At 43.7% G+C, this 281822-nt stretch overlaps 1 protein-coding gene, 1 long non-coding RNA gene and 1 pseudogene across 7 annotated transcripts; 1 reads left to right on the plus strand and 2 right to left on the minus strand.

The window, feature by feature from the left end:
* Nucleotides 1–47643: 47643 nt before the first annotated feature.
* Nucleotides 47644–234731, minus strand: CHD7 (chromodomain helicase DNA binding protein 7). Of its 6 annotated transcripts, XM_046003388.1 has the most exons (39): nucleotides 234412–234731; nucleotides 231665–231717; nucleotides 171516–173351; nucleotides 132173–132603; nucleotides 117978–118119; nucleotides 112880–113017; nucleotides 111763–111828; nucleotides 105455–105510; nucleotides 98504–98618; nucleotides 94994–95077; nucleotides 93261–93398; nucleotides 93044–93165; nucleotides 92437–92680; nucleotides 91174–91350; nucleotides 86434–86577; nucleotides 84885–85140; nucleotides 79176–79386; nucleotides 78469–78664; nucleotides 77992–78159; nucleotides 77187–77366; nucleotides 73716–73826; nucleotides 73417–73622; nucleotides 70420–70619; nucleotides 70086–70245; nucleotides 65903–65992; nucleotides 65346–65449; nucleotides 63887–64016; nucleotides 63403–63475; nucleotides 63188–63245; nucleotides 62264–62492; nucleotides 61809–62017; nucleotides 61008–61679; nucleotides 59719–59879; nucleotides 57381–57608; nucleotides 56721–57164; nucleotides 52995–53216; nucleotides 51179–51319; nucleotides 50852–50956; nucleotides 47644–49624 (listed from the first exon to the last, which is right to left on the minus strand). In XM_046003388.1, exons 3-39 carry the CDS (start codon nucleotides 173175–173177, stop codon nucleotides 48710–48712), a joined length of 8988 nt encoding a protein of 2995 aa, XP_045859344.1. In that variant the 5' UTR covers nucleotides 173178–173351; nucleotides 231665–231717; nucleotides 234412–234731; the 3' UTR covers nucleotides 47644–48709. The 6 variants fall into 6 exon arrangements, with proteins under 6 accessions (XP_045859344.1, XP_045859359.1, XP_045859333.1 ...); XM_046003403.1 differs by lacking the exon at nucleotides 231665–231717 and having other exon boundaries at nucleotides 59719–59876; XM_046003377.1 differs by lacking the exon at nucleotides 231665–231717.
* Nucleotides 163730–164467, plus strand: LOC123940539. The gene is made up of 3 exons (XR_006818080.1): nucleotides 163730–163819; nucleotides 163917–163981; nucleotides 164325–164467. It is a non-coding gene; the product is annotated as an uncharacterized LOC123940539 (long non-coding RNA).
* Nucleotides 234732–264498: 29767 nt separating the features above from the next.
* Nucleotides 264499–265174, minus strand: LOC123946976 (annotated as a pseudogene).
* Between the last annotated feature and the right edge of the window lie 16648 nt (nucleotides 265175–281822).

Here is a 281822-nt window from a genome sequence, read left to right on the forward strand (position 1 = left end):
CAGTTTTGTGTGTCCACTTTCCTCCTGAAACACAGAACACACAGAAGCAGATTGAATGGGTTAGACAGGTAGATAAATGATGTCTCAACATTGTGTCTCATCAGAAGTTCTGTACTCAACAGTACAACCATCCTGACCACTCTCCTCACCCAGAATCACCCCCCCATACACATACACACACACACAACAAACACATGTATGCACACACATACACATACATACCTGCTCATGCCCCCCTACGAACGCACACGCATAAGTGTGCGCACACATATCCACACACAAACAGGGACATACACACACATTGCTGTCACTGATTGGGCCAAGGATGATCACCGGACACAAAGTCACTATACCATTAACTTCTGAGGGCCGATCAGGTCCTCTCTTCTCAAGAATTGGAATAAAGAGATGTCTATATTGTGGTGAAGTCCACAGTGAGGTTTTCAATGAGACTGTGAAGTCTTTTGGCAGGTGAGAGCAGGAGTCAGCCCAACAGAGGGCAGACATGGAGGTTGGAGGCCCCATGGATGCACAGAGAAGACTGGTCTATCCAAAGGGGAAGGCGACGTGAGGGAAGGTTCAAGTGACAAGTGGCCACATTGCCTTGTGTAGGCCAGAAGAGCGACTCCCATCCTCACAACAATCCTGTGAGCAGCACACCCCATGAAGCTCTCTGGACCCTAACACATGTTAAGCTCACTTGAGGGAATTTCTTTCCTTCTACCCAAAAGATCTCAAGTTACAGCAGAAATAAACACACACCTCATCTGAATGATTTTCTCGGGTCTCCCCTTGGCTTTCCCAATGACGACCAGGGTCCGCAAACTCATCTGTACTTGCAAGTCTCTCAGGAACCTCCAACCTAAACCGCACCAAAGCGAACCCACCTCCTTCCTTTCCACATTTCATCAGGTATCCCCAAGCTCAGCGGGGTCACTAACGCCTTCCCAGGGGCTCAAGTCAGAAATCTGGGGGCTATCTCTGACCTTCCCCTCTCTGGTGCCTCCTGTATCCAACCATTACAAGTCATCTCAAATACTGCTCAAATCCACCCATTTCTTTGGCCCTCCGCTGCCCTGCGCTGGTGCAGGCGACACCTCCCTCTCGTCTGGGATGGGCAGCAGCCTCCTAACTGGGTCGCTCAGAGTCTGCTTCCTCTCCAACTCCATTCCAGTGCTATGTCTGATCCTTACACACCTACACACACCAGCATCGAAACCCTTCGCACGACGTTTGGCTTTCCTTAGCCTTTTAGGGTAAAATCAAAAGTCATGCACATGGTCTACAGTGCCCTAGGCACTGTACCCGCTCCAGTCCTATCCCTCAGCAACCTGGCCATGCTCTGCCCAAGGTGAAACACTTTCCATTCTTCAAAAATGTCATGCTTCTCTGTCCAAAGGACTTTTGTGTACCCTTTCCCCTCCACGTGGAGCTCTTCCTCTCCCCGCTGACCCTTACCCTCTTCTTGTGTCTTCACTTCAATTCTATGGCCTCCACAAAGCCTCCTCTGATTCTCTAAGCTTAAGGCAAAGCATCCCTAAGGTGTGATTCTGGGACTTTCTGCATCTGACTACCCATAGCACATACTGACATGCAAGATCATTGCCTGTTGGTATAATTATCTGCCTCCCTTGCTTGACCATGAACTCTGGGCAGGCATATCCCCAGGGTGGAGCTCATGGCACATGCTTGGGAAGCAGTGGAGGAATGAATGTATGAAGGCATCAAAGCAGGGCCCTTGTGCTCATGACAACAACAGACATTTTAGTGAATCACCTCTCTACTCATTTTGTTACAGCTTGCACTCTTGGGATCTGGTACAAGTCCCTGAAACAGAAGTTGGGAAACAGGGCCAGGGAACAATATTAGTAATAATATTTACTGTTACTATTATTAACACACCTGGCATTTCTCTTCTCTTTCTATAAGAGGCCAGTGGCTTATACTCCAACTAATCTGATAACACTTAGACTCTCCCCGCCCTTACCCAGAACTCTGTTGGGTCTTCATGCAAATCAATCTGAGGCCTTTCTAGAATTCTCTCCTCCTAATATCAAACACAAAGTAGACATAAGCCCCAAAATCTCCATTACATACAGGCAGGAGCATCTTGTTCAGATGGAGAAACCGGATTCTGGTACACTGAGCCCAAGATAAGACACCAGGCTGCCCATGGGACCCAAGCAGCCCACTGCAGGACCCATCACAGGGGAGGACTTGGAGCTTGGGGGGGCAGGTCAAGTAATGACTAGCACACCAAGCACAAAGTGTTCAGCAACTAGACGTAGATACGGTGGTCTTGGAAAGGAAATAGTTACAAGGGGGACATGTTGTGAATGAAGATGCTCTGGACACAGAGAGTCAAAAGATGGAGGCAGAAGCTGGAAGGAAGGGTATCAGGAAAGGATGGAACCAATATGGCTCCGAGAATGGAGTCATACATTTGCAAGTTGGGAGAGGGTTTCTGATTTCAAAGGAAGATGGTGATTTGGTTTTCAGACAGACTGGGTTTGTGATGGAATCTAAGAGGAAGTGAAAGTCACAGGACGTCAGCTACAGAAGATGACGACAATTTGGAGGGGACTTATGAGGGGACCTATGTGGTTGCAGGATGGATGAAGCAGATTCTAAAATATGAGCCAAATACAGGGCCAACAAGAGCTCCCCCATTCAATCAAGAAGATCAAGGGATACGGGGAGAAGAACCTCAAAGAGACAGAGAAAGCCAGGATGTGAGGCCATTCAGAACACAGTGTGAGGTTACAAGAAAGCAGACAGTGAGGCGTCGATTTGCAATATTCAATACTGATTGTATTATTGGAGCCCTTATCATGGGCTAGGCGAGGTTCAAAGAACTCTTTTTTTTTTTTTTAAGATTTTATTTATTTATTTGACAGAGAGAAATCACAAGAGAGGCAGGCAGAGAGAGAGGAAGGGAAGCAGGCTCCCCGCTGAGCAGAGAGCCCGACGTGGGACTCGATCCCAGGACCCTGAGATCATGACCTGAGCTGAAGGCAGCGGCTTAACCCACTGAGCCACCCAGGTGCCCTCAAAGAACTCTTTATCAGTGATCCCATTTAATTCTTGGAGCAAGTCCATGAGATGGCGGCTTATTTAGCTACCCGAGGCTCTGAGAAATGGTACAACTTATCAAGGCCATAGGACCAGTAAGAGGCAGAGCTAGGATTCAAACCCATTGCCTTGGAACCCATAGCGAATCTTGGAAGATGAAAAGAAAAACAGAATGGTGGATAGGTCGGTTTTCTGTGGCTTGACAAGACCAAACCAAAGTGTTCTGGATAAGAACAGATGGAGGTTGAAAAAGATCAAAACCTAAATACTCCTCCCACTCAGTGACTCAAGGACGGGGAGCCGGACTGATTGAGGGAAGGAACCCCGGGGTCCTAAGACTCATAGGCTTGCTTCTCTTCAGCGGCTGCTTCTGCCTGGGCAAGAGCAAGGGAAGGTCCTCCAGAGCTTTCTCCCCTGTCTGACTGGAATCCCAGCCCTGGGGTCGCCATTCTGGGTGTTCTCCAAGGGCCCAGAAGGAGATAGAGGCCCTGAGAGGAGTGGAATATAGGGCAGACCAATCAACATCCATACACCACGGGGGTGGAAGGGGAAACACCAGCAAGGAGGGGCGGGGAACCAAAGGAGCCAGTCTCCCAGCACTTGCCATGGATGCTGGGACACAGCAGAGGGACCCAACAAGGGACGTCCTAGGCCTCCTTAAACTTGAAGCAGGTCTGGGGGTCCTGAATGTCAGGCCCATGGGAAAAAGGAAGGCCCCTCCAGGTCTTAGGGGACTGCTTCTGGGGGCACAAACCTCCCCTGAGGGGAGATGTTGGTCTTGTAACGCATCCCAGGATCTCCCACCTCAGAGCTACGTCACCCAAGCCTGTTGTCACCAGTTGGCCAACTCCACAAGACGCACACAGCTACTCCTTCCCCTCCCCCACCTCGGACACCAGTTTGCTCCCCACACTAGCTGAGTCTTCTGTGTTCAGTCAATCAATATTGCTGGCTTTCAAGTCAAGGCAAAGAAGCCTTGCAGACAAAGGGAACAGCAGCAGACCTCTCAGCTGTTTCGGAGGTTTGGATGTGGAAATGAGTCAGGGCAGATGCTGGCTACAGGCAGGCCCTCAGCAAGGACAGCGCCTCCTGGAGTTGTGCAGATTGCCAACTCTGGCAAGCACGGAAGAATCTGAGGGGGAAGGAACTCCGGGCCTCCTGTCCACTCTATTTCTCTTCAGCCCCACGATGTGGGCCTTCTTTCTGTCCCCACAGCATAGGCAACCCATCCCAGCCTCAGGCCTTCCTGAGTCTTTCTGCCTGTGTTCTTTCTCCCAAGTGGCATCATGTGTCTTCCTTTTGTTCCCAGATCTCAACTCACACGTCACCTCCTCAGAGAGGATTTCTCTGTCCTGTTTTATTTTTTTTAAAGCGCTTATCCTTATCCTTAAAAGTTACTTAAAAGTTATCAGCTCTACCCCCACCCCCCACCCGAATATAAGCTCTCCGAGAGCACGACTTTGGAATGTCTTGCTTCCTCCTGTGTCTTCCACACCTAGGAAAGGACCTGGCTTTCATTGAGGGCTTCTCGGTAAATGTGTGCCAAATGGAACCCATTTGAGGGGTGCCTGGATGGTGCAGTCAGCATCTGACTCTTGGTTTTGGCTCAGGTCATGACCTCAGGGCCATGGGATTGAGTCCCATGCGGGGCTCCGCACTCAGCTGGGAGACTGCTTGAACCTCTCTCCCTCTGCCCCTCTTCACTGCTCTCTCTTTCTCTGAAATAAATAAGTCTTGAAAAAAAAAATGGCAGTGACCAAATATTTAAAATGATTTGATGACAAACAATTAAAATTTAGTTACAAATAATTATTTCTGCACATCCCCCAAAACGATTGTCTGTTTCCTCCGTAATGGGTTTGCCTTTCCTTTCATCCTGCCAGATACTACACTGGGAATGTTGGGAATACGTGTCAACCCCCAATGGTTTCAGGGAACCTGCGACTTTAAAAGGACCGTCATCACTGAAGACTGTATAAAACGCGCTGTAAAAGGAAAATCTCCAAAGGAGATAAAGGGCAACAGGAGTAGGGCGTCTCCTTTTTATGAGCAGTTCCTAGGTGGTGTCTGGCCAGCTGCTCCACCCCAGTAAAATAGGCCAGCAGGGAAACCTGCCTGTGGCCTGGCTTAACCCTTCCCTGGTCCTCACCTCAGTAAGATGCTGGGAAAGATCAGAAGAATTCAAGCACTACTTGCTGACTGGAAGAAAACAGCAAAAGGGGGGAAGAAAAGACTGATTCCAATGTCACTCCCCACCCCCAAGCTTTCGTCTCCCAAAGAGCCTTCTGTTCGCAGAAATTAAAGGACTCTGATAGCAGATCACAAATTCAGGACAGAAAAGCTTCACTATGCACCCAGAGACCGTATTGTCGGGAACCAGACGTTGGACACTTTTTTTTGCTTATGAACTTTTGGAGACCGTTTGAATAAAAGACTATTTGTTCGTGGACAAACACTCACCAGCAAAGAAGCCTTTAAGAGGAGGGGGCATTTTTATTTTGCATTTTCTCTTTATAAAAAAGAGAAAGAGAGAGAAAGACTTACTCTACTTGTTTTTCAGATAAAAGAAGCAAATTTGTTTACTCTTGCTGGGGACTCATGTTTACAAGTTCCTATGACATTGTGGTAAAAAGAAATGCTATTTTTAAAAAATAAAAAGCCACACAAGCCTTCATGTGTAGGGTTCTTTTTCCCCTTCCTGCCTCCCCACTTTCATTTTACAGATAGCCGTGAGTACACAAACCAAGTCAAAGCTCACGAGGTAACTCTCTTTTCTGTCTTTCCCAGAGTCCTTTCAGAAAAAAAAAAAAAAAAAGAGGCCGTACCTGAACTTGAAAAAGCAATCTCCTGTCAAAGTTCAGTGAAATCCTAGCCTCAAAGCCCCACCCCAGATTTGCTGCTTTTTGGAAAACCCAGCTCCTGGCAGATGTGAACACATAGCCTGGGTTTTCAATGTCCCATTCCCTGCACTATTCACCTTCCTTGTCTCCACAGAACCTTCCTGCAATCACGCTAGCAAGATGTTGAATAATGTCCTTTTCAAAGAGGGTGTGCCATAAGTGGGTCACTAACTGTGTGACTAATCACAGTTGCCTGTAACCACAGAGACTGTGGCTTCAACCTGACTTGATCATTTGTAAACCACAAAATGACCCAGCCATCTGCAGGGGCTGCTGGTTCTGGAACTCCCACATCTTCCCAGGCCTGTTCCCTCCTTGGCCCAGGTGGAATGGAAGCCACCCTCCCCTTGGGGCCTCTGGGCATTTGCAGGAATCAGAACCTATCTGACCAGCTCCAACCTTTGCTTGGTCAAGTCTTTACCGGCTCCAGCCTCAGCAAGGAATTGCAACAGTTGCTCTCTGCTCTGAATTCCATTTAGCAACTCTGAATGCAGAAGAGAAAAAGAAGGGGCCTAGCATAAATTTGTTAAAGCAAAAACAAAACAAAACAAAAAACAGAAAAGAAGAAGGAAACAAGAAAGAAAACTTTCTCCAACTTAATCTGGGGTCCTTGGTTGTGTCTATCAGGTACTTGTAAATTGCACTAAAACTTAATCAAACCCATAACCCTCTCCCCAGGCGGTATAGCAATGTAAGGAATATGGGGACAGGAGCATCTTTGCTGAGGGTCCCTTGACTTGGTCTAAGTTAGGAGCCTGGGAGCCTCAGGCCAGCAAAGGAGGAGCATTAACCCCTTCCTTTCCTATCACCCAAGTCATAATTTTTGCAGGCCCGTTGTGCTAAAAAACAAAAACAAACAAACGAAAAACACCAAAAAAAAAAAAAAAAAAAAAAAAAACCAAACCAACAACAAACAAATACCACTTAGGAGGAAGACGTTTATTTACATGAGGGAAATGATTGGTTTTAGTAGCAGGGGAAGATCTGTTCTCACTACCTCTCACCACAAAGCACCCACCCCAACTGTCTGGAAATAAGGTTATTTTTTCCTAAGAGTCAGGGCACAGTTAGTGGAAGGTGCACCGGCGGACTAACCAAGGTCTCAGCCCCGCCCCCTTACCTGTGTGCCTTTCCCCCGCCCGCCCCAGCAATCCCTAAAGTAGAACCCCCCTCCCTTTTTTTTTTTCCTTATCACATTATTTCAATAGGGCAAGTGCCACCGTCTTGGGATGGGAAAGACGAGCTCTTCTCCAAAAGGACGGGCGGGAGCAACACATGGGAGGGAAACGGGCAACGCTTGTGAAATCCCAAACCGGACTGGTAAGAACAACATCATAAATTATGGATCCCTCGAGCCGCCTCTGGCCTGTCACGGCGTGATCTGTCTCCCTGGACTTGCCCGGCGCGGGCAATACTGTGGTCGGCTAGCGCGGGTTGCCGGGGCCTGGACTCCCCTGCTGGCCGGGTCCCAGCGCTATCCCACCCCCAAGGGGCGGCCCGATCGGGGCCCCGGAGGACAGCTCAGAGCTCCGCGCTGTAGGACGCGCCAGCTGCGGGGACGGGGCCTCCACCGGCCGGCCAAGCACAGGCTCGCGGTTGTGCTCGCCACCCCCCACCCCGCCCCCGAGGGAGCAACCAGCGCCCTGCTCCGCGGTGGGAGCGGGTCCGAGCCATGGGGCACAGGGGCGCGCGTGGACCGTGCGCGGTGCGCCTTCGCAGACGGCGTGGCTGGGAACTGCAGAGCAGGGTGCAACATCTGCGCGAGAGCGCGGGGGCGGGAGTGGAGTCGTCACACTCAGGACGCCCATCTGGACCGGCTTTCCTCCCGCACCAGATGCGAGGAGAGAGCAGTCAAGGTTAAATGCCGCGGCTGGGGCTGCGGCGGGCGCGCAGAGCCTCGGCCCCGGCGCCGCGCCCTGCGCCCAGCTCGGGTCCCGCAGGCCCCACCTTGCCCTTTGTCTTTCCTCCCGAGCAGATGTGTTGTGACCCCCTGGTATTATTCGTGCCGTGCAGATTAAAGGAGCCTCCGCCCGGTTTAGAAACTGCAACTCCTGTCCCCCCAGCCTCAGCAACCCCGCCTATTGTTTTGTTTTTGTTTTGTTTTTTGGCAGAGAGTCAACCGGTCCTCGTAAGGTGGGCAAACCCCTTGGTTCACATTTAAATATGTTTGCGTGCCAAACTGGCCTGCTGCTCGGCCCTTTTAGCTACTGTAACCCGCACCACAGAAACAATGAATTACCAGATTAAAGTCACCGAAAACCACCGACTCATCCTGCAGATGTTGTCTGCTGAAGGCTGCCTATTGACGAATGTGTAAGGGTGTGTGTGTGTGTGTGTGTGTATGCGCGCGCGCACGCTTGAGCGCGCTCAAAGCCAAAGCCAACAGCCTCACATTTGTTCTTTGGTAATTTGTCTTCAGTATGCCACCCCGCTCCCCCCCCCCCCCGCCTTATTTAATGATGAAAGGTCAATTATGAGACTCAAAAACAAGCCACCTTCTCTGGCAAGCCCGTACTCCCAGAAATGAATGGGAGAGCTGGGGTTTCTCATGGGGCAGAGACAAGGGAACTCCAAATCAAGCTGAACTGTGTGTGAGTCAGGCCCTGGAGAAAACTGTGGGCAGAGGATATGTGAGTGGTGGTTTCCTGGATTTCTTCTGCAGGAAGAAACCACCGGCGGGAGGGAGGGCAGGGAAGGGAAGGGGCCTGGAGTCGGAGGAGGGGATGGAGGAGGGCCCGAGAGCGTGAGGGCGGGGGAAGGGCAGGGTGGGTCTGTAGGAGGCTGGGGCTGCCTTTGTGTGGTCAGGGTGGGCAGGGCCTGGCCCTGGTGAGGCCCCCGCCCCCTCACCCCTTGTGCACCCAGCCTGAGTCAGCTGCCCTGAGAGGTAACAGCTGGCACCTGTGTGCGAAAATGCTGTGCACATTAGCAATGTCATTATTTAGCATTAGAGCATTACAAAGATAATTACTGCTAGTTAGAAAAGCAGAGGACAGAGGGAACTGAAACCCCAGACCCCCTGGCTTATCAAACTGCTGGTGTTTGGAGGGCCACACTCCCAGAGCCCCTCTGATGGGAAGTCTGGGGAGGACTGCTGGAGCCAGAGCATCAGGCTTCTTTCTCCTCCAGGTCTGGTCTGGGCTCCAGGGTCAAATTCGGGTCAGAGATAAAATGTCAAAGGTCATCACACTAACATTTTCTGATAGCCAAAGCAATTCTCCCTGGACTCCAGAACTCATCCTTTTTATCTGGAATTAAATGGATCCAATAAAGGTGAGCAGAGACTTTGGTCTTCAAATAATAATAATAATAATGTCAACGGTTAACAATGGTTGAGCTCTTTCATGTGTCAGACACCATGGAAACACATTAATGAATTCTGTCCCTCGAGCTTCACAGCCTTAAAAGGACTTAAAATGGCTATTAAAGCCATTTGACAGATGAGTAAACTGAGGCTCAGAGAGGGTCCAGGAGAGGGCACAAAGTTACTCAGCATTTTGTGACTCTCCCCTACTGCCTATAGGCGCTAACAGACGGACAGAGAGCAAGGAAAATGGACTACATACACTCTGGTTACTTGTGGCCGAGAGAAATTTTCACAAAGCTTGAGATTTAGTACAGAAATGCTGGTTTCTCAAACACACCTAACGTTCTCTACCTATGTCATCATCGAGGTCAGAAGTAAATCTCACAGAAGTAAATGTTATGGTTTCCAGAAAACAAGGTATTTTTTTTAAATGCCTTCTTTTATAGATGGGTAATTTAGCTAATGAAAAACATTTCTTAAATTTCCTCATTAAAAAAGTTTGCACTCAACACACGCAACTAACTATATGGACAATAATAAGGTAAAGAGCTGAGGCAACCAAACTGGCTTTGCGATTGAGTCCCAGCTAGGCCAATAAACTCACCTCCCAACTGCTGACCTAATTTTTTTTTTTTTGGACACTGCAGTCACTGAAATCAATGTGGATATTTAATTTCAGGTATACATGTTGAATTTGTATCATCAGATGATGATGCCAAACTGAAGCATTATTGTTATTGACAATAATTATTAATAACAATCACTAACATGAACTGGGCTATTTTTATGTGTCAAATATTGCACCAAATGCTAAACATTCGTCAGCTCATTTAATCCTTACAAAGAAAGTTCTGGCTTCCATTCCTTCTACCCCAGTCTCCTCTCTACTCTGCAGCCAAAGAGCTCTTCCCCACCCCCCCCAGATTTTATTTATTTAGTTGACAGAGAGAGAGAGAGAGAGACAGCACGCACAAGCAGGCAGAATGTCAGGTAGAGGGAGTAGAAGAAGCAGGTTCCCAGCTAGGCAGAGAGCCCAACAAGGGGCCTGATCCCAGGACTCTGGGATCATGACCTGAGGTGAAGGCAGATGCTTAACTGACTGAGCCACCCAGGTGCCCCCAGAGAGCTCTTTTTATTTATTATTTCTTAAAATATTTTATTTATTTATATGACAGAGAGAGACACAGCAAGAGAGGAACACAAGCAGAGGGAGTGGGAGAGGGAGAAGCATGCTTCCTGCCGAGCAGGGAGCCCAATGCAGAGCTCTGTTCCAGGACCCTGAATTATGACCTGAGGTGAAGGCAGATGCTTAAGCATCTGAGCCACCCAGGCACCCCAGAGAGCTCTTTTTAAAATGTAAACAAGGTTAGGGGCACCTGGGTGTCTCAGTCAGTTAGACTAATTCCAGGGTTGAGCCTCAAGTTGAGCCCAAGCACACACACCTCCCCCCTTGTCTGGAGCTTGGATGGAGCCAAGCCACAGGTCCGTCAGGGTTCCTGCTCAGCAGAAAATCAGCTTCTCTCTGTCTCTCCCTCTGCCACTCCCACTGCTTGGGCTCTCTCTGTCTCTCTCTCAAATAAATAAATAAATCTTTAAAAAAATAAATAAAATGTAAACAAGGTTTAAAAAAAAGTTGTGTTTTGTTTTAATTTGAAAAAGAAAAGGGATGCCTTGCTGGCTCAGTCAGTATAGCATGCAACTTTGGATCTCAGGGTCATGAGTTCAGGCTCCACGTTGGGTGTGGAGTCTACTCAAAAAGAGTAAATAATAAAGGTCAACTCCTGCCCCTGGTTAAAGTCTTCCAGTGGCTTCCCAAAGTGCTCAGGAAAACTCCAACTGCTTTCCTTTGGCAGACAAGCCAACGCCTGGACCTGTCTATTGCCTACTTATTCCAGTAACCCACATCACTGTCTTCCAGCCATAAGTCAGGCCCTTCTAGTCAAGATCAAAGACATTCCCACCTCAGGGCCTTTGCACATATTTCTCCCTCTGCCTGGAATATCCAGCCTTTGCCTGGCTAATATTTTTTCATTCTTCAATTTAAATGTCTCCATATCATGGAGACCTTCCTGCAAATCAATTAAATAACCCTTGCAAATCTATTTTCCTGCCTGCATAGCACTTAAAATCACAGAAAATTACTTTTCTGTTCGCTTACTTGTTCATCTCCCACCTTGAGTCATAAGAGCCAGGAGGACAGGGTCACACATTCAGCATTTCTCTCCAGTATGATCTCGATGCCTAGTGCTCCTGACACACAACAGTATTTGTTTTTTTGTTCTTTTTAAAAAGATTTTATTTATTTATTTGGCAGAGAGAGAAAGATCACAAGTAGGCAGAGAGGCAGGCAGAGACACAGGGGGGAAGCAGGCTTCTCACTGAGCAGAGAGCCCGATGCGGGCCTTGATCCCAGGATCCTGAAATCATGACCTGAGCCGACGAAGGCAGAGGCTTAACCCACTGAGCCACTCAAGCACCCCAACAGTATTTGTTAAAGTAATAAATAAAGAAGCACTCAGAGAGGTAGGTGGGTAGATGTTGTTATTATCCTTACTTTATAAATGAAGAAACTAACGTGTCAGGGTGTTAACTTCCCTAAAAGCCATACAGCTGGATCTAGAATGGGGGCAATAACTATTTCAGATCGCCGGCATTGACTGAGTCCAAGGACCAACTAACAAACACACATGATCATGAAGAAATGTTAAAATCAAATCGAATTCTATTAAAAATGAACTTCTCCTGGGATGCCTGGGTGGTGCAGTCGGTTGAGTGACAATTCTTGGTTTGAGCTCAGGTTCTGATCTCAGGGCCCTGGGATCCTGGAGACTCTCCCTCTCCCTCTGACCCTCCCCCCACTTTGCGCATGCGTGTTTTCTCAAATCAATCAATCAATCTTTTTTTTTTTTTTTTTAGCAAATGAACTTTTCTGGTGAACAATTTAAATTTACAGAAGGGCAATGTTTTCAAATACACCAGAGATTAATACATCATTTGCACATTCTAGCCACACGGGTTAAACATTAAAAGTATTCTGTGACTTCAGAATACTATTTCTGATTTTTTTTTTTAAAGGTTTCAAAGTATTTGAGCATTTTAAACTATGTTTCTTCAAAGAGTACAAATGCTGGTGGACATTCCATCCAGGCATTTCTGCTCTTACCTAAGGAAACCAGCAGAATGTGGTTTTATTGCTCAACTGTAGGAGCCAAATGTAACCACAAACCCAGTGACCTATTCTTCTAGTACTTCTAACCCTCGGATTAACTCATAAGCAGACCTCCCCCAAGGGAAGGGTGAAATTCAAATAAGTGAAGAGGCCCTGTCTTCAACCTTAAATTGCCGGAGTCCCTTCCAAATCAAGGATTCACTGTTTCCAGACAGTAAGCAGACCACTTTTTCGTAACAAGAAAAACGTCATTGGTCTTATCTTTGTGTTGCTTTCACAGCTTAAATAAACCCAGCGTCCTACCGAGGAAATGCAACAGGGTTTCCAGTAAAGGCTGTAGGGAGCAGATGGAGTAGCTTCCCTTCAGAGAATTGAAGTTTTCTATTTCCTTCCGGCGGGAACCATAGATGCCCTGTAAGAAAATCCAGGAATTCGATTCACACAGAACAAAACACAACAACCCCAGGGGGAGGGGGAGATTTTTCTGAAATATATGAGTTTGCCTGGTTTCACATGACACTGTGTATGGTCTATAATTCATGACCACAGGGGGCTGAAAACTGTCATTTCCTGGCCCCTCCAATGGTGGTTTTCCAGTGAGGAGAACATTCTGACTAACCAATGCTACTTTTTTTACTCTGAGTCTTCACGCGGGTGGAAGAAATTCTACTTGTACTTACCAGGGGAGGGGATGAGAAGGTGGGCCACAGAGAAACGCACGTAGCCTCAGTCTTGTAATCAATCACCCCTGTCTGTTGTGAGGGTTTTAACAATAAAAGCTACCCACACAGACTGGCATTGATACACATCCTGGCTATGTCAGAGCGTAAATGAGACAGCGTCTACCTACTATCAGATGGCTTTTTGAATATAAACATGTAGACCCAATGGAGATTTTGAGAACTTTGTAACATCCCAACTTGATGGTGAAAACAGATGCAAAAGAGATTATAGGTGTTTTTTATGTTTTTTTAGTACACAATTGTATTTCCACTGGTTCACTTAGTCTTTCAGAAACTGAAGTGGGGGTGGGGGGGATAGGGGTTTGGGGAGTAGAGTTTTCGAATCTTGAGACTTCTTTGTAACATTTAGTTGCTGTTCTACTTAAATGAGGTTGAAGTTCGACAGAGTAAGAAAAGTGAACCTTCAGTTTATTCTGGTTTTAGGTGCATCCGTCATTCCTTCTCTTGTGTGTGGTTGTTGTAAAAATGATCTCTGTGGGGAGGCATCAGGTCCCCTTCAGGAAGGCATGACCTGATGTACCAATGAGACCAGCTGTCTATAGAAATGGTAACTCTAAGGGACAGTCAGTTAATGCACAGCTCACAGAAATTTAAGAACCCCAATCCCATAGAACGGTAAACCTACATACCCAGGTCACCGAATGGGAATTTGGGCAGACCATAGTGAGTGAATGAAGTGACCCAATCTCAAGGAGGACTCTTACACAGCTGAAATGATCAGCTTGAAGACTTTTTTTTTTTTAAGATTTTATTTATTTATTTAACTGGGAGAGAGAGAGAGCACAAGCAGGGGAAGTAGTAGAGGAAGAGGGAGAAGTAGGCTCCCCATCAATGCAAGGCTCCGTCCCAGGACCTGGGATCATGACCTGAGCCCAAGCAGATACTCAAACATCTGAGCCACCCAGGCGCCCCAGTTTCTTGTAGGTTTTGATTAAGCAAGAGAGTTCTAAGCCAAACATTTCCAGCTGCCCTAACTAATCATTTCTTACTCTGAGAAGCCCAAGGCCAGACTGAGGACTCAGCATGGTAGTGCCCCTTGGAAAACCAGGCTATCTGGCCAACTAGTCCCCTCGAAGACATGTCCAGCTTCACTTCTCTCTAACAGAAATAAAGCCTTGTGAGCCCATGAGAGGAAACATCAACATCTGATTTTTTTTTACATGATTCACAACTATTAATCAAAAAGCTATTAACTTTCAATATAGTCCTGAAAATAGACACCCAGGGAACCTGGGTGGTTCAGTCAGTTAAGTGTCTGACTCTTGATTTCAGTTCAGGTGATGATTTCAGGGAGCTCAGGGCCACGGGCAGGAGCCCCCAAGTCAGGCTCCAAGCTGAGCATGGAACCTGCTTGGAATTCTCTCTCTCTCTCTCTCATGCTCTACCCCCTTCCCACTCACATACTCCTATGTGCCCTTACTCTCTGAAAGAAAGAAGGAAAGAGAGAAAGAGAGAAAGAAAAAGAAAAAATAGACACCAGCATCACGATTTCTAGGGCTCTTCCCTCCAGAAATAAATGTTTGAAGAAGGCTCTTCTTGAATGACTATAACTATTCCTAGTGGGGCAAGAAACCCACAATATATTTCGCAGGAATTCAAGGGAATTCCAGGCTGACTATTACAAGTTATCCTCAGAAAGTAAGGCCTCCTAGGAAGTGGAAGAATGAACGAACACGGTGCCACTGGGACAGTGAGAAATGAGGGATCCCTCTGTGTTCCAGGGAGAATCCTTGTTCTCAGTATATTTTTCACTTTGGAGGAAAGCCACGTGTGAAGTGGTCATGCCAAGCAGCCTGGAGACAATTAAGCCAGGTTTTCAGAGAGTTTTCAGAGAACATCCCGGGCCCCAACCACAATGTGTTTGCCTCAAAGCTTTCCTCATCAGCATCGAGTTACTCAGGTGATCCGCAATTTACCTGAAGGCATTAGAGGAGTAATGTAAAAATCTAGAAGAATTGAGCTCATAAAGTGATAAGTAACATAACTCTGCGAGCCTATTAGAGGGGAAAATTGAAAAGGCTGCGGCCAATTATTAATAAGACAGGTGAACATGAGCTGTCTAGGAGAAGCGTCTGGACTGGGAAACAGATTGCCAATATGAAAATGCTCAGGGCTGAAGTGGCCACCTGGCAGCCCAGGGGATGAATCCAGCCAGGAGAGGATGTGTTTTCATAGTCCACAGGGACTTAAAAAAAAAAAAGTAAGCTAACAAAAAACTAAGTTGTTGTGGTTTTTTTGTTTTGTTTTACATTTAGAAATATCTGTATGTTTACCTTTTCTGTCTCACACTCGCAAACAACATTCTTCATTTTTCGTTTAAGTCTTCTAACCCGGGTCAGAAAGAGCAGGATCAAGTGATTGCTCTTATTGAAACAGCCCCCTGTTTGCTTTTAGGAAAAAGAAACCACCATACTTCCTGGAAGAGAACCCAGCCTCAGGTGAGACAGGCAGGAGCCCAGGGCACAAAATTTAAGGAGGCACTCCCTGTCTGGCTAGCAGGCTGGTGCAGGGGTGACGCCTGAGAGGAGGGCCTCCTTAAATTTTGCACTTGTCTCACCGTCATTCTGACCTACAAGTAATCACTGGGCAGTGGGGAGGGAGACAGAATGATAGATAAAATGAAGGTTCCTTTGTTAAAATGAAATAAAAAACAGTGTTGGGCTTCCCTTTTTTTATTATATTTCAGATTTCAAATTATAAAACTCTGAATTGTAATCCCCGACTACCTGGCAGTAGAAAGGCATTTACTCCATCACCTCATCTAAGAACAGGCTCTTAGAAGCCTTTAGAAGCTTCTCTCAGTACTGCAATCTGTGGTTTAAATAAGATTGTTTCTTGTCACTACTGAAACCAGTCTGCATGCTCTAGATTCCCAGTACCTGTGGAATAGCTGAGCAATATCTTCTTTAACCTTTAGTTTTTAAAAAAAACTTCTTGTGGTCACCGCTCAGCCTTTCTCAACCCCTTTCACCTTTTCTTATCAAGCCCCTTTTCCTTGCGTCATTGAGATTATAGCTAGACTTTCCATCTGTCACCCCACCATGGTCCCACTTGGAGTTAAAAAAAAAAAAAAATGTGCTGGGGCTCCTGGGTGGCTCAGTGGGTTGAGCATCTGCCTTCTGTTGGGGTCCTGGTCCTGGGTTGCTGGGATCAAGCCCCTCATCTGGCTCCCTGCTCAGCAGAGTCTGTTTTTCCTTCTTCGTTGGTCCCTCTCCCCCGCTCATGCTCATGCTCTTGCTCTTGCTTGCTCTTTCTCTAGCAAATAAATAAAAACCTTTAAAAACAAAACAAAACAAAATTGTCGGAGCGCCTGGGTGGCTCAGTCCTTAAGTAGCTGCCTTCCGCTCAGGTCATGATCCCAGGGTCCTGGGATCCAGCCGTGCACCAGGCTCCCTGCTCAGCTGGGGGGCTGCTTCTCCCTCTCCCTCATGTGTTTGCTTGCTCTCTTTCAAATAAATAAATGAAATCTTCAAAAAAATAAAATAAAAATAAAAATTGTCCCTATTCCACAAAGTTTTTTTTTAAGATTTTTAAAATTTATTTGACAGAGAGAGAGAGAGAGAGAGATATCACAAGTAGGCAGAGAGGCAGGCAGAGAGAGAGAGGGAAGCAGGCTCCCTGCTGAGCAGAGAGCCCCATACGGGATCCCAGGACCCTGAGACCATGCTGAGCCGAAGGCAGAGGCTTAACCCACTGAGCCAGCCAGGCGCCCCAATAAAGATCTTTCTTTTAGCAAGTGTGGGTTTAGATGTCTATAGCATATACGAGAAATAACAGGGGCTGGTCCTTTAGGAAAAACACTATATACATTCCTCGGGCCAAGAAGCTCTGATTGTTGTGTTCTCTGAGCAAAAAAACCCCAAAACTGTACCTTCTCGAAACCCCTTGCCTTATACCCCAGCACGTGGCTCTGTTACCTGGACGGATCATCCCAGGGGAAGGGGGCCAACCAGAAGGAAACCGTCTGTAGGGCTGGTTAGTGACTATGAGGTGGCCAGATGAGGTCACACTGCTCAACACGGACACTCTGTACTAGACGCCAACATGCCCAGCCACATACCTCTGAGGGTACTGCCTCGTGAGGAATGAAAAAGAAACCACAGTGCAGCAGAGATGGGACGAGGCCCACAGAAGAAAGCAAACTGAAGGCAAGGGGGCATGGAAGTTTGGGAGGCAGGAAAAGCCTTGAGTCTGGAGGGGGAGGGAAGGCGGAGGGGAGAGAGCATAGATTTCGGTGACAGGAGAAAAGGGGACTAAGAGGGTCTGAGGAGCTGCCTGGGTTGTGTTTGTCTATGAGCATCCAGGGCCCGCCTAGCAGAACTATCCTTGAAACACCTCTGCTCCCAACATTCAGTGCTTTGCTTGTGTGGGGCGTGGCCTGAACCTGGCTCCGCCTCCACGCCGGCCCAGGGCTGGCCAATCAGAGCATCGCAGCACATGCAGGCCCAGAGCCCCAGGACTGGGCTTCCAGAACTGTTGTTAACTGTCACTCTTGGCAAAGAGAAGTTCTCCGTGCTTCAGTTGCGAAGCTCACATCTCCAGGAGCCCACTCTACGGAGAAAGTCAGCCCCAAAGGGAAGTCAGGCCCGAGAAAAGCAGAGCCAAGGGCTGGGGGGAGAGCCCGACTCATGAAAGTGAGGCCCGCGTCTAGGCTTCAGTGAGACAGTAGAAGGCATCATAATAGGGGGCCTGCGGAGCGGGTATCATAGGGCACTTGCTTCAGAGGACAATGGCATAATTGGGTACAGCTTGGAAAGATCAGCCCTCATTATTTCTAGTATCTACTATATAAACCCAACACAATACTCGAAAGAAGCTTGGAATACAATTGCTTCTTTGCAAGGGATAGTTACCATTATTAGGACAGGATACACTCATTATCATCCAGCAGAGTCCCTGCTCGGACTCTCGGGGCAAAGTCACACACTTTCAAAAGTACCCTTGAAAATCCCTTAGAAAATTGTCACATTGGAAAGTCCAGCACCTCCAGATTTTCCTCGTTTCTGGACACATCACAGCTTCTTCAACAAAGTACCAACTGGGCCAATGCATTTACATGTGGGCACTTGTAGAGAACTCATCTTTTTAAAGGCCCAAATGACAGAGATCCTACCACAAAGGCACATGGCATTGAAACCCACAGAGACAATGACATTTCTTTTTTTTTTTTTAAGATTTTATTTATTTATTTATTTGCCAGAGAGACAGAGCACAAGCAGGAGAAGCAGCAGGCAGAGGGAGAAGCGGCCCCGCCAACCCTCCAAGCAAGGAGCCCCATGTGGGATCCCGTCCCGGGACCCCAGGATCAAGACCTGAGCAGATGCTTAACCGACTGAGCCACCCAGGCATCCTGAGAATGACAGACTTCTGACCCATGTCTCAGCCCTGTAGGGGTGTAGCTCATGGCTCATGAGTGGTTCAGCAGACAACACTGTCTGAACTATTACATTGCTATTCTGCTGCCCCAAAATCTTTGGGGGGGTGGGGGCTGTGTGTGTTGACTTATTGTCAAACTCACGGAGGCAGATACATGTATGACATATATACTGTAATATTTCCATCAATTCTGGCTAAGCGATCACTATCAATCACTACAACGGGGATCAGCACCCACTTATCGACTGCCAGGTCAAGCTATCTGGAAAATACATTGACATTTGGGCTATCTTTTCCCCAGCAGATTAGGAAAGATAAAAGAGGTTATTTTCAGGAAGCAAACTTTGTGGTTGTAATTATAATATAGTCCTTGAATACTTCACACCACATCAACCTAGCAAAGCCAGAGTTTGGCTTTCCCAAGGAAACTGTAATAGTTAATGATAAGATCAGCACAAATCTCATTTCCTCCCTGCCCACCTCTGATCTGACGGAGTGAGTGCTTTTGTGGGAGTCCTGCCCGGGGGAGAACAGTGTAGCAGAAATGCCCACCATCAAGACACACAGGAAGCGGAGGTACTGTTCCTTACAGGGTCTACCATTCACCTTAAGGGAGGAAATCTGACTCAGTTAGCCCCGATTTTACTCACTGAACCCAGACAGGAGAGAAACTTGATATGGTTTGAGAGGATGCAGGAGGTCCTAGAAAAACCAAGACCGCAAAGTAGGGGTGGGGCAGGGTGGAAGGAAGGTAGGAAGGGGCAAGGAAGAAGGAGGCAAAGTCCCCGAAAGCCAATAACCCAATCAACTTTCAGGAGCCACACCCCTGGGGCAATGAGGGAGTGAGTCAGTGAATGGAGCCAGGGAACATTCTTGACAGATCAGAAATAATCTGCCAGAAGGGAAGGGACCCTATTAACTATTAGTTCTGGGTCTCTCTTGGAATACATCCTACCTTCCCAAAGACGTCAGAATGATATCCGGGTTATGAGCTTAGTACCTGAGTCAGAAAAATCTGGATTCAAATATGGACGGTCACCTGGTGGTTTTATGACCAAGAGCAAGCTATTCTGCCTCGGTCTCCTCATCTGTGAAGGTGACAAAAATACTGTGGATCTCAGGGGATTATCCGACATGGTGGATGGAAAGTGTCTGGCAGATAGAAAACATTCAGTAAATATTAGTTGCTGCTGTGGAGTCTTCTGTCCCAGCCTTAATTATTTATGCAGTGCCTGTGCGTAACTGATGTGTATGTAGATTATTGACAAAGCACCATTCTCTTCTGGGCAGCCCAAGACTATACAGGATGCTTGGGATGTCACTTTGATCTTGTTTGTGTTTATAGTCAGCAGAAATTAATTCACACACTAGATTTGTCAGTCACCGTAGGCTCCAAGGTCCCGCTGAGGAAAGACCTGGAGCCAAAGAAGAAACAAACATTCAATGTCAATAAGTGAACTGGAATCTTCACCAAAGTGGGCTCTTATTCAAATGAGGTAGCCCAAGATGAGGAACTTCTGGAACGGTCTCCCTCGACAATCAGACAGAAGCTTCAGTTTTCCCCTTCCGGGAAAGAAGTTGTGAGAAACAGGCCTTTGCGAGGACCCCCAAACCCACACCAGAAAGAAAACATCTGGAGTAACACTCCGTAATGGGCCCTGTCAGAAAGTGCTCGCTTGTCTTTGTAATTTCATTCTTCGCCTCCGAAGGTGGGTTTTCCGACTGCTTCTGCCTCCAGGGGACTTCAACTGTGTGGCTTGTTTTAGAGGGACAATGGGGCATCCTGTGGTGATGTGAGGATCACCTATATTTTCTGCTATATTACCCAATTAGGAGATTTAAATTCATGAAATCAGCTCCTCATGCTTTGGTTAAGAAAGCAGCTCTGATAATATTCATTACAGTTTAAAACAGAGTTTCTCCCCCTCCCCCCTCCACCCCCGCGGGGGGAGGGGCCGTTTCATCACCACCATAATTAATTTCATGGCTCAGGTACAGGAAAAGATTTAAAGCCATGTTTATCAAATGAATTAGCCTCTCCGCCATCTTATTTAGAGTTCTCCGTTGTGAATATATTCAAATTGTAATGGAGAGGCAATTTATGAGAAGGCTGTCTGGTGTCCTTGATTCTGTATCCTCTGGAGAATTGATTATTTAGTTCTTCTTCTCCCTTGGGGCCGGAAGAGAGACCATATGGCTGAAAAGACAGGTTTTGCCACTTTTTGTTAAAAAGGACTTGTTTTCCAAACATCGAATTTGGGATATTTTGGTGCTGCTCAACTGGGGGGGCTGGGGGAAGTGAGGTGGCTAGGGAGGATGGAGCAGGTGCTTCCAGAACTCATCAGCATGCACGCAGGTGCCCGTGAATTGTCCGTAGGTGCAATCTTTAGTTCTAGGTGAGTGAGGCCACACGCAGGCGTGGGACTGGAGAGACGTCATTCCTGTCCTGCCTTTGCTCTTATCTTGCCCTTGATCCTGGGAAAATCATGCATTCCCTGCTTTCTTGGCAGTAAGACAAGGAGGTTGGAACAAACAAGTTTTAAGGTCTCTCCTGGTCTCTTCCAGCTATGAAATTCCATGATTTACCAATTTACCGATTTACCAGTTGTAAAACTCTTCCTTGTTTCAGCATGTCTTTGCGGTTTGGGTAGTCGATTGCATACATACAGACACATCTTTAAAATTGTAACTCTTTGCCTGTGTTGAGCCATATCACCATCAACAGAAAACAAGCTTAAGGTAGTTCAGATGCATTGGTTGCACTGCCAAGTAGGGCAGACATTAGTCCTTTGTGGCTGTTTACATTAAACCTTATTCTTCCATTATACCAGCCACATTTTTAGGGCTGCACGGCCACACGTGGCTCGTGGCGACAACGTAGGACAGCACAGATATAGAACGTTTCCATCATCACAAGAACTCTCCGTTGGACGGTGCTGTGATGAGAAGGAAATTGTTTTTTGTTTTTTGTTTGTTTTTTTAAATTTTTATGTAAGCCCTACCTATGCCCAACATGGGGCTCAAAGTCACAACCCTGAGATCAAGAGCCACAGGCTCCACCGACCGAGCCTGCCAGGCACCGCAGAAAGAAAATCATTTCTAAGTAAGAGTACAGCTCACGTGCCCAAGACTGGCGACTATCCGCTGGGGAATTCTTCCTCCTTATCCCAGACTGATCGGTCATGACCTCCAAAGCCAGGCCCATAAGCAAATAGTCATTTGGGGGCAGAATGTAAGATATCCCAAAGGCCCACTTAAAAACTCCTCCCCCACGAGCTTGTCATGGGGTTTCCCCACCCACTCTCACTCACTTCTCTCCCCCCTCCCACCCCTGCCAACTTCCTCCTCTCCCCACAGGCCAGACCGCTGGTATCTAGTGTCCCTGATGTAACAACTCAGGGAAGCAGCAGTTGGAGAGACAAAAATAGAGCTGTTTCCCTCCATTCAAATGTGCCTTTGCTTATAGGGCATAATACTGCTTGTTTGGGGTTTTAACTTTTTACTTTGAGATCATTTTCGATGTTCAGATGAGTTGCCAAAATCAGATAGCGGTCCTGTGGCCTCCTCATACAGCTTCCCCTGCACTAACATCTTATGTAACCATCATGCAATGATCAAGATGAAGAAATTAATGTTATAATTCTATTTGCTAAATGGCAGACTTTGTTTGGGTCTCACCAGTTTTCACACTAATTCCTGTTTCTGTTCCAGACCCAGTCCAGCATGCCACATGGCACTTGCTTGTCACGCCTCCTTGTCTCCTCCTGTCAGTGACAGTTCCTCAGTCCCTCCTTGTCCCTCATGAGCTTGACTTTTTTTTTTTTTTTTTTTTTTACGATTTTACTTCTTTATTTCAGAGAGAGAGAGAGTGAGGGGCGGGAGCGGTAGAGGAAAAGGGAGAGAGAGAATCCCAAGCAGACTCCATGCTGAGCTCAGAGCTGGACGCAGGGCTCGATCTTGTGACCCTGAGATCACGACCTGAGCCAAAATCAGGAGTTGGACGCTTAACTGACTGAGCCACTCAAGTGTCCCATAAGCTTGACACTTTCGAAGAGTGTTTTGTCAGTAATGTCCTGAAATGCTCCTTGATTTGGCTTTGCCTGATGTTTCCTCATGATTAGACTGAAGTCATGCATTACTGGGAAAGCTAAATCAGGGGTCAGGTATCTAAGGTGTCCTATTCACAGTTGTCCTATCAGGAGGGACAGAAGTTCTCTCTGGCACAGGGACGACTGTAGCAAGTCAAGCTCCTGAGAGAAAAAAGTCAACAATGCTGGTTCTTGTGCCCCATGACTCAGCCAACAGCATCGGGATAGGAGCCAAAACGGGAGACAAGAATCTGGGGTCTTCACTGGACGGATTCCGTGATGGAATCCGGAGGTGCTATTCCTTTTTCTCTCACCCTCCTAGAAATCCTCTGAGATTCCTAGTATCTTTCTAAATGAGTTTCTTTTCTGTTTAAATCTACCCTACCACGCTTACAACTAAGAATGCTCACAGGTGGAGAAACTAGAGTCGGAGGTGGTTAGAGGAAACAGACTTTGAGGTAATGGGGGAAATCTGGGATTGGTTATCAGGACTGGCTGGGGAAGATAACAAGGGGGGAAAAGTGCAGGTAAGGATGTAATTACGTCAGATCCTACGTCATGGTGGCAAAATGGTTCATTCATCATGACCTGTGGTCCTCTGAATAAAACCCCCATTCATAGCAGGCTTCGGGGGACTGCTGCCAAACAATGGGAATTCAATACCAAGAGTAGGGTGGGGTTGGTGTCTCTACGGGGGATGGGCAATTTTAAAAAGCTCAAATATGTAAATTCTCGGCCCAAAGCATAGTCAGAAAATGTGAGACTTGTATGACTGTTAAAATAAACTCTCGTTTCTTGCAGCCATATGTCTTGAAGAAGCCAAAAGCCAAACTCAAAGTTGGATCCTGCAGGCCGATGAACTCCCTTGCCAGCTGAATTCACAGCCTCACTACCTCTTTGTACAAAATTTAGAGCTTCGATTAGGAGAGAGTAAAAGCCTAGGAGTTGGAACGCGACTCTGGGGAGGCTCCGACAGGCTCTGGGAACTAAGATCCCATGGCTTCCCTGAACCCACCACAAAGGCCATGATGGTCCATCTTCTGTTCTCTGGTACCTTGTGGAAGAAGCTCAGTCAGTCCATCCGACCAAAAATGTCCTCGTGCTCCTCAGTTACAACACTCGTAGACTTCTAATTAACTTCACAACTACATAAAGTCCCAGAATGTCCTGGAAGGTCAAATCTAATACCAAACCTGAGCAGAAAAGGCTCACATACCAAAATAGGTAATTTGTTTCCGCACAAATTTGGCAAATAGATATGGGGATGTATTCTGATGAGCCATACCAAGGAGAGAAGTACATATTTGTAGATTGAACTGAATTTGATTATAGGTCTATGTTCCAGAGAGTCTGGATTCTCTGAGTTAGCTCGGGCAGCTGGGAAGAGTTTCAGGTGTTTATTTGTTTAGTTGACTGAAGTCTGTCATCGTTGATAGTCCTTGCTGCATGAGACTGAAATGCCAAAAAATCATTGGTAAAATGTAGTTGAAAGAATCCAAAGACTTGGAGTTTGGGGAGAGAAGAATATTGAGAGAAGATTTTTCATAAGTGATAAAGTGAAGCACATCCTCTCAAACCTTAAGTCGTCTCCAAAGAGGGCCCCAGGAAAACTCCCCCTTCGTCAAAACATGGACAAATGTGTGGATGAAGTAAGGGACCAATGTTTTGTTTTTAAAGATTTTATTTATTTTAGAGTGATAGAGTGAGAGAGGGCACAAGTAGGGTGAGGGGCAGAGGGAGAAGCAGGGAGCCAGAGGTCGGACTCCATCCTGGGACTCCAGGATCATGACCTGAGCAGAAGGCAGACGCCCAACCAACTGAGCCAACTAGGTGTCCCAAGGGGTTAGGGTTTTTGTGTGACTCCAGGGCTGCCATTCTCTAGAGGCCAGGCTGCTGGTGGTCTTAGAACACACCTACTTTTTTTTTTTTTTTTAAGATTTTATTTATTTATTTGACTGACAGAGATTGGAAGTAGGCAGAGAGGCAAGGAGAGAGAGACGGGGAAGGAGGCTTCCCGCTCAGCAGAGAGCCCGATGCACAGCTCGATCACAGGACCCTGGGATCATGACCCAAGCTGAAGGCAGAGGCTTTAACCCACTGAGCCACCCAGGCGCCCCAACACACCTACTTCTTGAGAACACCCCTGAAGCCTTCTAGTCAGGCAGCTTTTGGGGAGGGAGGTAAGAAACAGAGTTTTGACCAAAGTCGCAGGAGATTTGGTGGCATCTTTAACCCTTCCCCCATCGTTAAGGTTGTCACCTCAACAGCTAGTGGTATCCTCGCTTTGGCTCTACCTTGGAAGTGAAATAAAGGCTCCCAGAGTCAGAGAATCTGACAGAAGTCGCCGATGCACACTGACGGTCTCTAACAGAGTAAATAAAAAACTATGCTTTATCCCTGGGAAAACTGCAGAGATAAGTTTTTCCACTGGGACATCAGGGGTTGTATAGTAAATCAGCCAGAGTCCCTATTTGTTGCTTCTGACTAAAGATGTTCATCGATAAAGGAATTGAAACCAGAACTGGTTATAGGCAACAGACCTCAGGGTGATACAGAGAATAGATGGGTTTTGGGGAACGAATGACAGTGAATTATCTTACGGTGAATACAGTGGTGGTTCTAATTGCCACTGCCCTTCCAGACGAGGTCTCTGTCCTGAAATAGATCAACACAGCTCCTGGTACTTTCAATGCTGGCACCGACTTTAAAAAGTGTGTACTTTTTTCCTCCACCACCACAAATCAAGAAGAGCAGAAGTACGTTTTTTTGCCTGGTTGGGCAGCAGTCTCTTGTACGTCTTCAGGGCTGTGCCAAACGGGCACTGGTCATCTATTTTTCCCAAAAGGTATCACACCGATCTGCGTTGATAACAGCATACAAGCTTTTCTTTTCTTTCTTTTTTTTCTTTTTCAAGATTTTACTTATTAGAGAGATAGCAAGAGAGAGAGCATGAGCGGGGAGGAGGGAGAAGGCAGACGCCCAACCGACTGAGCCACCCAGGTGCCCATCGATCATGTCATCATAACAAAACTCGGAGAGCAGAAAATAGCAGCGGCCAAGGATGTCTTGATAAGATATAGGTAAGCCAGGCGCCTGGGTGGCTCAGTGGGTTAAGCCTCTGCCTTCAGCTCAGGTCATGATCTCAGGGTCCTGGGATCCCAGGGTCCCGTGTCAGGCTCTCTGCTCAGCGGGGAGCCTGCTTCCCTCTCTCTCGGCCTGCCTCTCTGCCTACTTGTGATCTTTCTCTGCGTGTCAAATAAATAAATAAAATCTTAAAAAATATAAATTAAAAAATAAAAAAAAGATATAGGTAAGCCAAAGGTAGCTGATCTATCCCATGAAAATAGAGAGCACATCAGCAAAGTCTCTGGGAGGTCCATAAGGTCATGCAGGGATATCTTCTCAAAAGCAGAGAATGAATTGTACACCTTGTCTCTTAAGAAAGAAGCACAGAGCTTTGTCAGCTTCTTTGGAGTGTGTGACATACGGGACATTTGGCAATGCCACGCGCCCGCACACAGGTGACTTGAAAGTCTACTCGCCAGAAGAAGGGGCTGGCTCTTCCCCACCTAGCTAGCCAGCAGCCGCCACAGCCCTTCGCCCTGAGCCTTCAGACAGCTGACGGGGCAGTTCCAAAGTGTCTGTCACAGACGACGATGCTGTCTGGAGCCTCTCTGCTGGGCTCCTTGTACAAGCACAGCAGGGGCCACCGGGTTTTAGAAACAAAGCTACCACTTCTTGGCAAGAATGATTTCTCTTTTGAGAAAGAGGCATTGCCGCTGGCCTCCGATGGGTGTTGAAACAGCACAGAACACCAGGTAAAGCAGACTTCCCATCATCACATGGGTTTTCTCTCATCCTCCTGGCCATAATTCAGTCATTCCCAGAAGCCCCATCACACAGGCTGAACAGATCCTGAAGGCATAAGAAAATCGTCCGAGCAGATGGCTCACCCTCCCGCTCAGCATCTTCCGATATTATATTATGACCCTTTCCTAATCCACACCTGGGCTTCGTGGACAGTTCTCCGGATCAGCTGATGGCAAGTGGAGAAAAATCGAGCTGTGCCTATATGGTTTTGCATAATATACTAATACCAGCCTGGAAATAGGCTCTTGGAGAGTCCCATCCAACTCCGAGGGGGCCTTGAAAGCCAGTTAAGAAGACTTCCCAATCAATATAACCTTGGCTGTTTCTCCTTCTCTATTTTACCTCAAAGGAGAGAGGAGCTGAGGTCCGCCTCTATTGGTAGTGGCTCATCAGTGGGCTATCTGGTAAGGAAATAGGGAAGTATAAGATTGATAGGTCGGTGACCAGATTAGGGAAAGAACAGGGGCTGGCCTCTAAGAATAGGTGTGGAGAGTGCTAAATAAATTATGCACCCAAAGCCCCTCGTGGTGGAGGAGGCTTTCGTTAGTAAGGTGGACGTGATGATTTATTTTCTGGGGATCAGTCAAGCACTATCCCCAGCAACCGAGTGTTCACTCCGTAGGTTCATGAAGCTAGTGGCCCCAGCGAGGGGAGGGGGGGAAGGGGGAGGGGGAAGGGAAGCGAAGCATGGGCTCAAAACACGGGCATGTCCTCAGCTGGCCGAGTGTCCAACGTTTCTGCACCAGTGATTTTCCCTAAGTGTCAGCACGGTGCCGTACCCACGGGAGCAGCCAGCCTCCTTGTAGCTGGTGAATCACACTGGATTCTTTCCGTAATTGAAGAGGTAGCAATTCATCCTCGCCGGAACAAACACTTCTTGCGGATTTGGATTACATTTGCTTTCCTTCCTCCGTTGCCTCCTCTTACATGACCCCCATGGGCTCATTAGTCATCTTGGTTTCTCCCGCCCGCATGAAGTTACTTCTTCCCAAAGCATGCACTTCTGACTGAAAGAAGGCAGCCCATGGGCTCATGTCCATGAGATTTCACCAATTTTACCAGGCAGCCCATGTCTCAGAAGCAGATGACTTTATAGATCTTCAGAAGAACCCACAGAAGACTAGTTCTAGCAACAGGGAAAGCAGAAAAAAATATCTTGCTCTTGAACTGAACCAAGTGACGCTGTCAATGTACCACCATTTTTGGCCTACAAAAATGCTGAGTTCATGCCATTCAGCCTCATGGTTTGGAGTACACAGGACGTGTTGATATGTGGTGGTGTTCCTGTGTGAGTAGAGTGGGCATGAGAACCGTAGGACCTCATGATCACGACAATCATTTTGCTCTCTGATCCCACAGCACTGGCCTTTGTCTATGGGTCTGCATAAGCAAGGAAAGAATGCTTCCTTCAGGTGAGGTAGTAATAGTCCCATTGTATTTGAAGCTGAGACTCACACCTGCACATTTCATGACTCTCCTGCCATTGGATGAGGAGGCAAAAAAACCAAGTAAGTGTGTGTGTGTGTGTGTGTGTGTGTGTGTGTGGTGATGGGGTGTTATGGGTTCTGAAGTAATTGATCTACTCATAAAGAGGAAATGGAGTTTCTGCTCTACAATGGGACAGAGAGGAGTGTGGGTGGGTCCCAGGAAGTCCCCTGGGGTGAGTCACTGGACTGCAATGTTCTTGGAATCTGGAGTCCTGGATCTCCGTCAGTATTCTTTGGTGAGCTAAAACTGGTTGCTCTAAATCGTAATGAGGAACTCCACCACATTGGGCTGCACCTCAGGTGCATAGCTGCAAAATGGAAGTAAGGAATTGGCTACCTGTGTGGTAATGGTTAAGGACAGAGACTTACATAAGAGAGTTCTTAATTCAAGTCCTGGCTCTGCCCACTTTCTCGCTGGGTCATCTTAGGTGGATTAACTGACATTTCTGATCACTTTCCTTATCTATAAAATAGATATGACAATAATAACACCCCTATCAGGGCTTTAATGGGAATTAAACGAGAGGACATATAAAATGTATATGGCTTGGACAAATGACTCATTATCTATGCTTTTTTAAATTGATATGAGTCTTAAGGAAGAATATCTAAAATTATACAGTGTTAGTTATTTAGGACATTTCCGCCCCTTTATTTGATGATGACCTGTGACAAGGTGGGAGGAGGGACCCCTGTGTGGGGGTGGAAGGGGGACAGGGTGAGAGTCAGTGAACCTGAGTGTTAATACCTTCCTCACTTGTGTGGCCGGAGGATGGTCGGTCTCCTCACCTGCGACTTAAGTGGGTTAGACTTGGTTTCCTGCAGTTTTTTGCAGGTTCAGCATGCTCAGGCTGCAGAGAGAGACACCACAGCTGTGCTCCTCCTGCACGCTTGTACCTCGAGCACATCCTGTAACGGAGAGTTGGGAGGTATTGGATGAAACAGAAATTTATTCAGATCCCTATTTTTCCCAACATGAGACCTAATGACATTTCCCCTCATACATTTCAGCGAAAAAGACCAGAACTTTCAAATGAGTTAAGACATAGCCAACACTTAGAACAACTGGGAGACACCCGCGCAAGTACAAACTGTGACACCACACTCTTCCTAGGTGTGTGGAGCTCAAAAGATGTTCTAAGGTATTTGTTCCCTTTAAAAAATAGGATGTAAGGAATGCCTGGGTGGCTCAGTCGTTTAGCATCTATCTGCCTTCGGCTCAGGTCGTGACCCCAGGGTCCTGGGTAAGAACCCTGCATGGGGCTCCCTGCTCAGCGGGGAGCCTGGTTCTCTCTCTCCCTCTGCCCTTTCCCTGCTTATGCTCTTTTGCTCTCTCTCTCTCTGTGTCAAATAAGTAAAATCTTTTTAAAAATATTTAAAACATAAAATATAGGATGTGAAACTGACTTGGAAAAAATGACCCAATCTTAACAGAATAGGCTAGATTTGAGTACTTTACTGACTATATTAAACAAATAACTTGAGGAGAAAGGAAAAGATTTAGTAATCTCCAGAACGTTGAAGAGGAATAATTACTGGGGACATTACTGTAAATGTTTTGTCCTTAATTCTGAAAGTTCTGTGAATTTGTTTTCCTCTCATTATGTTTCCTGACTAAGTTTCAAAGTGTTGATGAAACGAAAGATTCTAAAGGGAAAGGCCCAGCAAGGAGTGTTTTTTTTTTTTTTTTTTAGATTTTATTTATTTATCTGATAGACAGAGATCTCAAGTAGGCAGAGAAGCAGGCAGAGAGAGAGAAGGAAGCAGGCTCCCTGCTGAGCAGAGAGCCCGATGCGGGGCTCCATCCCAGGACCCTGGGATCATGACCCGAGCCGAAGGCAGAGGCTTTAACCCACTGAGCCACCCAGGCGCCCCAGGAGTGTTTTGTTTTTTTTTTTAAGATTTTTATTTATTTATCTGACGGACAGAGATCACAAGTAGGCAGAGAGGCAGGCAGAGAGAGAGAAGGAAGCAGGCTCCCTGCTGAGCAGAGAGCCCGATGCGGGGCTCCATCCCACCACCCTGAGATCATGACCTGAGCCGAAGGTAAAGGCCTAACCCACTGAGCGACCCAGGCAACCCAAGAGTGTATTTTTTTAATAATTTTAAGTAATTACATTTTGGCAAATTGAAACTCTTCTTGTCTGCCTCTCAGGTATCCTGACGTGGCAGTGAAGGGTATCATCAAGCACGTGGCAAATGTTAGACTCATAAAAAAACAGAGGAGTCTTGAATGAGGGACTCCCTAATTTAGACAATGAAACTTTCATAGGATTCTGGGGGAAAATGCTTCTAAAGCAATAAACTGGCATTGTTTCAGATGATCACCTACGCAGGGTGGGGGGTGTAGAATAAGAAACAATTATCAAGAGTTTAGCAAGATCATTTGTGTGATCAACCTACTAATGGAGCAGTTTTTTGTGTTGTTGGTTCTTTTTTTATAAATAACCAACTAGGAATTTTAATGGAAAATAAAATCAGGGTGCCTGTGTGGTTCAGTGGGTTAAGCCTCTACCTTTAGCTCAGGTCATGATCTCAGGGTCCTGGGATCGAGCGCTGCATCGGGCTCTCTGCTCAGCGGGGAGCCTGCTTCCTCCTCCTCTCTCTCTGCCTGCCTCTCTCCCTACTTGTGATCTCTGTCAAATAAATTTTTTAAAATTATTTAAAAAATAAAATAATGAAATATTTTGTTTGTAATAGCAAAAAACCGTAGGAATTTGTCTACAAGTGGACCAAGAATCCTGAAGTCTCTTATGGAGAAATCTGAATTTGATGAAGAACATAGTCCATAATCTAAAAAATGGGGAGACAGTTCATGCTCTTACATGGACAACTTATTAGTTTAAGTGTGTCAGTGTTTCTAAATTAAGCCATAAATGGATGAACTCATAATCATGATTGGACATAGAATTTTTGAGGAACTTAAACTTTCATTAATATCCATATGGAAAAATAAGGCATCTAAATCCATCTGGAAGAGATTAGAGAAAGGATTTTCCACACTAGAGGATAAAATATACCATGAAGCCACAGGAATAAAAGAAAAGTGTGATATTGGTATGAGAACAAAGAAGGTAATGGAATATTATATACACACATACACAGGAACTTAATATTTGATAGTGATGGTCCTACAAACCAATGGGGAAAGGATGGAATTTTTAGCACCTAGTATTGTGAATACTGGTTCACTTTGGAGAAAACTGACTTTGCATTTTCAGTATTGCACTTACAAAGATGACGTGCAGATGGATAAACCCCTAAACATGAAAGGTAAAAAACTACAAAGTCAAGAAAATCTAGGATAAGACCTTTCTGCTGTAGGCTTGGGGGCAGACTTTCTGAATAAAATCAAATGAACCAGAAAAAGGCAACCCCAATAGAAAAATAAGAAAAGGATCCGAATAGGTTTCATTTACAAAATGAAACCAAAAAGGCTAATAAACATGAAGAGAGTCTAAAACTCATTGGTAATTAGAGATATGCAAATAAAACCACAGGGCAGAAATTTACACCAGCGACAACTAGAAAGACAATAGCAAATGTTGGTGAGGACTGGAGACAGAGGGACATTCATTCGTGGATGGTGGAGGATGGACTAGTGCAGCCTTTCTCGAGAGCAACTGGTCACTGCTTAATCATAGTAAGTGTATACATGCTTCAGTGTCCCCGAAGTCTCATTCCCGGGACAAATCTTAAGGAAATATGTGTACAAGTCCATAAGAAGACACAAACAAGGATGTTCTTTACAACATTCCTTGTAGTAGTTGGGGTCTGGGGGTGGGGAGGGGGGTAGGGACCAACCCGGTGTCCATCACTGGCAAAGTGTGGACCTAGAATGTGGTGGATGCATGTTCATTTGGACAGCCCAAATCTGTCCCTGTGTCCTAATCCCTGGAACCTGGGACTGTTACTTAGTCTGGCAAAAGGGACTTTGCAAATGTGATAAAGTTAAGGATTTTGAAATGGGGAGATTCTCCTGAATTATCTGGGTGGGTCCAATGGGATCCCAGTAGTCTCTATGAGAGGAAGGCAGGGGAGTCCGAGTGAGAGGGGGATGGGATGAGAAAATCAAAATCAGAGTGACAGGTTTTGGAAATGGGGAGGGCCCACAGCCAAAGAATACAAGCAGCCATCAGAAACTGAAAAAGGAGGGAAATAGATTCTCCCCTCAGAGCTTCCCAAAGGAACCAGTCTGGCTGACACATTGATTTTAGCACAGTGAAACTGACTTCAGATTATGAGAGAGCACATTTGTGTTGTTGGAAACCATTAAGTGTGGAGAACTTGTTATAGCAGTAATAAGAAACTAATACACGCTGAAATGATGTCAGAGTTCGAAGCAATGTAATAAATACATAGCAACATAAATTAATTAAAATTTCAATGTTAAGAGAAAAAAGTTTTTTTAAAAAAATCATGTTTGGTGCACCTGGGTGGCTTGGGTGGTTAAGCGTCAAACTCTTGGTTTTTCCTTAGGTCCTAATCTTGTGGATCCTGAGATTGAGACCTGAGTTGGGCTCTGTGCTCAGTGGGAGTCTGCTTGAGTATTCTCTCCCTCTGACCCTTGCCCTGCTTGTGCATGCTCTCTCGCTCTCTCTCTCTCTGTGTGTCTCTAAAATAATTTTTTTTAAGATTTTATTTATTTATTTGACACAGAGAAAGAGATCACAAGTAGGCAGATAGGCAGGCAGAGAGAGAGGGGAAAGCAGGCTCCTTGCCAAGCAGAGAGCCCAACGCGGGGCTCGATCCCAGGACTCTGAGACCATGACCTGAGCCGAAGGCAGAGGCTTAACCCACTGAGCCACCCAGGCGCCCCATAAAATAAATTTTTTTTTAATTAAAAAAAAAAAACATGTTCAATGGATTGGAAAACTCAATATTGGTAAGATGTCATTCTGCTCGAATTGGCATATAGTTTAAAAAGCCATCCCAATAGAATTCCCAGTAGGGAATTTTGTAGAAATTGACAAGTTGATTCTAAAATTTATATGGAAATACAAAGGAACTAGAAAAACTATAACAACTTAGAAAAAGAAGGATGGGGTCCCTGGGTGGCTCAGTGTTTTTAAGTGTCTGCCTTTGGCTCAGGTCATGATCCTAGGGTTCTGGGATCGAGCCCCACCACAGGCTCCCTGTTCTGCAAGGAGTCTGCTTCTCCTGCTCCCACTCCCCCTGCTTGTGTTCCCTCTCTCACTATCTCTCTCTGTTCAAATAAATAAAATCTTTAAAAAAAAAGAAAGAAAGAAAAAGAAGGATAAAGTTGGAGGACTATATCACTTGACTTCAAGATTTATTATCAAGCCACAGCAATAAGACTGTCTGGCTCTGGCATGGCGATAGACATAGAGATCAATGGAACAGAGTACAGGGTCCACAAACCATGCCAAAAGTATGATCCATAAAAAAACAAATTGATAAATTGAACTTCATCAAAACTAAAAACGTCTGCTCTTCAAAAAACTCTATTAAGAGAGTGGGGATAAGGGCCACAGACTAGGAGAAAATATTTATGAACTTTATATCTGACAAGGCACTTGTATCCAGATTATAAAAATAACTCAATCTCAGAGCGCCTGGGTGGCTCAGTGGGTTAAAGCCTCTGCCTTCGGCTCAGGTCATGATCCCGGGGTCCTGGGATCGAGCCCTGCATCGGGCTGTCTGCTCAGTGTGGAGACTGCTTCCTCCTCTCTCTGTTTGCCTCTCTGCCTACTTGTGATCTCTGTCTGTCAAATAAATAAATAAAATCTTTAAAAAAAAATAACTCAAACTCAGTACAAGAAAGCAACACCCTCCTCCACAAATGGGCAGAAAATCTGAATGGACACCTCACCAAAAAAGATATCCAGATGGCGAATAAGCATATAAAAAGGATTCTTGGCCCCATTAGTTATTAGGGACATGCAAATTAAAGCCATAAAGAGATAGCACTATTAGAATGTCTAAAATTAAAAGGACTGTCTACACCAAGTGTTGGTGAGTTTATAGAGGAATGGGAGCCTTCGGACACTTCTGGCAAGAACGTAAAATAATGCAACCATTTGGGAAGTCAGTCTGGCAGCTTAGAAAAAGTAAAACATACTCTTTCCATATAATGCATACATTCCATTCTTATGCATTTATCAAAAAGAAAAACACACAAAAACATATGTCTTTTTAAAAAGTAGTACATGGCTTTTTGCAGCAGCTTTATTTCTAAGAGCCAGGAACTGGAAATAACCCAAATGTCCACCAGCAGGTGAGGAGGGAAATAACCTGGTACATCCATACAATGGAATATTACTCTCCCACAAAAAAGGGAAAGAAAAATGAACAAAAAGCCACCAATACACACAACATGAATGAATCTCAAAAACAGTTTGCTAGGTGAAAGAAGTCAGATACCAGAGTACGGGCCATCTAATTCCATTTACATAAGATTCTAGAAAATGCAAACTAATCTCTAATGATAGAAAGCAGATCACCTGTCGCCTGGAGGTGACAGGATGGCAAAGGGCGAGAGCTGGAGTTAAGAGAAGCCAGAGGAAACCTTTGGGGGTGATGAATATGTTCGCTGTCTTGAGCGGAACAGAGTACGGTTCACAGGTGTCCACACTAACACAACATGTTCAGTATACTACATGCCAATGAGACCACAATAAGACTCTTAAAAATAAGATTAAACCAAAAAAAAAAAAAAAAAAAAAAAACCAACCCCAAAACAAAAAACAAACAAAAAAAACCTAAAAGAAAAAATAAGATAAACCCACGAAAGTTAAGAAGGTAGAACAAGATACATAACAAATGCCATGTATGTAATTAAAGATGCACACAAAACAACACTCATTTTGGAAATATGTTAAGCAAAAATAAACACACCTATATATACACACATCACCCACCGAGAAATCAGAACCCGGTGAAACAGAATGAAGAAAGAAAGAAAAAAAAGGGAGACTTATATAGACCAATAAAGATGAGCAAGGTACACAATACACCCCACCCTCTGGTCAAAAAATAGTTATTTTCTCTTCATTGATTATCTTAAGGGAAGTTACTTAGGACAAGGGAAATTCTTACCTCAATCCAGAAAGGGAACATCACTGAGACTTTTATGAAATGGATACAATAATTTGTATCCTTTGCCTTCAAAGAGGGATGCGTTACATCTTAGCACTTTTTGGAGGTCCACTTGAGGCTTGTGTATGCCATAGCTCTGAGAAGCCTCTAGATATCCTGCCAGCAGGGAAATGCTGCCATCTGAATAAGGGCATAATTACCTCCAAGTTTATAAAGCGCCATCACGCTCACTATGCAGGCCCATTGCATAGATGTCTAAGTATGGTCAAGCTGTGTTTTCGTACTCACGGCTAATAACTCCTGTGTTTCCCCTTTAAATAAAGCCAACAGGAACCAGGAGCTATGCCTGGCAGAGAGTTCTCCTGCATAAAACATCATTTATGTTTAGTTTATTGCAGAGAATGTTGGGGGGGGCGCTTTGAAAATAATTAAAAGTGTGTGCCTCCTTATACCATGCTATCTCTACTAACTGAACTTCTAACCTGACATAAATACATTGCATACTGTAACCTGTTTCTCCTGATTATTAACCTTGAGTGTGGCAACCTATAAATCATCCCCGAAACAGCTGGCGCTCAGCATTGCCCCAAAGGTATATGATTACGATCGTTTTATATATATCTTGGTATGCAGACATGAAAAATTCATTGAAGAGGTTGGTATTGTAAGACTCATTGTAATGAATTTTCTCAAAAACATAGATCATGCTTAAAATAGGTGTCTGCTTATTATAATGCAGCCATTTATATCTTCTTGAATTACCTTGCCCATAGCTCAGCCATTTTCTTAAAGTCAAACACGATGATACCTGAACAGATTTACGGCAGTCACTTTGCACGGCTTAAAAATAGAAGTTTGCTTGCTTCCCCCTTTGGGGGTTAATGCCTATGGAATCCAAGGGTACAGTGTGTGTGTGTGTGTGTGTGTGTGTGTGTGTGTGTGTGTGTGTGTGTGTGTGTTTTAAGGAAATCATTTGGAAGGTCATTCCTTCAGGGCATCTCCATTTACTTGGGTCTGCCAACCATGAAGCACGGAGCACAGAAACCCCAGAAAGCGTTGTGCTTCTCACAACTTATCAAGATGTTCCACTTTTCTCTACAGAATGGTTCGTATCAACATTTATTAGAATAATAAAAATCTTAGAGCTGAAAAAGTTCTCACACGTCACGGACATCTTCACTGTGCAGATGGAGCAAACCCAGGGAGGTGGTGACTTCCCCAAGGTCGCACATCTGGAAAGGTCCAGGAGGTTCAGGATTTGGAGCCATGTCTCGGGTTCATAATAGCACTTGCGTGGTGCTTTCTAGATGTGGGTGCTGCGCTAAGTGCTTCACGTACCTTATCCTGTTGAATTCTCACTGCAGGCTTCTGGGTGGGCACTGTCCTCACCATCATAATCCATCCCTCCTTTATATCTAGGAAAACATGCCCAGAGAAGTGGCACAGCTTGCCCTGGGGCACAGAGCTTAGCAGGATTCAGCCAGCTTCACTCCGGCCCAAATCCATGTTTCTAACCACACTATTATACACTGTTTTACTTCTGCAAGATGGTTTTTTACTTTTTCCTTTCCTGACGTGGGTGGCCCGACTTGTAAACTGTTACTAGATGAATTCATAAAAAACATGGGGTATTCATTCACTACTGCTTTTGTAAGAAAGTCCTGTGGATTGAGTGGCTTCAAGCAATTTATTCCCCCACAGTCTAAAGGCGAGAAGTCCAAGACCAAGCTGTCATCAGGCTTGGTTCCCTCTGAGACCTCTCTCCTTGGCTCACAGAAGGCTGTCTTCTCCCTGTGTCTTCACACGGTCTTCCCTCCGTGTCTGTCTCCTAATCTCTCCTTATAAGGACCCCTAATCTCCCCTAATCTTTTAAGTACACCTGTCACATCAGATGAGAGTCACCCATATGACCTCATTTTACCTTAATTACCTTTCTAAAGACCCTATTTTTTCAAGGTTTTATTTATTTATTTGTCAGAGCACAAGCAGGGGGAGCAGCAGGCAGAGGGAGAAGCAGGCTCCCCGTTAAGCAGGGATCCCCACGCGGGACTCGATCGCAGGACCCCGGGATCATGACCTACACCAAAGGCAGACATTTAACCAACTGAGCCACCTTTAGGTGCCCCTAAGGACTCTACTTTTTTTTAAAGATTTTATTTATTCATTTGACAGAGAGAGAGAGATCACAAGTAGGCAGAGAGGCAGGCAGAGAGAGAGGAGGAAGCAGGCTCCCTGCGGAGCAGAGAGCCCGATGTGGGGCTCGATCCCAGGACCCTGAGATTATGACCTGAGCCGAAGGCAGCGGCTTAATTCACTGAGCCACCCAGGCGCCCCAAGGACTCTATTTTTAAATATAGTCACATTCTGACCTCCTGAGGGTTGGGGCTTCAATATACGAAGAGAGGCAGGACAAATTCAGCTATAACACACAGTGTTATAAAAAACAACCAATTAAAAACAAACGGGCTCGGTACTTACAGGGGTATAAATCTTCATTCTTTACCAGCTGTGAGCTGTTGAAATCAGCAAAGCCTTTGTCTTCGTGTCCTTTGAAACTAATCTTTGGAAAACAAGAGCTGGTTCCTGGCAGGGGACCCGTTTGCTTGCATGTCATCCACTCCTCGGAGCCCGGGACTTGCGCCCATCACTGAAATGGAGTCCCATGGAGCCTAAATCTGCCACATCCACCCACGGGGTCGCTGCCGCATGGGGCCCTAGAATTCGGGACTGAGCAGCATGGGGGCAACCAAGGCGGTAGATTTAAAGAAGAAGGCAGAAATTCAGACTTCCCCAAAGGCAAGCAACTTATGAAAAGAGGCCTTTTTCCTTAGACCTCAGCTTGTTTCTCATAAGGATGGAAAACAGGGGGCAAGTCTCCGGGACCTTTGGTTTTGTTTGGGTTTGACTTTTACCCCAAATGGCAGATGGGGACGGGAGTGGGTGTCATGAGCGTACCACAGCCAAGGCCGTCCAGGAACCTGGGGTGGCTCGGCAAGGATGCCATTCAGGTGCTAGGGCCAGCTTCCAGAAGCCGGACGGCAGGGCAAGAATCTGTTTGTGCCTTCTAACTGTGCGGGGACGGAGGGGAGAGGCCTAACACTAGTTTAGGTGGCCCTGGATGTCTTCTTTTTTTTTTAAGTAAGCTCTCTGCCCAGAGTGGAGCTTGAACTCACAACCCCTAGATTGAGAGTCACATGTTCTGACGGAAACTGCCTGCCACCCCAGAGGGTCCTGGGTTTCTGTTGGCCTCCATGCTAATGACAGAGGGAAAGAATTCATTTCGCCCAAACAAACACACAACTCACACGAGAACTGGGCTGATGCAATGGGGACAACCTTCTCTGTGGGCCTGTCACCGCGCGGGGACTGTGTGCACAATAGTCGACATTGTAGAAGTGTTTACTCTGGGTCAGTGCGCTCAGTACGACACCCATGATCTCACTCAGTCTTCAGAGCAGGCCCACTTGGTGGCTGCTGTTACCATCCCCATGACCAGTGGGAGGCCACCATGACAGTGGGCCCTTACAGAATAGAGAGGGGGGGCCCGTCCAGGCAGCATGTGGGGGGAACCTCTACATCCTACTCAAATCAAATTTTCACCTTATTCACACGACCCTCTCAAAGAGGGAGTCACGGGGGCTCAGCCAGTGAAGCATGCAACTCTTGATTTCAGCTCAGGTCAAGAACTCAGGGTCCTGAGGTTGAGCCCTGGCCTGGGCTCCTGTGCTCCGAGGGAAGTCTGCTGGAGAGTCTCTCTGTCCCCCTTCCTCTGCCCTTCTTGGCTCCTGCTCTCTCTAAACAAACAAACAAACATACAAACAAAGAGGGTGTCCTGGGTGCCTTGAGGACCACGTGAAACTGAAGGACACTCTTCCCAGAAAAATGCACATATACCATTGTGCGTCAACTTTGGGAGATCTGAGGCCACCTTCACCCCCCTGCCACAAAGCCCATCCAGGGACCCAGGGTAAGGATTCTTGTTTAGGGGCACCTGGGTGGCTCAGTCAGTTGAGTGATTGTCTTTGGCTCATGTCATGATTCCTGGGATCAAGTCCCTCATCGGGCTCCCTGCACGGCGGGGAGCCTGCTTCTCCCTCTCCCGGTCCCCCTGCTTGTGCTTTCTCTCTGTGTCAAATAAATAAAATATTAAAAAAAAAAAAGAATTCTTGTTTAAAGCACGATTTTTCAAGAGCAGGCCCTCACCTCCTACGGAATCATAAAATCACTTTAGACAGTCATGGCCATTTATTTTTACTGAAATAAAACACAACAGAAAGGATTCGAGTATATGAGAGGGAGTAAAACTATGCTGTATGAAGTTTTGGGGAAAAAATTTCATAATCGAGTATGAATACGCACGAGGTCCCAGGGGTAGTCGTGCGCATCTTCAGGGTTTGAGATCCAGAGTCCTGCGAGAGTCATACCCAGCCTGAGTCCCTCCCCCAGGCTCTGCACTGCTCTCGGCCAGCCTCCATCAGCCTCATTTCTGCAGAGGTTCCCTGCAGACTGACCAGATCACCCCAGCCACTTCATCAGCATTTTTTTTTTAAGATTTTATTTATTTGACAGAGAGAGAGAGAGCACAAGCACGGGGAGTGGCAGGGAGAGGCAGAAGCAGGGAGCAGGGAGCCCGACACAGGGCTTGATCCCAGGACCCTGAGATTATGACCCACGCTGAAGGCAGGCATCTAACCAACTGAGCCACCCAGGCGCCCCTCGTCAGCGCTTTTTGACTGCACTCTCTAAAGCCACTTTTGGAACTCATTAGATGGTGAGGGGTGTAAGGTCAACATTTACCGAGTGTCAGTTCAGCTGCCGCACTAAGGACTTTGCATATTCACTCTCTGTAATCCTCACACCACACTACAGGGAAGGCATGATCCTGATTGGTGTTAGTATTATTATTCCAGATTTACAAACGAGCTTGGAGAGGCCCTGGCTGTGAGCAGGACCGCCAGCCTGCCTAGGAGGGGTGCCCTGTTTGGTGTCACCGCGTGGCAGGAAGACCTCTGACTTTCGAGTCCAAAGATCTGCTTCTAAGACCCAACTCAGCCACTTGCTAACCTTGACATCGCTGAGATTTGGTATCTTTCATCTCTGAAGTCACGAGGAACTTGCGATTTCAAAGTTGTATCAGTTGAGATAATGCATGCATGCTTTGAAGTCTGTAAACTGCAGCCAGCTATGTGTTATTTCTGTAAACTACGTCAGTCAGCAACATGCAAGGGCCCTTGAGAGCAAGGACCCTGACTGCATTCTTTGTCCCTCATCCCCATCCCCCGACACACCCTCCAGCTGCACATTAAATATTTGCCAATTGATTGCTGCTTCAGGACAAGAATGATGCCTATTATTCCCTTTCTCTAGCGAGCTTTAAAAAAGTGCCCTTAATACAACAAAAAAGACTCCCTGACATTTGTCCTTGAGAGAGAGGAGGCTTCAGGGAGAAAGCACAGACTCGCTGCCTTGAATCTATCCGGCAAGAGTGTCTCCACACCTTGAAGGAAATCAGCTTGTGGACACCAGCAGCCAGGATGCTATCCTGGACCCCCAGGGAAGTCATTTTTTGATTGCAGGTGGTGGTACTTTCTAGAGAGCTGGCAGGGGTCAGGACCACATTCCTGCAGGAGAGGCTGATATGCAAGTCGTTTAACCTAAGTTTCTAAATTTTGTGGTTTGTTTTTGTTTTCCCTAGAAATAATTCAGAAGCCTAGATGGCTCGCCTTCAAGTAAAAGAAGATTAGTTTAAGCTGCTCATGCTCTGGGTGAAGGTTGTTAGGAGCAGGAGATTAAATTACCTGGAGCTGAGGACAACCAGTCCTGTCGCCTGCCCTTTCTCCCAGGATGTATGGGCTGGGGATCTTCCTGGTCATTTGACCCATTTAGCCATATGGGACAATCAAGGGGCTGTGATCATTTGTAGCTCTAATGGCTCGGCAAGCTCAAGTCTGGCTGGCCGTTCAAGTTCTGGGGGCTGGCTCCGTGTCTCTGCGAGGGCAGGGAGAGGCGCCACGATCTGTACCCGCCACGGGAATAGATGTGCCCCATTCCCCTCATGCGTGGCTCTCCCCTCAAGTGTCCGGAGCGCGGCCCCGCCGCCTTGCTCTCCAGTGTGGGCCCTGCTCCTCCACGCCTCCCCACCGTGGCCTGCGATAGAATCCAATCGGTAGCTACTCTGATGAGGCTTTGGACACACAAAAGTACGGGGCTGTTTGAAACATGAAATGTTTGAAACTCAGCTGGAGAGGAGATTTTAGCCATTCGGTCGTCTGAGCTCCACACCCCCCGAGAAACCACCCCGGCCCGGCAGAGTGGCCTTTCTACGTGTGTGCACTTTACACCTCGGTGTCCTAGTTCCTTCCCACCTCTCGCGGGTCAGCGTTGTTTTGTGCATCTGGCCTGCTCCCAAACCGCATGAAAGACTCACACAACTACAAAAGGCTTTTGTTTCCCTGACATCATAAACGGCATTGGGTGTACTGCGGAACTGTCCCCAACAAGAGGGGGTGCGTGGCAGCCAACGACCCATGCTTGTACCTCACCAGTCAATAGACAGCTTTTCATATGAAATGGAAAGGGACATTTTCGGCTTTAATGGTAGTCGCCCTCCCACCGCCACGTGTTCTGATGGCCGATGACATTTTCTCTGGAGGGGGCTGGGGGGCAGGGCACCCCATGGCGCAGGTGGTTAAACATCGGTGCACCCTTGGGTCCAGTAGGGCTCTGCGCTCAAGGCAAGGTCTGCTTGAGTTTCTCTTCCCCTTCCCTTCTGCCCCTCCCTCATCTCAGGTCTGGGTTCTCTAATAAATATATTTTTTTAAAGTTGTTAAAAAATCTTGTTTAGGGGCGCCCGAGCGGCTCAGTGGGTTAAGCCTCTGCCTTCCACTCGGGTCATCATCTCAGGGTCCTGGGATCAAGCCCCACGTGGGGTTCTCTGCTGAGCGGGGATCCTGCTCCCCACTCCTTACCCCCCCCCGCCTACTTGTGATCTCTGTCAAATAAATAAACTTTAAAAAAAATCTTGTTTATTTGAGAGCGTCCCTAGGACAGAGAGAGCGAGCACAGGTGCGCAGGGGCAGGGGAGGGGCAGAAGGAGAAGCAGACTTCCTGCTGAGCAGGGAGCGGACAGGGGACTGGATCCAGAGACCCTGGGATCATGACCTGAACCGAAGGCAGAGGCTTAACCGACTGAGCCATCCTGGTGCCCTCTAATAAATAAATCTTTAAAAAAAAATTATGTCTGTAAATATTATTAAAAAAAAAAGTGAGCTGAGGCCTGAGGGGCAGAGCCAAGCACATTGTCATGGGGTCCCCATTGCTGTATTACTCTTTCTCTCCCAGAACAAGCAGGTTCTGTACAAAATGGACTCCACAGAAGTGGGGGTTGGGGGTCTGTGTGCAGCTTTGCATTTTGGAGAGTAAAGGAGAAAGGGAGATTTTTAGATGGTCTTTACATAACCCTGCAGGCTATTCCGAGGCAGCCCAGCTGCTCCTCAGAAGCTAGCCATGGCTGAAGGAGCAGAAAGCGAGGAGCTGAGAAACAGGCCAGCTCCGTCTGGGGAAGAACAATGCCTCCGCAGTCAGACACAATGGCTGCCTCTCATTTTCCAGGAGCTCTTACAATAAGATGGAAAGGATCCTGGAGTTGCCTCACAGGGCCCCCAGCTAGGGAGAGAACATTAGCTCAGCAGCTACAGATATGCAAATCTGCTTTGAGTGCTCCAACAGCCCAGGGGAAGCCTGCGGGGTTGGGGGAGGCTGAGGGAGCACACCGGTTCTGCCAGGGCCATTTCCCAACCTCTTGGGGAACTGAAGTTCCAGGCTCTGTTGGGCTGGCCTTTTAAGATCAGATACAAGGTCCGCTATCCAAAGATCCTAGAGAATAGGCTTCAATAATGGTGCAAAAATATGTCGACTGTCAAGCAGTTGCATAGGTTATGCCTGAAAATCAACATGGATATGAAGCCTGCTCGTGATTAAACATTTTTTTTTCTTTTAAACATCTTTCAGTCATCCTTTAGTAGTACTTTTGTCTTGCAACATGAGATTCTGGAACCTTCCAGTTTGTTCTTCAGATCATAACATGAGTTGTTTGGGGTTTTTAAGATTGTAGACCTAAGCTTACATGAATGGCAGGTGTTTACTTGAGACAGTCCACCACTCCATACAACTTACACTGGAGAAGCCTCGATTCTAGTTCCCTCCACCATGCTGGTCTGTTCATGGGGCCTTGGGAGCAAGCCCACCTCACCAGCTAAACAGGGGAGGTGAGAAGAACATTGACCTACCTCACGGGGGTGTGGTGTGGGTTAGCTCACAGGTGCCCTTTAGCAAAGGAAAATGCTGAATTCTAAAATGTGAAGACCTTCCCGACTCCTAGGGAAACATGGTGAAACACGTCGGACAGGATGAACTTTCTGTTCTAAAACGGGACACGTCCTCTCCCAGCTACGACATTTATAGCCTGCTGAAGGTTGCAGTTACCCGGCCAACATCCAAGCTGAGGTCTCTTGAACTGCGGCTGATAACGATGAGGTGGTTTGGGGCTGCAAAGGGTGTGAAGCCACCACTGGACCTGGATCATGTCACAAGAGAATCAGTTCTCTCTCATTTGTAACTTCAAAATCAAGCTTTCAGATGGAAATGTATGCGGGGGCAACGGACAATGGAGGGAGCCATCTAAAGGAGAGCTCAAAGTGATCCCTAAGCATTGTTTTGACTTCGGGTTTGTCTTTATTATACATTAGAAACCTATTATGCTGTTCTCTAGCTCTAAGTCAAAATTCCTTACAACGTTTAACCTGGAGCCCAGAAAGACCTCATGAATAAGAAAGTCTCATGGGAAGGAACCTGCTGGGGAGCCACCTGTAAGCATATGGAGGTGGGTTTTGCCATGTTTGCTCAGCTGATGAAATTTCAACCAACTTAGGAGCTAAAGAAATTATACGAGTAAATGCTTCTGAAGATAAAGATGGCCGATGAAAGAAGACTCTATTTGAAGTTGTAATTGTCATTAGCCTCGTCTTCGACTTCGTTTAAATGACATGGTAAGCATTCATTCATTGAGGAGATGGAAATTAAAATTCAGCTCTACATTGGTAGATCCAAAGGAAGATTGGTCAACAGACCCATTGGAAGATTAGAGCTACATTGTCAACACATATACACAAGGAGTTGTTTTAGTTTTGGTTCAGAGACTCAAAAATAAGAATGGGAGCAAGAGGAGAGTTAAGGAGAAACCTCTAAACATACAAATGACTTACATAGTCCAGACTACTTTGTAAATCATTATCCAAACCCCCGCCAGAAAGACCTCCAATTGGATGACTCTCCCATCAAAAAATTCAATGATGAAATCCTTTTCACTGACGGAGTCTTTTACATTAAATATTCCACAAGGTAATTTATTCATCTATTTTGCCAAATGTAGTTTACTTTCCTATAAAATGTCTGTAAAACTGCAGTAAATCTTATCTGTGCTAAGAAAATACATAAAATTGCTCATTAGAGAGCCCAGTTGAATGAGTAAGATATATTCTAACTTTTAAGTGCTTGTTAGTAGAAGTCATTTACATTGTTCCACTTCCTAATTTAAATTTATTGATGACTCTAGACGCAGTGATGTTCACTGCATACACACCTCGCTTCAACAATGCACATACGTTCTGACCGCCCGTACCTACCTGTTAGAAATAATGTCTGAGAACTCTTCCCAAAGATAATTAACAATTTTCACTGAACTGAAGAGAGAATTTCATAACAGAACATGGAAGGAAAATTTTCTGTTCCCAGTATCTTTTTTTATAACACTTAGAAAAAAAAGCATAGCAAACATTGATTTCACCTTTGGATATATTTCAGGAGGAGTAATCCTTAAGTTAATTCAAATTATTCACAGAATTTAAACTGGAGGCTCTAGCTCTCCGAAATATATCCCAAATCTGCCCCCAGCTTTCTGCCTCTATTAGCACCTGCTTCCTTGATCCCAGGCTGGGCTGCTATAGCAGCCTCCCACCAACTAGAATTCCCGGCTCCTCTTTACAAGCTATTTTTCCCCCACGTTGTGGGCACTGTGGATTATTTATTTTAAAAAGATGGATTTGATCATACCTCTTTCCTGCACAAAACCTCCCAAGCACTTTCTACAGCACCTAACAGGAAATCCAAGTCCCCCACCAGGCTCATCCTGGTCCCTGTCTCCCGCTTCTTCTAGGTAGAGAGGCTGCCCCAGAAGCCCCTTCTTCCAAGCACACTCTGAAACTCAGGGTCTTTGCACTGGTCTCTCCCCCTTGTCTGGAACATCCTCCAACCAGATCTTCATCTAGCTCCTGCTTCTTGTCACTCAGGCAGGAAGCAGAGCTGCCCTGTCCACCGTGCGCCTCCCTGACTGCCCCATTACGTTATTTAATAGTCTTCCTTGATCTATAAGTTTTATGTGTAATGTGCTTATCACCTGTGTCTTTCTACTCGAATGTAAGCTCCATGACAGCAGGGGACTAGTCTGTTTTTGTTTTTGTTGTGATATTCTTGGCACTGAAACCAACCTCACCTAGCACCCCACAAATGTTGTTGATGAAAAGTAGACTGGCCCTGAGGTTAAGTGCCTGGGCTTTGGAGTTGGATCAACCTGGGTTCAAAGAGCAGAAACTAACTAACTTGGAAGCCTGAGTAAGCTTATCTTTCCCAAAGACTTGATTTCTTTATAAAGTGGAAATATTCACGTACAAGATAAACCAAAATTTAAATGAGGTAACTGGGACTCAAGTATGCATAGCCAGGGCTCACACTGTTCTACTTGACACAGGCTCTCCCTTAAATCCCAGTCTGAAACTTAAGAACCCCTATGGATGGGTGAGGAGTGGGTATAAGAATAGGGAAGCCCCCAAACACTTCACATCATCATTTTGTACTAATTTTCTTTCAGAGACCCAAGAGAGCCGTATTTTTTGGAGACCGTAAGTCGGTTCTGATGTCAACCTGTCTGAGTTCCGACTCAGCTCCTCTATTTACCGCTGGCTGACTCCTCAACCTCTGTAAGGCTCGGTTTTCCCCTGGAAGAAAAGCATTTCCTCCCAGAGAAGGGAGATGGGGTAGCGACGCCGAGGAAAGCACGGAACCCCTCAATACTTTACGACGCTAAGCACACAATGAACACCAGTTATTGACAAACAGACTTAGAATATTTCTTACTTAGGTGAATTCAAGAATCTAACATCAAGAATTGATACCATTAGAAGGAAAAAAAAGTGCATTTTCCAACATGGAAATGTGAATGACTTTGAAGCCCTGTTAACAGATAAATCCCAGATAACTCAGAGCCAGCTGGTGACCCATCTCTCAACTCAGGGCTCCTTCTGGCCACAAGCAAGTGATGCCTTTGCTCTTGGCATTTTCTTCTCTAACTGAGAGTCCCATCGCGTGTTCTATTTACACAAGGTCATAGGAAAACTTCCAGTACTATAAAGTATCTTAGAAAAAGGCCCTTCTCGAACTCATTTTATTAAACATACTCTCCCTACTTAATGTCTTATTTGAAGGCTTAAAAAAAAAATCTTTGTTTTAAATATTTAAACTCCCTATACTTCGTGTGGATCTAGCCTTCCCCCTCACCACCAACAACCCCCCCGCCCCATGTTCAAAGACTTCCATTTCAGAAGAATAGTCTCTTAAAGGCACTTTTCCCTCCGGTGCAAATGACCCATTTGTTAACTTTCAAGAGAGAACAGTTAGGATGGAGGAGAAAAGCAACCCGAGGGTCTCTAACATGGAGGCTTTGAGTTGTTCCCTTTCCAGAGTCGTATGGGTAGATTTTCCATCTTGGGATATAAATTAACTGAACTTTAGCGTCTACAAGGAATTCAGACAATGTCTTGTAACACATCCACACATCCAGTGAGAGATGGACTACGTGTGTGTGTGTACAGGGCGTGGACGGGGGCGACACACACACAACAACTCCATCCACATCCCTTCCTCTCCGTTTCCAGCTGCACGGAAATAACGGCTTTGTGTTCAGTCAGGTGACATAAAAGGTGAAAACAGTAGCTCTCAAATTATATTTAACCTCGAGTATCAGAGGTCGCGAAGGGGTGCACACATCAACAGCTCCCCAGACTGCGCGCATGTGCACGCGGTGGCTTAAGTGGGCCCCTTTTCATTCCACATGGGTTTTCCACACAGTTTCTGGCATCAAGCACCGGTCCGCAGGACACCAAGAGTGCCTTTGTGTCCCTTGCTGACACTCTGGCATTGTGTTTTTCTACCCATTAACCAAGGATAAATGACCTAGATATTCTGCCTATTAAAGCCTCATTTTTCTTTTGCCCTTTTGTTCTTTAGTGTACCACATTATCAGACGCTGCACACATTTTAAAGTATTCTCAGTCTCAGATGCCCTTTTGAGGGAGTAATAGGAGGTTTTTGTGTGTGGTTGTGCAGAGATATCTGGAGTGGAATTATGTGAAGGTAATTTAGGGTTTTTCTTCCTGTCTCGTCTGAAGACAATCAGTTTAGCGTATTACTAACAGCTAATCTAGCATAAGAGGATATATCAAGAAACTGTACAAAGGCCAGAGTGCTGTATTTGCATCTATTGCGAATACAAAAAAATAGAGTAAACACCAGTTCCCCTACACACTACATTCTCTAATTACATCTCTGCATATCATGGGTCACTTTTATTAAAAGCATCATTACTACAGTTGGCAGCAATTTACATTTTATCTTACATGATAGCAGTTTTCAAAGAAAAAAATAAAAGGACATCACAACAAAGAAAAACAATACATTTACAAAGTCATGTCTGTAAACTTCAAGGCTAGTTTAGAGCTGAGGTAATGCTGTTTTAGCTTTGTGGCTAAAGTAACAAAGTCCTTTAATTTAAAAAAGGTACCTGATTCTCTCTTCTCTCACTCTTTATTTATTCATCTATTTATTTTGTTTATACCAGTGCATTACAAGACCACGAGACAATGGAACTGTAGTTCTGTCTGGCAAGAACCCTCCCAGTAGGTTAATTTCCAAAGGGACCCTTCACATTCAACAGCTGCCTTATTATTGCTGCGCCTCGGGACAGAGACGTTCACACTAACGTGGAGATTGTCAGAGTGTATGGATGTGTGTGGATGCGCAAGTGTGGGAACCCCCATACAGTCAAAAGGGAAACCAATGAGCAAGTATGATATGTATGGTAAATTTCATCTTGACCTTCACAGCAAAAAAAAAAAAAAAAAAAATTAAAAAATTAAATATATAACTTCATACTTCCTTTGAGCAGCACTTCCTTCCATTAGTGCCACTCAGTTACAAACCGCTCTTTATTATAATACCAATGGTACCAAAAGGAAAAGGAAAAAAAAAAAAAAGCAGAGCATTATGTAAGTTTCCTTAAAAAGACATGATCACCTCTCAAATTTCATCTCTCCTAGGGATAATAAATAATGCACTGCACAATACTTAATGACCAAGATACCTTTTGACACACCTGTATAACATGACTTGGACTTTTTTTTTTTTTTTTTTTTTGCTACACTATGTTACAGAACAGCTTATAAAACTAGGTATGAACATTAACTGTGAGTGTAAACAGTAGGACTACCACTTGTCGAAAGTTTTAAACACTTGAACTGGAACTGGAACTGGTTATTCATCATTTTCATGGTTTTCTAGTTCGTCCCCCCCATCAAGCGAGTCCAGCTCTTCACCCTGTGCTATTTCGTCTTCGAAGACGGAGGACTCCGCAGTCTTGTCCAGGTTCTCCTCGGCGTCGCTGCCTTCCAGGTTCTCCTCCTCCTGGAAGGCGGCCCCCTCGGCCTTGTCGGGGGCCTTTTCCTCGCCGGAGCCCACGGCGTTCTGGAGTCCTGCTAACGCGGGGAACCCAGGCAGTGTCAATCCTCCCAGTCCTGGAGGTAGAAACATGGATGGGTAGAAGAGGCCTGGCGCCATAGTGGACAGGAGGAAAGGGCTGAAGGCGAGCGGGTTGGAGGGCAGTCCGGCCGGGGCAGTAGCAGCACCAACAGATCCATTCACGGAGTCAGTAGCCGAAACAGCATCTGTGCTTTTCTCCGAGTCTTTGTTCTCGTCCTCGTTCTCGGTGCCCTTCTCCTCGGCCTGGGAGGCGCCGTCCTCCGGCTCCCCCTGGCCCGGCGCCGGCGTGGCGTTGCCGGCCGCGGCCGGCAGGGGGCTGTTGAGCAGCCCGCCCAGGCCGAACACGTTGGGCAGGCCGGCCATGCCCGGCAGCATCAGCGGCAGCACGGCCGCGGGGTTCTTTGCGTCGCCTCCGGCCGCGGCCGCCGTGGCCAGTCCCGGAGGGAAGCCCATGAGGCCCGCCAGCTGGAGAGACTGCAGGTTCTGCAGGTTCTGCAGGCTCGTGAGGTCCATCCCAGCAAACAGGCTGTTCACCAGCAGAGGGTTGATTCCCGACGTGGAGGCCGCCGCGGCGGCCGCCGCCGCCCTGGCGATCTCGCTCTTGGGCCTCCGGCCTCGCCTGCTGGCTCCTTCCCCCCGCACCACGGGGCCGGTGAGGAGCCGGTCAAACATCGACTCGGGAACGAAACCCTGAAGCAAACGGACAGGCAAACAGTGGCTATAAGGGCGGCCGGCAAGACCGCGATCCCCTGGCGGGCCCTCTTGATGCGCGGAAAGCAGACGCTCTGGATGCAAGGGCAGCAGCGACTTTTCCCCTTCTAAGAGCGCTCTGGCCAAACTCAGGAAAGCAAAACGTCTCTCTCTCCACACTACGTGAACTCACTGAATTATACAGGACTGCAGAAAAACTGTTAAAGTCTACTCTACCGGTGAGGGAGACGTCAAGCTACCAGCATCCAGAACTCCAGGAATAATAATATGTCATGAGGGAGCAGAGACATTGGGGACATTAACTGAAATTACTGAGTATGATCTACCCTGGAGAGACAGAAACTACGGTCACCCCAAAACAAATGTTTTTAGCAACTGTACCCCCATCTGCCCAAGTCTGGAAACCACCCAGCCATCCTTCTCTGGGTGATGGCCTACCACACCCAGGGGCAAGCGCACGCACTGGAGCGACAAACTCCTGACACATGCAACCCACGTGGATAAATCTCAACATGAGGTCATCTTACAAAGGTCACAGAATTCATGCTTCTGCTTATAGGACACCCTCAAAAAGACAAAACTTGGGATGGAGACCAGATCAGCAGCGGTAGGGGGCCAGGGGTGGGGTTGGGAGTGGGGGTGTGTAATATGAGGGAACACGGGGTGGGGGAGGGTGGTGGAACGGTCTGTACTTTGGTTGTGGTGGTGGTTCAAGAAAGTACGCGTGTTAGGACTGACAGAACTACACACAAAAGAAAAATAAGAAATCTTACTATATACCTTAGAAAAATAAACAAGAAGAAAGCAGGACATTGACCACTTAATCTTAAAAAGAAGTTGAAGTGGAAAAAAATTTTAGGCAACATTGTTGTATTCTTTATTTTAAAATTAAAAAAAAGAATCACAGTTAATCTTAATGATCTCAACCACCACGAATTCCATCCCACAGGTGGGCTCTTAACGAGGTTTACCTTCAAGACTATGAACGTGTATTTCTATACAATCCTTTAAAATCAGAGCCATCCAATGAATCTACCTCAGATTAATGATGTCCTGATGCAAGAAATGAGGATGTGTTATGTCAATTCTTTTAAGCTAAGAATAAATTATAATCGAATAATTGATGGTCGACAGAAAAGACAGAAAAGCTCAGGACAACATTTTTGTAGAGACACCTCTCCTGACAGAAACACAGTGCGTACTTACAGACTGCTTCACTATCTCAGTCCAGTCTGGGGCAACTGCAAATTCAGGGTTCTCTTCCAGCCACCTGGGCAGGTCCTTCATTGGAGGTGCCATAGCTCCACCCATCTGGGGAGAGGCATTTGGAAAATGACCTAAAAGCACATATATCCCTCCCCCGCTCCCCACCCCATCTACACACACACACACACACACACACACACACACACATTATATACAGATATTCTGGAAGAAACAGTATTGCTTTTTCTTAAAAACATGTCAGGATAAAATGCTTCTTTCTGGGATAAGAAATCACATGGAGGTCAATTCCCTTTCCCAAACGTTCACCTTCTTTCCATTTCGTTTATTGACAACAGGCACCCTTTCTTCTCCTGTCAAAGTGTTTATATCCAATTTATTAGGGTTTCGACATCTATGTCGTTTCTGTTTCGGTTTCTGAAATGAGGAAAACAACACATCCGCATTCTTCTGCAAAAAAAACAAACAAACCCAAAATATGGCTTTAGTAAAAATGTATTTAGTAACTACTTTCCTGCATAAATGACAAAGAGAATATAGTCAAGCAGCTTTCATTTTTTTTTTTTTTCAAGTATGCTCTACACCCAGCGTGAGGCTCGAACTCATAACCCAGAGATCAAGAGTTACACGTTCTACCTACTGAGCCAGCCAGGCACCCTCAGTCAAGCCATTTTTAATAGCTATGGAAGTTTCATTTTATTTATCATTTTAGTTATTAGAAACTATACTTTTCTTTAAAAGGAAAAACTATTTTTCTCTTTGTACACTGAGGAACTCAACAATCACCTAAGCTGAGTATTTGCTTTTCCTTTTGTCTACCAATAACCCTGCTTGAAGTCTTTTCTTCCAATGCTTAACCAAGTCATGGTATTTTTATGTTCATATCTTTTTTAACCAAGTCATGGTATTTTTAAAAAAGATTTTATTTATTATCTGACAGAGAGAGATACAGCGAGAGAAGGAACATAAGCAGGGGGAGTGGGAGAGGGAGAAGCAGGCTCTCTGCCGAGCAGGGAGCCCAACGCGGGGCTTGATCCCAGGTCCCTGGGATCATGACCTGAGCCAAAGGCAGATACTTAACCACTCAGCCACCCAGGCACCCCCAAGTCATGGTATTTTTAAAAGAAACTTTCTCAAGGACCTTTGCTAACTAATTTCTACTCAGTGACTTGGACAAATACGGAGATGATGTCCCGTCTATGAGAGACTGTACCTGAGAGGCAACAGGTAAAAAGACCTACACAGTAGGGGACGTTCTGAGAGGCAAGGACTCAACTAAAGATGAACTCAACAAAATAAAATGTTGAATCAAAACTTACAGTTTTGGTTCTTTTTTTTTTAAGATTTTTATTTATTTACTTGACAGAGAGAAAGAGAGCGAGCACAAGCAGGGGGAGTGGCAGAGAGAGGGGGAGAAGCACACTCCCCACTGAGCAGGGAGCCCTACTCTGGGCTCTACTCCAGAACCCTGGGATCATGACCTGAGCCAAAGGCAGAGCCCCCCAGAGATGCCCCCCTACACTTAAGTTTAAAACAAATAAACAGTCACTAGGTATACAGAGAATAGAAGAGTTGCATTGCCACCTAGCAAGCAGTTTACAGGACGGAATCATCTACAGATACCATTTAATCTAAGACATAAGTAGGAATTGTTAAAAAAAAAAAAAAAAGCTAATGAAGTCTTGGCTGTATTAGCTAGTCAAATTTCTACAAGTAACAAGCTTCACAGTATTCTGTGCTGCTCAGACCTGGTCTGGAGACCAACTGGAGTGCATTCATGAGTGTCATCCCCCTGATGAGACCACCTGGAAACCAGGTGATGGAAAGAATAATCAAAGACATCATGTTTACTTGGTGGAAGGAGAAAAGGAAAGAAAGTGCAAAACAGGAGTCTTCAACAAACTACAAAGCTGCCTGTCAGTCCTGAAGCTAGTTTCTCGGACATAAAATACACAGTGACAGAAACCGGAAAATGTTCGCGGTGAGGAGACATTTAAGCAAAAGGCGGAGGGACCAGGGATCTCCTCTGTGTCGTGCAGGAGAGTTGCGAGGGCTGTCCACGCAGGACTCCTCCTATCTGAACTCTGGGGCAGGACTCCTCCCGCCTGAACTCTGGGGTACTTACTGGTACATAACTTGGCATATCAACAGTGTAAGAAGGATGCAGCTTCAGCCATTCAACTAAGTCCTTATTTTTAGGAGCGTCCTCCCCCACCAGCCTAGTCCCGTCTTCAAGATTTATCACAGGGATCCGCGTGTCTGGGTCCAGCTGTCCAGGAGAAGGAATGTTTCTTGTAGGTGGGGTCTCTATATCTTCTTCGAAAGCTTTGGTCACCTCAGCATCCTCCTGCAGAAAGTTGACAGGGGTCTCAATTCTTCTTGTATGAAGAAAGATTCTAAAAATGCCTGATCTCTTACCTCAAGAAAACACTATCTTAGCATAATGGATCTTGGGCCAAAAAGGGAAAAAAAGTTAGTTGAACCAATCTCAGTTTTGGAACAGCTATTAAATTAGAAGATGAAACTTCAATATCATTCTCCACACTGTAGAACTGGTAATTAGGTAGGAAATTCACAGTCCCTCAATGCTCCATATTTGAAACCTTGAGCAAGCCACTAGGCCATGGGCAGCGCAGAATGAGCTGGACATGCAGGGAAGGTACCCTCTCAATCTCTCTTGGGCTCTCGGGATAACTGCATTAAAGAAATTATATTTATTTCTTTATTTGAAAGAGACAGAGAGTATGTGTGTGTACAAGCAGGAAGCCAGATATGGGGCTCGATCCCAGAACCCTGGGATCATGACCTGAGCCGAAGGCAAATGCTTAATCGATTGAGCCACCCAGGCACCTCCCCTCCCAGCTTTTTTAAAATTTATTTTTATTTAGAGTGAAAGCACGTGCGAGTGGAGGGGTATATGGGGAGAAGGAGAATCTCAAGTAGATTTTCTCCTGAGCACAGAGCTTAGCATGGGGCCTCAGTCTCATGACCCTGAGATCATGACCTGAACCTTAATTAAGAGTTGGGCAGTTAACTGACTGAGCCACCCGGGTGCCCCCAAGAAGTTATAATTAAAGGAATGTTCCCACAGCCAACCTGTACACAGCACTCCCTGAACCATACAATCTTATTGGCTATAACATTTTGTGGCAGGTCCGTGTGGCAACCCTGAAAATACCACGTCTATCTGAAGTCCAGCCGGCAGTCCTCCAACTGTTACTCCAACCACCAGACTTCTTTTATAGCAGGCCATCTGTCCATTCCTATAGCTCTGATTTCAGTTCAGGCCTTCTTCATTGCCGCCCCTGCCCCACGTCACTGCAGTGCTCCTAAACGGTCTCCCCGATTCTACTCCCATCCTTCTTGACTCTGACTTCCTCACTGCTACTTCGGAGTCAGGTTTCTAAAAATGCACTCTTCCTGGGTCAAAACCAAATCAACTGTTTAAACGCTTTTGATAACTGAATCCCCCTCACCTTCAGGATAAAATCCAAGTCCTTTAGACGGCAATCGAGGCCCTCCCTGATTTAAATTGTACTTTGTGTCCGAGCCCACTACTGTCAAACCTCATCTCCTCATCAGATTCCCGGGCTTCCAATGACTTTCAGTTCAGCAAACATGGAAGTCTCTCTCTGTCTTCAGTCCCTCTGCATACATTCTCCCTGCTACCTCTTTTCAAAGGACCAACTCCTATACAATCTTCAAAACTTAACCAAAGTATGGCCATGTCTAAGGCAACTTCCTGATCTGTGTCTCCCCATATCCTCTTCCCTCCATTCCCATTCTTCCTTTGGGCTTCTGAAGTATTCCAGGCATGCCTCTCAGCTATGGGACGTCACTATTTATCTGTCACTCAACTTCAACACTGAGTTCTCCAGGGCAAGCTCTTGTTAGACCCTTATTCTTCACATCCCTGTCCTTGGGGGTGGTGGTGGGGCCAGGACCCAAAAGGACCATCTCCATCATGTTCCCAATGTATTGCCGTATGATGACTGCATCCTTACTTTCTCCTGGCAACGCAAAATGGTCTCCAGTCTGAGTTCTGACATAATACAAGATTTTATGATTTGTCCCAGTCCATACAAGTAACTCTGCTGACCTTTACACCTCTTCACTACTCTGTTTATCTATAGATTAATCGGCATTTACCTTGTATTATATGTGTATGCACACAACTATCCACAATACCCACTGAGTAATCCCTAAGTTCTAACATCTGACAGTAAAATGAACAAAAACTTAAAAATACATCCTCTAACCCCTACTAGGAGTTTTGGGCTGGGTAGCTCATGTGACTTTGGAAACAGGGAAATATCAGTATGTTCTTTAGGATGACTTAAAATGTGTAAAATGAGTAAAATCAGCCTGCAGTTTAATACAGGATCTATAATTACAATAGGAAAACAGCCCTGGCTCACACTGTTAATTCCTGATGCCTGAACCACAGACAACTTTGTGCTGGGATTCAAATATGAAACCCAAGAGTAAACAAAGGCATAAGATGCAGAAACTCACTAACTTGTTGATGCTTATGGAGGAAGGAATTTCAGGGAACAAAACCTATCAAAGTGGTTTGATGTGTTCTGGTGGATTCAAGTGTAGAGGCTAATTAATCACTAGTGGTACAACGCTGGGGACCACACACCTAGGAACCGCATTTTTAACTTAAAGAATAAGCAGTCACAGCTGATCCATTACAAGGTGTATTTTTATAAGATACTAAAAGGAATCATATGTTCCACAAAAAAGAAATATTATTATGATTGGTGCATGGTAACGAATCCTGAAAACTTTTAATTCCCTAGATACTTCTGTTTCCATCAGACCCCACCAGAGGGCAAATTCCAGTGAGTGCCATTTTGTCATTTCTGAACTTTACCTCAACCATGCCTTTTACTACCCTTACTTAAGTCATTAAACTTTCTAGAGGTTTCAAGAAATAGCACAGAAGCAGTAAGAAGAGGGATGGAAAAAGTAAAAAATGTCGAAACAAACATCGCCTTCCTCTCAGTTTCAAATTTCACGGCTTTGCAAACTGTGATCCGCAGGGAACAGGCCCAGTGTTCCTGGAGTGCCGGCGGCTCACACACAAACAAGATCCGGCACCAATTAGGCTGATGCGGGTTCCAAATCAATAAGGCCTAGGATACCCAGTACTAATGCGTCTTTTAGAAAGGGAGCACATGTAAGCAGGTTCTCTGGGGGTAAAACCCTCATCCTTAGGCAGACAGTGCATTTTTAGGCAGCAAGGTCGAAGCAGATCAGGGAAGAGAGTTCTTTTGATTGCACTGCACTCATGTCCTTTGACTTCAGAAAGAAAATGTCAAAATCCATTGGCACATACATTTCATACAAACCTAAACTAGCACAGATCTTTATTCAGTTGAGATTTTATAGAACAGCTATACTTACGGAGGTAGGAGAATTAGTAATCACTAGCTTTGTACATGAACACAAATCTTAAGTCTGAAACTAAATATTTATACTAATCTAATAAATGCCAGGCTTCAAACAACATTATTTCTAAGAGCAGAAGTGTTTTCTGCCTCAGGAATTCAGAGATAACAATTATAGGCCCAGAAGAACACGTTTTTGTTTTGGGCTAGTCTTCCGAGAGTCATCAGTATATTAGGATCTTGGGAGGAATAAATCCTCAAGCTACATTTGGTTCAGGCCGAGTGATCTGTATCAATGCTCAACACAAAACCATGACTGTACATTGTGATCCTATTCCTTTAGTGCAAGAAGCCAGCTTTAATCACTGAGAGGAGCCCAGGCCGGCGTCGTCAGAATGGCAGGACTCTGGCTGCCACTGTGGGCATACACAATGGGAGTGAGCTCCTGAACTTACTGCACTCAATGACGTCCGTTTGTGGCTCATGAAAAGCAGATCAAGACCCTCCACGTTTTTCCTCCTTCCCCGTCTCCTCTTCACAGGAGGCTCTCCATCCACCAGGGAGCCATTAAGCAGATGCCTCGTGGGTGTGCGTGACAGGCCTGCCTGGAGCAGCTCCATCTGAGTCTTAAAGGCATCGGACACCGGTGTCGAGACATTAGGCAAGATAAACTTTGAAGTAAGAGATGAAAAATTTGAGGTAGAGCTTGCTGCCTCTCTTGAGGCCTTTGATAAATCTACAACTTTTTCTTGTCCATTTTCTGAGACCACCTGAGACTCCCGCAGCTGGGCAACCATTTCCATGAGGTTCCGCCGCTTGGCAGCTCTTTCGGCCTCAATTTCAATTTTTCTCCTCCTCCTCCTCCGCTGGCGAGGGACAGAGAGGTTTAGGGCGTCTTCCTATTGAAAAATTCCAACAAAATAATGAGCCCAAACTGTATCTGCTATATACAGGCTGGATTTCAGAAAGAAAGAACTAGAAGCTTCAGGAATTAAACATTCATAACTGCTGAAGAGAGCTGAGGAAAGGGCAGCCATCTTAACTCCGGGGAGGACCAGCGATCCGCGAGCTCCCAGAGTTGGACGGCTTGCCTTGACACAGTGAAACAAACATACCTTGGACAACTGAGGGGAAGTCGTGAGGTCCTCGCTGCCACTGATGCTAGCTTGGCCGACCATGGAGAGCTCAGCAAAGCTCCTCTTCTGCAGGGGGCTGTCCATGGTGGGTGGCGTATAACCAGGGATGAGGCCCTGGAAATCAAACATCTGGCGCCTGTTTACTGGCCATTTGCCTTTCAGCACTGCTTCACAGATGTTGTCTAATCGGTTTATCATTACTCGGTCCTGGAGGGAGAAGGAAAGTCACACGATGTTGTAATGAAGACGTGGTGAAAATTACCGGATAAATATTTCCATCAAGATGCTAAAGCACATAAGAGGTTTAAAAGTCAATCCATGGGCAAAAGGTAAAAAGAAAACAAAGAAACAAGTGACTGAGTAACCAGAATCTGCAAAACCTGCTCTGCTCTGGTGGAAGGTCCGAAAGGTGGCCCCAACACAGAAAACTCAGTCTTTTTAAAGTTTGAGTGCTGAAGCATAGAAACTAGGAAACATCACATAGCCACCTCTAAAATACTTCAAAAGTAACTTTTATTCAGGTGAGAGCACTGCTGGCGAACACCAGCAGACTACAGTGCAGCCCTGCATCTAGCTTCTGGACGCTCCGGTGCTCCGAATCCACGGGCTGGACTGCAGTCTGTCCCAGGAAGTGGGACATCATTAGCGTCACTATTAATAAAGTTCAGCATTACGAAACAGGCACTAACCTAGGAACACCTAATGAATGTCAATTTGCAGTCCCCACCTATTATCACTTCAAATTTCATTGAAGCGTGTACATTAAAAATTTCTAATTACAGCTCTTAGGCCCAGATTCCATAGATTAATAAAAGTGTCTGCTACGACAGACCTTTTGACAGATCTGGGAAACTCCCTTCTGTACTCAGTGAGGGAGATCAGCCCAACTGGGTACAGGGAGGAAAAAATGTCTTTGAGAGTACACTCTGCACACTATGGGAGAACAGCCCCAGGATGAGTCAACTGAAGCTTGTTTCTGTGCTGCTTGTTTTAAACCAGACAGCCCTGTTATGGTGATTAGGATGATTATGTCCCCACCCTGAAGAGCAGACCCAAATAACATACAGATTTATTATAAAATTACGCTAGTTAGCCAAAAAAGTAATTTCCATTTTGCTTTTGGTTGCAGATAACTACATTTGGAATTATCTCGTAATGTACTGGAGCAAATGGGTCGCTAGCCCACCCTCTCCCAAGTTAGAAAGACTACAGGCTTCTAAACCTATGGAGATGTCTTAAATCTGGAAGTTCTGTTTGGGATTTAAAAACATTAAAACACACATTTTAAAAAGTCCCCACGTTTTCTCTTGTGCACTGTTGGTGGGACTCTAAGTGGTGTAATTGCTGCTATAGGAAACAGTATGGAGGCTACTCAAAAAAATTTAAAAAACAGAATCACCATGTGACCCAGCAATTGCACTTCTGGTGATATATCCAAAAGAACTGCAAGCAGGGTCTTAAAGAGATGGTACTACACTCATGTCCACAGAAGCACTATAATAAGCCAAGGCGGGGAAGGAACCCAAATGTCCCAACAACAGATGAGTGGATAAGGAAAATATGACATATACATACAATGGAATATTATTCAGTCTTAAAAAGGAAGGAAATCCTGCCATACACTACCATACGAATAAACCTTGACGACAAGGTAAAAATAAGCGAAATAAATGAGTCCCAAAAGGGCAAATATTGCAGGATTCCACATACATGATGAGGTATCTACAGTAGTCAAATTCACAGAAACAGAAAGTAGAGTAATGGTTGCCAGAGGCAGAAGGGAGAGGAGAGGAGTTGTTCAATAGGTATAAAGTTTGAGTCATGCTAGACAAAGAAAGTTCTGGAGATCTGTTTTACAACAATATGAATGTATCTAAAACTATCAGACTATATACTGAAAACTGGTTAAATTTCATGTTATGTGGTTTTTATCACAATAGAAATAAAATAAAAAAAGAAAGAAAGAGAAAGAGAGAGAGAGAGAAAGAAAGAGCAAGCCCACACATTTCGTTTTGCTAAAAGGTGTGCCTATGCAAACAACAATCCATATACTATCCTGGACAATGTGATGGCCAACCTGAAAAACCTCAAAGAGCCAAAGATCCATACAAAGCATTCAACTTCTTATCTTTCCTTCATTTCACCTTTCCTATCCTATTACAAAAGAACTGCACAGATTTTAAAACATGAGAAAAATCCAGTCTTCATACACTGTCAGAGTTGACCTTAAAATTACTTGAAAATCAAACTAGAATGATTTCCTGTTCCCCACACTCTTTTTGGTCCACAAAACAAAAATAACAAGAAGCCCACCAACCTTAGGCCAAAATGAGAAGGCAAATGTTCTTTCATGAAGGAGCTGGGCTACTGACGGGTCTCCGTCCTCCATGTAGAACCCGTCTCGGGTTTCATCCCTAGCGGTGCTCATGGAAGCATTGCTTTCCTCATCAAAATTCTTCCCTCTAGAGACAGCTCCTGCTAAGAAATCAATTAATATACATTACTCACAACCAGGGAAAAGAAGTTTAGAGAGGACATGGTAAAAATTTGAATACCAATCAGCTCCATCTTACTGAGAACCTACTATACGGCTACGATGGCATCAGGCATTTTACAGTCTTGTTGTTTAACGCTGGTGATGGCCCCTTGATACAGACACTGTTATTCTCATTTTACGGACGAAGAAGCAGACAGGCTTAGGTAGGTGACATCACTAGTTATCTGACGTTGAGCATGTATGTCTCAGAGGAGGCGGAATGACAACCAAGTCTCTGACTCAAGAGCCACTCCACACAACGTCCCTCCACGCAGGAGAGAGGGCTGATGACTGGCCAGAGTACCAAGCCTCAGCTCCAGCAGAACAGTACAATAGGAGGCTTTATTTTTACTCTGCGTCGGGAACAGCAACCTAACCGTGACTTACAAAGAAAACCAGTCATTTTCAGATTCTGCTTCTACCTTTACTTCTGATTTAAAACTAAAATTAAGCATCATTTGTTTAAAAATAATTACCAGTGCTTTATTCAGTGAATGAATTCTCTTTCACATTAAATTGTCCAAATTAAAATCATTTGGAATTCTCAATACACTGCTACTATAAAGTTAACCACTATCCTTTTTTCTTTTTTAAGTTAACCCCTATTATTCTGTTGGGTTTTTTTAAAGATTTTATTTATCTGTCAGAGAGAGAGAGATGGCACGTGAGCAGGGGGGAGGGGCAGAGGGAGAAGCAGGCTCCCTGCAGGACAAGGAGCCCAGTGTGGGACTCCATCCCACAACCCTGGGATCATGACCTGAGCCAAAGGCAGACGCTTAACCGACTGAGCCACCCAGGCGTCCCAAAGTTAACTCCTATTCTTAATCCAGAAATTGTTACGTGCCCATAACACTCGTCAGAGAGCTTAAGTTGTTCGAAATTGCATGTTCACATGCGGCCCAGGAGCAACACATACACCTAAGCACAACCTGAAGTTACTATTCACAGAAGAAAATGTACACTAATTACCCTTAAAAAATAAACAAGAGCCCCTGTCATGTGACAGGGAAACACGGCCTGTCGCAGCTGCCGCAGTGGAATAGGGAGGGGCCCGGATGGCGCAGCATTACCTTCAGGCTGGGAAGATTCCTCTGACTTATCATCATCCTCCAGCTTTTCTTCCTCGTCCTCTTCAGAACCTTTCTCTGAAATAGACTTGGGCCCTGTATCTACACTGACCTCCATCCCTTTCAGTTCACTTTTTATAGAGCTGGCCTCGGCCTCGCATCCCTGCTTACTGTCCTTCTCCCCGCCGTCGGTCTCTTCCTCCTCCTCCTTCCCCTCGGCTTTCTCTTGGGCAGCTGTGCTTCCAGACTCCTCCACTTTGCCTTCACTCTGTCCTGTCGCCTTCTCTTCCTGAACGTGAGCAGACGAGAGGACGGCAGAAGTCTGGCCAAATCCGATGGCCAGTGGGGTCAGGGAGGACATGCTCCCTGCCCCTCTGTTCTGAGCAAAGTTTTTGTGTGCATCCAAGAAAGACAACTCGGGGTCATTGAGGATGTGATAATCCGTCCGACTGACCCCGTGCTTAGCAGCACCGACCAGCAAGTCTCGGTCATGCCTCCCACATTCCCACCATTCCGGCAAGTCCAAACTCGGCTGGCAGAGCTTCAGCCTCTCCCCCAGCTGGGGGTGGTGAAGAACCTGCTCTCGGATCTTCCGCAGCAGCTCGATACGGTAGAGAGTTCGGGAGGCGCGCTCTTCCGTGATTGGTTCGATCATGGAGGAGAGGTCAGGGGGCTCTGTAACATGAAAACAATGCTGTTCACTTGGAAAAACCCTAAGCATGCTTTAAGTTGCTCACACTCTATTTTTCACTGTAGTGGGCGGGCCTTTTACTACAGAGAACTTGTGTTACAAAGAGAACCTACCATCGTCTGGCTTGGCGGGCATTCGACACACTCGCCTACACATGGCCACAAAACAACTGAAGTATTTCTCCAAACTCTCATCAGACTTTTTGTCAAGTCTGGCAAAGGCTCGGAACTGGTTCCAGTCAAATTGCTGTTTCATGGGGTCAAAAATAACTCCAAAAGTAGATACCACGCGGTAAAAATCAGCCTCTTCTCTTCTTGTCCACCTATGAGCAAGGAGACATTAGCTTGAACCCTACTTGCGTATATAGGCTTAAAACTTATTCATTCTTGTCCTCTTTTCCCCTAAACTCTGTGCATGGGACCTATCTTGGGGGTGAGAAGACAGAGTGCTTTCATGTACTGAGACCGTCTCTGATCACTGTCTGGGAAGTGATTCCGGCCTTCGGCCGGCCAAGGACAGAAAAAAGAGGCCCATCCTAGCAGCTGAGTAAAACCCTGAAGAAACTCACTTTTGTCGTTTCTCAGATATTATAGCTTCCCTTTCTGCTTCTAGCGCTCTCACTTCCTCCCGGGGCCGTCGCCTCCGCCGGTCAGTCTTCATTAGAGCCTCCTGCCTCATTTGTTGCCTTTTATAGCTGCGCTGATAGGCAGTAATGAGCCGGCGCAGACGGGTAGTCAGGGTTGAGGTGCTGGGCCAGTAGAGTTGGCCTAACTCAGCAGTACTCTCGCTGGGCTTGCCTGGGGAAGTGGAAAAAAAGATTTCTGAAATGTGTAGCTGCAATCTTGCAATACACAGGATTTTCCATCAAAACAAGATGACTCATTAACATTCAAATGACAGTGTGGGGAAGGGCATCTCAGTGCTCTCATGTTTAAAATATAAATAAAGAATAATATTACTATGAAACTTACCAACTGTTTTCTTTTTTAACTCTTTAGGGGGGAGAAGCAAATTTACTTATCCGTTTTACATAAAGAAACATTCTTTATGCCATGAACTACAATATAAGGGTGCTCTCCTATAAATACTAGAATAATAATCTCGAACCTAAAACATAATCACGTAAATGGTAGCTAATTATCTGACATTAGGGAAAAGGTACCGTTCTATAAACCTGTAATATTTCAGATACCTAGCAAATGCCCTACTCCGAGACACATTTCTGAAGACGCTTAAAAGTTTCCACTAACTGGTATATGAATATATACAAATTATCTTAATCCAAAAAGTAGTTCTTTCATCAAAGAAAGTCAATGTAATGAAAAACCCACAATAAACAAGAATTAAAATTATTCACAAAAGGGATGAGTCAGTAGAGAAAAAATGATATTTTAAGATACCACTGTCATAAAGGAGCAAGAGTACAGGTCCATGAATAATGTCTGTACAGCACACATTTGCTCTGCTCTTTGGGTTTTTTATGGAGCCTTACCTGTGGTGCGAATTTCCATGGATTCCTCTTTATCTTCTGGAGGAGAATTTGCAAATTCCTTGAAAGCAAAGCAAGAAACAGGATTATTTTAATTTGGGGCTTCATTTTGCATTACCTTTCAAAGAAATGGCCATTATCTATAAAATTTAACAAGTCTTATATGGACATATGATATTTTAATGGTGCTGTAAAAGTCAGTATATTCAAGTTCTTACATCTATTTCATCCTTGAATGGCGTCCTGGTTGGTTTATATTCTGGGTCTTCATCTTCTCTATCAAATTCTCCCCTGCATTAAAATTGTTTAAAAAAAAAAAAAGTTTAAATTGCACAGATAAGCAAGAGACTGGGGGGAGGAGGGTCTGGGAGGGTGCTCGGGAACAACTAATCCTCTGCCTGATGCTACTTTTAATTCTGGGTTTGACATCAAAGGCAACCCAATCAGTATTTAAATCGCACAGTCACGGGGTGAGGGGCGGGCAGAAGTGTCATCACTTGGAAAAAACAAACAAGTTTCAGATGATCTAGATAATATATTGCGTTTAAATAATCATTATGATACCTAAACAGACTACTCTGGGAAACATCACCGAAGCTGAAATCAGATCAGTGGAGTGCGCAGCACAGAGTAAGGACTGAACCTGCCAATAGATGTGACACTAACATACAGTTTATTACGATCTTTAAATGTCCTTCTTACCCGTCACCGCCATCTGCTAGCATGTCTGTTCCTCTTTGCTCGGCAGCTATGGCCTTGGCATCGGGCATACCAACTCGTTCCAGGAAGCACAGCGCGGGGTCAGCTCGCATGGAGTTGTACTTCTCGTAGCCTGGGCCATCCCCAGCAGCCCATAGAGGACAGGCACAGAAACAGCAAAAGGGCCGTCACTCACAAAATCACAGCACTGCCACAATATACCAGGCTCAGCTCTCAACCGAGACGACCACTTAGGAACCCTTCTTTCAGTAAACCACTCCAGAGAATGCTCATGACGGGGCACATTTTGGGGGAGGGGGTCAAGTTATAGTTCGGGGTGGGGGGTATCCGAATGACCATGGACGTGAATGGAGAAACAGGTTCAAACTAACTGCAAGACGCCTGGGGAGATTCCGACCCTATTTTCCCTAGAGCTAATTTTGCTGGACATTTAAAAGGCTTCCTTATGCTCCTTCATGACCTCTGCGGGCCACGCTGCGCTCACCCCGTCCTCCCGAGAGCGGCTTCAGTCCTGCAGGAAAGTCAAGCCACTGGCTAAAAACCCCTGTCTACGTAAGGCCAGCGAACCTGTCTTATTAGGTTTAGGACGATGCTTGTCAGTAAGATGACACTGTTCCCTCTATGGTTTTCAAACCGCAATTTGCTTTTTGACTGCCCAAGTTGACTAGATGGAAAATGGCAGATCCCAACAGTGCACTGCGGGAAAATGATTTTGAGGCTGAGCTCACAAAATGCGGCTGCAGTACGTAGGCAGAACAGCACAATTCAATTAGGATGTGTACTACAACACACCGCTCCTAACTGCTGTAGAGCCGCAAGCCAAACTGTAATCATGAAAGGTTTTATAAGCCATCATTCTCCCCTTTAGTCAGGCCGGGCTGCTGAGAATACCTCCACGACCTCCAGAGAATTGGGATTATAATCAGGAATCGCTCACTGTATATATCATGCCAGTTCTGCATCCCCAGCCTTTCAAAGTTAACAAGGCTGCATCCACTCAGGGGAGCCGTGAGTTCTCAGCACTGACATTTGTGAAATATTGCTTGGAACAAAGCCCAGGAGGCACTTGTACAGATTAATAGCAGAGGTTAAGCCCACCGTCCACTCTGACACGGGTTGGCAGAGCCAGCAAGGGGAGCCATGCTAGAAGCAAAGTTTAGGGAGAGCTATAGGACAACTTGGCTATTATTAAAACAAATATGGTTTTGGTTTTATTTACAGCCAAGAAAGAAATGTTTTCTTCTCAAATACTCAACAAACATTCAAAAACAGCATCTGATATTTACAGTTCATATTAGATTTTTAGTACAGGAAAATGGTAGAAGCCAAGAGTCCTCTGGAACTATCCTCATTAATATTATGACTTTGGAAAAGAGGATGGAGAGAGTGCTGACAACGAAGCCACACAGTCAAGATGTGGTCAGATGGAAACATCACTTACCGTGTTTGAACACTCCGATGAGGAGGGACTTATCTGCTTCCTTATCCCACCAGTCTGTGGGGACTTCAGCATGGAAGGGCTCAGGGATCCACACATCAGCTTCACTATTAAGACACCGGTCACACAGTATTCAAAACACACGCTCACATTACAGGAAGAATCCCCAGCAACCACGGACACGATGTGCGGGCTCGCATGCCCCTCCCGCAACAAGCATCTGAGCATCCTGGGGAGCACTGAGCAAAGGCTCAAGGGAAGGGTGCGAACCGGTCGCTTTCTACCACAGCCAGAAGTGGACTTCATCACACAGGGTCCCATTTTAAATGTCAGAACGCCAGGAACGTAGTTCCCACCTTTTCCATGGAACTCGGACATGCGAACACGCTTTCCCCTGATTCCCTCCGCATCCCCACACTCTCAGGGTGAAAATCGCATTCAGGTGCAACTAGGAGATACGCCGCTAATGGTTTAGGAAGGTTCTGGAACACACTCAGCAGGGTCTTTGGGCTGCCTGGGTCACTACAGGGAGGTATGGAGTGGCGTGCACTTGCACTAACCTTGAGTCAGCACCCTCTAGAATCTTATCCGCCTGGTCTCCTATAACTTCTTGTCTTAGGTAGTACAGCATGCGGACACGCAGCAGGACCCTGGAGAGGAAGACAGAGGGGGGAAAAAGTTCTTAACTTCAGGACTGTTTGCCAACAGTGGCTTTTGGCAGCTGCTGCTGTTCATCCATCATCCTGCCAAGGCTGATTAGCCATGCTGTATGGTAGGCTTGAAGCGTGACAGATGGTGGCACATAATCACCTCTGTGTGGTGCTTTCTGCTGGCTTCCAACAGGCCTGCCTGGCAACCGCTCGCGCTGCACGGAGAGGGACCGAGCGCGGCCCAGCCCAGGCGCACTTCATTTAGTCCTACCTAGTGCAGCTTGTGAAGTTTAGACACGTACCCTACCATTGCCTCTGAAGTATTGAAGCAAGTTTGTAAACAACTGAGCAGATGGCTTTCAGTAACTGTTCTGCTTCATTATCTCATAAAATTTCCTCAGCTGCTGCCTTAATACCATTTTTGGAAGCACATCAGAAGTTGTAGGAATAAACGAGATATAAAATCTGGTTTTACTACCTTACAATAAACCCTCAATATGGAATGTCAGGTTTTTCAGATTATACAACTTTGCTTCTGAGAAAGGAAGATGGTGATGAGGGCGGGGCCAGGGGTGGGTCTTCGAGGGCCTCCCTTAAGCGGTATTAAACGCTATTTATTCCTTCCAATTCACATTACCTAGAGGCCTCAGTTGTAGCTTAAAAAACAACAAAATAACACAAAGGAGGCTAAAATGTGGCCAGTTCATTGCCATTCCTTGTCATTTTCAAGGAATCAAGTTTCTAAACACCCGTGGAATTCTAGGAACCAGATTTTTTCTAGGACCCAGATTCTTTCGGTAAAGCCCACCTGGTAAATCCCAAAGGCCCGTGTCTACTCTGAGGCTAGCATCTCCGGCTGGACGGCCCCCAGTGGCACTCAGGACTGAATATTTGAAGACCCACCCTGTCCGCTCTGAGTTAATGATGATTCTAACTGCTATTTCCGTAGCTGGGTCATCCTATCACACACTTACAGGACGGTTTGCAGCTGAGGTATCACATCTGCGTGTACTAGCTCATCGGATCACCATAATAATCCCGTGATGAAGTGGGTGTATTATAATTCCCACTTTACAGATGTGAAAACTGAGGGTGACAGAAGACCAGGGCATATCCGAGGTCGCAGAGTCGTGGTGAGCAGGGACCACCTGGGATTAGGCCTTCTGACTCCACCACCTCACAATGTCTCTCGGGACATGGCAAGGGTCCTTGAAAATGTCAAAATGAGGACGAAGGGCAGCTTCCCCAAAACAGACGACTCCCACATACACTAACAGGTACCCCGCGATATGCCTGCCTCTCCACCCAGTATCTGCTTTGGAGTAACACGGGTTCTAGATGGACAGAGTCTGAGGCTGTAAATTTCAAGTAAGCATCAATGTAAACATTATGTAAATTTCAAGTAAGCATCAATGTAAAACAATGTAAACAATTGGTTTAGTTTTTTAAGATTTTTCTTTTGAGAAGATTAAAAATTGTCTGTGCCACACAGAACTGGCAAAAGAAAACCTCCATGGTCGGCACCTTGTTTCTTCTCTGCTTAGGCAAGAATTTACCAGCCAGGATCTCCTTATAGAGGATGTTTAGAAAAGGGTAGTTCCAAAGGAAATACCCTCCATCTTCGGCTGGATTCTCTTTTTTTAACCAAAACTCAGCACAGTGGCAATGATCTGAATGGTTTCTCTCCGTTACTGATAGAAGATATAGTTTTCTTCTTTGGGAGGAATTTTAGTTATGTGGAGATTTTCATGAACTAATTGTGAATATCACCTTTCTTCTAGAGGAAAAAATTGAAACCAGTGCAACTGGCAAGCTCAGTGGTACCAGGAGGATAACAAAGTAGATGGGAGGTGGGCTCTGACCTTAAGGAGTTTGCAATTGGTAAGTCCGACAGACCAGACTCGTTAGTAGTCTGTGACCTCACTCACATTTGACTGGCTATTTCACTCGTGACCATCTTCTGGACCTGCATCCAGTTCAGGGCCACACAGAGCACTGGACTGCCCTGCCCCTTCATCTCCTTTAACCTAAGATAGTTCCCCTGTCTTTGTGTCTTGAAACTTTTGAAGAGAACTGGTTAGCTATCTTCTAGGAGGTTCCTTGATTTGGGTTTCATTTTCTCATCAACATTTCCCCACCTTAAATCCTGAGAAGTCTCAGGGCATGACCCACTAGAAAGAAGAAATGGACTACTTGCCTATCCCAGAAAGGAGATGGCAAGCCTTGCCAGTCTTATCCTGAGACCACAGGGAAGAGCACACTAGCACCATCTCACATACTAACTAGGGAGGGTACTCATGAAGTCTGCTACTGGTATTAGAATGGGAAATTAAAAACTCCCACCCCCCATCACTCTGGGATCCAGGCACAGGAGCTGCTGTTCCCACACCAAACCACTCCACTTCTGGTTTGACTCCAGAACCCAGAAGGCTATTGACCCAAAGAGTTCACATAAACCACAGGAAACACAAGTTTTCTGATAGCTGTTAAGTGGGATGGGATTTTAGGGAGAACTATTATGCCACAGTAGTAACAACAAACAGTTTCTGAGGCACCAAAATGGTTTGAGGTAATGGTTTTTCACAGACTCAAAAAGGAAAAAATTTGTCAGTCAAAATCTAGCGATAACGATCAAAGGTAGGCCCCAAGGCACTTCCATGTTTGAAAAGGGATGAGAACCATTCATCCCTCCCAGCCAGGAGTGGCTTCCAGTGACGTGATGCTTGGGATGACCCTGTGGGGTCAGCAGGCTCCCCAGGTGGGCTGGGGTCCCAGAGAGCAAGGGCACTGCCCTCCTCTGTTCCGGACTCCTGCCCTGGCTCTGCTCCCGAACCAGCCGAGACCGTAAGTGCCAGAGTCTCCGCTTCCCTGTCAGGCAAATGGGGATAAAAGAGCACTACTTGTCTCAGGTCACACAGGTTGCGCACCTGGAGGGCTTGGCACGCCGCCAGGGAGTATGTGCTCAGACTTTTGTTCCTCCTTTTTAGGAGACATACACATTTGTTTATATCCTGCTTCACCCAGCTGAGGTCCTGCTGCGGAGCTCTGTAGTTAACAAAGCAAGGGAGCCTTAAAGAGGCTGAGGACCTTGCCCAAGGCCCCACAAAGCTACACGTGCTGGAGCTGTTTGGTGCTGGCTGGACGGATTCTCAGAAACACATGCTCACGGCAACGGAACAAGAATCGCCACTTGCAGATGTTAGTTTCATACGAAAATAGTTAATAGAGCTCCCAGCAATGAAATAAACACAGATTTAATGTTCTTCAATTACACATGATCAGGTTCTGGACATAAAGTAAGGAATGGGATTCTAAGCTCACAGGTAAGAAAAAAGGACCCAGACATTGAGGTACTATTAAGCAAAAAATTCCGTGTAAACTCCCTGGTCCCATCACTGGAAGCAGTCAGCTGAAAGCAGGGTCAAACAGGGCAAATAGTAATTCTCTAACACATCTTGGTTACAACTTAGTTATCTTCAACATTTACAGCAGTATCGCTCACAACAGCCAAAAAGGGTGTCCATCAACCCACGTGCCCGTCAACTGATGAACGGATAAACAAAACATGGTATACGTGTACAATGCAGTATTATTCAGCCACGAAAAGGAATGAAATTCTGGATGGGCTACAAAATGGATGAACCTTGAAAACATTATGCTATGAAATAAGCCAGCCATCACAGATATTCTACGATTCTATTTAGGAGGTACCTAGAATGGGCAAATTCCTAGAGACAAAAAGTAGAACGGCGCCTACCAGGGACCTGGGGCAGGGAGGGAGGAGGGCAAGTGACTTTCTCATAGACACAGAGTTTACACTGGGGTCAGTGAAAAGGTCTGGGGGACAGAGAGTGCTGATGGGTACACAGCATTCTGAATGTGATTAATACTGAGTTGTCTACCTAACAAATGGTTAAGATGGGAAGACCGTGTTATGTATCTACCACCTAAAAAAAAAAAGACAAAACAATCCACTATCTGAAGGTGTGCCGTCGTGTGGCCCAGCACCGTGTTTCCAGAAAAAACGGTAAAGGTGCAGGAAGCTGGGAGGCAGAGTGCCACAGCCAGTCGTGCAGACCCTCTCAAAACGTACTTGTTACAGTGATGCTTCAGGTGCTTCTTGTAGCTGTCCTCCTGGAACAGGGCGTCCGGGTTGCAGCCCGCCAGCCAGTCGGCATCCTGCACCACGGGATGTGTGCTCTGGGCTTTCACCTTCTTCCCTTTCCTGCCCCTTGGCACTGGGGCAGATAAACCTAGAATCAGAGCAGTGATAACAACAGTCAGAGAAGCTTTTTATAACCCCAATTACAATGTCAGACTCAGTGCAATGCATGTGGCAGGGAGGAGACATAGGGTCTCGGTGGCATTGTGAGGGTCCGAGGTGGCTCTCAAGAGCCTGCAGTACAGAGAGCATGACGCGGACCTACCAGAGTGATTGACCAAGGCTCGCGTCTGGCCATCCGCCGTGGGTGTGATCAAGTCCCAGATGAAGCTTTTGATATTCTCATCCCCCTTGTAGTGATTGAGACAGTACACGAGGATGGTTCTGCAGATGGTCTCTACGTCCTGCTCGGTGAGCTGGCGCTTGTAGCGGCCGTGGGAGAGGATATCTGTCCACCGTCCCCAGCTGCAAAGCAAACGTTCAGCATGTAGATGGTACCTTTCGGTTTAGATCTGGGGCTTTCCTTCCACAGTCCGGTGGCAGTGTTAGGAAATCCCGGCTTGAAACTAGCAATATCTGACATCAGGGGACAGGAAAGCACTTGGGGGCGCAGGAGTCAAAAACACGCATTACAGAGCAGAGGCCTGAGCTTGAGCCGCCTCGGTGCTGGGTTGAACTGTCATAGAAGTAACACCCACAGGCCTGACACAGGCTCTCTCAGATTCTGGCAAGGCCACAACTCCGGGGGGAAAGGGTGCGGGGACCGGGACACCTCGGACTCTGCCTCACCCTGTCACAGCTGGCACGTTTCAATGCCAACCAGCTATTCGAGATGCATGGTAACCTGAGGGGGGTGTGGCTGTTCCCACATCTGGGACCCGATGCTGAGGAGGAATGGTCCTATTTCAATCTACCTCAATGGGATGCCGTGGTAATGAAGGAAGGCTTGTGAACAGGTTCGAGTTTCCTTTTAAAACAGAGAGCGCTAATTCCTCAGTACAAGAGCATTCACGGGCAACACGTTTCGAGAACTTTCAGGCCCTCATGTAAACCGCACATAGAACACAACAGACAGCACACTGTTGACCCTGAATAGACTGTTCGTGGTTATAATCCCAGTTAGACACAGCGCTGTGCTCCCCAATCGGGGTGTTGTGGTGTGAGAGCATACAACAGACGGGCAGATCCTGTCCGCGCCTCGTCTCCCCCCAGGCTGCCGCGCAGGACAGAAGCCCGCCACTCCCTTGCCTTCTTCAAGGACTGAGGGCTGCTCACAGCAGGGAGGCCATGGCATGAGAGGCACAGGGCCCGCCCCAGCAGGTGGGGACATGTGTCCTGGCTGGTCCTCTCTGGCTTCTGTGAACTCACGGTTCCTCAAACTGCAGGGCCAACCCTCACCTCCAGGCCTTCGGATACACTGCTCTCTCTGCATGAACTCCCTCCTCCCTGCCCAGCATCCAACTCTCTCTTCTACCCAGGCTAAGCCATGATGTCCACCCATCAAGTCATGTTGCTGTCTGCGGAATCCCTTCTTGTATAACCCTAAGCCTCAGAAGTAGGGAGATGATACCAGAGCTGTCTTACAGGAGAGAGACATGCTTCTACCCTCCATCTACAGTCTTCCCAGCCATAACACCATTACAGTTTCCTGCCATTTCTGTTTGTCCACCTGCCTTGAAAAGGGGGCGGTGACTATCCTGCTCAAAGGTGCATCCCCAGTCTCTGAGCCCATGTCAGAGTGCATCCCCAGCTCTGAGCTGAGCATGGTGCCCAGCTTCCGATAGGTGTTTCCTACACAGTGATGCCTAGGGGAGGAAGGAAGGCCTTCCTCAAAGACATAGTGCTCCACACATACTTCTTAGCTTTAGGAATTCTTAAGATACTCCATTTCTAAAGTTACCAGCAAAATTCTCAACTCTGATCACTGGGCTGATACACCCAGGCAGGTGCAAGGAGCAAAGGGCTCAGGTGTCCGTCCACTACGTAAGAACACAGGAAAGAGTGTCCAGCATCTGCCCATGACCTAAGAACACAGGAAAGAGTGCCTAGCTTGCAGACAATTAGCTTGAGTTACAGAATGGGCCACAGTTGAACTTCATTGATTCCATATGAAATCACTGATCTGGCACTCACTGTGGGTTTGCTGGCACCGCAGTCTTCCCTGAGGACACAGAGAGGAGAGTCTTGGGCTTCATGGACCTCTACATGGGGCTCCCGCAGGAGAAGCCTGCTACTCAGAGTCCTAAACCAACGCGATGAGTGTGATGAACGTGCGAGCCAGACTCTCTGGCGCAGAGTGCCCGGGGATGGGGGTGCTGGAGGTCAGCGATGGGAGCTGCGGCAGATCAAGTCTGTGGACTGGGTGTGCGGGGGTGGGGGGCTGCTGCTCTAGGCAGCAGAAGAACTTGTAGAAAGACAAAGATGAGACACGAGACAGAGCACTGCACACTGAAGGAGATGGAGTCGTCTATCCCAACAGAAGCCAGGGCTACCCACAGAAAGGACTGACAAGACAGACAAGAGCCAGACCAGAGAGCCCTGTATGCCGTGCTAACGGAAGATGCATGTTCATTCTGAAACTCACGACAATCCGCGGGAAGAAATCCTCAAAAGCAGGATGTCATCAGATCTATAGAAATACTGCTGTGGTGGTAGTTTTTTTTTATTATTTGAATGGAACTTGCCTGGAGGCCCATAAGATGCCAGAGAATTCTTATTTGCAGATTCAGATATTTCGTGAGCACCCTGCCATCATTCCGAGCATCGTGTGATGAACGTGATGTGGACCCTGCCTTTCAGAGACATGTTGTCCAGCAGGAAAAGTACAACATGTTCAGAGTTGAAATAACCATCCATTTGTGTTCCAGATGAGTTAGAAGAGCTTTATAACTGAGATGACTGCCTTTAACAAGTTTTCACAGCAGAGAAATACTAAGAGACTATCACAGTCTCAAATTTTATGCGAAGCTGAAGTAGGAAAAGGTTTTGTAATTTTGAGATGTGGTTCTGAGTTATTAGTCACCAACAAGTAGATGTGGATCTGACATAATTCTAAGGGACAAACTCGTGCTCCTTCAAATGCACAAGGGCATGAAGAACTGTGAGCCCCTGAACCAAACCACCCTGTCACAGTGGCTGCTCGGTCAAGTGCCTGAGTGCACAAAGGGGCATCACAGAAATCCCAACCCAGATACACTTTCTCATGCTGATTAGAATCCCGTCTTTAAAATAAAATTCCGTTTTTCACGCAAGCCTGACTTACCCGTAGACGAGCAGATTCTTCTCAACTCTAAAGCACTCGCTCCGTGCGTAGCCCTGCGACCTGTCCTGAGGCCGCCGTGGCTTTGTGCAAGGCTTCTCTTCAGAATCACTTTCCAAGTCTGAAAATTCCATCAGCTCGTCTTCTTTCACTGCACTGTACAGCCTGGTTTGCTTCCTCACTCTCGGAGTGTCAATAACCAGGTTGTTCTAGAACAGACAGCAGATACATTTGAAACTTCTTAAAAAAAAAGCATCCCCTGGGTTACATTAGGTAGGGTTTGAACGGGACCTCTCACTCACCCTCCCATTTAAGGCATCAATATCCAATTCAGCCTTCTTAGCCCACTTTTGCCAGAAATTTGGATCATCCAAGGAAATATCTGTCCTATTTCCAGATGCAACAAAACTGGCCTAAAGGGGAAAAAATATGCATTACTTTGAGATGCTCTTCTTAGAGGCAAAATGCAAAGCAGCTTTCATTTACTCATTCAGCCAAGCACGTATGCATTCCTGCACTGTGTGCCAGATGCTGCAGTCGGTGGGCTGGGATGAAAGATCATCCCCAGGCAGCTCTCTGTCCAGGGGTTTAAACAGACCAGGAAGCAAAAGATGACAGTGCAGTGTAATCAACAATGGTGACAGTGGGACATAAAGGTACAACTGATCTACAGAGGAGGGATCTAGCCAGGTACACGAGGGGGTGCAGGAAGGGCTCCCCAGAATACAATGTCTGGCCCTGACTGTTAAAAATTCCGAGAACAGGAAAGTATGTGGACACGCTCACAACAGAGCATGTGCAAAGGCTTGGAAGAGAAGAGAGGCAACTATGCCATGTGACTGGTGATAAGTGTGGTCAGGGGAGAACAGCTAAAGGTCAGGCTGACAAGGCACAGAAACCAGGTCAACCAGGGCCCTGCACGTCCTATTAATGGGGTCGGAACTCTATCCTGAGGTAGCCATGAACTCTTTCAAAATAGAAATAATCTCAGGATGGACACAGTCCTATCCAAAGCCACCTGTTAGAGAAATCATACTGGTGTCCTGGGACACGGGAGGGTAGAACAGGGCACTGCAGTGTTTAGAGAGGAAGCAGCGAAGACTGAAAACAGCTCCAGCAGAAGTGGAGAAAAGCAGACAGTCTAGAAATACATTCTTTAAAAAGTAAAGCAGAAGGAGTTAGAATTGAGGTGGATGTGAAGCACGGAGGAGGAAGAAGCCAAGGAAAGTCTCAGCAGCCAAGCTGGGCATCTGAATGGCAGTAGTCAGGTGAACCCCGGGGCACGAGCGTGTGCACGCACATGGAGGGCAGAGGGACAGGGATGACGAATGTGGCTGTGCACAAACTGAATGTGAAATGCCTCTAAGGACAGAGAACAGAACCTGGAAAGAGGCTGAAAGACCTGAGAGAGAAGGTGCTGGGGCACAGAGCCCAGTCTCCAGAGACTGAGGAACGGGGAACAACCAGATGTCCACAAGCAAAGGGAAGGAGACAGACCCCATCTCACCACACATACAAAAATTCATTCAAAACGATCACAGACCTAAATGTAAGAGTGAAAACTATAAAACCCATAGAAGATAACATGAGCAAATCCATATGACCTTAGGTTAGATGACAATGTTGGAAAACATATCAAAGCATGAACAATAAAAGGAAAAAAAATGGGTAAACTGGACCTCACTGAAAATTTTTTTAAGATTTTATTTATTTGAAAGAGAGAGAGAGAGAGAGACAGAGAGCACACGCAAACAAGCAGGAGGCGCAGCAGGCAGAGGCAGAGGGAGAAGCAGACACCTCACGGAGAAGAAGCCCCATGCAGGACTTAATCTCAGGACCCTGAAATGGTGACTCGAGCCAAAGGGAGACGCTTAACTGACTGAGCCACCCAGGCACCCAGGGCTTCACTGAAATTAAATGCCGTTAAGAAGAGACTAGTAGAGGGGCGCCTGGGTAGCTCAGTAGGTTAAAGCCTCTGCCTTCAGCTCAGGTCATGATCTCAGGGTCCTGGATTCAAGCCCTGCATCGGGCTCTCTGCTCAGCAGGCAGCCTCTTCCTCCTCTCTCTCTGCCTACTTGTGATTTCTGTCTCTCAAATAAATAAACAAAATCTTTTTAAAAAGAAAAGACTAGGAGAAAATACTTGCAAATTATTTTATCTAAGGAGAAACTTTTAACCAGAATATGTAAAGACTTCTTAATATTCAATAATAAAAGCCAAGTAACTCAAGATGAACAAAAGATGTGAACAGACACTTTCCCCAAAATGATATACTTATTGGGCAACAAGCACATGAAAAGATGCTCAACAGCATCCAAAAATGTAGATCAAACCAGAGTGGGCCACTTCTTCACATTCCCAAATATGGCTATCATCAAAAAGTCAATAAAAAGTCAATCAAAAAGAAAATAAAAAGTATTGGTGAGGATATGGAGAAACCAGAGCCCTAAAAATCACTGCTGTTGTAAAGAGAAAATGGTACAGTCACTAGAGCACAGTCTGTCCGTTCCTCAAAGGGTTAAGCATGGAGCAAATATATGACCCAGAGGTTCTATTTATGGTCTATATGTAAGAGAAATGAAAACATACGTCCACATAAAAACCTGTCCATAAATGTCTGTAACATTCAGAATAACCCCATAGCGGAGACAGCCCAAATTTCATTATCAACTAGTGAATGGATACACAACCCCAATGCCCACTCCCAACTGCTAGAAGAGGTACCCTATGCAATAGGAACGATGTTCAGCAAAAAAGGGGAAGGAAATATTGACACATGCTGGGACATGGGTAAGTCTCAAAGCCACTTTGCTAAAGTGAAGGGAGCCAGAAACAGAAGACCACATGTTGTGGGATTCCATTTTATGAAATGTCCGGAGTAGGCAAATCTATAGAGACGGAAAGCAGATTAGTGGCTGCCAAGGACTTGGGGGGAGGAGGGGTGCGGGAGGAAGACAGAGAGGCTGACTGCTAATGGGCAAGAGGTTCTGGGGTGATGGAAATGCTCTGAACTTAGATATGGTGATGGGGGCACAAGTCTGCAAATATGGGGAAGGCACTGAACTGTACACTTGAAATTGGTGAATTGTATGGCAAGTAAATAACATTTCAGTAAAGCTGTTAAAAATCAAGGTATAAAGAGGGCCTGGGTGTGGATGGGTGGAACCATGTGCAGGGAAAGCCTCAGAAGGCACTCTCAGTCAAGCGGTGGGAAGGGAGCCTGCGTGGTGACCTTCACCAGGGCTGGTCTGACAGAGGGGTCGGGGGATGGGGGCAAGCTAGAAGCTAAAAAAACAAGCAGAAAGCGAGGCGGTGGGGACAGCTGGTACAAACAACACTCGTGTGGATTTTAGCTACGAAAGAAGGGTTATGGAGTTGTAGCTGGAGGGCAAAACAGATGAGAGGCTTTTTTTTAAGAAGACAGGAATGACTCAACTGTTCTTACAGGCTCCGTCAGGATCAGGATCTCAGGAAGCAAGATGATGTCAGAGCAGGAGCTCCAGAGTGGAGAGGGTGGGGCCAAGGACACAGGAAGCAGATATGAAGCCAAGGTGAGGGGACTACCAAGGCCAAACACAGAGAAGGGAACCCAAAAGCACACAGAGAATCTTCTATGCATTAGGGCTCCACAGGGGCGGTCGTGAGTCCTTTCCTATATCTCAGTTAAAAAGCCAATGTAATGTATGCACCTTGTGGGCACTTTATAAGGTCCTGCTTTAAGCGAACTCTAGTATACTTCTACAGAAAACCTGCCCCTTCAGGTCAATTCACACCTTAGCAAATGTGGAACCTTTCCCCTCAGACTCAATGGTGATGGTGTGGGTGCGGCGCAGGAGAATCTGATCGATATCTTCTTCGCAGAACTTAGACCCTTCATCCTCCTCATCCATGAGGGCACCATAGGCCCCTTTTCGGAGGAGATCCTCTATTTCTTTCTTGGAAAGTTGCTGTACCTGTTTTAGTGAGATATTTAAAGTCATTTAGAATGGAAAAATGTTTGTAGGCAAAACAAATGCTTCATTGTACTCAAGGAGGAATTTTTTTGGGGAAGACTTATTTCTTAGAGAGAGAGAGGGCGTGAGGGGAAGACCATGAGCAGGGAGGGAGAGGGAGGACGCAGATTGAGGCCGATGTGGGGCTGGATCCTGAGACCCTGAGATCATGACTGGAGCCACAGGCAGAGCCACCCTGACACCCCTCAAGGAGGATAAACCGGACTCATAAAAAGGACAATGTGGCAGGGATGCCTGGGTGACTCAGTCGGTTAAGCGTTTGCCTTCCGCTCAGGTCATGATCCCAGGGTACTGGGATCGAGCCCCACATCTGGCTCCTTGCTCAGTGGGGAGCCTGCTTCTCCCTCTGCCACACCCCCTGCTTGTGTTCCCGCTCTCGCTCTGTCTCTCTCTGTCAAATAAAGAAGTAAAATCTTAAAAAAAAAAAAAAAAAAAAAAGACAGTGTAACAAAACAGGCTGAAAAAGTGAGGCTGGAAAGTGATTCGCTGCCGGATCACTTCTTCCCATTAGCTAAGCCAGGCTAAGGAGAGCTGGAAGAGCAGCAGGGCCCAGGCCAGGCGTTACCCCGTTGGCGGCGCTCTCTCTCCCACTCATGGACTGCAGCACAGCTTTATCCAGGCCGAGCTTCAGACTCGCCTTGTCGAACATTTCCCTCTCGTAAGAATTCCTCGTAATCAGCCTGTAGATTTTCACAGATTTGCTCTGTCCTATCCTATGACATCTAGCCTGAGCCTGGAAGAAAAAGAAAACGAACGGCTACCCAAGAAAGAAAAGACTTACATGCCCGTTCCCGGGCCCCCGTTCCCAGGCCCCCCTGTTCCCACACGCAGAGGCGCGGTCCAGAAGGCTCACACACTAAGAAATCACTCGGGCATTATCAAGGCAGTGACTACTAGTTGGTTCATTTACCAGACTGTGGGACACCACCTGAGTGGTGACCATCCAACTTTACTGGTTTGACTAGGGAGTTTTCATCATAGTGGAATGACTTTTAAAAAGAAAAAAAAAAGGCATCCAGGGATGATTCTGTTGTGTGTTTACCTGGAGATCATTCTGGGGATTCCAGTCGGAATCGAAGATGATGCAGGTATCAGCAGCAGTAAGATTAATGCCTAAGCCTCCTGCCCTTGTACACAGGAGGAAAACAAACCGATCAGAATCAGGTTTGGAGAATCGGTCGATAGCTGCCTGGCGGAGATTTCCTCTCACTCTGCCGTCGATCCTCTCATACGGGTACCTAGAAAATGTCAGGATTAACAAGGAGGCCACGCGCGTGACTAGGGCATGCTTGTTTCTTTTCGTAAAGTGAGTATTACAACATAGGCTACACATTACCGAGAAATCAACTCAGAGCAGACAGGTTTTACTATAGTTTGGCATATAATTGGTGGAATGCTCAAAAATTAAATTCTATTTTACTTCCTCGCTAGTAAAATAACAACTCTAAAAACAGCTGACACCGCTAGCAGTCAAACAGCAAACAATTCTGCTTTTCGGTGAGACCCACTCTCCCCCAGCCAAAAGAAAGAAGTGGGAAACGAAATGGCCGTCCAAAGTACGCGGAGTCCTACTGTCGTCACCGGATACAGTGACTGGGCCACGTACACTGACGGTCTTTAGAGAGGGGTATGACACTTCTCCCCAATCCTTCCCCTCTGTTATGAATGTCACTTCAAGGTGAGCCACTTGGAGCCCCATGAAAGGTCATTTTTTATTTCCTTTTTATTCTTATGGCGCAGTGGCCTCACCGTCTCTGAATGAGGTAGTCCTCCAGTATGTCCAGGCAGCGCACCATCTGGGAAAAGATAAGCACCCTGTGGCCACCAGCCTTCAGTTTTGGCAGCAGCTTGTCAATCAGCACTAGCTTGCCAGCAGCCTGGATCATCGCCTGGAGCTGAAAATCTGGAGAGTCGGCATTGTGTGTTTCTTTAAACTCTTCCAAAATTTTCTCTTCAGCACCTGCAGAGATTGGACAGCATAACGTGAATACTGTAAAAGGTTTTTATTACTAAAAACAATGAACTTGCTTTCAAAACCCACTGCTAACTACAGGAACCAGAATGCCACGCTCATGCTTACGAACATGAATCCAGCCACTTACTAACAGTCAGGTCTAACACAAAACCACGGAAGTATAAAAGGGATCAAAGTTTTAAGCACAACACATTTAAACATTTGGGGGGGGAACCCACATTTTCCAACAAACAAATGTTTGCTGTCTGTAGAAACTGAATTTCAACAACAGACTGTCAAGCCAGAAGTGGCAGAAACAAGCCAAGGGCCAGATACCTACAGAAAATTTGGAACCTAAATCGCTAAAGAAATGAAGAACTGTTTACTAGCTGAATATAAACACAAACAACAAAATCTGTTCTGAGGCTAAGAAACAAGGGAATCGGGTTCTAATAATGACGGTGTCGGGGCAGTAGTTTTTGTATATAATCGCATGTAAATACAGTCCAAAGGAGGGCAACAAAAGGAAATTCCTTTCTCAGGATAATTCTTAGGGATTTTGTGGGGGTGAGGGTTCTGAACACACGTCTTCTGTTGCAATCTCTAAACCCTCCCTCCCCATTCATTCTCATCTGGCAGTTTCATGAGGTACAAAAACTCTATCTCGAAGTAGCCGGAGCTTTTCAAGCGTTTCAAAAACAAGAGCAGGAAACGACCTTGTCTCACATAAGGCTTCTATGCTTAGCCCTCTTTCTCCTAGCCTCCTGCAGAACTCCGCTTGAGGCAGAGACGCCTCAAGAGAATGACATCGCCAGGGAAGAAGCGCTTATGCCCCCCCCCCGCCCCCATCCCCCAAACACACCCGGGCTAAGCTCCCTTCAACTGCTTAGCTGCTGAGCTTAGAACACGGGGGCACCCTGGTCTGGCCGCCTCCCGTCTGGGGAGTTAATCAGGCCAGGGCTGCTGTGCTCAGCGCCTCTCCAGAAAGGTGGTGGTGGTGGTGGTGGGGGGGTGTCACCTATTCTTTAGGAAAAACAAACAAATCCACCTAACACAACTGGTTCCCAGCCTTCGATTGTGCCATAGTGTAAACTACTCTTCTTACCACCAGTTTGAAACGTGTGTGAACTAACAACACACGAGAGCAGTACGTGGAAGTCTCGGACAGGGCTTACAGGCTAGGTGAGTGAGACCACACAGCCTGTAGGACGGAACTGCCACCAGCAGCAGCGGAAGGAAGAAAGGCGCTGTCCTATTTCCACTCAAAGGGCACCTGTGCAAATTCAGTTATGGCACAGCCATACATGGAAATACAGCTTGTTAATTATTAATCAACAAAGACTCTCACTGAGAACAGATTAAAGTCACTTAATGCCCTTACCCAGGCACTAAGGCCTCTGCAAAGCACACTGTTCCTTGGGAGGAAGGCGGCCTGGCCGAAAAGGCCAGCTGGGTCGGCATCACTAGTCCCTGGCTCCCTCTTCCACAGGAGTAAGAGGCTAACGCTCAAGACCCTTCTCCAAGTGGGGAGAAAAGGGGAAAGGTTTTAATGAGGAAAAGGTAAAAACAAAATGCTGTGGAAGAGCATTAACAGGAAAGTTCTTGAATAAAGAATATTCTTGAATAAAGCTGAATCATATTTTTCCAACCACAAAATGTAGAAATCTAGGTTCTGGACTCAGGACAAGGCAGCCCTCAGGAGACAGGGAAATAGGTTTAAGTCTATGTATTATGTTAGGTCTTTTTAAAAAGTTTGTTCATGTGCAATACAGTGTAAGCACTTTACAACTCAGAAATAGATTTTACTCCTGGTATTTGGGCAGTTATTTTTTGTCTATATGAAAATACCAACTCAGAACCAGTATATTAGTTTAAAACAAGCTAAGGGTCAATGAAGTCTTCAAAAATGAAATAATCATTTTGACAAGATTAATATCAGACATTAGAATATTTGAGTAAAAAACTGAAAATACAAATAATTTCTCAAATTAGCAGAGAAATATTTTTCATTTTAAATTTAGTCAGAGATAGGAAAAATAACCTCCTTGCTCTTTGACTGCTACTAATAATTTCTCATCTTATAAAGAACAGTCAAAATTAAAATACATGTGTTCTTTTTTTTTTTTAATTTTTATTTTAAAATACATGTGTTCTTACCTGACAAAAGCTACTGCTGAATTACTCAATCCAGCTCTTTGCTATGAATTCTAGGTTCCTAAAGCAGCAGCCAGTTTTAAAGATATCAGCAAACAGATTTCCTGTAGGATTCTTCTAGCACTATACTTATTATAGACAAATTAAAGGAAACAAGGTCGGGGAAGGTACTGAAGGAAAGCAATTTCTACCTTTCAGTGTCATAGCCAAAGTGCCCAAGTTTACCAATTATTTACCTTGATGTCAGATTTATGAATATCAGTCTGAAAAGTAACTGGAAATAGGTTATGACAAGCCAAAATACTTTGTTCACACTGTCCTAAATTATTGTTCATGCTATATTTCAAAATGTGTGTGTGGGGGGGGCGGGTATCAAAGACAACTTGAAACCAGTGTGGAAGTCTTCTCACTAAACAGATGGTCATGGTGAGGACAGGAACTGCAATGTTTGCTAGCTTTCACGAGAAGTTATTATCTAGCCAATGTCATCCAGCCGCAAACAAGGTATTATTGTCTTTTGAAGATTACCAGGAAAACAGTTACGGTTTTCTACCTGAAATTCATTCCATCATGCAAGCTTTGGCTGGTTTTCTTTCTGCCTGTTCATCTCTGTAACTCCTCTGGCCCCCAGTAATGACAACAAATGACCCTTAGGGGACCTTGACCAAGTTTCCAACATCACTTGCACTCTCACATGGGAAACTTAAAACTGGATGTTCCATTCTACTGAAGTAAAGCAGCAGCTACAGATACAAGTGCTCACAGAGCACCCCAAACACTGTGCTAAGCACGTAAGACATGAACCCACATTTAAAATATTACTTGGTTTGTGTTCTACTGTCATTTCTAATTTTCTTCCTTCTGCTTTGCTTACATTACCACAGGTTACCAACTTGCACATACAGTTGTTTCCACTTTCCACAGTTACAGAAGCGTGCTGTGCTTTCCCGAATTGAACCTGAGCTTGACTGGGGCCGCCTGACTCTGCCGCCACCTGTACAAATTCAATGCAAACGGCCACACTGAAAACGCCTTTGAACTGGCTCGATACAGGTGTGGAGGGCCAGCAGCACATCGGTATACGTTCTACTCCAGACTGTGGATGGAAATGGGTGACCGGGCCATGGAACAACCTCGGTGAACCTCAACATCCAGGTTAAGTTATCTGGGCAGTTGTAATGCCTAATGTGGGGGGCAGGGTGCACATGTATTTTTAAATTACAACTTCTCAACATAAGGGCATATTTTGGGCTTCATAGACACTTCATCACCTAGAGGGGTAGAAACGCTGACCCCAAGGTATGATCAATTAGGACAATGGCCACAGACCCAAGTCTTACAAGCCCTAAGACTCCAGGTAAACCAAGAAGTATAGCAGATGACCCTGCAGAGCAATCAGCCAAGGAAGAGACCCACTAGGTGTGCTGGGGGTGGGGGGGCGGGGCAAGGGGGACCAGACGCATGACTCCTCCCTCGATGTGTTCGATGCGGGTGCCTAGCGTGTAAGCAGACAAGGCAGACGTGACGGAACTGACGGCCACCCGAGGTCAACCCTCTCACACGCTTCGTGCAGCGGCACTTCAGCTCTTCTGCGACAGCTCTCGCTTCCCCCTTGGAGGCTACTCTTCCTCATTTTCTTTTTAGCAAATATTAAATGCAAGCGTGTGCGTGTGTCCCATAAGCACAGGCGTTATACTCACACCACCAGTCACCCTAGGCGCCAACCCCAGCTCCCGAGCTCAGGGACAGGCTGGTTGACGCTCACTGTAATGGCCTCACGGACTCCTAAACACGTGCCAGGATCACTGCTGGCAGCAGCAAGCACAGAATCACCACGCACAGCACTCTCTTTGGAAGACAGAACTAAAAGCACAACGTTGTAGCAGGGAATTCATCGATGGCACACCACGGCAGTGACCACAGAGGCAGCGCTAAGCTGGTCTTGCAGGGGTGGACCACTCTGTCATCTCGTGATAGGAACTTGTGGGGCTGAGGTGGCTGACGGGTGTGTCCCTCAAGAACAGGGGGTCAAAGATCAGGAACTCTTTAAATTAGCTGCCCTTGAACTTCATGGATTATGAACCGATCTTTGTTCCTACTCTCCTGCAAAGGAACCTAACTGCACACAAACACCACAACATGGCGGGCCGTCCCCTTTCTTTCACTTGTATGAGCTCCGGCCACGACAGCAGGCAGCAAGAGCCTCTGAGCAGGTCTTTCTGCTTATGTGTCTTTCCCGACTCTCTCCCATCTGTTTTATACGATGCTGCCAGATCAAGCATCCTGAATCATTTCTCAGCTCAAACACTAGCCACGGTTCTCCACTGCCTGCAGAAGAAAGCCAGAATCCCACAGCCCGGCCTTTGCGGCTTTCTATAGCAGGGTCTCAGTATGTGCCTGACGTTCACTGCCCCACTGTTTCTGACACGGACTTTACACTTTGGGCAAGTTCCCCTTTGTTTCCTGTCTCTTTGTCTTTGCTCATGTTATTACATCAGCCTCAATGCCCTTCCTTTTTCTGACCCTCACTGGCAAACTCCTTCCCACCCCCAGAGGACTGTCTCAGTGCCACTGCTTTCCCTGTGGCTTCTCTCATCTCCATCCCTGACAAGCCTGAAGCCTCCTGTATCCTCCAGAGTGTCCCACACATCCCAGGCATGCAATGTTTACCCCTTTAATGATTTGGGGAAGTATACAATATAGGTTTTTACCCAAATCAGTTACGTGACACTGTCAATTCAGTTAAGAAAACAGGAAGACCATAACGTATCCATCAGTAACAGAAACAAACTATTATCAAAGTTTTAAAATGATCTCTCCTTCCTAGGGAATAGGTCCTAGAGTCTCTAGACCGAAATTCCCTCCTGCCAAAGCCTCCAGACAGCTGACAGCTGCCTTCTCATACCAGTTCCTCTTCAACTTCTCTGGTTTTTACACACACACACACACACACAGAAAGTCTCAGCTGAGGCGCCACACACACACACACACACACACACACACACACACACACACACAGAAAGTCTCAGCTGAGGCCAATCTCTCTTTAACTGTTAGCACTTATAATGATTTTTAGGCATTAGCACCAACACCTCCTTCCGAGGGACGAGACATGGGGGCAGAGAAGTTGGAAAACGGTGTGCTGAGGCCCCGTGGCAGAGCTCAGCAGGGGCAATGGTCCCTCACTCGCAGCCACCACAGAAGGAGGCGTCAGGAAGAACAGGAAGTTGGTGAAACTCGTGCTGAGGCGACTGGATCCAGTAATGACCACAACGCATCAAATCCTCCATCGGGAGGGAGAAGAGGATTTCTGGAGTCACCCAAATGCGCCTACCGGTGCCGAGGCTTACCATTAATAAGGTATGGATGATTGCAGCACTTCCGTAGCTCCATCATAGTGTTTAAAAGGTTAGGGACGTTAGCTTGACCACCACCTTTGGAGAGAAATGTGAAATTCTTCTCAAGGATGGCTCGGTAATATTTCTTCTGAATGTTTGTTAGCTCAACTTCAATAATAGTTTCTTCTTTGGGGGCCAAGTTCTTTTCCACATCCTCCTTGAGACGTCGCAACATCATTGGCTTTAGAATAGCCTGGAGTTTTTGCACCTAAAAAAGGACCTTAGGTCAGTGCTGGTTTCGTGATCGCTTGCATATTCTAACACGAAAAATCAGGATTATCTTATTCACTTAGCATCGGTTTTTATTTGTCAAAGCCCAGTAAGAGCACGAAGGCACTAATCTCCCAGCTTTCACGACAGAAGTGCATGAAAGTTGAATGAGGCCATGTTAGATGGCCTACTGCAGCTGCCCAGGGGCCTGAACAGCCAGAAGGCCTGAAAGGCACACAGTAGAAAAGAACCCAACTGATTCACCGAGCTTTCCCTTCTGTTTGTCTTAAGCCACAGGGATGATGACGAAGAGGGAAGAGGTGACCTCATGGGACATGGGAATGCTAGGCTTCAGGTTCCTCCCACTCTGGAAAGAGCTAACAGAATGAGTAGGCCAGGAGTTCCCTACTCCCTGCATCAAAAAGCAAGCAGAGATGTCGCTCTCTGATTCTCATTTCTATTGACTGGCAATAGGATATACAGCAGATAAGATCATTTTTATCTTAAGAAAGCAAAAACCAAAACAAAACAGACTTCACTCTGAACTAAACTAGGAGGCTACAGACAGTAAAGACCAAGACCACAAGCATACTGCAAGCATATCTGTTTCAAAACCAGTATAATAATAAATATTCCCATAACTCTTAGGATGTATAAAATAACTACCTGCTTTTCATACACAAACATTTATTTCTCACAGAAATCTTTTCAAGTAGTTTAAATCAAAGTATGTAGACAACAAAAGTAAGCAATGTAGCCAAGCATACACAGCTAAAAAATAAAGTTAGAATCCCAAAACTCTAGGAGGCAAATAACTACAAGTTCCCATGCCTTCTGACACTGTGCTCAGAAGTATACACAGCAGGAGCGTCTGGGAGGCTCAGTCAGTTAAGTCTCTGCCTTCAGCTCAGGTCATGATCTCAGGGTCCTGGGATCGAGCCCCGCGTCAGACCCCCCGCTTAGCAGTGAGCCTGCTTCTCCCCAAATAACTAAAATCTTAAAGAAAAAAAAAGTACACAAAGCAAAATCGTCAACCTGAATAGCACGGCAGTCTCTGAAAATTGAACATGAACAGGTAAGTAACCTCTCCCAACAAATTCCAATTGTCCTTTCTGAGGGCAAAGAGACAAACAAGAAAACCTCCATAATGAAGACTTGGAATGTTCAAGGAAAGGAGATACAGAGCTCACTTGACTTGACTTTTTCTAAGAAGCTAAACAGCAATGCTTTGCCATTTCATGGGTTAATCTTCAGTTACATGACTAAAGTACAAAACAGACGTGATGAGTACCTGTTCTTCTGTTTTCAGATCACCAAATTCTTGCATAAAGGTGGTTTCTGAAGGGAAGCGACTCGGTTCTAAGAAATGCAGCAAGCTGAAGAGCTCTTCCACAGTGTTCTGGAGCGGCGTCCCCGTCAGCAGCACTTTGTGTTCCTGCAGATGCACAAGGAAGGCAACTGAGCAAGTCGTACAGCAAGTTTCCTAAATGGAAAGCCTCTCTCCTGGGCCTCCTGGGATGCTCAGTCGGTCAAGTGCCCAACTCCTGATTTGGCTTGGGTCGTGATCTCAGGAACGTGGGTTCGGGCTCCGACAAGCTCCGTGCTTAGAGAGGACTCTGCTTGAGATTCTCACCCTCTTCCTTCCTTCTCTGCCCTGATCGTGCACATGCTCTCTCTAACAATTAAATGTTTAAAAATAAATAAGTAAAACCAAAACCTCTCTCTAGATATCCATTTTCCCACATCTCATGAATGCTCACTCAGCATCCACCATATGTAAAGGTAGAGGGCACAAAGGCAGAGACACAAGAAAATCAAGGACCCTGCTTCAGACAGATGCACGGCGTGGGCCCTCTAGAATGCGGCAGACCCCGTTAACACACCACACCATTTCATTTCTTCCTGGGGTTATTAGGTCAATATTTTAGTGCCACAGCTTTGCAAGTCTCCTGGGTCCCAATGCTTTTTTTTCCACCAAAGTTTTTTTCCTAAAGTCCCTAGACTCTGAGAAAGCTCACATGCTTCTTTCTGTTCTCTACATCAACAGTGCTCTCTTCTCCCCATCTGCTTCCTGCATGACTCACTTTGGAGACAAAAGAAGTTCTTCTACATGCAACGGCGTATGAAAAACTATTTTGTTCTGCAAAAATTTCAAACTAGCGAAGAGGTCAGCTTGGTTTTAAATACCACAATCACTTTTTTTTTTTTTTAAAGCAGATGCTATTTCTAACTTTGTTTCTTTGAACCAAGTTAGGTTATTTCTTTAAGATAATTCTTCCTGTTTACAAGCTCTCGCTCCAGCTTTCCTCATGCATCTGTATCCTCATCTTTGTATTTTTCTATCCAACACAAAGGAGCTATTTCATTGGCCAGTTTTAACAATTGTGAGTTTATTAATCTTAAGAATCTTGTTATTTAGTATTTTGTTTGGCCATTTGATACACAGTACAGCAAATAAAACTACTTCAGAAAAGTGACCCTACCTTCTAGTAGGTTCACATTATTTGGACTTAGCGTGCAATCTGACAAGACCTGGTTGCCGACAGAGAGTATATGCTCAGTAAATATGAGATAAGTGATGTAAGGAGGGTAAGAACACACTCAGTTTTGTAATATCCACCATGTCTTTTACGTCAAGGAAGTTCTCTGAAAGTAAGGTAAAGCAGTTCAGTTTGCTTTTCTTTCTCCTTTTCTCCCTGAATAAAGATGCCTCTCAGTAAGATACACAGACCACCGTCATCTTCAGACTCACTAAATTCATAAAGAGTAAGGAGTTTGCAAATCAGTTCAAGATTTTCTAATATAGTGGTGCGTGAATGGCTCAGTCAGTTAAGCATCTGACTCTCGATTTCAGCTCGGTCATGATCTCAGGGTTGTAAGATCCAGGCCTGCAACGGGCTCCATGCTGGCTGTGGAGTCTGCTTAAGATTCTTCCTCTTCCTCTGCACCCCCCCCCCAAAAAAAAGATGATGCTATTCTAATACATAACCATACTGGTGGGTAACATGGGCCATAGTCTCTGACATATTACGGTTCTAAATTACCTTATCGAAGAATTTTTTTTTTAACTGCCACAGACTTAGGAAAGAGCTATATTGATACTAAAGACTGTCTCCCAGTTTTCTCCTATCCCTTATGATTGAATTAAATCCTTAACCTCTAAATAAATACTTCAGAAAAAACCTTTTTACCTTACTCATTTCAAAATAAGTGTATCTGAAAAAAGGAAAGGGGTTCTTTTTTTTTAAGTTGAACAGGGGCTTAAAGTCACAATTCCAAGATTAAGACCTGAGCAGAGATCAAGAGCTGGCCACAACCAACTGAGCCACCACACGCCCTGAGGGACTCCTTTTTTATGCTGCCTTCCCTCAAGGGCTATTGAAAAGCCAGTTATCCCAAACGGTTACACACAAGACATTTTTATAAGGTTACATATGAGTAGTGGAATAAAACCAGGTTTCCGTTTGAAAGTAACTATGAAATAACACGTGCTGAATACACAGAGTGTCACGCAACATCATGTAAGAGACTCGGGCCAGCAAGCTTATCACCTCCAAGCTCAACTATGTCAGCAAATATGCTTTTGGCCTGAAAACATTACCATTCTTTTTAGCTCTGCTGGAGTGATGACCATTTAATTTCATTTCAGCAGACTCCTTAATCTGTATGAGGCCTCCTGATGAGATGATAGAATCAATGAAGAACTCCTACCACCTCCAGAGAATCCCCTCCTTGTCACCGAGGGACAAGGAGATGACTTTGCTTTCCGGAGCTCCTGTGGAGGACGGTGGAGACCATGATTGCCCCTCTACAGATCATCTTCACAAGCATTTCCTTTGCGATGGGAGAGCTGAAGACACTCAATGGCCCTCTCTTTCTGAGAATGCACTTAGAACATGACCCTCCTCAAGCCCATCTTCATCCTCACTGAGTCCTAGTGCAGGAAACAGCAGTCCCCTCTGACCTCCTCTGTAGCTGGTAAACTTACTGGTTGTTATTCTTGCCATGACTAATTCCAGGAAAGAATAAGAAATGGCCAATGTATAAGTTCTCATGGTGTTTACTGTAAGTAAGGACTTAAAGGCCAACCAATGAGTTCTTCAGAACTAGACAAATACAACTGCATTCTAATTCGAAACAACCGTACTGTGTTCCATCTTGAAAACATCTCCTTTAAGATAATGATTCTTGATCATTAAAAAAACAATTATTTTGTTCATCTGCTTATCATAGATTCCCAGTGTGTGGCCAAGAATGAGTTAGAGGTATGCAAGTCCTTGAGGCAGCCAGCAGGGCTGAGAGTCAGGATCCCAGGGCCCGTCACCTGTGGCTGTGGGCAGCATTCTCAGCTTGCCCCATGAGGACATACTGTAATGTACACACAGAACATTACTACTTTCCAGATGTGCCATTATGTGAAAAAAAGTTAGGGAACACTGCAGTACGTAACAGAAAAATTATCTGGGTAAGAGATTCTATCCATTAATGAAGGTTTAACAACAGAAAATCATTTTGCATCTCCCAATGACAATCAGACTGTATGATGTTGAAGCATTGAATTCATCTGTATGCACCAATGGAGGACAGTTTGCAGTTAGAATCAGCTATCTGGGAGCACAGAAACTAATAATAGGAAACAACTTAGATAAACTTAGGTAACTATTTAAGCCTTCAGAAAATACTACTGTCTTTCCTGTGGACCACCGTGAAGATGGGTCCCTACTCGGGTAGACATAGAGTATCTCACCAAAGCTCACAATTGCCTGCAAATGTAAGGCTCGGGTGCTGCCCGGAGAGACCAAATACAGTCACAGAGTTTCTCTTGTCCACATGCTCACTTATGTCATGACTAGTCAGTGTCTCTAAGTGCTCTCCTTTCTTTTGTGGACTGGTCACCGATATAAACTGATTTGAGAAAGGTCTTAGGATGGGAAATCCCATTCTTAACAGAATAATTCAGTCAGACTTTTTCCCTTTAAATAAAACTAGATTTTGTTTTTAATTAAAAGAATCACTGGCTAATGAATAAAAGAAATTGCTTCAAAGAACCAGCTGCAACAGAAAACTTTTAAGTGTTCTTTTTGGTGGCACCAGTCTTCAGTAAAAAAATTTATAGCCACGAACGTATAGAATGTTCTTCCCATCTCAAACTCTCAATTAACAAGAGATCAAATTAATCTACAGAAGTCAACATCAAAGAGATTTTAAAAATCTTTTGCACTTTTTAAAAACTCAGCAAAAACATCCAAGACATACTGAATGACAGTAACATCGCTTTTAAAATGTACATTAAAAATGAAAACAAGTGATCAAAACCCACCTTGCAAACTACAGAGAACAAAGAAGTCGGAGGATGACTGAAGTGATGGAATAATTTCTGCCAGGAAACCAAACACACAGAAGCACAGAACAGAAAATCAATCAAATCCTACCACCTCTACATTATCCCATAACACTCCTACCAAAAACAATCCAGAAAAATCTCATCAGAAAAACCTGACCACCTCTTAGGAAGCAGGGAGAGGATGGGGTTAAGTGTGGCATAAAACTCCAGATCAAATTCAAGGTTTAAAATGCCCCAAAGTTCTACGTGTCTCTGTGAACTTGACCAATGCCAGGTATTAATCCGTGCAAAAAACTTGCACCTATAAGTCCTACTGGATCCAATGTGTCAAAACCACTGAGCCCTAGAATATAACTTCACCATAACCATTGGGACAAAGCCTGGCCTACCAGTTTATGAAATGGCAATATTTATTAATAAAAGGCAAAAGCAAATATTTGAAACTCACTTCAGAGAAAGCATCCTGACTATCCCCTACTGTAACTGTGCAAAGTCACCAGCCAACAACAGAAGAATCAAGAATGGCAGCAACTTTTGAGTAACTAAAAGCTCAGGAGGACGTATCACCATATTGGACAGGCTTTGCAAACACCCTCCACAGGTATCAATCACATTCAGAGCAGTGGGAACACTGAGTCAGTAACGATTCTATGCGGGTTCAATGGAGTCATCAAGATGATCACTGACCAAGTCCATCATCTTCAGCCCCTCCAGCAGCTTGCAGTTCCTATTCTTCAGCCTGTGGGCTTCATCAATGACTACACAGCGCCATGGAATATTCCGCAGCTCAGGACAATCCGTCAAAATCATCTCAAATGTAGTGATGATGGCATGAAACTTATAGGACCCCTTTATCACTCGACCCTATGAGAACAGTTCTAAATTATTATTTAGGATTAGAGATTACATTAACTTTGATTAATAAATAGCATAAAACAGATATATTTATCTTTTGGGGACATCCTTATTTTACTTAATACCTGTATTTTGTTTTTCAGGTGTTTTGCAGGGAGCTTTAGAAACTTATTCCTTTATAAAGAAATCTGAACTTTGTTAATAAAATTTCCTACCTAGTTTCCTTACAGATCCTATGTAAATAAAGTGCCATGAAGTGTGGTCATTCTAGTTATAGCCTACAGACCCCAAAGAGGTGAAAAGCCAAGGGGATTAAGTACTAAGGTAGCTTTTCCTTTTTCTTTTTTTCTTATAACTTAATTTTGACTATTGAAGTGCTAAAATGAAAATAAAAATTCACTTAGGGTAGAACTTTTAACTATCTCTCACATGTAGAGATAAATACTAAAACAGATTTCAATATTTTTCTCTTTGAAGTATTTAACTGTAGATTTTATACTTAAAGCAAACATATAAAACAAAACTCTATCCTATTTCCAGTAATATGACTTCTCCTTACCACCTACAGCTTAAAACTATGTTAGCAGATACTGTTCTTCCTTGTCATTTACAATGCTTTACTGTTGGTATTCTAGAATAACTGTATACAGGCAACAAGAATAAGTAAGAAATTGTACCAAGTGCTCCTAAAAGAGCAGAAGCTCTTCCCTTTGGGTGTATTTCACTCAACCTGCACGCCTAGTAATTTTTACTTCTAGTAATAGTTTAACAAAATATTCTTTCCACTTATATTTCATAACACCATTTTTTGTTTAGCTTTCTTAGGCTTGCAAAATAAAAACCAATTAGCGTATCAAAACATTAAATGATAAATATTTCATTTATTCTGATCAGATAATCTGAATGACCAAAGCTATAAAAATTAGCCATACTTATAAGATGTGAAAATACAACACAATTGGGTAAGAAATCTAGAGCAACTTTCTCAATTTTGTAAAATCTAGACCTTCCCCCAAAATGTCATAGACCATTTTACTATCCAGTACCTTGAAACGTACATAATAGGCATAAAGAATACCACTTGTGACATTTTACCTGGGGATCTTTGAAGTACATTTCATACAACTGAATGGTCCGACGACTAGCTTGACTCCCATGATACACAACCACGTTCAACTCTGTCCAGGTACGGAATTCCCTTTCCCAGTTGGGGATTGTGGACAATGGGGCAATTACTAAAAAAGGGCCATGGATTCCTTTCAAATATATCTCATAGAGAAATGTAATGGACTGGATAGTTTTTCCCAAACCCATTTCATCTGCTAAAATGCAGTTTCGCCTTTGGGAAGGAAATAAAACATGAAAAGTTTAGTAAGCACAGATATTAGACACTGCTTTCTTTTCACAAAATATATACTACTATAATCACAAATGCATATCTCAAATGTTCTCTTAGTTCAAACAAATACATTTCTTTTTCAACAAAATCCTCGAAGGCATAAAAATCATTTCTACATACTTCTATCAATATCTCTACACTAATGTTTGTCGGATAAATATGAAGCATACTTCCAACCCTGGCTGTTTTTCATAATTCTTTTTAGACATTAAAGTGTGACATTACTTGATCAATATTTTCAGTGACTACAAAGGAGAACAGCTACAGGCCTTCTTACAGGTGAAAAAAACATGCTGTACATACATGTTGTACCAATTGAAAAGCAGCCAGTTTACTCCCTCCAACTGGTATTCCCTGAGTTTGTTATTGTTTTTGTACTCCCTGGAACTCTCCGATTTCTTCCAATCATCAGCAGGAGGTCGCTCCTGTTTCAAATATAGTAAATCCCATTAGTGGTTTCTCAAGGCCACACCACGAGGCTATTTTCAAATTAAATCCTTCACCGTTAGCCAAGTCTTACCACACGCTCTGTTTCTGGCTCCCTGGACATTAGTTTCTCAAACTCTTCGATCTTCGCTTGATCTATGTCCTGCCTTAGCTCCCAAGTGCTGTCTTCGTATGGCAGGGAGCACCACTTCACCAGGTAGTGAGTCACCGGCTGGGATCAGGTTGGAATCAATTAGAATTGGATTCATTGGACTTAAACACACACACACACACACAACTACTTCCTGACAGATACTACACCCCCACAACAGTGAGAATGAGTTGGGAGAAGTTTATTTAAAACTGCGACCATAACACAGTCATCCCTAGTTAATCGTAACAAGTGTAAACTGGAAATAATATTACTGGGTATCATCAGAACAAGCTAATTTTTATCTAATTCACTGCTATGTTGAAAAGCCAAAAAATATGAAGAAATGGCCAGGAAATAACACAGCTGAATTTAAGCCTTATCTATGCAAAATCATTTATCAGGTGTCTGATTCAGACTTATATGGTAAATCACCATAGTATATTTACATTACATTACTAGTTTCTTAAGGAATGAGAAACAAGTTTGAATTTATTACCATCTCTGCCTTTATCTTAAAGAGGTAAGTATTTGTATTCAATCACATTAAAATGAAGTGTTTGAGGGGTGCCTGGTAGGCTCAGTCGGAAGAGCTGGCAACTCTTGATCTTGGGGATGTCAATTTGGGCTCCATGTTGGCTGTAGAGATTATGTAATTGAAACTTTAAAGAACAAATAAATAAATAATAAAGTGTTTGAGCTCTTGTAGATTGGAGAACAAAATATTTTGGGTAATGCAGATCAACAGTATCTCCTTTGTCTTTCTTCTAGAAAATACTTGGGTTGTCAAGTATTCACTTCAAGACTAAGGTACACTGATCTGGTAGTGATGTTAAAAACATTCACTGTACTACATAAATATGCAATAAAACAATTTTCTTTTAAGTACAGCCAAGTAAAGCTAGAAAAGTAAACATCACGTTACAGATATGGTCCTTAAAACATCATGGACTTCATGATACAGAGTTTGGGGGAAAAAGGGGGGGGGGCTCACTGCAGACTCTCACTAGATAAGTAAGATCTAAACATTTTATATAAAACTAACTTTACATGAAGAAGCCAGGAATGACAGAACTCATGGTGGGTGCATACAACATTACTCAGACAATAAGCTCAGGCACTAGACTCGTCCTCACTCTTACTGCCCTAATCAACCATCCTTTACAACCTCACAGAGTTTTGCAAAGCAACATGAGAAATGCCAAGATCTCATAAAGAGAATTATTTTACATTGTCCTCTGTGCAGTACATTAAATGAGGTTCGTCAGCTTCACTAAGGATGTACAATGTTAAGTAACATTAAATTCCATTCTGCTACATCTTAGAGAACTCTTAATTATGTATGGGAAATCTGCACTTCATACTGGGTTTATACGAAACTGTACTGAATTCTTCTTTATTGATCACATTCTGAAATTGTGTAAAACGCCAATGGTATTTGCTTCATATTGAAAATTGATTTCTTTTAAAAAGCTCTCACACTAAACAAAGAACACATTTAGCACTATTATTAGGTCATAAAACTAACAGTCAATAAGTTTCAGTTAAATTTAGACCAACTGTGTCACGATCCAAGGCTCTGACCAGGACGAGATCTAGGATTCTATAATCACTCTCTGTAAACACACATAAGCCGTCTGAGTCACTGCCCCTTAATACAAATGATCTTCTGTTACCTCTCCCCGCTCATCTGTGCTACGTGCAAAGTCCATTATCCGGTCAACCTCCACATAATCTGGATTAAAATGCTCATCTTCAATCTGCACCAAAGGACAAAAAAGTTAAAATGTTTATTTAATTCCTGAGAGTAAACGTTATTTCACTTTTTGCCAGACAATAATATTTTGGGTCACAGCAAAATAAAACTGATATTTGGCAAATTCTATTATATTAATTGAAATGCTACAATTTAGCAAAATCATTCCCCATGAGGAAATCAGACTTCTCAGACTTTGTTAACTGGGTCTTTTAATTACTGTGTGAAACCTTTTTACTGTGAGAGAATGTTTAAGAATATTTTAAATGAAGTGTGAAATTACAATTCACTAATGAGCAATCCAAAAGGCTTATGGCATGCAATGCATTTAGCATTCTTGAAACTACGCTTGCAATAAAGACTCGGAGCCATGCACAGTAAGTGCAATTGGAGTCTCGTAACTATTGGAGTTGTCTGAGGCCTTATAGCATCATTTACAGAATGCTATTCCAAAGCTAAAAACACTGAAACCAGTGAATTTCTTATTTTAGTGTGAACAGTTTAGTGTGTCTGGTCGTCTTCGCCTATCAATATTAGTACCTCATTTGAATATAGTCTTATCGTTAATCTAAGCATTCTAATGATTTATTTGTACTGAAAATAGAGCATCTGGCTAAAAATATTAAGGCTAAAGAAATGAGGCTTAAATAATTGGGTTATTTAGCCAACACATTAACAATCTTTACAAAAGTAAAGTAATACTAACTTGCTTACAAGTTATTGCCTATAAAAGGATAAAAGAATATGGCTCAAAGAGAAATTACAGACTATGCCATACTTTAAAGAAGTCAGAGTCAGGCCAGTCAGAAAACAGAAGACATGTTCTATCAGTACCATAACTGCAATTAAAAGGCTTTTGCAAGACATATTAGAAGTCACTTAGACACTGTTCATATCCTCTAAATTGCAGGTTGAAAAGATAAGCTGTTTGGTCACAGTCAGCTCAAGGATAGCAAACATTCTCTGGGCTACCATGTCCATTTAAAACATCTGGTTTGGGTCCTTTGAACTCTGAATTATGAAAAAAAGAATCAGAAATAGAAAAATGTGTTTCAAATGCCTCGGGCCCTTACACAGCGTTGATTAGTAAGGCAAAAAATTCATTGAACTGTTCAGTTCATTTAAAATGTTAATGTATTAATGCACTGGCTTTGTCAAAAGCTTCTAGGTTCAGGCACACAACATGTATGCATTATTCATATACAGCATGAACACTGAAAACTTTCCATAAACTAGGTTTTGATGATAAAAAGTTCCTTTTAAGACACCTGTTCTTAAGCAGCAGCTTTCACTGATGAATTAAAATCCTTAACCTTATTCCTGAACACTTCCAACCTGCTAGTGAGTAACCTGCACCATCATGCATGAGATGCAATTTCCAATTTAAATACAGATTTCAGAGTGCCTGGATGGCTCAGTGCGTTAAGTCTCTGCCTTTGACTCAGGTCATGATCCCAGGGTCCTGGGATCGAACCCCACATCAGGCTCTCTGCTCAGCAGGGTGTCTGCTTCCCCCTCTCTCTCTCTACCTACTTATGATCTCTCTGTCAAATAAATAAATAAAATCTTAAAAAAATATATATACACAGATTTCAGTTGCAGCGAACTTACAAGGGTGCCTAAGGTGAAACAAAGAATGCAAAAGCAGTCATAATTAAAAATGCCAAAGTAGCAGAACCATGGACACCTGAAGACAGGACTGTCTATGGAACAGGGTGTGTGTGTGTGTGTGTGTGTGTGTGTGTGTGTGTGTGCGCCCGTTGTATGTGTGCATGTGTGTGCGTATGTGTGTCTGTTTGTAAACGAGAAAGAGAGGAAGTTGCTATCCTTTTGTGCTTGCCCTCAGATCATCTTTTCAGACTGGAGTTTATGCTACTTCCACTCGGGACAAAAATTAAGATTTCTAGTTGCCAGTTACCACTCAAGATAATGTATTTCAGTTGTGGTACAGGTTATTCACATAGGGAGACCCAAATAGATAAGGCTACAGAGCTAGGGCCAGGTACAAATCCCTAAATTGCATCTGACACCAGCAGAGTGCAAACAAATTTCATAAACAGAACCAGGACTTAGGGATGGGGTTTGGGTCAGGGGTGGGGGGCGCAGCTTCCACCACACTCTTCCCTTCTCCCTACACTGATCCATAGAGAAAATGTCAACAGAACATATGTCTCTTTCTGAAAGAAAGCCAATGATTTCAACATGCCCAATGTCACCAACATTTAATCATCAAGAAGGGCACAAAAAATAGGGGACTTTGTGATATTTCTTAGGAACTGTCCTTTTAAAAAAAATCACTTAGATAGTCTCTGAGAGGTGAGTCACACATGTGATGACGCCATTCCCCTCAGCGTTAATTACTGCACTGCAAAGAAGCTGAATACTCAGATCAGGAAAGGTGGTGATGAGACATATGCCCAATAAAACCACCAGCACCCAATCACACATCCAATACAAACTTTACAATCTGCCTGTTGGGAGCACGGAAATCAGATTCCAGGAGAACACCGACTTGTCACCTGAGATTATAAGGATTTTATGACATAAAAATACCGAACACTCTTCCGTCCTCACCCCTCCATGTCCAAAAAGGGGAGGGGGTGTGAAGTAGGCTGTTAAACAGGTATTATTTTGCATCAAATTTCACACTTCTTTACAGTTTACATTCTGTTAACTCCTTTATGGAGAGGAAAACTAATAAATCAGCAAGTTTAATCTTTCAGTGTGAAGGTTTCTCTTTTATCTTCTTGAGGCTGTAAGTGAAACCAAATTGGTGAGTGAAAGTCCAGAGACCCCAGTAAATAGTCTGCAAAAGCATTTTTTAATGCAATCGAGTAGGCTGAAGGGGAACATGGTACTTCTTTCAAAAAATGCAGATTTCCTTCCCTGGCCTAGGTATGGTTACCTTTTCATCATCAATAACTTGGGATAAAGCGAGAGAGGCAAAGACATAACACCAATTTCTATACCACAGCACATCATTTGTAAGAATGAGTTTGGTAAAGTCTGTAATCAGGCATTAACTTGAACAAAAGAAATCGGCACATACTTTCCTTAACAGAAGTAACTTATATTCTAGAAATTGTATTTAATAGTTACTGTAGAGTCTTTATACCTCACTAAGTCTTAATAGAACTTTTAACCACTTTTTTCATCATCTGCTAACTGTACTTTCATTACAAGATTTTAATGATACCATCATATTTCCACATAATATCATAGGGACCAGTATCTTCTAGACTAAGCAACAGGAAGAATGAGAAATTTCCTGTTTATAAATTTTTTTTAGCAATAACCAGTTACCAATATGCAAATAATAGCACCAAATGAGGGAAACTAGTTTTCCTTAGTAATTTGCTAACCTAAAACTCAAAACTCAGAACATTTTAATAAGGTTACTACTTAAGAAAATTAACTGGGTATTTCATACCTCTGAAAGGAATTTGTTCTGGCCCTGCTTTGCCTTAAATCGTTTGATCTTTTGCTGAATTCTCTTATCTTTTTCCAGATCTTCTACAGATGCCCATTGACAATGAAGATAAGAGCTAAAAGAATAAAATAATATACTTGAAACACGTGGAAAATAATCTTGTTATTCCCCCCAAATCAACTAAATAATTAATGAAATAAGCGGTTTACCTACTAATAGAGGCTGCTGATCAACATTCAATACAATTATTCATGTTTGAGAATAAGAAAAAAATCAATAATTGTGCCTGAAATTTGTCTTCCATCCTGAGCCTCCAGCTCTCTTATTTATCATCCATTAAAAAAAGAAAAGGACCTACTAACAAGAGCTGTTTTCATAAGTGAATGGATTACACTTCAATACAAAACAATTAGCACTACAGGGTGGCCTTAATTATGAATTTACATTTTGAGCCTTTTATCATTAATTGAGAAATAAAAGGTTTTTATCAAGTTAAGAGAATTCTGATTTAAAACAGCAAAGGTAAACATAACTTAGTTCTTCCTGAGCAATCCAAAGGACGAGAACCCTCACATACTCTCTGAACATCCATGCCCCACCAGCCCCTGGGCAGGTTCTGCCCTCCCAGCCTCACTCTTCCAGGAGCTGTGAAATGCCATCTCTTGGGACGCTGTGAATTTGTCGCTCTCTACTGTCTACCTGGTCCTCACATGGGGCAAGGCCCTCCTCCTCAGACTCACCACGGCCTGCTCCAAGCACAGGTGTTCTCTCTAACCCCACCTCACACTCTCCCCATCCCTCTTACTTCTCTGAGACTCAAAGGTATACAGTTAATATTTTATGGTAGCTTTGACATTCTTTGGTTTGCTATTTCAATATTCTTTTGTACCACCACTTTCTTCCTGCTCCAGATAGCCTGGACTATCTCTTATCTCTCTTTCTGGTGAGGACATTAAAAAGAAATGAATATGCACCTATTTCAAAATCAAGGTACTACTACTCTTAAAAGAAATGATTAATGACATGGGAAAGGCTTACGGATAAGTACCATATCATTTATATTTATGTAAACTCTAATATGCAAAAGGCAGGACTGATTTAGTCCTTGTACAATTGACAGAGGGAGATAAGGATGTTAAATACGTATGCCTTGATAGGCTAAGAGTTGATATAAACCCTGTACACACACGCACACAGAGAAAAGAGACTAGATGAAAATGCATCAATATGTTGATAATGATATTTTCTGGGTGGTTAAGATTGCAAGTATTTTCTTTTCTACTTTCAAGTATTTCCTAATTTCCAATAAGTAATATGCAATACTGTTTCTGCATATTATCAAGAAACAAATATTTTAAAAATAACCGAGTCTAATCTCCTTCTTGGATAGAAAAAGGCACGGGTGCAAGTCAACACTGTGTGTCTGCTGAGGTACACATGCCTTTCCAGCACCATCAGTGTGGCTGGAACGTGGGCACAGGCCTTTAGTGTCACTCTTCCTCTTGCAAACTGGGCTGAAAGTTTTGGATAGTGACTCTGTTTTACTAAATGGAGAAAAGTCACAGCCTCCTCCACTAAGATCAGAAACAAGGCAAGGATGCCCACTGCTTCTACTATTATTCAATATTGTATTTGAGGCATTAGCCAATGTTATTAGACAAGAGACAACAACAAGGAGAAAAATAATTAGAAAGTAAGAAATAAAAGTATCTCTATTTGCAAATGGTATGATTATATAACTGGAAAACCCTAGAGAATCAATTCGAAAACTAATTCAAATAATAAAACGAAATAATTTAGCAGTGTACCAGGATATAAAATTAACACACAGAAATCAATAGCTTCCATTTACACAAACAACAGTAGAGAAAACCTCTTTTACGTTATCAACAAAGATTAAATGCTTAGTCATAAATCTTAACAAAAAATGTGTGAAATTTATATAAGGAAATATTTAAAACGCTTTTTAAAGACACGAAAATAGAGCTGAACCAACTAGAAAGACATCCTTATTTTTAGAAGGCATGACACAACGTCATAAACCATAAATCCATAAATGCATAAACAAGCATTTTTTTTAAGATTTTTATTTATTTATTTGTCATAGAGAGAGCACAAGCAGGGGAAGAGCAGGCAGAGGGAGAAGCAGGCTCCCCACTGAGCAGAGAGCCCGATGCGAGGCTTGATCCCAGGACCCTGGGATCATGACGTGAGCCGAAGGAAGATGCTTAACAACTGAGCCACCCAGGCGTCCCATAAACAAGCACTTTTATGGTGCTAGACAAGTTAATACTGACTTATACATAAAAATAAACATGCAAGAACATCCAAGAAAATACTAAAAAGGAAGAGTTTTTAGGGGAAACTACATATAGGGCAGATATTAAAATACACTTTAAGCCTTTTGAGTAAAACAGTGTGCTACTGGCTCAGGAACAGACAGGCAGACCAAAGGATTAAAATATGGCACAGGGCTCCTGGGTTGAGCACCTGATTCTTGATTTCGGCCCAGGTCGGGATCTCAGGGTTATGAGATCAAGCCCAGTGCAGTGCCTGCTTGAGATTCTCTCTCCCCTCCTCTGCCCTGCCCCTGCTCGCTCTCTTTTAAAAAAAAAAAAAAGATACAAATATGTTTCCAAATATGTAAATTTAGTACATGATAAGGGTTACATCTCAAATCACCAGGACAAAGATGGACTTTTCAATAATGGTGTTAGAAAAAAAAATATTTGGGAAAGTATAAAATTGGAACAAGTATTATTATACTTTATACAATACCCAAAATAAACACCAAGTGGATGATTAAGCTCCTATATACAGAAAACGAGACCATGCAGGTACCAGAGGAAAACATGGCAAATTTCCTCTTTAAGCTGGTGGTAGGGAAAAACTTTCTAGCTATGGCTCAAGAGCAATATCCAATAAGAGAAAAGATTAATAAATCTAACTACAAAAAAATTTAATTTACAGTACAATAAAAACAAAAAGTCAAAGGACCACTGAAACTGGGAAAGCACAGTTGCAACATGGAACACAGAAAAAGGATGAAAGCATAACAAAAAAGTGGGCAGAAGACATGAACACGCAACTGATAAAAGAAAATACAAAAATGGTCATTAAACTTACAAAAAGATATTCTCATTCATAAATTAAAAAAAAAAAAACTAAAGTGAAATACAATTTCTCACAAAAAGTGAAACCACCACACTACGTTGGAAAGATTGTAGGCTGAGAGGTGGTCTCTTACATCATCAATAGGAATGCAGAGGGCCATCCTCTTATGAAAGGAAATGTGGCAATACCTAACAGAACTACATATATTTTCTCCTCTGAACCCCCCTCCTAGGAATTCATCCTCAAACTGTGCCTCCAACAATCTGATAATATACAGGCATGAGAATACATGCTATAGCACTGTCTGTAGCTATAAAACATCGGAAGCCATTTACATGCCCACACACACAGGAGACTGGCTGGATGAGCGATGATACAGCCATGCCGCGGAGTACTACACAGCAGTAACAAAGAATGAAGACCTTATGGACCAATATCGAGTAACTTCCAAAATACAGTATTATTAAAAAGCCAAGTGCAAATATCTATTGAACATTGCTGTTTTTGTATGTAAGAAAAAAAGGGGAAAATAATATTTTATATGTATAAAATATTTTTATGTATAAATATTTACACACACAGAGACATACATATATAGATTATCTCTGCATGTTCATGCCAAAAAGTACAGAAAGGCTAAATCTGGGATTAATGAAAAGGTAAGCAGGGATTGAGGGGTTGAGGGGAAGAGAAAAGGACATGTCTTTGAGTGCCCTTATGTAGAAGTTCTGACTTTTGAACCATGTGAGTATTTTGTGAACTTGAAAAAAAGAAAGTAAGATCAACAAGAATGGTGGGTAGTTGAGGCACCTGGGTGGCTCAGTCAGGTTAAGAGTCTGATTTCGGCTCAGGTCATGATCTCAGGGTCCTAGAATGGACCCCTGTGTCTGACTCCCTGCTCAGCAGGGAGTCTGCCTGTCTCCAAACTCTAGCCTTCCCCTGCTCGTGCTTTCTCTCTCATTCTCAAATAAACATATAAAATCTTGAAAAAAGAAAAGAAAAAGAATGATGGGGTGCTAAAATGGAATACAGATACAGATAGAAACTAAAGACCAAACTATCCAATAAATAACACAGCCACCCTGAAAGGGGCCCAAGGGGAGGGGAAGAATTAACCCAAGGAAATTCTGAACCAAGAATTTAGCTTCTAAAAACCCTCTGGCTAAGCACAAAAAATTCTAAACACTGAATGAACTTTATATAGTTGGTAGTCTTCTTTTTCACAAAATTTCACAAAATTTCACAAAAAATATGGTCTAGTAAATTAGAAAACACTTCCTGTATATTCTAGAACTGACAAATCAACAAATACATTAGGGATAATAAGAGCCAGGTGTCTCATGGTTGAAGAAGGGAGTCATTACTATTGGAAGATGAAAGGACTCAATGAAACCTGTCATGCTGCTGAAATAAAACCAAAATTGGGTGCCTGGGTGGCCCAGCCATTGTCTGCCTTTGGCTCAGGTCATGATCCCAGGGTCCTGGGACTGAGCCCTACATAGGGCTCCCTGCTTGACAGGAGGCCTATTTTTCCCTCTCCCACCCCCCCATGCTTGTATCCCCTCTCTTGCCGTGTCTCTGTCAAATTTATCTTAAAAAAAAAAAATACATAAAACCAAAACTATTGCTATAAAGGCATTGATTTTCATCACTGTTAGATAAGTAGACAGGTAGGTACACAGAAGTTATGTGTGTATGTGTAACAAACATACGTGCGTACATGTAACCTGTATTGCACACACGTGCACGCACATGCATGGACATGTGCAGGGGGCCCACCTAGCCCTCTCCACAGAGAGGCCCCAGAAGCACTGACTCCCCTGCAGTAATGAGCACACCTAGGACTCAGATTGTGGTTTCTAAATGCCATTCTCCAGTAGAAACAACCAAGGCTCTTTGAAGAAATTACCTATTCCAGGACTTAAAGAAGTAAGTTAAAACATGAGTTTGGAATGTCCTCTGGTGCCAGAGAGTAAGAAAGTGCTCGAAGAAGGATGGGGACAAGTCAAAGGGAGATAGGATCCAGCCTGAAGGGGTTCCCACTGGTCAAACCTGGAATAATGTGAGCAAATAGCAAATCATAAATAATGATATGATAATAAAGAATGATGGCCCACTGAATATAATAAGACTCTGCAAGTCTACAGAGCTACAAAGAAGCAAATTTAGGTCAAATTCAACCTTACAGCAGGAACCCAACTAATACATTTAGAATGGGTGATAGAATTAGTAAATCACCACTTAGCAACCATTAGCACATTTAAGAGTCTCAAAAATATCTTTCCAGAAGACACTTTTTTAATTACAAAAAGGAAAACAGGAATTCTTTATCCCATTTTGCAATTTTTCTGTAAATCTGAAATTATGTCAAAAATAAAAGGTCAACGGAGACTGTTAATTTTATGGAAATTTAAATTTCCCTTAGAACTCAATACTATCAGACAGAAAAGCTCTTTTTCAGAACTACATGTGCATCATCTCCCACGACCGACAAAGGATGGCAGATCTCCCCTGGCCTGGCAGCAGTACCTAGTCACAATCCAGTCAAGCCCCTTACGCTCCACTTCTACAGGCTGTCCTAGATGGATGCCTACTGGTGGTGCCATTTTGTGGGAATCAATACTTAAACTTCTCTGCTCTGTGTTTGATTTGATAAATCTACCGGAGAACTCACTCTGGCTAACTTAGTTATCTCCTCACTGATCCTGACATCTCCCTCAAATGACCCCGCAGGAAATCACATCATATATATCATCTCTACATGCGCACACTCATCGTGCTCTAAGTACAAAATGATGACAACACCCGTCTAATACAGACCAAGCGTTTTTTTTATTGCTATATTCTGTATGTCACTGCACTCCCCCAATGACACTAGCAAGAGAATTCTGCATCTTTTCACTTGGGAAGGGGTCCGTTCATAGAAGTGCACAACTCTATTAGTTTATTAACATAGTGCCGGTGCCACAAGGGAGGGTGACAGAAACCATGGGCCCGATGCTTTCACGTTCTAAGAGTAGGGTAAATTTTCTTAGGCTGTTTTGACAGCAACTGCCAGAAGCCTCTCTTTAAACTCTAAAATCTATTAACACAGTACTTGAGGTTCCTTGCCTTGAACATTTTAAATTTAATTTTTACATCATCCATGAAGATTTTTGTCCTTGTTCTGCGATGGTTGCTTAGACTAGAAAAAAGCCACAAACTTCTTCAGCCAGATAACTACTGATCCCCACAACTATACTGCCTTGTCAAAATGAGTCTGGTCTTCCGTCTACAATAAACAACAACAACTCACTGTGTTCTTAATTCGGTTTCCTGAAAGTTATGCATTCAAATTTACTAAACAAAAACAGACAAACAAAATCACAGCTGACGGCGTTTCGAAATGTGAATGATGTCATGATTTTCGAGAGCCCTCCCCTGACAGTAGAGATCTCATCTCAAGTAGCTGGCAGAGGAGGAAGAGTCCCTCTCAGAGGACAGGCACATTTTTTTTTTTTTACTTTACTTTACTTTTTTTTTTTTTTTTACTTTACTCACTTTTCTCTTATTGTAGGAGGTTTTATCCCTTCTGAAAAGAATTTCTTGGTTATACATGAAAGCTAGTCAACTTTTATACCAATCACACATTTTCCAGAAAAGTTAAATTCATGAAATTTCAAAGACAAAAGAGGTAGTAAGCAATGGCCTCCAAAGCACTAAATAAACCATACCATAATTTCCCAATTCCCACTTCCTGCTTCCTTTTTCCAATTTTTCCAAGGGTTTTTTAAATCCTTGTTTAGAATTTAATTGGGGATCCCGATTAAAAGGAAAAAAAAATCACAGTTTACTTACAAGTTTTTGTATTTCACATAGAATTCCTCAACTTCTACCTCCTCTCCAGAGTCCTTCTGCAACAAAAGAAAATTTTCAGGCACATGCTTAAAACCAACTATTAGAATAATCCAAAAGTAATGATTTACTCCCAAAGGAACACAAAACAGGCAGGGCCAAGGCAGCAGGGCCATCCTTGTGAGGATGAGCACGGGCCCAGCTGAAGGCGGCCAGGGAGACGAGGACTCATGCTCTTAGGCCCATGCTGCTACTCGATGGGCTACAGCTCCTATGACATGAATCATTTTAACTCCTCCCTAACCACATGCAGCTTCATTCACAACAACCTGACCCCAAACCTGGCTCTCTGCCAAACCCACAGTGTTAAGTAGACGCCAAGTGTACCATTTTCTCAGGCAGCAGCCAATTAGCAACTGCTCTCCTGAATGCCATATGTATTATTTTTGGCTGCCTCGTGGCAACTTTACATTGTGGGTTTTGTAATGTTTTAAAATATTTAAAAGACATTTATTCCTCCATATAGTTAATAACTCTAAACAAGAAACCATATAAAACTAAACCTTGTTCTTCTGCTGTAATATCAGTGCATCACAATTCACAGTTTTAGTTTTACTCAGTGGTACAATTAAAATCTCTCCGACAAGATGTCTCACACACATAGCAGCCAAATAAAATTAACACTCCAACTACTACATTTAGGTAAGGTTAAAATCGTGATACGCATCAGCCGAATCAAGAGTTCGGTGGTAAGATTATCTACACCATCTCCCTTGATCCCACTTACTGCTGTGTGTGCAGGAGATACCGCTCAAATGATATTTTAAGTATCTCTTTCAATATTTTTTTCCCTTCTGGTTTTAGGCTGTTAAACAAGTCATAATATATAATTTTTTCCTGGAACGTTGGATCAGATAAATCAGGGACGAAAATGTAAACACCACTTACAGAAGTTTAGGGCTTGCTTTTACACTCTTACAAGTGCACCCAAACCTGCCTGGAGGGTCACACTTGGCGAAGCTGCCTCAGAGATGCTGCGGAGAAAATTAAGGCAAGCAGAAACATGGCAGAGGACAAACAAAGGAGCAAAGACTTCTAGACTGGATGACAAGCAGGCACAGGCTCTGCTCCAAGAGCCTACAGTTCCCTCGATCCCTAATCTGCAAGCTGCTATCAAAGATTATGAACTTCAACTTTTCTTTAAAACCCTCACTTGTATCAGTTAAACCTAAACTTTACACTGTTTCTTCCACCTGTGTAGAGATCAGCAATTGGAAGACAGGATATTCAAGTGTGTAGTCAAAGCCCATTCATATCTGGTTTGAACCTAACACCTATCAATGATCATAACCATAAACAGCTTTTTAACCAACATATAGAGAACACCATCAATACCCCAAACGTTCAGTTGTCCAAAATAGAAAAAGAAATGTTTGCCAGATATCCTCAAGAACCAGCAATGTAAGGGGCGCCTGGGTGGCTCAGTGGGTTAAAGCCTCTGCCTTGGGCTCAGGTCATGATGCTGGGGTCCTGGGATCGAGCCCTGCATCAGGCTCTCTGCTCAGCGGGAAGCCTGTTTCCTCCTCTCTCTCTCTCTGCCTGCCTCTCTGCCTACTTGTGATCTCTGTCTATCAAATAAATAAATAAAATCTTAAAAAAAAAAAAAGAACCAGCAACACAAATCTGGAATCAATTTAGAAATAAGTTCTAGTCAATTCAAGTGACAATCCATGCAGCCCCCACTTTACTATTTTCGAGCCTCAATGTTACCCCTTCTACTCACATGTTTCAGCAGTCATTTGAAATGTATTATCTCTGCAAACAACTGACTATTCCAGTAGAAAGGCTAAGACAAATCAGAAGGCAACCAGGGTAAAGGGAAAGCCAGGATGAGCCTAGATCTTTTGACACCTGTCAGAGCATTATCATGAAATTCAGTCCTAGAATGGAATTCAAACGTCTGGTCTACCGTTTTTACTCTTGATGCTGACTAAATTTCTTTCAATTCAGAAAGCGTGTTTCAAAATTACATTATCTTTGAAGTAGTAAAACACCACCAACAACAAAATAAACAACAAAACAAAAACACAAGGTTTATCATTTCTAGCTCTATTATTTCTTGATTTCCTTCTTCCCAATCCTTCCTCCTATTCTGTCTTTCCCATCGCATTCTAAATAGTCTCACCGGCCCATTAATTTCCAAGTGGGCACCAAGGCACACAGGATCAACTCTGGAACCAGAGGGATAGTTTTCATCCTGTCCTAATCCTGTTGCCAGAAAGCTCTGACTCACAGCCATCAGCTGTCTGTCCTGGACTTTCATCAATACCCATTTTCTTGTCACGATCAGCTATTCCTCTAGGAACCTGCCACGGGAATGCCTAATAAGAGGGGCTAGACCTGTCTGAGGGGCAGCAATTAGGTTCCAAGGCGTCCTGTAGTAGCACTGGGAGCTGGTATAAAATTCTACCAGGGCCTATTTCTTCTGGATGTCCCAAATTATAAGCCTGTTCTTTGATTAAGTGACTGCCCATACTGGATCACCTTCTTGCCCCTAGAGCTGTAAGTAGAGCTGTTTTGTACCTTTTGTTTCCCATAAATATGCTCTTGCTGACCTCTTCTGCTTTATTAATAGCAAAACAATTAACAAAAGTATGTGAATTCGTAAGCCCTCAGGAACACCACTTTAATTATTCACTAAATGGCAGTTTGACCAGCCTCTGGTGATAGTTGGAAGCAGCCCCAACAACCACCCCCACGTCCAACTTTCAGACACGATTCTGTAATGGACATAACCAATGAATAACTGACTCGTAGCACTACTTCTGGACACGCATGCACGCACGTGCACACAAAGAACTGACAAATTTATTTCTGGACAACTACTATTAAATTTGAGAGCTCTCTAAAGTAATTTTATGTGTTCAATATGTGTATATCTCAGTAGACTCCAAAGCTAGTCTATGAAAATCCTTCTTATTCATATGAAATTTCAAGTTACAAATATATTAAGCTATACTTGTTCCCATCGTTCACAGGAACCAGAAACCTTGACCAGATAATAAATCAACACCTTGGCCACCTGGATTCTACAAGAGCAATCTAGTAAATGATAATCCTGCAGCCTAAAATAATGAATGACCTTTCCCAAGCATTCAAAGCTAAACTATAGTGCCAAAAGGGAAAATGCTGTTACATAATTTACAACAGAAAAAGAAAGCACCTTGATAAAGATATCAATAAAGCAAAGGTAAAAATCACTTCCTCCTCTTGACCCAACCTATTCTACTCTACCAGAGATAGCAAATCATAGTTCACTTACAGAGAAAAGAGGACATAATAAATGTGATGAAGCGTTTTGCCTGCTTTACATACTATTTGTTGTTGTTATTAGTGGGTTCAGCTGAAGAGGATTAAAACAAATACCCTGAAATTTAAAATTAGCTCTTAAGAAAACATATGGGATAACTTAAAGAAACAAAGAATTCCACGAAATAGAATTCACTTTTAAAACTATTTTTGGCCTTCCGATACAAAAAGGATTCGAATCATTATTCCCCAAGGACAGATGGCTCCAAGCAGAAAGGGCTACATGACGGGCTAAATGTGGAAAACGAAAGAATTAAACCATTGTACAATCCAAAAGTCCATTCTTAAATGTACCATAAAATTCAAATACAAGAACCAGCGACACCCCTTCCGCTGGATCTCACGCATGTGAACGTGAGTTTAGAATGACACACGGGCCTGAGCCATCCCTAGTTAGCACGAGGCGCTGAATCATGGAGGCCCTGCCAGATGAGCTCTGCATCTACATGACTCCCTCACAATGGGAAATGATTCTCAGGCTACAACGATGAGGTCAACTGACGTGGAAAACCATCATCTGAATCCCCACTATGTGTCAGCACCATGCAGGGTACGCTCAGAGAGCTCCCGGCAAGTTTCTGTAGTGCTGCCAGGGGGAGATAAAGGCCCTTCTCACAGCTACTTCTTTAATTATTCATGGTAAGAGGATGCAGACCAGCAAGCATAGCTAGAAGCCACAGGAAAATCTCAAATTTCCTTTTGTTTCTATTTGCCACACTTTCCTCCAATGTTAAAATAAAGCTGATAACTAAAGTAACTATTTCAAGAACACTACCAGTTGAAAAAGTTGGTACCCACTCACATTTACAATGTTCGGACAGTTTTACCACACTTTATGAAATACCAGTCACGTACAAGCACGTCAGTGGGCTCTACATCTCGTCCGTACTTTAAATCACACCTCAAGGCTCCCCTCCCCTTCCGGGGCAATTTCTCCGTTCATCTTCGCCATTGGAAAATTCCCACCTACTCAACAAATACTCTACCCTCCTATAAAAATCAAGTGATTTTTTCACCTCCTCTGAGAAAACCACCCCGGTTGTCTGTAAATGGTAATAATACCTATTTCCTAACCAAGGATACCTACCTCTCAAGGGTCATGAGAAAAGAAAATGAGCTTTAAAGTGGGCAAAGCAGAAAGAAAAAGCAATGTCCTACGTAACCCTCACTCTAGGTAGCTATGAATAATAGAGCTAATTACAACGTCCACCCCTAAACCTGCCGAGCATGTCTGCTGAAGCACCATCAACTGGGTGAGAAGCCCTACATCCCATCCAAACCACAGGCTGTTTACTCCAACAAGTCACTTCAATTCTGTGAAGGGGACTGATCTTTGAAGCATGTCAAGGATTTAAATTTTACCACATATCTACAATTCGCAAATTACCGGTTCCAGAGTCATTAGCAGGACAAAAACACAACCTTTCTAATGAGTTAAACAGCGTTCATTTCTGCTTGAACAGGGAGGAAATTTGGTTGAAATTTCATCATTTAATTCATCAGAGAGGAAGTCGTCACGTTCAGAGTCAACAGAAAGCCACTCCATTATGCCCCTGCTATCCCCTGTACTCAATTTGAAAATATCTTGATATGTCATTCTTGATTATTTTCATGTGAACTAGAGTTGCATATTCTGATAAAAATCCACACTCTGAATAACACAACAGAAAAGCAAACAGTACTGCAACAAAGGTAAAGAGAAATGCCCTGCTGGTCTAGTATCATTTTCAAGGGTCTCCAGACAGTAGCATTTGAAAAGCAAAGGTTCCCTATTTGATAAGCCTCGGGTCTCACGGATTCCTCCATGCCTCCTCTCTCTCAATGGGAAGTTACACTTTGTATACATCTTACATTTTTCTTAAAAAAAAAAAAAAAAAAAGGCTGATTTTCCACCAACCTGGAAAGCAAATACGAAGCAAGAACTGCATTTGACAATGATTCAAGCTGAAAGACAGACGCCTTATATGTAAAGGACATCACTTTCTCGGGACACCGGAAATTGTATGCCAGAATATAGAGATGCATCTCGATGACTATGTAATTCTTCAAACAAAATAAAGCATTTCCTCCAACTGGGCAAGAAGGAGATGGTTGGGATGAAAGGGGCACTCTCAATCAGGAGAAGAAAATACAGTGTTACTGGACTGCTTTGTCACTGAGGATATGTACTCCTCAGTGACAAAGTTATCAGACTTGTGAGAGGTACTTAGAGTTCACCTTTGCAAGATCAACATAAACTTTGACTAATTTTGAAGAAATCATATTGAAGAAAGTCACATTATCTTTAAAAACTACACTGAAGGGGCACCTGGCTGGCTCAGTCAGTAAGAGCATGCAACTCTTGATCTTGGGGTTGTGAGTTCAAGCCTGATGCTGGGTGTAGAGATTACTTAAAAAAAAAAAAAAAAGGAATCTTTAAAAAAAAAATTACACTGGAAGCAGTTCTGTGTCTCACCTTTGCACTGACAAAAGATATTAGTATTTTAACTGGATATGAAGAATGTTATGAAAAGTATGAGAAAACACCTGCTCACTAAAATGATAAACCTCCATCTTGTGGGGAGGGGGGGAGGCAGAGGCAGGCAGGGAACTTTCCTAAGGGAGATGAGGGGTAAATTCATGTTTATAATTTTTATGAATATTTTTGAAAAAGGCAGACTATGCCTCTAAAAGCCCTATACAGTTCTTTGGTGACGTCTGAGTCTTGTCTACTCTAAATGGTGTAATACAGCACTGACTGTTTGATGTATTTCCATTTCATTTGGGGCTAGTTTTATATTTGGCTAGTAAATCAAACAGGATTAGAAATATCACCAAAAGTGTTGTTGTACAATAGTGGTTGTTGTCCATTAGTGAACTTTTTAAAGGAAATTATAAAGCAAAAAAACAATTTAAGAGTCAGACATACACCATAGGTTTGGATCATTCCAAATGGTGCTTACCTGTTTTTTTACTGAACGACTGCTCATGATTTTTTCTACCACTGGACCTTCTGCATCAACAGATTCCTAAACAAAACAAAACAAAATAAAAAAAAGTAGAATAAATCAGTCCAAATGGAAATCTTTCATTCCATGCTATAAAAATAAGAAATCATTCCCTTTGCACATCTATCCCCTTTAAATTCTTGCCCTTTAAACCACTGGGTTCAAGGTCGCCAGTGGGAAATATGACTGAGAAGAACAAGACTCTCACTCTCCAGAAAGGCAAAAGGAAAATCTGTGTTTATTACTTCATGATTATGTGGTTTAATTACGTGGACTAGCATGGGTCCCTAAAGCCAGAGAACATTCATAAACTCCAGCTGCCAAGAGAAAATAATCTCTGCATGACAGCAGTCAAAAATATAACTTTTCCTCATCTATACCCATGGGGTAAATATACTCATCATTTTGTTATTGTAGGCAGCTTTTATCTATGTTGGTCACATAAAACGTTATATAACAACTTAACATAGCACAAATTACCAAATAAAGTAAAGAACTGCATTTAATATACGTTGCAACGGGTTACCAGTTTGTTAACTAAAGTACAGTAATGGTAACAAAAGGGCATTTAAAAAAAAAAAAAAAAGATCTTTACAATAATCAATCCTACGTTACTACCCATATTTGATACAAACTATTTTATCCATCATTTACATTGCACAGAAAATAAAGTATGCCCTGCTGGGTACTACAAGGCAGTAATTTCATAAAGGGGTTCTGATGGTGCCTAACAGCAGGAGACAAGCTTGAGTGGTTTATTAAAGTCCCAGAAGCTGCAACTTTGAATTCTTCAGAGGTAAATTCAGCCTCCTTGCATCCTAGCTCTGACTCTTCCTCAACACAGACCATTAATTCTCCAAAACTGTGTCAAATTACATATCATAGGCTTATACAGAAGTAAGTTTCAGCAAGCAGGGCTTTCTAAAAGATACTGCTGCACAAGCACGGTCCCACAGCACGTCAGCCAACAGTAGCTGAATGTTCTCTGGCTCAGAATCCCAGGCTTCCAGCTAGGAGCTCTCCGGTCCACCTTCTCCAAGGCACGTGAGAACCACACGGGAGGGCCGCTGACCTGCTGCTCTGACTGCGAGGTGTTAGAGGGGGAGTCTCTCCCAGCAGCGTCCGCATCATCTGCCTCCTCGTCGGAAATCTTGAACTCCAAGTCTTCTGTGTATCGCTTTCTCTTCACCTGCCTGCTGGAACGTCTCTTCTAAAACAAAAACAAACAAACAAACCCAACAGAGCAGGTTTAAAAAGCCATCACTGATGCTCTTTATAACTTTTCAGATGGTACAATATACACGTACATTTTTTTAAATTAATCTTGAAGAAAAGCTGATGAATTTAAGCTTGTAAGTCACCTAAGAAACCAGAGTGGCAATGAACATGACGGAGATGGGGGAAGTCTGGAGCCAGCCACCGGGGACTGGGTGAGGCTGGGCTGCTTCCAGCTACCAGACCTTCAGCTGGAGACTATAAGCAACCACATAACTGATTCTTTACTTGGGTGGCACATCGCTCGCAAGTGAAAACAGTATAGAAGCTGGACCACAGCTACATAGGAATTCCTTTTACTAGTCTCTCTACTTCTGTATGTTTTAAAATTTTTCCTCTAATAAAAGGTCTGCAAAAGTGAAGGCATTAGAAGATAGCCTACAAATTATAAAGTTCCACATAAATACTGAAATAGTACTTCAGAGGGCCATTTAAATAAAAGGTCTGCGTTTCAATCTTGGCAATAGTCTGAAAATCTTCGAAGAGATGAAGGACTGAATGGCAGAAGCGATAATGAATGACTACGAAAAGTAATTTTACTTTTTTTGGTTAAATTTTTTTTTTTTTACCACACTGATGAAAATGTGAAATCCTGGTAATAGCTGGTATTAGAAGATTATTGGCAAAACAGGTCCCCTCCTACCCCACGGTCACGAGAACCCACTCCACCTCTGCAGGACAGTGTGGTCATGGCTATCAAAATTTAAAACACGCCCACCCTTTGACTTAGCAATGACACTTCTAGTCAGGTACGTAACATATGTTCGGAATAGCTGCAACATACCACAATTGTTTTTTAGACCCAAACTTTTAGATCTTCAGAATAGCTGCAGGATAAATTGTAAAATAAAAAGAAAAGCAAGTCACATAATAAGAGGTAGTTTATAATTCTATTTAAGATCTCTTTGTGTGGCTCATCAATACACAAACTCAAGACAAGGACACTGAATGTTCTGTGTACTTCTCTATGACTCAGTGCATATTTCCTTAAAAAAAAGAACGTATATGTTTACATTTTCAATCACACACAAAACAATCTGAAAAGACACATAACAAATTATTAACAGCTATTAATTCTAGGGAGTGAAGCGAATGGAGCAGGAGGAGTTTTACACTTTTTGTTCAAAATAATCCTGTAGTGTTAGACCTTTCTGATGAAGAATTAGTTTTGTGAGTTAATGAAAAATGAGGAGAAATAACTTTTCATTAATATGTGTATTTGATAAAAGCTAACATAACTATAAAATGACATGTGTAAGTTTTAAATCACTGATAAGTATAAGATTATAGCTTGTAGATGAGTTCAGGAAGCACACAGAATGAATAAAAATACTGAGAAAAGTAACACTAGTGAAACTTTTACTAAGAACTACAAAATAAAACTTTTCAAAGAGACTCATGAATTGTAAAGTTGGTCAGTAAGGCAGAAAGGCAAGTCACCCCACCATTCAGAGCAGAGGAGAACAAGCAAGGACATTCGTGGCTCAAGTCAGGACCAAGGAAGCCTAGCACCTTGCCTCAAAGGGTAAAGACAGTTTTTTTTGTTTTTGTTTTGTTTTTTAATGTTTCTGCTCTCTCTGCTCTCAAGAGGGGATGTGAGGCAGCTCATAGTGCCAACTCGATCTAATATGACCATCAAATGAGTTGTTGGAGACTATGAGCACTTAGTCCTAACACAGTTGTGACTGCAGAGGGGCAAAGCACCTTTCTGACTCAAGGTTTGTGGGATAACCTCTTGGTAACAGACTTCCCAGCAGCTTACACCAGCAGCAGTAGTAACATGGACCGGAGGTCCTCCTCTGAACCTACTTGTCAGCCCCGCCTGGAACCAATTCCAGGTTGGAGAGGGGGGAAGCCCCCGCCCCCGCAAAAATCAGCAGGGGTTCTGCCATCTGTGACCCTTCGCCACACCACCAAGGCAGTTTGAACTTAGGGGCCCTCAAAATGAGCGTTGAGTGTCTGAATTAGCCCAGGTTCTCACTATGTGACCCTGGACATGTCTTTTGTGGACCTCAGTTTCCTGGTCTGCAGAATGGGGTTAATGATAGTTAACTATGTCATAAGTATACTTGAAGATCACATAAAGCAATTAGATTACATAACAGAATTCACTGAAAGCATTTAGAACAGTGCATGGTACATATGAATGCCAAATGAAATCAGTAGGTTAAAGTCATCATTAACTAGCTCCACCTTTCCAAAAAAATAAATAAATAAAAAATCAGAAAGCACTGAGGCTACAAGGTCAGACTACCCTGCACACTGCTTCCCTTCTCTCTTTCCAAAGCTGATCTCTCTTCCCAACTCCTGCTTCTGTGCCCATTTAACCACCCCTTACTTCTCAACTGTCCATTTCTTTCATATATAATAACTGATTTTTTTTTAAAGATTTATTTATTTATTTGACAGAGAGAGAACACAAGCAGGCAGAGAGGCAGGCAGAGAGAGAGGAGGAAGCAGGCCTCCCGCTGAGCAGAGAGCCCGACGCGGGGCTCGATCCCAGATCCCTGGGATCATGACCCGAGCCGAAGGCAGAGGCCTTAACCCACTGAGCCACCCAGGCGCCCCAACTGATCTTTCATTTACTTGCGGTATCGGAATTCCTTTTACAATTTCCCAACATAAAATTTATTACATAATATGCTTCTATTATTATTTGAAAGATTTTCATGAATTAAGACAAAATATAAACATTCCATTTTAACCATAATTCAAGGGGCGCCTGGGTGGCTCAGTCAGTTAAGTGTCTGCCTTCAGCTCAGGTCATGATCTCAGGGTCCTGGAATCAAGCCCCACTTTGGGCTCCCTGCTCAATGGAAAGCCGCCTTCTCTCCCTCCCCCCCACGCCCTCCTCATTCTCTCTCTCAAATAAAATCTAAAAAAATAAATAAAATAAAATGCAATTAAATTAAATTAACCATAACTCAAAACTTCTGAGCTGACACTAAAATAACAGGTTAACTTGTTAAACTTGGATTGCTTTAGAAAAGTTGCATATAATTAACATGGCTACACCAAAGAGAAGACTTATACGTGTTTTCAATATCTCTCCGCTATAGTACTTTGCGATATAATTTTGAGTTTACATTATATGGCATTTACTAGTTTAAACCAATCACAGAAACCAAGAACTGTTAGCCTTTTAGGCATAGGATACAGGAAGAAACAACAAACAGCAGACAGCATCACTTCCTGTGTCAGGACACAGAGGAAGACCTGCCTTCAAACCCTGTGTGGTTGTTTATATGAGCTACTGAACCTGTAACAGTTATGCACTAGCCAATTAGAAAGGATGCACTGATGTTCATTTGAACAGACTGGTCTTTTTCTAGATCTGAAATGCAGAAGGAAAAAATTAGTATTTCATAAAGTCCAACTGTGTCTCTATAAATACAAACACTTTTAAGAAACAGCAGCGTTATTTGTGAGGGAACAATGGAATTTTCTTGACCTGTGTGAATAAATCTGTTTAACGTCTTCCAAATACAACTGCCATAAAGGCTGTAGTTTAAGCAAACATGATGCCGGAAAAAACACCCTTGCGCATAAAAATAAAATTTAAAACCATCCAAATACTTTAGTTTAAAAGTCCCTAAACAATTAAAAAAAAAAAGACATCCACTTACCTTTCCTATCTCTTCAGTGATGTGTAAAAGGAAATTACAAAATTTACCCAAACGGACAGAGGCATTGCAAGTTAGTTAAGGAATCAAACAAAACCACGTTCATTCACACGTACTCTATCTTTCCTCTCCTTTTTGGGTCCTCTTAGTTTAAGCCATTCCGTGACATTTTAGACATCAGGGAGTTCTACTAAAAAACAAACAAACGGGGTGCCCTGAGCTGGCTCAGCCAATAGAGCACGTGACTCTTGATCTCAGGATTGTGGGTCTGAGCCCCACACTGGGGGCAAAGATTACTCAAAAATAAAATCTCTTAAACAAACAAAACAAAACCCTAACTTTCTGAAATTCTTTAGGAGAGAGCTGCAAATGGCATATTTTTTCTCTTCCAACTTTCAAGCGACTTGGTAGATGGTACAGATAGCAAGTACTTTGAGTGGATCAAACACTCAGAAAAAGGCAAGCAGGCTGTTCGGGGCAGACTTCTGATTCGAGCATTGCTCCTCGGTAACTGCTCCCTGATACTTAGATGTCTTTCACTGAAGTGACATTCTTAGCCATCCCAGTGGAACATACTGGCATGCTTCCAGAGAACGTAACAAGGAAATAATTTTTAACAGTCACATGGAAGGGCCTCTTACCTTATAGTCCAATCAGTGAAGGCAGTGTGCTTTACAGGCAAGAATCTAAATTCCTAATGTTTATTTCAGTTTTTCAACAGCTTCCTACAAAATTCTCCAAGAGTCAGGAGAATCTAATACTGAAAAGTTCTGCACCGCTGCCATCCAGAAAGTCACAAACTTGTTCACAGAAACTTATTACATGACTATAAAGCTCAACTCTGGCCTTCAAATGTCAGAAACCTTAAGACAAGCTACAGATTACACGTTGGTTTTTTTAATTCTGCAAAATAAAAGAATTGACAAGCAACCGAACGTCAGAGAAAATGAGAAATGTGAAAGCAGCTTTGCACGAACCAATATATCAACAATGTGTTAACACTAATATATACATCAACATCGAAAGATACATTTACAGAAGTAAATGAAGATCCTGTTTTCTTTATCATGGGGTCAAAGATGACAAAACCAAGAAGTCGGGGGTCTAATTTCGTGCTGGCCCCCAGCACTCACCATTATGGCTCTAGTGTTCCAGACAACAATAAAGCCACCTTTAAAGCAGCTCTATAACAAAGACAGGGGAGGTCTAGTGTACTTGATACACAGCTTAAGTTACCCATGCTAAATAACCAAGGCTCGGGATTGGTATTACCTGAACACCTGGGTCCTCATCTTCTTCAGGAGGAGGAGATGGTGGGGGCGTTTTGTCTAAGTCTGAATTTTCAGAACCTTCTGTTTTTCCCTTGTTGACCTTTTTCTTCAAAGCACTTGCTTCTGAATCAGGTTTCTTATTACTAGAATTCAAAGTGGATCACTTAGTGTTCACTTTTTAATGAGGTTTCCCACATGTCCCATGCCTTCTATTTCCCGTATTAATATCCCGAAAGTATCAATGACAACTGATAAATCGATGCACGTTAAACAGAACTCTCAATTAAGTTTTTACAGCAAAACCCCACACTGATGACCACTGGCAAATATCTGACCTAATTAAAAAGAAATTTCATGCAAAAACTCCTAATACCACCCGGAGTACATTTGTTCTTCTAGACAATGCAAAATCCCTGCCAATAAACCAAGCCATAATGAAAAATCAGATCAAGAAGTAGTTTTGCCATTAAGTTTTTAAGGTACAGAATGATTTTTTTTTAATGTCTCAGGAAACTAGACTATAATGATCATTTCTTTGTGTCTCTTGCAGAGAGTTTTAAATACTCCTATTTAAGTCCTTTTCATAACCAACACTACTAGGTGTCCTCTATTATGTCATCCAGATATATTATTATCCAATGACAGCCTTTAAAAATATAACAAAATATATGGCAATTTCCTGTTCTACATAATTTTACTTAATGGTGTCTTCTTCATTTAAAAGAATCTTTGTTTTGGTGCTAGGCATTTTTGATGCAGTCACAATAGCCTCTCCTTCAAAAGCTAGGTCTCTGAAATACAAAAATATAGCAAGGCGACCCCAATAATTAAAGTGCATGTTCCATACTATGTTTCTGTCAAACGTTAATAGGATTTGAATGTTACATAAGTCAAAAGACATGAATGAACTCTAAGAAAAAAAATTTTTTTTTAAATTTAAGTTTATCATTACCTTTAGAGCCTTCATTTGACATTCTTTTAGAACGTACATTTAATGGTATCTTCCATTTCAATTTCCAAACAAGCCCCAAGGTTTTCTAACATTATCATGTTATCCAACATTTAAATTCATCTAACCTCGGTAATGATTATATTTATTATTTCTGGAAAACCTAAAATTCTAAGAAACTTGAAAAAAAGATGTATTTCAAAAGCTTTAAAAAGTTTATTTATTGAAGTTTATAAATTCCAGAAAAGTATGCTGACAGAATGCATTAAACAGCATTTTTTCAGCCTCAGCTACTACAAAGGACATCAAGACATCTCTATCGCTTTTATTTTAATAAAACAAATCACATAAAATATTTCAGAAGTATGTTAGTATAATAAAGTATCCATCACTCACCTAAAATTTCTATCATGAGTAAATAAAATATTTGGTAATCCTAAACTAGTTCTTTCTAAATACTCAGAGCTTGTTTTCATTTTGTGAACATTGTAGCATGGTAAATAGCCACATAGGGAAGTAACCTACAAGAATTCAAGATTACAGCAAAGGGCAGCTAGATTTAAAGAGTATTTTTTATTTAAAAATTTTTTTTAAAAAGGCAGTGTCCGAAAAACTTGAAGTCCCCAAAAGATTCATGGAAAGAATAATATTTTTTAAATAAAAAAAAAAAAATCCATACAACAGTTCCTCATCCAACTGTCCTAGTGTTTACGCTACACATGGACAGAAGTCTCCCCTACTATGAGGCTCCATTTCCAGCATTTATTTCCGCTCTAACTGCCACAAATTATACAATACTACAGCTGAACGCTGGGCCCCTTTCCTTTCATCTGCACGCCAAGAGCAATCAGATTACCCTGGTAACCAGCGGTCACATGACCAGCACCTGCTCTTTTGGCTGGATGCCACTGACTAAAGCCATCTGCTTCCCTCAATCAGCTTTCAAACATTCTCAACACCTGCGCTGCAGTGTTTTGTGGTTTCTTTTATCAAATCAGTGCAAAACTGCTTCCAAAACTTTACATATTTCTCAAATTTGTTTAAATCAGAGGTAGGCCTGTCACAGAGTTGAACCACTGCCAGGTAAAGTAATTCGGCAGCCGGTGCTTTTCACAGTGACCTCTCCGCACCAGAATGAAGTACACAATTTAATTTAGTGGGGTTACTGCACCCTGTGTGAACTATCCTATAGGAGTAAAAAGGCTTACTGTCTTAGAGCCACCAGAGCCCAGGTTTGATGAAATATCAATTTGCCGAAGGAGAGAAGTGCTAATGATTTTCCATCTGCCCTTCCCATGAATGAACTATGTGGAACCTCCAAGGCTGTTAAAAGTCAGACAAGACCCCTCCAAATGCTTCGGAAGAAAAAGCCTGTAGCCAAGGGAAGCACTCATCCCAGATCTGATTACTGAAAGATTTCTAAACTCATTGGACCTTGTGCTATTAACGTTGCTCAGAGACAGCTAAGCATTTCTATGCTGACATCTTCTCATGACATCAATATACAAATCAAAAACATGTCAAGAAGTCAAAAAAAAGCTACGAAATCCTCACTGTCCAACCCAAAGACATTACAATCGAGGACAAGATAAAGTTACTTTGATTTTTAAACAGCCTTTGCTACTGTGCAACAAGCTCATTTGGATTTTCAACTAAGTGTTATATTAAAACTGCTCTGTCCCCAGAAAAAGCCAAAGTCAGAATTTTTAACAAATGAGGTGTAATGCAGAATGGTGAGTTAGTGCATTGATGAGGGTCAGACACACCTTAGTTCAAGGTCCAACTCTGTCATGTAGAACCTTGTCTGTCTGGGACCTGGGATAAGCCACTCCATTTCCCTGTGCCTCCATTTCTTCTTCTGTAAAAGGAGGTTAGTAATTCTGTCTTCCTCCAAGATTCGTTAGGAGGTCTAAGTGAAATAGTGGATGAAGGCCTTGGCAATGTCTGACACAAATGGCCAGGATGCACACACATCTGGAAGATATGCAGCTGGGAACGTGTTCTGGAACGTCTGCAAACAAATCCTCTGACATGGCTCAGACCCGTCTGGGCCAAATCAACTGAAAGCTGACAGACAGAACCCCACCTCGCTACAGATCATTTCCTCTAAGCAACACGAGAAGGAAGGTCCTTTGTCCACAGTGCCCAACACAAGCTGGAAGAACAAACCAGCAGACAATCCCAAAGGCTGCTCCTCTCCTAGCCCAGGACCACTGCTCTGCCCCAGGCAGGTGTCATCTCCCACCTTGCCCATCACAACTGCCCACACCCCCACCCCCTGCTGCCTCGTCACTCTGGGGACCCACAGGCAGCTTGACCCACTCTCAGACCGCTGGGGAAAGGGCACACAGTTCACCTCCATCATCACGATGTAAACTGCTTCGGTACAAACTAGTCTTTTCTAATATCAGAGCCAAAACACAGCCATACAAACATTCCTCTCCCAAATTATAATTTGGAAAACTGGAAGGCACAAACAGGGCAGTCCTCCCATTGAGGTAAGAGAATGTTACTGATCAGAAACATCCCTTAAGCTGACACTCCCAATATTGAGAACCAGGCCACCGAGTGGCTTGGCGCAGACACACAGAACCTCCAGCAGCTGCCGTGCTGGATGCTCACGGGTGTAGGCGATACTGGCCTCCACAAGGTGACCTGCTGGTGAGGATCACAAGGAAGACCAGGGGCGTGCGGGGACCACTTTCTCACTCCAGCCCTAACCGGCCTCCGCCCCGGAGAAATCCTGTCTGCCCCCATTCTGCTCTCCCAAACCCACTCTGCTTCCACATTTCCTAATTCAGGGATGTGGCGCTGCCACCAAAACCAACACCAACCCACCCTCCACGCGTCACCACGGTGACCAGCTCTGGTATAAGCCTGACCTCACCATTCTGCTTGAGGTCCTATCCCATGTTTAACAGGCCTGCCATTCTGCGCTGGCTTTTCAGGCCTTCTGCAGCTTCTGCAAACGGCAACAGTGTATTTCTACTCTTCTCACACCCCAAACCCTCCACTCACCTTTTATGCTGCAGACACCCAGAACTGCGCCCTAAGGGACCCACCTCTCTCTCCCACCTCCATCCCCCTCCCCACTCCATCTGCGGCCATCACACACTCAGGGAAGCCTCTTCCAGCCAACGCAGACAAGGAAGGGGTATTTAAAATACACAAAGTGTGGCGGTCGCACTCCTGCAGTGATCCAAAACCAAAGCTGTATGTGGACCTGAGTGTGTGTGTGAGTGTAGGTCTTTCCCCAAAGAGCCCTTAAGCTCAGAAAGAGGAAGAAGTCTGTCTTATTTATCTTTGTTTTCCTGGTGCCTGGTCAGGTAGGCTCCTTATCAATTTTAGCAGATCGATTTCACTAAAGAGCACAAGTCACAGCCACCGCAGCACACACATATACAGCCCTTATGATGTGCCAGTGCTTTTCTCATTAACTCATTTAAGAAAACCCCACAGAGATTCTATCTTTATGATGAAAGACCTATGAGGCTCAGTAAAATAGGACTGACGTGCTACCGAAATAGGGCCAGACTTAGCAAGTTTTCAAAACCAGTACATTGCTATCCATCCCCTCCCTCCTCACCAAGTCCTTTTATTTCCTCAGCCTTCTCTCCGTCATTGCTAGTATGACTGAGATATGGAGCCACCCACTCCTGAGGCCAGGAGAGCCCCTACACCCTCGGAAGCAGCACATTTCTCTGGGGGCAGTGCTAGTAGTCTGAAGGGCTAATGTCCCTCCACCGGCCCTATTTCCATTGTGCACTTTATTGTGAGAGCGGGGTCACACGGGTGGCCAGGTGGACGTGCTGAGGGTCCACAGCTTAGTGACATTTAGGTCACCACCATTAGACCAGGCTCTAAAAAGTGCTATAACGGCCCCCAGTGTGGTCAAAACACAAGCCACCTTGATGAGAACTCTGAGAACCCAAACTTTATCTTCAGAGAACACATGTTATATGGAGGGACAAACTAAGGACTATGGAAGAGTTAGTAGTCAGTTTCGAACTGTAAGGTTCTACACTGAAGGGCTACGTGGCGGGACCTAAAATGGGGTGGTATGACCTCATTCCACCTAAGACACAGCACAGGGATAACGAATTCTTTTTGCTGAGAACACGTACACGCTTTTTAAACAAGCCAAGGGCCAGAAGTTACTAGAAATCCAGCTAACTTCCCTGGTGTCTTGCAAAACAGAATGCAGTTAAACACTGACCAGCATTGGCCTAGGGACCTAAGTCCTCCACAAAAAGGCAGTTTGAAGAGGAACCACAGGTGATGAGTATATGGTTCGTGAAGCTCTGGACAACAGGTGGGAGTCCTCCATCAGTCAGACACTTCAGATGGGAGAAGTCCATGAAGAGTCGCCTCACCCTGGGGAAAATCAACCTTGGAGCTTAGGTCATGAAGATTAATCAGATCTGTTTGCAGGGACTCAAGCCAAAATGTCATATTATAATCTTTCAAAAGAAGAGTAAAAGCTATTGAAAAATATCCTTATAATTTATATGCTCAAAAGGTTTTTTAATAAAGACTCAAAACTAATGAATGAGAAGCCAGAGGCGAGAGAGACGTTCCTGGCACAGGACGTTTGCGGTGTGCTCCAGTTCTAAAAGATCCAGCTGCCGTAAGAAAAACTGCAGTAGAGCTGTGAGGGTCAAGGGCCCAGTCGTGGTGGAGAGAAAAGAATCGAGGCTCTCAACTTGAGTGTAGGATTCTCCTCTAAGTTTCTGAACCATGAGAAAGAAGCTTAAAAGAGGAAGAAATGAAAGAAAAAAGAGACAAGATAAAGCACTAAGAGCTCAAAAGTGTCAATTAGGGCGACATAAAATGTGATACATCAAGTAAAATTAAACCCACAAAACAAAATAAAAATTTTAGATAAAGTCTTTGGGCCAAAACTGATGCAGTGCCTGAACTAGAATGTAATGAAATGCCAGCAACAGAATAAACTAATGACAAAGAGACAAACTGCACAGCGGACAGTAAACACAAAGGCCAACTCCTTCCCACGAAGGCAATCAGAGCCGCAGAGGTGAAGGGGAAGGTCCGGGAGCACTGGGGAGATGCTCCTCAGGGTGACCTTGGGCAGAGAGCATCTGGGAGCATCTGGGCACGATGGTGGGATGGAAGCACCAGCCTTGACCTGCGCCCTGGGCCCTCCAGGCCCCCGCCAGCCAGCCTATGGATGCTGAGCTGCCTGCCTGGGGTCACGCGTGTCACTCCAAGAGGGGGCCCAGCCCCCCAGCTCCTAAACTCCACCTAGAAATTCTTCACCCAGATCTTCTGGTTGAGAAAGAGAAAAAAAGAGTTGAGAAAAAGAGAGAGAAGAGGAGGGGATTCTATTTTATTTCTGAACAACAAACATAGGATTTCAGTGACAAATTAATAGGGTTTTTTTTTAAAGTTCTTTGAAAATCACTGGATGAAAACGCCTCTAAGACATTGAATTTAATCTAAATTGTTACCTTAAATAGCTCTTCTAGCATCAAGTACTCCTTACGTATATTAACCATGCTGAATTTTTTAGGAAAGAACAAAGAAAGTTAGAAAAGATACAAAAACCTAATTTGCTTTCATTTAAAATGAAAGTATATTTCAATTCAACGTGCCTCGCCTTTACATTTTACAATCAAACCTTCCAAGCATGAAGAAGCTGAGGGTCAGACAGGCAACACCCTCAGCCGGAGAAGTGGCATTGCTAAGATGGGAGCCACACCTGTCTTGCTCCTGGGCCCAGGTCTGAGCCCTGGACCTGGCCTAAAGGCATCCAACCTCCTCACACTAACCTCCTCACACACTCTAAGAGTCCAGCGCAGGCCTGGCCTTTTGGGGTACCCTTCAGACCTCGACCTGTCCTGGTGAATGTCTTCTGTTACCTGGGGCCATCTCTGGGGCCGCTGGTTCATCAGAACCCAGTCCTGAGGACAGCTACAGAGTGGCTGCCCCTTACTTAGAGGAGGAGGAAAGAAGAAGGAAAGAAGGGAGGGGAGGAAGGAGGGAAAGAAAGTACAATGGAAAGCTAGAAAGCCTTCTGAACAGCCAAATCCATTTTTAATATATTAAAAATATAGTAGTCAAGAATTGTCATTGAAAACCTCAGGGTCACTGAGTTTTATGCACTGAATTAGGATCTGCCAGTGACATGGAAAAGAACTCTAGTTAGCTAACACGTTATCGCATCCCAGAAGCCAACATGAACACCAGCCGCTCTGGCTCCATGGCACCACCTAGCACTCTAATGGAACATAAAGAATTGAGTAAATCAGACATTACAAAATGGATGCAAACAGTACACCCTTATCCTAGAGCATATCCCCCAAGTGCCAAGTGCCAGTGTCCAATTCTCAGATGCCACTCTTATTTTTAGGCACTGTGCTCCCACAACCCCAGAAGGCAGACACTGGGCTAACAGTTAGAACCCCATCCCCTGGATTCATAAGGATCTTCTCCGATCGGCCAACATGGCCAACACAACAAATGAGACGGGCAGCTTGTCCACATTTTAAATAGATGCCACAGGTAGGTAGAGAATTAGGCAGAGCAAACAGTGAAACCCACAAGGAGAAAATATTCCCACCCATCCTAACAGGAGAAGCCAAAGGACCATGACGTTACACCGTTCATACAGACTTCAGGGCCACATATGCAATCAGCATTCTAACGGAAGTTCAAGTTCTCTCTCCAACATCAAAATTAAGAAGAATGGTCTTTTTTAATTCATACTATTTCCCCAGTTAACTTTTTTTTTTAAATTATTTGAGCGAAAGTGGGGGGTGGGCAGAGGAAAGGGAGGAGCAGACTCCCCATTGAGCAGGGAGATGGAATCCAGCAAAGGGCTCGATCCCAGGACTCCAAGACCATGACCTGAGCAAAAGGCAAATGCTTAACCAACTGAGCCCTCCAGGACCACCACCCCCGCCACCAGTCTCCCAGTTAACATTTTAAAGCTAGGCCACAGAGACTTGTCTGAGAAGCTGAAGGGAGGGCTGGTGCTTCAGACGGCTGATTACGTGCTCAAGGTGGCTTTGCACAGCATCCAGACTTGAAGGGGCCCTTACCTGGGTGGGCAGAAGACAACTAGCAGAAAGATCTTTCTATATCATGTGACAAATTTTGCATTTGTACATATTTTCATATCTTTCCAAAGCATTTTCATACATGGACTTTTTTTTTTTTTTTTTTTAAAGAAAGAGAGGGAAATGGGCTCCCCGAGGAGCTGAGAGCCCAATGCAGGACTTGACCCCAGGACCCTGAGATCATGACCTGAGTGGAAGGCAGAGGCCCAACCCACTGAGCCTCCCAGGTGTCCCTTATATGGACATTTTTAATAATCATTTAAAAAAAAAAAAAGAACAATCGGCCAAGGACTCCTCCTGCTCTTTATCTTCCAATTCTAACGTCACCACCACATTGTAGAATGGCAACATGTGTCCCGCCCTAAAATGCCACTTAAGAAAGTCTTTGAAGGAACACGTCTCTAGAAATATCCCCCTTTAACATTCCACTGCCACCACCAGCCTCCTCCCCAATTCAACTTCCATCAGATGGGCACAATGAGAGTTGGAAGCAGGGTCGAAGCCACACTCTCCCACATCAACCAGAGAGGCAGCAGGCCACCACTCTCAAGCCCACCCCAGCTCCCTGGACAGGCAGAAACAAACATCAGCCAGGCCTAGTGCAGTCCCTCCCTGCATCTAGCACAGGGAAGGAGTCAGTAGAACCTGCTTTTTAAGAGTCAGTGGTGCTGGGCATTCTCTTGCCCCGAGGACTAGCAACCAAACCACGTGTTGCTAAAGCTAGCATAGTCTGTACTAAAGAGTGCCTGATGACTACTCCCCTCCCTGCTCACTTAGCCAACTGAGGACAAATCAGACAGAGGAAGGGTGATAAGGTGGCCTGTCACTGGGAAGAGAAAGACTTTGAGATGGTCATCCTGAAGCAAAAAAGGATGGGATTTGGGATTAAGAGCCAATGGTGGAGCGCCTGGGTGGCTCAGTTGGTTAGGCATCTAACTCTTGATCTTGGCTCAGGTCATGATCTCATGGTCATGGGATTGAGCCCTGAGACTCAATCTCACCGCCACCCTCAGTGGGGAATCTGCTTGAGATCCTCTCTCTCTCAACCCCTCCCCCGCTCACATGCACTCTCTCTCAAATAAATCAATCCTTTAAAAAAAAGAGAGAGAGAGAGACAGACAGACAGACACCCAATAGCCCCCTTTCAAAGAGAAGAGAACCTCTGAGACCACCAGGGAAGGCGGCCACCTACCTGGTATCCCTGACCTGGAGTTTGGATTTAATGAACCAGAGACTGGCAGGGCAGACCAGGGCAGAAAGGCACAACGCCCACACGCACATTCTCCCCCTTGTTCCTCTCCAATACTGAAAGGGCTCGAAAGTCCATTTTGTGACCACACGTTAAAAAAATCTGTACCCTCTTCTGCAGGGACACTGTTCAAAATACCTAATTCAGTATTTCCAACTATCCAATGCCACGAGTCAAAACTAAATCACAGGATATAAAAGAAAGAACAAAGAAAGAGAAGAAAAGCTGCGGGTTTAATTTACTTTATTACCTATGTACCTGAGGGAGAGGTATCTGACTCTCCAGGCTTTCTGTACTGATTAAGCAAAACTAGTTTAATGGTTTGCTTTTGTATCTAATCTCTGCTGAGAAATTTTATGTGTATAAGAGCACACTATATAAACTATGTACTAGGTTACCAAAATATACCACCATGGGGCTTGTTGGCTGAATAAAAATATTTCTCAGGTAAAACGCTGCTACTTTCTTAAGTCCTCAGAGAAAAGTTGCCACATTAATATTAATGATAATGATAGTGTGGTTTGCCAAAAATATACTCTACATGTTTTTAGTACTTTGTGTTTTTGAAAAGTAGAAGTGGTACATTTACCGTCCACTTAAAAATAAAATATTGTGTCCCTCTTCCCTGAGAAACGGCATTTTGGTTTCCTGCTAACTCGGATGCTGGGGCTGGGAAACGGCAAGGAAGCTGCAACAGAAGCAAGTCTCCACAGCTCCCTTTAACCGGGGCTTCACCAGTCAAGTCACAACCTCGGGCCAAGTTCCCTTCTTTATGCCCATTCAAAGAGTCTTTATAGAGCTAAATGGACCACTAAATCCTTCAAGAGTCATTCAAAGGAAGCGCTTCCTCCAAATTCTCTCTCACTGCACAAGGCCCGTGCTTACACAACAGAAAACACACTGAAGAGAAGAATGCAAAATTCTCCTGTTTCAGCTCCTTGAATTCTTCCATATGCAAAATGGCATCTCCTCCAGCCCACAAATGTCTTAGCTCTTATTTTCAATATTTACTGCCAATATTTGAAGGCTATAAGGACACCTGGGGAGAGCACTAGAAAAAAAATATGGGTAGAAAAATATATATTTAACATAAAAGGGAAAGAGGAAAGAAAGATACATTTCTAATAGAAAAGTGGAATGCAGTCCATTTTTCTCATTATTAAGATTTTAAATGTCTATTCCTGAAGTGCTGAATACCTTTTTCTGTTTCTCTATCATTCTATGTCCCAGCTTCTGAGTGGATTCTGTGAGTTTTTCTGCACAGGCAAGGCAATATCATTATATGTGGGTTGCCAAAAGTTTTCAAAAGTGGGTTTGCTGGGAATGGCCATAAATGCAAGCCCCAGCCACCTTCCAGAATGCAGGAGAACGGCAGGTGGTAAGACAGACATCCCAAAGGCATACAGAGTCAGCCCCCTGAGGATAGCCACCCTTTCTAAATGTCCTTTAGCATCAAGAGTGTGTGACTGAGGTGGAACAAGCTCTCTCCCTGCCACAGACATAACACAGAGCCAGGCAGACTAGCAGTGGTCACTCCTGTCACCGCCCGCTCAGAGAGTGTATTTGTTTGCGGAACGTCACCAATGATCCGGCATCCGGGGCTGAATGGGAAAGATGTGAGCAGTTCTGCACTAAATTTTTCATTTCCCTTCTGTTTATTCCCTTCTATTTCAGCCCTCTGTAGGAAAATTATTTTCTGTATAAACAAATTCATCAAGTTAACTTATTCAAGGATGGAAATAACTGGTATCACATAACATTTTGCAAAACAAAATTGCCACTGCTGTATTCCAGTGCTTAAAAGCAAACTGCTATGGCAATTCAACCCCAGTGCTAACATAACCCAAACCCCCTATTACCTTCATCACTGCATATTCAATTTACATAATTATTCTGCTATGCTGTTCAGAATTTACATGTAGTTGTATAGCATTCTACTTATCTGTGCTTCAGGGACGCGATTTCCTTCCTAGATTCAGCAGAACACAAGACCACAACTTGACATACTCAATTCATCTGGCCAGTAGAAACTGTGGCTCAACAAAATAATGGGTTGGTTTGTTAATTTACTGAAAATCTCTATTCGATTACCATTTTCTTGGACAGCCACCCCCATCTGACCATCAATGACAGGAAAGCCTCCGGGGAATGTCCTCATCACACTCTGTCATGACTCAGCAGGTGGCCCAACAAGTAACCGGTCAAGTCACCAAGGCCAACGGAGGTCCTCCAAACACTCCTAGCACCCCCCAATAGGCCCCAGGTCTCACTCACCCAACACTCTTCCTGGGAGAAAATAATCACATGCCCTCTCTATCAAAAACATGTGACTCTAATGCAAAGCCATTACTCGGATTCAGCAATGCCAAAAATTTACTCTGCACAGACAATTCAAACTTAAGGATGAGCAGCTGAGAGCACGCACTAGAATTTTCTCTCGTGGGTAAACACAGGGCCTCTCTCTGCAACGAGGCAGCACGGGTGATCAGAACTGACTGGATCTGATGCCCCAAGTTCCTAACACTTGTTTACAGCTGTTGGGAAATTTTCAGTAAGTTTCACTGTTCAATACAGCATTTTGGTATCTGCCCTAATATATCCCAAAAGAGAAAGTATGTTTTTAAAGATAGGACTAGGTCAAGGTAGACTCAGAACCTGAAGGTAATATACTTGGAAATTTATGACAAGACCCAAGACACAGTGGGTTTCTTTTTTTTCTTTTTTCAATCGATGTTTATCATTAGGTGCTAGATTCAAAAAATTAAAGATACAAACTAAAGACAGATAGACCTTGAGGTTAAAGCTAGTCTTGGTGACATATTTTCCGAGTTCTAGGAAGCTTCTTTAGAACATAGGCTCTTACGTTTCAAGTTTTAAAATAATAATAATACATTCTTTTAAAATTTTGCTACCATTTCTCCTTGGGAAATTTTCTACTTGGGAAAAATAACCATATAGTTCCTCCTACCAAAAGCACAATACTTAGCTTTTAGGCAATTATATTTCTAAAAAACCCTTGATAAGTCAGATGGAAAGTCTACCCATATCCTCCTTGCTCACATCCTAACACTTAACAGAGTACCTACAAAGAATAAGTACTTAATGAAGTATTTAAGTAAATGAAACATTTAAATAAATGAAAGCAAAATTTATAATGGGTTGTAAGTTTAGAAGAGTGTTCACACGAGGGGAAAAATGGTTTTTAATTAAGAAACCGCATACTGGGGGCACCTGGGTGGCTCAGTGGGTTAAAGCCTCTGCCTTCGGCTCAGGTCATGATCCCAGGGTCCTGGGATCGAGCCCCACATTGGGCTCTCCGCTCAGCAGAGAGCCTGCTTCCCCACCTCCGCCACACCTGCCTCTCTGCCTACCTGTGATCTCTGTCTGTCAAATAAATAAATAAAATCTTAAAAAAAAAAAAAAAAAAACTGCATACTGAGGCATTAAAGAAGGTTCCTAAGTTAAGTTACCTGTAAGATTGAGTTACTGAATAGAATTCTGTTATTTTGGCACCATAAAAAGTACTGATGACAAAAATTTTTAAATGACTGTGATACAGACTTTCAAAACACTGCAGAGTAACTTATTTGGGGGTTGTATAGATATTCTGAGCAGAAGTTTGAAAATCCAACTTTGCTCTTTCCCTTTGCAGGGACATCTCCATAGTCACAGAAATCATCTCCACTCTGTATTTGCGTGTGCACCCACAGGAAAGCCTACAAGTCAAAGGTTTGCAGGCCAGCGAGCTCAAAAAGTTCTCGTCAAGCACGTCTGTCGCAGACCTGAGCGTGCATGTGTACACATGCGCATGGGGGCCGGAGGAGGAGTGTGTTTTCTAATGAAGTTTGCAAACAGGTTCAGATTAACCAAGTCTGACCATACTTCCATCTGGAAACTATATTTTCTAACATGAGCCATATTCCGAAAAATAGATTCAGATGTTTGGAATTGGTTCAGAACAGTTGTAAGAAATGTTCAGTACAAATGAAAAAAATTAGTCTTCAATGTCTTCTCCTCTCAGCTTTTCTTACTGAGTAAATATGCCTTCTGGGGGGTCAGAGTCGGTAGGGGAAGTACAGAGGGAAGTATGGAGTGGAGGAGGGTATTTCCTAGAAGCTAAAGTGCGTGCTATTCTTGCATGCATATCTAATGGATAACTGCTATTTGATTTCTCCCACATTGCCCACTAGCATTTCAACCCTGCCCCTGGAAGGCTTACTCCGCCAAGTGGAGAGAATTAATTCTCCTGCTTCAACTTCTGGGAAACAGGGCTGAAACGCTGAGTGAAATATAGTGACCTATCTTGCTCCTGTAATCCTTCTTTCCCTGTTTTGCATTGTCCTTGAAAATAAGGTTGCTGGTCTAGGCTTACAAATAAGTAAGCTGGTAATCTGGTTCTATTTGGTCAATGGCAAACTTTCACAAAAATACAGGCAAATGATTTTAAAATTACAAAGAATTTTTGGGGCGCCTGGGTGGTTCAGTGGGTTAAAGCCTCTGCCTTTGGCTCAGGTCATGATCCCAGGATCCTGGGATCGAGCCCCGCATCGGGCTCTCTGCTCAGCAGGGAGCCTGCTTCCTCCTCTCTCTCTCTGCCTGCCTCTCTGCTTACTCTTGATCTCTGTCTGTCAAATAAATAACTAAAAAATCTTTAAAAAAAAAATTACAAAGAATTTTTACCCAGTGAAGTCTAAAATGTACCATCCAAATAAACAACTTGTGATAATTGAATCCTAAATCTCAGAATGTATAAAACTCTTTCACTTTTTTAAGGTTGGGTTATCAGAGAAAGGAACCTGGTAGCAAAAAGCAACGTGCTGTCCCTCCCCCGTCCCCAGACCCCGCCCCCTTCAAGGGCTTTCACTGTCCCCGTCATTTCTATGCTGCCTTTGGGGCTGGTTGTTCTGCCCACAGCCTACCTTGACTTTTTGCTGGATTTGGGTTTTGGCGTGGCAGTTTTTGCTTTCTTTTCCTTTGGCTCTTTGGGAATCTTAGGGGCTTTCGGGGTCTTGGGTTCCTTGGGCTCTTTTTTCTCCTTGGGTTCTTTCAGTTCCTTCGGATCTTTTTTTACCTTCGGCCTTTTCTTTTTCTTTTTCTCTTCTTGGGACCCATCTAGTGAGTTCCTATTTAGTTCTTGGTTATCAACCCCACCAGGGAAGTCATCTTTACCAAAACTTTTACTGGGCTCCTCGGCAACAATGTGGTTGTTTTTCTTCTTCTTCTTCTTCTGCTGTGGCTGCTGCTCTAGGGACGGCAGGTAATCATCACTCTTCACTAGCTGAGCATTCGGTCCACTAACCTGAGTCATATCCGGCACTGGTTTCTCTAGAAAGGGCTCCGACGGAGAATGCTAAGAGACACAAATGGAAATTGAAATTAGTTTATCATTCTTCATACTTAAGAAAGGAACTGAAAGTTAGTAGCTGATGCTTCTGAAACCTTACACTCAAAGTAGCAAATATTTTATTACTAAAATAGTAGTATCAATATACAGTTGTAAAATCTATCCTCTTTTCTCACCCAAAAGACAAGAAAGCACTTACATAAACAGTTAAAAAAGAAAAAGGGTAACTTAGCAATACAGTAAAAATTCCGATTCAGGAAGAAAAGTAACTCTCATTCACCTGAAGACACTGTCCATTTTCTTAGCAGCCCCTACGTGTGTGGGACTTGGCGAATGACAGAACAGTGGCAGAAGCTAAACCCAAAGAACGAATTTAAATGGAATTCTTTTCCCATTGTGGGAATGAGAACTCAAAGATACATAATTAAGTTGCTTTTAACAAGAACAAGTGTACTGAGCACCGCATGATTCAGGTACTGTGAAAGTTTGAAATCCAAGTATCACACACAAATCTTACACAGTACAGGCCATTTCTGATTTAAATGACATGAAAATGACACATTTAAAGCACATAGCCAAACTTCGTGACTCGTGATTCGTTAAATTTCTTGTACTAACATGAAATGCAGAGAGTGTTTATCTTAAGTTACTAAAGCTTCACATTTTCACATTTCCCTGAGAAACAGAAAATCCAAATAGTCGAGCTGGTAAGTCTTGCAGGAGATTTTTGACATTCACAAGGAGTGCTTCTAGAGATGGGCTTAACATAGTAGAGACTATTAACAATTAGGATGGGATGTTAACTGGTCAGCCAAGAGCAGAGTCCACTCCAAACCAGGACGGGGGTAGAGTATCATCTGCACTGCAAATTATGACATCTAATGAACCTTTGTAGTTCAGCAGAATACTTTAAAATGTTATATCTTCAAATATCACTTGGGGTTGGGTTTGTTTTTGACTTTTTCATCTGCTTCTCCAGAATACTATTCTCCAGAATAGTAAGTATAACAGAAACAGTAACAATAACAGCTGCTAGTGCTCACTGAACAGTCTTACTATGGGCCACGCACGTGCTAAGCACCTAACAGCCCTGACACCGTTCAACCCCCACGCCAGCCCCAATCAGGAGCTGGATATGGGCTCTGACATTCAAGGATGCAGTCCCATACCCAAGGAGTTACACACCCACCCTCCTGACCATACCACTTCCAAAAGGCGGGGGGTGGGGGGGAGAAGGGTAGAAGAGCCCAGATCCAGGTCTGCAGAGGACTCGTGAGTAACCCAAAAACTATGCTCCCCATCAGCAAGGTACTATAAATCAGATTCCAGTCGGACTAACTGAGCATCTGTTCCAGGCCATGCACTGAGCTGGGCACTTTCAGGATTAGCTTACCTGACTCTCACCAACAAAAATGTGGCGATCTGTCCTCATCTTTCAGAAAGGAAGTAAAGTCTGAGGAGGTTATATGATCACCCAAGGTCACACAGCAGGAGACAGAGCTGTGATCTGAATCTAGGTTTTCTAAACCAGTGTTCAGGCTCTGTGCTTATGAAATCTTTTTTTTTTTTTTAAAGCCTCTTCTGAAATCTTACATATGGGTCTCCTTCTAGGAAATGCTCCATGGGTTTCATTTGATTTCCCAAGTGTCCAGTGACTCCCATCCCAAAATTTTAAAACATCACTGCCTGAAAAGAAAGCGGGCATACTATCCCCACTAAACCTGACCATGGTCACTAAAGAAACCCACATTCAATTCTCCCATCTGCACTGGTGCAAGAGACTGAGCCCAGAATTACAAGGGAAGAGACACAAACTCTAGTCTGGGTCCTCCCGTTAGCTATATTATTGATGAAAATCATTTCACTCATCCACGGTTCATTTTCTTCATCTGCAAAATGAAGGGGTTGGGTCAGATGATTTCCAAAGTCTCTTTCAAAATCCAATGGTATTAGAGAATCTTAAAATACATATTGCCTTTTCCTAGTCACAGCTAAAATAGAATGAACCTGAAGAAGATTAAAGCTATACAGAAAGAGAAAGAAGCAAGAGCAGAAGTCCGAGGAAGAGCACACGGTAAGGAGGGAGTCCCTGTGAGCAGGTTCCCACAGGAATAGCACAGCAAGCCAAACACTAAAAGAAGTTACCCTCTGTCCTGCCTTTCTCCCTCACACACACGCTCAACAAACATCAACCAAGGTGCTGTCCATGTTATCATTACCTGAGAATTCACAGTGTCTGATTTAACTGTGTGATTAAAATTCAGTTGAAGTCTAGTTAATTGTTACCTATTATTTCCGAAGTAAGTAAAAAGGAAAAAGCCTTTTTTTTTCTAAGAGACTTAGAGGTCAAAACTTATTTGGGACAAACTATTTTTCAGGAAATGGAAGAAAAAGTACTTCCTGGAAAGGGATGGAAAGAGAAAAGTCTACCAGTAAACAAAGCTTCAAGCACAGAACGGTGAATTAATCCCACGTATGCATACCTTGCTTTAATCTGCATGGCATTAACCCCAGCAACAAAGTGCCAGCTTCTAATGAGAAATACCTGGTACACATTCATGAACTGGAAAAAGCATAGAGCATCTAATACAAAAAGACTGAAAATTTATCTACACATTTTAGCATACAAATGATTTTAGATGCTCCTTCCAGTAATAAATGAAGCCATAAATTAGTATCCCTTAAAATTTTTAATCTTCCATAAGAAGGAAAAAACAGAAAGAGTAAATACAAAAAAAGTATTAATCCTGTTTGATATGCAGCAGAATTATGTTTTGGTACTATATGAAATAGGGTGAAAAAGGTGCTCAGAAATATTATAGTGTTTACCAGACCCACATCTCCTTAAATCTTTTAGAGAAAAGCTGTTTTTGTAAACATTTAACAAAGAACAGATGGCCTGCCTTAATCATGTGGGGGAAAAAACCTGGAGCTCACAGTAATACCCTGACAAAGTCTCCCAGGCCCAGCCGTGCCCCCCCTCCCCACGCATGGTACAGTCTTCTCTAATGCTATTTAATTTTACAGCGGACATATTCCCATCAATTCCCACTGCCTGACAGGTAATCAATGCCATTAACATCTGATATTACCATATAGGGCATTGCCAAAACCCCTCATTTATTACAGCAACGTGGAGAATGTTAGATACCAAAGGTATTTTTAAACACACACCACAGGACTTTGCAGTTGACACATCTTCTATCACAATTCCATGTGCCTGTTGGATTATTACGGGATTTGTAAGGATGGTGCCATGGACTTCTGGAACTAAAACAGCATGACTAATATTTAAACGGTAAACAAAAATGATTCAAGGTGTGTATGCGTGTCTTGTCAGAAAAATTACCATAACCTAAAGATGATCACTTTTATCCTTAACTCCACTGTTCAAAATGTATACACCAGGCAAACACAGAAGCAAGTCACCTTATGTAAAACCGCAGAATAGACAAGATGCAAAGTTAACCAAAGGAGGGCAGAGATGAAGAAGTAAAGGCAATCCTTCTCTCACCTTTAAGCAAATGAGACCCAAAGTATTCAGGAGCATTCGCAAGAAAAGGAGAAAGTGCCTAAGAGGAAACTTTTCATTTACCTCAGGTATGCTTTCCATCCAACATTCATCAGCTTCGCCTGGCTTAAAAGCTAGCTTATTTACTCATGTTTGGCCTTAATTACATCCGTAAAGCCTCAAACTGTTAGCAATGTCAAGTAACAGGCACGAGCCATGTGAGAGTAACACTGCACAGTGTTTCCAACAGGTACAAGCTCTGCAAACTAACAACGTTCAGTAATGCGGGACACTGAAGGCAAAACATTGTACTTACTGAGTGATACAAACAAATCTGAAATCGAAATGCTACTTTGTAGTAACGACACCGCACTTCTGGGAGCACGCCCCTTCCCTGCACATTGAGCAAAAGGGAGGTATTTGTGCTCTCAGAGAACCTGAGGTTCTGGGGGAGAAGCCACGGGCCACCCAAGGCTAAAGGAACAACAGACACAAGCTTAAAACACGCTAAATTGTGATTTCAATGATTTGTAAAAATATAAAGTGTTCACTTAAGATTGCAAAGTACTATTTGCTTCCTTTTTAGTTTTTGGTTTTGTTTTTTGGTGAGTTTGGAAACATCTTTTATTGATGCGCTTCCCTTTTACTTTTCCGGTTTCACTCCCCAGGTTCTTGATCCCTTGACACTCTTTTAAAAGGGAATTCCAGTATGAAAACTGAAGCTCAATCTTCAGCCAAAAGCATACAGGGTGCAATAGTGCATTTAGCAAAGGCTCCGTGAGTCCTGTTGAAACACCCTTTTCTTGTCAGTGACACTGAGAAAAAGAAGATGCACTCAGTACCTGGTGCCCAGTTCATTTGTTCATTCAACAAATATTTAGGGATATAACAGTAAACAAGCCAGCCACGGTACCAGTGGGGGGAAGCAGAGCACGTGACCTGGCCGACACTATGGGGGCCTCCTGAAGCGGTCAGCCTGGTGCTGGCCAGAGGTCACTTCCTCCATGGGCCTGAATGACGACTCATGCCTGAGATCAGGTGACTGAAAGCAATAAATAATGTATGACAAGCAAGCTTGTGAAGCCCTGTTTATGGAGGAACAGACAGGAGTTTCAAGAGTCAAGTGATACACTTCTCAACTATGACTATTTGATATAAAACAAGTATGAGGCGCCTGGGTGGCTCAGTCAGTTAAGTATCTGCCTTTGGTTCAGGTCAGGGGGACTGAGGCCCACATCAGGCTCCCTGCTCACTGGGGAGCGTGCTTCTCCTTCTCTCTCTCTGCGCTCGCTCGCTCTCTCCCACTCTGTCTCTCCCAAGTAAATCAGTAAAATCTTAAAAAAATAAATAAAAATTAAAAATAAGTATAAAAATATTCTTCAGAGGATAATTAAAGGTTGGACTATTTTCTGCTTGGCTAAATTTGGTATTAGAGTCAGGGCCTTGAGGTCAAGCCTTTAAATGCCAGTTAGTTTTATTCAACTCATTCTTAATTTCCAGGAACAATGATTTATTGAATGAGTACCTTTATGAACAAAAACACCCAAATGCATAATTATCAAGTTTGTTAGTCATATGAACTGGAAAGGCAAGATGTGTAAAACAACATTTTTTAAGTTTTGGATATTAAAAAGTGTTACATGAAAAGATGACTCAGGTCACATAAGTTTAGAGAATCCTGGGTTAACCAAGTAAGTAGTTTTCTTTACTGCAAAAGTCCCAGCCCTTACTACTTGAGTGGCAGATTAATGTGCAGGGTGTTCCCAAAGGTACTTAAGCACTGCATCGTTTTTTTCTAACAATACCTGGAATAAAAATGTTCTTCAGGATACACTTTGGATTATACCAATACAGCTAAAGTGGGGCAAATTCATCTGCTTCTCTGGGGTGGGGAAAGTATGTGTGTGCATGTGTCTATGTATCTCAAAGAGTGGTTATCAAATATTTTACAATATAGCATGTGACTCTATAAACAAAGCTAATTTTATATAAAATGTGCTCAAACGCTGCACTGAATTGGCAGTTTCTTTTATGCTCAATTTAAGTCACTGGTAGGAATAAAATAGGAATATTGGTATAATCATATAAAGATGACTTGTATAATTTTTGTTGTATAGAGTCAAAATAATTACCGAGTTAAATATAATGAATGTCGAGTCATCTTTATGAGTGCTTCAGAACCATTAAATTTCAGGACTGAAAATTTTAGTTACTGCTGAAATATCTCATTTAAAAATCATCTGAAGGCATTTCCAAAACTTCAGTTTTGTGCTTGTGTTTTTAATCCATCCTTAGAATAGATGTGTCTACAAACAAAATCTTAAATAGCTGCAAATTAACATGAACCACTTTAATGGCATCTAAATTATAAACACATTTTGAATATAAGTGGAGTCCAAAATAATGAAAATAATGAGCCAAGCAATCATGTTACATTTGATATTAAATAGTTCACACTGGATACTGAATACTGCCCATCTTCTATGTAGGAGTAAAACTATACCATAGGAACAGTAGGACTGCATCTCTCATGTGTAAGATGCTCTCCTGTAGTGTTTCTACGGTCACTTTAGCTAGAGTAACACAGCAGTGAAACTCCACCAATGCTAAATCCTTTCCAAGTGTCTGTGAGACCCTGAGCACAGCAGACTCCCTCCCACTGGAGAACAGGGCATCTGTGCACCATACCTCCCTCCGGGCCACCCCATCCCTGCCCTTCTGGCCATCTCCCTTTCCCTGTCTCCGTTCTGTGCAGGCAGTCACACTCTGCTGGGAATGACCTGCAGAGGCGGGAGGTGGCCTCAGGGAGACACAGGTTCCAGTGCAGGCTGGAACCCTGCTGGGTACCGGCAATGCTGCCTCCAGCTGGCCCCACTCAGGGTGACAGGGAAGAGCACCAGGGAATAGCCCTGGAGTTAGGGGAATGCATGACTGACAGGAAGTCCTGAAGCCATCCCCAGACACGGTACCAAATGAGGTTTTTAAACCATGTACTGTTCAGTTACATGGGCATTTCACAACCTCCTTCTCCTTCAGTGCCCGTAATAACCACATGAGGTTGCCAAGGTGGGTGACATTCTTGCTCTTTTATAAATGAGGAAACTGAGGCTTTAGTGACACAGCTAGAAAGGGGCCAACCCTGGACGGTAATCCCAATGTGGTGGCTACCAGCCAGTGGGACGTGCTCAGACTCGCCCAGAGGATGAGGAGGGCTTCTCCAAGCCCAGGAAGCTACTTGTTGTCTTCCTCCAAAACCATAAAAGGCCTTAGTTTTAAGAGCCTAACACTAATCTACAGGTTAAAATGGCTTTTAATTTACTATAAATTTGGGACTTCTGCCTTCAAAGGATTAGAGGAGAGCTCTAGTTTAACTCCAAACTAAAGCTGTGGAAAATCACTAACTTTTCTGCCCAAAGATAAAAATGTGGCTAAGAATTGGCATTTAGACTGCTGTTCACAAACATTATCCTGTTTGAGTATCAGAATCACTCTGACAGAAGCTGAATTCAAGTCAATCAATCTGCTTTGTCGCCAGGAATGAATGGGGTCTTCAAGGAACAGGAAGAAAATTAGCCCACTTTCTGCCCTGCCCTGAAAAATTTCCCAAAGCCACTTAAAAAGAATAGCTTATATGACTTTTAAAAATTCAATCTACTATATTTCAAGGAATCTAACACAGTTCTTTTCCCCATTTTGGTAACCCCTCACTCTACTTCTTAGGAAAAGCACCAGGTGAAGTAATAGGTTTGCATCTAAGGACCACGTACTTGAAATGTGTTTATACAAATGCATGCGTGCCCACACACACACACACACACACACACACACACACACACACACACATACCCCCTAGGGCATAGAGTTGAACTGATGTAAACTGAACATACTTTTGATGTACCTTCACTGCTTCATAAATCCTTGGAAAAATTAGCCTAATTGTTTATACAAGACTTGAATTATGTTTTTACATGTGTTAGCTTTCCGAAAAGTATATACAGGTAATCAGACTGCATTCCTGGTCAGAAGACTCTCCTATCCCTGAAGTTCTTCTGATAAAAGAGAAATGGAGAGGGGCCAACAGAACCCACTGCTACTCTGGCCAGGGGAGAAACAGAAACCACCTCAAATTTAACACACTCCAAGGCCTAATACAGTAATGGTGAAGAGCTTCCCAGGTCTCCGGGGCCACAAGCACGAGCGTGGCCACCCCCCTGGGAAGGAGGCCTGCCTCCCCAAAAAGACTACATCCAATTCCCACAGCAGAAATGGCCAAGAAAAGGCAAGGTATCATGGTGCAGCTGACTTACAATAAGCAAACTAAAATATAAACCCATTCAAAGAGTCTGAGACACAGTCATACCCTCAGCCTCCTGTTCTCAATTTCTCACAGCTCCTCGCTGTGTAAAACATCAAATATTATCATCAAGTAAAACATCAAGTATTATCTTTTACCAGACATTTACTCTCTAAAAGTAGGAAAGATAACAAATTTGCTCAGAGGCCTTAATGAGTTCATTTTATTGTGTCTCCCTTCCCTCTTTTTTCTTTCTCTTCTTCACCTCCTTGCACTGTTTTCCTTAGCAGGCTCAACTCAGTAAATATCAACGAATGAGAAGCTACAGAACAAATTACCAGTTCACAGGAGTTTGTCTTATTTATTTCAAGTTAGCTCTCAGGTGTCTACGGTTCTCAAAGAGGTGTCTGGGGCTGGAATTTGGCAGCAGACCTCCAGACCCAAAGTGATGCAGCTTACCTGGGATCGAAGTCAGCAAAACACAAAACAGTGCTTCTAGAGTGGGCAACTGTTCTGCAGAAATAAATCCTATTCAAAGACACTTAAGGATGAAGACCTGACTTGCATACTAAAATAGTTAAGTTCACTTCAATAACTTTTTACTGTACACTAACAGTACACTTTGCTGTCACTGGTATACCCAACAACAAATTTGATTCTTGAATTGGAAAGGTGAAACATATGCAGTTTGGCTCTGGAAAAGCAACTGATACCAAGTTTGCGTTTCAGTTTCCACCACTCTATAAATGTTAATATTATATGTAACTTATTATGCTATTCCTATGAATTTAAAAAGTCAAACTCAGTAGACTGAAAGGAAGGTGTGTCTGTAGCACTGGCCAATCCCAAGGGTTCATGTAGAAATGGGAATAGAACAATCTTTGAGGGGAAAAAATCAATGTATAAGGAGCTCAGCAATAAAGCTAATTTACACACTCTAGGCAGGCAAGTTCTCCAGAACTCAGAGATTGAGTCTAGCAAATTCAGTTGGCAATAAATGGCTTAATGATAAACTACTTTGGTCCTATAAAAATTTCTTCACTTTGGGGCACCTGGGTGGCTCAGTGAGTTGAGCCTCTGCCTTCAGCTCAGGTCATGATCTCAGGATCCTGGGATCGAGCCCCACATCAGGCTCTCTGCTCGGCGGGGAGCCTGCTTCCTCCTCTCTGCCTGCCTCTCTGCTTACTCGTGATCTCTCTCTGTCAAATAAATAAATCTTTAAAAAAAAAGTTTCTTCACTTTTTATAGGAGACAGAATCCTCAGATGGCTGTAGGATTTCCACCTCCTGACTGGAGAGGGGACCTGTGTCTTTCAGGCAACAGAACATAGCAAAAGTCATGGGACTTTGCAGTTGTGATTAAGGTCCCAAATCAGTTGGTTTGAAGTTACTCAAAGAGTAGATTTTCCCTGGATAAGCCTCGCTTAACTAGGGGAGGTTTGTAAAGAGGATGTGGGCTCTCCATGAAGGTCAGAGACTCTCTGTTGCTGGCACCGAGGGAGCAAGTGACCAGAGTGAGGGGGCCACAGTGGGGGAACCCAGCATGCTAAGAAATGGCAGGCAGCCTCCAAGAGGGGAGGGCAGCCCCAAGTGACAGGCAGCAAGAGCCAAAGCCCCTCAACCTACAGCCACGGCAAACGAATTCTGCCAGCAGCCAGAATGGACTGGGAGATGGATTCTTCCCCAGTCGAGTCTCCAGATGAGAACACAGTCCTTGCACCTGACTGTAGCCTTGCTGAAACCCTGAGCAGAAGACCAGTGAAGCTGGGCTCAAACCCTGACTCACAGAAACTAGGCGATAAGAAAGGGGTATTGTCTTATCTATGAATTTTGCGGTAATTTGTTACAGAGCAATAAACAACAAATGACCCCTCTTCTCATGCTAGACATTGATCCTTCCACATGACAACAGATAGCACCCCAGTATTTTTGAATACCTTTGTGAAGCTGCCACTGTGGCTAAGGCTGAGAACTTCGGTGCCAAGCACTGTTCCGGGCTCACAAGCACCTTGGGAAACTACCCCATCCTATGCACGGGAAAACTAAGGCACACAAAGAGATCGATACATTTGCCAAAGGTCACAAAAAGCTGGTTAAAAAGGAGTCAGAGTAGGGGCGCCTGGGTGGCTGAGTGGGTTAAAGCCTCTGCCTTCGGCTCAGGTCATGATCCCAGGGTCCTGGGATCGAGCCCCGCATCAGGCTCTCTGCTTCGCAGGGAGCCTGCTTCCTCCTCTCTCTCTGCCTGCCTCTCTGCCTAGTTGTGATTTCTGTCAAATAAATAAAATATTAAAAAAAAAAAAAAGAATCAGGGTTAAACCCAGGCAACCTCTCTGCAGAGCCTGCATCTCAGCCATCACACCTGCTGCCTAATCCCTGACGCTCCCACACTCCAGGAAGCAGGAGGATGAGATGGCAGGAGAGCTGGGGGTAAGGTAACGACGGGGTGGGATGGGGTGGGGTGGGGTGGGGTGGGATGTGGTGAAGGGAAGGAGTGATGGAGGCATTGCGACCTGCTCAGATGACTCAGAGAATGTGGCTGCTTCAGGAAGGCTGGAGCCCAACACAGTTTCTGCCACAGTTTCACAGTTAACTGCCATGGAGATCATCACAAGGATTTTTCTAAGAAAACCACTCCACTTTCAAGTAAAAAATGTAAGAAACTGCACTATAAACAATATTAAAGTTTCCAGATATTTTAAAAGAAACTTTATTGCACATTAGAAACAGTCTGTTTAATACTTAAAGGGGATGGTGTCCCGATGACTCTTTCCAGCTGGAATTACACATGAAACAGAAGATACCAAGGCAATTAAGTATTTTATAAACACTGCTGAGGGGTCAAAAAGAGGGAGGTTCATTCACTGACTAATAACGCAGTAATAAACAAACAGCAATGTTATGCAACTGAGAAAATTATTATAATTGAATCTACACAGCTGGGCAAGAATAGAAGCCTGGTTATGTATATTAAGCTCACAAATGCTTTGTGTGGGTAGGTTTTAGTTTCAGAACTGTTTCAGATTTGAATCCCTTTTATAAAGTTAGATTGTTATTTTTTTCTTATCTGAATACAATTCCATAATTACGGCTGTAGAACAGAAAATAACTTAATGAACTGCCCCACCAATTCTTGCTCTTCTGTTTATACTATAGAGAAATAAGTGTGTACATAGTAATTGGGAACTTAAACTTTCTTGAGATGTACTCATTTTAGATGAATACATTTACCTTGTTTGTGCACAGCAATATGAATAATGAATGACTGTGGCTCCCTAGCATACTGGAGGGAAAAGCCCAGAACAAAGTAGCTTTTCCCATTTTAACATTTAGCTCCTGCTGTGTTCTTGGAATTTCCTTCACACCTTGATATCTTCCCCTCTGCAGAAGATGGGCAGAGAAATACTGCCAATTACCATAGTTAAGTTTACACAGATGTGTCACAAGAGAGTGACTTCTATATTTCCCTTGAATTGTTAAAGTCACAGCATTTAAATTAGAGAAACATTATTACTCTCTTGGGTTCAAGACAAAGCTTGGTAAAAGTCCACCATCCTTCCATCAATTAAACGTAGATAAAATGCAAGCCAAACCAAAGGAAGTTTCTTTTGGGAAAATATTCTAGCTACGTATTATCCTTATTACTACATGGCATTTTTTTCTTAATTAAATGACTAAATCTGTCAAGTTCCCATCTGCATAAAAACCTAACTAACTTCAAACACAAATGGATGATTAGCTAACCATCAGGGCAGAGGTACAAATGTATCTTCAACAGGCACACATTTTACATCAATGATATCTATTTTTATGAGATAAAAGTACTAAAGCTTTAATGGTGGCAATTAAAACAGCCAAGAGTTTGAGTAGCTCGATGGCTGAGTCACAGACCTTTTACCTATAATGGGATCCATTATATCCCTGAACTCCGTTTGAGGGAGTAAAAGAGGAACAAATTTTTAAATATGGTTATAAAACAGCAGTACCCTCTGAACTAAGCTGTTTTAGTTTAAACTGCCATTTGATTTACCCTGTCTTACTGTCAACATCCATTCAGCAGCCTTCTTTATAGTTCTTAGATACTTGTGTCTATTTGAAAATATTTGAACAATTTGAAAATGCTACAATGAGGCTACTATGTAACGATTTATATTTAGGTAACTTGTTTCTATTTTAACTTTTTATATTTAAAAAATCCATGTTTTGAAAATGTGTAACTTGAGATGACTTATGACAAAATCCTCATTTGTTCCTAAAATGTCAGTATTTATATTTTGATATTCTCTTTCAAAGTACAATTCAGGGGGAACAAATAATTAACTATTCACAATAAGATGGTGCGTTTCAGCAATACAGAACATCCACCAACAAAGGAGTGGGGATTTTTCATGATATTTTATGACATTACTATTCGAAAGTATTAGGCTAATAAGATCTGTGGTTACAAAACATAATAATCATCTAATGTCTGCTAACACTTCTCTAATGCAAGAACCTAAAGATGTTCTCTTTAAGCTTCTCTTATAGCAAACTGAGAAATGTAAATAGAAATGATTTTGGGAACAGCCTCTCAAGTTTTTGTATCCGTTACCACCATCATCTCCAGGGACAGCTGGCAAACAGGAAACAACACGCAGAACGGATTTACCTCCAACCAGGAAAGACCAAACTAACAGGGATGGCAGGGCAGCCGGAGTGGCCGCAGCCCAGATGGCCAAGGTCCTCAGGGTTATGCGGGTCCGCAGCCCCCACTGAGTACGCCAGCATTAGATGAAGAGTGCCAGACGTGTACTTGGGCAGATTCCTTTCTGTGCTAGCAGCTCTTTTTAGACAGGTTGTCAGAGGAAGAACAGCAGGATGGACCAAAGGACTCAGTATAGGGTTGGTGTTTGACCATTTACTCTGTGGGGCTTTAACAATCAAGTGGGAAGACAATCATCTCAAGATCTGTGAGACGGACAAGACGGACGCCCTGATCTATAAAATCCCGCCCAACTCCGCAGCTCAGGTCTGCTGTTACAGCCTGACTTCAGTCTTGCTCAAACCACAGCTACCGCAACTTGTCTTTTAAAAAGAAATGAGTGTTTGTAAGGATGGAGTTGGAAAATGAAGATGGTTTCAGAAGGAAATACTAAGAGAGTTTCTCAGATAAACACAAATGAATAAAACCAATGTGAAAACCTGCATCAGCCAGCACAAAATTAGATAAGATATACCCAAATTACTGTATCAAAATGTTGGTGTACAATTTCCTTTCCCATAAAAAAGGGAAACTCTCAGAACAGTATTCCAATACTACAGAATCTCATTTCACAGACACGTAACATCTGCTAGGTTTTCCCGCAGTAAGCTTAGCCTCTGCTCAATCTAACGGCCCTAAAGTAATGTGTCTTAAACATCTCCGTCTGCACAGAATAATAATGTTTGGAATACAAAATGCATTCGTGTCTGCACACCTCTGAAGCTGAATAAACCACGACCAAATAAACCACGGAAAGGTTGACAGGGAAGGGGAAGCATGGGTAAGGTAGAAAGACCAAAAACCCCAAGTCATTCAGCATGAGCCCCAAGACCATGAGTAATCATATGAAAATGACACTGTCTCACCCAGAAACAGTGTGCTGACACTTCGGAGGAGGGTGGGCAGTGTTGAACTGAGGGAAGGAAGGAAGGAACTGCTGGGGACCCGAACCCCCCACAGCCCAGGTGAGGACGCAGGCTGCAGCAGCACTGACAGGTGCTTCTAGAGCCCTGTGAGCCTCGCGAGCCAGGAGACACCAGTTCAAGCAAACTCCAGGCTGGCTTCCAGCCACCCCCGGACAGGGAACATTCTTTAGTAATTCCAGAGATGTCTGCCCGCCCCCTTCCAGAAGTCTGCCACAAAGAACCATGTAGCTCTAGCCTCCAAATTTACCTATCAACCCACTTCTGGATCTGCTTGTCACCTTTACACTCTTCTCTCCACCTGCGGCATCCTTCCATGGCTCATTCAGTTTTTCAAATATTTATCAACCCTTACTTGACCCTACATCTTCCTCCGCCTCTTGCCATCTTTTCTGCTCCCCTTCGAGCAGAATCCTCAGGACAGTGACCATATTCGTTGTCTTCCTCCTCCTTCCATTCACTCTCATCTTTGCTCTAACCACTCTAATATTCTCATCAAGGTGATCTCCAATGCCTCCTCTCCCTCTCAGCGCTCCTCACCTCACAGCAGGACCTGACACAACTTCCCACTCCAAGCTTCTTCACGCAATCTCCACCTCCAGGACAGTCCTCTCCCTCCTGCCTTGCAGGCTCTTTCTTGGCCAGTTTCTCGTCAACTTCTCCACATGCTCCAAGCTTCCATGTTTGGATCTCCGCTCCATCCAGGCTTCCTCCTTCTTCAGGTTCCACTGCTTTACAGAGCACCTACAGACTGATGAAACCCATAGTTCTTTCTGAGCCCAGGCCACGCTCTTGAATTCCATACTTCTCTATCCAACTGTCTACTTGATATATTCACTTCGATGTCCTAACAAGCGTCTCAAACTTAATGCATTCTGAAACAAATCCTTAATTCTGTCCACCAAACTCCAATGCCATACATTATTATTCTACCAGCAGAAGAAGCCAAAAACATGGAGTCATCCCTGACTCTTGTCTCCTTCAATCCAATCTGTTAAGTCCTGTTGGCTGCCCCTTCCACTCTCCCAATACTCTCCTTGTCCAGGGACTGCAAGACCTTGCCTGGATACTACAACATCCTCTGTAACTAACCCCTGGTTTCTAACTTTGTCCTCCACCCCAGTCTATTTGCTGCACAGTCTGAGGGATCCTTTAGAAATGTAAATCAGACTATGTCACATCTCTCTTCAAAACCTCCCAAATTTGCTCATTTCATTCACAATAAAATCTAGAGTCCTTGCCGTGGCCTACAAGACCTTAAAGGATGTGAATGATATGGACTCCTGACACTTCCCTGATCTCATCTCCCATAATCCTTTGTGCTCTTCCACTCCCAATAGATTCCGTATTTATAAACAAACAACAAAGGACAAAGGCCCTTCTACCTCAGGGCCTTTGCACGGGCTGCCTCTGCCCTCAGAGCTCTTTACCCAAAACTTCCATGGCTATCTCCCTTGGCTTCCTTCATGAGGGTTTAGGCAGTAACAGACTAACACAAATGTAACACAGTGCTAATACTTGGCAATTTTAGGGAAAGGACAAACAGGAGCTAATTGCATTATTCCTTCAACTTTTCTGTAGCTTTAAAATTTTTCAAAAAATCAAAGTTGGAGAGGGGAAACCTCTGTGCTACCGCACCAGTATTCTACCTTATACCTCGTCGCTGACTGTTCCTCCCTCATTTGCAGCAAATCCAGATACTTGTTTCTACCTGAGACTGGATTTTCCTTCAGCACCTTAAAATCAGCAGCCCAAAAATCCAACGCACTTTCTTCCACCAGCGTGCTTTCCTATCTTGGTTACTGTCATTGTGACTCCCACTTATCCAACCTTGTCTGTCCCTCTCCCTCACTGGACCCTACCGACACCTCTCCAACCCAGGCCTGCTGCAAAGGCCTTCCTTCCCAGTCCTCCTGCCGCTAGGTTCGCCTTCTTCCGTGTGCTCTGTGTATGGGGGCAGAGAGGTCGTTCGAAAACACAAACCACCTATGCTGCTTCGCTCGTACAATTTGTCAACGATCCCCACCAACGGCATTTAAAAGAGAGACTCCCAGTGTGGCTGACCGGGTTCCTTGCCGGTCCTATCTTTCCCATCCCTTCTGCTTCTCTGCACCTGACACATTGGCCAGCGCAGGCTAACAAATGCAGTCACATAACACACTTTGCTCTCTCCTAACTCAGTGCCTGTGGACATGTCACCCTCCTTCCTGGAATGCCCGTTCCTACTCAGTCTTCGAAATATAACTAAACATAGCCTCCTCCTGAGGCCTGATCAAACACTCTTCCAAGGCCGAGTACTACTTACCACGTTGCTTGACTACTTACTATGAGATCCTTGTAGCCCTCTGCACTATAGCCCCGAAGGAAAGCAGGTTATGCTCCTGTTTCTATGTATACACAGTGTGTGCATGTGTGCGTGTACACGTGCATGTGTCCCTAACACCTAAAGCGGAGACTGACACATACCGCAGGCTGAGCAACTACGGAGTGAATGTCAGAGTCTCCCGAGCCTCACTCGGATGTTCTACAGCCATCATCCCCCGCCCTCTGCCCTGATCACACATGTGCCCTCCACCATCGCACCTCAGAGCTGCTACACCTCCATGTTACCCAGAAAAATGCCTTTGGCCACTATGGACTTAAAGAGTGCAGGCACACATAAGTGCACACTGGACTGACTGGTCCAAGGCAAGGCTGAAACGTCTGTGGTCCTTCAGCAGGGCCTGGATTCTGTCTGCACAAACTTCTCCAGCACTCTTTTTCCCTGATTCAACCATCCCTTTTCTGCCTGGCCCTGAAATAATTAAGTACATAATCCCATACAAGTCTGCATTTCTCTCTCTTCATTGCAGTTACATTCCTGTGTAACTGGGGCTTTTTAAAAGGGAGAACAGCTTATTTGTATACCTCTACAACCTCACAGTGACTGGCACATCGTAAATGCACAACAACGTTCACTGACAAATGAATGAATGAATGAATGAATGGATGGACGATGGATGGGTGAGATCATCACCTCAGCTCTGACTATCCTAAGTAAGACTCAACAGACAACAAGTGCTGCCTCTCTCCTGTGAACTCATTGCAATCACTCATCTCATTCCCACAGAGACAGTGCCCAACAGAAGCACTCCCTGGAAAGACCTAGAAAATTCTTAGAGTTTGACCTCTAAAAATGAAAACGGTACCTTTTCTAGGAATTGCTGAACTACTATATTTTGTATCAAAAATAGCTTAGAACTTAAGAGTGTGTACATTTTAAAATAAACTTTAAAATTCTAATGGCTCACAAACTGCAAAACAGTTCTGTCATTTTAGATGGAAGGTTGAAACATGTTTGCAAATTTTGACACATATATGCTTCTCCTGCTTGCTCTGACCACAACCCATCTACTGGTGGGGATGTGGGGCTGATCATCTATCTTCCCTTGAAGTCCTCAAAGGGAGTCCTTGAGCCACAGAGGCGGGGAGAGCCAGAGAGGACACCTGAATGGGTGGTGGGCAGAGCGGGAAATAGCTGGCCCAGGGAGTGGGTGCTGGGTGTGCCTCTGACCTTCAGTTCCACCTGCCAGGCCCCACATGAAGCTGCCAAGCCACGGAGTCCAAGGTCTTACTCTAAACCTCCAGTCCCAAAACCTAACTCACCACCTCAACCTCCTGCCCCTTGATTCCTGAAAACAAACAAAAAAATCTCGCATTCTTTTTCCTGAATTCTTCAGCCCAGCGGTGAAGCCACCGCTCACAGAGTACCCAAGAGGGCAGCATGGTGGTCCTACTCCCCCTCCTCAACCTCTCCATGCACACTGCTGCTGTCTCAGTTCCAGACCCGTTACCTTCCAACCCAGTCCTCCTGAGGCTGAGGCCATCCACTGCCCCTGCTGGCAGACAGCAGCTACCAAGCACTTGGGCCGGAGCAGGTCTGCCCTGAGAGGGGTAAAATGATACCAGGGCTCAAAGAGTTCAAACAGCAGCAGCACCAAAGGAAATGACCTCTATCTCATTCAGATTTGTATATTAAATAGTATTTGTTGAGAGAATACACAAATACTACATGCTTAAAAAATATTTTGGAAATATTATAAAATCAATTTCACTGTTGTTGGCTTTTGTTTTTTTTGTTTGTTTGTTTGTTTTTTGATGTGACTGGACAATTTTACATGACACATGTGGCTCATCTCCTGTCCCCCTGGACAGCACTGCCCGGGGCACTGCTCGGCTTCTTTACTGGCCCCACCCACGCAACCTCACCTTCCCCATGCACCCTCCCTGGAGCCCTCCCGGGAGCCCTCGGAGCAGCTGCCTGCTGACCTTCAGGCCCGGCTGGCTTCCACCGGTCAGACACGACACAGCCCAGGAGATGTCTCCTCCACAGGGGGTTCCTGAATGTCATTCTCCCCATGGTTCCCAAACCTCTTCTCTCCCACACTTGCCGCAGCGTACCACACCGGACAAACACCCACAGAATGCATGTGCCATGCACTGAGGGTACAAAATAAGACGACAGACAGAAACCCTGATCTCACTCAGCTCGGAATACACAGGAGGGGACAGAGTATTTCAGTAAAAACATTACAGTAGCAGTGATAATATTACAATGTGACATGGACAGCAGCTGGACTTTACAGACACTATGTAGCCAGCTACAACTGCGAGCACACTACATGTATTACCTCACTTCATCTTCCTGACAACAGGATTAAATGGGTTCTAGCAGAAGTCTCGTTTTAGAGATGAGAAACTGAGGCCCAGAGAAGCTATGCAATTCACCCAAGATCACACAGCTCATGAGGGAGAGAACCAGGACTCCAAGGCCAAACGGTCCAACACTGTGCTATACTGCCTTCCAAGATAAAGGATCCCAACATGGGGAGGACATGACCCACTGTGGGGGCAGAGAGGAGCAGTCCAGAGCCCACGCTGGTGGGGTAAGAACGGACTTTGCAGAAGAAGCCATTTCTAAATTTCAGGTGACTATTCTGGGCCAACAGCCCGGAGGTGAGAAGGTCTGGAAGAACTGATTGTCAGTTCACTGTACCTGGGGAGAAGAAAGCAAGGGCTGTATCTAGAAGAAGACAGGGCTTTGGTTGTTTTTTAAGAAGGAATTCTTCGAGGGGCACCTGGGTGGCTCAGTCAGTTAAGCATCTGGGTTCAGCTCAGATCATGATCCCAACATCTTGAGACTGAACCCCATGTCAGGCTCTGCTTGCCCCCAATCCCCACTCATGTTCTCTCTCTCTCTCTCAAAGAAATAAAATCTTTAAAAAAACAAAAAAAGGAGGAGGAGGAACTTTCTGAGAGAATCCATGAAGATACAAGACTGGTGAAGACCCGGAGGTCTGGTGAAGAACTGACTAAAGAGGGGAGACAGGCCCCCTCCCACGGTATCTGGAAGGTCAAAGAAGGGAGTACTGTAGTCCTCATTCCTTATCCAGATGAGTCTAGGCAGAACCTCACATTTCTTACCAAAGGGAAACCGGGCATCCCCAGTCCTCGAGAGGAATTACCAGGCAGATGCCCTCCACCAGCCCCGGCCAAGGGTTTCTGAAGATTTTACTAACTCCACACAACTGAGACATGCATCTAAACTTTAAAAAAAATGTCTGATTACAAGGTCGTGAAGTAAAAACATTATGAAACCACCAACATAAGCACTTCCCCAAGACAACACGGCAAGTATACCAACAGGGATTCAAAGCAACCAAAAAAGCACATATTTCCTTGGAGGGGTGGGGCACAGCTGGGGATGGGAAGGGAGGGGCCGGGGGTGTTAAACAACCAAACAGCTAAGCAAACAGGATATACTTAAGTGGATTGCAAAATTTACATCCATTTTAAAGATGAAAGAAATGCTTTTAAAAGAATTTAAAAGAAATGCTTAGCTTGCCAATTCAAGCAATACCATAGACAGCCACCACCCAACCCCCCCCCCCAAATTCATTCTCCTTCACTTTTAATGGTAGAAGACAACAGGAAAGTAGGACAAGCAATGCACAAAAACTGGTATGATCCCTTATCCAAGAGCGTCATGGGAATCTGATTTCTCATCTTGACTGAAAGCTTTCTATTAACGTGTGGTACCTTGGAAGTGCAGCAATGCTGTTTTTCAAGCAGACAACCTCCCATAAATATCTTCATAAGCTTTAAGATGGCTATTTTTCACATTTAAAGATGGTCCACTGGGGCGCCTGGGTGGCTCAGTCGGTTAAGTATCTTGATATTCTCTCTGCTTGATATTCTCTCTCTCCCTATCTCTAAAATAAACAAATAAATCTTTTTTTTTTTTTTTTTAATGATGTCTACTGGAAGAAAGATAATAGAAATGGAAAGTCAATCTAATCCTGGTCTTGCCACCAATGAACTGTAAGCATTTTATTGTTAGCTTTTATATGCTACTCATTCAATATTCACATTCACTGTGCTGAGCATTGCCCTAAAAAATGTACATACATTCTCTTCCAAGGTTACAAGTCTGAGAAGTTTTGAAGGGATTTTCTTATTCATCTTTGTGTCTCAGGAGCCAATACCACCTAGTACATAGTAGATGCTAAGTGCTATTATAACGACCTCTCAGTGAACTACACAGATGCAGACTTCTATTAAAATTCAACAACAAAAGAAGAATTAATTCATTATGCTGTATGGAAGCATATGAGAATATGAAAAAGGTGGGCCTTTAAGACTGAGACAGGTACAGGACATCTGGTTGTCTCAGCGGGAAGAGCACACAACTCTTGATCTCAGCGCTATAGGTTCAAGCCCCATGCTGGGTGTAGAGTCTTCTTAAAAATAAAATCTTTAGGGCGCCTGGGTGGCTCAGTGGGTTAAGCCACTGCCTTCGGCTCGGGTCATGATCTCAGGGTCCTGGGATCGAGTCCCGCATCGGGCTCTCTGCTCAGCAGCGAGCCTGCTTCCCCCTCTCTCTCTCTGCCTGGCTCTCTACTTGTGATCTCTCTCTGTCAAATAAATAAATAAAATCTTAAAAAAAAATAAAAATAAAAAATAAAATCTTTAAAATAAAGACTGAGACAGGTAAGGTTCTGTCCTCATCTTATTCAGCCTCACCTGACAGAACTGATGACTCCCTCACTCCCTGCAGCCCTTTCTCCACTTGGTTCCAGGACATGCACCCTGGTGGTGTCCACCTTCCTGACTACTCTTCTCATCATACTATCCTGGATCTCCTGGTGTAGAGTATGAAATAAGGGACTGCACAAGGGTCCTCTCCTCACATTTCTCTCCTACCCATCCACTCTAGATAACATGGTCCAGGCTTATGGCAGAAAATGCCATCTATATAATGACAACTCTAATTCTTCCCCTAAATTCTCTTAAACAACTGCCCTCTGAAACCTCTACTTGAGTCTCATAAGTAAGCAGCTCCAAATTAATATGTCTGAGTGAAATGTGAGTTTTCTGCGCTAACCTGCTTCTCTCGGTATGCCTGATCTCCCAACTACTCAAGCTGAAACCCTGATGTCTCTCATTCTCTCAAACCCCGTTTCCAATCCATCAGTAAATGCTGTCAACACTACATGAAATCTATACATGTTCTCACTTCCTACTACCACAACCCTAATTTAAGCCACCATTATATCTTGCCTGATCAACTGTCCCCCTGTGCTACCACACTGGTCCTATCCAGTCCTCATAGAGAAGAGCAGTGAGCCTGCTAAAATACACAATATATTATATCACATTGTGCTCAGAACTCAGTAACTTTCCAACTCACTCACAAGAAAATTCTAACTCCATACAATGTGGCTTACAATACCCTACTTGATCCCATCCCCAGTTACTCCTGTAACTGAAGTTACTACCACTCTTTCACTCACTATACTCCAAACACACTGGCCTCTTTGCTGCCCTTCAAACATACCAAGCACACTCCTGCCTCAGGGCATTTGCACAGGCCATACTCACTTCCCTCAGATGTTTCCATAACTTGCTTACTCCCCTTTACTTTATTCAGGTTTTCTGCTCAGTGTTACCTCCCAAAAAGACATTCTTCAACCAACTTATCTACAATATCACTCTCTATAGTTCACTATCCCTTCATTCAGTTCTATTTTTCATAATTAATAGCACTTAGTATTACACACACACACACACACACACACACACACATTTTGAAGTTAGCTGGCTGGCTGCCTCTCTCACTAGAATGTTAGCTTCATGATCACTGCTGTGCTCACTGCTATGCCTAGAATAATCCCCGGTACAGAACAAGCAGTAATAAATATTTGTTGAGCGTTGTTCAATTGATAAAAATATATAGATGAGAGAAATATCTACCAAAGAAACATATCCTAAAGAACAGTGAAAAGGCACCTATATGAATTTTGGAAACCCTAACAGCCAAGTGCATTCAAGAAAAATAAAGTAAATAAAAAGTTGCACAATAATCAATTTTATCAAACCTAATAAGAAGAAAGAAGGTATTAACAGGAAAGGTATAGTCTGCCAAGAACCCAAAGGACATTCATTTAGCCACTTAGCCAAGAAGGGCCAAAGGATACAAGGGATCAAGGAAAATTTGACCAAGAAGGGGAGCTCTGCTATGTGGCAGAGATACAGAAGAGCCTGGATGAAAGTCCTAAATAAAGTAAAACTCAAGGAAATCAACCTTTGTTCCCCCTGCACTATGAATCTGGACTCCCATGTACGCTGACAGCAAAAAGAGGCAACACTGGAAACTGTACATACTGTAAATAATGTAAAGCTCTGCATGGCCTCCACAGTCTTCACACACCCAAGTACCATCTTGTTAAACTGGGTCAATCCCTGGGGCACCTGGGTGGCTCAGAGGGTTAAGCCTCTGCCTTCTGCTCAGGTCATGATCTCAGGGTCCTGGGATCAAGCCCCACATCAGGCTCTCTGCTCAGCAGGGACCCTGCTTCCCTCTCTCTCTCTGCTTGCCTCTCTGCCTACTTGTGATCTCTGTCTAATAAATTAAAAAAAAAAAAAAAAAACCTGGGTCAATCCCAAAGATTCTAATCAACTCTGAATGTCTATATGTTCTAGATTTCCAAAGCTAGAAGCCTCTGTAAAGCCCTAACCCAAACAAAATGGTCTCTCTTTGTGCCATCACCGTCCCTAAAGAGTACTCCCTTTACCAGCATTTACTACATGGTGATACAGACACACGCTTTAACCCCTCAGTACCAGCTACAGGCGAGCTCAGATGCAAGGACAAGGTACTGGTCATCTTCACGTTTTCAGCACTTATTGCATATGCATTAGTCACTGAACGTGTGATGAAGGGAAGAAGCGAAGAAACAACGACCCCACCAAGACCAGCCATCTTACAAGGCCCACCAGGGCAACCAGGCTCCTTTCTCAGCTACATAGTGTCCTGCAAAAGCCAACTTGTTCAGTTACTGAACTCATCCCAGTGGATGTACTAGCAGACCAGGCGACGCAACGATCTACGGAAAAGTTACTCGGGATTTTCAACAGGTGGCAAAACCTGCTCTCGAGTGTTTTGGGGCCACAACTATCCCCACAGTATTTAAAGCAGGCCTCCTCAGCCTTGGACACACATCCGAGTCCCTACTGAGCTGCTTCAGAGTAGGGACTGTGAGGCCCACACCAGCAGCTTGGCCGTCTCTGATTAGATAACATTTGATGACACCGGTGTGCAGAAGAAACTGAGCACCACGTAATACTGACATTCCCGTGGTCTTTGAACCAGGATGAGTGCCAGCCTGGAGAGCGCTGAGGTGTTTCTGAGGGCCAGGGAGAGTTTGAAGGGTCACTTTCCAGCTTCCCAAGGAACGCACACATTCTAAGAAAAACGACCGGCCTTCTGCTGCTCCTCATTTTCCGTCTTCCCTTTTACAATCACTTCTTTTTACCAAAATGCCTTTCATTCATCCCAAACCTTATTAGAGTACATCGCCCTGAGTTACAAAAACCTCTGGGGCACCAATCAAACGGCGATTTGAGAATGCCTTCCTCTGAAAGAGGTGTGAAGAAAGGACACAAATGCCCATTCAGTGAAATGATGGTGACACAGGAATTTTTAATGCAATTATCCTAACTGAAAAACAAAAACGAAAAATTTTTTTTTGATTTTTCAAAATTCTCTTTGGGGACAAAAGGTTTTAAGTACTACTGCTCCATCAAATACGACTAAAACTGCACTGTCCAATATGTAATCTGTAGGCAAATGTAGCTGTTTACATTTAAATTGGTTCAGATTAAATAAAATTTAAAATGTGGTTGCTTTGCCACACTAGCCACATTTTAAGTCTTCAACCACAAGTGCTAACACATCTTGTCATGATGGACAGTATAGAGGACATTTGCATCATACCAGAAAACTCTACTGGACAGAGCTACTCTGGAATTCTGATCAACTGTTTAATAAAGCGCTGAACTCCTTTCTAGGGGAAATACTGGATCTACCTACAATCATTGTTATGACCCCCAAGTACCACGAGAAGGTGAGAGATTTCCACCCACGTACCACCGCATGTGAGGAATTCAACTTTCAAAACAGAACGTTCACCCTACAACCCTCTTATCTGGTTTCCAAAGAAGAGGGTCTACTCTCCACCGATAAGACAGAAAACTAGTACTTAAGCCTCTTTTTTTTTTTTTCTGAGTTGAGTTTCACATAACATAAAAGACATAAAATAAACCATTTTAAAGTAAACAATTCAGTGGCATTTAATATAGTCACAACAATTTAGACTCTTGATGACCTGAAGAATCTGTCCATCTTCTGTCAAGGTTCTATTCATGACCTAATTAAAAGAACAAAAATCTAGGAGAGATTGCCTAAGATATGCAACCCATCCACGTTTGGCAGCGTAAGTCCACTTGAGTTACCAAGCAGAATCTCTGAGATGCGCTGCCTAGGTCAGATCAATGTAACCCTCGCAAGACAGCTGTCACCATGTAGCCCTCATTGTCACTCTCAGACAGGATTATTAAGGGGCATAATAGAAACTAGCATGAAGGGAAACAACTATTTCTGTATTTGTTATAAAACGACCCCTAGCTAAGAAACGTACCCGTAATGTCAGTCAATATCTCCTACACATAGAAAACATACCACACAAAATTCCTTTTAGGATTTGAAGTCAGGAAAAATACATCGTTCTGAGAAGAAACACATATTTCTTTCTTTTTGATGAGATTTACAAATCTTGCCATGTTTCCCTTTGTACACTAATCAGGAAGCTCAGAATATAGTGTGGTGCTAAGTCCAGGCAAAAATTAGGGTATTTCCTTGTCCTTATATTTCCAGGACCCAATTTCCTGTCTCTATTTCTCTCTCTCTCTCTCTCTCTCTCACCCACACACACACACACACACACTCTCTCTCTCTCTCTCACCCCCCCAACCAACTCTCTCAATCTCCGGCCACCCTCCAGTCCTTTTTGGAAAACTATCAACTAAAGAGTATAATGCAAATTTCTATTATTTCATTTAACCTCTGCCACTTGGGGACAAGATCAATCTTAGTACATGACTAATTTACCCTAAAGTAACATCTTATAGCAACTAATGTTTCTCTACTTATCTTCAATGCTAAATAGACACTAACACATTCTGCTCAAAAGAGAGCCACACAGGGGTACCTGGCCAGCTGAGTCAGTAGAGCATGCAACTCTTGAACTTGAGGTCATGAGTTCGAGTCCCACACAGGTGCAGAGATTACTTTGAAAAAAAAAAGATATACACCCACCTCGAAATAAGGGACCAATAAGCAAGATAAAGCTGTCAACCATAAGCACTTGAGAAAATACTTTGAAGTTTTTCTTCCAAGAACAGAGAGACTGAATTTGGTATCACATTATGAGAAATCTTTTTCAAGGGGGAAAAAAAATTTCATCACTATGATAGCTTCTAACTTACAAAACCAAATAATAAATGTTTCATACAAACCATTTATAGCTAAGACTTCTTTGGCAAAAAATTTAAATAATAACTTTCTGAAATATTACTTATACTTTTAAACTAAGATACTCTATTCACACTACTTAAAATAGTATGCCATGTTTAGCAACAACTGGCTGATACACAGCAAGGATTTATTCCAAAAATAACAATGGGCATTGCATCAGCGTTACCACATATGAATCACTACATTCTATCACCATCTAACAGGGCCAAAAGATACAGGGTGCCTGTGCTTTAAGGCCACCTGGTAAGAGGTGAGAGATTAAAAAAGCAGGGATACAGGTGACAAAAAAAAAAAAAAAAAAAACCTGTTCTGGTTCTAATTGTGCCCTACACCTTATTTTCTGGTAATCTAAAGAGTTTGTTACGGCTGAAATGTCAGATCTATATGTCACTAGCTACATACGGCTAACTTTACATTAACTAAAATTAAAAAGAACTAAACGTTCAGTCCTTCACTCTCACAAGCCTCACTTCAGGTGCCCAACAGCCACTGCTGGTGAGTACCTACCATACAGGACAGAGCAAATACAGAACATTCTGGTCATCATGGGAACGTTCACAGACAGTATGAGCTCACACATTTTCTACAAACACATTATTAGTGTGATATCAAAGAATAAGTGGCAAACTTTCTCTGAAAAATAACTTGGAAAGTACTAGATACTTTCTGACAAACTTCAGTACACAGTTAAGTGTATTGAAGAGGTGTTAAATCTTGAATTAGATGAAAATATACACCAGGGCTGGATGGCAACCACTCTACAGTGTTTCCTTAATACGAAAGAAGCATTTCAAATATTCACAGAGTATATGTAGATTATAGTTCAATAAATATATACAAACATTATACATGATATTTTATAAACATACATCTAATGGATAATTGATAACCAACAGGTTTTCCATCTACTTTTTAAAATCCTGTTCTTCTTCAATATTTTTTCTTTTAAAGATTTATTTATTTGACACAGAGAGAGAGAGCACGAGTAGGCAGAGCAGCAGGCAGAGGCAGAGGGAGAAGCAGGCTCTCTGCTGAGCAGGAGGCCCAATGCAGGGCTCGATCCCAGGACACTGAGATCATGACCTAAGCCAAAGGCAGTTGCTTAACCCACTGAGCCACCCAGATGCCCCTCAATATTTTTATAAAAAGGAAAAACAATAGTGTATGAAGTTGGAAGATGAAAAGCAAAGAGGTCCTTTCCCTTGCATTCAAACGGAAGAAAGATATGTGATCTTTCCTAAATCACATGGCTCTCCAATCTAGCTCTAAAATTCTATAGCTCTAAACAGTAAACTTCTGGGGTGCCTGAGTGGCTCAGGAGGCCAACTCTTGGTTAAGTGGCCAACTCTTGGCTTTGGCTCAGGTCAAGCTGTCAAGGTCCTGGGATGGAGCTCACAGGAGACTCACACTCAGCAGGAGGCTGCTTGTGGATTCTCTCTCTCCCTCTCCCCCTATCCCCTACCCCCATGCACTCTCTCACCAAATAATTTTTTTTTTAATGGCAACAGTATTGAGTTGTACAACAAACGTTCCCCAAATTGCAAACCCCACATACTAAAAAAATGTGAACCACCTTCTTTGACCATTTTTTTTTAAATGTTGCTATTCAATCAAACAAACTGCAATGATTCTTTTTTTCCCTTTTGTGACCGTCTTACTTTGAAACAATGAAGTTACATTTTAAAGAAAAAAAAACAGATTAGGATAAAGAAACATTTAAAATATCACAAGTGGAATGGCCCTCACAAACCAGCGGAGTTCCAAACCGCCACTGGCACTGTTCCATAGGAACACGAAGATGTCATCACAGATACAGGGGAATACAGCATGGAAATACCAGAAGATGCTGGTAAAAACAATGGGGTACAATGGATCCCCATATTGTGGTTAACAGTTGTAAGTTTACATTTGATAAAGTCAAGACTTACTATATAAAGGAGTGTGTAATTCTTGGATGCTAGAGGAAATACTAGTTAACCTTCCTAAGAACAGGATGTCAAGTTAACCTCTGACACTTCAAGTTCCCAAATCTAAGAGATGATTTCACCTTGGTTAAAAGTGGGAAGAAATTAAACACTGAGGAAGTTGGTATTTTATATATAGTACCCCATTTCCTAGAGAGTAAATGGAAAAAAAATGTAATACGACAGTGATTTCCAACCAACCCTCAAAATATTATGAATTCCTGTTTGCTTTATAGGATTCCAATAAACTGATTTTTAAGCCATTGATATAATAATGTTCTGTTTCACAAAAGAAGGGCAAGCTTTTCTACTCTGAGGTGAGAAGTTGAAAGTGGGGGAGAAATTCCAAGAGCTCATGTCAAACACACCACATTAGCAATAGTTATAATAAAAACTTTCATCAGAGACTTACCACATGCCACACACTGTACTAACAACTTGACAGCTACTATCTCATTTAGCCCCCACAATGAGCTAAGCAACTGGTACTTGTTATCCTCAGGAAATAAATTTAGGGACACCAAGTACCCAATTTTCTGATGAGGCAAAAACGAGAAGAGTAAGCTTCAGGAGCCATTCCCACGCAGGTAAAGCCCGTGGTCCGCACAGGTCTGCACTCCTGATCGCCAGCACCTCGACAGGCAGTGGAGGCCACGGCTCCCTGGCCGACCGACCAGCGTGCAGCCCACTGGACAGAGCTACAGAGGCACCTAGTCTTCCAGACATGACGCGGGAGATGTGAAATGCAGCAAGTAAACAGAATACCTCTTCCCATTAACTCACTCTCAAAGCCTATTTCATATTTAATCTGAAATCTTCCTCTAGCATCCAACACGGCATGGCATTAAAAGGTTTCTCACTCAAGGGGCACCTGGGTGGTGCAGTCAGTTGAACTTCCGACTCTTGGCTTCAGCTGGGGAGGTGATCTTGGAGTCATGGGATCAGGTTCAGCACCAGGCTCCACACTAGGCTAGGAGTCTGCTTGGGATTCTCTCTCCCTTTCCCTTTGCCCTTCCCCTCACACACCACCCCTCCGACATACACTCTCTCTCCCACTCTATCTCTCAAATAAATAATCCTTTTTTTAAAAAAGGGATTCTTAAGTCTTCAATGAGGGAAACTTTAAAACTGATCCTATAATCAGGCGTATTTTTGCTCTATGACTGCCTGGTTTTAGTTTTTTGTTCTCTTTTGCCTCTTCCTTTCACCAAGGATATTTATTTATATATCTTGGTTTTTAACTTTCTTGCAAACACAAAAGGTGTGAGCTTTAAGCTCAGTTTGAAGGACAGACCTTCTCCAAAATCAGGCTCTGGAGTTATTTCTTTCATTCAGTTGTCTTCTACCATTGCTGCCAAGTTAGGAGGGACATCTGATTGAATGAGAAGTCGAGATATAAGATCCGGAGCACCAACGCTGCTTTCACATCAGACCCCAGCACGGTGGGGGGGGGGGGGGGGGTGTAGGGTGTGCTCCGTCAACAGTCCCCACTGTTTAAGGGAATACAGCGTAAGTGAAAAGGGAAAGCATCCAGTGGAATAGCTGATAAAAATGAAATACTACTTAACTCCTTCTAAATCATCAAACTTTTTCTCTAAAGAACCCTCACTTGTCTCTTTTAAGTTTTTTTGTTTTTTTTTCAGACAGAGAGAGATCACAAGTAGGCAGAGAGGCAGGCAGAGAGAGAGGGGGGGAAGCAGGCTCCCTGCTGAGCAGAGAGCCCAACGTGGGACTCAATCCCAAGACCCTGAGATCATGACCTGGGCCAAAGGCAGCGGCTTAACCCACTGAGCCACCCAGGCGCCCCTCACTTGTCTCTTTTAATCCACGGTATGCCTCCATGCATTTCAACAGCTCTCTTTGTGAAAATGTCTTTGCAATATTTGAGCAGCCAGAAATGAAGTTAGCTTAGTAATGGACCAATTTAAAGCAACATCAGCAATCCTACTTGGTGATTGCCCCAGTTCCACTTCTGCCTGTGGTTACTGACAGATTATCTATAGATTTACAGCTACGAATACAGAGAAAGGAGAGTAACATTGAAATGTCAAGACTACAGTAAATTCTCCATTAGTCCCCACTGTCCGTTTCTGTCAACCTCCACAGTGGTATTAAACTTTAGCCATCTCTTCACACTGACATTTTGAGGTGGTTGTAACATTAACAGTGAAAACAACACATCATAACTGACTAATCCTACAGTTTTATATGATTGCTTTTTTAACTTAGAGAATGTTTAAGCTATAAGAGTCCAGGAAGATGCATGATCTAAAAACTGAACTTGACTTTCAAATATTCCTATATTCAATAAGAACTTCAAGTCCATGCATGCCTCCTTCACTAAAAAGTTCAGAAATAATAACTTCCAAAAAAAATTTTTTGGAGAAACTGAAAAACTATTCACTAGCTGAGAAATCCACACTGCCGTGTTCCCAGCCCTCTCTCTGCCCCCTGTCCCAGTAAGTAAGAAGCAGGGACTCCACAGCCCACCAAACGGCTGAGGGAGGGACTCATACCCCAGAGGTACAAACCTGCTCCAGCCTGCCCATGAAGAGACAGGAAGGGCACAAGCTAAGTTAGAACGCCATTCACAAAACTCTCAGCAAGGCTTCCAACAACACCACATACTCAATATCCTCCCCACTCTCTGCCCCTGCCCAAAACAAGCAACGCCGCTCTCAAGGTTAATACCTCTTACTTCAAATCAAAACAAAAAATTTTTCTGCCTTCACTGTTAGCATTAAAATCTAAGAATTCTCCTGAAATTGGTGGTAAGAATTACCTAGAATTAAATTAAACATAGAAGACAGCAGAGAACAGGCTGAACATACTATAAAGCAGAACAGATATATGCTCTTCAAACAGGGGAATCAAAATGGCATGTTCCAGGTACCTGGGTGGCTCAGTGGGTTAAAGCCTCTGCCTTCGGCTCAGGTCATGATCTCAGGGTCCTAGGATCAAGTCCCGCATCGGGCTCTCTGCTCAGCAGGGAGCCTGCTTCCTCCTCTCTCTCTCTCTCTCTCTGCCTGCCTCTCTGCCTACTTGTGATATCTCTGTCAAAAAAAATAAATAAAAATCTTTTTTAAAAAATGGCATGTTCCCTTTAAATAACTGGCTGGGTGATGGTTTTAATGCAATCATTAAAATAAGACATAGGGAGGGGCGCCTGTGTGGCTCAGTTAAGGGCTGGACTCTTGGTTTCCGCTCAGGTCATAATCTCAAGGTTGTGACACTGAGAGGGAGCCCCACAGACGGCTCTAAATTTCTCAAGGAGCCCGCCTGTCCCCTCCCTCTGCTGTGCGCCCCACCCCCATTTGTGCATGCACAAGCCTTCTCTCCTTCCTTCATAAATAAATTCATTCTTTAAAATAAGAACTGGCCATCTTTCTCACCATCCAATCAAATCAGGAAAAAAGCAAGCAGGATAATGAATGTCTCTGTATCTCTGTTGACTTTTGACTTTTTTAAATGGTGCCAACCTCTTGGCACTTTTCCAGCTTCCTTGAACTTCTCCCCTAGCATCACTCTTAGTAGTATGCCCCAGTCCCCAGAAGGCTCTCCTGTATTTTTCACACCAAGCAAAAAATAATAATAATAAAATAAATAAATGTGTGTGTGTGTGTGTGTGTGTGTGTGTGTGTGCGCGCGCGCGCGCGGGCGCATGCCTGAAACCTCACCCCCGGTGATGCAGCCTCACCTACTTAAGTTTTGCAAGGCAAATGCACAAGTTTGCTGCTGACTTCCTTCACTGATAAAGGAACTATGCTCAGTAACAAAGGAAGAGCCAGGGCCCTCTCTCTGGGTTACTTAGAGACTACCAACAGACTGACAGCTGTAACTATTGCAAATGGAGACTAATATTAGGATGTGAAGATTAAGGTAAATTCCCCAAGTTAGGTCTAGCAATGCTTTTCCCCTAATTGTCCCCCTGACTCACTTCCCAATTTTCCTTCCCTGGCTAACTACTGCTCTGCAGGGCCAGTAATGGCCTTTCTGAGTGATTTCAAGATGAAGAAGAAAAACGCAGCAGAGGAGAAAAAGGTGAGAGGAAAGGGAGGCGTGTGCAAGAGTAAAGACGAGGGCTTACTCCCTATCCCTGGAGAACCAATTTCATAAATAAGCATTAGTGGTGGTGAGGCAAAGGGAGATCCTGAGGGGGGTCGGGGGTGGGGAGAGGAGAATAACTACTACAAGTATCCAAAAACCACTTGAAACTAGAATCTTGGAAATGGTTATAATCCACTTTCAGAGAAACTCACAAGAAAGCACAATGAGGGTGCTAACACCTGTGTTGAAGTTTACCGTCATAATTAAACAGTTTAAAATGTATTTGTATATGCACAGACTTATCTATATCTGACTTGTTTTCAAAAAGAACTCGAAGCAACTGCAGCTGAAAGAGGCCGGCTCTGCACTCCTCCGTCCGGCAGCCACCAGCCGCACTGGGCTCCGGGTCTGCCTCTGATGGAGACACAAGCACAGATGGGCTGCGACGAGAAATGTGTGGAAAATACATGCTACGCTAGATTTCAGTACTTGTTTAAATATCTAATTAGTAATTTTTTACTGACTATGTGTTGGAATACCACCTTAGATATACTGGGTTAATTAAACATATTACTAAAATTAATTTTACTAGTTTTTTTTTTTCAATGTAACTATCAGAGAATTTAAAACAACACATGTCCCTTACATCTGCAACTCCCACTACATTTCCATGGGACAGCACTGGTCTAGAACCCAGGCGTACCTGAAGAAATGACAGCCTTTGTTACCCAAATAACAGAACTCCCTGTCCATTTCAGTGAAGGCCTTTATCTCCTTCCTGCCTTTCCCAACATTGCCAGCCTCTGTCCTTCACAGAGTGCTTAGCACATAACACTTAACAAATATTTCTTTAATGGAATTGAATGAAATCAACGAGATATAAGATTGAAATGTAGTACCTAAACACGGCTTCTTAAAGGTTAAGAAAATTCATAGGCTGCTTAGGACACTTAGCCAATGGTTACTATCCGGGCTTCAAAAGTAATTTAAAACACTAACTCCTTGTTACCTACAATATTTTTGACACTCACAGAAAACAATACCCTTTTACAAAATAAAAGCCACTGGAGACAAGGCTACCGTTTAGTATGCAGCTCACTTCATGCTTTCAGACAGTGGGGTGAAAGGACAGATAGGGCAATTTTTTTCCTTTGCTTTAACTCTACACTTGGTATTTTCCATTTTAACCCACTGAATCTCTGACCTCTGGGATAAACCAGCTCTGCTGAGCGAAGACACAGGGAGGCTCTCATTAAGCTGCAGCATACACAAATTGCAGCAGAAGAAATACCTAACACTCTTCACCGAAAAACAACAGGCCGCTGAGAGCACCAGATCCACCCGTAAAGCCAAGGGCAGTCAAGGACAGATGGCTTACTGTAACCAAGGTATCGTGAAGAAATAGCCAGCAAGCCACCAGCACATGGAGAAAGCGACGACTCCCCTGACTTCCCTTCCCTCTGCGGAGCATGGTGGGGCAGGTTTTCCACTGAGGTCTTAACTATGGCTGCCTGTTCTCTGAACATGGTTACACTCAGAACAGCCCCTGAATGCTACTTAGGTCAAAGCTGGGTTTTCCTCAGATATATTTTTGCGCTGCCCATCTCCACTAGACATCTATGGGTGTATGAAAATATGTCAAGAGTAATATTCACAGAGATGCATCTACTCTCTATTAAAAAGGCCCCTTTCTCTACTTCTGATCATCATTTGCATAAATGAGGCTTGAGATGCACAGCCACATTTTCCATAAAATTTACTTAGTAGTTGCCAATTACTCCGCTCATGTCTGGAATTCTGTATTTACTAGGTGTACTGAGAGAATTTCAGAATAGTCACTCTACTTGAAATTCACCAGGAAAGGATTTTCTCAGAAAGGCTATTTTTTAAAAGATACTTAAAAGATGTCATGGAAAGAGAAAGAACTGGAAAAGTTACAACCACTGATTCGTCTAGTTGGTGTTAATTTGTTTTTAATCTCCTGGGGAAAAATTAGAACACAGAAATTATTACCCATCTCCTCAACCTTAAAGGTTCTTTAAAAAAAAAATTTCTGCTTCTGTTTCCTTGACCAGGACAGTATTTCAGGCCCAAATTAATGAAAAGGGCACAAATGTATTCAAAATATAAGTATTCTAAGGATACAATATTGCAGATTCTAAATTCCACCAAGAGCTGCCCCTCCCTGAGCAAAATCTGTGAAAGGAGATACCGGTGTCTTGTGCAGTAGAACTTACTCAGAAACTGAGGGATTTGCCTTAACTTGAAGGAAAATCCACTAAACCAATCTTTTTTAGATATGCTCTTCAAAAGGACAAAACGATGCTCTGTACTGTCCTTCTAGATGGTTCTCACCCACAGCCACCGTACACTGAGACACATTCCATTCTCTGCTCTCCTCCCATCCCCAAGGTGCCACGTCCCTGCCAAAAAGCTCCCAGTGCACCCCACAGGCACAGAACCTGCCCATAAGGAGACTACACAGCTTCCTCTCCCACACCCCAGCCCCTAATTCTCAATGACACTGCGGCATTGGGGCACCATCTCCACACTATTTCCTAAGCCTTAAACTCTTCCCCCACTTCCCCCTTTCACCCAGCCTCCTCTCAACCTGGCCTGATCCCTCACATCTCACTGAAGCCATCACTTCCTCCAGCTCATCCTCCAGACCCCCCACCTCACCCCCACTAAGAGTGGAGTGGGAGCTATTTCCAAAGCACATAGTGCTTATTCCTGCTGAGTGCCTTCCATGGCAGATGCCTGCCTACACCATCCACCTCGCTGCTCCCAGCAACCCCCCCCCGCCCCACCCCAAACAAGCTGTTTCTGTCTCTCCTAAAAGGCAATATTATCGGGAGCTTCAGTATCGGGTAACTGTTCCCTAAAATCACGGAAACGAAGGCAAACAACTCTGACAAAAGTTAACACTGCAATAAGTGTTTAAGTGATTTTTTTTAAACTTTGCAACAAGCAATTCTGCACATTGGCCCAATGATAATTTTTGTGTCCCCACCATCTATCTGACATCATGTTAAGTATTAAAAGATATTATTGCTAGTCTCGCTATATCTCTAACCAGGGAGGTAAATCTACCCTCATTTTACTTCTTTAAGATTCTGTTTGTTGATTTATTTACAGAGAGCGAGAGAGAGAGAGAGTGAGCAGGGGGAGGAGGAGAGGGAGAGAATCTCAAGTCAACTCCATGCTGCATGTAGAGTCTGACACAGGGCTGGAGCCCAGGACCCTGACATCACGACCTGAACCAAAATAAAGAGTTGGGCATTCAACCTACTAAGCCACCTAGGCACCCCAGTCTACCCTCATTTTAGGGAAAAAAACAAAAAAAAAAACCCCAAGGCCCTGAGGTTAAGTTACCTGCCCAAGCTCACAGGGCCAGTGGTTAGTGGTGTTTTTACTCAAAAGCTGCAGACTCCAAAGCCTGTACACTCTCTTCATGCTGGTGGTTCTGAGAATGGGACTGGGGCTCTGGGGTCTGTGTGATGGAATCTGCCTCTCCCTCTCATTCTCTCTGAACAAGCATAAGCAGACTCTTCTGAAGGCTCATAACTTGCATGCAGACTATGCAGCAGTTGATGTCAGAATCCAACATTTGAGAGAATGTAAAATGATGCCTTTTTTTGTTTTGTTTTGGAAAATAGTTATTTTTCATTTAAAAATATTACTGATGTTAACACATAATGGCTTACTATTTTCAAAGTTTGGGACGCCTAGGTGGCTCAGTCGGCTGGGTGACTGCCTTCCACTCAGATCATGATCCTGGAGTCCCGGGATCGAGTCCCACATCAGGCTCCCTGCTGGGGTGGGGGGGATCTGCTTCTCCCTCTGACCCTCCACCCTCTTGTGCTCTTTCTCTCTCTAATAAAGAAAATCATTAAAAATAAAGAAATAAATAAAGTTTATTTATCTACTTATTTTTAAGTAATCTCTACATCCCACGTGGGACTTGAAATCACAACCCCAAAATCAAGAGTCATACGCTCTTCCTATTAAGCTGCCCTGGTTTATAATTTTTAAATTATCAACAAGTAAATATTTCAAACTGTCCCAGTTTAAATCTAAGACAATAAATATCAACACATATAATCCACTAAACAAAAGATCTTTGGAGTCCTCAATAATTTTTAAGCATGTAAATGGGTCTGCAATGAAAAGGTTCAGGAACTGATATTCTTCCTTCCTATCTACTGAAAAGAAATATAAGCTAGGTTTCTTTCTTCCCCTGTAAACTACACCAAATAATCAGGATAGTCTGGAGCTAGCACCAAAAACTATGTCCAAACTCCACAACGAACATTATAGTCCAATGAACTCGGGCCTTTCTAACATTTTCCTTTGTTGACTCTTCAACATAAAGTTAAATTCATCTTTAAAGATACTTCTGTGTGTTATATAATTAGAAAATACCTGTTCAGAGCCCATGAGACATTTAAAAGGCAAAGTTACATTTTTAAAAAGTGAAAAATTCAAGCTAAAAAAGCCAACCATCCTATCTGAGTGTGGTAATTCAGCAAATCACATCAATGATTTCAACCTGATCTGGCCATTTCCCTGCTACACAGCATGGTTTTGAACTACCATTCTATCATATATGAAATGCAAAATAATTTCAGTAATTCTAAAGCAAAACATAATTAGATAGATATATTTGCTAGAGTTGAATGTGAGTCATTCACGGGGAGAGAGAGGTTTTTAGGATTACATGACAGCATTTCGAATTACCCACATCATTATCCTCATCACACCTGTCAACATGGGCTAAAGGAGGGGAAATATTTGCACAAATCAAATTTAATGTTTCATAACTAAAGCTATATTTAATCATATTTAACCTGTTCCTTAAAAATAAAAGGAATTTTACTTTGTATTTACATGTGAAATGACATAATTATAAAGTAAGGTCCGTATTGCAGGAGATCAGAATGAAAGCCTAGAGGAGAATTAACATGAGTACACCCCATCAGCTGGCACTATGCTAAGCACTCAGTACATATTAATTTCAACACCTTTTGCAACAGGTACTATCTCTCCTATTTTGCTGATGAAGAATCTGAGGTTCAGAGAGGTTAACTTGTCTGAGATCACCAAGCTAATAAGTAGCAGAGCTGAAATTCGCACACTTTTCTGACTATAAAGTCTATGCTTTTCACAAGATTTTATACCTCCCTAGAATTATTTTCAGAACTGAGTGCTTTGAAATAAAGCGAATGAAATGGAGAATGAAATGAGAGGGCAAATTCCACAAACAAAACATATTTTAAGGGCAACTGAACTTAAATAAAAACACCTCAAACGTACTTGTCTACAAACATCCCTAAAACAGTTCTGAGTTTGTCCATAATGGCATACCCAAGAACATGGAACTGGAGATTAAGGGAGCTACACCTGGTGTCCCCCAGAGTCTAGAACATATGAAACCCTCCAGTGCTGAGTGACTCGAATGCCACGTGGACTTGCATCCATCCTCTGAAATGGCTGTGGGGATGTTTTGTGCTCTTAAAACTAGAGAAAGCTGGAGGAGATCAACAATTCCCACCCAGAGGTCATACTACAACCACAGGGATATCTGCTTCAAACTGTGCTCATCCTCCAGCGGAGCGAGAAGATGCCGGAACAAGGAGAAGTCAGAACGATTGCTCCAGAAACATCCCTTGTCCAATAAGACGCTTTCTGAGAAACAAGAAAAGAAAAGTTCCTGGAAATGAAGTCACATTCATTTCTGCCCTAGAAAGCACCCAGGCAGGCTCCCTGGCCTCAGGGACGGCACTTTCAGTGAGTTCTGAAGAGGGGCATCTTGCCTTGAGATTGATATAATGGAAAACAAATTAGCAGGGTTCAATCTTCTCCACTAACTCCTCTGCACACATGACCCCCTGAGGCTCTCTGCTCCCAGCCTCTTGCCAGAATGGCTTTCTCACCTCCCCCATCACTTGGTGCAGGAGCCACAGGGTTCACAAGCCCTTTCCCATGGGCTGCAGGTTGGGCATCGGCTCCCAGGGGAGACAGGGAGCAACTCTCTCCCAGGCAGCTCCCACTGACCTCGGGGGTCCTGCTGAGAATATCCCAGGGTGCCAGATCTCTAGGAGCAGTTTCGCCCAAAACCCCTACGTATTCTCGTGTCCTGGGTTCCTAGGAGACCTTCCTGATCTCCACTCTCCCGCTCCCACCAGGACTGAGGCTTCGGAGTCTCTGCTCTAAACGCCTCTCCACCAGGGCTACCCCACACAGATTTGTTTCCTGACCAAACCTTTCTATGTTCACATTGCTTTAATCCCTTCCTTTTCCACTCACCAATCCCCGGTGGCAAACTGTCCTTGCAGCCCTGCACTACAGGCTCACAGTTCAACTTCTCGTCCTCCAGGCTTCTGTGGACTGTCTAATCAATACCCCAAGCTCCCCACTGAAGCCTGAATTCCTTAGAACAGAACGCAAGACCTCCACCATCTGGTGTGCCCTGTGGCAAGCTCCAGGTCCCATGCCCCCAGTTATCACGTCGTCCCCAAACCAGAAATGCAGTCCTCAGCTCACTTTCCCTGGTGAAGTCCTAGCCAAAAAGCACCCACGTCCCTGGGTACTTCCTGTCTGGACACTTGTCACATAACCACGTGTAGTCCTTCAGTGGGCTTCTCCTTCCACACCGATTTTAAGTTCATTAAGAACAGCTCTAAGATCACCTCCTATGCCATCCAAACTTAAGTGGAAATCATGGTAGAAGACCAATACCTGTTTCTGAAGAGCATGCAGAATGATCTGTACCTATACAGATATCAGTATAATTTCCCTAGACTGAGGGCACAAACACCAACATTTATAAGGGAAAGACATCTCTGTGACTACAAGGGCTTGAAACGTAAATGTTCGCTTGTAAACTTGGTAGGACAACAAGAATCCCAGCTTACAAAAAGGAAGACTCCTGTTGTGGTGCCGGGTACCCAAATCTCTTAGAGACCAAACATTTTCTGCAGATTAATGTCAACTACGATTTTCTACACTTTGCAATTTAAGTTCACACTAGCATCCAATAGCTGGTAAAATAAATATTACAGAAGAACACATTTTGAAGCTTCCCAAGGGAAAAAAAATCATAATGTTCTAAAAGAGGTGGGAGGGACTGCCACAAACTCGGAAAACTTTGCTGGAAACCAAGCTCTGGTGTGTTTTGAAACCAGAGGCAAGAGAAAGAGCAGGGGTCCCATGTCCCTGACCCCGCTGGCAGCGGCAACTCCCGCAAGCAGAGCCCCGGGATTAGTTATCTAGGACGTGTCTGCAATACCCCCCACAATGCCTGGGACAGAAGGATTCGAGACGTTCTGAGTCGGAGAACAAACGCATAGGCCAGCGAGTGAGAGACTCCCGGAGAAAAGTGAGATTCTCGCGCAGCTTACAAGATAAAAATGAAGGCACTCGTAATGAGAAAGCTTTCTGTGAAACTCGAAGGAAAAGATCTATTAGGGAAGGTTACCATGTTGCCCTTTTTACTACGAGGCGGGCAGGATCTGAGTTCCCTTACCTGAGGCACAGGCACTTTCTGCGGGGTGTTCTGGGGTGATGGGTGGAGCTGTGCCCAAGGCTGGTGATGTGGGTGTGGGGGTGAAGACTGGTGGTGCAAGCCCGGGTGGGGCTGCATCGGAGGGCAGGTTGGCAACTGCTGGAAAGACGGCTGCTGCCCAGGATGCTGTTGGCCAGGCAGCAGTCGTTCCTGGATCGCTTGGGGATCTGCAAGGCCAACACCGGGACAACCATTCGGTCTCATGTGCCCAGCCAACTCCCTCGGTGCTGAGGACATGCCCATAAACGGACGAGACGGCTGCAGGTTCCTGGGGCCCATATTCCTCTGTCCGATTCCCATGGCACCGGGGGGCTGGTGTGCCGGCTGAGGGTGGGGCATATTTGGATAACTGCCAACTTCCATTGGTATCCCAGCACTTCCGGGCCTGACTTGTGGAGGAGGAGTGCCTGCCGGATTACTCATTGCTTTCATGGGCGACATGGGAGGTGGAGAGGCGTAAGTTCCCTGAGGCTGTGAAGGATGCATAGTTTGCGTGTTCATTTGGTTAAGTGAGCCGCTGGGGTGGATGGGCTGCTGGTGCATTAGTCCTTGACCACTGTTTGATGGGAATCCTACAGCATTGGGGTATCTTGGTACGGACTGATTCATTGGAGTATTATTTGTAAGGCCTAAATTTTGATTCATCCCTGTATTGTTAACTAATCCCTGATTTAGGTTACTGTAAGGATATCGAGAATACTGCCCTGAGTTGTTTATAGTAGGTGAGGGGACTGTCTGGCTCCGAGAACTAAAGGTAAGGGTCTGTGGCCTCACGGCCCCTTGCTGAGGAGGATTAGGGGAGAATCTGGGACTGTGGGCAACGGATTCTCCGTGGAGAGCAGTAGGGGGGTGATGGTGGAACTGCTGCACTGAGTGACGCAAGGAAGGCGCCATGCTGGGGCTCTGCGGGGGCACGTGGGACAGGTGGCCGGGGCCCGACGTGGCAATGAAAGGACCGCCCTGACTGAGGCCCTCCTGGCCTTGGGGAAACTGGCTCATCCTCTGCTGTGGCTGACCGTGCTGCTGCATGGAAAAATCCCCACGGGCCATGTAGCTGCCCATCTGCTGCAGGTGCTGAGGGTGGCCCTGTGCGGGGGGCCCCGACGGGGCAGGCTGGGGCGGCTGCGGCTGGGGCTGCTGCTGGTAGGGCGCCCGTATCTGGTCCGGCACCTGCACGGCCCGGGGGCCCCACATGGAGCCGCTGTCCACGAAAGACTGCCCGTGCCTCTCATTCTGCAGGCCAGGGTAGACTCCCATCTGACCGCCACCACTGCCACCGTGGGGGACCTGAGGGACGGGAGGGGCGTGATACTGCGAGTGAGGAGACGCGAGCCCGTTCCCAGGGGCGCTGCTCATCATCCTGTTTGGCTGATCCATCAGATGCATCTTTTGTTGTTCGTACTGATTATAGTGATCAAAATGGGTCAACTTCGTCTGATTCTGATTCGTGGAGGGATGATGAAGGGACGGCTGCAAGGAGGCAAAGCCTTGGTCTATCGGCATTTGCTGACCCATGGGGTTCACAGGGTTTTCAGGGTAACCACATTCTCCAAGGCCTTCGAGGCCTTCACTGAAAATATTCCCATCCTCGCCAAAAAGACTCATCATTCCCGGATCCGCCATGTTCTTCCAACACACGGCTCCTCCACAGCACAGCTCAGGAGCTTGTCTGGGCTTCACCTCACCGAGGTGTCTGTCCTCAAAGCCTATAATCCTTAACTAATCTTCTTCATGTCATTCCGTATTTCTTTAATTCTCCTGGACCCTGCAGTGTCAGGCAAAGTCTGGATATAGGTCCTAGAAGAGAGTGGGAGGTGGGGGAGGGGGGCGGGGGGGGAGAAAAAAACAAAGAATTAGGAACAAATGATAAAAACTGCCAGTATTTTACGCATTTAAATTTGGTTTCCATCAACAATACTAACCTAGCCCCCTTGCTGAGCTGTATTTTATAAATCTAGTTCACTTTAAGAGAAACTCATTAGCTTCTACCAGAAGCATTATTATGATCGGTTACTTAGAAAGCAAGCAAAACACTAACCTTAACCTTAAATTAATCCATTCACTCCACTTCCTAGCGCTCCATTCTTGGATGGAACAGAACAAAAGAACACAACATGAAGCAGCGGCAGCTGCCACAGCAGGCAAGCAGATGTATGAATATAGCCAAGCAGCCCATCTGCTGAACTAAAGCCCTGGAAATGCTCTGGTTACCAACAGCCCGCCCTTAACCTTATTCCCCTGAGCAGTGTAATCAGATGAGCAGCCGCGGCACCGAGGGCTGTGAAAAGCTCAACTTAGTTAAATTGACTAGAGGATTATACAAATACCAAAATCAGTCATTTCGTACAAATTAGATATTTTCGGCCCACATACATCTACATGACAGCAACAGAGGTGTCAAACGAGAACATGTCCACGATGACGTTCCAACAAGGGAGCGTCCATGATGATGGTGGAAAGCAACCTCGCAAACAGTATAACAACCTCATAATTCCATTACGTTTAATGGCAGGGATATACAAGATGCAGAAAGAGATCAAAATAAAAGTTTTCGTTCTGCGAGAAGACCAATTTCACTCATGGCTCCAGGCCCAGCGCGTGTCCGGTCTGCACTGGCGGCTGAGAGGTCCGATCACAGGTCATGGTTCCCCAGCAGGTGCCAGACCCTGGGGATGGACCCAGAGCCCATGTGACCACTCAGAGAGACCCCAGCTGCATGGAGTTACTAGACGATGACTGTTCTCATCAGAAGAAACTGAAAACTCCCCCCTCCCCACCAAACCGGTCAAAACTGAAAATCACTTTAACGCAACAAAGTTCAAAATATCCATGCAGGCTTCCCTCTTGCCTTTTCCTCTTCAGAGACAAGGCAGGATGAGAGCCATGGGAGAAAGGCAGGACTGTCAGCATCCTGTGTTTACGGCACCAGGTATATACGCTACCTACTGCTCTACGTTTTATTCAAATGGTTCCTAAGAGATTTTGCGCATCTGATTAAAATAACCAGTTAAAGAATGCTTCACCAATCAAAAGAGGAAAGTGTTTTTGTCGAACGCTAATTAAATCAACAACCTAATAAAGAACTAATTCACACAGGAAAAATGTCCGAAATCTTAAACATCTTTGGAATTTAACTCATTTTTTTCCTCTTTCGTAAGTCTACGAAGCACTGTGATTCTGCCCAACTTGAAAAAAGCAGTATTTTGCTGAAGAATTTCAAAAGTGATGTTAGAAACAGGCTCAGTCATAAATTCTACTGACACACTTCGATACCAGCATGGGAATGAACAACGGGCAACCAGCACTGCTGAGAACTTACCGGTAAGAGAGAGAGAAAGAAAACCCAGTTCCTGCCTGTCCTACTCGAACATATTCCTAACAAGGGGAGAATTTTGCTTACAGGAAATGTAAACAACATTCCTGTTCACTGTCAGGACTACAGACAGAACACCTGAGAAGGTCTCCAGGTCTGTAGTGTTCAGGTGACAGCTGTCAGCTAAAGTCAGAGGTCTCCTCACTCCACCGCTAACTGCCATGAATTTTCTGATCGACTTTCTCCAAAACAGAGGTCAGAAGGGTGAAAATAAGGTGAGCATGAAAACCATTTTATTTACCGACATGCTGCTTTACTACATGACCACTTTTGAATCCAAAATAAAGAGAAGCAGAAATCTTCAGTGCCAAATGCAACAAATATCTATAAACTGAATTTCCCTCTGAACAGCCTCATTTATTGAAGACCCATTCTAGCTTTCAAGGAACTAAATCTTACAATGCACTTGCTAATAGCTTAAACTAGCCGTGCAGACTAACCACTTACCAAAGTAACCTTTCAAATTAGCTTAAGGAAAGTATGGTCTACTCATATGGACGGATGGCCTGGTCTCATAGGATAACAGCTTTCCCCTCCAGGGTCCCTCACGCATCACAGGAGGCAATGTTACTGCCTGCATGGGGCTCCCCGCCAGCTCTGGGGGGCAGGCGCAGAGAGGGAGGGGACGGCCTGGTCCACTGAGCCCAGAGGCACAGCCAGCCTGGAGCAGCAGCTGCGGGCGTTGACGTTGACGCTACTTTATATTAACTTAAGGCTGAGCAGAAAGGAGAAAGAGAACCTGCCTACAGGCTCTGGAAGGGACAAAACAGAAAACTCACTGAGAGTAATCCTACCTGACGCATAGGCTTCCAGTTAGCCAATCTTTCCGACTAAGACTCACTCCATTTCCCAGCAGCAGGAAAAATGACAGCACTACCTGGTATCCAGCAAACGCACCACCCACCACAACTGAGCCCACCATCAGGTGAGCTCTGGGCACAGGCGTTCAAAAACTACGGCTTGAGCCTGTCATTAGTGACCGCTCCTGTGTGCCGGGACAGCCACCACCGCCCTTCTGCCCCTCTTCTGACCTCAAGACTTGGCTAGCGACTATGCTAGGAATCCATCTGGTAGCTGGATTTCATATTTCTGATCTGAGCTAATCTAATTAATTTATTTTGGTCTTTTTTAATTTGATCAAGTCCATTTGAATACCCACTTTCCTAAGTCACAGCTGCAACATATAATTTTGTTTCTATCAAAGATATTCATTTAGAACTCCTTTTTGGAGGCTGGCCGCTTCTCTACATTCAGTATCTACATTTTCTATGTCTAGATAGATCCGCTATTCAATGAGCCATCAAATCAGAGCCATGTCATTTTAAATTCTGTAGTAGCCACATTTTAAAAGTAACCAAAAAAGAGTGAAATTATGTTTAATAATAAATTTTATTTATCCCAATATATGCAAAATATTACCACTTCAACATGTAACCAACATTCAAAAATGGATGAGACTTTTACATTTTTTGATACGGAGTCTGAACCCCAGTATGTATTTTACACTTGCAGCATATCTCAATTTCTACTGGCCACATTTCAAGAAAAAAATGTGCACTTGGGCATAGTGGCTACCATGCTGGACAGCATAGTTACAGATTACTGAAAAGAAGACTAGAAATTCTAGTTGCCAGTGGTCTCCAATAATTCTCATAATTATCACTCTGATAATAAATATTCAAGTTGTCTTTATGTTTGATTTGGCTTTAAATAAAAATCAAGCTAAATCCCAAATCACATTTACTTATTCAAAATACATGTACTGAGTACCTACAATGATCTAGCCACTGGTCTAGGTACCAGAGATATATCAGCGAATAAAAACAAACAAAATTCCCTTTATCCTCATGGAACTCATCTGTAAATGATGACCCTTAGAGAAGAAAGATTCGGAGGTGATGACAATTTAGGACAACATTTTACAAAATATTTCTTGGGAATATATAATGACAAGTGTTTTAACTATGTGTGATATTAGATAGTAAACAGTATGGAAACATACAGTGAAGACATAATAATATAAGTTTCCATGGAGTGCCCTACTGGGCACTGGGTATTTTCCAAGACAAGAATGACAGTGCAGAAGGCACATGCATGTCTGGGGTCGAAGAGGGGCCCAACAAGACAGCTCAAGCAAGAGAACTGCCTACCTGCAATAGAGACCTCTCTGTGAAACCAATTATGAAAATCTGAGAATTAGCAAGTGATTTGGGGACCTTCTAATCCAAACCCCTATTCCTCTAACAGATTAAAAAAACCTTTTATAGACTAAGAGAAGTAAACGTCTTCTAAAAAATATTTTCATGACGAACAATTCCCAAAGACGAAAGAGAGATGTATGGAAGAAATGGCAGCTTAAAATTGGGGTCTGTTTTGTTCAGATAAGTCACTAAACTGCTGAAACCAACAAACAGAAGAGAGTTTCCTTTCAGACAAATGTTTTTAATTATACTATCTATAACTTTAAGGAAGCAAGCACCTATTAGCACTATATTGGGGCTCCTGGTTGATTCTTGGGGGGAATAAGCAGGATGAACACCGGCAGATCCAACAAAACAAAGAAGCCACACGCAGAGAACCAGGGATGAAAGCAACAGGCATACAAGAAGCCAAGATGAAAGAAATAAGTTGTGCAAAAATATATATTAATATCTTGAAGTGAATTTCTGACCACCTCAAACTTACATAAAAGATGAATGCTTAACTCTGCTGTTCTTCCCAGAGCAATTCGGCAGTTCTGAGCCAAGCTTCACTGTGGTATCACAGTGCCTGGGAAGCCGTATTTTCCACAGTCCAGCCACTTCTTATCCAATTGTGTAAGTAGAGTGCCACTCTGGGGCCAACTTTTTTCATAAATAGCCAACATATACGGGCAAGTGTGGGATCAAAGGATAACTGCCTTTTAGATGATGATGACTATTTTGTGTTCTGTAGCTTGATTTGTAATTGTTCTTTTAAAGTCTCTTCCCCCCACCACCACCTCCAAAGAGCCTGAGGCGTGTAACATGACTGTGACAGTGATTCTTGGGATTGGGTAAAGCATGTATCAGCATTTCTGTGGCAGTGTCTAGCAGCTGGAAAAACACATGTCACCACTCGCAGTACAACCTGGGAAGACACCTCTCCATCGTCAAGGTTACAAACCGATCAAAAGCAGGGAGACTCCATGAGCCGATGGGTGAACACACACACGATAGAGGACTCAGCACCACTGAATATTCATATTCATGGATCTGCTATATCATGAGGCCTGTGGACAGTGATGCCCACTAATGGCCCCCAAAAGCCACTTGGGAAAGAGAAAGTCTACCCAGGCCAATGCTCGCCATGGGAGAAAGTATCATCCAAAAGACAATGACCCAGATAAAGAATCAGGAAATGCCTCCAAGTTGACCCCAAGTCCATCTAGATTTGCCTCATGAACCAAACGGTGCCCCTTCTGAACCCGCCACCCACCACCCAGGGAAAGACCACATTTTCGTCCTCATTAGTATGTTCAGGCAGTGCCAATATGCTATGGATGGACTGTCCCACACAACAGCCACAAGCCACATGTTGCTATTTAAATTAATTAAAACTAAATAAAATCTAACATTCAGGAGCTCAGTCACACAAGTTACATTTCCAGTGCTCGCTGTGTATATATATGCACGGTGATAAACGGAACATTTCCGTCATCTCAGAAACACCTATGGACAGCACTACTACATATTTCTTGTTAGAGGTAACCTTTTTAGACAAACACCATATTAGATAGTAGAAATTTTCTTTGATGAAAAATATTTTCTCCTGTTCAGAGTTTAAAGTATTCCTTCAAAGGTCCATACCTACCCCTTGTGATGAAATTTATAGTGCCTGTTCCATTTAACACATTTTATGTTAATTAACTATTTTTCAACCTATAAAATTTCTTTGTGTAGTATCGCCCAACATATATTTCTATTTCTTAATGAATTAATTTTTGTTATGTTAAGAATGAGTCTCAACTATACAAAATGCAACCCTTAAGAATAATTAATTTCAAAATCCTTTTCACTTATAATTGCCATATTACCATTGCCCTTTAATAAAGTATTTGCAAGTTTAAGTTTTATAACCAAGAATCTACGTAACTATAGAGTAAGGCCACTATTTTCCTTACGGGCTTTGTGTATTACTTTCATTCACTATTTTATTGGAAGAAAAATATATAGAAAAAACAAAAAAGGACTTGAAGTCCTTCAGAAGATCTATGCTGGTCCAAGCACCCTATGAAAAATTTTTTAAAAATAATTTTCAAAAAGGTAAAATTGCATTTACAGTTGGCTTCCATTTATAACACTAGATAATCCCCCAATTTTCTGGTATCAATTGAGGAGATCCATTTTGTACAGGAAAAACTATGCTCAGAACTGACGTTGTATGAAGTGATCACAACCAGCATTCATTCATTCATTTCATTCATTTAAAAAATATTTAATGAGTGCCTACTTTGCTTAACGCATTTACCAGACCTCAGGGACACAGAGCTGAACAGGACAGGCATGGCCCCTGCCCCGTGCAGCTTGCTATTCTAATAAATGCCCCTTGGATGGCCTGCGTATCCCAGCCACCAACCAAGCTGCTAACCTGGCCTGCCTAATATCCCACAAGTGCACTTCTCTCAGTTCACACCGCCTCTGATGAAGTCAGGCCTTTGTGTGTTAGTCAAGGACAGAACATGAAAGGCTGGCTGTTTCTCCCAAGTCCGGTCTCAACAAGTTCACACAGCTGACTGAATGATCTTCCAAAGCACAAAACACATCATCTTTCTCCCCTGATTAAAATCCTTGAAGGAGTTTCCACACTTCGCATCAAGTCCAAATGCTCCGGCATGGGGGAAGGGACTTGATAATCAGATCCCTGTCAACCTCCATTCTAATCCCCAAACTCCCCAAGCACAAATACCTGGGCTGGGTCTGTCAAACCACGGGAAGTAACCAACAAGCGAACGTTCACTTCCTCACACCCTCCCTGCCTCCCCACCAGCCTCCTTACCCCTCCATCCTCACCCCATCACTGTGCAGTCTGGCGTCTTTTTCCTCTCAGTTCCTTTGTTACCACCTTTGTGGGGAAAATTCCTGACTCTCAGCCCTTCTCCTCCTCCAGCTGATTTTTAAGCCCTCCCTAGTATTTGTGCTGCACTGGGGAACGGGCTACAAAACCACCCAGTGCGGTTGCTCTCCTCTGTTTCCTTTGCCATTTTTGAAGGGGGTCCTGGAACTGCGGGCACTTCCTAGGAGCTGCTTAGAGATGCAGAATCCTGGGGTCCTAACCCAGACCTCCTGACCCAGAACCTGCATTTTATTAACAAGCACCCCTGTTGATGCCTGTGCAGATGAAAATTTGGGAAGTCCTGCTCTCAGACTCAGGTCCTCCAGCAACTGTGGCTCTCACTGCTCCTCAGTCAACACGAGAATGAATAACCAACAACGAATAATTCATCCCAAAGAATTACAAAGCAAGTAATACAAAGATGTACTATCTTACTGTTTGGGAAAGGTAGTCCTGGCATTCCTGACCAACAAAGAAACAATACTAATGCTGACCTCATCCAGAGAATTATGAGAACTCCTAAGTGACAAATTTTAATTTGCAATGGTTTACAAGGACTGGGCATCTAAAAGTGGCTTAATTTTAAAGATACATCCATCTGCTTGCCAATCATTTTACATGACCTGCCCCCCAAAACTGCAGTTAACATTGATAGCTAACGCCGTGTTACCTAACACACTATTTCACAGGTTTCTTGCAGAAATCTTTTCAGTTATTTCTACATAACTTTGAGAGTCTGCATATTCTGAGCTGCTTTTCAGATAAAGATGGTTCTTTTTTCTATATAATGTTTCTATATAACACATGGGTGTCCTGCTGATCACAAACCATGGAGCCAATGGTTTCCTCCAAGGCAACCAATGAAACAGCACTCAGCTAACAGTTCATACCAAGTGCATGGCCACAACACTAATTTTTTTTCTAAACTGGCCAAAAGGTACATACTGTCCTATAAATAAGTTGTTCTATAAACAAGAATCCTGGAAATCAATGTCCTTTAGAGAACAAGCTTTATGCCCCACAATTCCACACTGAATTATCACTCTCTGAAATTAGCTCCTTCAAAGACTAAGCCCACTGAGAAGGCAGCCAGCAGACAGCTAACCTGCTTGTCCCACCACAAGACATAAGAACACATCCATAGTGACCTTCTTTCCATACACAACCTCGTGTGGCCCACCAAAACACCAGTACATTCTAAAAGCACTGAAAGTATTCAACATAATAAGGCAAAAGAAATGAAAACAAACACCTCTAAACATATCTGTACACACCATATCCATATATGTAAACAAGATATGTATCTATAAAACATGTGAATCTACCCCATCTCTTAATGCTATCTTAATTAATTGTGTTACAGACAAGGAGGAAACTAAACAGAGAAAGGTCCACAAATAGATAAATGGAAATTTTTTTAGTGTAAGTTATCTGGGACAGGGAAAAACTAAACTTCAGAAATGTATTTCAATCCACCTGGCAAGGACGTTTATTGGACAGACTAATGGAAGAGTAATACAAATTTTACAAAATTTGGTGATTGCTGGTACATTCTGCTTAATACTACAAAATATCCTGGCATACTTTAAACAAACAAAACATGGGTGATCTACAAAGGCAAATGATGTCACATGTTTATTAGCCTATTTAAAAATCGCCATTTGAAAATGTATTTCCCTATTCGCTCTACCTAGACCAATTTCAAGCAACTGACTACACACACACACACACACACACACACACACACACACACACACCCCATCTGGGTGAGAAGAGAATAGAAGAAGGGAAGGAAGGAGCTGCCTAGGGCCACCCTCTGTCCAGAGATGCCCTGCTGATCACAAACCCTTATAAAGCTGATCCTGAACCACTGAGAGATGCCACAGGGGGACACAGACTACAGTGCTGAGGGGCTTTAATTAAAAAAAAAAAAAAAAAAAAAAAAGGCAAACAGCCAAATGCTCTTGTAAGAACTGTGTTTTCTGTATACTTACTACAGCTGTCACTGATTAACTGATCTGGCAACTTCCTACATTCTTTTTCATTTTCAAGAGTTCTAAAAAGTTGAAAAGGCGATCTTGTCTCATCTTCCAGGGGGAGTTTAAAACTCCCAATTCTGTACCCAACTCTGCCTGGTTTGAAATGCAGAGAGAGAAAGGTTGTAGTAAACAGCGTTCTGTGTTACATACTACTAACATTCTTTTCCTTAGCAGAGGGGGGAAAGAACCTTTGGCAATATCACAACTGAAAATAATTTATCATCTTCTCTGCTAGAGGTGAGCACGTGTGATGAGAAGCCTTATCCATCATGAATAAACCTCATCACAGACACAGGCAAAGTGTCACAGGACGTGGGTAGAGGTCACACGGGAACCTGGATGATTTTTTTAAAAAAGGAATTTCATGCAAAAGAGGAATACACAGGACTCTGAAAACCCAAATTTCTACCAGGGAAGCAAGTGATATAAAAGTGACAGGGAACTGTAAAGGAAAGCTGACGAGGTCCTTGGAAGAGCGTTACAAAAAGTTATTTTGGAAAACTGCACATGCTCTCAAAAAGGTAAGTCTAAAGGGGGGAAAGGGAAGAAAACAAATGTCACTTATTCAGTAACTACATTAAATCTCTATTTCAATATAAACTTACTGACAAAGGAAATGGAACTAAGACTGGAATATGTAATAAACAGCTTCGCATCCATTATATTGTGATCATTCTGACTTGTAACAGGGTTGGAAACATTTTTTCTGTACCTATGACACTTGTAAATGTAAGTTGGTTCTATAATGCCACCATCATCACAATTATTTGGTAACCAAAACCGTTACCAAAAACTATTCCAGGGACGCCTGGGTGGCTCAGTCATTAAGTGTCTGCCTCTGGCTCAGGTCGTGATTCCAGGGTCCTGGATCCCAGGACCTGGAATCAAGTCCCACATCGGGCTCCTTGCCCAGCAGGGAGTCTGCTTCCCCCCTCTGCCTGCTGCTCTCCCTGCCTGTGCTCTCTCTGAAAAATAAATAAAATTTTTTAAAAATTAAAAAAAAACTGGGGCGCCTGGGTGGCTCAGTGAGTTAAAGCCTCTGTCTTTGGCTCAGGTATGATTCCAGGGTCCTGGGATGGAGCCCCACATCGGGCAGTCCCCAATGCAGTGGGGCTGGGTCCTAGGACCCTGAAATCATGATCTGAGCCAAAGGCAGACACTTAACCAACTAAGCCACCCAGGTACCCAAGTCTGATACACCTTTTAGCCAAGTTAAATGTCTTCCTATTTGCATGTGATAAAAGGCAACAGTTTTCTCCATAAACTCTGTAATTTAACTTTACATTTTCCTGCGTTCACAGCAAAGGCTCAACACTGAACAAGCCCTTTTCCTTATTAACCCGGAAGTTTTCTGAGCTTCCTTCACCAGCCAGCTGAGCACTGTGAGCAAAATGAAATTATCTTTTATACTATTCTAAGCAAATTAATTCATAACCCCAATCTGTCCCCCCTTCAAATTACAATACATTCTGCAACAAATTCCTTTATTATTTTACTGCAGCACCATACTATTCTACATTGCTGAAAGCTGACTGTAATAGCCACTTCTGCCTCAAATATTTCCCCTAAAACTCATTCAGTGAAACGTATCTCAGGTTAAGTAATTTTTACATGAGTGTACAAGATGCCTGATACTAGGCTATCGTTCTAACCAGTAGGTAAACTTTATATGTCAGTTTGAAAAGGGATCCCACTGATGTAGTTGGGAATTTCTACTTTGTGTTTGTTTTGATCAGAGATCAATATTAAGTTCACCTCGAGTGAGCAGGTAAAAGAGACTGTAACATGTTTAAAAAAAAAAAAAAAAGGCACGGTGAGAAGAGGAGCTACTGCCAGGTGAAACGTTTATTTCACGTAATGAGGATGATCAAGATAATTTAAGGTCACCAATAAGACCTTATCATTGAAATCTGTATTTGGTTTAATCCAAAATTACAAAAAGAACAGCCTATCTACCCACCTGTAAAATACAGAGCTTCCTAAGGCCTCAGACTGCTGCACCCACCCGTCGATACAGCTTTTCCGAGTTTAACTAGTATACATCATTTGCTAATAAAATCATGGTGCAGGTAAGGAAATGAAAACAGTTAAATTTCATCAGCAATACACACGTCATATTACACCTACCCACACTGTTCATGTTCTCGCCCCATATTCATTATATCTCTAGACACACCAAAGTCCCATGCCACTTCTCAGAAATAATTTGAAAATATTCTGTTTCTCCTCTAAAACAATTCCGCAGAACATAAAGATTTTAGTCTAAAACAAAGAGTACAGTGCCTTAAAAAACCAGTGGCTATGACAAACACATCTCCAATCTCTTAAAACGGCCTTACAGACTCTGTATATAAATCAGAGCGTCGCATCACATAGAGTACTGCCCTGCACTACGTCTTCCAGACTGCCATGAAAACCTAGAAGGGGCACAAAGTGCTCCAGAAGACCACAGACCTCACACTCTACTTCAAAAGTGAACGCACAAGGGGCGCCTGGGTGGCTCAGTGGTTTAGGCCACTGCCTTCGGCTCAGGTCATGATCTCGGGGTCCTGGGATCGAGTCCCACATCGGGCTCTCTGCTCAGCGGGGAGCCTGCTTCCTCCTCTCTCTCCCTGCCTGCCTCTCTGCCTACTTGTGATCTCTGTCTGTCAAATAAATAAATAAAATCTTTAAAAAAAAAGTGAACGCACAAGCCCTCCGTGCCTGGGCTGGACAGCTGTCAAGACCAATGTTCCTTAGCACTAAAACTAACAGGGAGATTAAAGATTGTTTCTCACCATGGTAAAGAGAAGAGCTTCAAAATACCATTTGGTATTTCAAATTGAGATCATCAGTATTCAAATAATTGTTATCAGTTGCATACAAACTTGGTAGTTAGCAGCTGCTAACCTATCAGAATCAACTTTCTTGTAGAATGAATTGAAATTTTGTTACTTTTAATTTTTTGATTTTGCAAATATCTTTTATTTGAATAAATGATCTCCTGTTGAAAGGTTAACTCACAAATACAAAACTATTTCAATACTTCTTTCATCATGAACCATTTTAAGTTCCATCAGTATTTGCTAACCACCCAATAACAAGTATCATTGAAAACTAAAAAGTTATCTGGCATCCACAAACACTAGAATGTCTGAAATAAATTTTGATTTCTAATTTCACCTGTCTCCTTGGTTCACAGCTTATATTTAAGCATTTCAGATGTAAACCCCATACAAAACAACTAACTATGTGAATCAACATGCTGAAAATAATAACTGGTTCCTGATGAATCAAAATCATTTTTTATAAAATTATTTTTCTGCATTATACTATTCTTGTTTTTATATAAATATACTTTGAGTTCTTGAGCTTGTTTTTTTGTGAAATTTTCCTGACCCCTCCAATACTATCAGTTAGTATTTTGTTGTTCTTGGGCAAAGTGCTTTGGTGGAGAAGATAAGAACAGAATGCAGAGAAGCACAAGAACCCTCCCGTTAGCCCCATGCAGCTATTTCAGTTAAGTGAAATTACATAAAGTTTAAAATCCTCTTCTTCAGTCACACTAGCCACATGGACGTGCTCAAAGCCACACGTGGCTAGTGGCTCTCGACTGGATGCAGCAAACACAAAGCCTTGTTGACTTTCCACCACGGTGGAAAATACAGGCAGTTCTGGTCTAGAGGGCTCTGTCTAAGCAGAGGTGTAGAGGGCAAGCAGGAGAACAGCAGGCAGAGGGGAGCGGGAGGGCGGACGAAATCCACTCCTGAGGCTTAGGGAAGCAGGGCAGGTTCAGATGTCTGCAAATACCTCAATAGGTCTTAAGTGGAGGCTCAATCTTGAAGGGCCTTACAATTCATTCTGAATTCAAGGAGAAGTCAAGCCACTCTCCCGTTTATAACCCACACAGTTTAGAAAGATGTACATTTTGGAAAGAATCCCCCTTACCAGCGTGTGGATCACAGACTGGGAGAGGTGGGAATGGTACAGAGGAGGCGCAAGAAGCCCAGTTTGAAGGCTCTTGCAGGAATTCAAGTAAAAGATGATGGTGCAGGGGCAAAAAGGAGAGGGACACACTGAAGGACAGGACTCCACAACCATCTGACTCAGTTTCTGATCGTACATTGGAGGATGAAGAGCCTAGGATGACAGGACTCCAGCTTGGGTAATGGAGCAGATGGTTATACCACTGACCAAAACATGGGGAGGAGAAGAAGACCAGAATTTACACGGGGCGGGGGAGAGCTGTAGAAATGATGCACACAGGCCACCAAGGAAGCCATACAATTTAAAAGAGAGGAGCTCAAGAGAGAAAGCTGAGCTAGAGATATGGCTGTCGGGGCCACTGACAAACAGAAGGGAGGCTGGGGGAGCAGATCAGATCACCCAGAAAGTCTGCTCAGTGATAAGAGCAAAGAACAAGGAGAGAATCCTGAAGAATACCAACACTTTAAGAGGCAGGCAGAAGTGTCCCTCAGCACAACAAAAGCAAACAGAAAAAAAAGGAAGGAAAGAGTAAAGCTTTAAGAAGGAGGTGATCAACAGGTTCAAAAGCTACAGAGCAAGAACAGGCAGGTATCAGGAACTCTGCTAAGAACTGCTTCTAGGAAGCAGAGCCAGAAGCTCAAGTGCTGGAGTTAAGGTGGTGACGGGAGGACAGAAAAGCAGAGATGGCTGCCAGCCTCCCACACAGAAGGCGAAGAGACGACAGGCATCAGCGGAGTGGACTGAGCAAGGACTCACATCTGCAGACTCAACATGAGAGAAAAGGGGTTTGTGCCCAAGCACAACTCACACAACTCCGGGGGAAATTCCTTAGTCTCCCTGTGCCTCAATGTAAAATGGGGATAACAACAGCATTTACTCCACAGGGTTATTAGAATTCAGTGCATTAATACTGGTAAAGCACTGGGTGCCTGCCACAGCGTAAGCACGGTATAAGCATTTTTTAGATAAGACAGAGAACACTGACAGGAGACAGACATAAAAAGTGAGAGGTCCAAGGAGGAGCATAGTAAAAGGGAAATAATTAAGGGCATGAGTGTCAGAGGAGGGGGCAGAGGTGGGAGAAGACCCATCCACAGGGCATGGGATCTGCCTCTTTCAACAGGACAAGCAGAAGAATGGGTACAGATAGAACTAACAAAAAGGAAATATGGCTTCATTCCCGTGGCTTCGGCTGGCTTGTTCAATTCCAAAGGAGACAGTGGTCTTGAGGTATAAGTTTTTAAAGAAAGAAAATGAAGACAAAAATACGTGGAAAGATACATTGTGCTCATGGATTGAAGAATTAATGTTATAAAATGTCCAGACACAGGAGCACCTGGGTGGCTTAGCAGGTAAAGGGTCTGCCTTAGGCTCAGGTCATGATCTCAGGGATCCTGGGATCGAGGCCCGCATCAGGCTCCCTGCTCAGCAGGGAGTCTGCTTCTCCCCCCTCCCCGCCCTCTGTGTATGTTCACACTCTCTCTCTCTCAAAAAATAAATAAAATAAAATCTTTAAGAAAATAAAACATCCACACTACCCAAAGCAATCTCTAGATTCAATACAATTCCTATGAAAATACCAGTGGCATTTTTCACAGAAATAGAACAAACAAGCCTAAAACTTGTATGGAACCACACATCAAAATTTGTATGGAATTTGTATGGAACCCACACATCAAAAGAGAAAGTGGCATGGTCACAGGGCACTATGAACCCACTAAGGTCTGAGACCAACTGTGAAATGACATCTGGTTCTAGAAATGGTAATTCCATCTATCTCTAATTCATGAGGACTAAATTAGTGTATACACAAAGCACTTAAGACAGTCCCTGGCACATAGTTAGTAGGCAATGCAGATGATCAGACAACTTTCTCCTTTAACGTGAGAAATTTAAATATGCAAAATGTGTCAACCAGGCTGTGTGGCCTTGATCCAGTTAGTTAGCCTCTCTGGTTCTTGGTTCTTCACCTGTAGAGAGGGGAAGTGGAAAAGGTGGTGGAACAAAATGGCAAATATCTTATTGGTCTAACCCACTAAGTAATTCACAATTAGAAATAGGTGAAGTACAGATGTCCTCTTCTGAAATTCACACTTCTAGTGATAGAAAAATAATCAAAATTTCAGAAAGCACAGATAATAAAAAGTGACTATACAGATAAATCAAACTTTGATACATATATTATGTAAATAATTCAGTAACTCTAAAGTACAGTTACCACTCTCCAGAATTCATTCTGAATCCATGGAGAAGTAAATAACTCTAAAGTTTTGAAGCTATGCTCTTTAGAAAGATATACATTTTGGAAGGAATACCCCATTACTGAAATGTGGGAACCACTAGTCACTCAAGTAACTGTTCCCCCCAAAGGTAAATTAGCACCCGGTTTACATGGTAAAATTAGGAAACCACCATTTCTCAGAACACATTCCCTTGCAAGCCTATAAAGGGGCATCCCAGGGCATCCCAGGGCATCCCTCTGCCTCAAGCCACCTAGAGAAAGGGAGGTCAGGCCGTGGACACCTGCAGGTACCTCTCTATGATAAAGGCCTCAGAGTCCTGCCAGGTCCTTTCCTAAATGTCCGAAGTGTTGGTCCAAAGACCAAGCAGTCACCTAAAGCAGATTTCTCAGAAGAATGAAACCTCATCCTCTCTTTATTCCTAAACAAGGCCAGGAGCACACAATCTCGCCAGGAGCACACAATCTCTCCCTAATCACCAATAATATAAACTCTTGGTCACAGAACTGTAATCCTTCCATTAAATTAACATTTTAAGGGTTCAGAATATAACTACAAGGCATCCTATAAAACCCTGAAGAAATGGAAGCTAAGTGTATTCTTCCCATTTCCCATTTATTTGCTGCACAAACTTGAGAAATGATCTCTTCAATTTCCTTTTCCAAAAGCAAAACAGGTTAATGTCAGCCGTCATCTTCAGAGATGCTGTAAGGACAACTTCTTCAAATTCCTACCATAAATATACTTACTCTAAAAAATTTATTAAAATTTTTTATTATCCATTATGATTAGTCTTAAAGGTCCAGCTTAGGACACTTCTTTACTCAAATTCCCTAACTGTATATACAGATGGAAGAGCTCTCCAATTTAAAACACACACGCACACACACAAAATTTCAGCTTCCACAACTTTAAAAACTAGAGAAAATCAGAGAACAGTTCTTTAATACACCATATACGAGCCACCATCAGTAGGTTTTCCCGTATCTGAAATCAAGAACAGCACATCTTTGCAATTCGCAGGGCTTCAGCCACAAGCCCAACAGGTCCCCTCTCTAGAGCCCCCAGGAAGTGGGGAAACTGTGGTTGTGGCCAGCAGGGTGCTGTGCCCACTGCCCCTGGGCTGTGGGCTCCTGGAATAGAACTTCTGTGTCCTCATTTTATCCCCAGTACTTATCACCATAGCTAGAATAAAGCAGGAACACACACAAGCTTGCAAAAGAAATAAAAAGTTAAAGAGTTTTTTCCCAACAAATAAGCCACAAAAATCTGAGTTTCTACTTGTTGATATGGAAAGGGAAACTGGAAGGCACCTCAATGCTGTATTTGCAAACCCACCACTGTTTCAGAAAGTGTCCCAAAGCTTACCTCCCTTCTATTTTACATATCTAATTGCCCTGGGCAGACCCTGTTTCAACACAAGTTTTGATTTCACGTCAGCATTTTCTCACCTTTATCTTTGACCACTGTCAAAAATTTAGCTTATAAACATTAAGCTTATTTATAAAATCACTACCTCTCATCAAAATTAATGTTGCACAATTGTGACATCTCTTCAACGCTTTAGAAAAGCTTAAAATAATCATAAGGAAACATGAGAAGAAAGGAATATCATGGCCGGGGAGGGGGGAAGAAGAGAGCAGCATCTAGAAATTTGGGGAAAACCAGTTGTGAAGCCAGCCAGATCTGGCTCAAACACTCTCTGTACCTCAAGCAAATTAAAGCAGCTCTCTGGACTTCAGCTTCCTCATCTATGAAAGTAAGTATTCCATCACCTCCCTCAAAGGGCTGCTCAGAACTGATCTGTCACAAGTAGCCATTAACAGCATGACTTGCACACCACAGGTGGTAAATATTAATTGTTCTCCCCACATTTTTCACCAACCTTAACCTAGTCATCTAGATTTCCCTACTCCCAGCTTCATCGCCAAATATACTGGGTATCTCCACGGGAGCTGACAAAAATAGTATTTTACCAAGTTCTTAACTCTTCTGCCCTATTAAGAATCAAAAATGCCTTTTATAAATCACAACCACAGAAGGCTGTCACCTTGCTAGGGCAGAGAGAGGGCAGGCAGAAAGAGTCCAGAAGGCTGTCGAGTGAGTCCCTGGGTGGACACCTTCACCGACGATGAAGGACATCCTGCTTTCAGGAATCTAGAATCTGGGAATCACAGGACAGGAGCGCTGTAAGACTCAGGACCTAACCCAACCACTTGACCCGACAGAGAAACAGCGAGAAGGTAAATGCTTTATTCAAGGTCATTCGGCTAGTCAGAGAGTATAAAGACTCCAAGACTACTGCTGGTTCTCGCTGTAATAAATACGGTAAACTGCTGCGAATGTAACCCCTTATTCCTAGGCAACAGCGTCCTCCCAGACTAGACAACTCTATATATCACTGGAAAAATGTTAACAGACATTTGAGGCAATACAGTTTTAAAAAAGTACATCCAAACACCATCTACGGAGTAAGCTGAAGTCAGAACTTGAAGCGATTCCAAATAAGGTGACATTCTAAAAACGTTGTGTTCTAACCCTTGGCTTATCACTGAATGTGGTGTTGTGTCTCCAAGGTCACTATGTTGAAGGAAACAACATTCGTTTGCATAATTTCTGGCATATTAAGTCAAACTATGTCATGAGAATTTTTTTATTTTACCAGCAGAAGAGCTGCTTCCCCAAAATATCTCCAAATGCTAAGGCCTTACACAAAGATATTTGCCTTCTATACATCATTTCTATACACCTGCATCTTTCTAGATGGTGGTTAATGCCATAAGCCATTCGATTCAGGGTAGATGGAGAAACAGTTTGTTGACTGAGCTGCGAGCTTTTTTTCAAACAACACCATTTTTTAAAATTTAAATTTAATTACCGGGGCGCCTGGGTGGCTCAGTGGGTTAAAGCCTCTGCCTTCGGCTCAGGTCATGATCTCAGGGTCCTGGTATTGAGCCCCGCATTGGGCTCTCTGCTTAGCAGGGAGCCTGCTTCCCCCTCTCTCTGCCTGCCCCTCCGCCTACTTGTGATCTCTGTCAAATAAATAAATAAAATCTTTTAAAAAATAAAATAAATTCAATTAGCCAACATATCATTAGTTTCAGATGTAGAGTTCGATAATTCATCAGTTGCGTATAACACTCAGTGCTCATCATATCACGTACCTTCCTTAATGCCCATGACTCAACAAGACCATTTTTAATAGTTAAAAAAAAACAACAAAAAAAAAAACTTACAAATCATCGATATTCAGACTCATGTATGGCAGGCATTTTCTCAAAAATGAACAAAATAAGTCTGTCACTTAAGGAAAACAATTGACAGTTTGTTGCCAATGATAAAATTTGAGCTTTCAAGCAAAAATCAGAATTTTGAAAATATCTGTATCCACCATCATGAACTTGACAGCTTCCCAATACTTAAAGAATTTTTGATTAGACAGATAGTAAAAAGAATAAGATTTTTTAAAATACTATATAATGAAATGTGTCAACATCTGAAAGATTTATATAACTCACTGAACCCATATTTTCCAAATCGCCAATGCACAATGTTACAAAACTAGACACACGGATAAAAGATTCATTCAAAGTACAGGATACGCCAATGTATTTTAATGAAACCAAATACGAAAATTTCACTGATATGATTTCAGAGTCTTAACCTGTAAGAAACTACTCCTTATAGTCTTAATATAGTATAAAATTATCTAAAAAGGCTGTTCAAATATTCCTCCGTTTTCAATTACAAATCTGCATGCCATATTTTCTTCATGTTCTTCAACCAAAACAACATATTACAACAGATGGAACGCAGAAGCAGCTATCAAAATCTAACAGTCTTCTACTGAGTCAGGCACTAAAGAGACTTATAAAAACATAAAGTAATACCCTTCATCCTCACTAAACTTTTGCTTTGGAAATAAAAATTAAGTTGTTTGTATTAAGATGTAATGTATTGTTGGTCAACAGCATTGCTGAGGCATGCAACATATAAACATCTAAAACTTAGATATCATAAAAACATTTCAACATGGCAAAACAACAATTCAAACAAACAAACAAAAAAGACCTGTCACATATGATACCCTGGACATGAACAGCATGGACATGAAGTCTTACCCACAGAGAACCAGAAACTCAGTAATTTCCACTGCCACAATCACCAAAAAGGCCACAGACATCCTTGACAAAGGAGAGCCAGAATAAGGAGCCACAGACTCTATGACAAAGGCTACTTGGCTAAAATGTCTATCTTTCAAGAAGTGTGGAGTGGGGAAATGCAGGGAAGAAAAAGTTTCAGAACCAGCAAATCAAATGACCAGGTTATATCCATCCAGCGGAGGAAAGAGAATGGAATACCTTACTTTTGCTCTGCAGCTTACTGTGAAAAACACTTCAGCTTTCAACCATTTGTTCTTCTTTTTACAAGAATGAGATATCCACACATCTACTCTCTCCACTTTGTAATAGATGAGAGAAGAACCAAAAGCTTTTTTTTAATATGTATCTTAGCTTCAATAACCCTATGAGATAAGGAATGCAAATATTATCCCCATCTACAGATGGTGAAACTGAGTCTTGAGAGTTAGGTAGAAGGACTGATATCCCTATCCCGAGTGCTCTGGGCTCTTGTTTGAAATTTCTACCACACAGTACTAGGACACCGGTTCTGCCAGTGTGGTCCCGCGTCAGCAGCATCGATGCCTCGGGGAACTTGTTATACATGTGACTTCTCAGGCCAACCCAGACCTACTAAATTTGAAATTCCTGGGGTGACCCCCAGCAATCTGTGTTTTACAAAGCCTTCCAGGTCATTCTGATGTATGAATGAGGGCCTAGAAACAATGACACCCCAGAAAGGCACCCATCTGCCAGGACAATTGTGTAAATAATATGAACAACTTGATACCCACACAATACAAAACACCAAAAACTGAATGGTGTGAACGACAGAAATGTACTTCTCACCAAAGTCCAAGATCAAGTAACCAGCAGGGCAGGCTTCATTCTGAGCCTTCTCCTGGCTTATATGTGACCACCATCTCATCTGTGCTCACACAACCTCTTTGTGCACAGAGAGAAAAATCCTTCTCTTCCTCTTCTTACAAGGCATCAATCCTATGGGATTCAGGCCTCACCCATACCACCTCATTTAATGGTAACGATTTCTGTAAGGGCCCTATTTCCAAATACAGTTACGCTGAGATTGGGGCTTCAACATATGAATCTAGGGGGACAAGATTCAGTCCCTAACCGACTTCAGAAGGAAAATGTTCAGGCCCCATGCAAAGGCTGCTGCTGCTGGGCCAGGACCTCACCTGCAGAACCCGAGACATGGACGGGCAGAGACAAAGATGTTTACTTGGGAAAGCAGCAACTGTCATGGGAATCCCAGCACTGACCCAAAGCAAAGGATCCAAAGCAGCTGAGAAGAGCTCCTGGGGATTTCCACAGGAACACAGGAAGGAGGGAAAGTCACTTCCCACACTGGTGCCTAATGCTAACTGATAGCAGTAAACCTGTGGTAAGGCTTCTGATGTACTGGTTCATTTAATCTGCGTTACCCCCATTATGGAAATGGAAACGGAGGATTTAAAGGTTAAGTAGCCTGCCAAGGAGCCACTGCTGGGAAGAAGCAGCAAAATAATCCCCAAGACAATCTTAACCTCTACACTCTACTCAAAGGGAGAAGAGGGGGCAGGCTCCTATCTGATCTTCCATCACAGAGAGCGGGCCCAGGCACTAGAGGCCATCCAGCACAATGGTGCAGAGAACAGCTGTTAAGGAAACACAAAAGACCAAAACACACATGGAACGACACTCGACGTCACTGATGATGAAAGCGTGCCTATCAAACTGGCAAAAGGACAATGTCCTGAGTGGGCAAGTGCAGGAAATAATGAGCAGCTCCCACACCACCAAAAAGATTATGAAATGATGTAGCCCTTCAGGGCAATCCAGGAAAAGGCACCATATAGAAAATTAACCCAGCCTGTGACCCCATGACAATCCTTTCTAGGAATATATCCTGAAGGTGCATGGAGACATACTGAAGGACTAAGCTGTGTGGCTGCACTGTTTTCAACTGTGAAGCCCTAAAATGACTTAAATGTCCATTACAGGTGGTCAGGTAAGTGAAGTGTCACAGTACACAATTCCACTGTTTGAGCCACCTGAAAAGATAAGGTATAGTGGGACGCCTGAGTGGCTCAATCAGTTAAGCTTCTGTCCTCTGTTTAGGTCATGATCCCGGGGTCCTGGGATCCAGTCCCACATCAGGCTCCTTGCTCAGCAGGGAGCCTGCATCCCCTTCTCCCTCTGCCTGCTGCTCCCTCTACTTATGATCTCTCTCTCTCTGTGACAAATAAATTTTTAAAATCTTAAAAAAAAAAAAAAAGGCACAGCTCTATGTATTGATATAAAGAGATCGGCCATGGTATTCTGAAAAAAGGGAATTACATGTGTGTATAACACATCTGCAGTGTGAAAACCTCTCTCCCACTAAAAGGCCTAGAGGAAAGCATGGGGGTTTTCACTTCCTACTTCAGACACACTACATAGTGTGAAACATTTTGGAATTAGCATCCTTACAATCAGCCAGATGTTAAAGAAAATTTTTATTACAATTTTTCCCCCAAGGTCCCATGGATCCAGCTTCCACCCAAGTTCTGCTAGCTGGTAACCTCAGCTGGGTTACTAATTCTCACAAAGCCCCAACTTTCTCACACAAACCACTTCGGGGCAAAACGCTTGTTGTCTGCTATCAGCATATTTCCTCGCCTTTCCCTCACAGTGCTCACCAAGGCAAGCCACACAACCCTGCAGACCGTGACAAGGGCGTGCAGGGTGGAGAGCTCCTTGAGGGTAAGGTCTGTGTGCCTGTGCACCTCTGTTGTCTCAGGGTCCCCCAGAATGCCTCATACAAAATGCTGGTCGAGCAGTAATTCATGAATGAGATACTCTACAGCTGGCATATTCAGCCAATACTAATAATGTAAGAATGTGTCAGTCTGAGGCAGATACTTCACTTTCAAGAGAATTTTGGGAAAAAAAATTTATGAATCCTTGAAACCTCACACACACTCCAAATATTTTAAAGGTATAAGACTGATCTAAAACAAAACAAAACAAACAAACAAATAAAAAACCTGATCTACCAGGGCGCCTGAGTGGCTCAGTCGGTTGAGTGTCTAACTTCAGCTCAGGTCATGATCTCGGGGTCCTGGGACTGAGCCCCAAGGCAGGCTCTGCACTCAGCAGGGAATCTACTTCTCCAGCTGCCCATATCCCTGCCGCTACCCACACTCATGTGTGTCCTCCCCTCTCAAATAAATAAACAGAATCTTTAAAAATAAATAAACAAACATATAAATAAAACTGATCTGCCTGTCTAAATGTCTTCACTGCAGAGTTTCAAAATGAAAAATGTCCACATTTTCCACATTCCTGCTTTGAAAGTTTAAAAAATACTTGTCTACTCATCTGAAATTATAATTTAGACTTATCTGAATCAAAAAGAAAGGCTGTCATCTCCCAGGCTCCCCACCCCATGCGTGACAATTTCTCTCCCACCTCCCAACAGTGAGAGGCATTTACTGGAGGGCAGAGCACACGCCACTATACACAGACACACACTCGAACTTAACTCTGCCAACTACAGCGTACTCCCCTGGACCTCCTCATCCCTGCATCGCTGAGCTTTAATACAGAACCACTGGAGTGCCGGGGGGACCGAGAGCAAAGTACTGGTGAAGAAGCTGGGCCTTCCTGGGCTACCTCAAAGGGCCCATCTATATCTAGACCACAGGAACCCCCTCTCTCTAGACAAACACAATGCACAGTGAAACAACAAATGTCACATATTCTTGAGTTCTCAGAGAAACCCTACACAAAGGTACAGCCAAATCTAGTAACTATCCAAGGCATTTACATCATAACTAAAAGTAATTAAATAAAAACACTACGGTGATATATTTTCCTTCATTTTCAAGCAGGTACATCACCATACTTCTAACTTGACAATAAACTGAGGTTATGAATGGAATTCTAGTAATTTGCTTTTCAAGACAGAAGGCAGCACCTTCACCAAATGACCGAACTAAGCAACGCCAGTACACAGGACGAAGAGACGTCACGTGCCCTAGTGTGGCACCCTGAGGAAAGACACACCATCGCCCATGCATTACTCTGGCCAAAAAAGGCTTAACCTAATTCTAAAGAGGAGGGAAAAAATCTAATTTTGCTAATTAGGTTGCTATTTTGGCCACCTCAAAGAGATGTCTAATTTCTGAAAGCCACTACAGTATAATAATATTTGCTATCTTTCATGAAGTTTTGTCTGCTATACTCATGCCAAAAACTGTTTTACAAAGAAGCAAACCAATGACATTTTCCCTCAAATGAATAATTTCCGTATACTTGCGTGCACCACGTATGTCCTGACCACCTGCCATAGGTCAGACACTATTCCAGGCTTGGGGGAGGCATCAGTAAACATCACAGACAACAATCCTCCCCCTTCATGGAGCTGAACTGCATTCTAGTGACGACAGACTCAAACGGAGTAAGTCAAATGCAGGTAAATAAGTAAAGGCAAAACAAGAAAAACCACAGCCTGGAAGGAAGGGAGAGGGGTACTCTGGAGGAAGGGGTGTGACTTTAAAGCGGGCAGGACAGGGAAGCCTCCCAGGGGAAAGGACTCTGAGGTGTGAAGGAGCTGAGGAGGAGAAGGAAGCCACACGTGCCGGAGGATGGCTCCCAGGCGGGGAACTGGGTGCAGAGACCACCAGATGGGCCTGCACCTGCAGATCCTGTGGATCCCACCGGCCCATGGACCCGCTGGAGTGTCCCCAGGGGGAAGCCACTGCACAGGGTGCAGCAAGGAGGAAGGTGAGGCCCGGGAGCGCTTTCGGGGGAAGGGCCAACCTGACTCAGGCTCAGCCACCGGCTCTGCTGGAAACAGTCTGCCAGAGCCAGGAGCAGACAGCGGACCTGTGAGGGAGCCGCGTGCCAGCAGCGAGATACACCCGCTGCGGCAGGGGGAAGAAGTGGAGATGCGCAGACTTCCAAGGGAGAGCCAACAGGAGCTGAGGACGAATCGAAGTCAGTATGTGAAAGAAAGAGAGGAGTCAAAGAGAACTCCAAGGCTCCCACGAAGCCCTCGGTGCGATAAAGGTTCGGAAGGCAGAGCTGGCAGAACAGGTCTCATGTCACCATGCCCTTTCCCCGTGCCCCGCAGTCCGGTGAAGGAGGCTGAGCAGGCTTAATGTTCCCACCTTTTAGAAATGCAGGAATGAGGCCTGAACAGGTGTTCCGTCCATATATAGGAGTACTGGAAACAAAACAGGACCCTGGATTTCCTTCCCAAGTTTGGGGTTTTTTCCATTATATCATATAACTGGTTTTTTGTTTCCCATTTTTTTTCTTTTTAAGGTAGAATGTTACCGTATACAGAATATTCAGAAAATGGAGAAGCCTTGTTCTGGGACATTTAATGGCTCGCCTGGACCCACGAACACACTACCACGAACTCCTCCTCAGCCAGAGGTCAGAAGGTGCCCTGGACCAAGCCGTCAGGCATCTGTGGGGCTGTCTGTAGGCCGACAAGCTCCCTGACGTAGCTGAGCCCCAGCTGGTTCTATAGGAATATCTACAGCCAGAACAGCAGCAGTGGCTCACCCCTCTGCTGTTTTAATCGAAATTTAATCGAAAATGCACCCCAAAATTTAGGCCCTGTGGTTAGCTATCTACCCGGATCTCTTTAAGGAGGCAAATCCATGTCAGTGTCACAGCTGTGTAACATCACCTGTAAAACCCTCCTGTCTCTCTCTAGTCACACTTCTCATGGATCACAGGAGCCCTGAATTTAGCTACCCTATAAACTCACAAAAGAACGGTTTCCAACCGACTATTCCTCTGACTCTTCTGTTGCTGCCAGGATTCCTCCTCCTTGCCCACCGAGCCATGAGCACCCTCAGTGGCCCCCAACCACCCTTACCAGCTAAGTTCCTTCCATTCATTCAGTCATTCCCTGAGCACATCTCCGATGAGAGCCAAGCCTGTCTGAAGCACTCAGATTTCCGCTTCCCCACCAGCAGACATGGAACACGAACTACAAGTGGGATGAAGGCTACGAAAGCAGAACGGGTGGCCGAGGCTGAGGGACAGGGGCCTAACCAGGCCTATAGCCGGGCAGGAACCAGCCAGAGGAGGGCAGATGGGTGGGAGAGGCTGGTATGCATGGGACAGAGGGGGACGGGATAGTTAAGGAAGGCAATGCCGCCAACCAGAACGGCCAGGGAGCAAGTCCCAGAGGCCCAATGGGCAAGAACGCCTTAGAAACCACATCAAAACTCCTGGCCTGCACGAAGGCAACGAGAAGTCGACACAGGGTATTAAGTGGAGAACTGAAAAGATCAGGCTTTTCGGGGGGGCAGGTCATTTTAATTACAATGTGATGCTTTTTCCCTGATTTCCCTAGCATGTCTGTCAGTTTAGCCCACACAACAACAGCTCTAGAAGAGCTCTTCATCAGCTCCCGCCCCTCCTTCAAAGCTTCTGGCCTCCAGACACGCACGACACCGACACCCTGTAGAGAATGATGCCTTTGCAAATAAAACAATGTTCTGATCCTGTCGTTCTCATCTCAGAGTTGTGACTGCTCCTGAAATCACACTAAACCTACTGATCCTAACTGTACAGTAACCGCCCACCACCCACTATACTCTAGTAAAGAAAACATGCTTACAAGCCACTCCTCAAGATACAGCACTGCTTTTAAACAAAAATTTCCTTAAAATGTTCACACAAGGGGCACCTGGGTGGTTCACTCAGTTAAACATCTGCCTTCTGCTTGAGTCATGATCCTGGGGCCCTGGGACCGTCTTCCACATGGGCTCTCTGCTCAGCAGGGAGTCTACTTCTCCCTCTACCTCTGCCTGCTGCTCTCCCTACTTGTGTGTGCTCGCGCTCTCTCTCTCTCTGGCAAATAAATAAATAAAATCTTTTTTTAAAAAACTTCACACAAGCTTCTATAGCAACTTTACTTGGAAGGAATTCTTTCCTTTCAGTGATACATACTGAAATTGTTTTTAAATTTTTTTTAAAGATTTTCTTTATTTATTTTACAGGAAGATACAGAGACCGAGAACGTGGGATGGAAGGGGGTGGATCTCAAGCAGATTGCCCACTGGGCATGGAGCCTGACGTGGGGATCAATCTCAGGACCCTGAGATCAAGACCTGAGCCGAAATCAAGAGTTGGACTCTTAACCAGCTGAATCACCCAGGCGCCCCCCATACCAAAATATTTTATTTTTTTGAAAGATTTTATTTATTTATTTGACAGAGATCATAAGTAGGCAGAGAGGCAGGTAGACAGAGAGAGGAGGAAGCAGGCTCCCCGCGGAGCACAGAGCCCGACGCGGGGTTCGATCCGAGAACGCTGGGATCATGACCCGAGCCGAAGGCAGAGGCTTTAACCCACTGAGCCACTCAGGCACCCCCAAAATACTTTAAAATGAAATAATATGCTGCCTAAGATTTCCTTCTAAATTATACAGAATGTGGCAGAAGCTGGAGAAGGCGGGAATGGAGTACATCGGGCTGGGACGGCTGCTTCCACTATTCTGTCTCCTTCTGTGTGGTGGAGAGGTTCTACTGCTTGGGCCTCTGAAGCACCTCAAAGTATTCAGACTCAACAGAAACTCCTCTTCTTCTGTTCTGTTACTTTTCCCTACGAAAGATGATGTTGCTTAGAATGACATCAAACGTAACCCTCAAAGATCAAGCTATAGCAATCTGTCAACCAACATTTCAAAAGAGAAAACTGCAATTTTAGAGCAAACGAAGCACTTGGACTTTTTTTAAAAACAGTCATGCCTAAACATCTTCCTTCCACCAAAACTATTTTAGGCCCACAGTTCTTAGCAATACGGATTTATAAAGCTGCAAATAATTTGTGTGAATAGATACTTACATTTCCAGGTCACCTTCTTACACCAACTTTTATGTCTTTTACTTCGTTTGAAACTCCCAACTCTGTATATGAAAAATGGTCACTAAGCGTGAACTGGCTTATAGAATCATTGACTTTCGTGGCTGGAAAGGACATTCAAGGCTCCCTGGTCAACCAGCTGTTTGATGTTTTGTCTTCAGATTAACATGCCATGTAACCTGGTAAGTGTTAGTGGGTGACTGGACGCTGCACACAACAGACACTACACCACAGCAGAATATGTGAAGGATCGGGAAAACCTGCCTGGTCCACAATGGTGGATCAATTACTCGTGCCTTCCTAGTATCTCTAAATAATTATCACTCTAGGAAATAAAATAACCCTAATATCTCTACGTCGTGTTAGAGTTTCTATGGTAGGCAATTACAGGCTACAAAAAAATGTTGTGCTCAACACCTTCCGAATAGCATACTTGACCATCCTGTGTTCAGTTTGTTGGAGCGTCCCCACAATTAGTGTGAGGAATAACACCATTTACTCCTCGCTCAACATTTAAAGTCAAAGTCATCAAGTAACGGAAGATTTCATTACCACCCTGTACTGACAGAGACCAATATTAATTATTATTTGAATTAACCTCTGAGCCATGGTTTTCATCAGTACTCAGAAAAGACAGGAACAATTTCTAATTACATGCCACCCTCATTATAAGTCATGAGGCCACAAAGCTCTATCTGATGAGGCTGCCACCCTTTGCCTCGAAACTGCTTTGGACTTCCATTCCTGAACATTCTCATCTCATTCACACAGAAACGGAACTCAGCACTCAGAGATGCTTTCCCCAGGAGCTACCACATTTTTCCTTTAAAATTGTGATGGAGGACTGTACTTAGGTCTATTAGCAAAGATCCTTAATGCAAGGTAAACATTGTTGACACTTAACTCAAACATGAGTTTTGTTTCTCTTCCACCACCAACGCTAATCTCATTCTCCAAAGACAATCAACTCAACCATCGCCTTCGTGTGGTTTCCTGCCCATGTGTTGACATGGACATGTGTCCGCACCCATCAGGTATTTCAGGCGGGAATTTAGGAGGTGAACCTGATGGCTGTCCCTCAACATCTCATCTGGAAGCATTCCTCAGTGAAGTTTTGGTGCTGTCCCCTGCCAAGCACACTGCCCTGTGAGGTACACGTTTCATTCTGTGTACCTCACAGAATATATGTATATGTATGTGTATCTGTGATACACATATTCACATTTTAAATACCTCAAGATAAAAGATTTACATGTGGAACTACAGGATTCCTTAAATGTCAAGAGGAATAGAGAGCAGATAAAAACAGATCTATGGTCCCAACAAAAGAATACACTGAGTTTCTGAATTTTGATTAGAACTGATTTTAAACTTGACAAAATCACTGGTACAGCCACTGTGAAAAACAGTATGAGATTCCTCAAAAAAATTAAAAAAAGAAATGCCATGATCCAGAATTCCACTCCTATTCACCCAAAGAAAATGAAAACACTAATTCAAAAAGATATGTATCCCTATGATTACTGCAGCATTATTTACAACAGCTGAGAGAAAGACACAACCCAAGTGTCCATCAAAGGACAAATGGTTAAAGATGGGGTATGTTTATATGTACATATGTACACACACGTACACACACACAGGCACTGGAACATCACTTCACCATAACAAATGATGAGATCTTAGGGTGCCTGGCTGGCTCAGTTGGTTAAGCATCCGACTCTTGATTCTGGCTCAGGTCATGATCTCAGGGTGGTGAGCTCGAGCCCCACATCAACTCTGCGCTCAATGGGGAGTCTGCTTAGGATTCTCTCGCGCGCTCCTTCTGTCCCTTCCCCCTCCACACTCAAATCTTTAAAAAAAAAAAAAATGATGAGCTCTTGCCATCTGTAACAACAGGAATGGACCTAGACATGCATGACAATGACAACACACATTTTACTTATGGCTAAATAAAATAAATCAGAGAAAAATACTGTGATTTCACTTATATGTGATATCTAAAAAACAAAACAAAAAACACAAACAGACTCATAAATACAGAGATAAACTGATGGTTGCCAGAGGGGAGGGTGGGTGATTGGGGATGGGCAAAATGGGTGAAGTGGAGTGGGAAATAACGGGCTTCCAATTATAGAATGAGTAAGTCACGGAGCACCTGGGTGGCTCAGTGGGTTAAATCTCTGCCTATGACTGAGGTTATGATCTCAGGGTCTTGGAATTAAGCCTTGCATGGGGTTCCCTGCTCAGTGGGGAGCCTGCTTCTCTCTCTCTGCCTCTGCCCCTTCCCTCTCCTGTTCTCTCACACATGTACTCTCTTTCCCTCTCTCAAATAAATAAATAAAATCCTTTAAAAGGGGGGAGGGGTATCTGGGTGGCTCAGTCCATTAAGCATCTGCCTTCAGCTCGGATCATGATCCCACCGTCTTGGGATCAGGCCCCAGATAGGGTTCTCTGCTTGCCTGGGAGCCTGCTTCTCCCTCTCCCTCTGCCGGCCGCTCCCTCTGCCTGTGCTCGCTCTCTCTCTCTCTCTCTCTCTCTGTCAAATAAATAAAATCTTCCAAAAAATAAAAAAAGGAAAAGGAGAATGAGTAAGTTACAGGGATGAAAGTCACAGCACCGGGAACACAGTCAGTGGTGCTGGAATAGTGTTCCCCGGTGACAGGGCAGCTACACTTGTGGGGAGCCCAGCACAGTGTATAAACTTGTCTAATCACTGTGTTGTACACCTGAAACTAACAAAACGTTACATGTCAACTATACCTCAATTTAAAAAAATAAAACAAGATCAGGAAAAAAATAAATTTGGCAAAATCAACTGTATGTTAGAACAATAACATACCAACTTTAGTACGGTTGGTACAGTGAAGAAGGAGAAGACGTCATTTTCCACAAGACAGAGAAAGGGCTAACCTGATGCATTCTGAGTACAAGTGACCCACTTCCTGGCTAGCCACATGGCAGTCACGGCCTCCATCCTCTACGCGATCAGTGCTTCAAGGACGAACGCTGTGTTACTGAAAAGAGCACTGCTGTGAGGACCATCATCAATAAGACAAAGACAGATTTTAAAAATTAAAAGTCTACACAATAGTTATCAGGAGTTAACAGGTATTTTGAGATCTAAGATTTCTTTCAAGGGTCCTACTACCCTCCCACTCCCCATTTTATCAACATAAGAGAAGCTTTCATCCAAACAAGATGTAAAGAAGAAACTGGCATTTGGAGAATTCTTCCCTAAAAACTAAGAGTGAACTTTTGTAATCACCTGAAAAACAACTACCATAAACTAAGGAGATTAAAACCTGAGATTTAAAACCATCTCCAAAACTACTCCTACGAAGTTAAATTTCTGAATCTCCAGTCTTAAATACCTCACTAATAACAAATTACAAATACTTGACTGAATTTATACAAATTATTACTGTAAGACACCTTTAAACTCCTCTGCAAGAAATCACTTATCTTTAAATATCGATTTCTATTATCATCTCTAATAAGAGATAAAAATTGCAACTAAAGTTTCCCTTTACCCTTACAGTCTATTTAAAAACCTAAACATGTATAGGATGTGAGTGATACTGCGCTAGGTCCTAGGAATAAAAAGTCAACAGATACAATGTGATTTAGCACCATAATAATTTAGTTATAAGGTAACAGCTTTCACTTAAGATTATTTAATCTTCAATTAAACCAAAACCCATAAACCTACTCCTTTAGGCTGTTTGCTGGCTTCTATGGGGATACAAAAATAACAACAATAAGCTTCAGTGATTTTTATACTATATTTACCTTCCCTACTTCCTCTATCTAACCTTACTAAATTCTAGCCAAGCATTCACAGGATTCCCTCCTTTAAGGGACTCTGCCTTTTTTTCAAGTTAATCAAAATATTGCAAGCTTTAAATAAGCACCTTGGTTACTTATTAGAGAATGTAGGGGCACCTGCATGGCTCAGTTCTTAAGCATCTGCCTTCAGCTCAGGTCATGATCCCAGGGTCCTGGGATTGAGCCCTGCATCGGGCTCCTTGCTCAGCAGGGAGCCTGCTTCTCCCTCTCCCACTCCCCCTGCTTATGTTCCCTCTCTCATTGTGTCTCTGTCAAATAAATAAATAAAATCTTTAAAAAAAAAACATACAATTACCTATTTTACAAATCAAAACTTAACCATTAACAAGAATAATCAGGAAAATATTAGTAAAAACAAAACAACAACAAATTATATATAATTTGTATAATATATATATTGTGTGTATATATATATATATACATATATATAAAGTAGCCCTAGATGCCTTCAAAGAACTCCTAACACAAGAAAAAACAGCACTGCACAGTGATACAGTGTTAGAAATTCGGCAAGAGCAGCATGCTGCAGGCAGAGATGGAGCACGGAGGACAGAGTACCGAATCCTCCTGCGGAGGTAAAGGGCTGAGAACACTTCCCATGGACACTCAAGTGATACAAGGGCAAGGTGCGGCCATTTTTACCTCTGCACCTCACTTGCGTTTACTTGTTTACTGACCAAATCATCTGCAAGGAGACATGTGCCCCAAATAACTAGAAAGAGAAGACAATGTGAGATAGGGAAGTTACATTCAGCTGAAAATAATTACAAGTGTCTTTACAGAACTGGCAGGCAAGCAGGATTCTGACAGGCAAAAATGGGTCTGAGTGGACAAAAAGCATTTGAAACAGGGCCAGCAAGAATAAAGGCACTGAAGAGGGGAACTACTGTGTGTTTAGGGGCCACGAGTAATCCAGTTAAGCCTGATGGTGGGACCCATTTTAAGAGGCAGTACTATGGCTAGAAAGTCAGACTGGCATTAAGAATGGAAGGCCCGAGTAGCCAGGGACAGGCAGGCAACTTGGTTTTCAAGGGGGAAACACAATGAAGGGTGTTCAGAGTGTGACACAGGGAGATGTGGGCTGCGGGGCAGCTTCTGTAACCAGCACAGGTAGAGGATTCACAGAAGTCGCTACCCCAGAGTCCAGCAGAGGCGGCCAAGAGACCTGAAATGTGGGCAGGATCTGAGAGACCACATTGAGGAGACGGAATCTACAAACTTGGATAACATTCTGGATACGGAAAGAGAGAGAGTCAAAGCAGAAGAAAGGGAAATGAAGACCGTACTTGTGGGTGACCGGAGAGCACGATGTGGTTTTGAAGGTGTGATACCCAAAAGCACAGGTCAGTGTCCTCCATCCTTCCAAGGCTCCCTTTGACTACAAAATAAAACCAGTCTCACTCAAAAAGCCCTCCTTACGCTAATCTTCACACCTCCTCTATTTCACCAGATAAAATTCCTCCCAGTTCCTAACACAAGACTTTATTGCTTTTCCCACATGCCTTTCCTCCTCCCCTTTCCATCACCCTTTCTTTAAACGCTGCACAAGGGGCACCTGGGTGGCTCAGTCAATTAAGCATGTGCCTTCAGCTCAGGTCATGATCCCAGATCCTAGGATAGAGACCTACACTGGGCTCTGTGCTCACCGGGGAGCCTGCTTCTCCCTCTCCCTCTGCTGCTCCTCCTGCTTAAGCACGTGCGTGTCAAATAAATAAATAAAATTTTTAAAATAAAAAAATAAACTCTGCACAAAAGCCAATTCCTCCAGAGAGTCTCTGCAACACTTTCACTGGCCAAATATTACCAACCCTTAAGGTCTGAACCCTTAGTGTCTGACTCAATTGTGAGTTTGCATGTACCCAGCCGGCTTTGCCATAGCAGATTGGCGATATGTGCTGGGTGAGTTACCAACAGTTAACCCAATTCTGGAAATCAATTCCTCATAATTAAAATCCCTTTAAGTAAACTCTTAGAGAATGGTAACTTGTAAACTTTTTCCATTGATCCAATCCATTAATCAGTAATTGAGACATCTGTTATATTGTAAGATTGTATCTACGTTATACCATTTCATGGGGGAACAAGTGTAGGACATAAGAGAGTAAATTATAATCTTTAAATTTAACTGCACTACAACAGAGTCACTTAGCAGGAAAGCAGTCAAATTCCTTTCCATAGAGGGAGCTGCCCTTCAGGGAAGACTATGGAATGCACAGACTCACAATATTTTTGTTGAAATCACTATCAATAAATCTAGTTTTGTCAATATTTGCACTGTTTCAGCTTCTGTAGATGCAGAAATAAACAGATTCCAAGACACTAGCATCAAAATTGCATTTTATTAATAATGCAATTTTATACCACAGGTTGAGTTCCTATGCAAAATCCTGATATTAACATGCAGGTTTAAAGATCTTTGTAGATTAGCAAGCAATGTTAAAAGTACTTCCTTCTTCTTAATGAAAATTAACGCACAATGACATTTTTAAATGGCAAAATATTTTAACCAATAGGTTTAAACTTAAGTCACCAAATCATAGCTAAATTACAATATTTTTGTCCTCATAATTTGAAGACAATGTGTTACTCTCTGATTTACCTTTTAATGTCTTACAACTCTAATTCTCATTTTTCATTATGCCTAGCCAACAACTGGTGCAAGATCCTCTATTAATGAGAAGTTCCATAACTTGCAATTATGTAACAAGAGGTCTAGTGTCGTCCTTTGTTTTTTCATCACCTACAGTGTCCAGATACTGCTTTGTTTTTAGATTTTATTTATTTATTTGAGAGACAGATAGAGATAGAGATAGCAAGGGAGCACAAGCGGGGACGAGAGGAAGAGGCAGACCCTCCGCTGAGTAGGGAGCCCGATGCAGGACTCATGGATGCTGGGACCCCAGGATCCTGACCTGAGCCCAAGGCAGATGCTTAACCAACTGCACCCCATCCGGACACTGTTGAAACATGTGTTCTATTTAGCATGTTTTTCTCTTTAACTATAGTGAAATTCTATCCAAGCACAAAAATATTCCTTGGTACCATAAAATTTACTATTTCACCAAGGGTTTTAAAATATTAAATACTATAAAAACAGACCATGCTAAATTATTCCTAACTGCTTCCTGAATGCTGCCAACTTAAGCAATTCATAATGGCTCAACCACCTAATACAAATTCAAATTTTCACCATTTTATTTTAAGATTTTATTTATTTTAGAGAGTGGGGGGAGACAGTGCACAAGCAGGTGGGGGAGGAACAAAGGAAGATAATCACACTGAGCGTGGAGCCTGCCCCCGCAAACCCGTGAGATCACAACCTGAGCTGAAATCATGAGTTTGATACTTAAGCAGCTGAGCCACCTGGGAACCTCAAATTTTCACCATTTTAAATAATTTTGCACAAGCATGATTAGAAAACAAAATATTATTCAGAAAACTTGCTACCTCAGCCAACAGCAATTGGATTAAATGTACATAACCACTAGTGCATAGAAGGGGCTGTGTGTGTGTATTAGATATGTTGTGATATGCAGAACTGCAAAGCCAGGGTCCACTAAAAAAAAAAATGTAACTCATCCTTTCAGGATGCCCCTGGTGGAAAGGCACTTGACTCTGTTTTGGAGCCATGAGGACCAGAATCAAGTATGTGGCTTTGGGTAAATCCTAAGTTTCTTTTTCTATAAAATGCCATATAGGTTATAGCACCCATGTGTGTTAAAGTAAGCAATAAAACATAGTACAGGGGTAATCTATTACATAATGTTGACCAAAACATACCGATTGAAGCAAAGAACCATTACTCCATGTAGCTTTCCTCCCTGTTTTCTCTTCTGCATGTGTCACCATTATTCCTGTACTTTGTATCTAAATCTCCAAGAGTAGTTGGTGTGCATTTCTCTAAAGTCCAGGCATCCAACTATTAGCAAGAGTCCTGCATTTTTACTCTCTGAGATTTACTCACGGATACTTTATTTTAAGGTAAATTATTAATATTCAGAATGTAGTTAGGAATAATGGAGCATGGCACGTTTCCCACATTTAGTATTTTTGAAAATTGGATAAAATAGTGAGTTCTTTCATGTATAATTTCATACTGAACCCCAAGTAACAAATCTAAATCTTCAGTGAGTCCAACTTTTCAACGAAACCCAACAACTAAGTATCTACCAACCTAGCACAATGAAAGAAACAAACGTATTTACACACACAACCCATTTTGTCCTCAGTGAATTTATACTCTCTTTAAAGGGGCAAGGCATAAATAAGTAACCTCACTTCCACTCTGCAACAGGGAAAATAAGAGCCCTCCGAAGTTTAAATATGCTCCCTAACACCAGCACCCATCCAGTGCTCCTGCCTTCTGTTACCACAGAGCAGCCATGGTCCCTCTACCTTTGGGTTCTATCCCTTCTCTCTCTCTCTCCTACTCCACTAGCTATCCTCTGCTCTCCCACAAAGTCCAACATATCCATCTCTCTGATATATCTATCCTTCCCACTTGCTTCTATATACTTTAGTTTCTGCCATTTGATTAAAAAAAGAAAAAAGACAAAAGACAAATCTCACCTGATGTGAAGGAGAAGACAGAAAAAGCTGGTGAGCCTACATGCGGGTGATAGCCAGGGGCTGCCCCAGTCAGCTGTGTGACTGCACAGTCCTTTCACTACATCAGAGGCTGGGGGAAGCAAGAGGGCATGAAAATCCAGGCAACACTCCACTAGCCAAGCCATCTGCCCTAGAGAAAGGGAATCTCTTACGAGATTGCGTAGGTGCCCTTCGGGTGAGGGCCAGCCCCATGAATAGAGTCACCCAGCAAGCCACTTTCGCAAACCAGAAACCCAAAATCACCCAGGACACCCTCCTTCTCCTCCACCTCCCCACATCCAATCTATGTCCAAACCACATTGATTCTACCTGCTAAATCAGTCTCAGCCCCATCTGTCTTTGTCCATATTCCCCCACGAACAACACACTAGATCACTGTTACCTCTCCCTAGACTAGGTCGCAGTCCTCCCCCACCGTCTCCAGCCCCTGTCTGTGTGCCGAGCACAGCCACAGTACCTGTTCCCCACCGTTCCTGTGGTACAGACAAGCTCCCCCCAGTTTAGCCGCTGAGCCTACAGGCAGGAAGACCAGAGCTCAGGCTTACCGTCCTCAGGTAAGTCAGTCCTTCACGGCTAAGTTAAATGCCTGACACCCATGCCATAGCTCCTCTTGACAAACAAACAAACAAACAAAACAAGTGTTAACAGCTCCACTTTTACACATATGTGTGATTACCTGATTAACATCCATCTATCCCGCTAGCCTTGGGCACCTGGCAGAGTTTGGCCCACCTCTATATCCAACACTCAAAATGGTACCCATCCCACAAACATTCATAATTACTTTTTTGGATCAGCAAATAAACATGAAACAACCAATTCTATAGCTAATACCGCAGGAAGGGTGAGATAAAACTCATGATCAAGAGCATGTGCACTGAGGAAACTCAAGGGAGAAATTTTTCTACAACTGGGTTTAATAAGTCAAGACAAAGGAGAGGCAGGGGGAACATGGAGTTAACAAGGCCCAAGGACTCAGCACAGTTCAGAGAAGGGCATTAGAGGCGGTCATGCTACAGAGGCAAGGGAAAGCTAGGACAAAATGGATGATGGGAGCAGAGGGTCTTGAAAGAATAAGTAAACATTTGACACTGTAGATCCAGGAGCTGAGACAAGCTTAAACCAAGATTAATTTGGCAGAATGAAGTCTGATCCAGAAAGGAGCCGTAAGTGTTTCAGAAACCAGGCAGAACAACAGAATGGACTCAGTAACTGGCTGACTGCAGGGAAGGTGGGTGGTTTGGGAGACTGAAGTCTGAAGAAGCTGTCCAAGATGGCACCGGACAACAGGGCTGCTGGAGGAACAGCCCTTCCAGGAAGGGTGGAACAACACAGTATTCAGTTCACACTGAAAGACAGGGACATAATATTAATGTTATGATGGAGCTGAAGCAGTGGTTCCAGTCATGGAGCATTAGGAATCTATCTTCTTCCCTGGCGGGGTCGGTGGCGGAGGGTGCGTGTTAGAGACTGTAAATTCTTCTGATAGAGCTGAAACTAAATAGGATTTTAAGAATTTACCTAAAACAGCTTCTAAGACTTAAGTACTATAATGGGGAAAGTACAAATAGCCTTCTTTTCTTGTTTTGTTTTCTTCTTTTTTCCTACCTTGACCAATGAGAGGAAGAGAAACAATGAGATTCTAACACATTCTCCCCAAGTCCCTCCATTTCGGCACTATCACTGGTCAACTGGCCAAAGGGATTTCATGCAAGAATTAAGATGATGGGGGTGCCTGGGTGGCTCAGTCGTTAAGCATCTGCCTTCGGCTCAGGTCATGATCCCAGGTTCCTGGGATTGATCCCCACATCAGGCTCCTTGCTCTGCGGGAAGCCTGCTTCTCTCTCTTCCACTCCCTCTGTTTGTGTTCCTCCTCTTGCTGTCTCTTTATTTATTTATTAAATAAATAAAATCTTAAAAAAAAAAAGGAATTAAGATGATGCACATTCACTGTGGAAGCCGGTTGTAGTGATGACCTCAGTCTGTTCACACCTCCCTAGAGTAGTCCCTCCCACACTGCCTGGCCAAGTGAGCAAACAACTGAGACTAACTGGGAGACTCTAGGATCTCAGAATATAGGCTAATTCCTTGTCACTTCCACATTCCTGTTACCAGCAACTGAAATGCTTGCATAGGAAAGGGATTAGTAAAAGAGATTCTGTTTTTAAGTTTACAACTAAAACCACAGTCTCCACCTTCTCAGGAGCTTGTTGCTAGGAGGTCTTAACATAAAAAGCTTTACTTAGCGGACTAAATAGATTCTAGTTGTTCTCTGAAGTTGGAATAGATGGTTTTGTTCAGGAGGAAACCAAAGTAAGAGCTGCAAAAGGCGAGATGTGATACAGACGCAGTAACTATTCACTGACGTAGGAATCAGGAGGGACACCTAGTCTAAAACAAGTGCAATATTTATAAGAAGAAAATCTTGATTCTCCCAATTATACACCACATGTGGGAAATCACCACTAAAGCAAGCGGGGAGTAACTAACATTTAGTAAGTGCTCACTACAAACCAAGTTCTGGGCTAGGTGCTTTACACACCACACACACCCACACACCCCCACAGTCCTCACAAATACCCCTCAAGTATTATCTGCCCCTCTTCTCTATTTTGTAGATGAGGAAAATGACATCAAAGCAATTAAGTAATTCTCCAAAATACAAAACTAGTGAGTAGTGGAGCTGGTTTTTCTTCATCTTGTCCCGCCTCAGAAACCGGCACCGCAGGAGAGAAAGCAGAGATCCTCACTCCCCATCGACCACGCAGAGCTATACCAGAGGCTTAAGGATTTGCACAAGAGGCAGAAAACAACCCTACACAGCAAAGTAAACATCCTTTACAGAGAAATCAAACAAGCCACAGTGGTGATGGACGCCTCCTCCCATAAAGAGTGGGGGACAGCCCGCTTTTCAACATCCCCAGGAAGGTTAAACATACCTCCCAAGTTCATTTGGAGCTGTTGCTAAATCAAATACCTTTCAAACGAGCAGAGTTTCCTTCTCACATGAATCGTTTTCCAAATAAAATTTATTCTTTAAGGATTTTATTTATCTGGCAAAAAGTTTCTCCAAGACAGAACCCATATTAAGAAATAATTCCCATTTTGCCACGTAGACAGCTACACAAAAGAAGGAACGATGCTATGACCCGACAGCCCACAATGGGACAACTGCACATGTGGCACAGCCACAGCATCATCTTGGGGTAAGACCCCCCCTCCGCTGTAACTAGGAAGTCCTTCTCTTTCCAAACAAATGCCCAAGTGTGAGCATGCACAAAACAGGAGGGAAAACAACCCACTGCACCGTGAGGGCTTTGCTTACTTGGAACCATCAGGGGCAGCGTCCTCAGACAGGCACAGACGGCATGGCTCTCTACAGGTGAACGGACCCATGTGATTGAGAAGACTGGCTCTCCCAGCTGGGATCTCTTCCACCATGACAGCCCTTCACGGAGGCCTGGGCGGGCTCTCAGGTCTGCATGCCCCCGAAGACACTGGACCACCAGTGGTTCTCCCACAGTCACTAAGCCAGAGCTGCTGCTCATAAAGACGTGCTTGCCATGACTCTCATTTCAGTCAACCTCGTCTGCTGACCTGGTCCAACCTCCCCCATCACAGAAGAGATCCCGCAGCACCTCCGGTTTACGTCTGCGTACACATGTGTGCTCACTTTCCACCAGATTATGTTCTAGCTCAAATACACCTCACTCACAAACCTCACTCAGCACAAGATTCAGATGAACATATTGTTCTAATCCGTGAAGCCAGCCCACCGTTTCTGGAAAGCGTCACCTTCGGAGGCAGTGACAGACCTGCCAGAGCTGCGACTCCATCGCCCATCGTCATCGTGCCCGTGGTTGCGCTTAGCAGCGCACACCAGGCACAGGTCCCGCTTCAGAGACCGAGCCTAGAGGATTTCAGTAGCTTTCCCAAGGTCACGTGGTACCGTGTGCCGTCTAAATTAGAACCAGGTTCCCAGTCCAGTACCCGTGCTCCTAACTGTTAGGTTATACTGCCTCCAATGGCGAGCGACAGCAGCTGGAGACTTTGCAAACTCCCTCGCACGCACAGACGTTTGGGTTGGGTTGGTTTCAGTGGCAGACAGCCAGACAGCACCTAAGCTGGCTGTATTTTTAAGTTTATACAACTACTTAGTCACTGGCTGGGCCACCGGCTCATTGTCTTAGCCCAAAAACAGTCAACTCCCAATCCCGCAGTTCTGATTCCTTTGGGTTTAGTGCTGTCTTCATCTAGTTTGGGTTAAGACAGATACATGGAACGTTGGCTTTCATCAGGTCAATATCCCGTCCTAGCACAGCAACTAACAAAAAGACCTGTTAGATAGCGTGTAGCTACATCAGAACACCACTGGCTGTTACACTTACTCTAAGGTAGCAATAAGCTTTTAGAGACATCCTAGACCTAATCCGTGCAGGTGAAAAGCTGCCAGCATGGCTGGAAAGAGCCTAAGGCAAGCAATCACCAAGTATGAATTCAGTATTTAGTTTTATCCCTGATGATCTTTTGAAATTTGTTTAGAATCTAAAATATTTCCATAGAAACAATCTCTAGCTATGAAACAACAAACAAGAAGGGGAGGAGAAAAACACACACACATGAACACACACACAACACTTCACCTAACCCACAAGACAGCTGAGAGGGTGGCCTGTGACAGGTGACGCTAGAAGTCAGTGGAGCACGAGGTTGAAGAGGAGATGAAAGTTAATTCAACTGGAAGCTCCTTAAAGTCTTGCCCCATTTCTTAACTCTAGTTTTCTATGCCCTCCCCACCCCAGTAGAGAAGGCTCTCAGGAAGGAAACAGAGGAGCTGGGACATGTTCCATAGGAATAAGGGGAGACAAAGGGCTGGCTATGCAGAACAAGCCATCTGAGGCTTTAAAAAAAAAAAAAAAAAAAAAAGATAAAAAGATAGTATGTAATAAAACAGCCCCCATCACATAGCACTGGCTCACTCCACATTACTAGAAACAATGACTATAGTATCAGTATTTGGCAATTTTAAAATCATCTCATTTCTTGATGGTCACGTAATTTTTTGGTGACATTAAAGTACTTGGTTATATCACTGAAGATATAGGAATCTACGGGATAAAATAGGAGAAGCCCATCACACTACACAAAGCACCGTTCTACTCACACTTGGCTACAACCTAAATCCACATCGCCATCTTAAAACCACCCCTTCCTTAACCACATAACACAGGAAGAAATCCAGAAAACCCTGACCAAGATATTACTCGCAAAATGTTCTAAAGGTAATGCTACAGTCATACTTTCAACCTTTCCTTTTAAAGATACTAAAAACTAACTGTTCTCCAGTTGGGTTTGTGCTCATTGTGATGCCAAGAACACCATTAGCTACCATCTTTATTTGAAACCTTGTTATGCAAATAGATACCAGGGCTCTGAAATCTTTACACCCCTCACTTTCATCCTCTCTTTATAAAGAAACAGCAAGCCATAACAATATCAGTAACTGCTCATTTTAATGAATGCCTAGTATGTGCCAGGCACTAAATAGGAAGGTACTCTTATGAACCCCATTTTACATTAACTGAAGCATGGAGATTAATTAACTTGCTCATGGTCCTAAAGGCAGTTAAGTGCTGGAACTGGGTTTTAAACCCAGGTCATCTGACTCCAGAGCTCTTGTCTTTAACCTTTATGCCATGCTACCTTTCTGATCTCTAACTGTACATTTAGGGAAGCTTTACAGAAAGAGAGAGAGAGAGAAAGAGAGAGGGAGGGAAAGGAAAGGAAGAAGGAAGGAAGGAATTTTGTCAGGAAGAGAGCAAGCACAAGCAGAGGGATCAGCAGGCAGAGAGAGAAGCAGGATCCCACCAAGCAAGGAGCCCAATGGGGGACTCAGTCCCAGGACCCTGAGATCCTGAGATCATGACTTGAGCCGAAGGCAGACGCTTAACCGACTCAGCCACTCAGACATCCCCACTGAGGAATTTTTATCTGCATCATTTTATCTGCAGTTTTTCTTTCTTAGGGCTGGTGGAGGAGGAAGCTCTGATGTCCCTTTAACAGGTCCACATTTGGGTTTGGAGAAGTCCACCTGATCTGAATTCTTCACATACTGCCCTCCCACTATCTGATGCAAAATCCTCTTAAATTATCTGAAAATACAAAAATATTAAAAGGCGTCCTTCCTTTGGTTTTATCACCAAGTAGTTAGATTTCAAACTTCTTCATAAACAGGAACCATTTATTTTACTACTTTTGCATATGTAAAATGTGGGCACTGGCCTGGTAAGAAGCTCAGAATCTATACTCAAACAGCTGATTGTTTGTCAAGTCAGGTTTTTTGTGGTTAACAGTACATTTCTTGTTTTCCTGTGAGTTTTAATCGACGTTGGCTTCAGTCTTATGGAATAGTCTCAGTGACACTGGTGCCCAATGTGTTGACAGCAGTCTGGAAGATTAACACTACAGAAAGTTGCCCACTGTCCATTAGGACCAGTAGCCAAGCAGGGTCACGCTGAAATACCTGAGTCCATCTCTGCCGCTCACAACATATGGAGCAAGGCGGGTTAGAGATGGCACCAGATGTGATCAAAGTGACACAGTACTGTGAAATCTTTCTGCTCAAGATTAGAGGCTTAGGGTCCAATTTCAGATGCATTCAGTTGATTCTCCTTTTTACTCAGTAAACAAAACTGAAAATTACATGTAACTGCAAACTGAAGTGTTCTTGCTTTCTTTACTCACTGTATTTCATCAATTCCAAGACATATGTTTAGTTTTTTCACATTTCAATACATCAGAAATAGGTCTGTCTTATGATTGATACCATCTTAATTTGATGAAATGTAATAATAAAATATAATTGCTTATATTCCAGATTCTACAGTTTTCAAGTTTTATATTGCCATCAACTTGTTACTCATAATTAACTTAGGGGACAATGTTAACAACTTGTCTCCATTCTTTTCTTACCCTACTCTATTTGCCATAGAAAATATAATAAAGAATGTGTGCGATAAATGCAAGGTAACATAACTTCAAGGAGACAAAAGCTTTGAAGTTATTTTATTCTAAGTGCAAAGCTGTTACCCTCCTGTGAAGGAAACAGAGACTGTTTCTCTAGGCTGCATGCAGCCCAAATGTGTTTCTTCTACGAGAAAGACACAATTCCAAGGTGAAAGAGTTCCAGATGCTGAAGTCTTCCTACTAGCTTACATCAACTTGCTCCAAGACACAATAAGCCTTTTAACTCAAGCTCAAAAACCTCAAGGGCTTTCTCCTCCACCTCCCAAATATCAAAATCATGCTCACATATTTAAACAATTAGGTGAGACGTACAGAAGCTAGCACTAAATATGTCTGAAATTTGAGTGCTAAATGTGCAGTTAATATTAACCAAATTCAGATCTCATCTATAGAAATATTTTTAAAGATGACTTGTTTTTCAAGGGGAGGAAAAAGATGATTCTTGTTTTGTTTGACTTCAGAAAACTTAAAAGGGGGGGGTCTTTAAAATTCAACTCATTACAGAACAAAATTTCTTTGGGATAGAAAAAATAAGCCAATTATTGCTAAGTGACCTAGAAAAAAGAAAAACCCTGAGAGGGAAAAGTTGGGACTATTTGTTTAAAAAAAATATAACCAGCTAAGTTTTTTTTTAGATTTTTTTATTTATTTACTTGACAGAGAGTGACATCACAAGTGGGCAGAGAGGCAGAGAGAGAGGAGGAAGCAGGCTCCCTGCTGAGCAGAGAGCCGGATATGGGGCTCAATCCCAGGACCCTGAGATCATGACAGGAGGCATGAGGCTTTAACCCACTGAGCCACCCAGGCACCCCATAACCAGCTAAGTTTTGTTTTGTTTTGTTTTTTTCAGAAGATTTTCCCGGCCCTACCACAAAAGAGTGAAAAATTGTCAGTCCATCCTTCCTTATAAGGTACCAGACAGCTTCTTCATGGTGGTTATTGTTTTTCCTGATTGTAAAAATATCTTTCAGTTCAAAATTTTAAAAAATAAAAAGATTAGGGGCGCCTGGGGGGCTCAGTGGGTTAAGGCCTCTGCCTTCAGCTCAGGCCATGATCCCGGGGTCCTGGGATTGAGCCCCGCAGGGGGCTCTCTGCTCAGCAGGAAGCCTGCTTCCCTTCCTCTCTCTCTGCCTGCCTCTCTACCTACTTGCGATTTCTGTCAAATAAATAAATAAATATAAAAAGATTAAAATAAAAATCACCTGCAATCCAAAAAACTAACATTTACTGAGTGCTAACGATACAATAAGCACTGTGTGAAGTATTTTAAATGCACTATTACATTAATCTAAGTAAGCCCAGGAGGTAAATACTATTATCATCTCCTAGCTACAGCTCAAGAAACTGAGTCTTAGTTAAGTTTAAAAAAAAAACCAAAAACTTGCCTGTGGTCACAAAGAGCTAAGAAGTCATTTTTCCAAAAGTCAAACAGCCAATAAGCTGTTAGAGATTCAAACCAGATCTAGTTAACTCAGGAATCGGAGCTTTTAACTAAGTAAAACTGCCAATCCCTGAAAGCACTCATGTTTTTAAACTGATATATTTCCCCCTAGTCTTCTCCTATGCTTATAAATTAATCTGTACAAAATTGGGACCACGGTTAATATTATTTTACACCCGACTCTCACAAGCTTTTTTATTTTTTAAAAACATGATTTGTGATGTTCGCATAATATTCTAACATATGATAGAACACAAGTTTAACCATTTGCAATTTTTCACTCAGAAAAAACGCTGCGACTGTTTATTCATAATAGCTGATTGCATTTCAGATTCTTCCTTAGGATACATGGTTAAGACTTCAATGGCTATTTATAAATGTCTTGAGTTATATAATCCCCAGTTTCATTCCACAATATTTGTATTTACTGAACTTCCGACAGCACTGAGTGTGCAAGCTTCACCGATATTCTGGCAGCATCAAGAATATGTTTTAAATTTTTACTTATTTGACAAGGAGGAAAAAAGGATCTCATTTTAATTTGCACTTTTATTACTCCACAATTTGGAAATGTTCATGTTTATGGGCAACTGAATTTTCTTCTATGCATTATCTACTGGCTTTCCTTTATGGCTTTTCCACTGGGCTGTAACTGTCTCTCTGCTGTATTCTCTCCCAGAAAATGCTGATGTGTCTTTTTAACAGATCCACACATAGAGTAGATGAAGTATAAAACATGAGACTGTACTTCCTAGTGTTGGGACACACACATTTAAAAGAAAGTTGAACTAAACTGGTGAACTTCAGTTTGTAGTAACTGTATTTGTATGGCCTTCCTACAGACCCCTGATCAAATCGCCATGGCGCTGTTTTGACTCTGAGGGAATAATATTAATATTCCATAGGATACTGTCATGTTATTCCAAGGATGCCCATGCTGTAATGGATATTTGCAAAAATAAAGTCAAGCTACATGTGAAAACAGTTCCAAAGTCATCTTCATAAGATCCTTTTATTTAAAACAAACAAAAACAGTTTAGTATTTTGCTGTTTCTGGACCTGCAAGTTGCACAACTTTGCCAGTTAAGTAGCTTTCCTTTGGAACCTTTCTAATATGATCACTTTTTCTTTTTATACATCTTACCCCCCTCCAGTGTTTTCTACTTCTCAATCTCAGTTCACAATATCCAACCTAAGTTCTCATCGAAGCACTCTCAGCTCCACACCAGGCCTCCCGGAGTGACAAGTTCCCACCCCACCCTCCCCTGCTCGCCCTGTCCCAAGCTCTCCTCTTCAGCTTCCCCGTACTCAGGGCTCCACCACCGCCAGCTGGCCAACTCCAGCCGCTCTGACTTTTTGCCTCTAGTCCCTCTTCAACTGCAATCCATCACATGTTGCCAAACTAACCTTTCAACTCCATTCCATCACGTAATGGAAGTCAGGATCTAACACTCTGAACTTCCAGTTTCGCCACAGCCCACACCCTCCTTGTCTATCCCAACCCTGCTCCTTTCTTCCTGGCCTACTCTGATCTTCCCTGAGCTGGCAGGCCTCGCTCAGCCATGGGGGACTGACCCAGGGACAGAGAGGAGGAGGGGACAGGTGCATGGCAGCGGCTGTGTCGTTCTTCCCAGCTCCTGTCCTCCCAGGGAGGGTACTGGGAAGAAAGTCCCCTGCGCTGGCCCCTGCAAGCTACTCTGGGCTACCTGTATGCTTCCTGCCAGGATCCTGGGTTGACAGTGTCTCCGTGCTTTTGTTCATATGATTTCTCAGCTACTTCAACCTCCCAAAAGACAGTGCAAGTCAGAGCTCCTGATTTCTTCCTCCATTACCAAGTCCTGCACTCGCTGCTTCCAGTTGCTACCAGACTGACAGCATCACACCTTTTTAGCACTCAATTATATATACTGTGCTGTCCTGTTCCACATTGTCACATGTGGATGAACCTGCACTTCCTAGCTCTGGAGAACAATATTAGTACCTCCCATGGAACTTATAATTTTACATGGGCACACCTTCACAAACATCAAAGTCATAGGCACCAAAAATATTATCAAAATTTACATACTCGTAATTCTATTACCTTTGAAAGGAGTTAATGAAATAACAGCTTTCAGCAGGCACATCCAGATTCCCAAAAAGACTGTATTACAAACCTCCCACAGAAATTGTCATTTTTCTCTTTAGAAATGTAAATCTGAAAACATTATTGAATTTTGCCCTGCCGTTACGGGCTATGTCTTTGCATTCATTAAAGTCCTTCCTAGAACTGACGTGGGTACGGCCCTTTATGTAAAAACTGACTCTAACATGGGTTAGGACCGGTCCAGTTTTCTCTAACCCCGTTCCTAAAAGCCTGATGCGCTCGCACGAGCTCCGGAGTCGGGCATCCACCTAGATTCCTGTGTCACCAAACGGTTCCTCCTGCTAACATCACCCACTCCCCTGCTTAGGTCACGCCCAATGCAGCCAGCAATTCCCTCCCAAAGGATTTCAGGAGCTAGTTTTAACAGTTTTCCCTCCAACACAATCCTAGAAAACAGACATTACTGGGCTAACCCACAAACACACTGAATTAACCCATGACACAGCTTCCATACTGGGTCAAAACAATGCCGCGGCGGGAAACCACATTCGGATCAAACGCCAGGACTACGACGACACGACGGGGTTTGAGGAGGCCAGAGTAACTCTCCCCCTGCTTTCCCACCCAGGTTCTGAACTACCTGGGAGCGAACCAAGCACAGGGTGCTACCTGCCACCGAGAAGGCCAGCAAGGCCTCAGGCACATGGCAACCTCACACTAACACCGGGCCCCAACAGCAACCAAGCGGAGGCCACTGTCACAGAGGCCGACTCACGAGGAGCAGAGCTGGAGCGGGGCCCACGCTTCGCAGCCCACTGCACCCCACAGCCGGCTCCTTCTAAACTCCAGGCCTGGGTGGGGGGATGCTGGCGGTGGCAGCCCAGGCACAGAACAAAGATGCAAAAGGCCAGGAAAGGGGATTGGGAGTGGGGGGAGATCCACCAGACACTCGTTCCTGCCCTGCTCTCCTCCAGTGCAACTAACAATGACAGCGATGGCCCTGCTGTGCTCTAAGAGCCGAGCGGGCGTCAGGGAGAGTGCAACATAGTGGAAGGAGCCAGGATGCCAGGACACCAGGATGGGGCACCCTCCGAGGAGAAGGAGTCTGCAACATGCCGCCGGCGGCCGGGACTGGGACCGGGAGCCAGGAGTCAGGAACCACCGCCGAGGACCAAGGACAGCCGGAACTCAAGAGAAAGAACTGGGATTGGAGCTTCGGGCTTTTGTTACACTGGGCAGGGAGGAGGAGGTGTTAGGAAGCCAGGTTTTACACAGTCTGGGGACACTGAGGAGAGAAAGAAAGGAGATACCAGAAACAGGAATACAGATTGAGGAGTCCGTCACACAGAAACCAGAGCGAGGCTGTGGGCTGAACCAGGCCCGGGAGCAGACCGAGATGGAACCCCGAGTGGCGGCGTCCGCAGGGAGGAAGGAGAGGAAGGAGGACCCGCGGGAACATGGGATGCAAGGCCCAGGAACCTGATGGAGCCTGCGTGCCAGGGTCCAAGGAGACGAGTGCTGCGAGCGCTAAGCCAGAGAGGAAGGGGACAGCTGAGCAAAAGCCTCCGTGTGGACGCATTCTTCCACCCTCTCAACACGGGCTTCAGGTCTCCTCCAGAGAACTCTGCTAACAAGTCCTCAAAGACAGCACTACCCCACTCGCCAAACTACGTTTCGAGAGAACTCTCATTTTAAACTTATTACATGTCCTTGAAAGTGGGTTGAAGCTTGAAATGGGCTGCCCAAAAACAGCACGGCTGCATGTCAGCCCGTTCGCTATTCACACCCACGCCACGTAAACTAGAACTACACACTAAACAAAGTTTTCATTATTCCATGGCAGGAAGGAAAATCAAATGTAACAAATAAATACAAACAAGCTATTCTCCACCCCTTTCTGACACCACCTTTAAAGTGGACCATGCTTTTAAACTCTTGACCCGTCCGTCCATCTTCGCCTTTTCTATCAGCTGACACACCGAACGGCAGCCACATCTCGCTCATCTGCATGTAAGAGAGTAACAGTACTTGCAACGTTGCAAAAAATATTTTGAGTATATATGAGTGGGGTTTCCTTTTGCTCAAATTGTTTTCTACTTCCCGGGTATGCCCACTGTGTAACTACCACATTTGCCTGAATGTGTGGCTTTTTAGGGTACACTGAAACACCAAGACAAAAAGTCAGATTTTAGATGGCCCACAGAGATCCCAATTCAGTAGGATGGACCTGGAGGAATCTGCATTTTCAGCAAGCACGCCAGAGGACTGTGTCAATTCTAAAGCATGACAAGTATCTATTTTGTTAGTTATCTTAATCTTACCAAGTGCACTTTTAAAATAACTACATAAAATCCTAAAAATCACCTAAATGGACTCATTTTACGAATCTCTTGAAGAAAACAGATGAAAAAGGTAGCTCAGCCCAGCTCACACTCCGCTCTTCCTAAAGACCAATGGCTGCATTATTTCTGCAAAGCAACCTCACACACCTTCTGAATCCTGGTGAGGTGGAAGGGGGAAGGCAGAAAGCAGGAGATAAAAACATTGTTAAAAAACTGCCTTTCTGCCCCAAGAATAATGGATGATGTTTCCCATACAACTGTTTCAAAACAGTGAGAAAAGGGCAAGGTGGAGTTGCTCTCATGAAGGACAACGTTGGGAGTAAGAAATACCCAAGTAAATTTCACAGGGATATGAATTAATGCTGTCGTGCCTTAATCATCTGAATCACTGACCCATTTTCTCACCCCTAGCCTGGCAGGTGAAACAAGAGCCAAATCTCTAACTGGAGCCAACAACTGGCCCAAGCAGTCATTTTTAGAGAAGGCAAAGGTAAGAAATGGTCATTTTTCAGATCTGCTAAGGGAAGACATTATTGTTATTACTGCCATTGTTATTGCAGCAGTGACCCATAAAGGAAAATCCCAACAATGTGGCCATCTCCGGAGGTTCTGAAAAGCCTGAGCTGTAGACTATGACTGGTGGTCCCAACATCAGCCATTCTGCTCGCAAAAGCCCGGTTCCTGTGCAGCTCCCTGGACAGCACATGACCTTTGCTCCCGCACAGAGACAGTCCAACAGCACTACAACACACACTTGCCAGCCAACAACCCGGTTACAGCAGTGTCCACACCGGTGGGCTCAGCCGCGCGGGGAAAGCACCCGACTGTGCTACTGCACTGTGTCCTTACAACTGGATCTGACAGCACAAAAGACAGACGCTTCCTTCTCCTGCGGCACCCAAGCAGCTAAACACCATGGCTCTCAGCAGCCCATACTGGCCACAAAGTTCTTTATGACCCCAGCCCAGATATTTATTTTTGTTTTTTAATGAGGGGGAAACGGAAAACGTAAAATGCTAATTCTGGTGATAAAGCCAGCTCTGAAACTTAACACAATCCAGACAAACATTTTAATCGTACCAAAAAATGGCAAAACTTAAGTTTCAACTAGAAGCTCACTGTATTCAAACTAGGCAACAGTTTCTTCAGTTGTGAAAAGGGAAAGAAAAATCTATAAACACGAAGAAAATGTAGAAACATATCACCATAGAATATTTCTATGAGGCAAAGTAGTATTAGCATTTAGGATTTTTTTTCTTTTTTTTTAATCTTCTGGAAAAGGACACACATCTACCCCAAAACATACAAGTCTACTGATTAATGCATTTGAATTTTATACCAATTGAAACCGTGCAATGTATGGTTGGAGAAGATGGCCTGCCATCTTATGTGTTAGCAGAAGCAGTCTACAAGGAGGATGCATATTCCCCCAAATAATGCATCTATGAGGAACAAGTGAACCTACGCAGCATCCTGGGTTCCTGCCCAGGCAACTCAAGGCCTGTGTAAGAAGGAAAAGATACTAAGTGAATCACATCTAGGATAAACACTGGGAAGGAACATTCAGGAACACCTTTCTGTTGCAAGCTGAATACTCCGATGCTGGCTAGGTCTTGAACTGGTAAAACAAAAACAGGGCTGGGACACCAGGAAGTCTTGCAATGAACATGTGTCTTCTGGGTTGAAAGCATTCACAATAAGATATAACATCTGAGGAAAAGAAACTTCACTGATTATAAGCCATTAACAGACACCTTTCTGCCTCTCAATTTCTTTCCAGGAGGCAGTCCTCCAAAGCACAGGAATATAAGATCTTGGTAAGTTCATCCTACCCTTCCAAGGCCTACATCCTGTTTGTTTGATGGGCCCATCCAAAGCAACTTCTGCAGAGAGGTTAATGCCACAGGCTACTAAATGAATGAGCTACTAAATGAACGAGCCTGTCTTGATTTGCAGCCGAACTCCACCTTTAACAGCTGTGATTTGGGGCAAATTTCTTAAACAATCTCTAAAACTCTATTCCCTCACCTACCTCAGCATTTTCGGTTGTTTTAAGATTTTATTTTTTGGGTTGACATAAAGAGAGAGTGCACACAAGCAGGAGAGGGGCAGAGGGACCAGACTCCCTGTGAAGCAGGGCACGTGGGGGTCCTATCCCAGGGCACCAGGTCCCTGACCCAAACTGAAAGCAGATGCTTAACCGACTGAGCCACCCAGGTGCCCCTCTACCTCAGCATTTTCATTAATCCTACTTCAGGATTCAGTGGAAACAGTTCAAATAAATAAGGAATTTAGCAAAATGTGAACTCACAAGACGTCCACGCCAAGAGTTAGCTACTAAGATCAAGCCCTTAGAGTCAGTCACTGTTACTTAAGAAACTTTGATTTTGGGACAACTTCCCAAGTTTGCAATAAAGATGCAAGAACAGTACAAGGAACTCCCTGCGTCCATACTGATCAAGTGTTTACATTTTGCCCGACCATTTTATTGTGCCCATAAAGTTGCTTTTAAGTGAAAAGAAAATGGAATTTTAAAAAATGGAAGTTGTCTATACTCCACCTCTTCCATTTTCATGCCAGTCTGGATAGCAGTGGAATTCCAAGAGAACTATCCCAGAGCCTTACCCTTCCAGAGAAAGGGAACCATCTCACTCACTTGTGGCTACTCCAAATCCTGGCCCCAAATCTACCTTCATTTTAGATCCCATTTTGTTTCTTCCTTAAGCAATAAAGAGAATTTGGAGAGGATAGGGTCCAAACAAATGTTCAGCAACTTGAAGACCAAAAACTCCAGAGTACTCTTACACTCTGTAACTCTCCAGTCTGAACTGGGAAGTTCTAATACTCCAGAACTGATCGAACATGCCCACACCACTGATGGCCTAGGATTACATCCTCTAGCATTTTGGGAGAAGTGCAGATTTGAGGCAAAGAAGGAATGACTGGTTTGCCAGTGAGGCGGCCACCATTCAGGCTGCAGATGGGTATCCTACAGCTCAAAAGGAAGAATTAGTTCCTCAAATTTGTCATTTTTAGTAGTTGGGATATCTCTCAACCGCCTCTCAGTAACAACAAGAAGTCAGCGAAACAACATCGAGTTATACACCAGGACAAGGGCACAAATAATTTTATGTCTGTTCCTGGGGAAAAGTGAAAATGGTATAGCCGATCACTACTGCAGGCCACTTAATCTTTCCAGTCATAATTTAGGATTATGGGGACTTTTTAAATTAAAAATAAAATCATAGGGTACCCGGGTGGCTCAGTGGGTTAAACCTCTGCCTTCAGTTCTGGTCATGATCTCAGGGTCCTGGAATTGAGCCCCACATCCGGCTCTCTGCTCAGCGGGGAGCCTGCTGCCCTCCCCTCCGCCCACCTATTTGTGATCTCTGTCTGTCAAATAAATAAATAAATCTTTTTTTAAAAGATTTTATTTATTTGACAGACAGAGATCACAAGTAGCAGAGAGGCAGGCAGAGAGAGAGGAGGGAGCAGGCTCCCTGCGGAGCAGAGAGCCCAATGTGGGGCTCGATCCCAGGACCCTGGGATCATGACCTGAGCCAAAGGCAGAGGCTTTATTTAACCCACTGAGCCACCCAGGTGCTCCAGTTGGTAGGAGTACTATTTCCACTTTTATGATTCACTCAGATCTGACGTCAGAACTCAAGTTCTCAGCCACTACAGAATAAAACCTCCATAAGAATAATTGTTCTCACCTCCATGGCAAAGGAGGGACAGAAAGCGAAAGGCATGGGACCTAGTCCCATGTGGGACCATGTGGACATCAAGACATATGGCCCCACAAATACAGCAAGCCCAAACAGAGGAAGTGTGGACAGAAATAACCTGCACTGAGTGGACACAGTAACAGGGTATGACAGAGGATGACAGGGTGCTGCCAGTATTTTTAACAGACCTTTGTCTATTAAGACAGGAATGATGGTCTCAGAGCTTATTGAGGATAAAACAGAGCAAGACAGTTACACATGGAGATTCTGGACACTGGCCAAGCTGGATTCAAATTCCTCCTCATCACTTGCTAGAATTTTAAGGTCCTGGGCAATTTAACCTCTCAACTGAGGTCTCCTCATCTATAAATGCAGATAGTAATTCTACTTATCTCCTAGGTTTTGATAGGTAAATGAAACAATCCATTAAAATACTTAGCATAATGCCTACTTGACTGGAAATGCTCCATAACTAACTGTTGGTTAGTAGCTAAGGTTATTACTGTTATTAGTAATGCTGTTTTGTTATTTCTACACCTTTTTTAGCTGACTTCCCCAACACACACCTAATAGAAAAATAAAGCTCCTTAATTTAATCAAGATTTTTAAATTCTCAAGATGAGTCTGCATGATTTTTCTGACAAGATCAATACACCTGCAATTGGCCAAAGCAAAATTCCAAGCACAAACAAGGTCAAGTATACAAGAATATGAAATACTGCAATAGAGAGGTTTCAAAAAAGTTCACCTTGAGGACATAGGCTTCACTGTTTCAATATATTAGTCCCATCCATAAATGAAGTAATTTCTAGACTCATACACCTTAAAATACATCACCAAGCAAGGCATATTTTTGATTGTACACCTGTGCTCAAATTGATTTTATTATTCACTTAGTGCCATGGCAGGAACTATCTTGGAAACTAAAGCATGCTTATAATTCTACAGGGGACCTTCTCACCATTCGCCTCTTAGTATCACATCAAAGATGATAGTTTTTATGTGTGTTTAAATCATAGTACACTTGCTAATTATCAACAGATTCTGTTATGGGTATCTTACAGAAGAATAAAAAGAGAAAAAAGTGGACCCTTTAAAAGAGTGAAGGAGTCCCCCAACTTGCCACAGGACTCGGGGAAAAAACTGATTACTAAGGTATCCTGTATCCTTTATTAGACCTACTGCAAATACAGTGTAAAAATCTCTGACTATTTTAAGTAGTGGATCCCAGGGAGAGAGACACAGGTGTCTAATTCCCTGCCTTTCCCTCCACAAAGTTTCACTGTGGCAATCCAGGTCCCAACTGTCCCCATGCTGACAGTGGCTCTTTGCCTGACCTGCCCCGCCCCAACCCCATATATGAGATACACAGTGGAAAACTCAAACCTGCTAGCTCACTGGCGTTGCAGAGTGGAGGTGGGAGGGGGCAGGACAAATAAACATCCTCTATATTCTTCCACTAAAACCCACATCACAGAAACCTGCATACAGCTTTCCATTTAGTGTCTACACCTCTGAGAAGGCAATGATTTCTTAAACCATGAGAAGATACTGTTGATGAGAGCAAGCAAACAAAAAAAAAAAATGCATCTTATAAAGTTTTTGAAAGACTGAAAACTACCATGCGAAGAAACAGTGCAATAAGGAAGCTGGCACGGAGTAGGTGACAGCAGTGCATCAGGCGGTAGAGCAAGCAAGCCCAGCTGCTGTACTCCTCCACCACAGGAAACAGACTATTCCTGGGCTTTAAACTCATTCAAATAATCATTCAGAACGAGAGGTAAAACTGTCACATGAAGCATTTTCTTACAATCAGCCTATGTCCCTAGAGCCACACAATCCTGCCTATCCCGAAGGAGCCAGGAAGAATTTGGGGAGACTTGCCCATGTCACAGGAGCCACCAGAAAAGCCTATGAAGAACAGTGTCAATGAAAGTACCTTTGAAACAGACCCCTACCGAAAGGCAAGGAGTCCCAAGAAGGATATCTTCATGCACACCAAGATCAAAGTCTGATTTATAACAAAAATAAGTGGGTAATATCATTACCTACATAAACTAACAAACACAAAAATCTGAACACTTCCCTCAAACCCTGTTTTGAAATAAACATTCAGGATTTTCATAATTTATCTCATTAGAAGCTTTTCTAGATTTATCAGTTAGCATCTCTCATTTGCTACCAACCATGCTACTATAATCCAATTTTTATAATAACTGAACAAAGTGGCTTTTAAGCGGGGCGCCTGGGTGGCTCAGTGGGTTAAAGCCTCTGCCTTCGGCTCAGGTCATGATCTCAGGGTCCTGGGATAGAGCCCCACATTGGGCTCTCTGCTCAGCAGGGAGCCTGCTTCCCTTCCTCTCTCTCTGCCTGCCTCTCTGCCTGCTTGTGATCTCTGTCGAATAAATAAATTAAAAAATATTTTTTTTATAAAGTGGCTTTTAAGATAATTTACACAGCAAAGTTATACATCATCCACTAAAAGACAGGTAAGGATCCTAACATAGGATGGTATTTTCTCCACAACTACATAAGTACTGTATCATTTCCACCACACCCATGTACGACCGCAAGCAGCTCCTAAAACACAACTAACTCCCCCCACTGAGCGCAGTGCGACCCACAGGCTATCTGGCTGGGAACCTGTGCACCTTGATCAGTAGGTAACTAGCAAGAGAAAGCCACCACCACAATGTGGAGATGCAGAAGAACAAAATGTGGCCAGGTCTGCTTACCAAAGGCTTGTTATCAGTCTGCGATGAACAAACTCATTCCAAGTGCTACATCTCAGCCAAGTAACAAACAAAGTGCCATGTTTTAGGCAAATAACAATGGTTTCTTCTCTTCTCTCCTCCCTGCATCTCACGGACCTTTACCAGCACTCCTTGGCAGACTTGCCACGCACCATTTTTTGAGGAAGCTCGCAGATCATTTCGGGAAAGTTTTGGAATGCCACTAGCAATGGAAATAAAGCTGATCAAGGGCATCATGGTCCATTATCTGCTACCTCGGTCATAGGCTGTAAGACCAGCACCGTCCTCAGATCTGGTCCTCATGGGGTGCTCCCTGCTGCAGTGAACAATATGACCAGCCAGTCGGCTGGCCGAGCAGTGTGTGTATGTATGTATACATGTAAATGTATATTTGCCCTGACACGTTCTGCTCCCTGAGAGCAAATCTCTCCTCCAAGTCCTAGCCACCAAACCTCCTAAGTACTTTTCACGCCAGTCCATTTTTCTCCATCCTCACGGCCACCAAATTCGTCCAAACCATTATTATTTCCCCATCAAATGGAGCACAGCAACGGCAGGCTGGATACTGCCCCTAACCTATTCTCCCTCCGCTGCCTTACCCATTAATCCAGTCTTCAGAAAATAAATCCATCCCTGTCAAACCACTGCTTAACACTCATCAGTAGCTCTGTAACTTTTTTTCAAATTCCAAATTCAGTATTCCACGGGCCCCACCCAAGCTGGCCTCCATCCGTCTCATAAGTCGCATGTAGTGGCTCTCGGTAGAGCAGTGGCTCCGGTAGACCTCAAACAAACTACCTCCCTCTAGGTTAGCTAACGCTACCGTCCTTTTCTAGCATCATTTAGATGGCCATGCTACAACCACTTCCTAAGGGCTGAAAACCCACACAGCTAGATGGGCCCCCATCTAGCTCTCACTCCTCCCAGTACCCACTGCACAGCACCTAGGACAGTGCAGTTGCTCTATTCATGTTTTGTCTGGGTCTACCATGTCTTCTTATGGCACCACTGTATTCCCAATACAGCAACCTTCACCTGAAAGGTGACCAATAAGTAAGTACCTGAATGGATGAACAAGAAAACAGACAAACCAGGAAAGCTGATGGTGGTCCAGAGTCACTTGCCACTAGAGCCAAGGCTGACACCTACAGCACTTTAGGGGTGAAAAGGGCCACTAAAGAAAGTGTCACCTCACATAACTGAACAAACCCAAGGACCAATCAGCCTTTTACTACCAAGTTATGCTTCTGTATTACTATTCTACATTATTTTTTAACAGAACCCTCTAAAAATACTTCACTGGGAAAACAATCATGTTTCCAGTCACCTAACATTAGTTAAAAGGTACAGAAATCTAGTTATGATAATGAATACAAGCTTCTTAAATGAAAACAGTAATCAAATCGTGGAATAATTATCTCTGCATTTTTCTAGACGGATAATCGTAGTTTTACAAAACAAGAAACAAAAAACCTCCAAACCATTACACAGTAGAGACAAATACATTTTTACAGGCTTCAGAACATCTTTAAAAGGGGTGCTAAATTCTGAAGCCAAAGGTGATTTTGATCAAAACCTAAGAGGGAGAGCTAGACTCTTTCAGACCCAGCTCAGTCATCCAAAAACAACAACAACAAAACAAACCTAGTACCTCCCCTACACCGGCACCAAGCTGGGCACCAAGAAGACAACCATGACCAAGACAGCCCTGCACCACTGGGTGACCAGCCAGAGGCAACTCATTTAATTAATCTCTCTGGGCTTTAGTTTCTTAATCTGTAAAATGAGAAAGTTAGACTAGCTCTCTAAGGTCCTCACTCTCTAAATATCCAAAGATTCACTAATGATCACAAGATAAATTCCTATTTGACGGTATCATGATGATTTCCTACTTCTATTCATTATTTTTATCAGAGAGGTGTGGTTTCATTTAAGAATTTTAATATATTGATAAAAGTAAAATATAAAAGAGCAGCAGTAGCATTTTTAATTACCTTCCCAGCTCCTAACTCCCACCATAATCAGCTATGGACTTCTGCCTGCCATAATTGCAAACCAACCTGAAATACAACATGACATCTTTTTATTTCTTATAGAAAAATTAAGTGATCACTTACTCCCAATTACTTTTATACTTTAACATCATCCATCATCTTTGAATATCAAAGGTTTTTTTTTTTTTAAGAAGCAATGCAAAATAATAAAGTTTCCTAGGAAAAAAAAGGCAAATTTTATCACCCAAATAAAGCGATAATGGCTTTAGAACCCTGATATCATACTAAACTCAAAATGTCTAGTGACATAAAAAAGAATAGCTTTTTTTAAAAGATACATAAACATGTCCATTAAGAATGGACAAGACAATGAAAGAGTCACACAGGGCCAATGTGTTCTGACATCATCTCAACATCATCCAAAATGTTCCTTCGCCATCTTTTTTTTTTTTTTTTTAGTGAATTTAGCTATGTGATCTATATCTATTTCAGTGCACAACTGTTTATAGCTAGAAACCATCTGAATATTGAAAGTAAATCAGTTTATTACAAAGCTGAAGCTTTAAGGGCCATTTTTTTGTAGTCACACACTTTACTCAGCCCTGACTAAGCATTTTTATTCTTGCAATGCCTTATTTATAGATGTTTATAGGATGGCCATGGTGCCTGCTATCAAATCCGAAAAGCCATATGTGGATTATAGGATGAAAGATTACTACCTCCAAAGTTAACCTTAAAAGTTAAATGTGAGTATCTGGTTACCTGAAGAACTCTCTCTCCCACTAGACAGTAAACTCTCTGAGGGCAAGTCCTGCCTCTTTTTTGTCAGTTATACACCAAAAGGTTTACTGAGGATCGCTGAAACAAGAGTAAATAAATGGGTGGTGACTTTATCACAAGCAAACTTTCTTAAGCACAGGGAATAAAATGTTGCAAGCCTAGGTCTGATATAACTACTTTAACTTGGCACTTAGATTGCTCTTATGGGTCACACAACTCATACACTGAAGCACTCAGTTGTATTCTGCCACAGATGAAAAACGCTTTTTCTTTTGACCTAATTGCTTAAAAACCATACTATAAATATTACATTATTGACTATGTTTGTATGAAAAAAAAAAGCTGTAACATTTCCTTGATACATTATTATAAAGGTACTCCTCCCAACATTCATTTTAATTCAATAAAAGAAAGACTCTCACGAAAAAAGTTTGGGAACTAGTCCTCTAAGACCCATTGGTTAAAAACTAAACCAAGTACAGATGAATCTATGGAAGTTCTATTTTTAAACTAAGTTAGTAGATGCACTTGACTTCTGTATTTTAAACTTGGGGGAAAGGAGTTATCTTTTCCTCAAAGAAGAAAATAATGTTTGAGTTTTTTTTGTTTTTTTTTTTAATGTTTGAGTTTTTAAACCATCACCATCATGTGTGATACACAACCTGTATCACTTTTCTGTCCTGACTTTCATGTCAAGACATAGAAAAGGGAGTAATTTTTTTTTAATTAGCTTAAAAATACACCTATTGATTAAACCAATGTAACTAGAGTTTGGAATTCCCATTTCAGTCTATATTATTATTATTCATTTCTTACCTAAAAATTCATTTGAATCTTGAAAAACCTAGAATTCCTCAGGCTTCAATTTACTGGCTTGCACAGAGGAAGAAAAAAAAAAATAGAACATATCAAGAGAATATAAATTATAAAATACACAGTGCTGGAAAATAATTCTTAAGTGTCATGGTTAGGAAATTCACCTGTTACAATCCTCACAAAAATCCATTATTCCCTTTATCAGGTCATCCAAAAGGGGAGAATGCCATATTTTCACTAGTGGCAAAATAAGAAAATTTGGTTCCTAAAATTTACTGCAAGTCCCTACACATTTCCAAATTCTGTTTACTTTGCAACTTTTTTCTACAGTACAGATTTTTCCAGGGAAAATAAAGTTTTTGTGAGCAAATCTGGAAGACATAAAATGTCTCCTACTTATTATCACCTAGAAAGGCAAACCGAGTACTGCTCCGTGCCCCAAGCATCTAGCTTTCAGCCTCTTTATTATCATTGTCAATGAATGGGCCCCAGTCAAATGAAAGCTGCCATTTTAGGGTAAAGACTGGAGGGCTTCTGTTGTGCAACAGCAAGACAAAAACACTCCGCGACAGATGTACTCTGGGGGCTGGGAGACGGATTCAACTTCATAAAATCACTGCTCAAGTTATTTCTGAAATAAGAATTACCTAGGACTCACACATTACTACAATCTAAATAGAATTATAACTGGGATAAATCAGGTTCCCATGCTGTTAAGGTCGCAGTCACTAAGATTTGTTTGTCATCGTTAGAATGGATCTGTGAGGAAATAAAGAGAACTATTTTTTTTCCTATTGGATTATTACGTATAGTGAGTACTCCCCCCTCTCGTTATTGGGAGAGAATTGGGGGGAAATACAGTCAACCTCTTCGAAAGGTAATGCCCACTGCAAAGACGGCTTAAATTAATATTTTTAGAAAATAAAAATCAGGGCCTTCACATAAGTCCTTTTAAAATAAATTAAAATATTCAATATACCCCAGCAATCGAGCACGGAGGATGGACCTATTTCAAGATAAGTTATTTAAATCGATTGCTAGATAATATACAATGGGAAACTAAAAAGTATACTTAGCGAGTAGAAAGCTGGATAGTGTATCTAATTCTAGCAATTCAAAAGGAAACTCTCCATGTGGGTTGCTACTTTTCTTTTGTCCATTGTCTGTTCAGAAGAGGGGGGAAAAAACTAGTTTAAAATCGAGGCGTGAACAGTCTCTAAAAGTGACCTCCGGGAAAACCGTCCGACCCATAGCAGGAGCACTCCCCGCGCCGCCCGCTCTACGGGGGCGCTCACAAAGCGGGCGGCCGGCCGGGAGTTTGGGGTGCGCTCCCACGGCGCGGGGCTCCTCGAGGCAGAGCCATCCGGAGAAAGGCGGCTCGGTAATGATGGCTGCTCGGGGCCGGCGGCTCCTTCCCCGGAGCCTCTCGACCCCCCCCCCACCCCCCGCCCGGGATCCGCCGCCCTCCCCACCCCCCCGGGCCGCGCTCGCCCCGCGCGGACGCAGCCGCACCGCAGCCCACCGGGTGCCCGAGCCCCCGCACCCCCGGTGAGCCCAGTCCCCGGTGCGAACCAAACAAACAACGCGTCCCCCGCCGCCCTCCTTCCTCTCCCCGCTGACCGCTTGGCCTCCAGCCACCTCGGCCGTTCACGCTCCGAACCGCCGATCTCTGCGGGGGCAGAGCGCACCCGAGCCACCTCGGGGGCCACCTGGTGACCCCCCCCCGCCTGGCGCTGACCCCCGGCGAGGTCGGGGGTGGGGGAGCCGAATTGCCTCGGGGGGTTAAAGTCGCTATTATGCAGTCGCCGCCGCCGGCCCGGCCAGCTCGGCAAGGTGGGGTCCCCTCCTCGCCGCGCCTCCCCGCGCTCGCCCCGGCCCCGCTCCCTTTCTTCTCCTCCTCGAGCATTTGGGAGCTGCCGGGGAGCCCCGAGAACCCCCGGTTCCGGGCTCGCAACTCCGCTCCCGCGGCCGGCAAGGGTTGGGGTCCGGACGCCCCCAGCACCGCGTGTTCGCGCCGCCCCCGCCCCACGCGGCGCCCCGCGCACTTTCCCCGCCGCCGACCCACCTCGCCCGGTGGCCGTCCCCGCGCGGGCCGGCGCCGCCGCGCCAGGAGGGACGCACTTTGTTCGCGCCGGTGCGGCCGCCGCTCCCGGCGAGCGCGGCGTGGTCGGTCCGGAGCGGGGGGCGGGGGCGGGAGGCGGGGGTCGCCGCCGTCCCCGAGCCGCCGCCGCTCAGCCGCCCCGCGCCCGCGCGCCCATCGCCCACTCGCACTTGAGTTGGAGCCCAACTTTTCCTCCTTCCTTTTTCTTTCGAATGGAGCCGGCAACTCGTGCTCGGCGCCGGCGGGAGGAAACGCGCTCGCGCTCCCCCGCGCGCAGACACGCTCCCTCCTGTCCCCCGTCCCCCCCCCAAGCCGGCAGCACAACAAAAAGCCATTTACATGCGAGGAAGTGACCCTCGGCCGGACCGCGCGCCCCCGCCGCCGCCGGCCCCGCGGACGCAGGCAAAAGTTGGGGCGCCGGGCGGCGCTCGGGGCGCGGGTTCGGGCCCCGCGGGCGGCGACGCCGGCGACACGGCACGGGCGGCGCTGCGCTCCTGCGCCGGCCCCGGCCCCCGCCCGCCCTCGCCCCTCGCCCCGCACACGCCCAACTCCTCGCTCCCAACTCCTCGCGCGGCCCCGGCCCCGGCCCGAAGCGATTTCCTGCCGCCGCCCCTCCCGGAGGCGCCCGGCGAACTCTCGCACTCACCGGGTCGGTCGGTAGGGCTCCTCCGCTGTCCGGTGCCGAGGGGAAAACAAAACGCAGAACGGGCTCCGGAGTTGGCTCGGCGGCCGCGGCCAGGGGTCTAATCCACGGGCGCGGAGTTGGCCGGGGGCGAACGGGGCTCTGGCGAGTTTCAGGGTCTCCGGGTCCCCGGGCCGCCTCCTAAGCGGCGCTCCTTTGTGTAATTTCACTCGATTCAAGTTTAATCCGATAGTTCCCGAGCACGAGCGCGTCCGCACTACCACGGCTCAACCCCCGCGCCGCCGCCGCCGCCGCCGCCGCCGCCACCGCTGCCGCCGCCGCCGCCGCCGCCGCGGCCCCAGCACGCCAGCGCCTGCGCGCGCCCGGCACGCCGCGCGCGCCCGAGGCCGCGGGGCCGCGCGCGCCCGCCGGCAGCTCCCTCCGCGCCGCGCCCGCGCGCCGCCACCTGACGTCAGGCGCGCCTGGCATAATTTATGCAAGAATTCGGCCGGGGTGGCGGAGGCCGAGGGAGAGGCCGAGAGAAAAGGGGCGGCGCGGGGCTGCGGGGCGGCGGGCTGCGGAGGGCGGGCCGGGCGCCACTTCCCGTCCCCGGGCGGGCGCCGGCGCTGCGGGCCGTTCTCCCCGCCGGCCGGTGCGCGGCCGCCGCGCAGTCCCTCTGCGAGGGCTCTTCCGAGCGCTTGGCCGCCGCGCGGCAGCGCCCCGGGCGCGGGCTGGAGACGGTGCCACGTTTCCCCGCGCGGCACCTTCCCGGAGTCAGGGTGCGCCGCCCCGGGGCAGGAAGCGGCGGCTGGGAGCCGGCAGCGGTCCTCCCGGCCGCAGCGAGGGGTTTCCAACGGTACGCGGACGGCGGCGGCTCGAGGGGCTGGGTGTCCCTTCTGTAATTATGCTTCAACTTGAAATTATTTTCCCACATGAAATTATTCAGAATGGACACGGACCGTGGCAACTAGATTTATCCTGCCTCTCCACACTGCTTGTCCTACCTCCTCGTTGACAGGACAGCCGGATGCACTACTAAATCAAAAAAGTTTAACTAGATGGCGTTGATTTTGTTGAATTTGTTACCGTGCCAAAAAAGGGAGAGAGAGGGCAATCGTTATGAAACAAAGAAATAGGTTGTGTGCCCATTATTAAACGTGTCAGGACTGGAATGTTTTCATCCTTCTTTGGCAAAAATTGGCACTTTTATATGATCTCCTAACCTTTAATGTCCACGCCTCTTCTTCTCTTTCTCCTCCCGGTACAAAAGGAAGAGTGAACCTGAAGAAAATTTTCCTTTATTAATTTTCCTTTGAGGAGATAAATCTACAAACATTTACGAAGCACTTTCTGTGTGCAAGTTACTGAGCAATTATTATTCTTTTAAACGGTCAACAATTGTACACTTTAAGGTGATGTTATTAGGTTGAAGATGACATTTATTGTCTCAAGGAAGGAACTTTTATCAACCAAAGATAGTCCTGAAATAGATACCTAGCAAAGCAACTTGCTATTATTAGACTCCAAAATAAACTGAGAAAATTGCAAAACTATGCAAAATACACATTCTCATTCACCACCTGTAGTGCTAAGACTAATCACAATATTTCTACTTGCACAAAAGATTAATCAAAACCAGTTTGCTACATTAACAACTAGAACTACTCAATAATTTTGATTATAGGGATTTAACCACTCAAACATTTATTTTTCTAGTATCAGTAATAATTTTCTAAAGATTTGTTACATTTATTAAGAAGCACTGGTTTTGGCTTTCTTTTGTCATTTGAGTGGTGTTTTAAAAGAGATAAATGTTTCATTCAAGGGATTTACAGATAAAGAGCAGAAAGAAGATTGACACTACAGAAAATTCTGACATGAAAATATTGGAAAACACTAAAATCAACTTCTCCCTGTTTTAGAGCCCCATATCATAAACCAAGAATCAGAATTCTGAAGTTAGGTTTACATCTCCATTACATTTCCCTTATATCTCTCAATGAAAGCATCTGGGGGATGCTTTGGTGTATGTGTTTGAGAGAGAGGTTAAAGACAGGATACAATGTCTACAAAGAAATCACTAGTGCCTTGCTATATCAGAGGACATAAAAGTGACATAAAAGGAACTGTTTCTTATCTTTTACAGTATACCCCAGCTCACTGTCAGATGTAAATATGTTTCAAGGCTAATTCTGAGCAAAAACCAAGTAAAACAAAAATGACATCTGCATATAATGAAAGTGTATTAGTTAATCTTTAATCAGCAAATAGTACTAAATGACTATGAAGCAGTCCCCTTGTGCCCTTGTAATTTAACTAGAAAGGTAGGACATTTTTCTTGAAACACAAGAAATGGCAAGGTAGTACAGCCAAAGCTCAAAGTGGAAAAAAACAGTTGTATGGCCCATTCCTGATTTATTCTCTCTCCTTACCCCAACTCCTGTCCTGACAGCCATGATGGAGAAGACTAAGCTTTTAGAAGTTGCATGACTGCAGAGTTTCACAGGCCTTGGGCCTTGAAAAACAGGGAGCTTCTAGGGCAAACTCTAGGCAGCTCTGGCCTACTGAAGTCGTTAACCCCTACCACCACCACCCGTCCCCACTACCCTTTAGCTTGGACTGTTTTCTCTGCATTTGCTGCACTGTTGAAGTTCTCCCAATGGGAACCATTTGAATTCACAAGCGTTCCCTTTAAATGTGCAAATACCTTAAGGACGGTAAGGAACTTGTGGTCATTCACAGACAATTGTAAATTAGGTCAATGGGTCATTTTCCTCCCAACACCTAGGTGAGACTAACAAATTTAGAGATTCATTTATTCATTCAACACAGTGTCTATGCGATTCCAGGCATTGTTCTAGGCACTGAAGATGCAGTAGGGAACAAAACAACTCCAAATTCCTGCCTTCCTGAAGTTTACAGTCTAACGGATTGTTGGTTTTGATGCAGTGGTTAGAGAGTATGGTAGTTTTGGAGTCTGAGCCCTTGGGGGACAGGGCAGGCCTCTGTTTCTCACAGCCAGAAGGCACTGGAAAGTTACTAAGGACTGGAAGATGGAAAAAGTATGAATTGGGTGCCAGCAGAAAGCAGTTGAGAAAAATACCTAAGACAACCTGCTACAAAAAGGTTTTTCTCACCCAGGAGAAATGGATGAAAAGACTTCCAAGACCCAAAACTGTTACTAAGTGACCAATAGTTCAGCTGCATCACTGTTTAGAGGAATGAATAGTTATCTCTGTTTGAGAACATAGCCATAATGTATCAATATATAATACTTCATGGAGGCAGGGGGAAGAAGGGGGAATAATTTGTATACCCGAAGGAACTGAGGGATGCCTGGCTGGCTCAATGGATAGAGCATGCTACTCTTCTTTTTTTCCTGAAAAAAAAAATTTTTTTTAAGAGATAGAGAGAGGTGGAGGAGGGACAGAGGGAGAGAATAATCTTTTTTTTTTTTTTAAAGAGATACATGTGATGGTTCTTTTTTTTTTTTTTTTTAATTTATTTGACAGAGAGAGCAATCACAAGTAGGCAGAGAGGCAGGCAGAGAGAGCCAGGGGAAGCAGGCTCCCTGCTGAGCAGAGAGCCTGATGTAGGGCTTGATCTCAGGACCCTGAGATCATGACCTGAGCCGAAGGCAGAGACTTAACCCACTGAGCCACCCAGGTGCCCCCTAATTTTTTTTTTTAATTTTGATTAATTATTTGAGAGAGAGAAAGAGAGTGACAGAGAGCACAGGTGGGGAGGAGAGGGAGAAGCAGGCTCCCCACCAAGCAAGGAGCTGGACATGGGGCTCCATCCTTGGGCCTCAAGATCAGGACCTGAACCAAAGGCAGATGCTCAACCAACTGAGCCACTCAGGTGCCCTGAAAGATTTTTGATTTTGTTTTTGTTTTTAAAGTAATCTCTACACCCAAGATGGGGCTCCAACTCAAATCCCAGAGATCAAGACTTGTATGCTGTACAGACTAAGCCATCTGGACCCCCTGAGCATACCACTCTTGATCTTGGGGTCATGAGTTCAAGCCCCACGTTGGATGTAGAGACCACTTACAAACAAACAACTGAAAATTACTCCAAATTTAGGAACAACACCTATTTAAAACTGGAGCCCTATCTGTTTTTCCAAATGTTATGAACTTTAAAAAATTACAGATATTACACTATATCCAGTGTTGAAAACATACTTTGATGTATTTTTGCAACTCATCTTTTGAAAATGTGTTTGCAACCAATTTGCAAGTCATAGGAAACAACTCTCTTTAGGACCACTTCTCTTTTTCTCCACTGAAAATGTATTATTCTACTCCATCAGTTATCAAATTCACATCCAAATGATTTTGGCAAGCTCCAAACAATATATTTTGCCTTTGAATGATGAAGATTTACTACCATTGAAAATAGAAAGAAAGACAAAGGTACAGATATTTAAAAGGTCAAAAATTCTGAAGGAAGCTCCAAAAAGAAAACTCTAAAAAGCATTGCTTGCATTACTGGAAAAAGAGCATTGATGTTCCTCTGTAATTTTTTCATAACAGAAAGAATCCAGTTGGATATGTAAGCTCACCTCCTCATGTTCTACTCATAATGGAACCACTTGCTATGAGCATTTGCTAGCCACTGCCAAGATTATTAAGGTCAAGATATTAGGTAAAAAGAAAGCCACTAGGGCTACAGTTAGCCACTGTTGTCTCCCGAAGATAGCATGTTTAACTAAGGTTTAGCAAACATTGTATTGAATGCCTACTTTCTTCCAGCAAACATTTGAGTACCTAGCATGTGCCAATCTATTAGCCTTGGAGGACATGGCTAGCTCCCTGTCCTCAAGGAGCTCATGGTTTACAGCAACGTAAAGAAAGAAGTGATTTTTGCTGCCTGAGACAGCAGAGTGGGTTTCCTAGAAGAAGGGAGGCTCGACCTGGGTCTCGAGTAAGCACAGAAATTAATCTGAACAAGGAGGGTGGGAGGCATTCCCAAAAGACAACAAAATGGTCCAGTGGTTTTTAAAACCTGGTGAGCACTTGTTAGTGCAAGTGATTCCATACTGAGTGGAAGGAACATGGAGGGTGAGCCAATCTTCTTTAGTCTTCTCTGATCCTCCCAGAATGAGCTGGCTATCCTTCATTTGTTCTCTCAAAAGTGCTTATCTAGTTGGTGGGAACACAAGCTGGTGCAACCACTCTGGAAAACAGCATGGAGGTTCCTCAAAAAGTTGAAAATAGAGCTACCTTATGACCCAGCAATTGCACTACTGGGTATTTACCCTAAAGATACAAATGTAGTGATCCGAAGGGGCACATGCACCCGAATGTTTATAGCAGCACTGTCCACAATAGCCAAAGTATGGAAAGAACCTAGATGTCCATCAACAGATGAATGGATAAAGAAGAAGTGGTATATATACACAATGGAATACTATGCAGCCATCAAAAGAAGTGAACTCTTGCCATTTGCAACAACGTGGATGGAACTAGAGGGTATTATGCTTAGTGAAATAAGTCAATCGGAGAAAGACAACTATCATATGATCTCCCTGATATGAGGAAGGGGAGATGCAATGTGGGGGGTTTGCAATGGGATCAGGAAGGAGACAAAACATAAGAGACTCTTAATCTCACAAAACAAACTGAGGGTTGTCGGGGGGGGGGTTATGGACATTGAGGAGAGTATGTGCTATGGTGAGTGCTGTGACGTGTGTAAACCTGGCAATTCACAGACCTGTACCTCTGGGGCCAATAATACATTATATGTTAATAAAAAAATCAAAAAATTAATAAAAAAAAGAAAAAAAGTGACTATCTGCATCAACTGGTTTACAATAGAATATAATTAATTGCTATCCTATTCTGTCATTAGGTTGTGGGCCAGCTGAGGAAAAGGCCCTCGCCTTGTCTTTTAGCATCCCTCGTTGGCCTAGAACCTTCCCTATAGACGGTGCTCAGTAAATGCTCACATACTTATATACATTGGGGGGGGGGGGTGAGGTAGTAGATTAGACTAAAGAAGTAGATAGTTCCAAGGAGAGCTCTAGATGTCACCCCCAAAGGTTTTGGCTTCACTGATGAGTCCAGCAAGAGAGTAACAAGTCAGACCCACATTTCTGTGATAAGGTGCAGAATGTAGGAGATTAGACCCGAAGCAGGGAGAAAAGTCAGGTGGCCCCTGTAAGACAAGAACAGGGAAGATATAGAAGCAATTACCAACTACTTCTTTGAACCCATCAGACTCAAGAAGTTACTAGATGCTCGTCACCTGGGCTGTCATCCCATAGGGAAGACAAAGCAGAACTGAAAAACCGCTCCGCCCTGTGGTGGAGGAAGGCAGTGTTCTTTCTGGAAGGAGCACTGATGGGGAGGGTGAAGACTGTGGTTCCAACGTAGCCCAATCTGGAAAGAGCCACTTTGTCTCTTGTCCCCTCATGTACCAGCTCCAAAACTGGGTGGCTTGTCGTCACGGAACGTACCCTCAATAATATGTGGCCAAACCCAAGTCTCTCATTGTCTCCATTTCTAGACTAACAAATGAAAATCCATTGTGCTAACTTAGCCAATTATAATCAGATTATTTTAAAAGACATTAAAGTGGCAAAATATAGCGTTCTATTCAACAGTGGTCGAGCACTTGCTTGGGTGCTGGAAAAGCCGAAATAAAGCAAACCCCGGCCCTAGAGGAGTCCCCCGAATGTACCAGACATGACACACATTGAAGCATGTTGTTACAATCCATGTTGCTGGACAGGATGGTCACGCAGAAGAAGGGACAACTAATTTTGCTTCTGCGCAGAGAGTCAGGGGAGGCTTTACAGAGGATGTGACATTTAAACTGGGTCTTCAAGGACTCTGCAGATGGCAGGGCTGGGGAGGTATACCGGGCAGGAAAACTGTCCAGGACGTCTACTGGGCAGATGGCTGGTGTCAGCACTGCAAGTAATTTGGCACAAGGATAGCATAAACAGGGATAGGACAGGAAATGAGGTTGGAAATATAGGTAGAGCCAGGTAGGGGAGGGTTTTGTAACCACTTCAGAAATCTTTATTCCGTATGTGGTAAGGGAGCCTCTAAAGAATTGTCACTGGGAAAATGATCTGGACAGACATGGACGAATCGGCCGGATGAGCCAATCCTCAGAGCAAGGAGACAATGAAGAGATATCACTGATGGTCAAAGTACGACTTGACAAAGCCCTTCCAAGGCAGCATTAGAGGTGATGGAGATAGAGGAATAAATGCAAGAGATATTTAGGTGACAGATATGATAAGATTTGGTGAATGACTGATTATCGGTAAGTGAGTGAAAAGTAAGGGTGAAAATTCACTTCTAAGTGTCCTCCTTGAGGGGCGCCTGGGTGGCTACGTGGGTTAAACCTCTGCCTTCGGCTCAGGTCATATCTCAGGGTCCTGGGATCGAGCCCCATGTCGGGCTCTCTGCTCAGTGGGAGCCTGCTTCCCTCTCTCTCTGCCTGCCTCTCTGCCTACGTGTGATCTCTGTCTGTCAAATAAATAAATAAAATCTTTAAAAAAAAAAAAAGAATCATTTTTTTTTTTTAAAGTCTCCTTCTTGAGTGACTGGTAACCAGTTGCACCATTAACCAAGACTAAAGAAGGGGCAGGAGCAGTTTGTAGAATGCAGTGCTTTGGTGTGGGAACTCAAGGTGATCTGTGGAATATTCAAGTGGGGTTGCCCATTAAGTCAGATATGAGAATGTAGAAGACTGATCTGGTCTAGAAATGTAGGTGTAAGAATCATGAAGTATGAATGGTACTTAAATCTATTAGCTGGGGGGTCTGAGTGGTTCAGTTGTTTAAGCAGGGCCTTTGGCTCAGGTCATGATGCCCAGGTCCTGGGATCGAGCCCCGCATCAGGCTCCCTGCTCAGTGGGAAGCCTGCTTCTCCATCTCCCACTCCTCCTGCTTGTATTCCCTCCCTCACTGTCTCTCTCTCTCTCTCTGTCAAACAAATAAATAAAATCTTAAAAAAAAAAACAAAAAACATTAGCATGGATGGCATTGTTTGGAAAGACATGCAACATGAGACCAAAGCAAGCTAACAGGAATCTTTAAAACACCGTGTTTTCTCAGTTATTTATTACTATGTATCAAACCACCCCAAAAGGTTGTGGCTTAAAATAAAAATTTATTATTTAAATTTTAAATTATTTAAATTTAAAATAAAAATTTATTATTCATCTGGTGGATTGACACTGGGGTTGTGCTCAATTGGAAAACCTTGCTGTCTCTCTCTCCCTCCTCTCCCCTTTCTCTCCACTTGGTCTTTATCTTCATCATCCAGATGACATGGCATTCTCTGAGGAGTGTTCTAAGAAGGCAAGTCCCCAAAACACGAGCACCTATCAAGCCTCTGCTGGCCTTGCATTTACTGATGTTGCACCGGCCAAAGTGAGTCGCAAGGTCAAGGCCAGAGTCAACGTGACACGAGAAGGAAAATGGGAAATTGCTTGGCCACCCTGAGGAGTAATTCACTGGGGAGCATGACTTATCCACGTGAAACACACGTTAGGAGATGGGCAGGAAAAAAATAATAAAGGGAGACATCAAAAAAGGAGTCACTGAGAACAACTCACAAATCTGAAGGGGAAAATAAGACCTCAAGAGAGGAGAGTTTCAAGAAGGAAAGGAGCAACATGTCAAATGTCACAGAGAGAGCATGAAGGAAAGGAATGAAAAGCGTTCACTGGATTTGGTCTTTGCTAACCTTTTCAGCTGTGAGTGTTGAGGGCAAAAGCTACATTGCAGAGGGCTGAGAAAGTTAATGGGAGCTGAGGAAGTGTAGGTGGTTGGTGTAGACTTCAGACTGTAGAAGTGTAGTAGTGAAATGAAAAGAGATGGGATAGTAGCTGGAGGAGACCTCACATCAAAGAGAGGATAGCAGCCTTTAAGAAACAAACAAAACAGAACAAAAACAACCATCAGGATGTAAGCATTCCCCGAAGAAGAGTAGGAGACAGGAGCAGGAGGGGAGTGGGCAACCATGTCAGGGAATGAGGCTTATGGGGAACAGGAGGTCATCAAGCTGTGGGTGGAGGACAGGGAAGACACCTGTCTTTCTAGAACCCAAGAAAGGTGGATGAAAATAGCAGTAAGTTTATAGGTTGGGGCAGGGAGAGATGACAGAAAGTTAAGCGAATTTATTTATAGTAGCTTCTGGTTTTCTTATTACTTCAGTGGCTAATCATTTACTGAGATCAAAACATTCATGGATGGTCATGAGATCTGAGAAAAGAGTTCAAGTTTTGGAATAGTTCCTACAGGGAAGAAAGAAGGTGCAAAAAGAAAGTAAAAAGACTCATTGAGTCCTGAGCTGAGATTGTAGTAGCACTAAATTGTTACACAACTTTCTTAAGTAACTTTCACCCCTGGAGAAAAGGAATACAAATGGTGAATTCCCAGGTTCACTCCTGAGGCGGGCAGCTAGTCTCTTCCACGGAGATCCAGAAGGATCACTGGCTGCATAGCCAATGTAGGGTCCCCTGGAGCCATGCCAGATCATTTTGCATTGTTGCCTGGAGCCATGAAGGAGCCACAATCATGGGTCCTTTGTTTAAATGTAGGACATGAGTTGTATATGAAATAATGTGATAGATGGAGATTTCTGGCCATCTCAAATCCCTTTTTGGGGAATAGATATGTTCGTAACAACAAGTAAATAACTAAATATGTCTCCTTTTCCTTCTGTTTCATTAAGACTCTGGGTGGCTGGTTGCCCATTTGGTTGGATTCCAACATTAACCAGACCAAACAAAGGCTTGAGTGTTGTTTTTGTTCTGGTGACCTCAGGCGTGTCAACGTCAGACAGTGGGATATAACATTATGGCTGCAATTGCTTGGACGGTTCTAGGCTAAACTATGTCAAACTCAAAGATGTATTTTGAGATGTAACATGAGAACAGGTCATAATTTAAGGTCACCTAATTCTGTATCTCATGGGTCAGATCTCATGATACTCCTACATTCAACTCTGGTTTCGACATTTGCCAATAATTATTGCTATTACATGATGCTCCAGGATTTTCCAGGATTTTCCTCATTGGTCACAGTAGATAGAATGTAAGATCTGGGTTTTGCAGATCATGTACACAATAACCCTCTTTTAGAGATGAAGAATCAGAGGCTTGCGAGATTGCCCTACTGTGAAAGGCAAAGTTGGGACGAAACCCACGCCTACTAAACCCGTGCTCGGTGTTTTCTCCCAAACAGAAATCTAATACCTGCCAAAGGACTACTTGCCTTTCCCATGAGCCACTTCGTGCTGAACTCCTTTACATCCAATTGTTTGCCATTTCCTCTGCTTTATTAAAAGGGGGAAAAGTCACATTTGACAGACAGGTCTGTACCCTGTCACAACATCTTGCCTTAGGCTGCATCTCCAGATTGGACGGACTTGAGAACTGGACAAACAATCCTTTCTCCAGGATGGAATCACTACTCTCAGCCTAACTGCTCCACATTCAAATATGGCGGTCACAGGGACACATATCTCCAGTCCCCCACTCGGATAGGGGAGCATTCGGCTCAGTACCAGCCCCTAGGACAGTTTCTGGCATGGAGGAGGCCAGCGACTAATACTCGCACAAAGAGAGTTACATTTAAGGAACTGGGATGACTGGGTACAGAAAGGCAAAACTAATTTTTAAAAGATTCTGTGTGCTTAAATCTGAAAGGAGGAAACATTCCTAATTTTATCTTCATTTGTATTTTAACATAGTTAACTTCCTCTGAAGTAATTACTTTTTAATATGTTTCTAATGTGTTTATAATATGATTGAGCTGCTAGGCTGAGTCTTTTCATTTAGATAGCTAGCAAGAATTTGTATTAACCCAGCTCCTAAGCTCCTTTTTGGAGTTCCTCCGTGGTGTAAGCCATTGTAACTTCAGTTCACAGGGTAGAACTTCATGGGATCAACAAGACAGAAGCCAACTGGCCACAGAGGCACCCACCATCCCATTCTTGTTCCCGTCCTCAGTTCTCCTGATTCCATTGTGGGGCCCTCACAAGCCACAGCCCTTGAGTCACTCCAAAGTCACCTGTGTCTAAAGTCGATTAAGTACAATTTCACATGTTTCACCAATAGCCTGTTTGTTTATTACCCCTCTCAGGAAAAGAAAATGTATCATTACCAGACCTGAATCATCAAGGATAAAATAGCACATGCGGGCTCAGAGATGGCACAGATTGAGGCCGTGGCACAGGAACAACTGAATTTGGGGGGGCCTGGGTGTCTCAGTTGGTTGTGCCTGCCTTCCACTCAGGTCATGATCTCAGGGTTGTGAGATCCAGCCCATCGTTGGGCTCCGAGCTGGGTGTGGAGCCTGCTTAAGATTCTCTCTCTCTCTCTCTCTGCCCCTCCCCCCCAAATATAAATAAGTGAATAAGAAGAAACTAGTTTTAAGTGTCCAAGCCAGTGGCATTAGGTTCATTCACAATGTTGTGCAATTATTACTTTTATCCATCTCTAGGCCTTTCATTGCCATCCCAAATGGGAATTCTGTACCCATTAAATATTAACTCCCCGTTCTGCCCTCCTGGCAGCCCCTAGCACTCCCTACTCTCCTGTCAATTTACCAAATCTAGGTACCCCACACAAAGGGAGTCTCATAATACTCATCGTTGTGTGTGTGGCTTATTTTACTTAGCACATGTTTTCAAAGTTCATCATGTCATAGCATGTGTCCAAATTTCCTTCCTTTTTAAGACTGAATAATATTCCATTATAGTATGTGCCACATTTCCCTAACCCTTCATCTGTTAATGGAAACAGGACTGTTTCTACCTTGTAGCGGCTGTGAATAGCACCACTATCAACGTGGGCATAGCCTCATCTTTTTTTTTTAATTTTTTTAAAGATTTTATTTAGTTATTTGACAGAGAGAGAGATCACAAGTAGGCAGAGAGGCAGGCAAAGAGGGGAAGCAGGCTTCCTGCTGAGCAGAGAGCCCAATGTGGGGCTCAATCCCAGGACCCTGAGATCGGACCCTGAGCCAAAGGCAGAGGCTTAACCCACTGAGCCACCTAGGCGTTCCAAGCCTCATCTTTTTTAAGACCAGGACCCACTAAGCCAAGGTCCTGCCACTCTGTAACTCCTCCTTCTCAGACCCGTTCACGCAAGCTCCTCTGTCCCTCTGCCTACACGGTGAAGGCCTCACCTCCCGTGAGCAAAACTGAGTCTGGCTTCCTCATGTACTGCTACGCTCTCTCTTGGAGTGATTCTTTTCCACTTGGCCTTGCAGACTCCCTGCTCCCTGTCTCTGGATGTGGGCTCGGCTCGACCTATTCCTTGCCTTCCCTGGAAGCCATTGCCACAACATCAGGCACACCCAGCCCTTCTCTTCATGAGCTAAAGCTTAGTATCCCTCAAGGTCAGACCTTTCCAAAACATGCTGTAGATAATAGCAAAAGTATACCACAACATGGAAAGTTTTAGTGAAAGGCAGATGTGGTTGATTGGATAATGCGGTAAGAATTTTTCAAGTTAAATATTTTTTTATAAAATAGGATTGCTTGCTACTTGACCATTTACTGATAAAAATTGACAATGGAGGACATGGGGAGATGGAGAGGAGAAGGGAGTTGTGGGAAATTGGAAGGGGAGATGAACCATAAGAGACTATGGACTCTGAAAAACAACCTGAGGGTTTTGAAGGGGCGGGGGGTGGGAGGTTGGGGAATCAGGTGGTGGGTAATAGGGAGGGCACGTATTGCATGGAGCACTGGGTGTGGTGCAAAAACAATGAATACTGTTACGTTGAAAAAATAAATTAATTAATTAAAAAATTTGACAATCATTTATTAAGCTGTTCCCTTTTTAAAACATTTTATTTATTTATTTAAGAGAGAGAGTGAGGGAAAAAGAGAGAGAAGGAGCAGGGAGAGGGGCAGAGCAAGAAGCAAAAGCTGGCTCCCTGAGCCTGACGTAGGGCTCAATCCTGAGACACCAGAATCATGATCTGAGCCAAAGGCAGACACTTAACCAACTGACCCACCCAGGCACCCCTATTAAACATTTCCTATGGGATTTCTGGAGGAATAGACTGAATGTAGACAAATTCCCTCCACAGCCCTCAGAGAGGAGTACGTTTAGTCTGAGATATGGACCATGATGGTCTAACTAAATTATGATTTATCTTTATAATAGAAGCTACATAGGCATTAGAATAAGGTATACATTTTTGGGCTGTTGTGCTATAATCTCCAAGCTATACTGTTAGAAGGGGGGGAAAAGGTCTAGATGCAGAAGAATGCATATGGTGTGTTCATAGTTGGGGGGAAAAGGACCAAAGAATTTATAAATGCACACACACACACACATACACACACACACAGAAGTGTATGCATATGTATTTTATGTATGTACATAAAATATGTGCATTTGTGTGTGCGTTTGTAAATGCGCAGATATTTCTGTAATGATGAACAAAGAACTAACACTCGTGGCTGCCTCTCAGGCAGTTGTGGGTGACGGAATACCTTTTTCCCAGGCAGCCTTTCTTGTACAGCTTAAATTTTTGACTGTGTGCACACATCACTTCCAATTAAGAGAAAATGTTTCTAAAACTAACAACAGAAGACAGAGTATGGGAAGTGGTAAACGAATAGTGTATAAACAACATGAAAGGCTCTCAGAGGAAGGAAGGCTGGTTTGTGGGGGGAGGGGGGCATCAGGAAGGTTCTTGGAAGTGGAGCGGTCCTTCAAGGGAGAAGGGTAGACGGGCACGCTTTGGGCAGGGGGAGGAGTGGTGGGAGGTAGGGTGGGACAGCCATCCAAAGAGAAGGAACACAATAAGCAAACTTAGAGTCTAGGAAGTAAATCGGTTGACCTTTGCTTGGGTGGAGGAATGCAGCAATATTTTATTTACTTAATGTATATACTGGCTCATTCCAACATGCATTTGAAGACACTTACAAGGTGGCGAATAGGGGCGCCTGGGTGGCTCAGTGAGTTAAGCCTCTGCCTTGTGCTCATGTCATGATCTCGGGGTCCTGGGATCAGCTCCGCTTCGGGCTCTCTGCTCAGAGGGGAGCCTGCTTCCTCATCTCTCCCTGCCTGCCTCTCTGACTACTTGTAATCTCTATCAAATGAATAAATAAAATCTTGAAAAAAAAAAGTTCTTGAAGGAGTGGGAGAATATCATGTCTCCTAGAGAATTTTGCCTGAATATCCTTCTCTCAGCTGGGAGTTCTTTGTGTTGGGTTGATGGGGGAGGGAGGGTGGGTTGTGTGTTTGACTTACAATCAGAGCCAGAGAACAGGTAACAGGAGGACAGAGCCTAAGTGGTTGGCATTCTGTATTACTTGTCAATGGTCAGTCACGTGTTTTAAGACCAGACAATAGGTAGAAGTGTGAACATCTTATTAGGAAAGCTGAGAAAGCTAGCAAGTGGTGTTTTGCCAGAGTGACAGGCAATTTCTCCTTCCCCAGCATGGGACCACAGGTGTCACTTGAGAAAAATCCAGAATTATCCTCAGAGAGAAGTTTTGCCTTATTACAGTCCTTGGATCATTGTCCACTTGACTCTCTGATGTTCAGCACTGAAAGAGGATGTCAGTTAGGACATTGGTCTACACGTTTTCAAGTCACTTGGTTTTCATGGCTCTAGAAAAACCTAATACTGGGGCGCCTGGGTGGCTCAGTCGGTTAAGTGACTGCCTTCAGCTCAGGTCATGATCCTGGGGTCCTGAGATGGAGCCCCACATGGAGCTCCTTACTCAGTGTGGAGTCTGCTTCTCCCTTGCCTGCCACTCTCCCTGCTTGTGTTTGCTCTCTCCCTCTCTCTCTCTCTCTGTCAAATAAATAAATACAATCTTAAAAAAAAAAAAAAGAAAGAAAGAAAAGAAAAGAAAAACACCTAATGCTAAGCAAGATGAACTGAGGGGGTGGGGGGAGGGAGGTTGGGAATATAGGTTGGGACCAAACTGTGTTAGAGTACTCTCAGTAGTTTACTTTACTTCAAAGGTAATGGGTAGCCATCAAAGGTTTGTAACTAGGAAGTACATGGAAAGGAACATGTGATGTGTGGGTGGTTAAGCCAGCGGCAGTTTTGAGTGGAACTGAGGAAAAAGAGACCAGAAGGGAGAAGGTATTGAAATATTTCTGAAGCCTGTAGTAGGGCAATAGGGAAAATCTGTTCACATTCTATAGAGACAGAACTGGCAGGTCTTCACGACAGAAGAACACAAGAACGGAGGGAACGTGGAGGCTGGCTCTGAGACTGGGAGCCCACGTGATTTAAGAGGACCATAGAAACTGCAGAAACAGACGTGGTGTCAAGAGGGATCATTTGTGTGGGGGAAGATACATTTGTTTTTAGACATGCCAATGCTGAGGTGACGGAAGATCATCCCAGGGAAATGATCCAGCAGTTAGCTGATGATAAAAGAATGAAGGTATCCAAATTAGTGAGATTCCTGATGGAAGTGCATCATTTCACCTATGAAATCTTCTTGCCAAAAAATCAACTTGAATCAGATCACACCTCTGCAGTTTACTGGAAACTCGGGTGGGTGGAGGGATGAATGTGTTAAACAACACGGTGGGGATGTGATCAGCAAACTCCAGAATGTGGGACATGGCACAGGACAAATGAGCTAGTGTTTGCTACAAATACATTGCAAGGGGAAAGAGAGAGGGAAAGAGAATCTAAAGATGAAAAGAGATTTAAAAAAAAAAAAGAAACACATCAACCAAGTGCAATTTGTGGACTTTATCTGGATCCTGCTCTGAACAAACTGACTCTTCAAAAAATTTATGAGACAACTGAGGAAATTTTATCTGATTAGATATTTGGATATTTTTAAACATGTTAATATTTTTGTAGTTACGACTTAAAAAAGGAGTCCTTAAAATTTAAAAGTATATAGTGGAATATTTACAAATGAACTCATCAAATTTCTGAGATTTGCTTCAAAACAATCCAGTGGGAGGAGGACATAGGGAATGGTGGGGTACAGAGGAAATGGGAATACCCATAAATGGATGATTGTTGGGTGTGGCAGATAATACCTGGTGGGGGAGGGAGCATCATCACATAAGTCTCCCCACCTTTGCATACATTTAAAATGTTCCATAATAGGGGTGCCTGGGTGACTCAGTGAGTTAAGTATCTGACTCTTGATTTGGCTCAGTCATGATCTCAGGGTGTGGAGCCTGCTTACGATTCTCTCTTTCCTTCTCCCCCTCCCCACCCCCACCCATGTGATCTCTTGCTCTCTCTCTCTCTCTCTCTCAAATAAATAAATTAATTAACTAATTAAAGACAGGGCAATAACAATTGTGCCAGCTTACAATCAAGGAATCTGATGCCTTCATCTGATTAGGTGGTTTGGAGGTCATGGATGATGTCAACGTCTTAGTTTCATGAAGATGAGGCCAGTACAACCGGATGACTGGGAGTTGAGCTGCAGCACTGGGGAAGCAAGGGGGGAGGGGGGATGGAGTCTGTGTATCTCCCTATTTGGCCACAAAAGAATGGAAAGGGATAGGGCAGCAAAGACAAGGGAGCCCTTTCTCAAAGTGAAGGAGCTCTGGCAAGTCTGTGGGAAGAGAGGAAGCAGCCCATGGAAGGCAGGTAGCCCAGAGGCTGAGGCAGGACCAGTGTCCTCAGCTCAGGAAGAGAGATGGAGGGCTGACCTTTGGGTGAGGTTATTCAGGGAGCTGATTCACAGCGAGTGAGGTGTGGAGAATAAAAACGGGATGAAGCCTCAAGAGGAATGCGGGTTTCCAAGAGCACTGGAAGGACTGTGAGGGAGGAAAAGAGAAGCTCAGGCAAAGGAGAAGCACAGAGAGGCATGGAAAGGAGAACGAAAGAGAGACTAGCTGAGGACGGGGCTTGGCGTCTGGGTGAGGGGCCAAGGATGACAAGGATGACCAGGCTGGGGCTGAGCGAGGGCAGGTTTATGGAGTGCAGACTGGGGTCCCGAGCACTATCGGAGGGTCAAGCAGGTGGCACGTACAACCCGGCCTGTTGCTCTGATAGACTCCTCCACTGGAGCAATGGGAGAAGGTGGGGGGCCATGGGAAAAAGGCGGTCACTGGCACCCAGACTAAAGCAGCATCCCTGGCAGCCCATGGTGGAACAGAGACCTCCAGCTTCCCCGGGGAGGAACTGCAGGGGCTTGAGGAGGGAAGGGCTAGAACATTCCCCAGAGAGCCAAGGGGGAAAACACAGCACAAAACCAATCCAGCCAGGGAGACTCGGGGTCATATTAGGAAGGTTAAAATGTGTCATCCTTTCTCTATTATTTCTGAGCCCTCCACTCTTCTGAGCCCTACACCCTTCACTTTCAACCCCTGCATCACCTCACCTCTGAGCCTCATCCTAAAGACAAATTGAATCGGTAGCACTTGTTTCTTACATTGCCTGCTAATAGGAAAGACCCCGGAAATTTAATGACTTGCTTGTTGTAAAAACTCCTGAGTCTAAATGTCATGACCTTTCAACAAAGCAGATTAAGATTTGGGAAGAATATATTTTCAAATCTAGATTCATCTGGATGCTTATTTTGACATATCTACATTTATTTTCAAACTCAGGGGTGGCCCACCCTTCTTTTGGCCCCCAGTACTCATTGGCCCTCTTCTTCCATACCAATAGAATTTTTGGCTGGGCCTGTGACTGCTTAAAACAAAGACAGAGTATCTCAGCCTCCCTTAAAGCCAATGGTGGTTAAATCAGCCCAACAGTGTGTAAACAAACATGTTGGTTGTGAGCTTCAGAAGAACTTTCCAGAAAGACAGTTGGTGCACACCCTTCACCCTTTCTTTAGTCCTCCATCTACCCTGCTGTCCAGAATATGAGTCTAACCTCCATCTCAGACTGCACAGATAGGAGCAAAGCCTCTGGATGGCAAAGTCAAAGAAAATTGATGCCTGAAGATTTGAAGTGAAACACATATCAGCCCAACACCATCTGTCCTTTTTTTTTTTAATATTTTATTTATTTATTTGACAGAGAGAGAGATCACATGTAGGCAGAGAGGCAGGCAGAGAGGCAGGCAGAGGGCGGGAAGCAGGCTCCCTGCTGAGCAGAAAGCCCGATATGGGGCTCTGATCCCAGGACCCTGAGATCATGACCGGAGCTGAAGGCAGAGGCTTAACCCTTTGAGCCACCCAGGCTCCCCATCTGTCCTTGAACTTGTACAGAACTGGGATAAAATTTCCATGTTGTTTATGCTAACATGATTTGAGGATTTTCTGTTATAGGCAGCCAAGCCTAATTCTTACTGATATACGAACTATTAAAGTTAACTAGTTCTTGGTTAAAAAAAAAAAAAAGCTAATGTCAAAGGTAATGATTTGCTATTTATAAGAATATATTAAAATCACAGAAGTAACATTGTAAGCCAGATGATCATCTATTAGATCAAACCTATAACCGTGTGTTCTTTTTCCCCCATGTGTTCTTAAAAGTAAATTCAATGACCAATTTTCTTTTCTTTTTTTTTTAATATTTTATTTATTTGACAGAGAGAAATCACAAGCAGGCAGAGAGGCAGGCAGAGAGAGAGGAGGGAGCAGGCTCCCTGCGGAGCAGAGAGCCCAATGCGGGGCTCGATCCTAGGACCCTGAGATCATGACCTGAGCCGAAGGCAGAGGCTTTAACCCACTGAGCCACCCAGGTGCCCCTCAGTGACCAATTTTCAACCAGTTTTCTTGTTTTGGGTCCTGCGTCGGACTCTGGGGAGGCCATAATGAATAAGCCACTGTCCCTGCCCAATGAACCCCACATCTGGGGAAATTGCAATCTGACTACAACAATGGGGTTAAGCAGCAGGTGCTAGGGGCACATGTATCCTCTTCCTGCAGACTGAGGTAGGATCCAGTGAACGCTCTTTCAGAGATGAGGCCTCAGTAGAGACCTGAAGAACAAACAGGATCTGGTCAAAGAAGAGGAAAGAATCAGCTTGTCAGGCGGTGGGATCTGCTGGTGCAGAAACTTGGAACAAGAGGGAGTGTGGCATTTTGGAGGGCTGCAGGAAGGGCAATGCCAAATGAGGTCCATTCGTGCAGAGCGACATGGGGACATGACAAAGCAGTGCTCTATTGCCCAGCATTAGGAGAGGCCGAAAGTGACCTGGAACAAGGCTTCAGAGTGTGCAGTTTTAGAGTATAAGTGGAAGTCATTAAGGGCGTTGGAGAAAAGCACTGATACACTTCACTTTGGGCTCAGTTGGGGCTGCAGCCTGTAATCCAGTGTGTCAGGGTGTCAGAGTACAATCCCCAAAGTACAGAGCAGTGCTGGGGGAGAGGCTAAGGGGATGGGGTCTCCATGAGGTTGAAGAGCAGGTGTAATAAAAGCAAAGCTGTGGGGGAAGGATGAAGGCTGTGGGTATAGACTACACGTGGGTGTACTTCCAAAGTGCGGTGGTTCCAGGCAATGTCCCTGGTGTACATGGGAGAACAAGGCTCTGGGTTGGGCTGACAGCTCTGGCATGGCGGCAGAGCCCTTGAAGAAGAGAGTTTCCTTTAAACTGCACAGAATAAATTAAAATGAGCAGAAGAAAGAAGACGAAGAAGGAGAAGAAGAAGAAGAAGAAGAAGAAGAAGAAGAAGAAGAAGAAGAAGAAGAAGAAGAAGAAGAAGAAAGAAGAAGGAGAAGGAGAAGGAGAAGGAGGAGGAGGAGGAGGAGGAGGAGGAGGAGGAGGAGGAGGAGGAGGAGGAGGAGGAGAAGGAGAAGGAGAAGGAGAAGGAGAAGAAGAAGAAGAAGAAGAAGAAGAAGAAGAAGAAGAAGAAGAAGAAGAAGAAGAAGAAGAAGAAGAGTTTGCTTGGGGCACCTGGGTGGCTTAGTTGTTAAGCATCTGCCTTCTGCTCAGGTCATGATCCCAGGGTCCTAAGATCATACCCTACATCGGGCTCCCTGCTCAGCGGGAAGCCTGCTTCTTCCTCTCCCACTCCCCCTGCTTTTGTTCCTTCTCACTGTGTCTCTCTCTGTCAAATAAATAAATAAAATATTAAAAAAAGAGAGAGAGAGAGTTTGCTTGAGAAGAACCAGGGGAGTCCAGGAGTGTGTCTGAGGGAGAATGAGGAGCGGTCCCTGCCCAGGACTATGGAGGGGATCCTGTCATTCAGGGAGAGATTGAGGATGGGTCAAAACTCCAACTGCCCCACAGAAAATTCAGGGGCAAGGTATGAGGCAGATGGCACAAAACAGGTCTTCAAGCAGCAATCCCACCCTGGGCTTCCAAGTCTTTTAGTTTAAATAAATAAATAAATAAAATTTGTTTGTTTATTTATTTAGTGGTGCTGGTGGTGGTGGTGCCCCTGGGTGGCTCAGTCAGTTAAGCATCTGCCTTTGGCTCGGGGCATGATTCCAGGCCCAAGGATCCAGCCCTGCTTGGGGCTCCCTGCTCAGTGGGGAGTCTGCTTCTCCCTCTCTCTCTCCCTCTGCCCCTCCCTCTGCTTGTGCACGTGATCTCTCTCTCAAATAAATCAAACCTTAAAAATGAAATTAAATAAAAATTTTTGTGGTAAAATATACATAATATGAAATGTAGCATGTTAACCATTTAAACTACAGTTCAGCGACATTATATTCCCATTGCTGCGTGACTGTCACCACTGGCCCTCTCCAGAGTTTTTTCATCTTCCCAAACCAAAAATCTGTACCCATTCAACAATAGCTCCCCATTACCTCCCCACTTCAGTGCCTGGGAACCTCCGTTCTACTTCCTGTTCTAAATTTGCCTTCTCTAAGTACCTCATAGGAGGGGAATCATACAATGTTTCCTTTTGTGTCTGGCTTATTTCACTTCCCATCATGCCTTCAAGGCTCATCCATGCAACAGCCTGTGTCGGGCTTTCCTTCCATTTTAAGGCTGAGCACTATTTCATTGTATGTACAGACCACATTTTATTCATGCATTTGTCCAGGGTGTTTCACCTTTGGAGTAAAAAGAGTCGGGAGAAGTTAGCAGGGAAGGGGAGAAACCCAGAGCAGGAGAGAAATGTAATCCACTCTCCTTTTACATAAAAATGTGGAAACTGTAGTCTGTGGAAGGTCTGAACTGCTCAAAGTCAAAAAGAATTCAAGTTTTCTGACCTTCAGACTGCTTTTTCTTCTGGTCCCGTGTTTACCCCCAAGCTAGTATGAATTCGGCCGAATTCCCTGACCCGAGGAGGACTATGGGTGGGGCAGATGAACAGATCCTGGAAGTCTGAGCAGGGGCTGGGAATCCCACAGCACGATGCCACACCAGCACAGAACAGGAGCTGAAGCGACTGTTCCCAGGCAAAACCGTGGAAGCTTTTTTGGGTCCCATCTCACTGGGTCATTGATCTTTTCTTCCTTTCTACCTTTGCTGTTGACGCTCTCTTTAGCCATCTTGTTCCCTTTCTTCATCTCAGCAGGATAGAAACGATCTCTGTTGACCAGGTGAAAGATTATTTAGAAATTAGCTTAAAGCACTATCTGTGCCCCTCCCAGGAGATTTACATTTTAAGGGGCAGCTGCAGGAAATTGAAAATTTTTAGGAGCCCAGAGAATGGGACTGTAACGGTAGAATGGCAGAGGGGGCGAGAGTGCTGTATTCAGGTAGGAGTGGGGTGAGAAGGTTGCAGAGAAAAGTGGGTGGGGAAGTGTCCGCCCAGCTACCCCTCCCTGGAAAAAAAGGAGGCTCACTCACAGATGCACTAGGACTTTGTTTTTTTTCTTTCTCAGAACGTGATTTTAGCTTCCTTGCGTGGTGGGGGGGGGGTGACGGAATGCATCTTGTGTTTATTTGCCATCCACACAGCATGCATTGTTGCTTTCTGAGCATGGTAAGTTCTCGGTCAAACCTGGGAGGACGATTAACCACTGGCCAAATACTTCAGACTTGCATGAAGGAGGCAGGGATAATAGAAGGGCTTTTGTTGCTACTTTATCCTTCAGATTTATCATGGGTCAATAATATGTAAAATATTGTCATTAAAGAACATCTTCCTCTTTTAAGGTTTGAGAATATGCTTCCTTAAGTATTTGCTTTATTTTTCTTTATCCATTTTTATTAGTGTCACACACACATACACACATCACCTTGCTCTTGTATAATATGTAGAGCATAACAAAATCCAGACTGTACCAGAATCCTCTTAAACTTGCCCGAATGATTATTTTTTATATAGAGTGCTCCAGTTGCCTCTAACATAAGGGTTACCCATGAATAAATGCAAGTACACAATCCCTACTTAGGGAATCAGAGTTTATGAGAAAGTAATTTTATTTCCTTCTTAGATTTTGTTCATACTTTGTGTGTGTGTGCATGATTTCTGTGAAAACCAAATGTCTCCAGGTCCAAAGCAGAATGTATGAAACAGTAAGGTTACTACTACTTGGCCAGTGTTTTAAGGTTGGTAATATACATTATCCTCATTTAATTCTCAAAGCAGTGTGAGCTGGTCAAGATGGTAAATAGTTGCTAATTTATAATGTGGAAACTAATTCTTATACATAACTTGGAGAAGGCATAAAGCTCGCTGATTTGGACCTGGGTCTTCATTGCAAATTCCAACCTTTTCTCACTATATTATGTGCTAGTCATCACTATCTGCATATCTCTACTAAACTTGCAGTTTAGTCTCAATGCCCAATTAACTTGAACTCTCTGCCAGAACCAACAAACGTAGCAAATGGCAATCTTATATCTCATCTCAAATGTGTGTTTCTTTCAAGTGGTTGCCTAATCAGGTTTGCCATGGTCAAAAAAGGCTGAAATGTATATCATTGTAGATACACTCTTAAAGTGGGCTATTAAAAAAAAAGTTTCACTATAAACTCTTTTAAATATAATTTACCAATCCACAAAATTGGGAAATAAGATTTTTAAAAAGGTTTAAAACTGAAAAATGCAGCTAGCTAAAATGTCAGGAAAGTGTACTTATAGGACTTTTACCAAATCAGTGCCTAAAATGTTTTCTAAACTCGAAATTATCCAAGCCTACATACACAAAGAAAGCTCTTTGGGATTTATTTTTCCCTTATCATTTGTTTACAAGAATCACTTGGTTTGTCCTGTAAACAGATATGATACATACTGGGAGAATACTTACCTACAGAAATGGTAAATAATTATGCCTATATTTTTCTGCTTCAAATACTTTAAATACATTTCTTGCTTTTACCTTTATATAATACCTTTATAGGATACCTTTATATCATTTATTTTTTGCTTATTTTACTAAAGAAACTTTCTCTTCTTTTAAAAAAGTTTTATTTCTTACTGAATTATACTTCTTTCCACCAAAGTGTAACAAAGTCAACAGGCTACTTGTACAGTAATGAGAAAACCAACAAGGATCTCCTTCAGAGTAAGGCTGAAGGGAAACAATTTGTAGTAGTTAAGATTTATTCCCTTATCCTCCCCGCCAAATATTACAACTCTCAACAAAGAATTCTTGTTTAACCTTATTGAAAGTGTGTAGCAGGGTGGTGTTTAGAAATACTACAGATCTAGATGTACATACGTAGCATTTACATACGTAGCATTGCTAGCTCGGAGTGAGCACAAGGAAAATGAGAATTTCAATTTGTTACCATGACATCTGCTAAACCAAAGAAAAATATTAACAGTACAGGATTTTTTTTTAAGTCAGTATCAGGACAATTCCTTAATATATTGATAATTGCTCTTCTAAAAACTAGTACTAATAATCAAGGATCAGAACTCTCGCCGTAATACTCTTTTCTTCCACTATCATTACTGGTGCATTAGTTTCAGCTCAATTTTAAAGTTGCAGAGCTCTGGTTTAAAATGAACATTTCTGTCCATTAGCCTGAAACAGGGAGTCACTGTTCCAGAATTTCACTTCACAAACCACACACACTATTGCTGCTAAAAGAGATTTAGAGTTAATTGTGACAAAAACATCCGGATGGTTTAAGTAAAATTTGTTATATCATTTTTTTTTAAAAAGTTAAGCTTAATAGAGAAACTTACTGAGAGGGACATTCGAAATTGAAAAACACAGCAATATAAAATAAATTTATCAGTAGATGCCTAAGGCTACCCTGATTTTTGTTTTCCTGAGCCGATCACTGTGTATTCTTAAAGGGTTACTGGGCTCCGACCAGTACTGCCCAGGACCATCCTGGGAATTGGGAACAATGGTGAGCAGGAGGCAGGAAGAGCTGCTGTGGGATGTAACGCTCTGGCGGCACAACAGGCGACCGCTGCGTAGGTTGATGGGTGCACCGTGGGCGTAGGGATGCAAACTGGTCCTTCACTTTGAGCTAGGTGAGGGAAGGGAAGGAAGCCACGTCTTCAGAAAGCAGGAGACCGGGAAGTGTTGCAGAAGCTAGAGTGGATTCTCCTGCCTCGGAGAACTGAAAGCAATTCAGGTAGGCTGGAACTCGGGGAAGGGTGGGAGGAGTGGCCGGTGGCAAAGATCCCGCTGGAGACGCGGACGGAAACGGGTTTAGGAGGGCCTTACAAAGCGAATTTAAGGAGATAGGACTTATCCTGAGGGCAACGGAGGTTTTCTAAAAGGTTTTAAACGTGAACACGACCGGATTTACTTTGCAATAAAGTATACCTCTCCGGTGGCAGTGTCGAGATGGGGGAGGGGCAAAGCTCGAGGCCGAAAGACGAGTGAGCACAGAACCACGGTAGTCCAGGTGGAGGACGCTGGTGGCCTGTACAGAGGAAGTCAGAGCGTGGCAGGAGCGACAACCAGACGACCAGAAGGACAGAAGTAAAACGGATCCTGGGGCTTAATGGCTGCGGCACGGGGCTGGGGGCTGATGACCGAACTGTAGTGAAGCGTTGCTGAGATGGGCGACTCGGGCAGTTTGGAAGAAAGGTGCGGAGCTCCGCTTAGGACACACAGATTGTCAGAATTTTGTGATACCCAAGTTAGATACGCCCAGCTCTCAGCAGGGCGGTCTGGAAGCAGGACGACCCTCTGCGGGTGGACCAGACACCACCCAGGGTGCGCACAGCGGAGGAGACGGCCCAGGACGGCTCCCCAGGGAATCCCACCCATGCAACTGGACAAGGCTTCAAAACTACACTTCTTCAAATATACGCCGAATCACAAAACACGCTGCGAGATCGGTAGGGGAGTTCATGGCTCTCATTTCTTCAGGTGAGAAAAATGAGACTTTAGGGTGGGGTTTGTGCATGATCACCTGACGGAGAGTCTCGACTTTCCGTCACCCAGCCAACAGAGCCCCTACTCTACCCTAAAAATTAACTCAGTGGATCCGAGTGCTGAAACATATTATTTCTCAAAATTTCGGTAGAGTGTATCACAGAAATAGGGCTTTGTACTTCTTAAATGCCTTTTGTTCCCTTTCTCCCAATCCTCGTGAAATACTGTGATCAACGTTCAGTTTTAATAAATATCACCAGACATTAAAAATATGTAAAAAAAAAAAAATTCGGATAGAGGAAAATTTTAGAACCCATCTCCACCAGTAAGCTCACAACTTCTTCAAGTTCTCTGAGCTGCATAAATAAACCTTGACAGATTCTGGCTTTACGCTTATTAACTCGGCACGTCCATCCCCCGTCCTCCTATCTCGAGGACTTGCCTAATCGCTCCCCCATGCCCGTCCCTCTCCCTCCCTCCCCCGGCCCCCCCTCCCGCCGCACCACCTGCTCCCGGCGCCTCCCCCTCTCCTCCCGTTTGCCCGCCCGCGCCGGTTCTCACGCGCAGCCCGCGGCCCTCCTCGCCGCTCCCGCCCCTTTCACCTCCTCTGTGCCTCAGGACCCGAGCAGGACCGCTGCGAGCCTAGCTTCCCAGCCCCTCCCGCACTCCTGCTTTTCCCCGCCCGCCCTCGGGCGCCGCGCCCCCCACGAAGTTCTCCCTCCCGCACCGCCCCCCGCGAGGACTTCAGAGGCGGTCCCTGGCCGGCCGGCGCTGATTGGCTGTCTCCCCGGCGCCCCGCCCCTGTGCCCGCGCAGGAGGTGGGGCGGGCCCCGAAGCGGGCGCGCGCGGCGCGGTCCCGCGGGCGGAGCGTCCGTGACCCGCGTGCTGGCCTCCGCGTCCGGGCCCCGGCGTCCGCGAGGTGGGGGCGGGCGGCGGCGGCGGCGGGGGCGGCGGCGGCGGCGGGGGTGGGGGTGTACCCGGGCTGGGGACTCACGTGGCCCCGAAGCTCCCCCCACCTTGCCCCGGCCGCGCTCCCTAGCCGCGGCCTGTCGGCGGTCCCGCAGGGACTGGGAGCTGCCCGAGGGGCCGTTGTCGCCGCCAGCCCGGTAGCCCGGATGTCGCTGCCCCCCGCGGCGGGGCCGCAGACGCTCCTCTCGGTCCCGGGAGGAGGCTCGTCTTAAAGGGACCGCGCCGAGTTCGTGCCGGAATGGGCGGCGCATCCTGCCCTCGGTGCGCGACCCGTGTCCCAAGGGGACGCCGCGGCGCCCGCACCCCGGGCCCCCTCCTCCGGGCGGAGCGCAGTTGGAGCTCAGCGCGCCCTGCCCTGGGATGGCCGCAGATGGCCGCCCAGAGGCCGGGTTTTCTCGGGCCCGAGCCGTGGCCGGTGGCGCCGCGCGGGGCCGGGAGGCGCCGGCCTGTGATTGGCCGAGGCCGCCGTGAATGCAGGACATTGTCTGGTCGCCGCCGTCTCCGTCCCTGCCCGCCGCCCTTCCACAGACCAAGATGGGTGCGGAGCGAGGGCTCTGGCCGCCAAGGTGCCCCCGGCCAGGGAGCGCCTTCCGTGGTGGGAACAGCACAGTGGGAAAACGTAACTTTCACGAGATCGTGGGTTCTGAAAATGGCAAAGGGTGCTGTTTCAAAATACAAAATCATTCTCAACAAGGAAATAAAATAATGGTGTTTGATATAAAGGTTTCCTTTAAGATTAAAAATACTAAGGTGATTGAAAAGGGCCGCCATAAAAACGGATTAGTTTTGTTTTCAGAAGTTCTCTAAGACCTATGATAATTCATCTGAAAATCCTTCATAAAATTTTAAGCTGCATATTCATGCATACAGTCATACGTATATGAAATAACCTTGTTCAGTACATCCTCTCTGGGTCTTAGTTTCCATATTTAAAAAAGACTGGACTGGTAGCTTTCCAAGTTTGTTTCTATTGTTAAAATAACTCTGATGATTCTGACTCTAGACCTAAAATCATGATATGTCCTATGTGTTGGATCACATCCCAAGGTCTTGAAATAAATGAGATCTCTTAAAGAGCCCTCGAGATTTCAGTTTTCAGATCATCTTTGAATATACGTGGGAGTTATTTAAGTGGAGTTGTAATCTTTCCCTGTGTAATTTTGGAGTAAAGGGAAATGAGAGCAGCAGAGAAATGTATGGAGATCAATCAGGTATTAGTCGATGTGAAGAGCAGGTTTTTCTTTCATCCTGAAGAAGTTTTCTAGGTAATGGAATATTATAATAAAGAATAGTCCTCTTTCCTATTTTTTTCCCAGTATCAAAGGGGTAGAAAGATGGCAAAAGAAAGAAGACACATATGAAATACGAGATACACAGATAAAATGTTTGGAGAGTTTTTAATAAAACTAAGTTGTATTTCTTTTGAAAAAGCTGGATAGGAAAAATGATTGTAGAGTTAAATTGTGTTAATACAGATTATCTGTGTGTTTGTGTATGTATGTATATATATATTTAAATCTATTTAACTTTTTAAAAGATTAAGTTTAGTTAATAGTTAACATACAGCGTTGCATTAGTTTCAGGTGAATAAAATAGTGATTTGACAACTTCAGGCATCGCCAATATAGATTATATTATATTATAGCTTCAGTTTAATGCTGTCTTTAAAATGAAAAAAAAAAAGTCGGGGCACCTAAGTGGCTCAGTGGGTTGAGCCTCTGCCTTCAGCTCAGGTCATGATCTCGGCGTCCTGGGATCAAGCCCCGCATCAGGCTCTCTGCTCAGCTCTCTGCCTGCTTGTGATCTCTCTCTCTGTGTCAAATAAATAAATAAATAAATAAATGTCAAATAAATAAATAAATAAATAAATAAAAATTTTAAAAAAAAAGAAAAAAGTCAATGATGTCATTTAATTGAAAAATCAACAAGAATTAGAGACTTGGAAATGACAAATGAAGGACGGAAAACATCCAGAAAACAAGATAAATTTAATGGACATGATTCATTGTAAGAGACATGACCTCATTCCTTATTAGTGGGATTTCCACTAAACCAGATTTGATGTTAAATAAATTTATTTTACAGACTTTCCTCAAAATTATACTAATTTAATATGTTTTTTAAAATTGTTGTTGTCATTGTTGTTTTGTGGTATGGAAAAAGGGAAAAGAGAAGAGATACAATGAAAAATTTAAAACATTGTTGCAGTTTCCTTAAATAACAGTTGTTCCAATCTTCTCTACCTCACCCATCATAATATAGGAATAAAGAAGCGGAAATCATCAGCTGAAGATTCTAGTTGTCTCCAGAAGTGAAGCATGAATAGTTGTGTGGATGTCTGTGAATGAGGCAAATTTAGTTTTGATTACTTAAACTTACAGAATTTAAATTGTTGATTTCTAGAATTAAGCTGATTTTACTTAAAAGTTATTGAAGAAATGATTAAAAGTTAGGGATTAAGCTGAGTGAAATAAGCTGAGGGAAATAATAAGTGAAATAAGTTTATAATAAACACAAGCAGCAGGTTATATAATATAGTCTATAAAGCATGAAATGACTAGCCGAGTAAGTTTGAGATTTTTCCAGCAAGTCTTTTCCTTAGGACTTTTGGTTTGGTATTCCATGTATAACTATAAATAATCTGTATACAATCATAATGTTTACCCAACACTTAGTATATACCAAACACTGTTTTAAGTATCTTCTTCTTCTCCTTCTCCCCCTCCTCCTCTTCCTCCTCCTCCTTCTCCTCCTCCACCTTCTTCTCCTTCTTCTTCTTCTTTCAGATTTCATTTATTTGATAGAGCACACAAGAAGGGGAACAGGAGAGGGAGAAGGAGATTCCCTGCCGAGCAGGGACCCCAATGCAGGGCTCCATCCCAGAACCCTGGGATCACGACCTGAGCCGAAGGCAAATGCTCAATTGACTGAGCCACCTAGGTGCCCCTAAGTATCTTCTTAGATACTCAAAAAATCCCAGAGAGCAGGTACATTGCTATCCGCATTTTATTTGCTTATTTATTTATTTAATAGGATATGTTTTATTTTTTAAAAGATTTTCTTTGTTTGAGAAGGAGCACAAGTGGAGGGTGGGGGCAGAGGGAAGGGGAGAAGCAGACTCTCCTGTTGGGCAGGGCTCCATCCCAGTGCCCTGGGATCATGACCTGAGCCAATGGCAGACACTTAACCATCTGAGCCACCCAGGTGCCCTTATTATCCCCATTTTATTTTTATTTATTATTTTTATTTATTTATTTTTTAAAGATTTTATTTATTTGACAGAGAGAGATCACAGGTAGATAGAGAGGCAGGCAGAGAGAGAGAGGGAAGCAGTCTTCCCGCTGAGCAGAGAGCCCGATGCGGGACTCGATCCCAGGACTTGAGATCATGACCTGAGCCGAAGGCAGCGGCTTAACCCACTGAGCCACCCAGGCGCCCTTTTATTTTATTTTTATTTTTTTCCTTTACTTATTTCTCAAAAAAAATTCTTAGTCTTTTTAATCTTACATTTTTAATTGATTAAATCTTTAAAGAACTCAGTGAATTCGTCTTTTAAGTTCCAGAAATACTGACACATGACTATTTTGCTAGGACTACATTTTAAATATCCACTTATACTTTGTATATCTAAGAGTCATATCTTGATTTTCACTATCACATGAATGAAGGCCTTATGTCTTATTTTCTTTATCTAGCATTATATCATACTCTTAAATTTGAAATAATCTGTCTTGAGAGTTGTAATGGAAAAGATACAAGAGTGTTGTCTATCTCTTGATTGTTTAGAAAGTATTTTCATAGTCAGTGATGGTTCAATAGGTAAACTAAGGCCTATAAACCTGAACTCCTTTATGGGTAATACTGTTCAGCAAGAATGTAATACACGTTTGGCCAAATGTGGATTTGTCTAAATAAACTCAATTTAAAAAGTCTGAAGCTCTCCTCTTTTCTTTGTTATTATTTAGGTAGTATGTTATATTAATGATAGAAGTGTATTTTCAACTGCTTTTAAAGAAATTAGGTAGCGACTAATGAATTTACTGTCCTACTCAAAATCGTCCACGCTTAAGAACCTTTGCCAGTAGGTTTAAGTTGAGAATCTTTGTCAAGGGAGAGACGTTGCTCTGAAGCATGAATGGTATTACGAAGAACTGCAATCTCCTTTTTTTTTCTTCTAGAAGATGTTGAAGCTTCCTTCTGTAGATGCTCTATGGCAAAACAGTAGAATCTGGATATGAGTTTGATTTAATTTGAACTTTTGCTGGTTTGGCATCAAACTCTCACTGTAATTTGATAATTTCACTTTGTTTCTCCTTTTCTTGAGTTCTTAACTTTGCATTTAACTCTGAAATTTCTACCTCCTTTTTCTCTATCAGGTCTTTATGCTTTTCTTCATTTGACTCAATTTTTTCCCACATATCCTGACGAAGTTTCCTTATTTCTATCTTATGTCCCTCCTCTTTGATTTTCATTTCACTCATAAATTTGGCAATAGTATTCTTATATTCCTGTTCATGAGATTTTAAATTTTCTTTCATAAGATCAACATATCTTTTTCGTTGTTCATTTTCACTTTTCAAATCATGTTGAGATTTAATGGTCTGTTGTAGCCCTTTTATCATATTATGAAGAGCCTCACATTCTTCTTTAATTGAGATCTCCTTTGTTTGCTTTACTTTTAACAAATAGTTTTTTCCAACCGTATATCCAGTATATTATTCTTTCCACTGGTTTCCATCATTTTCTCGGCTCACAGGTCCCCCCAGTTTCCCATGCCTCCTCCTCCTCCAGGTGCAGGTCCGCCCCACAGGGCTGTCCCCTCCCTGTATTCTCCCCATTTTAAAGATGCAGAAAGATTGGGTAGCTTGCCTGAAGTCAGCCGGCTGGAGGGACAGAGCCGGGAATCAGGCCTAGAATCCTGACTCTGCTCAAAGCCATGTGGCTAAGTGTTCTCAATCCCTCACTGAGCTGACTTAGTTATTTCTATGGATGTGATCATTATTGCACTTCTGATCAGATTGTTTCAACGGTTACACATTAAAATATTTTGCGCTTTCATCCTTTTATATTTCAGGTGAGCCTGTGGCTCCCGGAGTGCCCTCTGTGCTTAGTTTGCTAGAGAAAGACAAGCAGGCCTGTCACCTTGGAAGAGAAATACCCCTGAAATTTGCATCTCTGTTCTCTTTTAAGCAGACATGGACATGGGCAGCAGCACGTGGGAAAATCCGCTCCCCTTTCTTTCTTTTCATTCTTTTTCTTCTTTCAGGCCTGTGGCTTCATGGGACCCCGAGAACAGAAGACCAGCTGGCCGTTTTGGGTGCCTTGAGCTGGTGTCCTTCCCAGCACAGGTGCTGATGTCCTCAGCCAGTATCAGCCGAAGCCTGTCAAGTCACTCAGTTCTTCGGAAGACAGAGAAGGGAGGAGGCAACAAGAATGCATGACAGGAATTTGGGGATTCAGGGGTGACACCTTCCAGACGGTTTCCCCCCTTTCTTCCTCAGTCTGTACCTTTGGCAGAGAAGTGGCACGTGCTTCATGACGAGAGTAAAGGCCGCTGCCCCTCGCATTGACCTTGGCCTCCGTAGGCCTTGTTCTACAGTGTAGCCCTGCCACCGAGCGGGGGAAGGGTGCAGTCAGACTCAGACCATTCCCTGTCAGTGCTTGTTCACTGGGCCTGTATCCAGAGGGTTAAGAAATCAGAAATAAAATTATTCTGAACGGGATCACTTGCCACTCATTAATCCATGTGATTTCTGATGCTCATTATCACTGAGAATTAAGTTGCCTAAGTCTGTTTAACTTTTGTGATTAAGGATCAGCATTAGGATTTGAGGTTCTGGGGACAGATAGGGATGAAAGGATTGTGCTCAGCCGTCTTCCACCCCCACCGCCCCGCACCCAGTGCTCTTTGTCCTTGGCCAAAAGTGCTTCTCCATCTCCTGTAAAACAGGACAGGCCAGCACTGGGCGACCCGATCCACAAGTCCTCCTGCCATCAGTGGGTGACAGGCACAGCCACAATCAGTATCTTGGTCCTAAGGCGCCTAGAGGGGCAGGTCTAACTGAAGACTGGCCTCATTAGCCAGGGGCTGCTTTTCTATTTTATTATAGTTTTACAGTGTTGCATAACTAAGCTCTTACCATACACTATTTTTCAAATCCAAATATTTAAACATCTTATGAATGTGTAAAACTATTTTAAATCCAATAGCAAACACCTACTCGTGTACCTTTGTACTAGTACTTCTCACTCAACAGGTGGCCGTCCTCTCTTCCTGGGATCTCGCACACAACCAGATTCTGGTGCGCCATCTTCTATCTTTAACCCCTCAGCCTGGGGTGGGGATGGCTTCCAAAGGCGACCACCCCGGATGCCTCACCTTGCTGATTCCTTTCGCTGAGCCCACACTTCTTACTAGTCTTTTCCAAAAGTCCAAGTGAAAGTGCCTTTCCTTCCCTCCTTGGATGGGGTCTGCCTCGGACATCCATCATGATCTGGCCCCTTACCGACACCTCCAGTTTCCTTTGTGACCTTTCCCCCGGTTCACACCGCAAACTACTCCTGTCCCTCACATACTCTGACCCTCGAGAATGCAGTTCTTTCTGTGGGGAAAACTCTGTGAAGACTTCCTTGGGCTCCTTCCACACGGCCCACATCGCTTACAACCTTGACCACATTGTATTGGAATTGCTGCTTGGCCCCTTCCCGAAATGGAGGTTCCTGGAGGTCAGAGCTCATGTCGTTCATCTGACATCTTGATGCTTCACACTGTACGGTACACATGCAAGAACATGATGAAGGAACAGCTAAAGACAAACTGAAAATGTTTCATTTCCTCTATGGATTCTTTTTCCAGATCGGCTGTCTGGCTTTTTCAAAATTTAATCAATTCAAAATTGAAGTTACATTTATTTCAATCTTGTCGATATTGATGTAGATAAAATGATACCCTTTAATTAACATTTACACAATAGCGAGCTTTTACTATGCTGGGTATACCAAATATGCTCTCAAAAATTGAATAAATTAATATTTCTAATTCAAGTGTTTACAATTTAAGGTAATCTGATTTCTTTATTAGTGGTGAAGCTTTTTCTTTTCTTTCTTTTTTTTTCTTAAGATTTTATTTATTTATTTGACAGAGAGAGAGACAGTGAGAGAGGGAACACAAGCAGGGGGAGTGGGAGAGGGAGAAGCAGGCTTTCTGCCGAGCAGGGAGTCCGATGTGGGGCCCGATCCCAAGACCTTGGGATCATGACCTGAGCCGAAGGCAGCCGCTTAAATGACTGAGCCACCCAGGTGCCCCAAGCTTTTTCTTCTGCATAAAAGTAATTTTCTAGGTTATTTATTTGGGAAATGCTGCTTTCTTTGTATCAGATTTGCCTTAAGAAAAGGAATTCTGTGTTGTACTCTACTACATAAGTAGATTTAACTGAGAAGTATCATTTTTGCTATTTTTTTGTCTGTAAATGAAAAAATAACAAGAACAATTTAACAGTTCTGTTCTTTTCAAGACAACACCGCCGTCTGTGTGTTTTCGGCAGTGAGAGCACGGGGCAGACCAGCTTCTCCCTGTCCGTTCCCCGTGCTTCTCTAGCTCTAGCAGAGACATTTTCTGTAATTGGTTTTCCACATTTGCCAAGAGTCTGTTTCCTCTTAACATTCAACATGTTTAACAGAAGTCTTGTAGTAGTTCCAAAAATAATAAAGCGGGTCCCAAGCATAAAAATGATCCATACACAACACATTGTTCTTTTGTCATGGCTTTGGTTTGTTAAGTTCTTTTTAATAATTTTTTAGTGTCAAATCATGTGGTAGAAATAAAAAGGTTTTCTTCACAGTAATGAAACCTGCTATAGATCTAGAATTAATGACTTGTGCGTAGGGCAAGAGTTACCTGCCAAGGCCACTGCAGGACAGTGCGGCCCCTCAGTGTCCAGCTCTTCTTGCTGTGTTGGAAGTGGGACGTTCTGGTTAAATGTAATGTTGTATCCTCAGAAAGAACAAAAGCGTGTTCGAGGTACATGCTTCCGATATATTGGGAAGGCTATTTTTAATCTGATGAAATTTATTTCTCACGTTGTCAAATGTTAATATAAAAAAGCAACACGAACTTATATTTTACCCACCCCTGCAATTACTTCTAGGAGGTGGTTAAAGTGTCCCAAAGTAACTTTCTCTGTTTTAATAATTAGATATGGGACAATTGAAAAAAATGTAGATTTCCTTTAAAATTGCTACTTAATTTACTGGTGCTGTAGTCATTATGATGATTACCACCACTGCCATTATGAAGGAAGTACCTTTAAGCATTGAGGGTATCTGGACTTTGGGAGAGGTTTAAAATCCCAGAGAGAAATCAGAGGCACTGGCGAGCAGGTAGCAGGGTAATTGACAACACAATCCCCATGATCCTGTGCAAGGCATTTTAACCTTTTCTTCATCAGCGAGTCAGAATCCGAAAAAAAGGCAGTGGTACCTGAATGTTTATAACAGCAATGTCCACAATAGCCAAACTATGGAGAGAGCCCAGATGTCCAGTGACGGATGGATAAAGAAGATGTGGTATAGGAGTGCCTGGGTGGCTCAGCGGGTTAAAGCCTCTGCCTTCAGCTCAGGTCATGATCTCAGGGTCCTGGGATCGAGCCCCGCATCGGGCTCTCTGCTCGGCAGGGAGCCTGCTTCCTTCTCTCTCTCTGCCTGCCTCTGCTTGCTTGTGATCTCTGTCTGTCAAATAAATAAATAAAATCTTTAAAAAAAAAAAAGAAGATGTGGTATATATACATAATGGAATACTACTCAGCCATCAAAAAACAAAATCTTGCCATTTGTAATGACGTGGATGGAACTAGAGGGTATTATGCGAAGCAAAATAAATCAGAGAAAGACAATTATCATCTCACTCATGTTTTTATTAAAAAAACAAAACAGAGGAGGATAAAAGGAGAGAGGAAAAAATAAAGCAAGACAAAATCAGAGAAGAAGACAAACCATGAGACTCTTAACCACTGGCTATTATATAAGATTGAGGAATCACTGACCTCTACCTCCAAAACAGTAATACATTATATGTTAGTTAATTGAATTTAAATTTAAAAAATTTTTAAAACCCAAAGGATAAGCCCAGCACAGTAAAAATAACCCTGGCAAAGGGATGTTGCCCCCTACGTCACTGTTAGACTTAGCACCCCAAAGCCGGTGGGATCTACCCCCTGACTCACACTCGTGTTTGGGAAACATGTTCTGTCCTTTCCCCAGATCCACTTCCCTCTTCTGAAGGAGGCTGCTCTTTCCCACAGGACGTGGACAGACCTTGAGCAAAAGGTCTTGCTGCTCCATGTCCATCTGGGGTCCAGCAGCATCCATAGGACCAACGACAGCTTTGGAACTGAAGAAGCCCAGGTTGAACCTGATCTTTGGAATCTGAATCGGCATCTTAACAAGGTCTTCGGGGGACCCAGGGCAACCACCTTGTGAGAAGCCTGGCTTCGAGCACCCCCAAATAAAGATAAAGAGAGAGTGCCACCCCTGGGAGAGTGGGAACCCCCTTATATATCATATATTTTACCCCCTGGTGTATTATACACCATTGCATATTTTAGCCTATGTTTCTAGGGAAGGGAAAGACTGGGGGAGGTAGGGGATAAACAAAGAGTACTTACCTCACCAAGCCTGATCACTCCATGTAGTTCAAATTCAATGACCACCTTCATAGTAAACAAAAGGAAACACTGCGGCGGGTACAGGTGTCATTCCATGGAGAAGGGTTACATTTCGAATCTGTGTTGGTTTCCTAGGGTTACTGTGACAAAGTGCCACAGGCTGGCTGACTTCAGTGACAGAGCATCGCCTGGGTCTGGAGGCTGGAAATCTGACCCTCATCCTCCCTCTGAGTCTCTGGGGACAGCCCATCCTCCCCCAGCTCTGCAGCTCCTGGCTGCCCTTGGCCTGCAGCTGCCCCACTCAGCCCTGTGCCTGCCTCGGTACACGGCACTCCGATGCCTTGCTCCTTGCCCCTCTGTGGAAACCAGTGATCGTGGATTAAGCCCCAGCTCCAGTATGGCCTCACCGGCAATGATGTGCTTTCCAAGTAATGCCATATTCCGCCACACCTGGGGATCCTGTGACGAGGAAGATGTGGCCTTTGGAGGAAGTCCAAGTCTGGGGGGGCAGGGACAGCAGAGCAACAGAAGGGGCTCCCAGGGTATCTTTCCAGCCAGACTCCAGGCCACCCCCATCTTCCACATTGATTCCGCAGCCCTGGAACGTGGAAGTTCAACAAATCCCAAGCGATTCTGATGCAGACAGCCTCTCTTGCAACCCACCTCCAGAGGCATAAGGATCTAACAGAGATCCCCATGCCGCCCAACTTGCCCAGAGTGGACCCCAAGTGTGCTTGCAGACAGACGATGGTGTGTGTGTGAGCACACGAGTTTGTGCCTGTGTGTGCATGTGTGTGTAAGAATGCATCTGAGCAGGAGACCCTAGTAGTGGAGAAAGCAATCAGGAACTGGTTGTTAGAATATAGTGACAGGTGACAAGAGCCCTTCTCAGTGTCATGACAGACAGTTTTATTGTTGTGAAGACAACACACTAACCTTGACCATTTCAAAACCGAGGTGGTTCATTCATTCATCAAATACTCAGTGCCAACTTATGCTCAGTGTTTTGGTATTTGGGGTGGTTTGCTCTTAATTTTTAAAAAATTAAATAAGTTTAGGAAATTAATATAAGATTGCAATTAATACATTTTTATTCTGCCAATTATGGACGTGCAAAAATTGCCATCAGTGATTTTATTTTTATTTTTTATTTATTTATTTATTTATTTTTAAATATTTTATTTATTTGACAGAGAGAAATCACAAGCAGGCAGAGAGGCAGGCAGAGAGAGAGGAGGAAGCAGGCTCCCTGCAGAGCAGAGAGCCCGATGCAGGGCTCGATCCTAGGACCCTGAGATCATGACCTGAGCCGAAGGCAGAGGCTTTAACCCACTGAGCCACCAGGCGCCCCAGTGATTTTATTTTTAATTTGTATGTATTTATTTCTGAATAGGTAAGACCAAAAGGTACGGAGGATGACAGTGCAAAGTGAATGTCTCTCCCACAGAGGCAACTGCTGTTACTTGAGAAAAACCATTTTTAACACCAAAGAAGAAAGAAGGACATAGTCTTCGGGAAAAAGAGAGCTTTTCCTAAAAGGGAACAGTTAAGAAAAAAAAATATGTGTGTATGTTTTTCCTTTTTTTTTTTTAAATTCATCTCTTATTTTTTTCCAAGAATTTCCACACTCCTTTTTATGAATGAGGCATTGTTCCAGGTATGAGGAGTACATCGGAGAACAAAACAATGAAAACACCATTCCCTGTCTTCTTGGACTTACATTCCTGTGGGAACTGAATTGAATCCGGAATTGGGACATGGAAGTCCAAGTCGTTTGTACAGGGAGAAGCCAACAGAAGCTAAAGGAAGAGGATGTCCCAGCCAACCAAGAGGACCCCGGTGTCCTCCAGGCACAAGGGGTACAAAGGTGGGCATGCCATTAGAAACTGCCACCTGCCACACCAGGACTGTTCAGAGGCTACACCAACCAGACCAGGTGAAGGACTTCATGTCTGGTGAGAAGCAGAGCCTGACAATAGAAATTGGTCCAGATTTGAGTACAAGCGCGAGAGATGACTGGTGAGATGGAAGCAATCTTAAGGAGCAGAGAGGAGAGTGATTTGAATTCTTTGATAGGGTTTCTGTTCATGCAAAGAAACTAGCTCAATCTGTTTGCCATTTGCATGCTTCCTTCTTCATGCTTCCAGTGTCTGGGCATGCCCCTCAACCGAGGTAGCGACTGAGCTGTGATAAATTACTGGGTCTCTGTCGATGGCTCTCCAACCAGGACATGGGGTGGGAAGTGTTGACCTCAATCTTGACACTTTTTTGAAATTAATAGACATTTTTAAAAAAGCAGTTTTAGAAAAAAAAGTTTTAGGTGTATTTTTAAAAAAGATTTTATGTATTTATTCGTGAGAGACTGAGAGAGAGGCAGAGGCAGAGGGAAAAACGGGCTCTCTACTGAGCAGGGAGCCCGAGGCGGGGCTTGATCCCAGGACCCTGAGATCATGACCTGAGCTGAAGGTAGAGGCTTTAACCCACTGAGCCACCCAGGGGGCCCTAGTTCTAGGCTTATAGAAAAGTTTTTGTATATGTCCTCACCCATCCCAATTTCTCCTATTATTACCATCTTGTGTTAATGTGATGATTTCTTACAATCGATGAATGCATATTGATACATAATTATTAAGTAAAGTCAATAGTTTACATTAGGCTTCCCTCTTTGTGGTGTACCTTCTGTGAGGTTTTTTTTTTTCAAGATTTTATTTATTTTTATTTTTTTAAAAAGATTTTATTTTATTTATTTGACAGAGAGAGACAGCGAGAGAGGGAACACAAGCAGGGGGAGTGGTAGAGGGAGAAGCAGGCTCCCCACGGAGGAGCATGGAGCCTGATGTGGGAATCTATCCCAGGACCCTGAGATTTTATTTTTAAATAATCTCTACAGCCAATGTGGGGCTCACTCACAACCGAGATCAAGAATGTGGGTTTTGACAAATGTAGAATGACGTGTATCCACCATGGTAGAATCCTATGGAATAATTTCACTGCCCTAAAACCCCCTGTGCTCTGCCTATTCGTCCCTCCCTCCTGCTGAACCTGAGTAATCACTGATCTTTTTTACCAACTCCATAGCTTTTGCCTTTTTCAGGATGTCACATAGATGGAACCATATAGTATGTGACCTTTTCAGATTGTTCTCTTTCACTTAGTGTTATACATTTAATGTATATGCTATGTGTATATGCGGATATCATGTCTTTTTGTGCTTAAAAACTCAATTTGTTTCTCGGACTATATATTATTCCATCGTTTGGACGGACCACATTTGTGTTTCCATTCATCTATTAAAGGACGTTTTGGGGGCGCCTGGGTGGCTCAGTGGGTTAAAGTCTCTGCCTTCGGCTCAGGTCATGATCCCAGGGTCTGGGATTGAGTCCTGCATCAGGCTCTCTCCTCGGTGGGGAGCCTGCTTCCTCCTCTCTGCCTGCTTCTCTGCCTACTTGTGATCTCTTGTCTGTCAAATAAATAAATAAAATCTTAAAAAAAAAAAAGGACATTTTGGTTGCTTCTAAGTTTCGGCAATCATGAACAAAGCTGCTATATCCTTTTGTGTGCAGGTTTTTGTGTGAACATAAATTTTCAACTTATATGGGTAAATGCTAAGGAGCACATGATAAGCAAATGTTTAACATTTATACTTTTCCTTCAAAAAATTCTTCCTTTATGTCAAAATTGAATCCAGAAAAAAATGCAGCACAACATTTTCTCTTAAAAATACTACATTACATGTAATTTTTTTCTTGATATGAGCTTTTCAGTTTAGGAAACTGCATTTCACGTCGCAACACAAAGCTAAAAAATGTTTTTAGCACAACTTTTGGGCGTTTGGCTTTAAAAAATAGACTTTATTTTTTAGAACACTTTTACATTCACAAAAAATTTGAGATTCCCATATATTCCTCCCCACATTTGTTTTTTAATGCTGTCATTAAAAATTTTTTTTTCCTTAAAGGTTTTATTTATTTGACAGAGAGAAACACAGCGAGAGCAAGAACACAAGCGGAGGGAATGGGAAAGGGAGAAGCCGGCTCCCTGCCGAGCAGGGAGCCCAATGTGGGGCTTAATCCCAGGACCCTGGGATCATAACCTGAGCCGAAGGCAGACACTTAAGGACTGAGCCACCCAGGCACCTCGAATGCTGTCATTTTAAAAAAGATTTTATTTATTTACTTGTCAGAGAGGAAGAAGGTGAGAGAGAGCACAAGCAGGGGGAGCAGCAGAGGGAGAAACAGGCTCCCCAATGAGTAAGGAGCCCGATGCGGGACTCGATCCCAGGGCCCTAGGATCATGACCTGAAGGCAGACACTTAACCAACTGAGCCATCCGGGCATCCCTTTTAACACTGTCATTTATAAAAATATAGCTACACATAGATTGATTAAAGAAAATGTTGATTAAAAAAAGCCCTACAACTTCTAAAATTCAAGAACAATAGCAGCTCACAGAAACAAGTGTACTCGAAGTGCACCTGGGTGACTTAAGCAGCATTTCTCCTGCTCCCACTCCCTGCCTCGGCCATCACTCAGTCTGTGTGTAAGCTTGACAGCATTTGTCCATGCTTTGCAAACATATCTACACAGAAGTAGGGTTTTCTTTTGTCATTATTTTCACAGAAATGGGAATCCTACAATAATTATTGTCCTGCTAGCATGATTTGTTTTCTTTTTACTATGAACTTGCAGCTTAGTGCATAAAAATTTCATTTATTTATTTTTTTAAAAGATTTTATTTATTCATTTGACAGAGACCACAAGTAGGCGGAGAGACAGGCGGGGGGTGGGGGGAAGCAGGCTCCCCGCAGAGCAGAGAGCCCGATGTGGGGCTCGATCCCAGGACCCTGAGATCATGACCTGAGCCAAAGGCAGAGGCTTTAACCCACAGAGACACCCAGGCGCCCCTAAAAACTTTATTTTTAAAAAATTTTTTAATTTTAAGCTATCTCCACACCCACCATGGGCTCAAACTCCCAACCCTGAGATCAAGAGTCACATGCTCTACCAACTGAACTAACCAGGTGTCCCTAAACCTTATTTTTTTAAAGGCTGGAATGTATTCCTTAGTCGATCCCTTCTAATGTGGAAATTTAAATAGTTTTGCATTAGAAGTCATGTTTATATAAACGTTCTATATATTCATATATCATCTTTATGCATTTGTGCTAAAACTTCTGTAAGCTAGAAGAATAAAATTGTTATCATCTGGTCATTTTTTACACACACACACACACACACACTCACTCATATATACAATTTCCCCTATTTAAATTCCATCAGCATTTCGTGAACAAGTAAATCCTTAATCCTGGATATTATTAAGCCTTTTTATTTTTTGCCAATTTGAAAGACAAAAAATGGGTATCTCTTTGTTTCAACTTACGTTTACTGATCTTGAATGTATTTTCATAAGTTTGGAAGCAATTTGTATTTCTTCTTCTGTGAAATGTCTGTCCAGGCTGTTTGCCTATATTTTCTCTTAATGTAATGTTCATTTGCATAAGTCATACATTAATGTAATATTATGATTTAAAAATTCAAACAATGTAAAAGTGTAAAGTATTAAAGAAAAAAATTCTCCATCCAGGAATTAGTTATCATAGTCAAAAGTTGAGATGTATTTCTCTAGCTGATTTCCTCTGTATGTGGGATACATACATATACAATGTACAGATGTGGGTATATATGTGTATGTGATCACAATACATATATTATTCTCCATCACATTTTTAACTCAACAATATATATACAATATATTTTGTATAGATTTATATATTATTTAAGTGGTTTTACTTAATATGCCATATACATCTATATAGAATCTTGATTTTTTAACCATTATTTCATATTCATATTTTGTATTCCATAATTTCTTCTTCTCCTTTTTCCTTTCTACTTAATGAACAAATCTATCCTGCTTGCTGTGCATGAGGTACCCTTCCAGTGCTTGATAAAAATTAGCCCATTTCATCATCACAACTATTCCGTGAAGATGTTACTGGGATCCCCATTTTTATCAAGGAAACTAAGTTACGAAAAGATTAAGTACTTGCTCGATCGAGATCACACTGCTGGTCATTTGCAGAATAGATTAAAATTTGACTTGTGGGGCACCTGGGTGGCTCAGTGGGTTAAGCCTCTGCCTTTGGTTCAGGTCATGATCTCAGAGTGCTAGGATCGAGTCCCACATCCGGCTCTCTGCTCAGCAGGGAGCCTGCTTCCCCCCCCTCTCTGCCTGCCTCTCTGCCAACTTGTGATCTCTGTCTGTCAAATAAATAAAATCTTTAAAAAATTTTTGACTTGAAAATTCCTATATTACTAGGTTTAAGTTGTTTCCAACTTTTTGCTCCTTTGTGTAGTGCTGCAAGAAATACCCCAGGGACCCAGTGAGAAGCTTGAGGGAGGGAGCGGCAGGAAGTCAGGTCCAGAAGGGTCGAGAAGGTTGGAAGGAGGTGCCAAAACAGGCAGGAGAAAAAAGGGCTAAGGGTACCTGGTATGTCCATGGGCAGTCTACAGAAAGAACACATCTTTACAGCTTTTTTAAGGAAGGAGTAGACCATGGATCCCATCAAGTGCAATTTGTCTTGAGGACAAGATCAACAAGAGCTAGGCTGCTGGGCAGGCTACCATGTGGTAAACTTGATTATTAAGCCGCAGGAGAAGACCTGAGAGTTATTATTTTTCAATAATTTGGATGCTATGAAAGAATATCACATTATGTTATCAATAGCATATTAATATGATTACTCTGTTTACTTGGCAAATACTCAGTATTTGCAGAATGTTCACTCATATTGAGTTGAATGAAATGCATACAGAGTGAATACTTGCCGTTTCTTTTTGGATGACATTTTTTTACAGCTAAAAGAAGAGAAAGGCTATTTTTTAGGATATGGAACTAGGAGATGTATAGAAGAAAAAACTAGCAGTTGAAAAATAAAAGTAGATGAGAAATGGTAAAAATTAGTAGAAATTGTGAAATGGGCAAAATGGGCAGAAATTTCCTCCCTTAAGCTGCACTGAATTTGAAAATGTGGAAGTGAGATTAATTTTAGATCTTGAAAAAATTGAGCTCCTCAAAATTCTATTTTTAGAATGAACATCGTTATCTTAAAAGTCCTTGTTGCACAGATAGACATAACTTGTTCCTGGATGGGAACATTTAATATCAGAACAGTATCAACTTTCCCCCAAATTAAACTATACATTAAGCATAATTTATAAAAAATTCCAATAGAGTTTGGAGGTTTTTGGGGTGCCTGGATGGTACAGTCAGTTAAGCGACCCGCCTTTTGTTTCTGCCCAGGTCGTGATCTCAGAGTGGTGAGTTTGAGTCCCCTCATGAGCTCTGGACTCTACACAAAGTCTGCTTAAGATTCTTCTCCCTTTGCCCCTCCCCTATGCACTCTCTTTCTTTCTCTCTCTCAAATAAAAAAATAAATCTTAAAAAAAATAATTGGAGGGATTTGAGAGGTAGTGGTAACAGAAATGTAGAAATCTGTGACACAATAAAAATGTCAGAAACAAGTCCAAACATGCATATAAAATTTTTGCCATCTGAAATTAAAGCATTTTAGATGAATGGGGGAAAGATGAATTGCTCAATAAATGACACGAACCAAAGATTTGGGGGTGCCCCATCAAGTTGCAAAAAAATTTTTTTAAATAAAAATTTCCATTGCTGGTAATACAGTACAGAAAACAGGACACTCTTGAAGTCTAGGTGGAATATAAATTGATACATTTCTATGTATCATTTTATATAAATAAAAGATTTTATTTTTTATTTATATAAATAAATGGTTATTTATATAAATAAAAGATTTTATTTTTAAGCAGTGGCAACACCTAACTTGGGGCTTGAACTCACAACCCTGAGATCAAGTGTTCCATGCTTTGTGGACTGAGCCAACCAGGTGCCCCTAAACTGATACATTTCTGGTGAGAAATTACATATATAGAATCTTTAAGAATATCTGTACTTTGGGATGCCTGGGTGGCTCAGTTGCTTAAGCGTCTGCCTTCAGCTTAGGTCATGATCACAGGGACCTGGGATCGAGTCCCACATCAGGCTCCCGGCTCGGAGGGGAGTCTGCTTCTCCCTCTGCCTGCCACTCCCCCTGCTTGTGTTCACTCTCTCTCTCTCTGACAAATAAATAAATAAAATCTTTAAAAAATATATCTATGTCTTATGAACCAGTACCTCTTCTAAGAATGTACTTTAAAGAAACAACTGTTTATGTGTCCAAAGATCTAGCTATAAGAATGTTAACAGAGTCATGATTATTGTGTCTAAATTATTTATAAACCTAGTCAGCAGGAGAGGATAAATTATAGCACACCTGTACAATGAAGTACTATACAGTCATCAAAAATATGTACAAAATCAAAGAGGTAACATGTATTGAGTACTCAACATGTGCCAAGTAGATTTCTAAGAACTTTCCAGGTAATAGTGCATTTCACTTCCCCACCCTACCCCATGAGGTAGGGCGATTACCGCTTCATTTTACAGATGAAGAACCTGAATGAGGGCGTCCGAAGCCTTGCTAGTAAGTGGTGGAGCCTGTATCGGAACTAGACGGTGGGGCTCCTGAGCTCACATTCCTAATCATTACGACTGAGGAGTTTAGGTAATAACAATGGAAAATTTATATGACAGAATAGGTGAAAAGTGTGGTATGCGCTATATGATTCTATTTTCATAAAAGAACATACATATGTATACTTACAGAAAGAAACTAGAGAGAAAACAGCAAGATGTTAAGTCATTTTCTCTGGGGGCTGGGGTTCTAGGTCATATGAACAAATGCTGTTGGTGCCCTGGTCTCCAGCCGCAAGTCCTCATTCGCAGTCCTTTATCTCAGGCCACAAGTTTCCTAGTCTCGCTGCTTAAGGGCATGTCTGGCATTGCGCAGGGCGGGAGAGAGTGCCAGGGAGCTGATGTCCCCAGAGCAACTCCCACCAATGACGGAAGTCACCTTTTGCTGGTGTGGGTTCTTGTCAGTTTCCCAGAGGGACCTCAATGGGAATGAGTCCTGGGGTACCCATAGCAGTCCATAGAAGTAATGCATCCAATAGTGCATCGTAGTTAGATTTTTTTTCTTTTTTAAAGATTTTATTTATTGATTTGAGAGAGAGGGAAAGAGAGCATGAGCGGAGTGAGAGGAAGAGGGAGAGGGAGAGGGAAAGAGACAAGCAGACTCCCTGCTGAGCATGGGGCCCAACACTGGTAGGAGGGCCTCCTTTGGAGATCATGACCTGAGCCGAAGTCAGATGCTTAGCCAGGCGCCCCTGCTAGCTGTCTCTCCCCTTCTCCCTATCTCATTTCTGCACACCTTCACTGTGCTCCTGAGAGCACTACCTCTCCAAATTCCATGCACCTCAATCTTGTCTCAGAATCAGCTTGGGGGGAATCCGAACTTGGAGACTAATTTTAATTTTCTGCCTTTTGTTTGTTTTCTTTATGTTTTCTGCAGCAAACTCTGTGTTTTAACAAGTTATAAAAGAAGACAGTGCTGTTGTTTTAAAGAAACTTCCTGGACTTCTAGTTCAGCAAGGTGTTTTGAGCACATGACTTTATCTCCCTCCCAAGACCTCGATAAATGCCATTACAAGAATATAATATACAAATACACAAAGACAAGGAGGAGAGGAGATGCCAACACCATGGGGACTTGGTAGAGGGAAATTTCCATGAACAGCGAGCCATGGTCACCATGGAAGGTGGCTCCATGTCCCTTCTCAGCACTGCACAGCCAAGGGTCCAAACTCCATGGCTCCTCACACAGGAGCTGAAGGTTGATCGTGGATATGGGCACCAAGGAGGGGTTGAAGGCAGGGCTGAGAACTCTGGAGAGTTACTTATGAATTGGGGACAGGCGGGACAATGGATGGTTCCTTTTACTATAAGTCTTATAGTACTATTAGACTTTTTGGTAGCGATGTACATATATAATTTTAGTAATTTTTAAAAAATTTTATTCACTCACTTGTCAGAGAGAGAGAGAGAGAGAGAGCACACAAGCAGGGGGAGAGGCAGGCAGAGGGAGAAGCAGACTCCCTGTTGAGCAAGGAGCCCATTATGGGGCTCAATCCCAGGACCCTGGGATCATACCTGAGCCAAAGGCAGATGCTTAACCAACTGAGCCACCCAGGCATCCCTAAAATAAATCTGAAATAAGAAAGAAAGAAACCACCATTAAACTCCCTAAAGAAAGGAAGGAAGGAAGGAAGGAAGGAAAGAAAGAAAGAAGAAGGAAGGAAGGAAGGAAGGAATGGAAAAGAAAAGAAAGAGAAAGGAAGGAAGAAAGGAAGGGAGGGAGGATGGAAGGAAGGAGGGAAACAATATTGAGGCTGAGAAAGGAGTGGGAAGCAAGAATTGGGAAGCAAGAATTGGAAAGCACGGCACCACTACATATGTTGTGTGCTGAGGAGTTTTGTTACGCAGATGGGCCATGCTGCCTGACAGGATGACAGGAGGCCCTCGGAGCAGCTGACCCCGCGGAGACATACACACGCCAGCTCCATGGAGTCATGGAGGCTCCAGCGATAAGGGGCCTGGGTTCTAGTGGGTCTTGATTATGTAGTGAGGTATTTGGAATCAGGAAGAGAATTCCACGCGCTGAGTTTTTCTCTAGATTTAGTAGACACAGACAAACATAAGAAACATTGAGGGAGCATTCTTTATAGTCTCTTTATAGCAGGCTTGTTCATGTCCCGTGTGGTGTTCCCCAAATCCCAGCTTAATCATTAGCACATACTGGGCCGATTAAAGAGCTAAATGCTTCTCTTTCTTACTCTCTAAATCCGTACTTCACAACCACCTTTGTTATGCTCCGACTTACATTCTCCTACCTCCCAAACTCGTAGGTTGAAATCCTAAATCCCAGTATGGCAAAATGTGACCTTATCTGGAGATAGAATCTTTACAGCAGTAATCCAGTTAATTTGAGGTCATATGGGTGGGCCCTGATCCAACATGACTGGTGTCCTTATAAGAAGGGACAATGCGGATACAAAGAGACACACACAAAGGGAAGATGATGGCACAGGGACAGAGAGGCTTCTCCAAGCCAAGGAGAAGGGCTGGGAGCAGATCCCCTCTCGCAGCCCTCAGAAGGGACGGACCCTGCGCTCACCTTGAATTCAGACTTCTAGCCACCACCACACAGTTGTTGTTGGGTGTTTGTTTTGTTTTGATAGTAGGCTCTATACCCAACATGGGGTATAAGCTCACAACCTCGGAGATCAAGGGTTTGCATGCTCCACTGACTGAGCCAGCCAGGTGCCCCTAAAGCACACAGTCTTTTTTTTTTTTTTTTAAAGATTTTTATTTATTTTATTCGACAGGCAGAGACCACAAGTAGGCAGAGAGGCAGGCAGAGAGAGAGAGGAGGAAGCAGGCTCCCCGCTGAGCAGAGAGCCCGATGTGGGGCTCGATTCCAGGACCCTGGGATCACGACCTGAGCCGAAGGCAGGGGCTTTAACTCACTGAGCCACCCAGGTGCCCCGAGCACATAGTCTTTAATACTTTGTTATGACAGCCCTAGCCAACTAATAATAAATTATATAATAATCCTTGCTTGTCATCCCTAACATGCCCATTTTCTGCATAAATACTTTTGCCCATTGTGCCGTGGCTGGTCAATGGAATAAGTTCACTGTCCTTTATGATTATAAGTTTCCAATGACTCATGGAACACTGCATCAAAAACTAATGAGGTAC

The sequence above is a fragment of the Meles meles genome, chromosome 1, assembly GCF_922984935.1.
Source record: "Meles meles chromosome 1, mMelMel3.1 paternal haplotype, whole genome shotgun sequence".
Taxonomy (NCBI): domain Eukaryota; kingdom Metazoa; phylum Chordata; class Mammalia; order Carnivora; family Mustelidae; genus Meles; species Meles meles.

What these genes read in the sequence shown, in the direction of transcription:
- CHD7 (XM_046003377.1), bottom strand. Translation starts at nt 173,177, where the DNA reads ATGGCGGATCCGGGAATGATGAGTCTTTTTGGCGAGGATGGGAATATT. An exon ending in CCTCGCAGTCAGAGCAGCAG is followed by an intron (nt 111,829 to 112,879) that starts GTCAGCGGCCCT and finishes TGTTTTGTTTAG; the next exon opens with GAATCTGTTGATGCAGAAGG. An exon ending in AACGGACGTCATTGAGTGCA is followed by an intron (nt 53,217 to 56,720) that starts GTAAGTTCAGGA and finishes AACTTTCTGCAG; the next exon opens with GAGGATGCTGAGGTGACCAA.